Source organism: Tachyglossus aculeatus, chromosome 10 (genome assembly GCF_015852505.1).
Source record: "Tachyglossus aculeatus isolate mTacAcu1 chromosome 10, mTacAcu1.pri, whole genome shotgun sequence".
NCBI lineage: Eukaryota > Metazoa > Chordata > Mammalia > Monotremata > Tachyglossidae > Tachyglossus > Tachyglossus aculeatus.
In genome coordinates this window covers 55,021,519-55,243,429 of record NC_052075.1, presented here as the reverse complement: position 1 = coordinate 55,243,429, position 221,911 = coordinate 55,021,519, and the positions used below count along the sequence as shown (strand labels likewise).

General features: G+C 51.4%; 3 protein-coding genes across 7 annotated transcripts; all 3 read left to right on the top strand.

The window, feature by feature from the left end:
* Window positions 1–11,206: 11,206 nt before the first annotated feature.
* On the top strand, window positions 11,207–151,167 carry DIP2B (disco interacting protein 2 homolog B). Its single transcript, XM_038752224.1, has 38 exons — window positions 11,207–11,284; window positions 95,901–95,972; window positions 107,013–107,141; window positions 109,409–109,534; window positions 119,136–119,348; window positions 121,157–121,312; window positions 122,176–122,295; window positions 124,796–124,993; window positions 127,057–127,148; window positions 127,958–128,068; window positions 128,802–128,925; window positions 130,443–130,552; window positions 131,210–131,312; window positions 132,302–132,366; window positions 133,444–133,537; window positions 133,967–134,086; window positions 134,807–134,921; window positions 136,588–136,727; window positions 136,940–137,076; window positions 137,228–137,308; window positions 138,065–138,192; window positions 139,217–139,331; window positions 139,961–140,162; window positions 140,702–140,811; window positions 140,927–141,007; window positions 141,617–141,740; window positions 142,410–142,531; window positions 142,688–142,799; window positions 143,028–143,137; window positions 143,611–143,741; window positions 143,847–144,015; window positions 144,105–144,275; window positions 145,542–145,603; window positions 146,195–146,252; window positions 147,121–147,195; window positions 148,970–149,147; window positions 149,297–149,420; window positions 150,827–151,167. Exons 4-38 carry the CDS (start codon window positions 109,462–109,464, stop codon window positions 151,077–151,079), a joined length of 4,377 nt encoding a protein of 1,458 aa, XP_038608152.1. The 5' UTR covers window positions 11,207–11,284; window positions 95,901–95,972; window positions 107,013–107,141; window positions 109,409–109,461; the 3' UTR covers window positions 151,080–151,167.
* An 11,508-nt stretch (window positions 151,168–162,675) lies between these two features.
* Window positions 162,676–200,534, top strand: ATF1 (activating transcription factor 1). Of its 5 annotated transcripts, none has more exons than XM_038752673.1 (8): window positions 162,676–162,825; window positions 177,699–177,797; window positions 191,476–191,604; window positions 192,690–192,790; window positions 195,264–195,394; window positions 197,429–197,611; window positions 197,766–197,925; window positions 199,061–200,534. In XM_038752673.1, the coding sequence occupies exons 2-8, from the start codon at window positions 177,705–177,707 to the stop codon at window positions 199,203–199,205; spliced, it is 942 nt and encodes a 313-aa protein (XP_038608601.1). In that variant the 5' UTR covers window positions 162,676–162,825; window positions 177,699–177,704; the 3' UTR covers window positions 199,206–200,534. The 5 variants fall into 5 exon arrangements, with proteins under 5 accessions (XP_038608601.1, XP_038608604.1, XP_038608606.1 ...); XM_038752676.1 differs by lacking the exon at window positions 177,699–177,797 and adding an exon at window positions 174,509–174,596 and having other exon boundaries at window positions 162,677–162,825; XM_038752678.1 differs by lacking the exon at window positions 177,699–177,797 and having other exon boundaries at window positions 162,677–162,825.
* Window positions 200,535–203,185: 2,651 nt separating this feature from the next.
* TMPRSS12 (transmembrane serine protease 12) lies at window positions 203,186–217,342 on the top strand. The gene is made up of 5 exons (XM_038753180.1): window positions 203,186–203,291; window positions 207,144–207,339; window positions 208,520–208,791; window positions 213,507–213,646; window positions 216,420–217,342. Exons 1-5 carry the CDS (start codon window positions 203,204–203,206, stop codon window positions 216,678–216,680), a joined length of 957 nt encoding a protein of 318 aa, XP_038609108.1. The 5' UTR covers window positions 203,186–203,203; the 3' UTR covers window positions 216,681–217,342.
* The last annotated feature ends 4,569 nt before the right edge of the window (window positions 217,343–221,911 follow it).

Below are 221,911 nucleotides of genomic sequence, written 5' to 3'. Positions count from 1 at the left end.
CGATGGGGGCCGGGGGTGGGGTGGGGGGCGACCGGGGGAGTTATGCTGGAGGATTCCAATCAGTATAAATAGCTATAAATATTATAATTTTTGTATTTTTTTGTTTTTATTTTTAATTTTCCGAGGTCTCCTGCCTGGAATCAGTTTTCTTTTCGGGGGTCTGGGAGGGGCGGTTGGGGGGGGGGGGGGGGGGGGTTGTCGAGAAATAGCTGGAGAGGCACGGCCTATTCCGCGTCCCCCGGTCCCAGAGCCGAGGGAGCGAGAGAAATATTTTTTGAACGAGAAGCGTTTCTGTAAAATTTAGAAATTACTTTTTTTAAACCTATTTAAAGTCCGGCTCGTAGGCTGATCCGTCCGCCTGCTTGGCCTTGCGTTGGGAGCAGGTAATGGGCGAGGGGGCTGGGTCCGCCTGGGTGTGGGAGAGCGTGTTTTGTGTTTGTGTGTGGGTCTCTGTCTGTGCGTCCGTGTGTATGTGTGTGTGTGTGAGGCTTAGCTGCAGCCAACGCTGTTGTCATGAATTAGTCACTGATTTAAAAAAAAGAAAACTGAATGTACTACTGGAATAGAAATATTTTTTTTTTTCCAGCTTGAAATTTAGCCTGTCTTTTTGACCTTACTAATATCTCATTCAGCCAGCTTTTTAAATTCTTGGTTTTACGGGAGATCTGATGGTAGATCAGAAAAGTTGGGAGGCATAAGGATGGAGAGAGAGACAAAAAAAAAAAAGTAGGTGTATTTGACAGTTTTAACCTGTCCGCTTTTCTCTTCCCATACAGGGGAGCCTAACGCCAGAGTGAGTGTGTGTGTGTGGTTTTTTTTGAGGTTTTGGTATTGTCCCGTCCCCCCCAAAACTACCACAAATTCGATGATGGCTCTGCATTTATTTGCCTTAGCTCCAGGCCCACCGTAGGCATGATTCACAACTTGGCTTCTGAGATGGTGTCGAAGGTTTTTTTTTTCGTTATTGTCATTGTGGTTCATTTGGGGTTACTTTTGTTGTTGTTGTTTTCCTTTTTTTAAATTCTTGGCTTGTGTTCAGATATTCACATACCCTTAGGGCCCGGTGCAAAAGTCCCGCCGCCCCCTCCGGTAATTTATTTGTGTTAGCGCTAAAGACGAGACTCCGTAACCGACTCCTTAAAACGTTAAGTACTGTAGAAAGCCGATGTTTAGGGGGAGACTAGGGGGTTTCATCGTGCATTCGATGCCTACAGGGGGGCTTTTTGGGTGGGATTTTCTCTTTTCTTACTTTTTTCTTACTTTTATCCGGTTTGGGACTTCATTGCTTGGAGTGGAACCTCGAAGGTCACGCAACTTTAATTCCCGGAAGGAAGGTTGAGGATGCGGGAGGGGGGAGAAAAGCCTACTTCGGTCGTGGAAGCCCCCAGCTCCGTCGGGGAGACCCCCGACCAGTCGACGGACACGCCGTCGCGCACGTCACGGCCCGGAGCCCCGAGGCGAAGCCGTCGCCCGTGTCACGGCACGGATCCTGACACCGCAGACCGCGTCGCGTTCCGTCCGTCAGAAGTCGGAGACCAGGTTCAAAATCCTGTATAAAAGTTGGGGGGTTTTTATGTTATTTGTTTTTTTTTTTTTTCTCCTGTTCTTCGTCCCTCTTCTTTTAGAAATAGTTTGCCGAAGTAAGAATTGTACTTTTCCTATTTTTTTTTTTTTTCAGTGAATTGCAAGTGTACAAATTGAAGTTGTAAAATTGTGAACACTGGAAAGTACCATTGTGACATATATCCAGTAAACACCTTAGTAATATATGCTAGTGATATTAGAATGAATGTAAGTGGAGGTTAAAAATGACATTACTGTGAAACTTTCATCTTCCAACTTTATCCAGTTAACCTTTGGAAATCTTTAATTCAGGAGGTTTTACTGTTTAACGAGCGCTTGGAGAAACACCCTGCGTATCTATTTTTTTATCTAGAGAGCCGGAGTTGACATTTCTCTGCAACTTATTATCCCGCTTGGCAATTGCTTTTTGATTTCATGGATTGATAACACGGCGTACTATATTTATACAGTTTAAAACTGTTCATTTCTATCCATTATAAACAAAAAAAAATATTCACTAAAAATAAACATACCTGTACTGAGTCGGGAGGGGGTTAGGTTTGTGTGGTGTGTTTTTTGTTTTGGTTTTTTTTTTTTTTTGGTTCGTTTCGTTGGTTTGGTTAATAATCAGCGATCACACCGACGACAACGAAACCATAAAAAGAATGCGCACTTCACTTAGGGAAGGCCGCCCTCCAGGTGAACGGCACCCGGGTGGGTTTCGGAGAAGGAACCGATTCCCCTGGGAAAACGGTCCGCTCGAGACGGGAAACCGAGGCCCGCCCCACTGGGACCGTACGATCTCCTTTGCGGCGGCATCGGGAACAAAGCCGCCCGCCGGGACCCCCCCCAACCGCTCGGATCGGCGCCGTGACGGGCACCGGGAACGATCCCGGGTGCGCTTAGGCTGGCTTGAAAATCTCCAAACTTGGGAATCCCCGGATCAGCGGGTGCGTTTGGGTAGACTGAGGCTGCGATGCTTTCAAAATCCGTTCCCCGAACCGTGGCTCCCATCAGTTATCTTAACAGGGGGTGGGAACTCGGTGGGGAGGGAGGGGCGGAAACCTCCGGAGCCTTGAGGCGTCGCGGCGGCCAGTGGGGAGCATCCGGCAGGGACGGGTTCGGAAACTCACCGCCACCCCGGCATCTATCTGGTTTTTGAGCCTAAGAACCGAGATACGGAACCATTACCTTCCTCCGCGCGGCCACGCGTCTTTTTTTTTTTCCCCCTTCCCTGTCCTTTTGGGAACGGGAAAAGGCCAGTTCTGTGCGTGGAGAGAATTCCACCCAAATCCCAAAGCCCTCTCCGGGTACGTTCTCCCACCAACCGTGTTCCCCCTCTCTCCGGCTCACCCGCCACCGGTGTCCGCTTTCCCCCCGACCGGGCTCCTCCACGTTTCCCGGGAGATGCCGGGCTCGCCTCTCACGGGAACCAGCTCGTTCAGCAGGCGGCGGTCCGTGCCACCGCTCGCTAAGGATTTTCCACCTTGGTGGAAAAAGATGGATCTTTCCGGGAGGGTGCTTGGGGTTTCCGTTGGTTGGTTTGGTTTAATCTGGGCCAAGCCGCACGCCGGCCAGACCTTCGATATCCTAAACCAAGGCGGCGGGGGTGAGGTGCGTCGGTCGGAAAGTCGAACAAGAGGGGTCGGCGCGGTGGGCTGGGGCGGAGCAGTCTTCCCACCAGTTGACGCGGGAAGCGACTCATCAGAACTCCCGGAAAGGAGAAAGAAGTTGCTGGGGCGCAGTAGAAATCAAAAAGTGACTCGATGCTCCGCCTTTCCGCCAGATCCGTCCGCTTAAATGTCTGGAAAACCCATCCGCCGTGTCTTTTCACCGCCCGATCCGGAGCGTGCTAAAAATCACCACCGTATTTCCGACGAGATGTAACGTCCCCCTTTCTCGGGATGCCGTTGCTTGTGATGGGCTTTTGTAGAAATCCTGGAGTGCCGCAGATATGCAAATAGGTCTTCTGTTTCTAATTCTTTATATTTCCTTGTAACCTGATTGCCATTAATCTAAGCAACTTACGCTTTTTTTTCCCCGTGTGTGCGCGCGCATCCTATCTAGTCTGGGCTTTAAGAAGGCACACGGTCGTTTCCATTTTAAATTAGCTCGTTGTCTGGACGCTTGAGAGTTTGACGGAAGAGGGTGCGTTTTAATGTACAATCGAGAGGGATTCAGCTCGGAGAATCCACTCGCTGGTTATCCTGGAGTGATTGAGAATTTTATATATATATATATATGTGTGTGTATATATATATATATGTGTGTGTATATATGTGTGTGTGTATATATATATACACACATATTGCTACTGGGGTGTTGAGACGGTGCGTGTGAATCGATTTTTTAGAACTCGCACTCTGATTAAAATCTGCGTCGAGATGTCCAACTCTTTCCCCCTCTGCACCCGCCCCCCGTGCCCCCCCAAAAAGCTCCAAAGATGATTGTAGCTGATTGTAGCTTCCCTTGACCTCTCAGACCAGCTGGGGAAGGACCTGACTTTGCCTCTGTCCATCGCTCTGGTTTCTTCCTGTCGTCCAAACCATCCAGAAACAGTAAGGTGTGACGTAGATTCGTGCTCCGAGTGTCGAAATGATGACATCCATGTATTTGTATTTTGTTTTTGACATTGCCAAGGTGCTATGGAAAATGAAAATAACAAACTAGGGAAAAAAGAAAAAAAACCAAATAAAGGTGATGAAAAGATGAGACCATCTCCCTTTTGTCCGGGGAGTTGGGGGGCTGGGGGAGAGACGCCTTTCAGTTGGGGGTGGCGACACCCAGCCTTCCCCCCCCGGATCATCAGTGGTGTTAGAGCACTTACCGTGTGCGGAGCGCTGTACTAAGCGCTTGAGAGAAGGCAGTGCAGTGGAGTTGGCAGTCACATTCTCTGCCCACAGCGAGTTTACGGTACTTAAGCGCACACTATGCCAAGCCCTGGGGGTAGATACCTGTTAACCAGGTTGGACACAGTCATTCATTCGTTTAATTCATTCACCGTGTGCCGAGCACTGTACTAAGCACTTTGGAAAGTACAACTCGGCCACAAATGGAGACCATCCCCGCCCACAACGGATTCACAGTCTAGAAGGGGGAGACGGGCATCGAAACAAGCAAACAGGCATCAATAGCATCAGAATAAATAAATGATAATAACGATGGCATTTATTAAGCGCTTACTATGTGCAAAGCACTGTTCTAAGCGCTGGATTATAGGTATATACACACCATTAATAGAATTATAAATAATAATGATGATGGCATTTATTAAGCGCTTACTATGTGCAAAGCACTGTTCTAAGCGCTGGATTATAGGTATATATATACACCATTAATAGAATTATAAATAATAATAATGATGGCATTTATTAAGCGCTTACTACGTGCAAAGCACTGTTCTAAGCGCTGTATGTATGTATATGCACGAGTGCTGTGGAAGTGCAAAGAGCCCCTTCTAGATTGTGAGCCTGCTGTTGGGCAGGGACTGTATATGTCGCCAACTTGTACTTCCCAAGCGCTCAGTACAGTGCTCTGTACAGTAAGTGCTCAATAAATACGATTGAGTTGGGGTGATGGGGAGGGGGAGCAGAGAAAAAGGGGGGCTTAGTCTGGGAAGCCCTCCTGGAGGAGGTGAGTCTTCAGTAGGGTCCCTGTTGCACACGGGACTCTCACTCTTACCCCCATTTTCAGGCCCAGAGAAGGTACGTGATTTGCCCAAAGTCACACAGCAGACGCGGCAGAACCGGGATTAGAGCCCAGGTCCTTCTAACATCCAGGCTCGTGCTCTTATCCACCAAGCCACGCTGCTTCAGATCATCATCATCATCATCATCAATCGTATTTATTGAGCGCTTACTGTGTGCAGAGCACTGTACTAAGCGCTAATATCATCAATGATATTAACAGTAACTGTGGCATTTGTTAAGCGCCTATTGTGTGCCAGAACTGTACTAAGCGCTGGCAAATCGGGTTGGACGCAGTCCGTGTCCCACGTGGGGCTCACAGTCTCAACCCCCATTTCCCAGATGAGGGAACTGAGGCCCAGAGAAGTGAAGTGCCTTGCCCAAGGTCACCCAGCAGCCAAGTGGGAGAGCCGGGATTAGAACCCATGACCTTCTGGCTCTCAGGCCTGGGCTCTAACCACTAGGCCAGGTTGCTTCAGTGCTCACTGTGTGCAGAGCACTGTGGAAGCGCTTGCAGAGTTGCCAGACAGGTTCCCTGCCCACAGGGAGCTGACCGTCTAGAGATCGTCAGAGAAGCAGCGGGGCTCAGTGGAAAGAGCCCAGGCTTGGGAGTCAGAAGTCGTGGGTTCAAATGCCGGCTCCGTCACGTCAGCTGGGTGACTTTGGGCCAGTCACTTCATTTCTCTGGGCCTCAGTGACCTCATCTATAAAACGGGGATTAAGACGAATGGGGATTAAGGTTAATGGGGAAGCAGCGTGGTTTAGTGGAAGGAGCCCGGGCTTGGGAGTCAGAGGTCGTGGGTTCTAATCCCGGCTCTGCCAACTGTCAGCTGTGTGACTTTGGGCCAGTCACTTCATTCCTCTGGGCCTCAGTTCCCTCATCTATAAAATGGGGATTAAGACCAATGGGGATTAAGGTTAATGGGGAAGCAGCATGGCTCAGTGGAAAGAGCCCGGGCTTTGGAGTCACAGGTCAAGAGTTCAAATCCCGGGTCTGCCAATTGTCAGCTGAGTGACTTTGGGCAAGTCACTTCACTCCTCTGGGCCTCAGTGACCTTATCTGTAAAATGGGGATTAAGATTAAGACTGTGAGCCCCCTGTGGGACAACTTGATCACCTTGTAACCTCCCTAGCACTTAGAACAGTGCTTTGCACATAGTACTTAATAATAATAATAATAATAATAGTATTTAAGTGCTTACTATGTAACCTCCCCAGCACTTAGAACAATGCTTTGCACATAGTAAGTGCTTAATAATAATAATAATAATAATAATAATAATAATAATAATAATAATGGTATTTGTTAAGCACTTACTATGTAACCTCCCCATCACTTAGAACAGTGCCTTGCACATAGTAAGCGCTTAATAGCAATAATAATAATAATAATGTATTAAGCGCTTACTATGTGCAACGCACTGTTCTAAGCGCTGGGGAGGTTACAAGGTGATCAGGTTGTCCCACGGGGGGGGGCTCACAGTTTTAATTGCGGATGAGGGAACTAAGGCCCAGAGAAGTGAAGTGACTTACCCAAAGTCACACAGCTGACAGTTGGCGGAGCCGGGATTTGAACCCATGACCCAGATCCGGCTCCAAAGCCCGGGCTCTTTCCACTGAGCCACGCTGCTCCTCAAATAAATGTCATCATCATTATTATTGACTGTGAGCCCCACGTGGGGCCACCTGCCTCCCTTGTATCTACCCCAGCGCTTAGAACAGTGCTTGGCACATAGTAAGCGCTTAACAAATGCCGTCATTATTATACAGTAAGCGTTGAATAGGTACGACTGACTGACTGACTGAATGAATGACTGAATGAATGAATGAATGAATGAAGGGCGGGGCGGGGGCCTCTCCAGAAGCCTGCGCTCCCGCGGCCGCCGGCAGAGGGCGCTCCCCGCCGAGCCGAGGAAGGGACCGCCGGCGTCCGGCAGAGGGCGCTGCGACACCGCTCACCCTTCGGGCGGGGACCTCTCTAGAAGCCTGCTCTCCCGCGGCCGCCGACAGAGGGCGCCCCCCACCGGGCCGAGGAAGGGACCAACGGCGTCCGGAAGAGGGCGCTGCGCCACCGCGCACCCTTCGGGCGGGGCGGGGGCCGCTCCAGAAGCCTGCTCTCCCTCGGCCGCCGGCAGAGGGCGCGCCCCACACGGCCGAGGAAGGGACCACCGGCGTCCGGCAGAGGGCGCTGCGCCACCGCGTACCCTTCGGGCGGGGCGGGGGCCGCTCCAGAAGCCTGCGCTCCCGCGTCTGCCGGCAGAGGGCGCTCCCCACACGGCCGAGGAAGGGACCGCCGGCGTCCGGCAGAGGGCGCTGCGACACCATGCACCCTTCGGGCGGGGCGGGGGCCGCTCCAGAAGCCTGCTCTCCCGCGGCCGCCGGCAGAGGGCGCTCCCCGCCGGACGGAGGAAGGGACCGCCGGCGTCCGGCAGAGGGCGCTGCGCCACCTAGCACCCTTCGGGCGGGGGCCGCTCCAGAAGCCTGCTCTCTCGCGGTCGCCGGCAGAGGGCGCTCCCTACACGGCCGAGGAAGGGACCGCCGGCGTCCGGCAGAGGGCGCTGCGACACCGCGCACTCTTCGGGCGGGGGCCGCTCCAGAAGCCTGCGCTCCCGCGGCAGCCGGCAGAGGGCGCTTCCCACCCGGCCGAGGAAGGGACCAACGGCGTCCGGCAGAGGGCGGTGTCGCAGGCCGCTCCAGAAGCCTGCGCTCCCGCGGCCGCCGGCAGAGGGCGCCCCCCACCGGGCCGAGGAAGGGACCGCCGGCGTCCGGCAGAGGGCGCTGCGCCACCGCGTACCCTTCGGGCGGGGGCCGCTCCAGAAGCCTGCGCTCCCGAGGCCGCCGGCAGAGGGCGCTCCCCACCGGGCCGAGGAAGGGACCGCCGGCGTCCGGCAGAGGGCGCTGCGCCACCGCGCACCCTTCGGGCGGGGGCCGCTCTAAAAGCCTGCTCTCCCGCGGCCGCCGGCAGAGGGCGCTCCCCACACGGCCGAGGAAGGGACCGCCGACGTCCGGCAGAGGGCGCTGCGACACCGCGTACCCTTCGGGCGGGGCGGGGGCCGCTCCAGAAGCCTGCGGTCCCGCGGCCGCCGGCAGAGGGCGCTCCCGGCCGGGCCGAGGAAGGGACCGCCGGCGTCCGGCAGAGGGCGCTGCGACACCGCGCACCCTTCGGGCGGGGGCCGCTCTAGAAGCCTGCTCTCCCGCGGCCGCCGGCAGAGGGCGCCCCCCGCACGGCCGAGGAAGGAACCGCCAGCGTCCGGCAGAGGGCGCTGCGCCACCGCGTACCCTTCGGGCGGGGCGGGGGCCGCTCCAGAAGCCTGCGCTCCCGCTGCAGCCGGCAGAGGGCGCTCCCCACACGGCCGAGGAAGGAACCGCCGGCGTCCGGCAGAGGGCGCTGCGACCCCGCGGCGGGGCGGGGCCTGACGCGAGGGGCGGGGCTCATGTAATATAATAATATAATAATGATAGCATTTATTAAGCGCTTACTATGTGCAAAGCACCGTTCTAAGCGCTGGGGTGGTTACAAGGTGATCAGGTTGTGTCCCACAGGGGGCTCGCAGTCTTCATTCCCATTTGACAGATGAGGGTAGTGAGGCCCAGAGAAGTGAAGTGATTTGCCCAAAGTCACACAGGTGACAAGTGGCGGAGTCGGGATTCGAACCCACAACCTCTGACTCCCAAGCCCGGGCTCTTTCCCCTGAGCCCCGCCGCGGTGATGATGAAGCAGCGTGGCTCAGGGGAAAGAGCACGGGCTTGGGAGTCAGAGGTTGTGGGTTCGAATCCCGACTCCGCCGCTTGTCAGCTGTGTGACTTTGGGCAAGTCGCTTCATCATTATCATCAATCGTATTTATTGAAAGTTTACTGTATGCAGAGCACTGTACTAAGCGCTTGGGAAGTACAAGTTGGCTTCACTTCTCTGGGCCTCAGTTCCCTCCTCTGGAGAATGGGGATGAAGACTGTGAGCCCCCCGTGGGACAACCCGATCACCTCGTAATCTCCCCAGCGCTTAGAACAGTGCTTTGCACAGAGCAAGCGCTTAATAAATGCCATCGTTATTATGATCATATTATCATTATTATTAAATACGATTGAATGCGTGATGAGCCCACTGACTGTGTGACTGTGAGCCTGCTGTTGGCAACTTGGACTTCCCAAGTGCTTAGTCCAGCGGTCCAATCCATACGATGGAATGGTAGCCAGTGGCTACCAATCAATCTGCGCATCAGGCAGAAACTCGTCACCCTGGGCTTCCAGGCTGTCCATCCATCCCCTCGCCCCCTTCTACCTCACGAGCTCCCTTCTGTCCTTCTCCAGCCCAGCCCGCACCCTCCGCTCCTCTGCCACCGCTAATCTCCTCACTGTTAGGCCTTGTTCTCGCCTGTCCCGCCGTCGACCCCCGGCCCACGTCCTCCCCCGGGCCTGGAATGCCCCCAATCCCTCTGCCCATCCGCCAAGCTCGCTCTCTTCCTCCCTTCAAGGCCCTGCTGAGAGCTCACCTCCTCCAGGAGGCCTTCCCAGACTGAGCCCCTTCCTTCCTCTCCCCCTCGTCCCCCTCTCCCTTCCCCCCGCCTCACCTCCTTCCCTTCCCCACAGCACCTGTATAGATGTATATATGTTTGTACAGATTTATTACTCTATTTATTTATTTTACTTGTTCATATCTATTCCATTTATTTTATTTTGTTAGTATGTTTGGTTTTGTTCTCCGTCTCCCCCTTTTAGACCGTGAGCCCGCTGTTGGGTAGGGACCGTCTCTATTTGTTGCCAACTTGGACTTCCCAAGCGCTTAGTCCAGTGCTCCGCACACAGTAAGCGCTCAATAAATACGACTGAATGAATGAATCCTGTATATATGTATATATGTTTGTACATATTTATTACTCTATTTATTTATTTTACTTGTTCATATCTATTCTATTTATTTTATTTTGTCAGTATGCTTGGTTTTGTTCTCCGTCTCCCCCTTTTAGACCGTGAGCCCGCTGTTGGGTAGGGACCGTCTCTATTTGTTGCCAACTTGGACTTCCCAAGCGCTTAGTCCAGTGCTCCGCACACAGTAAGCGCTCACTAAATACGACTGAATGAATGAATCCTGTATATATGTATATGTGTTTGTACATATTTATCCATCCCCCCGTCTTACCTCCTTCCCTTCCCCACAGCACCTGTATATATGCATATACGGTTGTACATATTTATTACTCTATTTATTTATTTATTTATTTATTTTACTTGTACATTTCTCTCCTACTTATTTTATTTTGTTGGTACGTTTGGTTCTGTTCTCTGTCTCCCCCTTTTAGACTGTGAGCCCACTGTTGGGTAGGGACCGTCTCTATGTGATGCCAATTTGTACTGCCCAAGCGCTTAGTCCAGTGCTCTGCACATAGTAAGCGCTCAATAAATACGATTGATGATTGATTGATTGATTTTATTTGTTCATATCTATTCTATTTTATTTTGTTAGTATGTTTGGTTCTGTTCTCCGTCTCCCCCTTTTCGACCGTGAGCCCGCTGTTGGGTAGGGACCGTCCCTCTATGTTGCCCATTTGGACTTCCCAAGCGCTTAGTACAGTGCTGTGCACATAGTAAGCGCTCAGTAAATACGATTGAATGAGTGAATGAATGAATGAATCCATACGATGGAATGAATGAGTGACTGACTGACTGACTGACTGACTGGATGAAGGGGGAGGGGCGTGGCCGGGGCTGGGCGGTGGCGGCGGCGGCGGCCCGTCACGTGACCGGCGCCGATGGCGGCTGAGGCGAGGAGCGGGGGCCGGAGCCGGGCCCTGTGACCCTCCGCCGCGGGGGGGCGCCTTCCTCCTCCTCCCTCCTCCTCCGTCCTCCCTCCTCCTCCTCCTCCGTCCTCCCTCCCGGCGTTCGGCGATGGCGGAGCGGGGGCTGGAGCCTCCTCCGTCCTCCTCTTCCCCGTCCTCCTCCTCCCCGTCCTCCTCCTCCTCCGCGCCGCCCTCGGGCCCGGCGCTGCCCGCCGACGTGCGGGCGCAGCTGGCCGAGCTGGAGCTGGAGCTCTCCGAGGGTCAGTGAGCGGGGGCGCGCGTGCGCGCGGGGGGGCGCGTGGGGGGCGGCCGCGCGGGGGCGCGCGTGCGCGCGGGGGGGGGGGCGCGTGAGGGGCGGCCGCGCGGGGGCGCTCGCGGGTGGCGGGTGGGGGGGGCGCTCCCCGTATTGTCTCCTCACGGCGGAGGGATGGGGGGGGAGGGGGGAGGCAGAGCGCCAGTGCTCGGCCCCCACTAAGCGCTCGGGCGGGACGAGTCCGTGAGTGAATGAATGAATGACAAAGAATGAATGAATGACAAAGCGGCGCCCCCCCCATGTTGCCCCCCCCCCCCCCTTGGAGGGGGGAGACAGAGCGCTTAGCCCAGTGCTCGGCCCCCACTAAGCGCTCAGTCCGTACGAGTCCGTGAGTGACTGAATGAATGACAAAGAATGAATGAATGAATGGCAAAGCGGCGCCCCCCCCCCCCATGTTGCCCTCCCCCCCTTGGAGGGGGGGAGACAGAGCGCTTAGTCCAGTGCTCAGCACCCACTAAGCGCGCAGTCCGTACGAGTCAGTCAGTGAGTGAATGAATGACAGAGAATGAATGAATGAATGGCCAAGCGGCGCCCCCCCCCCATGTTGCCCTCCCCCCCCTTGGAGGGGGGGAGACAGAGCGCTTAGCCCAGTGCTCGGCACCCACTAAGCGCTCAGTCCGTACGAGTCCGTGAGTGAATGAATGAATGACAGAGGATGAATGAATGAATGAATGGCAAAGCGGCGCCCCCCCCCCCATGTTGCCCTCCCCCCCCCCTTGGAGGGGGGGAGACAGAGCGCTTAGTCCAGTGCTCGGCCCCCACTAAGCGCTCAGTCCGTACGAGTCCGTGAGTGACTGAATGAATGACAAAGAATGAATGAATGAATGGCAAAGCGGCGCCCCCCCCCCATGTTGCCCTCCCCCCCCCTTGGAGGGGGGGAGACAGAGCGCTTAGTCCAGTGCTCGGCCCCCACTAAGCGCTCGGGCGGTACGAGTCCGTGAGTGAATGAATGAATGACAAAGAATGAATGAATGACAAAGCGGTGCCCCCCCCCATGTTGCCCTCCCCCCCCTTGGAGGGGGGAGACAGAGCGCTTAGCCCAGTGCTCGGCCCCCACTAAGCGCTCAGTCCGTACGAGTCCGTGAGTGACTGAATGAATGACAAAGAATGAATGAATGAATGGCAAAGCGGCGCCCCCCCCCCCCATGTTGCCCTCCCCCCCCCTTGGAGGGGGGAGACAGAGCGCTTAGCCCACTGCTCGGCCCCCACTAAGCGCTCAGTCCGTACGAGTCAGTGACTGAATGAGTGAATGACAGAATGAATGAATGACAAAGCAGTGCCCCCCCCATGTTGCCCTCCCCCCCCCTTGGAGGGGGGGAGACAGAGCGCTTAGTCCACTGCTCGGCCCCCACTAAGCGCTCAGTCCGTACGAGTCCGTGAGTGACTGAATGAATGACAAAGAATGAATGAATGAATGGCAAAGCGGCGCCCCCCCCCATGTTGTCCTCCCCCCCCTTGGAGGGGGGGAGACAGAGCGCTTAGCCCAGTGCTCGGCACCCGCTAAGCGCTCAGTCCGTACGAGTCCGTGAGTGAATGAATGAATGACAGAGAATGAATGAATGACAAAGCGGCGCCCCCCATGTTGCCCTCCCCCCCTTGGAGGGGGGAGACAGAGCGCTTAGCCCAGTGCTCGGCCCCCACTAAGCGCTCAGTCCGTACGACTCCGTGAGTGAATGAATGAGTGGCAGAGAATGAATGAATGAATGGCCAAGCGGCGCCCCCCCCCCCATGTTGCCCTCCCCCCCTTGGAGGGGGGAGACAGAGCGCTTAGTCCAGTGCTCGGCACCCACTAAGCGCTCAGTCCGTACGAGTCAGTGACTGAATGAATGACAGAATGAATGAATGAATGGCAAAGCGCCCCCCCCATGTTGCCCTCCCCCCCCCCCCCTTGGAGGGGAGAGGCAGAGCGCTTAGTCCACTGCTTGGCACCCACTAAGCGCTCAGTCCGTACGAGTCCGTGAGTGAATGACAGAATGAATGAATGAATGAATGAATGGCAAAGCGGCGCCCCCCACGTTGCCCTCCCCCCCGGAGGCGAGAGAGGGGAGGGGAGAGGCAGAGCGCTTAGTTCAGTGCTCGGCCCCCGCTAAGCGCTCAGTCCGTACGAGTCCGTGAGTGAATGAATGAATGACAAAGAATGAATGAATGACAAAGCGGTGCCCCCCCCCATGTTGCCCTCCCCCCCCTTGGAGGGGAGAGGCAGAGCGCTTAGTCCAGTGCTCGGCCCCCACTAAGCGCTCGGTCCGTACGAGTCCGTGAGTGAATGAATGAATGACAAAGAATGAATGAATGAATGGCAAAGCGGCGCCCCCCCCCATGTTGTCCTCCCCCCCCTTGGAGGGGGGGAGACAGAGCGCTTAGTCCAGTGCTCGGCACCCGCTAAGCGCTCGGGCGGTACGAGTCAGTGACTGAATGAATGACAGAATGAATGAATGAATGACCAATCGGCGCCCCCCCATGTTGCCCTCCCCCCCCCCCCCTTGGAGGGGGGAGACAGAACGCTTAGTCCAGTGCTCGGCACCCACTGAGCGCTCAGTCCGTACGAGTCCGTGACTGAATGAGTGACAGAATGAATGAATGAATGAATGAAGGGCAAAGCGGCGCCCCCCACGTTGCCCTCCCCCCCCACCCCACCGGAGGGGAGGGGAGAGACAGAGCGCTTAGTTCAGTGCTCGGCCCCCACTAAGCGCTCAGTCGGTACGAGTCAGTGAGGAATGAATGAATGGCAAAGAATGAATGAATTGCCCTCCCCCTCCCCCCGAGAGGGGAGGGGAGAGACAGAGCGCTTAGTCCAGTGCTCGGCACCCACTAAGCGCTCAGTCGGTACGATTCAGTGAGTGAATGAATGAACGAATGAATGAGTGACTGACAATGAATGAATGAATGAATGACAATGAATGAATGAATGACAAAGCTGTGCCCCCCATGTTGCCCTCCCCCCCCCCGCCCCGAGAGGGGAGGGGAGAGACAGAGCGCTTCGTCCAGTGCTCCGCACCCACTAAGCGCTCAGTCGGTACGATTCAGTGAGTGAATGAATGAACGAATGACAAAGAATGAATGAATGAATGAATGGCAAAGCGGTGCCCCCCCCCCCCCATGTTGCCCTCCCCCCCTTGGAGGGGAGAGGCAAAGCGCTTAGTCCAGTGCTCAGCACCCACTAAACGCTCAGTCCGTACAAGTCAGTGAGTGAATGAATGACAAAGAATGAATGAATGAATGGCCAAGCGGCGCCCCCCATATTGCCCTCCCCACCTTGGAGGGGAGAGGCAAAGCGCTTAGTCCAGTGCTCGGCACCCACTAAGCGCTCGGTCGGTATAATTCAATAAATGAATGAATGAATAAGAATGAATGAATGACAAGGCGGTGCCCCCCCCATGTTGCCCTCCCCCCCCCCCCCCCACGGAGGGGAGAGAGGAGAGGGGAGGGGAGAGACAAAGCGCTTAGTCCAGTGCTCGGCACCCACTAAGCGCTCAGTCGGTACGATTCAAACCCTCCCTTCAAGGCCCTACTGCGAGCTCACCTCCTCCAGGAGGCCTTCCCGCACTCAGCCCCCTCTGGCCTTACCTCCTTCCCTTCCCCACAGCACCTGTATATATGTATATATGTTTGGACGGATTTATTACTCTATTTATTTTACTTGTACATATTTATTCTCCTTATTTTATTTTGTTAATATGTTTTGTTTCGTTGTCTGTCTCCCCCTTCTAGACTGTGAGCCCGTTGTTGGGTAGGGACCGTCGCTATGTGTTGCCAACTTGGACTTCCCAAGCGCTTAGTACAGTGCTCTGCACCCAGTAAGCGCTTAATAAATGCGATTGAATGAATGAATGAATAAACATTGAATAAATGAATAATGAATAAAAAATGAATGAAAAATGAATAAACAGCGGGCTCTGTACTAAGCGCCTGGGCGAGGACAAGTCGGCAACCTAGAGGGGCAACCTCTGCCCAGCAACGGGCTCACAGTTTAGAAGGGGTTGTATTTAATAATAATAATAATAATAATGATGAGGGTAGTTGTTAAGCACTTAACAGGTGCCAAGCACTGTCCTAAGCGCTGGGGGAGATACAGGGTATTTAGTGAGCCCTTATTGTGTGCAGAGCACTGAACTAAGCGCTCGGGAGAGGACGAATCAGCAACCTCGAGAGGCAACCCCTGCCCGGCAACGGGCTCACGGTCTAGAAGGGATCGTATTTAATAATTATAATAATAATGAGGGTATTTGTTAAGCACTTACTGGGTGCCAAGCACTGTTCTAAGCGCTGGGGGAGATGCAGGCTATTTAGTGAGCCCTTACTGTGTGCAGAGCACTGGACTAAGCGCCTGGGAGAGGACAAATCTCTCCATCCCCCCGTCTTACCTCCTTCCCTTCCCCACAGCACCTGTATATATGTATATATGGTTGTACATATTTATTACTCTATTTATTTATTTATTTATTTATTTATTTTACTTGTACATTTCTATCCTACTTATTTTATTTTGTTGGTATGTTTGGTTCTGTTCTCTGTCTCCCCCTTTTAGACTGTGAGCCCACTGTTGGGTAGGGACTGTCTCTATGTGATGCCAATTTGTACTTCCCAAGCGCTTAGTACAGTGCTCTGCACATAGTAAGCGCTCAATAAATACGATTGATTGATTGATTGATTGACAAATCAGCAGCAGAGACAACCCCTGACAACAGGCTCAAGAAGGGATCGTATTTAATAACCATAATGAGGCTATTTGCTAAGCGCTTACCAGATGCCAAGCGCTGTTCTAAGCGCTGGGGGAGATACAGGGTATTTAGTGAGCCCTTACTGTGCGCAGAGCACTGAACTAAGCGCTCGGGAGAGGACGACTGTGACTGTGAGCCCACTGTTGGGTAGGGACTCTCTCTATATGTTGCCAATTTGTACTTCCCAAGCGCTTAGTCCAGTGCTCTGCACACAGTAAGCACTCAATAAATACGATTGATGATGATGTTGGGTAGGGACTGTCTCTATATGTTGCCAACTTGTACTTCCCAGGCGCTTAGTCCAGTGCTCTGCACACAGTAAGCGCTCAGTAAATACGATCGATGATGATGATGACGAATCAGCAATCTCGAGAGGCAACCCCCGCCCAGCAACGGGCTCACGGTCTAGAAGGGAGTGTATTTAATAATTATAGTAATAATGAGGGTATTTGTTAAGCACTTATTGGGTGCCAAGCACTGTTCTAAGCGCTGGGGGAGATACAGGCTATTTAGTGAGCCCTTACTGTGTGCGGAGCACTGGACTAAGCGCTTGGAAATTCAGCGACGTTGTGAGCAGCCCGGCCCTGGTCGCTGACCCGCCTGTTTGTACAACGCTTACTAATCCACCCCGCGCAGGGCATCTCCCCAAAGCTCGCTCCCTGTCCTCGGGGCTCTGTACTGAACCCCCCCGCCCCACAGGGCGCCCGCACAGAGTCCTGAAGCGCCCGGCTCGGATGAGCCACGTCTCTATCTGTTGCCAAACTGTACTTTCCAAGCGCTTAGCTTGAGAGTAAGCTCTCAATAAATACGATTGGATGAATGAATTTAAGCGCTTATTACGCGTCAGGCACTGTACTAAACGCTGAAGGGGGAATACAGCCTGGGTGCAGGGGGTCTCTGGGGCGCCGAAAGACAGACGGGCACCCCAAGGAGGGGCCCCAGCCAGCCTGCTTTCACCTCTTCCTTTGTTTCTCTTTCTGTTTTTTTAAAGTAGAAAAAACAAATCGTTGGTCGTCATGGGTGTCCTTTACCTGTCCGGGCAGGCCGGGAGAAACTTCTAGTCTAAGGGCCAAGGTGGGTGGGGAGGAGCATCCCGCCCGCCGGAGAGGGAGGGCACCGGCCGCTGGCATCGTCCGGCCGGGGCCGGTGGCGTCACCCCTCGCCGGCCGGGCCAAGAGCGGCGGAGGGTGGCTCCGCCGTGCCCGCCGGGCATCCCGGGACCGTTCATTCCGCCCGCCCCCCGTGCCACGCGCGCGTCTCTCCTGCCCACAGAGCCCACTGGGGATTCCCGGGTCGAGCCGCGGCCTCCCGGGATGGGGGGCAACGGGAAGGTCCCGGGTCTCTTCCCCCTCCGCTCTCCTCGCGTCAGAGGGTGATGAGAACAGAAGCCGGCGTGGGGTGGTACAGTGCCAGGCGAAAGGTGGTACAGTGCCAGGGGAATCCGGGCCACCCGGCCGGCTCTGCCCTGCCAGCAGAAGGGTCCGGGGGAGGAGGCTGTGGGAGAAGCAGGAAGCCCCCCCCCCGACTAAGCGCTTAGTACAACGCTCTGCACATAGCAAGCGCTCAATAAATACGATTGATGATTCCCCGACCACGGGCCCCGTGGGGGTGAGAGCGAATCCTGCAGCAGGATTTTGCAAATGAGGTAACTGAGGCACAGAAAGGTTGTGACTTGCCCAATCAATCAATCAATCGTATTTATTAAGCACTTACTGTGTGCAGAGCACTGTACTTAGCGCTTGGGAAGTCCAAGTTGGCAACATATAGAGACAGTCCCTACCCAACAGCGGGCTCACGGTCTAAAAGGGGGAGACGGAGAACAAAACCAAACATGCTAACAAAATGAAATAAATAGAATAGACGTGTACAAGTAAAATAAATAAATCATCATCATCATCATCATCATCAATCGTATTTATTGAGCACTTACTATGTGCAGAGCACTGTACTAAGCGCTTGGGAAGTACAAATTGGCAACATATAGAGACAGTCCCTACCCACCAGTGGGCTCACAGTCTAAAAGGGGGAGACAGAGAACAAAACCAAACATACTAACAAAATAAAATAAATAGAATAGATATGTACAAATAAAACAAATAAATAGAGTAAAAAATATGTACAAACATATATACATATATACGGGTGCTGTGGGGAAGGGAAGGAGGTAAGATGGGGGGATGGAGAGGAGGGCGAGGGGGAGAGGAAGGAAGGGGCTCAGTCTGGGAAGGCCTCCTGGAGGAGGGGAGCTCTCAGTAGGGCCTTGAAGGGAGGCACACTGCCAGTTGACGGAGCTGGGATGTTTGTTTCGTTTTGTTAAGTTTTGTTTTGTTCTCCGTCTCCCCCTTCTAGACTGTGAGCCCGCTGTTGGGTAGGGATCATCTCTATAGGTTGCCAGCTTGGGCTTCCCAAGCGCTTAGTCCAGTGCTCTGCACACAGTAAGCGCTCAGTAAATACGATTGAATGAATGAATGAGCAGGAGCCAGGGTTCCTGCCGCCCTGCCCAAGGTAGCTGCGTAATTCATTCATTCATTCAATTCAATTGTATTTATTGAGCGCTTACTGGGTACAGAGCACTGGACTAAGCGCTTGGGAAGTTCAAGTTGGCAACCTATAGAGATGATCCCTACCCGACAGCGGGCTCACAGTCTAGAAGGGGGAGACGGACAACAAAACAAATTAACCAAATAAAATAAACAGACTATGTACAAGTGAAATAAAATTGGATGGCGAATGCAGCTCTGTCCCGAGCGCAGGGCGGTCATCCCCCGGCCCCCAGCCTCGCCCCATCTCTCGGGGTCCGGGGTCCTTCCCGCACGGGGACGCGGGCCCTGGATGTCCGAAGGCCGGAAACTCGGGCCCGGGGAGCGTGTCTGTTTTCGGTTGTGTCGTCCTCTCCCGAGCGCTTAGCTCAGTGATCCGCACCCGGTCAGCACGATTGAGTGAATTGGTGGATCGACCCCCCGGGAGAGGGGAGATTGTGGGCCGCCCCACGGCGGGGTCAGTCGGGGGGGACGGGGGTTCGGTGGGATCCTTAATCCGATGACACGGGGCTCAAATGGGCCCAAGTGTGGAAGCGTCGGGGTTGAGGTCAACTGGCCCGGGCGGAGACGTGGTGGGGGGCTCCGAACCCCACGGCCGCCCGTCCGGCCCACCGATGGCTGCGGACGGAGGAGGAGGATGGGCTGCGGGGTCCGGCGAGGACCGCGGGGTTGACATTGGGCTGGGAGAGCTGCCCTGAGACAAACGTCTGAAGGCCGTGGAGTGGCTAGAGCCCAGGCCTGGGAATCAGAAGGTCAACCGATCGATCGATCGATCAATCAATCGTATTTATTGAGCGCTCACTGTGTGCAGTAAGCGCTTGGGAAGTCCAAGTTGGCAACGTATAGAGATGGCCCCTACCCAACAGTGGGCTCGCAGTCTAGAAGGTCATGAGTTCTACTCCCGACTCTGCCTCTTGTCTGCTCTGTGACCCTGGGCAAGTCACTTCATCATCATCATCAATCGTATTTATTGAGCGCTTACTATGTGCGGAGCACTGTACTAAGCACTTGGGAAGTACAAATTGGCAACATATAGAGACAGTCCCTACCCAACAGTGGGCTCGCAGTCTAGAAGGTCGTGAGTTCTACTCCCGACTCTGCCTCTTGTCTGCTCTGTGACCCTGGGCAAGTCACTTCATCATCATCATCATCATCAATCGTATTTATTGAGCGCTTACTATGTGCAGAGCACTGTACTAAGCACTTGGGAAGTACAAATTGGCAACATATAGAGACAGTCCCTACCCAACAGTGGGCTCGCAGTCTAGAAGGTCATGAGTTCTACTCCCGACTCTGCCTCTTGACTGCTCTGTGACCCTGGGCAAGTCACTTCTCATCATCATCATCATCAGTCATATTTATTGAGCGCTTACTATGTGCAGAGCACTGTACTAAGCGCTTGGGAAGTACAAATTGGCAACATGTAGAGACAGTCCCTACCCAATAGTGGGCTCACAGTCTAAAAGGGGAAGACGGAGAACAAAACCAAACATACTAACAAAATAAAATAAATAGAATAGATATGTACAAGTAAAATAAATAAATACATAGAGTAATAAATATGTACAGACATATATACAGGTGCTGTGGGGAAGGGAAGGAGGTAAGAAGGGGGGGATGGAGAGGGGGACGAGGGGGAGAGGAAGGAAGGGGCTCAGTCTGGGAAGGCCTCCTTCACTTCACTTCTCTGGGCCTCAGTTCCCTCCTCTGTAAAATGGGGATTGACACTGTGAGCCCCACGTGGGACAGGAACTGTGGCTGACCTGATTTGCTTGTACCCACCCCTGTGATTAGTACAGTGCTTGACACATAATAAGTACTTAAGAAATGCTATTATGGTTATTATTATTGTTTATTATTATTATCATTACTGTCGTCCCGCCAGCTCCCGCAGAATGAGGAGGAGCGGGGTGGCAGCGGGAGTGCGTGCCGCTGAGTGGGCCACTCCCCCAGGGTGGGAATCCTGTCTGCTGAAAGAGCCCGGGCTTTGGAGTCCGAGGTCATGGGTTCGAATCCTGGCTCCGCCACATGTCTGCTGTGTGACCTTGGGCAAGTCACTTCATTCATTCATTCAATCGTATTTATTGAGCGCTTACTGTGTGCAGAGCACTATACTAAGCACTTGGGAAGTACAAGTTGGCAACATAAGTCACTTAACTTCTCTGAGCCTCAGTTCCCTCATCTGTAAAATGGGGATGAAGACTGTGAGCTCATGTGGGACAACCTGATCACTTTGTATCCCCCCCAGTGCTTAGAACAGTGCTTTGCACATAGTAAGCACTTAACAATGCCAACAATATTATTATGAGAAGCAGCGTGGCTCAGTGGAAAGAGCCCGGGCTTTGGAGTCAGAGGTCATGGGTTCGAATCCCGACTCCACATGTCTGCTGTGTGACCTTGGGCAAGTTACTTAACTTCTCTGCGCCTCAGTTACCTCATCTGTAAAAATGGGGATTAAGACTGTGAGCCCCACGTGGGACAACTTGATCACCTTGTATCCCCCCAGCACTTAGAGCAGTGCTCTGCACATAGTAAGCGCTTAATAAATGCCATCATTATTATTATTATTATTATTCTGCTCTCCAAAGCGCTTAGTTCAGTGCCTTCATACAGCAGATTCATTCATTCAGTCAGTCGTATTTATTGAGCGCTTACTGTGTGCAGAGCAGTGTAGTAAGCGCTTGGGAAGTCCAAGTTGGCAACCTATAGAGACGGTCCCTACCCAACAGTGGGCTCACAGTCTAGAAGGGGGAGCAGATGCTCACAGTGTGTCCCTGACGGATTAGGGGGTCATGGAGTGAGTTTCCAGCCTCGCAAGCGGGCTGGGGCAGGAAAAAGAATCCCATTCATTCATTCAGTCATTTATTGAGCACTTACTGTGTGCAGAGCACTGGACTAAGCGCTTGGGAAGTCCTAGTTGGCAACATCTAGAGACGGTCCCTACCCAACAGCGGGCTTACAGTCTAGAAGGGGGAGCAGATGGTCACGGTGTGTCCCTGATGGATTAGGGGGTCATGGAGTGAGTTTCTGGCCTCTCAAGGGGGCGGGGGCAGAAAAAAGAATCCCACTTATTCATTCATTCATTCGTATTTATTGAGCGCTTACTGTGTGCAGAGTACTGTACTAAGCGCTTGGGAAGTCCTAGTTGGCAACATCTAGAGACGGTCCCTACCCGACAGTGGGCTCACAGTCTAGAAGCGCTTAGTATGTGGCAGGCACTGTAGTGCCCACCCGATTGGAGGGCGCCAATTGGAGGTGCCGTCCCCCGGTGCCCGAATCCGAGCCCTCCCCCAGATTCGTCAGCGAGTCGTGTCGGAGCCGTGCCCGGGCAGGCCTCAGCCGCCCGCGTCCCCGACCCACCCAGCCCTGCCTGGCGCGGGCCGGACGGGCCGCTTTCCGGGAAGCCGGGAAGCCGGGGCCCGGGAAGGAGCGGCCGAGGGCGGGCACGGGGTGGCAGGAGCCGGGTGGCAGGAGCAGGCCGCCCGGCGCGCTTGGAGAGACGATTCCTGAAGCCCGGATCCCTCCTGACTTCCAGAAGGCTTGGCGGTCCTCCCTGCCCCACCCCAGACTGGGAGCTCATCGTGGCCAGGGAATATCACTGTTTCTTGTATTCATAATAATGATAATAATAATAATAATGGCATTAAGCGCCTACTACGTGCAAAGCACTGTTCTAAGCGCTGGGGAGGTTACAAAGAGATCAGGTTGTCCCACGAGGGGCCCACAGTCTCCATCCCCATTTTACAGATGGGGGAACTGAGGCCCAGAGAAGTGAAGTGACTTGCCCAGAGTCACCCAGCTGACAATTGGCAGAGGCGGAATTCGCACCCTTGACCCCCGACTCCAAAGCCCGGGCTCTTTCCACTGAGCCATGCTGCTTCTCTATTGCACTCTCCCAAATCAATCAATCGTATTTATTGAGCGCTTACTGTGTGCAGAGCACTGTACTAAGCGCTTGGGAAGTACAAGTTGGCAACATACAGAGACAGTCCCTACCCAACAGTGGGCTCACAGTCTAAAAGGGGGAGACAGAGAACAAAACCAAACATACTAACAAAATAAAATAAATAGAATAGATATGTACAAGTAAAATAAATAAATAGAGTAATAAATATGTACAAACATATATACATATATACGGCTGCTGTGGGGAAGGGAAGGAGGTAAGATGCTAAATGCTAAAAGCTAAATGCTTAGTACAGTGTTCTGCACACGGTAAGTGCTCAATTCATTCATTCATTCGTATTGATCGAGCGCTTACTGTGTGCCGAGCACTGTACTAAGCGCTTGGGAAGTCCAAGTTGGCAACATCTAGAGACGGTCCCTACCCGACAGCGGGTTCACAGTCTAGAAGGGGGAGACAGGCGACAAAACATGGAGACAGGTGGCAAAATCATCAGAACAAATAGAATTATAGCTATATGCACATCGTTAACAAAATAAATAGAATAGTAAATATGTGCAAGTAAAACGTGGCTCTGTGGAAAGAGCCTGGGCTTGGGAGTCAGAGGTCATGGGTTCAAATTCCGGCTCCGCCGCTTGTCAGCTGTGTGACTTTGGGCAAGTCACTTCACTTCTCTTTGCCTCCTCATCATCATCAATCGTATTTATTGAGCGCTTACTGTGTGCAGAGCACTGTACTAAGCGCTTGGGAAGTACAAGGCGGCAACATATAGAGACTGTCCCTACCCAACAGTGGGCTCACAGTCTCAGTGACCTCATCTGTAAAATGGGGATTAAGACTGTGAGCCCCCCGTGGGACAACCTGATCACCTTGTAACCTCCCCAGCGCTTAGAACAGTGCTTTGCACATAGTAAGCGCTTAACAAATACCAAAATTATTATTATTATTACAAATATATACAAGTTTCTGTGGGGAGGGGAGAAATATGATTGATTGAATGAATGAATGGATGAATGGTGGGAGATGCCGGAGTCTTGGTGTAGGCGACCTGTAGACAGTTGTAGGCAGGGAACGTGTCTTTTTATTGTTGTATTGTCCTCTCCCAAGTGCTTAGTACAGTGTTCTGCACGTAGTAAGCGCTCAATAAATGAGATTGAATGCATGAATGAATGACCCCTGGCTGAACGCTGGCTATGAGAAGCAGCGTGGCTCAGCGGACAGAGCCCGGGCTTTGGAGTCAGAGGTCATGGGTTCAAACCCCGGCTCCGCCACTCGTCAGCTGCGTGACTTTGGGCAAGTCACTTCACTTCTCTGGGCCTCAGTGACCTCATCTGTAAAATGGGGATTAAGATTGTGAGCCCCCCGTGGGACAACCTGATCACCTTGTAACCTCCCCAGTGCTTAGAACAGTGCTTTGCACACGGTAAGCGCTTAATAAATGCCATCATTATTATTATTATTAAACCTTGGCCGGGGCCCCCCTGCCCTAGACCAGATCCTTGCCCTCTCCCATCGCACCCCTCATACCCGAGAAGCAGCGTGGCTCACTGGAAAGAGCCCGGGCTTTGGAGTCAGACATCATGGGTTCGAATCCCGACTCCACCACCAGTCTGCTGTGTGACCTTGGGCAAGTCACTTCACTTCTCCGAGCCTCAGTTCCCTCATCTGTAAAAATGGGGATTAAGACTGTGAGCCCCACGTGGGACAACTTGATCACATTGTGTCCCCCCCAGCGCTTAGAACAGTGCTTTGCACATAGTAAGCGCTTAACAAACGCCATTATTATTATTATTATTATTATTATTATTATTATATGAAAATACCCTCATTCGCTTGAGGAGAGTTTCCTTGGCTGATTGTCCAGGGCAGGGATTGTCCAGCACCTCCTCCTCCACCTGAGGATGTGGCAAGGGAGGGGCAGGAGAAGAAGACGATGGCCCTGTCCGGCGGGAGCGCCTAATCGGAAAGGGAAAGGCCGCCAGGAGGTTATGGGATTCCCTGGGCATTCCGGTTTTCCACGTCTTCCCATCCCCTATCCCATGGGCCCGATCTGCGGGCGGGAGCCAAGACGGTCTCCCCCTGGGCGGGCCGAGAAACGTGTGAGCCCGCCGACCCTGAGGGTCACCATCTTAAATCGAATCGCCCCACCATGAGTCAACCCTCTAGACCGTAAGCTGGCCGTGGGCGGGGAATGTATCCGTTTCTTGTGATATTGTCCTCTCCCAAGCGCTCAGTACAGTGCTCTGCAGCCAGTGAGTGCTCAATAAAGACGATTGGGTGAATGAATGAAGCCGGGAGCACCGACACCCACCCTCTCCAACCAGGGCCTGGGGGCATCTTGCCAACTGGTACTTCCCAAGCTCTTAGTACAGTGCTCTGCACACAGTAAGCGCTCAATAAATACGATTGATTGATTGATTGAGATGAAAAAAATCAAGCAATAACCGTGCATTTTCTCTGGACACTGAGACCAGGCTGGTGGGAGTTCTTGGGAGCTTCAAGTGCTTATGACAGTGCTTTGCACACAGTAAGCGCTCAATAAATATGATTGAATGAATAAATGTGGACAGAGACACAGAGAGGCAGCCCCACACAGAAAGGCATTTTGCTGAATGTGGGCGTTGTTCTTGTGAGCTTCAAGTGCTTATGACAGTGCTTTGCACACAGTAAGCGCTCAATAAATATGATTGAGTGAATGAATGAATAAATGTGGACAGAGACACAGAGAGGCAGCCTCACACAAACAGGCATTTTGCTGAATGTGGGCGTTGTTCTTGTGAGCTTCAAGTGCTTATTACAGTGCTTTGCACACAGTAAGCGCTCAAAAAATATGATTGAATGAATGAATGTGGACAGAGACACAGAGAGGCAGCCTCACACAGAAAGGCATTTTGCTGAATGTGGGCGTTGTGCTTGTGAGCTTCAAGTGCTTATGACAGTGCTTTGCACACAGTAAGCGCTCAATAAATATGATTGAGTGAATGAATGAATAAATGTGGACAGAGACACAGAGAGGCAGCCCCACACAGAAAGGCATTTTGCTGAATGTGGACGTTGTTCTTGTGAGCTTCAAGTGCTTATGACAGTGCTTTGCACACAGTAAGCGCTCAATAAATATGATTGAATGAATGAATGAATAAATATGGACAGAGACACAGAGAGGCAGCCCCACACAGAAAGGCATTTTGCTGAATGTGGGCGTTGTTCTTGTGAGCTTCAAGTGCTTATGACAGTGCTTTGTACACAGTAAGCGCTCAATAAATATGATTGAATGAATGAATGTGGACAGAGACACAGAGAGGCAGCCCCACACAGAAAGGCATTTTGCTGAATGTGGGCGTTGTTCTTGTGAGCTTCAAGTGCTTATGACAGTGCTTTGCACACAGTAAGCGCTCAATAAATATGATTGAATGAATGAATAAATGTGGACAGAGACACAGAGAGGCAACCCCACACAGAAAGGCATTTTGCTGAATGTGGGCGTTGTTCTTGTGAGCTTCAAGTGCTTATGACAGTGCTTTGCACACAGTGAGCGCTCAATAAATATGAATGAATGAATAAATGTGGACAGAGACACAGAGAGGCAGCCCCACACAGAAAGGCATTTTGCTGAATGTGGGCGTTTTAGGGGTAGGTTAAAAATAACCCCCGCCGTCTCCCCCCACCCGCCTGGCTTTCTTGGCTATTTATTACTATTTCCTGTCTTAGATTCTGTAATTCTATGATGGGGTGAGGGGAGGGAGCGCCTGGGAGAGAGCTTTAACCAGGGGTAGGAAGGTTGGGGGGCGGGGGGGGGAATGATGAGGCCGTTGCCGGGGAATAGGGAGGGAGAGAGGATGGGAATGGGGAAGAGGGGCAGATGGGTCCCCCTCCCAACCCTGGCCTGGCCTCCGGCCCGCCGCGGCTCCGGCCTGGAGCGGCGGGTCCAGCAGCTGGGAGCAGCTTGCTTCCAGGCGGATGGGAAGGGGGGCTTGGGAGGGGGCCGGCCTGCTCCCGAGAACAGCTCCCGGCCTGGCCTGCGGATCCGGGGCCTTCCCAGGCGGGAAAGCGCAGCCCGGCGGCCTCGACCTGGTGGCTGGGGACTGGGCCACTGGGACCGGCCGGAGTGGCCTGGGTCGTTCAGAGAAGCCACCGACGTCCATCCATGGGCTGGAGCCAGGAGTCCTCATCCCCCTCCCCGCCCGCTCTGCTCTGGAGCTCCAGAAGAGGCTGGAGAAGGAAATCTTGGGGGATAGGGAAGGTCCCACGGGGCGGACACTCGTTGGCTGGACTTGATGCCTAGACTTGGGCACTCCCTGGGGGTATCGCCCCTTGGAGTGTTAAAGAGGCCCGGACCCTGTGTGGCGATGGCGGGGGACGGTCTCCATCCGTGTTGTCCTGCGGCATTCCCGGCCCCATCATCCCCTCCCCCTTCCCGGACGAGTCAGGACATTCGTTCCGCGCTCGCCGTACCAAGCAGCACGGCACAATCCGATCGGCCGCGGTCCCTGTCCTACCCGTGGAAGAGTGAGGGACAGCGAGCGGGATTTTATTCCCGCTTAACGGATGGGGAAATGGAGGGTGGGGGGGAGGGCGAGCGTGTGACTTTGTTCGTTGTTGTGTTTATTGAACGCTTGCTATGTGGAGAGCACTGTACTAAACACTTGGGAGAGTCCAACAGAACAATAAACAGACATTCCATGCTCACAACGCGCTCCCTGTCTAGAGGGCCGAGGTCAACCAGCAGGCCGGACGCAGCCGGGGGCTGGAACCGGGGAGGTCAATCAATCAATCAATCAATCAATCAATCGTATTTATTGAGCGCTTACTATGTGCAGAGCACTGTACTAAGCGCTTGGGAAGTACAAATTGGCAACACATAGAGACAGTCCCTACCCAACAGTGGGCTCAGAGTCTAAAAGGGGGAAGGTCATCCCTGGAGGCGACGTGGTGGCCAAGTGGCTAAGAAAACAGGCCTGGCGGCCAGAAGGACCCGGGTTCCAATCCCCGCTCCGCCACTTGACCGCTTGGTGACCTTGGGCAAGTCGCTTCACTTCTCCGGGCCTCAGTTCCCTCATCTGGAAAATGGAGATTAAGAGCGTGAGCCCCTTGCGGGACAAGGCTGTGTCCAATCTGATTAGCTTGTATCTAACCCAGCGTGGCTCAGTGGAAAGAGCCCGGGCTTTGGAGTCAGAGGTCATGGGTTCAAATCCCGGCTCTGGGTGACTTTGGGCAAGTCGCTTCACTTCTCTGGGCCTCAGTTACCTCATCTGGAAGATGGGGATGAAGACTGTGAGCCCCCCGTGGGACAACCTGATCACCTTGTAACCTCCCCAGCACTTCGAACGGCGCTTTGCACATAGTAAGTGCTTAATAAATGCTGTCATTATTATTACTATCGCAGTGCCTGGCACGCAGTAAGCGCGGAAGAAATACCACAAAAATTAAAAAATAAAAGAATACCGCACCCTGGCTTCAGGCCCGTTGATGACTGGCTCGGGGAGAGCCGGAGGGGTCTGCCCCCAAAGTCCCCCAGACCTCAAAAGCCGTCACTTGGCTCATCAGCCAAGGCCGCTGTACTTCCCCAGCGCTTAGTCCAGTGCTCTGCACACAGTAAGCACTCAATAAATACGGTTGATTGATTGATTGGTTGATTGGTAGCCCAAACCCCGGCCAACTCCCACCCGGGGTGGGGGGAAGGAAGGAGGTTCCGCTTTCTGAATGTCAGCGACTCTATTTTTGAAGCTCCTCCTGCGACGCATGGCGCTTCCCTTCCCCCTCCCGGACGCCCCCCCGTCTACTTGCCCCTTGCCCTGGTGCTACAGCCCTCCCGCCCTGCCGTCGCCCCTCTCCTCCCGGGGGGCAACGATCGGGCTACTGGTGGGCCACGGCCCAGAGACGGCGGCTAGGAGACTCCTTGCCGGGTTGACCGCAGCTCCGGGCCAGGCTTGGTATCCCCGTGGGGCCGCTGCTGGAGAAGCGGCTTGGCTCAGCGGAAAGAGCCCGGGCTTAGGAATCAGCGGTCGTGGGTTCAAATCCTCCACTTGTCAGCTGGGTGACTTCGGGCAAGTCACTTCACTTCTCTGGGCCTCCGTTCCCTCATCTGGAAAATGGGGCTGAAGACTGGTAGCCCCACATGGGGCAACCTGATAACGTTGTATCCTCCCCAGCGCTTCGAACGGTGCTTTGCACATAGTAAGCGCTTAACAAATGCCATTATTATTATTATTATTATTACGTTTCTCAGACTCTCCATCACGGCTCGTCTCCAGGGGATCATCACAGGGCACTAGGGCGGGCGTTAAGCCCTGTTTGGGTGCCAAGCGCTACGCAGAGCACTGGTATTAATGCAGAATAATCCGACAGCACCCGTCCCTGCCCCGCCCAAAGTAAGAGGAAGGGAAGAGCGGGCATCTTCTCCCCATTTTAGAGGTGAGGAGACTGAAGCCTAGAGCTATCCTATTTATTTTATTTTGTTGGTATGTTTGGTTTTGTTCTCTGTCTCCCCCTTTTAGACTGTGAGCCCACTGTTGAGCAGGGACTGTCTCTATGTGTTGCCAGTTTGTACTTCCCAAGCGCTTAGTACAGTGCTCTGCATATAGTAAGCACTCAATAAATACGATTGATTGATTGATTGATAGAGCGGGCACACGACTGGCCTAGGGTCCCCCCAGCAGGGCCGGGGCAGAGCCCAGCGCTGGCCCCTCGCTCTCTCAATCAATCAATCAATCGTATTTATTGAGCGCTTACTGTGTGCAGAGCACTGTACTAAGCGCTTGGGAAGTCCAAGTCGGCAACACAGAGAGACAGTCCCCACCCAACAGCGGGCTCACAGTCTGGAAGCCACAGTCTCTCAGGGAGACCGCGTGCCCCGTCGGGGGGGCCCGGCCGGCTCGCCGACGGGACGAGAAGAGATAATCCATTCGCCCGCCCGTCGGGAAAAAGGAGAACGGATGTGAGCGTGGTTTTTATTCATTGTCGCATTTATTGAGCGCTTACTGTGTGCAGAGCACTGGACTAAGCGCTTGGGAAGTACAAGTCGGCAACGTATAGAGACGGTCCCTACCCAGCAACGGGCTCAAAGTCTAGATTCCCGGTAATCCGCCGCTTCTTCGGCCCGTCCCGGGGCCGGCCGGGCTGGGGACCCTGGCCGAGGGGGCTCGGGCTCCCTGGCAGGCCGGCGGGGGGTCTCGACCAAGGCATCCCAATCCCCCCGGGGATCCGAGACCTGAGCCCTACAGTTGTCGTCTAAACTGTAAGCTAGTTACGGGCAGGGGACGTGTCTGCTGATTCTGTCGCACTTTCCTCTCCGGAGCGCTTAGTACGGTGTTCTTTTAGACTGTGAGCCCACTGTTGGGTAGGGACTGTCTCTATCTGTTGCCACCTTGTACTTCCCAAGCGCTTAGTACAGTGCTCTGCACACAGTAAGCACTCAATAAATACGATTGATTGCTTCTGAAAACAGTAAGCGCTCAATAAGCACCATCGATCGATCGACATTTCTATCCTATTTATTTTATTTTGTTGGTATGTTTGGTTCTGTTCTCTGTCTCCCCCTTTTAGACTGTGAGCCCACTGTTGGGTAGGGACTGTCTCTATGTGTTGCCAATTTGTACTTCCCAAGCGCTTAGTACAGTGCTCTGCACATAGTAAGTGCTCAATAAATACGATTGATTGATTGATTGATTGATTGATTGCAGGGTGATTGCCTTCCACCTCTCTCCCCCGGGAAGGGTGAACGGCAGCAGAGGGGAGGATGAGGGGAGCCTCCCCAGGTCCTTGGTCCCCGAGCGTCCGGCTTATCTGGGCTGCCGGATCCCACCAATCAATCAATCAATCGTATTTATTGAGCGCTTACTGTGTGCAGAGCACTGGACTAAGCGCTTGGGAAGTACAAGTTGGCAACATATAGAGACAGTCCCTACCCAACAGTGGGCTCACAGTCTAAAAGGGGGCCGGCTTCCTCGCCCCGCCGGCGGCGGCCCAGAGCTGGCAGAGCGACGCGGCGAGACAACGGGGTCTCGCCCACAGGGCTGCCATCATCATCATCATCAATCGTATTTATTGAGCGCTTACTATGTGCAGAGCACTGTACTAAGCGCTTGGGAAGTACAAATTGGCAACATATAGAGACAGTCCCTACCCAACAATGGGCTCACAGTCTAAAAGGGGGAGACAGAGAACAAAACCAAACATACTAACAAAATAAAATAAATAGAATAGATATGTACAAATAAAATAAATAAATAGAGTAAAAAATATGTACAAACATATATACATATATACAGGTGCTGTGGGGAAGGGAAGGAGGTAAGATGGGGGGGATGGAGAGGGGGACGAGGGGGAGAGGAAGGAAGGGGCTCAGTCTGGGAAGGCCTCCTGGAGGAGGTGAGCTCTCAGCAGGGCCTTGAAGGGAGGAAGAGAGCGTGCTTGGCAGATGGGCAGAGGGAGGGCATTCCAGGCCCGGGGGATGATGTGGGCCGGGGGTCGATGGCGGGACAGGCGAGAGCGAGGTACGGTGCGGAGATCAGTCAGGACACCCACGCTCTGGGCCCAGCCCCTCCTTAATAATGGCATTTGTTAAGCGCTTACTATGTGCAAAGCACTGTTGAGTCTGCATTGCGACCACGGGCAGATGCCAACCTTTCTGGGCCTCCGTTTCCCCCTCTCTAAAACGAGGAGGAGAGAGGCAGCACGGCCTAAAGGAAAGAGCCGGGACCCAGCGGTCAGAGGACCTCTTTTCTTTTCTTTTGTTCCTTCTTATTATTCTTGTTAAGCGCTTACTATGTCCCAAGCGCTGGGGTACATACAGGCTAATCAGATTGGACACAGTCCCTGGCCCGAATGGGGCTCAAAGTCTCAATCCCCATTTTCCGGATGAGAGAACGGAGGCACAGCGGAATGATGATGATGATGATGGCATTTGTTAAGCGCTTACTATGTGTGAAGCACTATTCTAAGCACTGGGGGGTTTAACAATAATAATAATGGCATTTATTAAGGGCTTACTTTGTGCAAAGCACTGTTCTAAGCGCTGGGGAGTTTACAAGGTGATCAGGTGGTCCCACAAGGGGCTCACAGTCTTTAATCCCCATTTTACAGATGAGGTAACTGAGGTCCAGAAAAGTGAAGTGCCTTGCCCAAAGCCACGCAGCTGACAGGTGGCGGAGCCGGGATTTGAACCCGTGACCTCTGACTCCAAAGCCCGGGCTCTTTCCACTGAGCCACGCTGCTTGAGAACGGAGGCACAGCGGAATGATGAAGATGGCATTTGTTAAGCGCTTACTATGTGTGAAGCACTATTCTAAGCACTGGGAGGGGGGGGGTTCATTCATTCATTCAGTCGTATTTATTGAGCGCTTACTGTGTGCACAGCACTGTACTAAGCGCTTGGGAAGTACAAGTCAGCAACATATAGAGACGGTCCCTACCCAGCAACGGGCTCACAGTCTAGAAGGGGGAGACAGACAAAAAAAAACATATAGAAAGGTGTCAGAATCATCAGAACAATTAGAATTAAATGATCTGTGTCCAACCTGATGAGCTTGTATCTATCCCAGTACTTAGTACAGTACCGGCACATAGTAAGTGCTTAACAAAAATCATTAAAAAAAAAAAGAAGGGTAGGGGTGGATGGGATTCAGAAAGGACACCCTGGGTGAAAGTAAATTTCCTTTACTTACAATAATAATGGCATTTATTTAGCGCTTACTGTGTGCAAAGCACTGTTCTAAGCGCTGGGGAGGTTACAAGGTGATCAGGTTGTCCCACGGGGGGCTCACAGTCTTCATCCCCATTTTACAGATGAGGTGACAGGCTCAGAGAAGTTAAGTGACTTGCCCGAGGTCACCCAGCAGGCAGGTGACAGAGCCAGGTTGTTCTTTATTTTACTTGTACATATCTATTCTATTTTATTTTGTAGTATGTTTGGTTTTGTCTCCCCCTTTTAGACTGTGAGCCCACTGTTGGGTAGGGACTGTCTCTAGATGTTGCCAATTTGTACTTCCCAAGCGCTTAGTACAGTGCTCTGCACACAGTAAGCGCTCAATAAATACGATTGATGATGACCCCTGGGCCCCCGCCTCTCTGCACTAGGCCTCGCTGCTGGGTTCCCATCCTGCCTCCGCCGCTTGCCTGCCGGGTGACCTCGGGCATGCCGCTCGACTTCTCTGAGCCTCGGTTTCCTCAGCTGTAAGGTGAGGGTTCAGTACCTTGAGAAGCAGCGTGGCTCAGTGGAAAAGAGCACGGGCTTTAGAGTCAGAGGTCATGGGTTCAAATCCCGGCTCTGCCAATTGCCAGCTGGGTGACTTTGGGCAAGTCATTTAACTTCTCTGTGCCTCAGTTATACCTCATCTGTAAAATGGGGATTAAAACCGTGAGCCCCCCGTGGGACAACCCGATCATCTTGTAACCTCCCCAGCGCTTAGAACAGTGCTTTGCACATAGTAAGCGCTTAATAAATGCCATTATTATTATTATTATTATTATTATTATTATTATTATTACCTGTTCTCCCTCCCCCTCAGACTGTGAGCCCCGACGTAGGACGGGCCCTGTGTCCATCATCATCATCATCAATCGTATTTATTGAGCGCTTACTGTGTGCAGAGCACCGTACTAAGCGCTTGGGAAGTACAAATTGGCAACATATAGAGACAGTCCCTGCCCAACAGTGGGCTCACAGTCTAAACCTGAGGGTCTGGCCTCCGCCCTGGCGCCGGGCACCGTGCTTGGCACGAAGTAAGCGTTAAATACGTACTTTGGTTCACCAGCTGTTGGGCAAGGGAGCGAAAGCCCACGTCCTCCCCCGGGCCTGGAATGGCCTCCCTCTGCCCATCCGCCAAGCTCGCTCTCTTCCTCCCTTCAAGGCCCTACTGAGAGCTCACCTCCTCCAGGAGGCCTTCCCACACTCAGCCCCTTCCTTCCTCTCCCCCTTGTCCCCCTCTCCATCCCCCTCATCTTACCTCCTTCCCTTCCCCCCAGCACATGTATATATGTTTGTACATATTTATTACTCTATTTATTTTACTTGTACATATCTATTCCATTTATTTTATTTTGTTAGTATATTTGGTTTTGTTCTCTGTCTCCCCCTTCTAGACTGTGAGCCCACTGTTGGGTAGGGACTGTCTCTGTATGTTGCCAACTTGTACTTCCCAAGCGCTTCTTTCCTCTCCCCCTCGTCCCCCTCTCCATCCCCCCGTCTTACCTCCTTCCCTTCCCCACAGCACCTGTATATATGTATATATGGTTGTACATATTTATTACTCTATTTATTTATTTATTTATTTTACTTGTACATTTCTATCCTACTTATTTTATTTTGTTGGTATGTTTGGTTCTGTTCTCTGTCTCCCCCTTTTAGACTGTGAGCCCACTGTTGGGTAGGGACTGTCTCTATGTGATGCCAATTTGTACTTCCCAAGCGCTTAGTACAGTGCTCTGCACAAGGGAGGGGTGCTCAATAAATACGATTGATTGATTGATTGATTAGTACGGTGCTGTGCACATCATCATCATCATCAATCGTAGTTATTGAGCGCTTACCGTGTGCAGAGCACTGTACTAAGCGCTTGGGAAGTACAAATTGGCAACATATAGAAACAGTCCCTACCCAACAGTGGGCTCACAGTAAGCGCTCAATAAATACAATTGATTGATTGATTGATTGAAAGGGCCTGACAGTGCCGGGCAAGGGACTCCCGTTCTGGACACGGCCAAGGTGGGGGCTTCCACGGGAGTGGGTGGGATCACCCCCCTCCACTCCTCCGGGGGTCAATCACCCCGGCCACCCCCGGAGAGCGGTTCCCCGTGTCGGACCCAGCCAGCCGGAACTGTTTTTCTGACTTTCGAACTTCCTGCGCCGGAAAAAAGCGAAAAACACAAAGCAGCAACCGTCCAAAAGCGGTGGAGGCGGAAGCCCAGGTGGCAGGGAGAGGATCCTGAGGTGGAGACTGTGAGCCCACTGTTGGGTAGGGACTGTCTCTATATGTTGCCAATTTGTACTTCCCAAGCGCTTAGTACAGTGCTCTGCACATAGTAAGCGCTCAATAAGTACGATTGATGATGATGATAATGATGGAGATTTGCGTAAAGAGGGGCAGGACCAATAATAATAATAATAATGATGGTATTTTGTTAAGCGCTTACCATGTGCAAAGCACTTTTCTAAGCGCTGGGGGGCATACAAGCAGCGGGGAAGCAGCGTCGCGCAGTGGAAAGAGCCCGGGCTTTGGAGTCAGAGGTCATGGGTTCAAATCCTGGCTCCACCAGTTGTTAGCTGGGTGACTTTGGGCAAGTTACTTCACTTCTCTGTGCCGCAGTTCCCTCATCTGTAAAATGGGGATTAAGACTGTGAGCCCCACGTGGGACAACCTCATCACCTTGTAACCTTCCCAGTGCTTAGAACGGTGCTTTGCACATAATAAGCGCTTAATAAATGCCATTATTATTATTATTATTATACAAGGTGATCAGGTTGTCCCACGGGGGGCTCACAGTCGTCATCCCCATTTTCCAGATGAGGTCACTGAGGCCCGGAGAAGTGAAGTGACTTGCCCAAGGTCACCCAGCCGAAAAGCGGCGGAGCCGGGATTTGAACCCATGACCTCCGTCTCCAAAGCCCGGGCTCTTTCCACTGAGCCGCGCTAGTCGGGCTTCTCCCCAAACCGCCTCTCTTAACCTCTCGAGGCCTTAATTAGGGACCACTTACCTTCCCACGCCAGAACGTTCAGAATCCACTTTGCCTTAATTGCAAATTAATGCTCCCGCATAAAAGGGATCTCATCAGAGCGCTCCTAAAAATCCCGCCTCCTCCGGGAAGCCCGCCCAGCCTGCGGTCCCTTGGGCTCTGTCCCCAGTTGCTGGGTCTTGGTGGGTTTTTTGTTTTTTAAATTTTTTTTATGGTGTCATTTAAGCGCTTACACTGTGCCAAACACTGTTCCAACCGCTGGGGTAGGTACAGATTAACTAGGGCGGACACAGTCCAAGAAGGAGGGGGAAACAGGTATTTAACCCCCATTTTACAGTTTGAGGATACTGAGGCCCAGTGAAATGATTTGCCCAAGGTCACACAGTAAGCAGTTGGTGGAGCCGGGATTCGAATCAATCAACTGTATTTATTGAGTGCTTACTATGTGCTGGGGACTGTACTGAGCGCTTGGAAAAGTACAATGCAACAGAATTAGCAGATACATTACTCTATTTTATTTGTACACATCTATTCTATTTATTTTATTTTGTTAGTATGTTTGGTTTTGTTCTCTGTCTCCCCCTTTTAGACTGTGAGCCCACTGTTGGGTAGGGACTGTCTCTATATGTTGCCAATTTGTACTTCCCAAGCGCTTAGTACAGTGCTCTGCACATAGTAAGCGCTCAATAAATACGATTGATGATGATGATGATGATGATGATACATTCCCTGCCCGTAACGACCCTCTGACTCTCGGCCCTGTGAATTTTCTGCTAGGCCTCGCTGCTGTTTCCTCATTGGACCCTAAGCTCTCTGAGGTTTTTTTTTAATTGATTTTTGCTGTCCCATGATGACCGATTTGGTGCTTTTTAAAAAATAATAATAATAATGATGGCGTTTATTAAGCGCTTACTATGTGTAAAGCACCGTTCTAAGCGCTGGGGAGGTTCCAAGGTGATCAGGTTGTCCCAAGGGGGGGCTCCCAGTCTTAGTCTCCATTTTCCAGATGAGGGAACTGAGGCCCAGAGAAGTGAAGTGACTTGCCCAAAGTCACACAGCAGACAAGTGGCGGAGCTGGGATTAGAACCCATGACCCCTGACTCCCAAGCCTGTGAGCCATGCTAAAAAAATAGTGTTTGCTAAGCCCTTACTATGGGCCCGTCACGGTACTAAACCCTTGCTAGATACCAGATTGGACACAGTCCCTGCCCCACATGAAGCTCATTCATTCATTCCATCGTATTTATTGAGTGCTTACTGTGTGCAGAGCACTGTACTGAGCGCTTGGGAAGTCCAAGTCGGCAACATCTAGAGACAGTCCCTACCCAACAGCGGACTCACAGTCTAGAAGGGGGAGACAGACAACAAAGCAAAACATATTAACAAAATAAAATAAATAGAATAGTAAATATGTACAAATAAAATAAATAGAGTGATTGATATGTACAAACATATATACAGGTGCTGTGGGGAGGGGAAGGAGGTGGTGGGGAGAGGAAGGAAGGGGCTCGGTCTGGGTTAAGCTCACAGTCTTAATCCCCATTTTACAGATCAATCAATCAATCGTATTTATTGAGCGCTTACTGTGTGCAGAGCACTGTACTAAGTGCTTGGGAAGTACAAGTTGGCAACATCTAGAGACGGTCCCTACCCAACAGTGGGCTCACAGTCTAGAAGGGGGAGACAGAGAACAAAACCAAACATATTAACAAAATAAAATAAATAGAATAGGTATGTACAAGTGAAGTAAATAAATAAATCGAGTAATAAATGTGTACAAACATATATACAGGTGCTGTGGGGAAGGGAAGGAGGTAAGACGGGGGGGATGAAAAGGGGGAGGAGGGGAAGAGGAAGGAAGGGGCTCAGTCTGGGAAGGCCTCCTGGAGGAGGTGAGCTCTCAGTAGGGCCTTGAAGAACCTGTACTTCCCAAGCGCTTAGTATAGTGCTCTGCACACAGTAAGCGCTCAATAAATACGATTGAATGAATGAATGAATGAATATGTATATATGTTTGTGCGTATTTATTACTCTATTTTACTTGTACATATTCTGTTTATTTTATTTGGTTAATATGTTTTGTTTTGTTCTCTGTCTCCCCCTTCTAGACTGTGAGCCCACTGTTGGGTAGGGACCGTCTCTATATGTTGCCAACCTGTACTTCCCAAGCGCTTAGTACAGTGCTCTGCACACAGTAAGCGCTCAATAAATACGATTGAATGAATGAATGAATATGTATATATGTTTGTACGTATTTATTACTCTATTTTACTTGTACATATTCTATTTATTTTATTTTGTTAATATGTTTTGTTTGGTTCTGTCTCCCCCTTCTAGACTGTGAGCCCCCTGTTGGGTAGGGACCGTCTCTATATGTTGCCAACCTGTACTTCCCAAGCGCTTAGTACAGTGCTCTGCACACCGTAAGCGCTCAATAAATACGATTGAATGAATGAATGAAAAGAAAAATATGGAACGCTTCACGAAGAGGCCCGGCCACTTAGTTGCCGGGTGACCTTGGGCAAGCGACGCAGAGAAAAAGCGTGGCTTAGGGGATAGAGCCCGGGCCTGGAGTCAGAAGGTCGTGGGTTCTAATCCCGGCTCTGCCACGTCTGCTGCGTGACCTTGGGCAAGTCACTTCATTTCTCTGGGCCTCAGTGACCTCATCCGTAAAATACGGGTTAAGAGTGTGAGTCCCATGTGGGACAGAGACTGTGTCCAACCCGACGATCTTGTATCTACCCCAGCGCTTAGAACAGTGCTTGGCACATAGTAAGCGCTTAATCCGATAATTACTATTATGTGGGACAGGGACTGTGTCCAACCTGACAATCTTGTATCTACCCCAGCGCTTAGTACAGTGCCCAGTACATAGTAAGCACTTCACAAATACCACACATTATTAGTATTATTACTAAGTGCTTGGGAGAGGACATTAAACAGCAGAAAAGACACCTCCATATGCACCCGTCAAACATATTATTATTATTATTAATTAAGTGCTGCTCAGAGAAGCAGCGTGGCTCAGTGGAAAGAGTCCGGGCTTTGGAGTCAGAGGTCACGGGTTCAAATCCCAGCTCCGCCAATTGTCAGCTGTGTGACTTTGGGCAAGTCTCTTCACTTCTCTGGGCCTCAGTTCCCTCACCTGTAAAAGGGGGATGAAGACTGTGAGCCCCCCGGGGGACAACCTGATCACCTTGTAACCTCCCCAGCGCTTAGAACAGTGCTTTGCACATAGTAAGCGCTTAATAAATGCCATCATCATCATCATCTCCGAGGAGCGGCTAGCCCTTGGGTCTTTGGAAAAGCAGCACCAGTTCTAAGCGGGTGGCAAGGCCTCTGCAGGTCTTGGGTGGTTTGGGGTTTTTTAAAATATATTTATTAAACACCTAATATGCGCCAGGCACTGTACTAATCAGTGGGGTCGATACAAGCTGATCAGTTTGGACACGGTCCCCGTCCCACACGGGGCTCACAGTCTTCATCCCGGCTTCAAGGTAGCCGAGGCCCAGAGGAGTGAAGCGACTCTCTCAAGGTCACCCAGCAGCCAAGTGGTGGAGCAGGGATGATGATGATGGTGTTTATTAAGCGCTTTCTACGTGCAAAGCGCTGTTCTAAGCGCTGGATGAGAACCCAGGCCCGGGCTGTGTCGGCTGGGCTGCGCTGCCTCTGTATGCCGGGCTCCCGGGAGTTTTGCTGCAGAAAACCGTGCCATGGTGGTGAGTGGGGGTTAACGCCCATTCCCGAGAAAGAGGAGGAAGTCTTTTGGCCCACGTCATCCCCCGGGCCTGGAATGCCCTCCCTCTGCCCATCCGCCAAGCTCACTCTCTTCCTACTTCAAGGCCCTACTGAGAGCTCACCTCCTCCGGGAGGCCTTCCCAGACTGAGCCCCTTCCTTCCTCTCCCCCTCGTCCCCCTTTCCACCCCCCCATCTTACCTCCTTCCCTTCCCCACAGCACCTGTATATCTGTATATATGTTTGTACATATTTATTACTCCATTCATTCATTCATTCATTCATTCATTCATTTATTCATTCATTCATTTATTTTACTTGTGAATGTGTTTGGTTTTGTTCCCTGTCTCCCCCTTCTAGCCTGTGAGCCCACTGTTGGGTAGGGCCCGTCTCTAGATGTTGCCAACTTGGACTTCCCAAGCGCTTAGTCCAGCGCTCTGCACGCAGTAAGCGCTCAATAAATACGATTGAATGAGTGAACCCGATCACCTTGTAACCTCCCCAGCGCTTAGAACAGTGCTTTGCACCTAGTAAGCGCTTAATAAATGCCATTATTATTATTATTATTACTTGTACATATCTATTCTATTTATTTTATTTTGTGAATGTGTTTGGTTTTGTTCTCTGTCTCCCCCTTCTAGACTGTGAGCCCACTGTTGGGTAGGGACCGTCTCTATGTGTTGCCAACTTGTACTTCCCAAGTGCTTAGTACAGTGCTCTGCACACAGTAAGCGCTCAATAAATACAATTGATTGATTGATTGATTGATTTCGGGCACCAGCATGGCAGTCCAACGCCACCGGGGCAGCCAAAAGCACTCGCTCTTGGCCCTGTCAGACTGAGAGACCCTAGGGTCTCTCTTCCTCCCTCTCTTCCTCCCTTCAAAACCCTACTGAGCGCCCACCTCCTCCCAGAGGCCTTCCCACACTGAGCCCCCTTTTTCCTCCCCTCCTCCCCATCTCCCCCCGCCCTACCTCCTTCCCCTCCCCACAGCACCTGTATAGATGTTTGGACAGATTTATCACTCTATTTATTTTACTTGTACGTATTTACTAGTGGAAAGAGCCCGGGCTTTGGAGTCAGAGGTCATGGGTTCGAATCCCAGCTCCGCCACATGTCTGCTGTGTGACCTTGGGCAAGTCACTTCACTTCTCTGTGAGCCCACTGTTGGGTAGGGACTGTCTCTATATGTTGCCAACTTGTAGTTCCCAAGCGCTTAGTACAGTGCTCTGCACACAGTAAGCGCTCAATAAATACTATTGATTGATCTATATGTTGCCAACTTGTACTTCCCAAGCGCTTAGTACAGTGATCTGCACACAGTAAGCGCTCAATAAATATGATTGATTGATTGATTCTCTGAGCCTCAGTTCCCTCATCTGGAAAATGGGGATTAAGACTGTGAGCCCCACGTGGGACAACTTGATCACCTTATATTCCCCTCCAGCGCTGAGAACAGTGCTCTGCACATAGTAAGCGCTTAACAAATGCCACCATTATTATTATTATTAATTTGTTAATGATGTGCATCTAGCTTTACTTCTGTTTATTCTGATGACCTGGCACCTGTCCACACGTTTTGCTTTGTCGTCCGTCTCCCCCTTCTAGACTGGGAGCCCGTTGTCGGGTAGGAACCGTCTCTACATGTTGCCACCTTGTACTTCCCAAGCGCTTAGTACAGTGCTCTGCACACAGTAAGCGCTCAATAAATACGATTGATTGATTGATTCTCTGAGCCTCATCTGAAAAATGGGGATTAAGACTGTGAGCCCCACGTGGGCCAACTTGATCACCTTATATTCCTCCCCGGCGCTTAGAACAGTGCTCTGCACATAGTAAGCGCTTAACAAATGCCACCATTATTATTATTATTAATATTATTAACTTAATTATTATTATATTATCAATTAATTATTAGTTATTACTTTGTTAATTATTAATTTGTTAATGATGTGCATCTAGCTTTACTTCTGTTTATTCTGATGACCTGGCACCTGTCCACACGTTTTGTTTAGTTGTCTGTCTCCCCCCTTCTATCAATCCATCGTATTTATTGAGCGCTTACCGTGTGCAGAGCACTGTACTAAGCGCTTGGACTGGGAGCCCGTTGTCGGGTAGGGACCGTCTCTAGATGTTGCCGACTTGGACTTCCCAAGGGCTTAGTCCGGTGCTCCGCACACAGTAAGCGCTCAATACATACGATTGATTGATTGATTGCTTCTCTGAGCCTCAGTTCCCTCATCCGGAAAATGGGGATTAAGACTGTGGGCCCCACGTGGGACAACTTGATCACCTTGTATTCCCCACCAGCGCTTAGAACAGTGCTCTGCACATAATAAGCGCTTAACAAATGCCACCATTATCATTATTAATATTATTAATTTGCTAATTATTATTATATTACTATCGATTAATTATTAATTATTAATTTGTTAATGATGTGCATCTAGCTTTACTTCTATTTATTCTGACGACCTGCCACCTGTCCACATGTTTTGTTTAGTTGTCTGTCTCCCCCCTTCTATCAATCCATCGTATTGATTGAGCGCTTACCGTGTGCAAAGTACTGTACTAAGCGCTTAGTACAGTGCTCCGCACACAGTAAGCGCTCAATAAATACGATTGAATGAATGAGCCCGTTGTCGGGTAGGGATCGTCTCTAGATGTTGCCAACTTGGACTTCCCAAGGGCTCGGTCCGGTGCTCCGCACACAGTAAGCGCTCAATAAATATGAATTAATGAATAGGGAATCCCCCCCTTTTTTTTTTTTTTTTTGCAGGGGGCCGTCTTTGGCAGTGCCCCTGGTATCTCCAGTTGAAAAGCTACAGCCCCTGGCGTGTGCCAACATGTACGCTTGCTTTCTCTCTCTGTCTCGCTCAGCTCAGCAGGGAGGGGACGGGAGATGAGTGTTTGTGTATTTTAGGGTCTGTACGTGCCACCCTCCCTCCCCCCCGCCACTGACTAAACCCTCCTTTTTCCTCTTTGCCCACTCCCTTCTGCGTCGCCCTGACTTGCTCCCCTTATTCATCCTCCCTCCCAGCCCCACAGCGCTCATGTCCGTCTCGTCATTTCTTTATTTCTCTTCATTCGTTCATTTAATCGTATTGATTGAGCGCTTCCTATGTGCGGAGCACTGGACTAAGCGCTTGGGAAGTCCAAGTTGGCAACATAGAGAGACCCAACAATGGGCTCAAAGTCTCGACGGGGGAGACAGACGACAGAACAAAACACGTGGACCGGTGTCGGGTCGTCAGAATATCGTCATCGTCAATCGTATTTATTGAGCGCTTACTGTGTGCAGAGCACTGGACTAAGCACTCGGGAAGTCCAAGTTGGCAACATATAGAGACAGTCCCTACCCAACAGTGGGCTCACAGTCTAAAAGGGGGAGACAGAGAACCAAACCAAACATACTAACAAAATAAAATAAATAGAAGAGATATGTACAAGATAGATAAATAAATTAATAGAGTAACAAATATGTACAAAGATATACACAGGTGCTGTGGGGAAGGGAAGGAGGTAAGATGGGGCGGATGGAGAGGGGGACGAAGGGGAGAGGAAGGAAGGGGCTCAGTCTGGGAAGGCCTCCTGGAGGAGGTGAGCTCTCAGTAGGGCCTTGAATAAATAATAAATAAAGCTAGATGCACATTATTAACACAATAAATAGAATTGTAACTATGTACAAGTAAAAGAAATACAGTACTAAATCTGTACAAACTTATGATGATGAGTAAGTGCTCAATAAATACGACTGAATGAATGAATAAAAGTGCTGCGGTAGATAGAAGTCTATCAGGTGGGAATATGTGTATGTATCTATAATTCTATTTTATTTATTTTGATGCTGTTGATGCCTGTCTACTTGTTTTGCTGTCCGTCACCCCCCTTCTAGACTGTGAACTCGTTGTCGGGTAGGGACCGTCTCTAGATGTGGCCAACTTGGACTTCCCAAGCGCTTAGTCCAGTGCTCTGCACACAGTAAGCGCTCAATAAATATGATTGATGATGAGTAAGCGCTCAATAAATCCGATTGAATGAATGAATGAAAGTGCTGGGGTAGATAGAAGTCTATCAGGTGGGAAGATGTGTGTGTATCTCTAATTCTATTTATTTATTTTGATGCTGTTGATGCCCGTCTACTTGTTTTGTTTTGCTGTCCGTCACCCCCCTTCTAGACTGTGAACTCGTTGTCGGGTAGGGACCGTCTCTAGATGTTGCCAACTTGGCCTTCCCAAGCGCTTAGTCCAGTGCTCCGCACACAGGAAGCGCTCAATAAATACGATTCAATGAGTGAATGAAATTGCTGGGGTAGATAGAAGTCTATCAGGTGGGAAGATGTGTATGTATCTCTAATTCTATTTATTTATTTTGCTGCTGTTGATGCCTGTCTACTTCTTTTGCTGTCCATCACCCCCCTTCTAGACTGTGAACTCGTTGTCGGGTAGGGACCGTCTCTAGATGTTGCCAACTTGTGCTTCCCAAGCGCTTAGTCCAGTGCTCGGCACACAGGAAGCGCTCAGTAAATACGATTCAATGAATGAATGAATGAATGATGGCCTTTATTAAGTGCTTACTATGTGCAAAGCACTGTTCTAGCGCTGGGGACGGGTGCTGTGGGGAGGGGAAGGAGGTAGGGTGATGGGGAGGCGGAGAGAAAAACAATAACCAGGCTGTTCTCTATCCACAAGGCCATGCCGCTGCTTCTGTCGGGCACTTATGATGGATAGCACGTTGTACTAAGTGTTTGGGAAAATACAAAATGATAAGAGTGGGTAGGAATGTTCCCTGCTAACCAGAGGTACTGACATGGACCATTCTGTGTCCAAAAATTGGCTACTATTTCTTACACGGGGGCCATTCTCTCTTGGGCCATATGTATATGTTTGTACATATTTATTATTCTATTTATTTATCTTACTTGTACATATCTATTTTATTTTGTTAGTATGTTTGGTTTTGTTCTCTGTCTCCCCCTTCTAGACTGTGAGCCCGCTGTTGGGTAGGGACTGTCTCTATGTGTTGCCGACTTGTGATAATAGTAATAATAATAATTGGCATTTGTTAAGCGCTTACTATGTGCAAAGCACTGTTCTAAGCGCTGGGGAGGATACAGGGTGATCAGGTTGTCCCATGTGGGGCTCACAGTCTTAATCCCCATTTTACAGATGAGGTAACTGAAGCCCAGTTACCTCACAGTCTAGAAAATCGATCGATTGGTATATTCATTGATTCATTCAGTCGTATTTATTGAGCGCTTACTGTGTGCGGAGCACTGGACTAAGTGCTTGGGAAGTCCAAGTTGGCAACATATAGAGACGGTCCCTACCCAACAGTGGGCTCACAGTCTAGAAAATCGATCGATTGATATATGCTCCTTCAGGGCAGGGATTGTGTCTACTAATTCCCTTATCCTCTCCCAAAGCGCTCAGTACAGCGCTCAGCACACACTACTGTCCTTGTCGGTAGTGGATAACACACGGGCCTGGGCATCAGAAGGTCTTGGGTTCGTTCATTCAATCGTATTAATTAATTAATTCATTCATTCATTCATTCAATCGTATATATGTTGCCAACTTGTACTTCCCAAGCGCTTAGTCCAGTGCTCTGCACACAGTAAGCGCTCAATAAATACGATTGAATGGATGAATGAATTTATTGAGCGCTTACTTTGTGCAGAGCACTGGACTAAGCACTTGGGAAGTCCAAGTTGGCAACATATAGAGATTATTCCTACCCAACAGTGGGCTCACAGTCTAGAAGGGGGAGACAGACAACAAAACAAAACATATTAACAAAATAAAATAAATAGAATAAATATGTACAAATAAAATAAATAGAGTAATCAATACGTACAAACATATATACATATATACAGGTGCTGTGGGGAGGGGAAGGAGGTTCTCATCCCGGCTCTGCCACCTGTCTGCTGTGTGACCTTGGGCAACTCACTTCACTTCTGTGCCTCAGTCACCTCATCTTTAAAATAGGGATGGGGACCCTGAGCCGCACATGGGACAAGGGACTGTGTCTGACCCAATTTGCTCGTGTCCACCCCAGCGTTCAGTACAGTGCCTGGCACATAGTAAGCGCTTAACAAATACCGTAATTATCGTTATTATTGATTGGGTGGTTAGCCAGTTGGCCCTGCTGGAGAACTCAACACTTATCAGTAGCGTGGTACTTACGAGAAGCAGCGTGGCTCAGTGGAAATCAATCAATCAATCAATTGTATTTATTGAGCGCTTACTGTGTGCAGAGCACTGGACTAAGTGCTTGGGAAGTACAAGTTGGCAACATTTAGAGACGCCCCTACCCAACAGTGGGCTCACAAGAGCACGGGCTTTGGAGTCGGGGGTCATGTGTTCGAATCCCAGCTCTGCCAGTTGCCAGCTGTGGGACTTTGGGCGAGTCACTTGACTTCTCTGTGCCTCAGTTCCCTCATCTGTAAAATGGGGACGAAGACTGTGAACCCCCTGTGGGACAACCTGATCGCCTTGTAACCTCCCTAGCTCTGAGAACAGTGCTTTGCACATAGTAAGCGCTTAATAAATGCCATCGTTATTATTACTACTTGTTAGGCACTCACTATGCAGCAGGCACTGTACTGAGCACTGGGGTGGAGACAAGCAGATCGGGTCTAGATGTTGCCAACTTGGACTTCCCAAGCGCTTAGTACAGTGCTCTGCACACAGTAAGCGCTCAATAAATACGATTGAAGGAATGTTAGTATTTATTTTACTTGTACATATTTATTCTATTTATTTTATTTTGTTAATATATTTTGTTCTCCGTCTCCCCCTTCTAGCCTGTGAGCCCGCTGTTGGGTAGGGACCGTCTCTAGATGTTGCCAACTTGGACTTCCCAAGCGCTTAGTCCAGTGCTCTGCACACAGGAAGCGCTCAATAAGTATGATTGAAGGAAGGAAGGAAGGGTTGGACGTGGGTTGGATGTGTGCAGAGCACTTTTCTAAGCGCTTGGGAGCGGGCAACAGAGTTAGCCCAATCCCTGCCTTCATCATCATCATCAATCATATTTATTGAGCGCTTACTATGTGCAGAGCACTGTACTAAGCGCTTGGGAAGTACAAATTGGCAACAAGCCTTCAAGAGGCTTACAGTTAAATGAAGGACACAGGCAGCAAAATACTTTAAAGATGCGAGGGAAAGGAAAAACGGATCTGCCGGTGAGAAAGTAACAATAATAATTACCGTGTTTGTTGAGTGATTACGCCATATCAAGCACTGTTGCGTGCTGGAGCGGAGACAAGTTAATCAGGTGAGACACAGTCTCTGTCCCACATGGGGCTCACAGTCTAAGTAGGAGGGAGAACAACTATTTGAGAAGCAATCAATCAATCAATCGTATTTATTGAGCGCTTACTGTGTGCAGAGCACTGTACTAAGCGCTTGGGAAGTCCAAGTTGGCAACATATAGAGACGGTCCCTGCCCAACAGTGGGCTCACAGTCTAAAAGGGGGAGACAGAGAACAAAACCAAACATACTAACAAAATAAAATAGAATAGATATGTGCAAGTAAAATAAATAAATAGAGTAATAAATCTGTACAAACATATATACATATATACAGGTGCTGTGGGGAAGGGAAGGAGGTAAGATGGGGGGGATGGAGAGGGGGAGGAGGGGGAGGGGGAACGTGTGGGCCATTGTTGGGTAGGGACCGTCTTAATATGTTGCCAACTTGTCCTTCCCAAGCCCTTAGTACAGTGCTCTGCACACAGTAAGTGCTCAATAAATACAATTGAATGAATGAATGAATGAAAGAGCGTGGGCCTTTCTATAATGGCATTTATTAAGCGCTTACTATGTGCAAAGCACTGTTCTAAGCACTGGGGAGGTTACAAGGTGATCAGGTTGTCCCACGTGGGGCTCACAGTCTTCATCCCCATTTTCCAGATGAGGTCACTGAGGCCCAGAGAAGTGAAGTGACTTGCCCAAAGTCACCCAGCTGACAAGTGGCGGAGCCGGGATTTGAACCCCTGACCTCTGACTCCAAAGCCCGGGCTCTTTCCACTGAGCCACGCTGCTTCTCATCTGGACCCTCTCGGTGCCACGGGCCCGGGATATGACGGAGAGTTAACAGGGGTGTGCCCGCCAAGGGCACCGGGGAGACTCGCGGGTCGGCCGGAAGGAGGAAAAGAGGCCCTGTCCATCCTCGGTATCCCGGCCTCCCCGAGGCGGGAGCTTCTTCGCCAGCTGCCCTGGCTCCCGATGGGCACCGGGATCGTGGCGCCCGGGGTGGCGGCCCTTGGCCTTCTCCTGCCACCTTAGCGGGAGCAACGCCCAGGAACGGCCCCAGCCACGCCAGGCCGGATGCCCCATGCCTTGTGGTCGGGCCCTGGCCCGTTGGCACTCTGCCGGCGGCCCTGTCCCGGAGCTCTCGCTGCCCAGCTCAGCTGCAAGGAGCCTCGGGATCACTTTTCCGAGGGACGTGAGCGAGAGCACGGGGTCCGAACTGCTCTGCGGCTGGTGGGCAGCAGCCCCTGGCAGGGCCGGCCCCATTCATTCATTCCTTCAGTGAATGAATGAATGAATGAAAATACCATAATTATTTAGTGGGTCATGGAGTGAGTTTCCAGCCACGCAAGGGGGCGGGGGCAGAAAAAAGAATCCCATTCATTCATTCAATGAATGAATGAATGAAAATACCATAATTATCTAGTGGGTCATGGAGTGAGTTTCCAGCCTCGCAAGGGGGCGGGGGCAGAAAAAAGAATCCCATTCATTCATTCAATGAATGAATGAATGAAAATACCATAATTATTTGGTGGGACATGGAGTGAGTTTCCAGCCTCGCAAGGGGGCGGGGGCAGAAAAAAGAATCCCATTCATTCATTCAACGAATGAATGAATGAAAATACCATAATTATCTAGTGGGTCGTGGAGTGAGTTTCCAGCCTCACAAGGGGGTGAGGGCAGAAAAAAGAATCCCATTCATTCCTTCAGTCATTTATTGAGCGCTTACTGTGTGCAGAGCACTGAACTAAGAGCTTGGGAAGTCCAAGTTGGCAACATCTAGAGACGGTCCCTACCCAACAGCGGGCTCACAGTCTAGAAGGGGGAGACAGAGAACAAAACCAAACATATTAACAAAATAAAATAAATAAAATAGATATGTACAAGTAAAATAAATAGAGTAATAAATCCATACAAACATATTTACATATATGCAGGTGCTGTGGGGAAGGGAAGGAGGTAAGGCGGAGGGGATGGGGAGGGGGCTCAGTGTGGGAAGGCCTCCTGGAGGAGGTGAGCTCTCAGTAGGGCCTTGAAGGGAGGAAGAGAGCCAGCTAGCTTGGCGGATGTGGCCCCAGGTGGGTGGCTCCACAGACATCGTCAAACTGCAGGCCCCAGGGTGGAGTAAAGTGAAAATAATAATTCTGGTACTCATTAAGCGCTTAGTATGTGCCAAGACTGGGAGCCCACTTTTGAGACTGTGAGCCCACTGTTGGGTAGGGACCATCTCTATGTGTTGCCAACTTGTACTTCCCAAGCGCTTAGTACAGTGCTCTGCACACAGTAAGCGCTCAATAAATACGATTGATGATGATGATGTGCCAAGCCCTTTTCTAAGCGCTGGGGTACTTCCGTGCTCGTCTGGTTGGACACGGTGCACATCCCACATGGGGCTGCCAGAATTAATCCCCATTTGACAGAGGAGGGAAGTGAGGCCCGGGGCCTCGCCCAAGGTCACACAGCAGACGAGCGGCAGAGCCGGGATTAGAACCCAGGTCCTTCCGATTCCCAGGCTGCCTCGCAAGCCGACGGGGGAGAAGGAAGTGGGCAGAAAAAGAAGGGAAGGCCGAGAGGGGGCTGGGTAGCCGTATGCCCACTGGGAGACCCGGGGATCGGGTTTGGGGGGGCTTTGGAAAATTATGGCATCCACCCGGCACCACGCCCGGATCCCCACCCTTCCAGGTGTCAGCCGGAGCCCGTGCCCAACTGGCGGCTCAGGCTTTGGCAGTGCCGCGGGTCGCCTTTTCCCGCCCGACCAGTCGCACGGGTTTTGTGGGTTTTTCCGGGCGAGGAGCGCACCCTTGTTCCTCGCGGGGCGGGGGCCGGCGCGGGCCTTGGCACGGAACCCGTCCCCGTGCCACCCCAAGGACTCTCCGGGGGGAAAGGATGGGGGGCGAGGGACTCCCTTGGCCATCTCCCCCTTTTAGACTGTGAGCCCACTGTTGGGCAGGGACCGTCTCTAGATGTTGCCAACTCCCTGCCCTCGCGGAGCGTACAGTCTGCGTTGCTAACACTGTATCTCCACAGCGCGTATGAACGTAACTTGAAATTGTATACGATAAATGACTTTTTTGTGAGTCTTAACAACTATCGTCGTCGTTGTTATTATTCTCTGGGCCTCAGTTCCCCCATCTGGAAAATGGGGGTGAAGATTGTGAGCACACGGGGGGACAACCTGATCACCTTGTAAAGACTGTGAGCCCCCCGTGGGACAACCTGATCACCTTGTATCCTCCCCAGCGCTTAGTACAGTGCTTGGCACATACTAAGCACTTAACAAATACCATCATCATTATTATTCACTGGGCCTCAGCCTGTAATATCATGGCATTTTTTAAGCGCTTACTATGTGCAAAGCCCTGTTCTAAGCACTGGGGGGGATACAAGGTGATCAGGTTGCCCCACGTGGGGCTCACAGTCTTAATCCCCATTTTACAGATGAGGTAACTGAGGCTCAGAGAAGTTAAGCGACTTGCCCAAGGTCACACAGCAGACGTGGTGGAGCCGGGATTCGAACCCATGACCTCTGACTCCAAAGCCTGGGCTCTTTCCACTGAGCCACGAACTGTAAGCTCGTTACGGGCAGGGAACGCGCCCGCCGAGTCCGTCGTATCGAACTCTCCCAGGCGCTGAGTGCGACGCTCTGCCCGTAGCAAGCACTCAATAAATATCATTGATTAATTGATAGCAGGGTGAGACGCGTAGACAGAAATAATGTCCGGAGTGGAAGCGGAAGGACGTTCCTTCCTCTCCCCCTCCTCCCCCTCTCCATCCCCCCCATCTTACCTCCTTCCCTTCCCCACAGCACCTGTATATATGGATATATGTTTGTACAGATTTATTACTCTATTTATTTTGCTAGTACATATCTATTCTATTTATTTTATTTTGTTAGTATGTTTGGTTTCGTTCTCCGTCTCCCCCTTTTAGACTGTGAGCCCACTGTTGGGTAGAGACCGTCTCTATATGTTGCTGACTTGGACTTCCCAAGCGCTTAGTACAGCGCTCTGCACACAGTAAGCGCTCAATAAATACGATTGATTGATGGATTGATTGACGTGCGTCTGTGTGTCCGAAGCAGGGAAAAGAGCAAACGCGTCAGGGCGAAATAGCTGAACAAGCCATCGAAAGTCCAGCCAAATGGGTAGTTAATATGTCCGGGGACGGAGAGGCTTTCGTTCCCTTCCGTCCACACACGGCCAGCAGAGTTGAAAGCCGTATTTGACGGCCAGCAGAGATCTCAGATGACGATGGTGGTATTTGTGAAGCGCTTACTATGTGCCAAGCACTGTTCTAAGCACCGGGGGAGATACAAGGTGTTAAGATGTTTTCTTTTGTTGCCTGTCTCCCCCTTCTAGCCTGTGAGCCCGCTGTTGGGTAGGGACCGTCTCTAGATGTTGCCAACTTGTGCCTCCCAAGCGCTTAGTCCAGTGCTCTGCACACAGTAAGCGCTCAATAAATACGATTGATTGAATGAATGAATTGGGTTGTCCCATGTGGGGCTCAGTCTTCAAACCCATTTTACAGATGAGGGAGCTGAGGCACAGAGAATAATAATGATGATGGTATTTATTAAGTGCTTACTATGTGCTAAGCGCTGGGGAGGATACAAGGTGATCAGGTTGTCCCCCGTGGGGCTCACGGTCTTCACCCCCATTTTCCGGATTAGGGAACCGAGGCCCAGAGAATAATAATAACGACGATGTTATTTGTTAAGCGCTTACTATGTGCTAAACACTGTTCTAAGCGCTAGGGAGGATTCACGGTGATTCAGTTGTCCCCGCTGTGGCTCATAGTCCTCATTCCCATTTTCCAGATGAGGGAACTGAGGCCGAGAGAATAATAATAATAATGACGATGGTATCTGTTCTAAGCGCTGTATACAAGGTGATCGGGCTGTCCCCCGTGGGGCTCAAGGTCTTTACCCCCATTTTCCGGATGAGGGAACTGTGGCCCAGAGGATAACGACGGGCGGCGGAGGCAGAATTAGCACCCACGTCCTCTGGCTGCCGGAGGGGTCGGGAGCGCCCAGCAGAGGCTCTCAGAGGTGGACTTGAAAGGCGGAATGGGCCAGGATTCGGAAAGAGCACGGGCTTTGGAGTCAGAGGTCATGGGTTCGAATGTCGACTCCGCCACGTCTGCTGTGTGACCTTGGGCAAGTCACTTAACTTCTCTGAGCCTCAGTTCCCTCATCTGTAAAATGGGGATTAAGACTGTGAGCCCCACGTGGGACAACTTGATCCCCTTGTGTCCCCCCCAGCGCTTAGAACAGTGCTCTGCACATAGTAAGCGCTTAATAAATGCCATCATTATTATTATAGGAGCGGCAGTTGTGAGGGTTTGGTGGCAGAGGCGAGGCAGGGGTGTAGAGCTGGGGATGTAGAGGGATTGGCACCTGAGCGTTCAGGCCCCGCCCCAAGCGCGATGGAGAGGGTTGCCGAATTGTACTTCCAAAGCGCTTAATACAGTGCTCTGCACACAGTAAGTGCTCAATAAATACGACTGAATGGATGAATGAAAGCAGCACAGCCTAGCCGGGAGAGCGCGGGCCGGGGACCACCGCCGTCCTAATCCCAGCTCTCCCCCTTGCCTGCTGAGAGACCCTGGGCAAGTCACTTCCCCGGACCTCAGTTCCCTCACTCGGAAAACCGCGGATGAAATAGCGGTAATAATGATAATTGATTATTATTATTACGATGGTATTTGTTAAGCGCCTGCTCTGTGCCAGGCACTGGGGTGGATACAAGCAAATCGGGTTGGCCGCGGGCCCTGTCTCACATGGGGCTCACAGTCTCAGTCCCCATTTTGTAGATGTGGTAACAGGCCCAGAGAAGTGAAGTGATTTGCCCAAGGGCACACAGCAGACACGCGGCAGTGCCGGGATTAGAACCCGTGACCGTCTCACTCGCAGGCCCGGGCTCTAGCCACTGCTGTTCTCCCTTTTATTCAGAACATCAGTTCCATGGGGGACAGGGCCTTGTGTCCGACCTGATTATATTGTCTCAACCACAGGGCTTAGCTCACAGTATGTGCCAAACGCCACTGCTTCTGGCACATTTATTATTATTATTATTATTATTATTATTATTATTATTATTATTAGCAGCGTGGCATAGTGGAAAGAGCACCGGTTGGGAGTTAGAGGTCGAGGGTTCTAATCCCAGCTCTGCCACTTGTCAGCTGTGTGACCTTGGGCAAGCCACTTAACTTCTCTGTGCCTCAGTTACCTCGTCTGTTAAATGAGGGTGAAGATTGTGAGCCTCATGTGGGACAACCTGATTAGAACAGCGCTGGCCACATAGTAAGCACTTATTCTATTTATTTTATTTTGTTAATATGTTTTCTTTTGTTCTCCGTCTCCCCCTTCTAGACTGTGAGCCCGCTGTTGGGTAGGGACTGTCTCTATGTGTTGCCGACTTGTACTTCCCAAGCGCTTAGTCCAGTGCTCTGCACACAAGTAAGCGCTCAATAAATACGATTGAATGAATGAATGAATGAATGGATTGATTTTATTGGTACATATTTATTCTATTTATTTTATTTTAGTAATATGTTTTGTTTTGTCGTCTGTCTCCCCCATCTAGACTGTGGGCCCGCTGTTGGGTAGAACAGAACATATTAATAAAATAAAATAAATAGAATAAATATGTACCAATAAAACCAATCCATTCATTCATTCATTCATTCAATTGTATTTATTGAGCGCTTACTGTGTGCAGAGCACTGTACTAAGCGCTTGGGAAGTCCAGGTCGGCAACACCCAGAGACGGTCCCTACCCAACAGCGGGCCCACGGTCTAAATGGGGGAGACAGACGACGAAACAAAACATATTAATAAAATAAAATAAATAGAATAAATATGTACCAATAAAATCAATCCATTCATTCATTCAGTCGGTATTTATTGAGCGCTTACTGTGTGCAGAGCACTGTACTAAGCGCTTGGGAAGTACAAGTCGACAACATATAGAGACGGTCCCTACCCAACAGCGGGCCCACAGTCTAGATCGGGGAGACAGACGACAAAACAAAACATATTAATAAAATAAAATAAATAGAATAAATATGTACCAATAAAATCAATCCATTCATTCATTCAATCAATCGGTATTTATTGAGTGCTTACTGTGTGCAGAGCACTGTACTAAGCGCTTGGGAAGTACAAGTCGGCAACATATAGAGACGGTCCCTACCCAACAGCGGGCCCACAGTCTAGATGGGGGAGACAGACGACAAAACAAAACATATTAATAAAATAAAATAAATAGAATAAATATGTACCAATAAAATCAGTCCATTCATTCATTCAGTCAGTCGGTATTTATTGAGCGCTTACTGTGTGCAGAGCACTGTACTAAGCGCTTGGGAAGTACAAGTCGGCAACATATAGAGACGGTCCCTACCCAACAGCGGGCCCACAGTCTAGATCGGGGAGACAGATGACAAAACAAAACATATTAATAAAATAAAATAAATAGAATAAATATGTACCAATAAAATCAATCCATTCATTCATTCAGTCAGTCGGTATTTATTGAGCGCTTACTGTGTGCAGAGCACTGTACTAAGCGCTTGGGAAGTACAAGTCGGCAATATATAAAGACGGTCCCTACCCAACAGCGGGCCCACAGTCTAGATCGGGGAGACAGATGGCAAAACAAAACATATTAATAAAATAAAATAAATAGAATAAATATGTACCAATAAAATCAATCCATTCATTCATTCAGTCAGTCGGTATTTATTGAGCGCTTACTGTGTGCAGAGCACTGTACTAAGCGCTTGGGAAGTACAAGTCGGCAATATATAAAGACGGTCCCTACCCAACAGCGGGCCCACAGTCTAGATCGGGGAGACAGATGGCAAAACAAAACATATTAATAAAATAAAATAAATAGAATAAATATGTACCAATAAAATCCATTCATTCATTCAATCGTATTTATTGAGCGTTTACTGTGTGCAGAGCACTGGACTAAGTGCTTGGGAAGTCCAGGTCGGCAACACCCAGAGACGGTCCCTACCCAACAGCGGGCTCGCAGTCTAGAAGGGGGAGACGTCTAGACTGTAAGTTACGTGTCCAAGGACACGCAGCGGACACGTGGTGGAGCCGGGATGAGAATCCCGGTCAGGCACGGCTTCTTTCCATGAGATCACGCTGCTTCTCCCCAAGGAATATGCGGTTTAATCCAGGCCGTACTTTCCACCCACCGGGCCGTTGGGGAGGACTGGGTGAGGGAATGCCGCTGGCTCGGTGCCAACCATCACCGCTCCCGGATCCCGTTGGCAGTTGGACACACCTCTTCCCCCTTGGCCATAGGTATCCCAGACGGGCTCTCCCGATACGCAGGGCCCCGGAGAAGGGGTGGGCGTTAAGGGGGACCGGATGCCAGAATTTTTTTTTTGACGTCATTATTATTATTTTTTTTTAATGGCATTTATTAAGCGCTTACTGTGTTCAAAAACTGTGAGACTTTTAGACTTTTAGACTGTGAGCCCACTGTTGGGTAGGGACTGTCTCTATATGTTGCCAATTTGTACTTCCCAAGCGCTTAGTCCAGTGCTCTGCACATAGTAAGCGCTCAATAAATACGATTGATGATGATGATGAAGATGCAAAGCACTGTTCTAAGCCCTGGGGAGGCTACAAAGAGATCAGGTTGTCCCAAGGGGCTCACAGTCTTCATCCCCATTTTCCAGATGAGGTAACTGAGGCCCAGAGAAGTGAAGTGACTTGCCCAAAGTCACCCAGCTGACAAGTGGCGGAGCCGGGATTTGAACCCCTGACCTCCGACTTCAAAGCCCGGGCGCTTTCCACTGAGCCACGTTGCTTCTCTTATTTGTTGAGTGCTTTCGCCGTGCCGGGCACCGGATGAAGCACTGGGGTGGCTACAGGCAAATCGGGGCGGATCCAGTCCCTGTCCTACACGGGGCTCACAGTCTTCATCATCATCATCATCATCAATCATATTTATTGAGCGCTTACTATGTGCAGAGCACTGTACTAAGCGCTTGGAAAGTACAAATTGGCAACATATAGAGACAGTCCCTACCCAACAGTGCGCTCACAGTCTAAAAGGGGGACAGTCTTTCCCCAGCGTGGCTCAGTGGAAAGAGCCCGGGCTTTGGAGTCGGAGGTCTTGGGTTCAAATCCCGGCTCTGCCAGTTGTCAGCTGGGTGACTTTGGGCAAGTCACTTCACTTCTCTGGGCCTCAGTTCCTTCATCTGGAAAATGGGGATTAAAGACTGTGAGCCCCCCGTGGGACAACCTGATCACTTTGTAACCTCCCCAGTGCTTAGAACAGTGCTTTGCACATAGTAAGCGCTGAATAAGTGCCATCATTATTATTATTATCCCCATTTTATAGATGAGGGAACTGAGGCTCAGAGAAGTAAAGTGGTTTGGCCAGGGCCACTAGTGGAGCCGGGATTAGAACCCATGACTTTCTGACTCCTGAGCCGGGATTCTATAATAATAATAATGATGGCATTTGTTAAGTGCTTACTATGTGCAAAGCACTGTTCTAAGCGCCAGGGAGAATACAGGGTGATCAGGTTGCCCCACCGGGGGCTCACAGCCTTAATCTGCATTTTACAGATGAGGTCACTGTGGCCCAGAGAAGTGAAGTGACCTGCCCAAAGTCACTCAGCTGACAATTGGCAGAGCCGGGATTTGAACCCATGACCTCTGACTCCAAAGCTCGGGCTCTTTCCACTGAGCCACGCTGCTTCTCTTTCTGTAAAATGGGAATTAAGATTAGGAGCCCCATGTAGGACAACCTTCTCCCCCTTCTAGACTGTGAGCCCGCTGTTGGGTAGGGACCGTCTCTAGATGTTGCCAACCTGTACTTCCCAAGTGCTTAGTACAGTGCTTTGCACACAGTAAGCGTTCAATAAATGCGATTGAATGAATGAACAACCTGATTGCCTTGTATCTGCCCCAGTGCTTAGCACATAGTAAGCGCTTAACAAATACCATCATTATTATTATCCACTGCAGCGCTTCATACAGGGCCAGGCACATGGTAATAGTAATAATAATTATTATTATTATAATGGCATTTATTAAGCGCTTACTCTGTGCAAAGCACTGTTCTAAGCGCTGAGGAGCTTACAAGGTGATCAGGTTGTCCCACAGGGGGCTCACAGTCTTCATCCCCATTTTCCGGATGAGGGAACTGAGGCTCAGAGAAGTGAAGTGACTTGCCCAAGGTCACACAGCAGACATAATAATAATAATAATAATAATAATAATAATAATGGCATTTGTTAAGCGCTTACTATGTGTGAAGCATGTTCTAAGCACTGGGGGGGATACAAGGTTATCAGGTTGTCCCCCATGGGGCTCACAGTCTTAATCCCCATTTTCCAGATGAGGTAACTGAGGCACAGGGAAGTGAAATAATAATAATAACAATAATAATGGCATGTATTAAGCGCTTACTATGTGCAAAGCACTGTTCTAAGCGCCGGGGAGGTTACAAGGTGATAAGGTTGTCCCACATGGGGCTCACAGTCTTCATCCCCATTTTCCAGATGAGGGAACTGAGGCACAGAGAAGTGAAGTGACTTGCCCAAAGTCACACAGCTAACAAGTGGCAGAGCCATGACCTCCGGCTCCCAAGCCCGGGCTCTTTCCACTGAGCCCCGCTGCATGTGGCGCAGCCGGGATTGGAACCCATGGCCTCGGACTCCAAAGCCCGGGCTCTTTCCACTGAGCCACGCCGCTTCACCGACGGCGCGCTTTTATTGTTAGCGTTATTCCTGCCCAGCGTGGCCCGAGGGCAAGAGGCTGGACCGCCCAGTGTCCCGGGGGACTCGAACCTGGGCCCGGCGGGAACCAGAGGCCCCGAGATTGTGAGCCCACTGTTGGGTAGGGACTGTCTCTATATGTTGCCAATTTGTACTTCCCAAGCGCTTAGTACAGTGCTCTGCACATAGTAAGCGCTCAATAAATACGATTGATGATGATGATGATGAGATGGGCAGCGCGGGGGACTGGCCGAGCCGCCCCACCGCCCTTTCAGGAAATCATTCCGCTCTTCCGCCGATTGTCCCTCCGGCTCTGGCGGGAGGAAGCGCGGCCTCCCGGCCCTCCGCCGCGGCCCAGAGGCGCCTCGGTGTTGAAACCGCCTCTCCTGTCGCTTTTATTCCTTCCTTTCTGTTTTTTATTGGCATTTCTGAAGAATAATAATAATAATAATGGCATTTGTTAAGCGCTTACTATGTGCCAAGCACTGTTCTAAGCGCTGGGGGGGGGGATACAAGGTGATCGGGTTGTCCCACGTGGGGCTCACAATCTTAATCCCCATTTTCCAGATGAGGGAACTGAGGCCCAGAGAAGTGAATCAATCAATCAATCAATCAATCAATCGTATTTATTGAGCTCTTACTATGTGCAGAGCACTGTACTAAGCGCTTGGGAAGTACAAATTGGCAACACATAGAGACAGTCCCTACCCAACAGTGGGCTCACAGTCTAAAAGGGGGAGACAAGTGAAGTGACTTGCCCAAAGTCCCACAGCCGACAGTTGGCGGAGCTGGGATGCGAGGCCCAGAGATGTGAAGCGACTCGCCCGAGGTCACTCAGCAGGCTGCTCGAAGGCGGGCAGCGGGCCTATGGGCAGTACAGCGCTCTGCCCGGGGAGGAGCTCAGGCAGTGTGGCGTAGTGGATAGAGCACAGGCCTAGGTCATGGGTTCTAATCCCGGCTGCACCACTTGAGCGCTTAATACCATTATTATTATTATTACCCATCAATTACCACCTTCAAAACCTTATTGAAGGCTCACCTCCTCCAAGAAGCGCGTACTACGGGCCAGGCACCGCGGGGGAAGCCGAAGCAGCAGGCTGTAGTGGCTAGAGCCCGGGCCTGGGACTTGGGAGGTCGTGGGTTCTAATCCCGGCCCTGCCACTTGGCTGCTGTGTGACCTTGGGCAAGGCGCTTCACTTCTCTGGGCCTCAGTTCCCTCGTCTGGAAAACGGGGATCGAGACTGTGAGCCCCGTGTGGGGCAGGGACTGTGTCCAACCCAATTTCCAGCGCGTAGTAAAGTGCCTGGCACATAATAAGTGCTTAAAGTCCCTTCTAGACTGTGAGCCCGCTGTTGGGTAGGGACCGTCTCTATGTGTTGCCAACTTGCACTTCCCAAGCGCTTAGTACAGTGCTCCGCACACAGTAAGCGCTCAATAAATACGATTGATTGACTGTGAGCCCCATGTGGGGCAGGGACTGTGTCCAACCCAATTTCCAGCGCGTAGTAAGGTGCCTGGCGCATAATAAGTGCTTAAAGTCCCTTCTAGACTGTGAGCCCGCTGTTGGGTAGGGACCGTCTCTATGTGTTGCCAACTTGGACTTCCCAAGCGCTTAGTACAGTTCTCTGCACACAGTAAGCGCTCAATAAATACGATTGATTGATTGATTGATTGATTAAATACCCTAATTATTATTCTTATTATTACCGAACGCTGGAGTATAGATACAAAGTAGTCGGGTTGGACACAGTCCCCATTAATAATAATAATGATAATAATGATGGCATTTATTAAGCGCTTACTATGTGTAAAGCACTGTTCTGAGCGCTGGGGAGGATACAGGGTGATCAGGTTGTCCCATGTGGGGCTCACAGTCTTCGTCCCCATTTTACAGATGAGGGAACTGAGGCCCAGAGAAGTGGAGTGACTTGCCCAAAGTCACCCAGCTGACAAGCGGCGGAGCCGGGATTTGAACCCATGACCTCTGGCTCCAGATCAATCAGTCGTATTTATTGAGCGCTTACTGTGTGCAGGGCACTGTACTAAGCGCTTGAAAGCCCATGCTCTTTCCACTGAGCCACACTGCTTCCCGCTGGGGCTCACCGTCCTAATCCCCGTTTTACAGATGAGGGAACTGAGGCCCAGAGAAGGGAAGGGATTAGCCCAAGGGCCCACAGCAGGCAAATAGAGGAGACGGGAAGAGAAACCATGTCCTTTGGACTCCCCCGGCCTGGGCTCTCTCCACTAGGCCACACCGCTTCAGGGAGGTAATTGCTCTCCCCCACTTTAAAACCTTATTGGAGGCCCATCTCCTCCAAGAAGCCTTCCTTGATTGAATCCTTCTCTCCTCTTCTCCCACTCCCTTCTGCGCAGCTCTCAGTTGCTCCTTCATTCATCCTCCCTCCCAGCCCCACAGCACGTATGTATCTGCCTGTAATTTATTTATTTTAATGTCTTCCTCCCCCTCTAGACTATGAGCTCGTTGTGGGCAGGGAATGTGTCTGTTTATTCTACTGTACTCAATCAATCAATCGTATTTATTGAGCACTTACTGTGTGCAGAGCACTGTACTAAGCGCTTGGGAAGTCCAAGTTGGCAACATATAGAGACAGTCCCTACCCAACGGTGGACTCACAGTCTAAAAGTGGCTAAGAGTGGGCTTCCAAGGGCTTAGTACAGTGCTTTGCACACAGGAAGTGCTCAATAAATACAAATGAATGAATAGTCATTATCATCATCATCAATTGTATTTATTGAGCGCTTACTGTGTGCAGAGCACTGGACTAAGCGCTTGGGAAGTCCAAGTTGGCAACATATAGAGACAGTCCCTACCCAACAGTGGGCTCACAGTCTAAAAGCGGCTAAGAGTGGGCTCCCAAGGGCTTAGTACAGTGCTTTGCACACAGTAAGCGCTCAATAAATACAAAAGAATGAATAGTCATCATCATCAATCGTATTTATTGAGCGCCTACTGTGTGCAGAGCACTGTACTAAGCGCTTGGGAAGTACAAGTTGGCAACATATAGAGACAGTCCCTACCCAACAGTGGGCTCACAGTCTAAAAGTGGCTAGGAGTGGGCTCCCAAGGGCTTAGTACAGCCTTTGCACACAGGAAGTGCTCAATAAATGCAAATGAATGAATAGTCATCATCATCAATCGTATTTATTGAGCGCTTACTGTGTGCAGAGCACTGTACTGAGCGCTTGGGAAGTACAAGTTGGCAACATATAGAGACAGTCCCTACCCAGCAGTGGGCTCACAGTCTAAAAGTGGCTAAGAGTGGGCTCCCAAGGGTTTAGTACAGCCTTTGCACACAGTAAGTGCTCAATAAATACAAAAATGAATGAATAGTCATCATCATCATCATCAGTCGTATTTATTGAGCGCTTACTGTGTGCAGAGCACTGTACTAAGCGCTTGGGAAGTACAAGTTGGCAACATATAAAGACAGTCCCTACCCAACAGTGGGCTCACAGTCTAAAAGGGGGAGACAGAGAACAAAACCGAACATACTAACAAAATAAAATAAATAGAATAGATATGTACAAAATAGAATAGATATCATCACCGTCATCAATCGTACTTGTTGAGCACTTACTGTGTGCAGAGCACTGGACTAAGCGCTTGGGAAGTACAAGTTGGCAACATCTAGAGACGGTCCCTACCCAACAGTGGGCTCACAGTCTAAAAGGGGGAGACGGAGAACAAAACCGAACATACTAACAAAATAAAATAAATAGAATAGATATGTACAGGTAAAATAAATAAATAAATAAATAAATAAATAGAGTAATAAATATGTACAAACATATATACAGGTGCTGTGGGGAAGGGAAGGAGGTAAGATGGGGGGATGGAGGGGGGACGAGGGGGAGAAGGGGACGAGGGGGAAAAGCCAAACGTGGCCTCCATTGCGTCTCCATTGCCAGGATCTGCCTTGCCGTCGTGGCTGGGTAGGGGGTCCATGGGATCTTTTCCGCCTTTTTCTCCCCCCTCCAAGGAATCAGCCTCTCTAAGCCCCCACAAGCCTCCCTTCTCAACCCTCCCCGTTTTAGACTGTGAGCCCACTGTTGGGTAGGGACTGTCTCTATATGTTGCCAATTTGTACTTCCCGAGCGCTTAGCACAGTGCTCTGCACACAGTAAGCGCTCAATAAATACGATTGATGATGAGGGCGCGTGCTCAAACTTGGAAAGCCTCGCCGCTCGGTAAAGAAGGGCGGCCGGCCGCAAGTCCCTCAGCCCTCCAACTCGGGCTCGCCCAGCCTCTTAGCAGAGTGGTGGTTTTCTTCTCCTTCGCGCCCTTTTCGTGTTCGGATCTGGAAAGGAAAGATCCGGGCCCGACTCTTGGATCCCGGCCGGTGGCTGCCTTCTGTCGCTTGAATCGGCCCCGGTTCCGTTTCGGCCTCTCCCGACGGCGGAGCTCCAACCGGTGGGGCCTCGAGCGGCGATTCGGGGGCCACGGGAAGAACCGGCCCCCACGGGCTCGATCTGTGGGCCAGAAGCCGTGGGGGTTCAGGGGGTGCCCCGCTGACCGGACACAGAACCGCCGGTGGCAGGGAATGTCTCACTTTTACCAATCAGTGGTATTTATTGAGCGCTTACGGTATGCAGAGCAGTATACTAAGCACCCGGGAGAATCCAATCCAACGGAATAAGCAGGCACGAGCTTTCAGTCTAGAGTGAGGAGAAAGGCCTTTTTTTGTGTGGTTTTCATTCACGGTTACCTGTGCTAAGTGCTGAACTGGGGTAGATAATAATAATAATAATGATGGCATTTATTAAGCGCTTACTGTGTGCAAAGCACCGTTCTAAGTGCTGGAGAGCTTACAAAGCGATCGGGTTGTCCCACGGGGGGCTCACAGTCTTAATCCCCATTTTCCAGATGAGGTAACTGAGGCCCAGAGAAGTGAAGTGACTTGCCCAAAGTCACACAGCTGACAATTGGCGGAGCTGGGATTTGAACGCATGACCTCTGACTCCAAAGCCCATGCTCTTCCTGCTGCTTCTCAACTAATAGATAGAAACTAATAGGTTGGACATGGTTCATGCCCTACGTTGGGCTTCCAGTCTTAATCCCCATTTCACAGTTGAAATAATTGGGGCCCAGAATGTGAAGGGACTTGCCCAGAGTTCCACGGCAGAACAGCGGCAGAGTCGGGATTAGAATTCGGGTCCTCCTGACTCCCAGCCCCTTGCTCTACTAAACCACTAAACCACACTGCTTCTCTTGGACTCTCCCAAGCATATAATTCAGTGCTCAGCACATGGTGGACCCTCAGGGAACACCAGGGATTGATCAGTGAGTGGCGGAAATAACGGCGTGGTGCGTGTTGATAAGCGTTTGGGACACTTCAAGCCCATGTGGGGCAGGGACCGTGTCCGATTGGATTATCTCGTCTCCGTCGCGGTGCTTACAACAGTGCTCGGCCCGAAGGGAGTGCATAACCTGTACCTCAAGTAGTATTGTTATCATTACCGGTGATCCCCCTCCTCATGGAGTTAACAATCTAGAGCAAAGATGGGAAGGGGGCAGGGAGGACAGACAGAGAAGTGTGTTTGGGAGAAGGGTGATGGAGTTTTGGCATCATCTTCGCGTCCGTGATGTCGCAACCGGCCACTCTGTCCTCTGCAGGTTTTTTCCCGCCGGGTTTTGCCGGCTTAGATTTCCATCCGAAGCCCCACGTCCCGATGAAACAGTCAATAGTGACCTCTTCCCCCAGAGCCCGCCGGGTGTTGAACTTTGTAAAACGGACCAGCGGTTACACAGTGCCTCACTCTTTGCCAGTCGGAATAAAGCAAGGAGAAAACAGCTTGTCCTGCTGAAGAGGAAAGCTGTGCGTTTGACTCTTCGTTCTCTTCCTTCACTTCCTCTGCCCCTTCCTTCTCCTCCTCCTCCTCTTCCATCTCTTCCTCCTTCTCTCCTACCTTTCCTCTTCCACCTCTCCCTCCTCCAACTCTTGCTCCTCCTCTTTTCCTTCCACCTTTCCTTCCTCCTCCTCCTCTTCATCTTCCACTTTAGGCTCTTCCTCCTCTTTCTGTTCCCCCTTTCCTCCTCCTCTACATCTTCCATCTACTTCTTCATGTACTGTCATTATTATTAGTGTTATCTTCCACTTCTGGCTCCTCCTCCTTTTTTCCTCCGCGTTTCCCTCCATCTGTTCTTCCACCTCTCACTCCTCCTCCTCCGCCATTTGCTTCTCTTCTTTTTCTTCCACTTTGCCCTCCTCCTCCTCTTACCCTTATTACTTCTTAATAATAATAATAATAATAATGGTATTTATTAAGCACTTACTATGTGCAAAGCACTGTTCTAAGCTCTGAGGAGGTGACAAGGTCATGGGTTCAAATCCCAGCTCTGCCAAATGTCAGCTGTGTGGCTTTGGGCGAGTCACTTCACTTCCCTGTGCCTCAGTTACCTCATCTGTCAAATGGGGATTAAGACTGTGAGTCCCCTGTGGGACAACTTGATCAGCTTGTATCCTCCCTCAGTGCTTAGAACAGTGCTTGGCACAGAGTAAGCGCTAAATGAATGCCATTAATATTATTATTATGGGGTCAATGAGGAGGCACACGTCCGGGGCTTGCATGTAGCGGGACATTTTCATTTTCATTCTGAGGGCGGCCCCTGCATAACAACGTCTCCGCAGCAGCTTGTTTGTCAAACCCGGTGGCCGACACCAAGTCATCATCATCAATCGTATTTATTGAGCGCTTACTATGTGCAGAGCACTGTACTAAGCGCGTCATGCGCAAGAGGCTGTATCGGTGGGCCGGAGTTGAGAGGTTATTTGGGCCAGTCCCCTGTGTCTGGCCCAACTCAATCAAGCGAAGTGGTCACCCTCTCCCCTGCCTTTTATTTTCTGGGTTTCTTTAAAGCCCATCCTCCTCCTCAGTGGGATCTATTGAGCACTTGCACGCGGAGCACTGTACTAAACGCTTGGGAGAATACACCATAACAGAGTTGGTAGACATGTTCCCTGCCCACAGTGAGCTGACAGTCTCGAGGGACAGTCCCAGGATAGCGGCCCTTCACTGACCAGGAAATCCACCCTTCCCAGTCACTTGACCCTCTCACCGCCATCCCCTTTCTCTGGGCCCGTCCCTTGTGAGTGTGGTAGATGTTTTTAGGGACCGGACCCCCCCATCCCACCCCCACCGAAATGCACTCACTATTATTATTCTATTTATTTTATTAATGATGTGTATTTATTATTCTATTTATTTTGATGCTGTTGATGCCTGCCTACTTGTTTTGTCATCTGTCTCCCCCTTTCTAGACTGTGAGCCCATTGTTGGGTAGGGATTGTCTCTATCTGTTGCCTAATTGTACTTTCCAAGGGCTTAGTACAGTGCACTGCACACAGTAAGCGCTAAATAAATGCGACTGAACGAACGAATGAACGAACGAACATGAATTTCTTTTGTGCAGCTTGGAAAGAAATTTCATTGTCATCTGCCTCCTTTGGCCCAGGCCTGGGATTCGGAGGACCTGGGTTCTCTTCGCGGCTCTGCCCCTTGCCTGCTGTGTGACATGGGGCAAGTCGCTTCACTCCTCTGGGGTTCAGTTACCTCATCCATCTTATGGGGAAATGGGGAATAAATCCTCCTCCTCCACTAAGATCACGAGCCCCACGTGGGACAGGGATCGGGTCCGACCCGATTAACTTGGATCTACTCTAGCGCTTAGTACAGCACTCGGCACTTTGCGGACATTGAACAAATACCAGAATTAAGCGACGAGTTCCTCTTGCAGTCCCCAGGAGGTGGATTTCTTCCTCGAGCCCTGTCCCGGCCCACCGAGATCCCGGCCCGGGGATCTTATTTTACTTGTACCTATCTATTCTATTTATTTTATTTTGTTAGTATGTTTGGTTTTGTTCTCTGTCTCCCCCTTCTAGACTGTGAGCCCACTGTTGGGTAGGGACTGTCTCTATATGTTGCCAACTTGTACATCCCAAGCGCTTAGTCCAGTGCTCTGCACACAGTAAGCGCTCAATAAATACGATTGATTGATTGATTGATCCAGAGGAAGGGAAGTCATCCCGAGGAGCGGATGGGAAGAGGGAAAGGGCCTTATCTCTCTCCAGTTCGGCTGACGGGCTCCTGGGACGGTTGAGCCCTGCGCCTCAGCACGCCGAGTCCCGGCTGACTTTTTTGTGCGTTGGCTTTTTCTGTATTTTTTTATGGCATTTTCAATCATATTTAATTGCATTTATTGAGCGCTTACTCCGTGCAGAGCACTGTACTAAGTGCTTGGGAAGTACAAGTTGGCAACATATAGAGACGGTCCCTACCCAACAGCGGGCTCACACTCTAGAAGCATATGTTAACCGCTTACTCTGTGTCAAACACTGTTCCAAGCACTGGGATAGATACCGGTTAATTAGATCGACACAGTCCCTGCCCCTCATGGGGCTCACAGTCTAATTAGGAGGGAGAACAGGTATCCCCATTTTACAGTTGAGGGAACTGAGGCCCAGAGGAGTGAAGCCACTTGCCCAAGCCATCATCATCATCAATCGTATTTATTGAGTGCTTACTGTGTGCAGAGCACTGTACTAAGCGCTTGGGAAGTACAAATTGGCAACATATAGAGACAGTCCCTATCCAACAGTGGGCTCACAGTCTAAAAGGGGGAGACAGAGAACAAAACCAAACATACAAAATAAAATAAACAGAATAGATATGTACAAGTAAGATAAATAAATAGAGTAATAAATATGTACAAACATATATACATATATACAGGTGCTGTGGGGAAGGGAAGGAGGTAAGATGGGGCGGATGGAGAGGGGGACGAGGGGGAGAGGAAGGAAGGGGCTCAGTCTGACAAGCGGCAGAGCCGGGAGGAGAACCCAGGTTCTTCTGATTCCCAGGCTTAGCAAATACCACAATTATTAATATCGTTATTATTATTATTATTATTATCATTAAATACCATAAAAGGGAGAGAGGGAGAGAGATGGCGGCCCGGCTGTCCGGCAGGCATCACTGTGTCCTTGCCGGAACCGGTCCGGGAAGCGGGTCAGCCCGCCGGAGCTCTTATGGTTTGCCCTCGGGCCGCTCCGGCCCGGACCCCTGGATGCAGGCCCCTGGAGAGCGGACCCCACGAGGTAAGCTTCCTGTGGGCCGGGAATGTGTCCATTTATTGTTCAGTTGTCCTCTCCCAAGCAGTTAGCACAGTGCTCTGAACATAGTAAGTGCTCAGTAAATACGATTGAACAAGTGAATAAACATAGAGTAACGGGCAGTCTGCAAAGAGAAGCAGCGTGGCTCAGTGGAAAGAGCCCGGGCTTTGGAGTCAGAGGTCATGGGTTCAAATCCCGGCTCCCCACTTGTCAGCTGTGTGACTTTGGGCAAGTCACTTCACTTCTCTGGGCCTCAGTGACCTCATCTGTCAAATGGGGGTTAAGACTGTGAGCCCCCCATGGGATGACCTGATCACTTTGTAACCTCCCCAGCGCTTAGAAGGCTCAGTGGAAAGAGCAGGGGCTTTGGAGTCAGAGGTCCAAATTCCGGCTCTGACAATTGCCAGCTCCGTGACTTTGAGCAAGTCACTTCACTTCTCTGGGCCTCAGTGACCTCATCTGTAAAATGGGGGTTGAGACTGTGAGCCCCCCGTGGGACGACCTGATCACCTTGTAACCTCCCCAGCACTTAGAACAGTACTTTGCACATAGTAAGTGCCTAATGAATGCCATTATTATATTATTATTATTAGAACAGTGCTTTGCACATAGTAAGCGCTCAATAAATGCCATTATTATTATTATAAAGCTTTACCATCTGCACAGACACACATATCAATCAATCAATGGTATTTATTGAGCGCTTACTGTGTGCAGAGCACTGTACAAAGCGCTTGGGAAGTACAAGTTGGCAGCATCTAGAGACGGTCCCTACCCAGCAGTGGGCTCACAGTCTAGAAGGGGGAGACAGAGAACAAAACCAAACATACTAACAAAATAAACTAAATATAATAGATAGGTACAAGTAAAATAAATAAATAGAGTAATAAATCTGTACAAACATATATGCATATATACAGGTGCTGCGGGGAAGGGAAGGAGGTAAAATGGGGGGATGGAGAGGGGGACGAGGGGGAGAGGAAGGAAGGGGCTCAGTCTGGGACCACCAAACATACTAACAAAATAAACTAAATAGAATAGATAGGTACAAGTAAAATAAACAAATAAATAGAGTAATAAATCTGTACAAACATATATGCATATATACAGGTGCTGCGGGGAAGGGAAGGAGGTAAGATGCGGGGGATGGAGAGAGGGAGAGGAAGGAAGGGGCTGAGTGTGGGAAGGCCTCCTGGAGGAGGTGAGCTCTCAGCAGGGCCTTGAAGGGAGGAAGGGAGCGAGCTTGGCGGATGGGCAGAGGGATTGGGGGCATTCCAGGCCCTGGGGAGGACGTGAGCCAGGGGGTCGATGGTGGGACAGGAGGGCTGAGTAGGTGTGAATGAGGTTGTCGTTAATGTAACTTGGTGCTAACAAGGGCCTTTTTCACGGGGTGTGTGGGGGTGGGGGGGAGAGTCAGTCAGGACTGGACCGGGAAGGGGGTTGGGGGGCACTAGAAGGAAAGTCGCTTAAATTGGGGGGGGTGGAAGCAGGGGGCGTCTACGGCGGCGCTCGGAGGAGAGGAGCCTTCTCACTCTTTCCATCATCAATCATCAATCGTATTTATTGAGCGCGTACTATGTGCAGAGCACTGTACTAAGCGCTTGGGAAGTCCAAATTGGCAACATATAGAGACAGTCCCTACCCAACAGTGGGCTCACAGTCTAAAAGGGGAAGACAGAGAACAGAACCAAACATACTAACAAAATAAAATAAATAGAATAGATATGTACAAGTAAGATAAATAAATAAATAAATAAATAGAGTAATAAATATGTACAAACATATATACATATATACAGGTGCTGTGGGGAAGGGAAGGGTCACACAGCAGACAAGTGGTGGAGCCAGGATGAAGCAGCATGGCTCAGTGGAAAGAGCCCGGGCTTTGAAGTCAGAGGTCATGAGTTCAAATCCCGACTCTGCCAATTGTCAGCCGTGTGACTTCGGGCAAGTGCTTCACTGCTCTGTGCCTCAGTTCCCTCATCTGTCAAATGGGGATGAAGACTGTGAGCCCCCCGTGGGACAGCCTGATGACCTTGTAACCTCCCCGGTGCTTAGAACAGTGCTTTGCACATAGTAAGCGCTTAGTAAGTAAGTGCCTTCGTTAAATTAACCCAGATCCTCCAACTCCCAGGCCCGGCCTCTTTCCACGGGAGCTTGTGTTTCCTCCCCGAGACGGGGTGGGGAGGGGAGGCAGTTTTGCTTAGCGCTTCGCCTGGTTCTGATTCCCTTTATCAGGGGGAAGCAGAAATAACTAATCTCTCCTGAAAAACAAGCCCCAGGAAAGAAGGGCCTTTGAGAGTTGATTAAAGTGCGGAAAGTCGGGCTTTTCCCGTCTCTGCTCCGTTAGCCCGGGTTCTGGGGGCCGGGGGAGCGGGAACCAAGCCTTTTCCCCACATTCCAGAGAAGATCAGGATATGGAAGCAGCGTGGCTCAGTGGAAAGAGCCCGGGCTTTGGAGTCAGAGGTCATGGGTTCAAATGCCGCCTCCACCACTTGTCAGCTGTGTGACTTTGGGCAAGTCACTTCACTTCTTTGGGCCTCAGTGACCTCCTCTGTAAAATGGGGATGAAGACTGTGAGCCCCCCCGTGGGACAACCTGTTCACCTTGTAACCTCCCCAGCGCTTAGAACAGTGCTTTGCACATAGCGCTTTATAAATGCCATCATTATTACCCCCTTTTGGACTGTAAGCCCACTGTTGGGTAGGGACTGTCTCTTTATGTTGCCAAATTGTACTTCCCAAGCGCTTAGTACAGTGCTCTGCACACAGTAAGCGCTCAATAAATACGATTGATGATGATGATGATGAGCCTCCTTCCTCTCCCCCTCCTCCCCCTCCCCATCAATCAGTCAATCGATCAGTCATATTTATTGAGCGCTTACTGTGTGCAGAGCACTGTACTAAGCGCTTGGGAAGTCCAAGTTGGCAACATATAGAGACGGTCCCTACCCAACAGTGGGCTCACCATCCCCTCCGCCTTACCTCCTTCCCCACCCCACAGCGCCTGTATATATGTATAGATGTTTGTACGCATTTATTACTCTATTTATTCATTTAAATGAATAAAGCAGCGGAGAAGCAGCGTAGCTCAGTGGAAAGAGCCTGGGCTTTGGAGTCAGAGGTCATGGGTTCAAATCCCGGCTCCGCCAGTTGTCAGCTGGGTGACTTTGGGCAAGTCACTTAACTTCTCTGGGCCTCAGTGACCTCATCTGTAAAATGGGGATTGACTGTGACCCCCTTGGGACAACCTGATCACCTTGTAACCTCCCCAGCGATTAGAACAGTGCTTTGCACATAGTAAGTGCTTAATAAATGCCATCATTATTATTTATTTTACTTGTACATATTTATTCTATTTTGTTAGTATGTTCTGTTTTGTTGTCTGTCTCCCCCTTCTAGACTGTGAGCCCGCTGTTGGGTAGGGACCGTCTCTATATGTTGCCAACTTGGACTTCCCAAGCGCTTAGTCCAGTGCTCTTCACACAGTAAGCGCTCAATAAATACGATTGAATGAATGAATGAATGAATGAATGAATGAATGATTGAGAACCGTGGGATTTGGGGGTCTGGCCCAGAACTAGCCCCTTCGCAGTGGGGAATCCGAAAGAACACGGGTAGGGACCGTCTCTATATGTTGCCAACTTGGACTTCCCAAGTGCTTAGTCCAGTGCTCTGCACACAGTAAGTGCTCAATAAATACGATTGAATGAATGAATGAATGAATGAATGAATGAATGATTGAGAACCGTGGGAGTTGGGGGGCTGGCCCAGAACTAGCCCCTTCGCAGCGGGGAATCCGAAAGAACACCGGTAGGGACCGTCTCTCTATGTTGCCAACTTGTACTTCCCAAGCGCTTAGTACAGTGCTCTGCACACAGTAAGCGCTCAATAAATACGATTGAATGAATGAATGAATGATTGAGAACCGCGGGAGTTGGGGGTCTGGCTCAGAGCTAGCCCCTTCGCAGCGGGGAACCCGAAAGAACACGGGTAGGGACCGTCTCTCTATGTTGCCAACTTGGACTTCCCAAGCGCTTAGTCCAGTGCTCTGCACACAGTAAGCGCTCAATAAATACGATTGAATGAATGAATGAACCCAGGCTTGGGCGTCAGAGGTCGTGGGTTCTAATCCCGGCTCCGCCACTTGTCAGCTGGGTGACTTTGGGGAAGTCACTTTTCTCCGCACCTCAGTTCCCTCATCTGGAAAATGAGGATGAAGACTGTGAGCCCCATGAGGGACAACCTGATTACCTGGTACCTACCCCAGTGCTTAGAACAGTGCTTGGCACATAGTAAGTGCTTCACAAATACTATCGTTGCTATTATTAGTAGTATTATTGTTAGAAATAAATTAATATAGGGTTATGGACAGAAGTGCTGTGGGGCTATGAGCCTGTTGTTGGGTAGGGACCGTCTCTATATGTTGCCAACTTGTACTTCCCATGCGCTTAGTACAGTGCTCTGAACCCAGTAAGCGCTCAATAAATACGATTGAATGAATGAATGAATGGGGCTAAGGGTAGGATGAATAAAGGGAGCAAATCGGGGCGACACAGAAGGGAAATGTGGGCCAGGGACTGATTATTTTGTATTTACCCTAGTGCTTAGTACAGTGCTTGGCACATAGTCAGCCCTTAACAAATACCTTTATTATTATTACCACCTCTATTGTTTTGTCCTCCCCCAAGTGCTTCGTTCCGTGCTCTGCCCACAGTAAGTGCTCAGTAAATACCATCAATTGGTATTTTTTGAGCTCTTACTGTGTGCAGAGCAAGCGCTTAGTACAGTGCTCTGCACATAGTAAGCGCTCAAAAAATACGATTGATTGATGATGAGAGTCCAATATAAACAGAGTTGACAGATAGGTTCCCTGTCCACAAGGAGCTTCCAGTCTAGAGGGGGCTTGATTGATTGACGGGCCAGGGCAGCAACTGGCATGGCATTCATCGAGAAGCAGCGTGGCTCAGAGGACAGAGCCCGGGCTTGGGAGGCAGAGGTCATGGGTTCTAATCCTGCTCTGCCAACTGTCAGCTGTGTGCTTTTGGGCCAGTCACTTAACTTCTCAATAAATAATACGATTTAATGAGTGAACCTGATCACCTTGTAATAATAATAATAATGGTAATGGTATTTGTTAAGCGCTTACTATGTGCAAAGCACTGTTCTAAGCGCTGGGGAGGTTACAAGGTGATCAGGTTGTCCCACGGGGGGCTCACAGTCTTCATCCCCATTTTACAGGTGAGGGAACTGAGGCACAGAGAAGTGAAGTGACTTGCCCAAAGTCACACAGCTGACAGTTGGCGGAGCCGGGATTTGAACCCCTGACCTCTGACTCCAAAGCCCGGGCTCTCTCCACTGAGCCATGCTGCAACCTCCCCAGCGCTTAGAACAGTGCTTTGCACATAGTAAGCGCTTAATAAATGCCGTCATTATTATTATTATATTATCATTATTATTAAATACGATTGAGTGATTGAATGAATGATGAGCCCACGGACTGTGTGACTGTGAGCCCGCTGTTGGCAACTTGGACTTCCCAAGCGCTTAGTCCAGTGTTCTGCACACAGTAAGCGCTCGATAAATACGATTGAATGAATGAACCTGATCACCTCGTAACCTCCCCAGTGCTTAGAACAGTGCTTTGCACATAGTAAGCGCTTAATAAATGCCGTCATTATCATTATATTATTATTATTATTCTCTGGGCCTCAGTTCCCTCATCCGGAAAATGGGGATGAAAACCGTGAGCCCCATGTGGGGCAACCTGATTACCTCGTATCCCCCCAGCGTTTAGAAAAGTGCTTGGCACATAGTAAGCGCTTAATAAATGCCATTATTATTATTATTATTATTATTATTATTAGTATTATTATTATTATCCACCCGTCACCCCCCGACAGTAACGAGGCCTCTCGTGCTCCGGATCTTCTTCAGGGCATTTAGGGAACGTAGGGAAGACCAGGCCAGAAGTTTGCCGTGGACAGGAAACACATCTATCAATTCCGTCGCCGGATTCATTCATTCAGTCGTATTTACTGAGCGCTTCCCACGTGCCGAGCACTGTAGTAAGCGCTCGGGCGAGGATAATACGGATCAGAGACATGTAAAACTCAGGCCCCATTCTCGAGGAACTTACGCTCTCCTGGTGGAGCGAAGCAGGTGATTGAGAGGCGGGAGACCCTGGGTTCCAATCCCACACCTCTCCCTTGCCTGCTGTGTGGCCTCAGGCGAGTCGCTTACCCTCTCTGGGCCTCGGTTTCCTCATCTGTTAAATGGGGATACGAGTCCTGCCTTTCCTCTCTCTCAGTGCGCGAATGCAATCTCGGGGTGGGGATCGCCCCTGGTCTGATGGTCTCGTATCCGTCCGCCACATAGCATAGCCACGTAATAAACCCTACCTTAATTGTCATTAGAGAAGCAGCGTAGCTCAGTGGAAAGAGCATGGGCTTTGGAGTCAGAGGTCATGGGTTCGAATCCCGGCTGTGCCACTTGTCAGCTGTGTGACTTTGGGCAAGTCACTTAACTTCTCTGGGCCTCAGTTCCCTCACCTGTAAAATGGGGATGAAGACTGTGAGCCCCACGTGGGACAACCTTGATTACCTTGTATCCTCCCCAGCGCTTAGAACAGTGCTTGGCACATAGTAAGCGCTTAACAAATACCAACATTATTATTATTATTATTATTATTATTATTATTATTATTGTAATTGTTCTCATTATTGTTGCAATTTCCAGTGAGGAAACCGAGCAGGTAGAAAGAGACGAGCGTGCGGTGGTTAAGGAGAGCGTGAGAAAAAGCAAAAATAACAGTTCCGCTAGAGGAAGTGTGACCTAGTGGATAGAGCATGGGCCTGGGTGTTAGAGGGACCTGGGTTCTAATTCCGGCTCCGCTACATATCTGCCGGGTGACCTTGGGTAAGTCACTTCACTTCTCTAGGCCTCAAGTTACCTCATAATTCCGGCTCCGCTACGTATCTGCTGTGTGACCTTGGGTAAGTCACTTCACTTCTCTAGGCCTCAGTTACCTCATAATTCCGGCTCCGCTACGTATTTGCTGTGTGACCTTGGGCAAGTCACTTCACTTCTCTAGGCCTCAGTTACCTCATCTGGAAAATGGGGATTAAGAACGTGAGCCCCATTTGTCCAATCTGATTAATTTGTATCTACCTCAGTAGTTTGAAGAGTGCTTGGCACATAGTAAGCGCTTAATAAGAACCATAATAATAATAGTTATTATTATTATTAGTAGTAGTAGTAGTATTATTATTATTATTATAAAGCCTGGGCCTGAGAGTCCGAAGGGTCTGGGTTCAGGTCCCAGCTCTGCCACTTGTCTGCTGTGTGACCATGGGCAAGTCACTTCACTTCTCTGTGCCTCAGTTCCCTCATCTGGAAAATGGGGGTTGAGGCTGTGAGCCCCACGTGGGACAGGGACTGTGTCCAACCCCATTTGCTTGGATTGATTCATTCATTCAATCATATTTATTGAGCGCTTACTGTGTGCAGAGCACTGTACTAAGCGCTTGGGAAGTACAAGTTTGCAACACATAGAGACAGTCCCTACCCAACAGCGGGCTCACAGTCTAGAAGGGAAATAATAATGTTGGTATTTGTTAAACACTTACTATGTGCCAAGCACTGTTCTAAGCGCTGGGGTCGATACCAGGTAATCAGGTTGTCCCACGTGGGGCTCACAGTCTTCATCCCCATTTTCCAGATGAGGGAACTGAGGCCCAGAGAAGTGAAGTGACTTGCCCAAGGTCACACAGCTGACAAGTGGCGGAGCCGGGATTTGAACCCTTGACCTCTGACTCCAAAGCCCGGGCTCTTTCCACTGAGCCACGCTGCTTCTCACGCTGCTTGGATCCACCCCAGTGCTTAGTACAGTGCCTGGCACATAGTATGCGCTTAGCAAATGCCATGACTATTATTGTTATTATTATTATTAGCTTGTCTTTACCCCAGTGCTTAGAGCAGTGCCTGGCACAGAGTAAGCATTTAACAAATATCATAAAAAAGGGGGCCGGCATTCATCATCATCATCATCAATCGTATTTATTGAGCGCTTACTATGTGCAGAGCACTGTACTAAGCGCTTGGGAAGTACAAATTGGCAACATATAGAGACAGACCCTACCCAACAGTGGGCTCACAGTCTAAAAGGGGGAGACAGAGAACCAAACCAAACATACTAACAAAATAAAATAAATAGAATAGATATGTACAAGTAAAATAAATAAATAGAGTAATAAATCTGTACAAACATATATACATCTATACAGGTGCTGTGGGGAAGGGAAGGAGGTAAGATGGGGGGGATGGAGAGGGGGATGAAGGGGAGAGGAAGGAAGGGGCTCAGTCTGGGAAGGCCTTCATTCGAAGAAGCGTGGCTTGAGCCCGGGCTTGGGAGTCAGAAGGACCTGGGTTCAAATCCCGGCTCTGCCACTTGTCTGCTGGGTGACCTTGGGCAAGCCACTTCACTTCTGGGCCTCAGTTCCCTCATCGGCAAAGTGAGGATCAATCAATCAATCAATTGTATTTATTGAGCGCTTACTGTGTGCAGAGCACTGTACTAAGCGCTTGGGAAGTCCAAGTTGGCAACATCTAGAGACGGTCCCTACCCAACAGCGGGCTCACAGTCTAGAAGGGGGAGACAGACGACAAAACCAAACATACTAACAAAATAGAATAAATAGAATAGATATGTACAAGTAAGATAAATAAATAGAGGATGAAGACTGGGAGCCCCAGGTGGGGCAGACTAAGCTCGTCGTGGACAGGGAATGTGTCTGCTTATTGTTGTAATGTCCTCCCTCGAGCGCTTATTACAGTGCCCTGTGCACAGTAAGCGCTCAATAAATACGGTCGGATGAATGAATGATTATCTTTAAGACTGTGAGCCCACTGTTGGGTAGGGACTGTCTCTATATGTTGCCAACTTGGACTTCCCAAGCGCTTAGTCCAGTGCTCTGCACACAGTAAGCGCTCAATAAATACGATTGATGATGATGATCTTGTATCTACCCAGGGTCTGACACAGAGCAAGCGCTTAGCACGGCGCTTAATAAATACGATCAAGTGAAAGTAATAATAATAACAATGGCATTTATTTTGTTAGTATGTTTGGTTTTGTCTCCCCCTTTTAGACTGTGAGCCCACTGTTGGGTAGGGACTGTCTCTATATGTTGCCAACTTGTACTTCCCAAGCGCTTAGTCCAGTGCTCTGCACACAGTAAGCGCTCAATAAATACGATTGATTGATTGATTGATTGATTGTTAAGCGCTTACTATGTGCAGAGCACTGTTCTAAGCGCTGGAAGTAGCACGTAAGACATATCTTGGAAACAGAAAATCAAGCATCGCCCGGGAGCCGGATGGGCCGGGGCCTCGTCGCCTTGTCCCGGTGCCCGGGCAGCCCTGGGAGACGGCCGGGACCCCGAGAGTATGTGCGGGGAGGGGGAGAGGAGGCCATGCCGACAAAGAGTAGCAGCGGGGGCTCGGGGGACGGCAGGAGGGGGGTCCCGGGGGTCCTCACCCCGGCACTCAGTTTCCCACGGGGACAGCCGGGGGGGTCCCTCTGTTCTGTGGGGTGTCTCTGTGTGTTGCCAACTTGTGCTTCCCAAGCGCTTGGTGCAGTGCTCTGCACGTGGTAATACTAATAATAATAATAATAATAATAATGATGGCATTTGTGAAGCGCTTACTATGTGCAAAGCGCTGTTCTAAGCGCTGGGGGGGAACACAGTGTGATCAAGTTGGCCCACGTGGGGCTCACAGTCTTAATCCCCATTTTTACAGATGAGGGAACTGAGGCTCAGAGAAGTGAAGTGACTTGCCCAAGGTCACACGGCAGACTGGTGGTGGAGCCGGGATAAGCGCTCAATAACTACGATTGAATGAATGAATGAATGAATGAATGAATGAATGAATCCCTACTGAGAGCTCACCTCCTCCCAGACTGAGCCCCCTCCTTCCTCTCCCCATCCCCCCCGCCTTACCTCCTTCCCTTCCCCACAGCACCTATATATAGATATATATATGTTTGTGCCGATTATTACTCTACCGTAATTATCAGCGTGGCTCAATGGAAAGAGCCCGGGCTTTGGAGTCAGGAGTCATGGGTTCAAATCCCGGCTCTGCCAATTGTCAGCTGGGTGACTTTGGGCAAGTCACTTCACTTCTCTGGGCCTCAGTTCCCTCATCTGTAAAATGGGGATTAAGACTGTGAGCCCCCCCATGGGACAACCTGATCACCTTGTAACCTCCCCAGCGCTTAGAACAGTGCTTTGCACATAGTAAGCGCTTAACAAATGCCCTCATTATGAGAAGCAGCGTGGCTCAGTGGAAAGAGCACGGGCTTTGGAGTCAGAGGTCATGGGTTTGAATCCCGACTCCGCCACATGCCTGCTGTGTGACCTTGGGCAAGTCACTTAACTTCTCTGAGCCTCAGTTCCCTCATCTGTAAAATGGGGATTAAGACTGTGAACCCCACATGGGACAACCTGATCACTTTGTATCCCCCCCAGCGCTTAGAACAGTGCTTTGCACATAGTAAGCGCTTAACAAATGCCAACATTATTATTATTATTATCATTTATTTTACTTGTACATATTTATTCTATTTATTTTATCTCATTAATATGTCTTGTTTTGTTGTCTGCCTCCCCCTTCTATACGGTGAACCCGCTGTTGGGTAGGGACCATCTCTATACGTTGCCAACTTGACTTCCCAAGCGCCTAGTACAGTGCTCTGCACACAGTAAGCGCTCAATAAATACGATTGAATGAATGAATGAATAGGGACCGTCTCTATACGTTGCCAATGTGGACTTCCCAAGCGCTTAGTACAGTGCTCTGCACACATTAAGCACCCAATAAATATGATTGAGTGAGTGACTATCGTACCTGAGTGCTCCACAGCCCTTTTTTATGGTTTTCGTTTTGGAGTTTTCACTGCCTCTGTTAGGCGCTTACTATGTGTCACGCACTGTTCTAAGCGCTGGGGAAGGTGCAAGTTCCCCAGGCCAGATACAGGCCCGTCCCATATGGGGCTTTTCATTCATTCATTCATTCAATCGTATTTATTATTTATTATTTTATTTTTGTATTTATTGAACGCCTACTGTGTGCAGAGCACTGTACTAAGCGCTTGGGAAGTACAAGTTGGCAGTCTAAGGAGAACGGAGAACGGGAATTGAAATGTGAGCCCGCTGTTGGGTAGGGACCGTCTCTATACGTTGCCAACTTGGACTTCCCAAGCGCTTAGTCCAGTGCTCTGCACACAGGAAGCGCTCAATAAATATGATTGAATGAATGAATGAAAGTGTAGCCGCTGGACCCCGGGCCTCAGAGTCAGAAGGTCATGGGTTCTAATCCTGGCTTTGCCACTTGGCTGCTGTGTGACCTTGGGCAAGTCACTTCACTTCTCTGGGCCTCAGTTACCTCATCTGGAAAGTGAGGATTGAGACTGGGAGCCCCACATGGGACGGGGGTGGTGTCCCATTTAATTTGCCTGTATCCACCCCATTCATTCCATTCATTCATTCATTCAATCGTATTTATTGAGCGCTTACTGTGTGCAGAGCACTGGACTAAGTGCTTGGGAAGTACAAGCTTGGGGAAGCAGCGTGGCTCAGTGGAAAGAGCCCGGGCTTTGGAGTCAGAGGTCATCGGTTCAAATCCTGGCTCCGCCACTTGTCAGCTGTGTGACTTTGGGCAAGTCACTTCACTTCTCTGGGCCTCAGTTCCCTCATCTGTAAAATGGGGATTAAGACTGTCAGCCCCACGTGGGACAACCCGATCACCTTATAAGCTCCCCAGTGCTTAGAACAGTGCTTTGCATATAGTAAGCGCTTAATAAATGCCATTATTATTATTATTATTATTACAAGTCCACACGGAGATTTCTCATCGCTGTCTGTTAATATGTTTGGTTTTGTTCTCTGTTTCCCCCTTTTGGACTGTGAGCCCACTGTTGGGGAGGGACCGTCTCTAGATGTTGCCAACTTGGACTTCCCAAGCGCTTAGTACAGTGCTCCGCACACAGTAAGCGCTCAATAAATACGATTGATTGATTGCTTTGGGCCCGCGGCCTGAGGAAACCCCCGGGCGCTGTAGCGAGAGTCGGGGTCGAGAGTCCAGTCCACCGTGTCATGTCCCCCGCCCCACTGAGGCACGATGAAACGGAAGGCCAGGCCGCATTCCCGGAGCTTCGGTCCCGCCGGCGGCCAGCACAGGGTTCGCCCTTCCTAAACGCTGTGCGTGCGGAGGGCGATGGTGGTGATGACTCCTTTTTCTTCTCCACGGGGTCACAGACAAAGGGGCAGCCCATTCCCAAGCGCTTAGTCCAGTGCTCTGCACACAGTAAGCGCTCAATAAATACGATTGATTGATTAGGGGCCTGATATCAAGCTCCTTTTGCACCGGGACAATGATAGAAATTTCCTCCGTGTCCAAGCCAGCCCTCAGTGTGCTTCACCTGTGTACGTATTTATTACTCTATTTATTTTACTTGTACATATCTATTCTATTTATTTTATTTTGTTAGTATGTTCTGTTTTGTTCTCTGTCTCCCCCTTCTAGACTGTGAGCCCGCTGTTGGGTAGGGACCGTCTCTATATGTTGCCAACTTGGACTTCCCAAGCGCTTAGTCCAGTGCTCTGCACACAGTAAGCGCTCAATAAATATGATTGATTGATTAGGGGCCTGATATCAAGCTCCTTTTGCACCGGGACAATGATAGAAATTTCCTCCGTGTCCAAGCCAGCCCTCAGTGCGCTTCACCTGTATATATGTATATACGTTTGTACGTATTTATTACTCTGTTTATTTTACTTGTACATATCTATTCTATTTATTTTATTTTGTTAGTATGTTTGGTTTTGTTCTCTGTCTCCCCCTTCTAGACTGTGAGCCCGCTGTTGGGCAGGGACCGTCTCTATATGTTGCCAACTTGTACTTCCCAAGCGCTTAGTACAGTGCTCTGCACACAGTAAGCGCTCAATAAATACGATTGATTGATTAGGGGCCTGATATCAAGCTCCTTTTGCACCGGGACAATGATAGAAATTTCCTCCGTGTCCAAGGCAGCCCTCAGTGCGCTTCACCTGTATATATGTATATATGTTTGTACATATTTATTACTCTATTTATTTTACTTGTGCATATTATTCTATTTATTTTATTTTGTTAGCATGTTTGGTTTTGTTCTCTGTCTTCCCCTTCTAGACTGTGAGCCCACCGCTGGGTAGGGACCGTCTCTATATGTTGCCAACTTGGACTTCCCAAGCGCTTAGTACAGTGCTCTGCACACAGTAAGCGCTCAATAAATACGATTGATTGATTGATTGATCCTTCTGCGGAAAGAAAGTCCCAAACGGTCGACGGGCAGTCACCGCCGCCGGGGAAGGGCAGGGGATGGGGAGGAGTTTGTCCACTAATAATGATGGCATCTATCAAGCGCTGACTATGTGCAAAGCACTGTTCTGAGCACTGGGGAGGTTACAAGGTGATCAGGTTGCCCCACGGGGGGCTCACAGTCTTCATCCCCATTTTCCAGATGAGGTAACTGAGGCCCAGAGAAGTGAAGTGACTTGCCCAAAGTCACACAGCTGACAGTTGGCGGAGCCGGGATTCGAACCCACGAACTCCGGCTCCAAAGCCCGGGCTCTTTCCACTGAGCCACGCTGCTTCCCAACAGTGAGCATCGTGGCCTCGTGAGAAGAGCCCAGGCCTGCGAGTCAGAGGACCTATTTATTAATCTGTTTCAGCGCTTAGAACAGTGCTCAACATATAGAGACGGTCCCTACCCAACAGCAGGCTCTCAGTCGACGTGGTGGTGGTGGTGGTGTTGTCTGGTGGGTGAGGACTTGCCCAAAGTCACACAGCCGACAATTTGCGGAGCCGGGATTTGAACCCTTGATCTCTGACTCCAAAGCCCGGGCTCTTTCCACTGAGCTACGCTGCTTCCCGATCCCAGCACTTGGTCCGGCCTCAAGTCGATTTTCCTTCCCTCCCTCTCCCGGCCCCACTCTGATCCCTTTCCTTTCCTGTCCTGTCTTTTCCTATCCCCCGCCCCAGTTTCAAGAAGCCGTCCCGTAAGGAAGGGCCGGAAATGAGTGGCACCTGATGGAAAAATTGACAGAGGTTTTCAGTCATTCTGTCGGCATTCAGGGAGAGAGCAGATCTGAGCTCGAAACAGAGCATTATTACCAGACCCCCACTGCCCCCCGCCCCGGCTCTGTTCGAGGTGTTTCTTAGTGATAGCATTTATTAAGCGCTTACTATGTGCAAAGCACTGTTCTAAGCGCTGGGGAGGTTACAAGGTGATCAGGTTGTCCTACGGGGGGCTCACAGTCAATCCCCGTTTTCCAGATGAGGTCACTGAGGCCCAGAGAAGTGAAGTGACTTGCCCAAAGTCACACAGCTGACAACCGGCGGAGCCGGGATTTGAACCCACGATCACAGACTCCAAAGCCCGGGCTCTTTCCACCGAGCCGCGCTGCTTCTCAGCCATTCCAGCAGTTAGTACAGTGCCAGGCACATAGTAAGCGCTTTCTTGGAGGGGATGAGGTTTCGGCTGCCAACGAGGAGCCCACCGGTGTGGGCGGAACTGTCCGAACAGCGGGACCCGCGATCGCGTTGCCGGCGGCGAAGCCAACGTCCCCGACTCGGGCCGGACGGCCCTCCCGTCTCAATCCCCATTTTCCAGATGAGAGAACTGAGGCCCAGGGAAGTGAAGCGATTAGCCCAAGGTCACCCAGCCGAGAAGTGGTGGAGGCGGGATTGGAACCCATGACCTTCTGACTCTACCACGCCGTGCCCCTCACGGCGGCGTTCACCCCCGGTCCCTTTCCGACATCTCAGCCCGACCCCCTCCCGTGGGCAGACTCAACTGGGACCCTTTAATCTTTCGAGAAACCCTTCAAAGTCAGTCCCACCCATCTAAGTGTAGAGCCCCCCGTGCCCCCATCCCTCCATCCCCAGGGGCTTTGAACTTCCCTTTACCGAACAATTATTCCTGGCCGGCCGCGGATTAGATTAGTAGTTTACTTCACCTTTTCGGGGGCCGGACACCCTTCGTAAAATCCCCCCGGGGCAAGTCGAGACCGAGACCCAGAAGCCGAAGGGGAGACTCTGACTGGAAACTGAAGTTGTGTTTGGAGAAGGGGAGGAGTGAAGGACTCTTGAGGATCACCGTCGGTAGGCCAGTGCAGCAAGTGTTGCCGACTTGTACTTCCCAGGCGCTTAGTACAGTGCTCTGCGCACAGGAAGCGCTCAATAAATACGATTGATGGATGGATCGATTGATTTTAGAAACAGAAAAGACGTCGGTCGAACGGGGTTCATTTTGGTCTCGGTGGGAATCCCCGGCTTGTTTCCTCTTCTGTAAAATTGAGATTCAATCCCTGTTCACCCTCCTCCGTGAGCTCCCTGACCGGTTAGCTCAACTCTACACCAGCGCTTAGGCCAGTGCTTGACATATTATTATTATTATTATTATAATTACCATTAGTGTGGTTATCATTCTTATCATAGCCCCCCTGAAATCCAAGCTACCAAGGCTCAGAAAGTTCAGCACACACGTTGAACGACTCAAGACTCGGTCTCGCGAATTCGGCCGAATGGCTTTTAGTTCTTTCCAGCCCCTCGTCCTTCCCAGGACGCCCGGCTCACCTAATGGGACCGTCCACCGGGAGCCGATTCCGTGGAAAGTCAGTCGATCCGTGATGCTTACTGAACGCTCACCGCGCGTGGAGTGCCGTACTAAGCGCTTGGGAATGGACGAGGAGCCAACGGAGTTGGCTAGACACGTTCTCTGCCCGCTAGGAGCTTGCGATCCGGAACGGGAAGGCTACCAGAACAGTGGTCAAGAGAAATAGTGTGGCCCAGTGGCTAGAGCCCGGGCTTGGGAGTCAGAAGGATGTGGGTTCTAATCCTGGCTCCGCCGCTTGTCTGCTGCGTGACTTTGGGCAAATCACTTTATTTCTCTGTGCCTCAGCGCCTTCGTTTGCAAAATGGGGATTCAGACTGTGGGACAAGGACTGCCTCCAGCCTGATTAGTGGGTATCTACCACAGTGCTTGGCACGTGATGGTGGTGGTATCTGTTAAGCGCTTACTACGTCCCAAGCACTGTTCTAAGCATAGTAAGCCCTTAAGTATGAAAAAACCAAAAAACCAAACTGGATTCCGTGTGCTCGTCTCCTGTTGGAACGGTAGCACTTCCCAGGAGTTGGAGGACCTTCAGTTAATACTAATAATAATAATAATAATAACAACATTTATTAAGCGCTTACTATGTGCAAAGCACTGTTCTAAGCGCTGGGGAGGTTACAAGGTGATGAGGTTGCCCCACGGGGGGGCTCACAGTCTTAATCCCCATTTTACAGGTGAGGTAACTGAGGCCCAGAGAAGTGAAGTGACTTGCCCAAAGTCACACTGACAATTGGCGGAGCCAGGATTTGAACCCCCGACCTCTGACTCCAAAGCCAGTGCTCTTTCCACTGATACAATTTATACAATTGATACAATTTTATAAAATTGTATCTACCCTGGTGCATATTACAGTGCCTGGTATATATTAAGTGCTTCACAAATACCATTAAAAAATGCACCGGGTTTTCAAATACATAGTACCTCATCTGTAAAATGGGGATTTAGACTGTGAGCCCCCTGTGGGACAACCTGATCACCTGGCAAGTCACATTGCCAAGATCCGCCCTTTCCTCTCCATCCAAACCGCTACCCTGCTAATTCAAGCTCTCATCCTATCCCGTCTGGACTACTGCACTAGCCTTCTCTCTGATCTCCCATCCTCGTGTCTCTCTCCACTTCAATCCATACTTCATGCTGCTGCCCGCATTATCTTTGTCCAGAAACGCTCTGGACATATCACTCCCCTCCTCAAAAACCTCCAATGGCTACCGATCAATCTGCGCATCAGGCAGAAACTCCTCACCCTGGGCTTCAAGGCTGTCCATCACCTCGCCCCCTCCTACCTCACCTCCCTTCTCTCCTTCTACTGCCCAGCCCGCACCCTCCGCTCCTCCACCACTAATCTCCTCACTGTACCTCGCTCTCGCCTGTCCCGCCATCGACCCCCGGCCCACGTCATCCCCCGGGCCTGGAATGCCCTCCCTCTGCCCATCCGCCAAGCTAGCTCTCTTCCTCCCTTCAAGGCCCTGCTGAGAGCTCACCTCCTCCAGGAGGCCTTCCCAGATTGAGCCCCTTCTTTCCTCTCCCCCTCGTCCCCCTCTCCATCCCCCCGCCTTACCGCCTTCCCCTCCCCACAGCACCTGTATATATGTATATATGGTTGTACATATTTATTACTCTGTTTATTTATTTATTTATTTATTTTACTTGTACATTTCTATCCTACTTATTTTATTTTGTTGGTATGTTTGGTTCTGTTCTCTGTCTCCCCCTTTTAGACTGTGAGCCCACTATCGGGTAGGGACTGTCTCTATGTGATGCCAATTTGTACTTCCCAAGCGCTTAGTACAGTGCTCTGCACATAGTAAGCGCTCAATAAATACGATTGATTGATTGATTGATTCTCTCTGCCTCGGTTACCTCCTCTGTAAAATGGGGATTAAGACTGTGAGCCCCACGTGGGGCAAACCGATTACCTTGTAGCTACCCTAGCGCTTGGAACGGTGCTTGGCACGTAGTAAGCGCTTAGCAAATACCATCGTCATTATTATTGTTATTATTATTAAGTGCTAAGGAGAAGACAGGAGATATTAGTAGATGTGATTCGCCCTCCCTCAAGTAGCCGACGGTCAAACAGCGGGCCGACTGTTCCCTGCCCTCAAAGAGCTTCCAGGCTAGCTCACCACTGATGAGCTAATTTCCCGGAGGCGGATAACTCGACCCGGCAGGTCCCGTTAAAGTGGATCCTTCTTTGAGGCAGGGGAATGAATGAATGAATAAAAATGAATGAATGGAAATGCCACGCCTCCCCACCTCCCGACTGCCACGAGGCCGCTCTGGGTTTTGGGGGTCTCGTTAAGGGGGTCCCGGGCCTTTGGAACCATCTATTCTATTTATTTTATTTTGTTAATATGTTTGGTTTTGTTCTCTGTCTCCCCCTTCTAGACTGTGAGCCCACTGTTGGGTAGGGACCGTCTCTATATGTTGCCAACTTGGACTTCCCAAGCGCTTAGTACAGTGCTCTGCACGCAGTAAGCGCTCAATAAATACGCTTGATTGATTGGTTGATTCCCCACAAAGCAAGTAGACGGGCCTCGATACCATCAGAATAAATAGAATTATAGCTGTAGACACAGTGAGCCCGCTGTTGGGTAGGGACCGTCTCTATATGTTGCCAACTTGGACTTCCCAAGTGCTTAGTCCAGTGCTCTGCACGCAGTAAGCGCTCAATAAATACGATTGATTGATTGATTGATTGATTGATTGATTGACGGCCACATGGAGGGTTCCATGGATTTGTTTTCCGAGTGGGAAGAGGCGGATTGGGGCCGGAAAGGATCCCTGGCTGTCGGAGAGCGGGCAAACAGTGAAACCCACAATAAAAGACTATAAAAAGAAGCCCGGGTGCTCCCCGCAAGGTTGGGCCTTGCTTTACCCACACCCGAGTTTGCCTGGGCTTTGGAAAAGATGCTCGGGAAAGAGCTTTTGAAAAAAAAAGAGAAGCAGCGTGGCTCAGCGGAAAGAGCCCGGGCTTTGGAGTCAGAGGTCATGGGTTCGAATCCCGACTCTGCCACATGTCTGCTGTGTGACCCTGGGCAAGTCACTTCCCTGAGCCTCAGTTACCTCATCTGTAAAATGGGGATTAAGACCGTGAGCCCCACGTGGGACAACTTGATCACCTTGTATCCCCCCCCAGCGCTTAGAACAGTGCTCTGCACATAGTAAGCGCTTAATAAATGTCATTATTATTATTATTATTAAAAATAAAGGAATCCAAAAAGCCAAAGCCACTCCCCAAAAACGCCTTTCCTTTTCGGCCCTCCCTACCCTTCCAGTTATACGGCCTTGACGTTCATTACACCCCGTCCAAACTGTGTCACCCGTGACTCAGCCCGGGGCTGGCAGGGGAGGAATGAACTCAACTTCCTGACTCACCCGGGCCGGGTTCGAGCGATACCTCCAAACGGTGAGAAAAGAAAATATTCCCAGGGAGCCCTTTGGCCCGCGTGCTCCCGGCCCCGATTCCCGGCTCCACCCCTTGCAGGCCGTGTGACCCTGGGCAAGTCACTTCTCTGGGCCTCAGTTCCCTCGTCTGTAAAATGGGGATTTAGAGTGTGAACAGGTAATGTGTCCAGCCTGCTGAGCTTGTATCTACCCCAGTGCTTAGAATGGTGCTTGGCATGTAGTAAGCACTTAACAAGGACCATTACTATTATTATTCAAATAATAGCATATATATTATATAATTATATATTATATATAGGAGAGAGAGAGAGAGAGAGAGAGAGAGAGGCAGAGGCAGCGTGGCTCAGTGGAAAGAGCCCGGGCTTTGGAGTCAGAGCTCAGGGGTTCGAATCCCGGCTCCGCCACATGTCTGCTGTGTGACCTTGGGCAAGTCACTTAACTTCTCTGGGCCTCAGTTACCTCATCTGTAAAATGGGGATTAAGACTGGGAGCCCCCCGTGGGACAACCTGATCCCCTTGTAACCTCCCCAGTGCTTAGAACAGTGCTTTGCACATAGTAAGCGCTTAATAAATGCCATCATTATTATTATTAGTAGTAGTAGTAGTAGTATATGTATAGTATAGTATATATTCAAATAATCATTCTGGGTGGGCCCCCTGAAGACCGGGAAGGGAGGGAATCGTGCCGTGGACCGTCCTGGCTATTCCCAGATGGGGTTCGCTCTCTGTCTCTCCCTCTGTCCTTCATCATTCGGCCTCCTCTGCGGCCTTGTCCCCCGGCTTGTCACCGTGGATTAGTGGTGGAGATTGTGGCCTCCTCTCCCACCGGGCTCTGCCGTCAGGGGGTTACTGAGCCCCTCCAGGGGCCAGGCCGTTCCTCGGCTACTCCACGGCATTCCAGGATTCCTTGTCCACGTTGGTTGGTGGGGGGGACACCTCCTTCCGATGCAACCAGCCTCCTCCTCCCGCTCTCCCTTCTTGGTCCTCGACTGTCGATCGGCCAACTAATGGTGTGCGACGCAGCCCGGCTCCCACGGGTAGCCTAGGCGACGTTGACCCTCCGTCCCCGGGGGAACTGACCAAGGCTGGCCCCGCTTGTCCCGCCTCTTGTCCTTTCCTTACTTTTCTGGTTTGCCCCCCCGGAGGATGGGGAGGGCCTCAGGGCCGTCTGCTTTTTATTTGTACATATTTATTCTATTGATTTTATTGTGTTAATATGTCTTGTCTTGTTGTCCGTCTCCCCCTTCTAGACTGTGAGCCTGCTGTTGGGTAGGGACCGTCTCTCTGTGTTGCCAACTTGGACTTCCCAAGCGCTTAGCACACTGCTCTGCACACAGTAAGCGCTCAATAAATGTGATTGAATGAATGAATGAATGAATGAATGGTGGAGTCTCGGCCCGGAGATCTGGGGAGCGATTCGTCGGACGTGGACTGAGGAGGCCGCTGGCCAGGTGTCTCCGGACAGGCTGCGTGGCCAGGTGGAAAGAGCCCGGGCCTGGGATCTCTTGCCGACTCCACCACCTGTCTACCGTGAGGCCTCAGGCCAAGCGCTTCGCTTCTCCGGGCCTCGGTTTCCTCGTCTGTACAATGGGGACTCAAAGCCCGTTCTCTCGCCCCCTTAGACTGTGAGTCGCAGGAGGGGCGGGGACTCCGCAGATGGTATTTCGCCGATGCCAGCGCTTAGGACGGCGCGCAGCACATAGCGTGTATCACGTGGCATGGTTAGGATGGTCATTAGGTCAAGAGAGTGTCAGGGCCCACGTGTTGGGGGGGACGTGGAAGCCGGTTTCCCCATGGGACGTTGTCCTTGGTGGGGCCTGGGTGGCGAAACGGGAGATCTCCGGCGGGCTCTAGAAAATTCCGCGTAACGCAAGTAACCTCAGCTCGGGCTGCCAAATGGATCGATCGGTCAATCAGTGGTATTTATTGAGCGCTTACTACGCGCGGAGCACTGTACTGAGCACTGGGGAGAGCACAGCCCAGCAGAATTAGCAGAGCCGTTCCCTGCCCGTACCAAACCGACCGTCCCAAGCGGGAGAGAGGGCCAAAGACGAAGAACTAAATTCCGGTGACGACGGGAACGCGGGCGCCGGCCCCGGGGGAGGCTTCTGTGGTGGTAGGTCCGCGGATCGTGGGTAATCGGAGAAGCGGGCGCTTGGCATCGCTTTCCCCTGCCGCGTCCAGCCCGGGTGAGAACATAGCGGGCATTGTGCCGGGGGAGCGATCGGGACCCGCTGAAAGGTCGCGTTCTTCGCCCTCGGACCCGGGTCCCGCCCGTTGGCAAGGCTCAGGGGCCGCACTCGGGGAGGGTGGGATGATGATGATGATGATGGCATTTGTTAAGCGCTTACTATGTGCAGAGCACTGTTCTAAGCGCTGGGAGGAGATACAAGGTGATCAAGTTGTCCCACGTGGGGCTCACAGTCGTAATCCCCATTTTACAGATGAGGGAACCGAGGCCCAGAGAAGCGAGGTGACTTGCCCAAGGTCACACAGCAGACGTGGCGGAGCTGGGATTCGAACCCATGACCTCTGGCTTCAAAGCCCGGGCTTTTTCCCACCGAGCCACGCTGGGATGGGACCGGTGTCCCCCCAAAAGGGGCGGCCGACGGGTTCTCCTCAGCGCCGGGGCCCCGGGACTCAGACACGGGCGCCCCCGGCTACGAAGCAGCGTGGCCTAGTGGCTAGAGCCCCGACCCGGGAGTCAGAAGGTCATGGGTTCTAATCCCGACTCCGCCACCCGTCTGCTGGGTGATGGTAGGCAGGTCACTTCACTTAGAGAAGCAGCATGGCTCAGTGGAAAGAGCCCGGCCCTGGGAGTCAGAGGTCGTGAGTTCAAATCCCAGCTCCGCCAATTGTCAGCTGTGTGACTTTGGGTAAGTCACTTAGTAATAATAATAATAATGGCATTTATTAAGTGCTTACTGTAATGATGCACTTACTATGCACAAAGCACTGTTTTAAGCGCTAGGGAGGTTACAGGGTGATCAGGTTGCCCCACAGGGGGCTCACAGTCTTAATCCCCATTTTACAGATGAGGGAACTGAGACACGGAGAAGTGAAGTCTTGCCCAAAGTCAAACAGCTGACAACTGGCGGAGCCGGGATAATAATAATAATGATGATGGCATTTATTAAGCGCTTACTATGTGCAAAGCACTGTTCTTAGCGCTGGGGAGGTTCCAAGATGATCACAGTCTTCATCCCCATTTTCCAGATGAGGGAACTGAGGCCCAGAGAAGGGAAGTGACTTGCCCAGAGTCACACAGCTGACAAGGGGCGGAGTCAGGATTTGAACCCATGACCTTGGACATGTGGTGGAGCCGGGATTTGAACCCATGACCTCTGACTCCAAAGCCCGGGCTCTTTCCACTGAGCCACGTAAGCGCTTAATAAATGTCATTATTATTATTATTAGAGCGTAAACTCCTCCAAGGCCTGAATCAAAATGGAACCCATTTGTAATTCCCCTAGCGCCTCATTAGTCCAGTGCTTTGCACACAGTAAGCGCTCAATAAATACGATTGAATGAATAAGTGAACAAATTCGGTCATTCAGTTGTATTTATGGAGCCCTTGCTATGTGCAAAGCACTGGACTAAGAGCTGGGGAGAGGACAACCCAACAATACAGCAGACACTGGTGATGGATGGTTGGATTTGTGGTGCTGGGTGGCTCCCCAGACCCCCCCAAGGAGGCGGCGTCGATGGGAAATGAATTCCGGAGATGGAGAACAGGAGAGAATAATAATAATAATAATAATAATAATAATAATAATAATAATGTTGGCATTTGTTAAGCACTTACTACATGCAAAGCACTGTTCTAAGCGCTGGGGAGGTTACAAGGTGATCAGGTTGTCCCACGGGGGGCTCACAGTCTCAATCCCCATTTTACCGATGAGGGAACTGAGGCCCAGAGAAGTGAAGTGACTTGCCCAAAGTCACACAGCTGACAATTGGCGGAGCCGGGGCTTGAACCCATGACCTCTGACTCCAAAGCCCGGGCTCTTCTCCGCTGAGCCACGCAGTAATGTGTCTGCTGTGTGACCTGGAGCAAGTCACTCCACTTCTCCGGGTCTCATTTTCCTCATCTGTAAAATGGGGATGAAGACCGTGAGCCCCAGATGGGACAGGGACAGTGGCCCAACCCGATTGCCTTGTATGACAATAATGGTGGCATTTATTAAGTGCTTACTGTGTGCAAAGCACTGTTCTAAGCACTGGCGAGGTTACAAGGTGCTCAGGTTGTCCCACAGGGGGCTCACAGTCTCAATCCCCATTTTACAGATGAAGTAACTGAGGCACAGAGAAGTGAAGTGACTTGCCCAAAGTCACACAGCTGACAGTTGGCGGAGCCGGGGCTTGAACCCATGACCTCTGACTCCAAAGCCTGGGCTCTTCGCCGCTGAGCCACACAGTCATGTGTCTGTTGTGTGACCTGGAGCAAGTCACTCTACTTCTCCGGGTCTCATTTTCCTCATCTGTAAAATGGGGATGAAGACCGTGAGCCCCAGATGGGACAGGGGCAGTGGCCCAACCCGATTGCCTTGTATGATAATAATGGTGGCATTTATTAAGCGCTTACTGTGTGCAAAGCACTGTTCTAAGCGCAGTGCTGAGTACCGTGTCTGGCACATAGTGAGGGCTTAACAGATACCACAATTATTATTATTATCATTATCATTATATCACCCTGTAACCTCCCCAGTGCTTAGAACAGTGCTTTGCACATAGTAAGCGCTTAATAAATGCCATCATCATCATTATTATTATTATCATTATAAGTATTATTACTTATTATTATTATTATTTTTTTTAGACTGTGAGCCCACTGTTTTGTAGGGACTGTCTCTATATGTTGCCAATTTGTACTTCCCAAGCGCTTAGTCCAGTGCTCTGCACATAGTAAGCGCTCAATAAATACGATTGATGATGATGATGATGATGATTACGAGGAGGGGCTCAGTGCCCTGCACGCAGTAAGAGTCGGCGCTTTCTAAAAATCCCGATTCTCCCCCGACCGGAAGCCCAGGCTCCGGGGAAGGCCATCAGTCAATCAATCAATCAATCAATCGTATTTATTGAGCGCTTACTGTGTGCAGAGCACTGTACAAAGCGCTTGGGAAGTACAAGCTGGCACCGTATAGAGACAGTCCCTACCCAACAGTGGGCTCCCAGTCTAGAAGGGGGAGACAGAGAACAAAACCAAACGTACTAACAAGATAAAATAAATAGAATAGATAGGTACAAGTAAAATAAACAAATAAATAGAGTAATAAATATGTACAAACATATATACATATATACAGGTGCTGTGGGGACCATTTAACCGATGTGCGGCCTTTTATGACGGCGCTCCCAAGCAACGTCAAGGCCTTTGCGGAGCGGGGAACGGCAGGCTTGGGGCGGAAGGCCTTCCCGGATTGTGGTCCTTTAGACTGTGAGCCCACTGTTGGGTAGGGACCGTCTCTATATGTTGCCAATTTGTACTTCCCAAGCGCTTAGTACAGTGCTCTGCACACAGTAAGCGCTCAATAAACACGATTGATGATGGTCCGGCCCCCGCCGCGGGGAAGGAGGTGGAGGGGATCCGTAGGATTAATTCGTGCCGCACTCATCCCCAACACCCTTTCAATCAGTCGTATTTATTGAGCGCTCACTGTGTGCAGAGCACTGTACTAAGCGCTTGACTTACTAACCCTTTCCCCACAAGCTACCTGCTCCCCACACAAGCTTGCAGCCCCTCTTATTGTCTTCTTCGCTTCCTGTTGATGTAATCCGTAGCAGCCATTCGGCGAGGAAATCCGTATTTACGTTCAGATTCAACTGTTTCCATTTCCTGCAGGGTAGCAGGACTGTACCCAGAAAAAAAAAAAATACCGGAGAGATTTGTTTCCTTTTCTCTCATCAAGCCACACCGAGAGACCTTGACAGAGCGGGAGGCTCGTCGGCAGTCAGTCGGTGGGGTTGAGTTGGGCGCCGAGCGGGTGCGGGGTGGCTGTACTGAGCGCCAGGGAGAGTGTGGCTCGGTGGAAAGCGCACGGGCTCGGTCGGCGGAGGACGTGGGTGCGCATCCCGGCTCCGTCGCTCGTCGGCTTTGTTCGTTCATTCGATCGTATTTATTGAGCTCCTACTGTGCGCAGAGCACTGGACTAAGCGCTTGGGAAGTCCAAGTTGGCAGCATATAGAGACGGTCCCGACCCACCAGTGGGCTCACAGTCTAGACCTCGGGCAAGCCGCCGAGCTTCTGTGCCTCAGTTACCTCATCTGTAAACCGGGGATTAAGACTGCGCATATATTCTCCATTCACAGTCTGCTTTGTGCGTTCATTCGATCGTATTTATTGAGTGCCTACTGTGCGCAGAGCACTGGACTAAGCGCTTGGGAAGTCCAAGTTGGCAGCATATAGAGACAGTCCCGACCCAACAGTGGGCTCACAGTCTAGACCTCGGGCAAGTCGCCGAGCTTCTGTGCCTCAGTTACCTCATCTGTAAATTGGGGATTAAGACTGAGCATATATTCTCCATTCACAGTCTGCTTTGTTCGTTCATTCGATCGTATTTATTGAGCGCTTACTGTGTGCAGAGCACTGGACTAAGCGCTTGGGAAGTCCAAGTTGGCAACATATAGAGACGGTCCCTACCCAACGGTGGGCTCACGGTCTAGACCTCGGGCAAGCCGCCGATCTTCTGTGCCTCAGTTACCTCATCCGTAAATTGGGGATTAAGACTGCGCATATATTCTCCATTCACAGTCTGCTTTGTTCGTTCATTCGATCGTATTTATTGAGCCCTTACCGTGTGCAGAGCACTGGACTAAGTGCTTGGGAAGTCCAAGTTGGCAACATATAGAGACGGTCCTGACCCAGCAGTGGGCTCACAGTCTAGACCTCGGGCAAGCCGCCGAGCTTCTGTGCCTCAGTTACCTCATCTGTAAATCAGGGATTAAGACAGCGCATATATTCTCCATTCATTGTGCTTTGTTCGTCCATTCAATCGTATTTATTGAGCGCCTACTGTGTGCAGAGCACTGGACTAAGCGCTTGGGAAGTCCAAGTTGGCAACATATAGAGACGGTCCCTACCCAACAGTGGGCTCACAGTCTAGACCTCGGGCAAGCCACTGAGCTTCTGTGCCTCAGTTACCTCATCCGTAAATTGGGGATTAAGACTGCGCATATATTCTCCATTCACAGTCTGCTTTGTTCGTCCATTCAATCGTATATATTGAGCGCTTACTGTGTGCAGAGCACTGGACTAAGTGCTTGGGAAGTCCAAGTTGGCAACATATAGAGACGGTCCCTACCCACCAGTGGGCTCACACCCTAGACCTTGGGCAAGCCGCCGAGCTTCTGTGCCTCAGTTACCTCATCCGTAAATTGGGGATTAAGACTGCGCATATATTCTCCATTCACAGTCTGCTTTGTTCGTTCATTCGATCGTATTTATTGAGTGCTTACCGTGTGCAGAGCACTGGACTAAGTGCTTGGGAAGTCCAAGTTGGCAACATATAGAGACAGTCCCGACCCATCAGTGGGCTCACAGTCTAGACCTCGGGCAAGCCGCTGAGCTTCTGTGCCTCAGTTACCTCATCTGTAAATCGGGGATTAAGACCGCCCATATATTCTCCATTCACATCTTACAGATGAAGGAACGGCGGCGCGGAGAAGTTAAGTGACTTGCTCAAGGTCCCGCGGCAGACAAGCGGTGGAGCGGGATTCGAACCCGGCTGTGGGCTGAGCCCTTGGGAGAGGAGAGTTGGGAGAGTCGATAGTCACGTTCCCTGCCCTCGAGGGGCTTCCAGTTTAGTTCCTTTCGAAGGGTGTCTCCCCCACTTCCCCGACATGGAGCGCAGGTACTTGTGACTCTACAAGAGAAGCAGCGTGGCTCAGTGGAAAGAGCCCGGGCTTGGGAGTCGGTGGTCATGGGTTCAAATCCCGGCTCCGCCACTTGTCAGCTGTGTGACTTTGGGCAAGTCACTTCTCTGGGCCTCAGTGACCTCATCTGCAAAATGGGGATGAAGACTTTGAGCCCCACGTGGGACAACCCGATCACCTTGTAACCTCCCCAGCGCTTAGAACAGTGCTTTGCACATAGTAAATGCTTAATAAATGCCATCATTATTATTATTATTATTATTATCTTGTATCCTCCCCGGCACTTAGAAACCGAGGCCCGGAGAAGCAAAGCGACTTGCCCTTGGTCACCCGGCGGGTGAGAGTGAGAACTTAATGGACGCTCCCAGGGCGTTTTCATTCTAGAATTGCCCCACCGGCGGAGGCCACGGGGAAGCCGGGCCAGGCGGAAGAGCCGTGAGCCCCCACAAAATACTTGGCGAACTTGAGTACAATTAGAGCGCTAATAAGTGGGAGCGCAGAGGGAGGGGAGGACATTTTCTGTGGAGATTTCAGACAAGAAGCCGAGACAACGGGCTCCCTCAGGCCGACAATGGCGGGATTGTGTGGCCAGGGTGGGGGATGGGGCCAGACCAAGGATGCCCCCCTTCCCCGGCGGCTCCCAGACCCCCGGGAGGCTCCCCGGAGGAACCTGGGGCAGGGGTCCGGCTGGGATTCGGGAAAGGAGCGAGTCCTGGGGTCCGCCGGGGCAGTCTCGACATGGCACCGGTCGAAAATCCGCCTGCCCGGGCACCGGGGGAGGAGAGGGAAGTCCCACCGGGACCCGGGGCCCGTCGAGTCGGGTGTAGGGCAGCTGAGCGGTCATGGGGAGAGGACACAGCTGGTGGGATGATGGGGAGAAAGCGTTCCGGACATCCCGTGTTCCTTGCGCCCGAAACAGCGGGGCCTAGCGGAAAGAGCCCGGGCCTGGGAATCGGAGGCCTTGGGTTCTCATCCCGGCTCTGCCGCTTTGTCCCCCGGGTGACCATGGGCCAGTCATTTCTCTCCTCTGGGCCTCGGTTCCCTCATCTGGAAAATGGGGATTAAAACTGTGAGCCCCCTGTGGGACAACCAGATCACCTTGTAACCTCCCCAGCGCTTAGAACAGTGCTTGGCACATAGTAAGCACTTAACAAACACCATTGTTATGATTATAATAGTTCTCCTCTTCTCCCTCCTACTTAGATTGTGAACCCAAAGCGTGACAGGGACTTTGTCCAACCTAATTCACTTGTACCCACCACAGCGCTTAGAACAGTGTTTGACATTATTATTATTATTATTAGTTTTCCTCTTCTCCCTCCTACTTACATTGTGAACCCAAAGCGTGACAGGGACTTTGTCCAACCTAATTCACTTGTACCCACCACAGCGCTTAGAACAGTGTTTGACATCATTATTATTATTATTATTATTAGTTTTCCTCTTCTCCCTCCTACTTAGATTGTGAACCCAAAGCGTGACGGGGACTTTGTCCAAACTAATTCACTTGTACCCACCGCAGTGCTTAGAACAGTGCTTGACATTATTATTATTATTATTATTAGTTCTCCTCTTCTCCCTCCTACTTACATTGTGAACCCGAAGCGTGACAGGGACTTTGTCCAACCTGAGTCACTTGTACCCACCGCAGTGCTTTCTTTTCGGCGACCATTCATTCATTCATTCATTCAATCGTATTTATTGAGCGCTTACAGTGTGCAGAGCACTGTACTAAGCGCTTGGGAAGTGCAAGTTGGCAACATCTAGAGACGGTCCCTACCCAACAGTGGGCTCACAGTCTAGAAGGGGGAGACAGACAACAAAACAAAACATATTAACAAAATAAAATAAATAGAATAAACTTGTACAAATAAAATAAATAAATAAATAAATAGAGTAATAAATCCGTCCAAACATATATACATATATGCAGGTGCGGTGGGGAGGGGAAGGAGGTAAGGCGGGGGGGATGAGGGGGAGAGGAAGGAGGGGGCTCAGTGTGGGAAGACCTCCTGGAGGAGGTGAGCTCTCAGTAGGGCCTTGAAGGGAGGAAGAGAGCAAGCTTGGCGGATGTTCTTTCCCTTCCCCACAGCACATGTATATATGTTTGTACATATTTATTAAGCACAGGCTTTGGAATCTCAGGTCATGGGTTCAAATCCCACCTCTGCCACTTGTTAGCTGTGTGACTTTGGGCAAGTCACTTAACTTCTCTGGGCCTCAGTTCCCTCATCTGTAAAATGGGGATGAAGACTGTGAGCCCCCCGTGGGACAACCTGATCACCTGGTATCCCCCAGCACTTAGAACAGTGCTTTGCACATAGTAAGCGCTTAACAAATACCATTATTATTATTCTCAATAAATACGATTGATTGATTGATGTGTGGAGGGAGGGCATTCCAGGCCAGGGGGCCCTCAGCTCCTCCAGAGCGGTGACTGGCTCAAACCATGCAAACCCCGGTCCCGGTTGTCCGGTCCGTTGGGACTGCCGCTCCCGCCCCCTGCCACCCTGCCAAGCGGGCACCACCACCCGTGGGGTGACTCCTCGGGGCAGACCCGCTCCGAAAAATGCCCCCCTGGAGCCCCTCCCCGTCTCCAGGGGAAACTGAGACCCGCCACCCGGAGCGGGCCGGGCCCGGTGGTCGTCGGTGAAAGCGAACCTCAGAGGGGGACCCTCCTCTGGGGGTCCGGGAACCGTGCCACTTTCGGGGCCCCCCCCCTCAGCTCCGCCACCGTGAACGCGGCCTGGTCGGGCCCCCACCCCGGCTGAGGGCGGCCAAACAGTTCAGACCCCTTAGCGGCGAAGATGGCGGGGGGCGAGTCTCTCATGACGCGGCTCTGTCTGTCTCCTTTTCAGGGGACATCACCCAGAAGGGATATGAGAAGAAAAGGTCGAAGCTCCTGGCTCCTTACGTCCCTCCGGTTCAAGGTAAGAGTTCATTCGTTCAGTCGTATTTATTGAGCGCTTACTGTGTGCAGAGCACTGGACTGAGCGCTTGGGAGTTGCCCCTCCTCCCCACATCCCCAGTCGGGGGTGGGGATGGGGGGTCAGGACGGGACCAGAACCACGGAAGGTCTGTGCGCTCATTGTGGGCTGGGGACGTGTCTGTTATATTGTCCTCTTCCAACCGATCGATGGGAGAAGCAGCGGAAAGAGCCCGGGCTTTGGAGTCAGAGGTCATGGGTTCAAATCCCGGCCCCTCCACTTATCAGCTGTGTGACCTTGGACAAGTCACTTAACTTCCCTGTGCCTCAGTTCCCTCATCTGGAAAATGGGGACTGTGAGCCCCATGTGGGCCATAATAATGATGGCATTTATTAAGCGCTTACTATGTGCAAAGCACCATTCTGAGCACAGGGGAGGTTACAAGGTGATCAGGTTGTCCCATGGGGGGCTCACAGTCTTAATCATTCATTCAATCAATCAATCAATCAATCGTATTTATTGAGCGCTTACTGTGTGCAGAGTACTGTACTAAGCGCTTGGGAAGTACAAGTTGGCAACATATAGAGACGGTCCCTACCCAACAGTGGGCTCACAGTCTAGAGAAGTGAAGTGACTTGCCCAAGGTCACACAGCAGACATGTGGCGGAGCCGAGATTCAAACCCATTACCTCTGACTCCAAAGCCTGGGCTCTTTCCACTAGTAAATATGCACAAGTAAAATAGAGTAATAAATCTGTCCAAACATATATAGAGGTGCTGTGGGGAGGGGAAGGAGGTAGGGCGGTAGTATTTATTGAGTGCTTCCTGTGTGCAGAGCACTGTACTAAGCGCTTGGGAAGTACAAATCGGCAACATCTAGAGACGGTCCCTACCCAACAGCGGGCTCACAGTCTAGAAGGGAGAGACAGACAACAAAACAAAACAAATAGGTGTCAATAATCCCCATTTTCCAGATGAGCCCCAGAGAAGTGAAGTGACTTGGCCAAAGTCACCCAGCTGACAATTGGCAGAGCTGGGATTCGAACCCATGGCCCATGACATGACCCATGACCCCTGTATATATGTATATATTTATTTATTTATTTTACCTGTACATATCCTATTTATTTTATTTTGTTAATATGTTTGGTTTTGTTCTCTGTCTTCCCCTTCTAGACTGTGAGCCCGCTGTTGGGTAGGGACTGTCTCTATATGTTGCCAACTTGTACTTCCCAAGCGCTTAGTACAGTGCTCTGCACACAGAAAGCGCTCAATTAATATGATTGATTGATTGATTGACTCCAAAACTCGGGCTCTGTCCTCTGAGCCACGCAGCCATTCCCACACACCCCCGCCCGCCGACAGTGTGGGTGCAGGCGCTCGGCCACGAAGGTCTGGCGTTCCGGGTCCTCTCCTTCCCTCCCCCATCTTTGATTGTCTTTGTCCAGAAACGCTCTGGGCATGTTACTCCCCTCCTCAAAAATCTCCAGTGGCTACCAATCAATCTGCGCATCAGGCAGAAACTCCTCACCCTGGGCTTCTAGGCTGTCCATCCCCTCACCCCCTCCTACCTCCCCTCCCTTCTCTCCTTCTCCAGCCCAGCCCGCACCCTCCGCTCCTCTGCCACTAATCTCCTCACCGTGCCTCGTTCTCGCCTGTCCCGCCATCGACCCCCGGCCCACGTCATCCCCCGGGCCTGGAATGCCCTCCCTCTGCCCATCCGCCAAGCTAGCTCTCTTCCTCCCTTCAAGGCCCTGCTGAGAGCTCACCTCCTCCAGGAGGCCTTCCCAGACTGAGCCCCTTCTTTCCTCTCCCCCTCGTCCCCCTCTCCATCCCCCCGTCTTACCTCCTTCCCTTCCCCACAGCACCTGTATATATGTATATGTGTTTGTACATATTTATTACTCTATTTATTTATTTTACTTGTACATATCTATTCTATTTATTTTATTTTGTTAGTGTGTTTGGTTTTGTTCTCTGTCTCCCCCTTTTCGACTGTGAGCCTACTGTTGGGTAGGGACTCTCTATATGTTGCCAACTTGTACTTCCCAAGTGCTTAGTACAGTGCTCTGCACACAGTAAGCGCTCAATAAATATGATTGATTGATTGATTGAGCCCCCGACAACCCTCACCTCAAGCCGGCTCTGCTCTGCACACAGTGCTCTGCACACAGTAAGCGCTCAATAAATACGATTGAATGAATGAATGAATGAATGAATGAATGGCTCCTTGGTCAGTTCACCCGACCGTCCCAGTGGGCAGGCTCCGCACCCTTCTCAGCCCTCCACCAGGATCCGAGGGGCCAGCGGGCGCCCAAGGGGCCGAGGTGAAACCTCCCGGCGCCTCTCGACCCATCGGAGCGCTCCCTTCTGCGGTCCCCGGGGAGCCCCTCACCCCCATCCCACCCCCGTGGCCCAGCTCAGAAATCAATCAATCAATCAATCGTATTTATTGAGCGCTTACTGTGTGCAGAGCACTGGACTAAGCGCTTGGGAAGTACAAGTTGGCAACATAGAGAGAAGGTCCCTACCCGACAACGGGTTCACAGTCTAGAAACAATAAACAGACACATTCTGTTGCCACCAAGAGCTTAGAGTGCCCAGCATATAGTAAATGCTTAACGACCACAATCAATCTGGCTCTGGCAAAGAGGTGCAACACTGACCTTATGTTAATAATAATTATAATAATAATAACAATAATGGTATTTGTTAAGCACTTACTATATACCAAGAGTCGTACTGAGCACTTGGGAAGTACAAGTTGGCAACATAGAGAGACGGTCCCTACCCGACAGCAAAGAGGTGCAGCACTGACCTTAAGTTAATAATAATAATAATAACAATAATGGTATTTGTTAAGCACTTACTATATACCAGGAGTCGCACTAAGCACTTGGGAAGTACAAGTTGGCAACATAGACGGTCCCTACCCGACAACGGGTTCACAGTCTAGAAACAAGAAACAGACACATTCTGTTGCCACAAAGAGCTTAGAGTGCCCAGCATACAGTAAATGCTTAATGACCACAATCAATCTGGCTCTGGCAAAGAGGTGCAACACTGACCTTATGTTAATAATAATAATAATAATAATAACAATAATGGTATTTGTTAAGCACTTACTATATACCAGGAGTCGTACTAAGCACTTGGGAAGTACAAGTTGGCAACATAGAGAGACGTTCCCTACCCGACAACGGGTTCACAGTCTAGAAACAATAGAAACAGACACATTCTGTTGCCACCAAGAGCTTAGAGTGCCCAGCATATAGTAAATGCTTAATGACCACAGTCAATCTGGCTCTGGCAAAGAGGTGCAACACTGACCTTATGTTAATAATAATTATAATAATAATAACAATAATGGTATTTGTTAAGCACTTACTATATACCAGGAGTCGTACTAAGCACTTGGGAAGTACAAGTTGGCAACATAGAGAGACGGTCCCTACCCGACAACGGGTTCACAGTCTAGAAACAATAAAAACAGACACATTCTGTTGCCACCAAGAGCTTAGAGTGCCCAGCATACAGTAAATGCTTAACGACCACAATCAATCTGGCTCTGGCAAAGAGGTGCAACACTGACCTTAAGTTAATAATAATAATAATAATAACAATAATGGTATTTGTTAAGCACTTACTATATACCAGGGGTCACACTAAGCACTTGGGAAGTACAAGTTGGCAACATATAGAGACGGTCCCTACCCGACAACGGGTTCACAGTCTAGAAACAAGAAACAGACACATTCTGTTGCCACCAAGAGCTTAGGGTGCCCAGCACGTAGTACATGCTTAATGACCACAATCAATCTGGCTCTGGCAAAGAGGTGCAACACTGACCTTAAGTTAATAATAATAATAATAACAATAATGGTATTTGTTAAGCACTTACTATATACCAGGAGTCGCACTAAGCACTTGGGAAGTACAAGTTGGCAACACAGAGAGACGGTCCCTACCCGACAACGGGTTCACAGTCTAGAAACAAGAAACAGACACATTCTGTTGCCACAAAGAGCTTAGAGTGCCCAGCATACAGTAAATGCTTAATGACCACAATCAATCTGGCTCTGGCAAAGAGGTGCAACACTGGCCTTATGTTAATAATAATAATAATAACAATAATGGTATTTGTTAAGCACTTACTATATACCAGGAGTCGCACTAAGCACTTGGGAAGTACAAGTTGGCAACATAGAGAGACGGTCCCTACCCGACAACGGGTTCACAGTCTAGAAACAAGAAACAGACACATTCTGTTGCCACCAAGAGCTTAGAGTGCCCAGCATATAGTAAATGCTTAATGACCACAATCAATCTGGCTCTGGCAAAGAGGTGCAACACTGACCTTATGTTAATAATAATAATAATAACAATAATGGTATTTGTTAAGCACTTACTATATACCAGGAGTCGTACTAAGCACTTGGGAAGTACAAGTTGGCAACATAGAGAGACGGTCCCTACCCGACAACGGGTTCACAGTCTAGAAACAATAAAAACAGACACATTCTGTTGCCACCAAGAGCTTAGAGTGCCCAGCACGTAGTACATGCTTAATGACCACAATCAATCTGGCTCTGGCAAAGAGGTGCAACACTGACCTTATGTTAATAAGAATAATAATAATAATAACAACAATAATGGTATTTGTTAAGCACTTACTATATACCAGGAGTCGCACTAAGCACTTGGGAATACAAGTTGGCAACATAGAGAGACGGTCCCTACCCGACAACGGGTTCACAGTCTAGAAGCAATAAACAGACACATTCTGTTGCCACCAAGAGCTTAGAGTGCCCAGCATATAGTAAATGCTTAATGACCACAATCAATCTGGCTCTGGCAAAGAGGTGCAACACTGACCTTATGTTAATAATAATAATAATAATAACAATAATGGTATTTGTTAAGCACTTACTATATGCTTCTAGACTATATTCTTCTAGACTGTGAGCCCACTGTTGGGTAGGGACCCTCTCTATGTGTTGCCAGCTTGCACTTCCCAAGCGCTTAGTCCAGTGCTCTGCATACAGTAAGCGCTCAATAAATACAATTGACTGATATATACCAGGAGTCGTACTAAGCACTGGGGTGGATTTAAGTAAATTGGGTTGGACACAGTCGCTGTCCCACCTGGGGCTCAAAAGTCTCAGTTACAGATGAGGTAACTGAGGCCCAGAGAAGCGAAGTGACCTGCCCAAGATCGCACAGCAGACAGACAGCGGAGCCGGGATTAGAACCCAAGACCTAAATCCCAAGCTTGTGGTCTATCCACTACACCGTGCAGTCAGGTGGGCCCACTCGCAGGCATTCATTCATTCCATCGTATTTATTGAGCGCTTACTGAGTGCAGAGCACTGAACTAAGCGCTTGGGAAGTCCAAGTTGGCAACATATAGACATGTCCCGGCCTCCGCCGTGAACCTGGGCACTGCCAGCCGCAGCTGGCGCAGCCACCCCCCACCCCACCCTCCAGAAGCCGCCTGCCGGGGCCGACGCCGCTTCCTTCCTGCAAGCGCCACGCGGCCCCGGGGAGCCAAAATAGCGGCTTCCTCGTTGGTCTCCCCGGACTATTTTTGGCGGCTCAGCTCTGTCCGGAGGTACGGGGGTTGCCGGCGCCACTTTCTCCGTCTCCGGGACCTTTTCGCGGGCTCTCTCGCGTCGGCGTAGAAAGTTTTCGGCCAGCTGGTCGTCGGCACGGCGCATCCGGAGCCCCTCCGACTTACAGTGGGACTCGTGACAGGCGAACCCAAAGGGGCCTCCGGAATATATATATGTTTGTACATATTTATTACTCTATTTTACTTGTACATATCTATTCTATTTATTTTATTTTGTTAATATGTTTGGTTTTGGTCTCTGTCTCCCCCTTCTAGACTGTGAACCCACTGTTGAGTAGGGACTGTCTCTAGATGTTGCCAACTTGGACTTCCCAAGCGCTTAGTACAGTGCTCTGCACACAGTAAGCGCTCAATCAATACGATTGATTGATTGATTGATTGACCTACTGCGGAACAGCGGGGCCTAGTGGAAAGAGCCCAGGCCTGGGAGACGGAAGGTCATGGGTTCAAATGCCGGCTGCACCACTTGATGATGATGATGGCATTTATTAAGCGCTTACTATGTGCAAAGCACTGTTCTAAGCGCTGGGGGTAGATACAAGGTAATCAAGTTGTCCCACGTAGGGCTCACAGACTTAATCCCCATTTTCCAGATGAGGGGACTGAGGCCCTGAGAAGTGAAGTGACTGGACCAAAGTCACGCAGCTGACAAGTGGCGGAGTCGGGATTCGAACCCGTGACCTCGGACTCCAAAGCCCGGGCTCTTGTAATGGACGATATATCCAATCAGTCTCACTTTTTTCTTTTTAAAACCATCAAATACTTTTAAAATGAATTGGTATTGAGCACTTACTGCGTACAAAGCACCTTAATAAGCAGTTGAGAGAGTACAATAGAGGGACCGTCTCTATATGTTGCCGACTTGCACTTCCCAAGTGCTTAGCACAGTGCTCTACACACAGTAAGCACTTGTCAGCTGTGTGACTTTGGGCAAGTCACTTCACTTCTCTGGGCCTCAGTGACCTCATCTGGAAAATGGGGATGAAGACTGTGAGCCCCCCCATGGGACAACCTGATCAGCTTGTAGCCTCCCTAGCGCTTAGAACAGTGCCTTGCACATAGTAAGCGCTTAATAAATGCCATTATTATTATTATTATTCTAATCCCAGCTCTGCCGCTTGTCTGCTGGGTGACCTCGGGCACGTCACGTCACTTCTCTGAGCCTCGGTTCCCTCATCTGGAAAATGGGGGTTAAGACTGGGCCCTGTGTCGGACAGGGACCTTGCCTGACCCGATGATCTTGTAACTACCCCAGCGCTTAGAACAGTGCCTGGCACATAGTAAGCCCTTAACAAATACCATAAGTATTAATACAATTTTTATAAATATTATTAACCTGTGCGGCTTTGAAAATTTTTTAGTGCTGGAGGGCTGGTTGCTTGGCCTAAGTGGAAAAAGCTTGGGCCTGAGGGGCAAGTAATAATAATTGTAGTATTTGTTTTGTTGTCTGTCCCCCTATTCTAGACTGTGAACCCGTTGTTGGGTAGGGACTGTCTCTATATGTCGCCAACTTGTACTTCCCAAGCGCTTAGTACAGTGCTCTGCACCCAGTAAGCACTCAATAAATGCGATTGAATGAATGAATTTAAACTCTTATTAGGCATCAGACACTGTACTAAACGCTGAAGGGGGAATACAAGCAGATTGGGTTGGGTACAGTCCCTGTCCCACATGGGGCTCCCAGTCTCAATCCCCGTTTTGCAGATGAGGGAACTGAGGCCCAGAGAAGTGAAGTGGCTCGCCCAAGGTCACACGGCAGACAAGTGGCGGAGCCGGGATTCGAATCCATGACCTCTGACTCCCAAGTCCCCCGGGTTCGAGCCCCAGCCCTGCTTCTGACCCTCCCCTGGGGATCCCCAACCTTTGGACAGTTGCTGCTCGCCCCAACCCCACGGCACTTTCGGACACCTTTTTAAATTCTAGGTTATAAATTACTTGTCGGGTCACATTAATGCCCGCCTCCCCCTCTAGACGGTCAGCTCGTTACGGGCAGGAACACGTCTGCTCATTCCGTTGGGTCGGACGCTCCCGAGCGCCAAGTACAGGGCTCTGCAGATACTAAGCGCTTAGTAAAGACCTTTGATTGATTGATCGATTGATCGATCGTGATCTCAGACAAGGCATTTGGCCTCTCCGGGCCTCCGTCTCCTCATCTGTACAGTGGGGATAAGATCCCCGCACCTCCTCCCTCTGAGACTTCCCAAGCACCTAGTACAGTGCTCTGCACACAGTAAGTACTCAATAAATACGATTGATTGAATGAATGAATCTTACCCCCATCTTACCTCCTTCCCTTCCCCACAGCACCTGTATATATGTATATATGTTTGTACATATTTTTTACTCTATTTTATTTGTACATATCTATTCTATTTATTTTATTTTGTTAGTATGTTTGGTTTTGTTCTCTGTCTCCCCCTTTTAGACTGTGAGCCCACTGTTGGGCAGGGACTGTCTCTATATGTTGCCAATTTGTACTTCCCAAGCGCTTAGTACAGTGCTCTGCACATAGTAAGCGCTCAATAAATATGATTGATGATGATGATGATGATGAATGAATGAGACCCGGTGTCCAGTGGGGGACAGGGACCGTGACCTCTCTGATTTTTTTTTTTAAATAGTATTTGTTAGGCGCTTACTGTGTGCCAGGCACCGTCCTAAACTCTGGGGTGGACACAAGGAACAGTCCATGTCCCACGTGGGGCACGCAGTCTCAGTCCCCATTTCACAGATGAGGTCACTGAGGCCCAGAGAGGTGACTTGCCCAGGGTCACGCAGCAGACAAGTGGTGGAGCCGGGATTGGAACCCGTGACCGTGAGACTCACAGTCCGTGCTCCGTCCACTAAGCCACGCGGCTCCGATACCTGTTCTCCCTCCTGTTTAGAGGGTGAGCCCTTAGAGAGGCAGGGACTGTGTCCAACCTGACCGTCCCTTAAGAATGGCGCTTAACTCATAGTAAGCGCCCAATAAGTACCGCAGTTAATGCTGTTATCGTTATTACGGCCCGCCCTCCAGGAGCCCGGCACTGTCCAGGCAGCAGCAGCGCAGGCCACTTTCCCTGCCCGGCAGGAGCTGGCACCGATCGATCACTCAGCCACCCACCCCGTGGCATTTATTGGGCGCGGAGAGGAGGGGAGCGGTGCCGGGTTCAAGGCCAGGAACTGAAACAGGGGAGACAGAGGGCAGTTGTTGAGGAGCCAAGGGGGAGAAGAACGTTTCCGCTCACAAGGCCGAAGTTGTGGAGGTTGAGGTGGTCTCTGGGCATAAAGGCCCACCCCCCAGGCTCGTCCCCCTCTCCATCCCCCCCATCTTACCTCCTTCCCTTCCCCACAGCACCTGTATATATATGTATATGTTTGTACATATTTATTACTCTATTTATTTATTTATTTATTTATTTTACTTGTACATATCTATTCTATTTATTTTATTTTGTTAGTATGTTTGGTTTTGTTCTCTGTCTCCCCCTTTTAGACTGTGAGCCCACTGTTGGGTAGGGACTGTCCATATATGTTGCCAATTTGTACTTCCCAAGCGCTTAGTACAGTGCTGTGCACATAGGAAGCGCTCAGTAAATACGATTGATGATGATGATAAATTTTCAGGGCCCCCAGCTCTGGGCGGGCTGGGGGTGGGCAGGGTGTGGGCATCTCGGTCCAGGAGGCCTTCCCAGACTGAGCCCCCTCCTTCCTCTCCCCATCCCCCCCGCCTTACCTCCTTCCCCTCCCCACAGCACCTGTATATATGTATATATTCATTCATTCATTCATTCAATCCTATTTATTGAGCGCTCACTGTGTGCAGAGCACTGTACTAAGCGCTTGGGAAGTCCAAGTTGGCAACATCTAGAGCCGGTCCCTACCCAACGGCGGGCTCACAGTCTAGAAGGGGGAGACAGGCAACAAAACAAAACTTATTAACAAAGTAAAATAAATAGAATAAGGATATACAAATAAAATAAATAAATAGAGTAATAAATACGTGCAAACATATATACAGGTGCTGTGGGGAGGGGAAGGAGGTAAGGCGGGGGGGTGGAGAGGGGGAGGAGGGGGAGAATCCCTCTAGGCTCTGTGTGGGCAGGAATTGTCTCTCTTTATTGCTGTAGGGTACTTTCCAGAGCGCTTAGTACAATCAATCGAGTAATAAATACGTGCAAACATATATACATATATACAGGTGCTGTGGGGAGGGGAAGGAGGTATGGCGGGGGGAGATAGGGAGAGGAAGGAGGGGGCTCAGTGTGGGAAGGCCTCCTGGAGGAGGTGAGCTCTCAGTAGGGCCTTGAAGGGAGGAAGAGAGCTAGCTTGGCGGATGGGCGGAGGGACAGCATTCCAGGCCAGGGGGATGATGTGGGCCGGGGGTCGACGGGGTGTTTGTACATATTTATTGCTCTATTTATTTTACCTGTATATATGTATATATGGTTGTACATATTTATTACTCTGTTTATTTATTTATTTATTTATTTTACTTGTACATTTCTATCCTACTTATTTTATTTTGTTGGTATGTTTCGTTCTGTTCTCTGTCTCCCCCTTTTAGACTGTGAGCCCACTGTTGGGTAGGGACTGTCTCTATGTGATGCCAATTTGTACTTCCCAAGCGCTTAGTACAGTGCTCTGCACATAGTAAGTGCTCAATAAATACGATTGATTGATTGATTGATTGATTACTTGTACCCATTTACTATTCTATTTATTTTATTTTGTTAATATGCTTTGTTTTGTCGTCTGTCTCCCCCTTCTAGACTGTGAGCCCGCTGTTGGGTAGGGACCGGCTCTATATGTTGCCGACTTGGACTTCCCAAGTGCCTAGTACAGTGCTCTGCACACAGTAAGCCCTCAGTAAATACGATTGATTGATTGATTGATTGACCAGCTCTATATGTTGCCGACTTGGACTTCCCAAGTGCCTAGTACAGTGCTCTGCACACAGTGAGCGCTCAATAAATACGACTGAATGAAGGAATGAATCTCGGTGAGCCGAACGGGGCCTGGAGCCTAGTCATCCCTGTGTCATGGAGCCGGGAGGTGTCTCCAAGGGCAGGGAGCGGTCAACTCGTCCAGCGGCCCCTGCGTGGTAACGGTCCCCGGTCCTGTCCCGCCGCCAAGGACGAGCGCGGTGGGGCTCCTCGACGTCCCCTCCACCGGCAGCGGGAGCCCCCTCCTGCCGCAGCATCCCGGTTTTATTCTCCGTCTCCCCCTTTTAGACTGTGAGCCCACTGTTGGGTAAGGACTGTCTCTATATGTTGCCAACTTGGACTTCTCAAGCGCTTAGTCCAGTGCTCTGCACACGGTAAGCGCTCAATAAATACGATTGATGATGATGATGATGATGATGATGATCCCGGCGCCGGGCTTCGGTCCCGCGACGATGAAAACCCACCTGTCCGGCCTTGCTTCCCCAGGAGCGGACCCCGCCTCGCAGAAGGAGCCTCGCAACCAGACAGCGGCTCCACCCGCGGCCCCGGCCTCGGCCCCCTCCAAGTACCACCGGGCCCGCTCCGGGGGTGCCCGCGACGAACGCTACCGGTCAGGTGAGGAACGGGTGGGTGGGCGGCTCCCCCAGCCCGGCCGGGCCCTGACCGGCCCCGGACCGGGCCCTTGGGACTCCCCAGGGGGACCCCGGGGGCTCAGCGGAGGGGCAGCGGGGTCCGGTGATGGGACTCGGAAGGAAAGCAGGATCCCCCGACCTGCGGCTTACTCAATTTATTTATTTTATTTGTACATATTTATTCTATTTATTTTATTTTGTTAATACCAATCAATCAATCGTATTTATTGAGCGCTTACTGTGTGCAGAGCAGTGCACTAAGCGCTTAATAATAATGGCATTTATTAAGCACTTCCTATGTGCAAAGCACTGTTCTAAGCGCCGGGGGGATACGAGGTGATCAGGTTGTCCCACGTGGGGCTCACAGTCTTAATCCCCGTTTTACAGATGAGGTCACTGGGGTCCAGAGAAGTGAAGTGACTTGGCCAAAGTCACCCAGCTAACAATTGGCAGAGCCGGGTTTTGAACCCATGACCTCTGACTCCAAAGCCCGGGCTCTTTCCACTGAGCCACGCTGCTTCTCTAATATAATAATAATAATAATAATAATGGCATTTATTAAACGCTTACTATGTGCAAAGCACTGTTCTAAGCACCGGGGAGGTTACAAGGTGATCAGGTTGTCCCACGGGGGGCTCACAGTCTTCATCCCCATTTTACAGATGAGGTAACTGAGGTCCAGAGAAGTGAAGTGACTTGCCCAAAGTCACCCAGCTAACTATTGGCAGAGCCGGGATTTGAACCCATGACCTCTGACTCCAAAGCCCAGGCTCTTTCCATTGAGCCATGCTGCTTCTCTCATTCAATCTCATTTATTGAGCCCTTACTGTGTGCAGAGCACTGTACTAAGCGCTTGGGAAGTCCAAGTTGGCAATATCTAGAGACGGTCCATCCCCAACAACGGGCTCACAGTCTAGAAGCGGGAGACTCAATAATTGCCATCGGTTGGCAGGAATTAATCAAGGATGGACAGAATCTGGGCCTGAGGATCAGGGAACCCAGCTTCTAACCCCGGCTCCTCCACTAGCCTGCCGGGTGACCTTGGATAAGTCACTTCACTTCTCCAGGCCTCGGTTCCCTCATCTGTAAAATGGGGGTTCAACAACCGCGTGAGCTTTCCCGTCTCCCAGCCCGATTCCGGTCACCGGAAGAGCCGTGGGATTTTTCAGAGCACCCGAGGTGACCCTCAGGCTTCCCGTCCCCACTTCCCGCCCTCCCGCCGAAAGACAAAGACTCTCATTGTTCCCGAAAGCGTGGCTTTGACTCCTGTTGGTGTCTGATTCGGTGCTAGGCCCTGGAGAGACGAAGAACAATACTAATAATACTAATTATTAGAGAAGCAGCGTGGCTCAGTGGAAAGAGCCCGGGCTTTGGAGTCAGAAGTCATGGGTTCAAACCCCGGCTCCGCCAGTTGTCAGCTGTGTGACTTTGCACAAGTCACTTCACTTCTCTGGGCCTCAGTTCCCTCATCTGTAAAATGGGATTTATGACTGTGAGCCCCACGTGGGACAAGCTGATCACCTTGTATCCCCCCCAGCGCTTAGAACAGTGCTTTGCACATTAGAGAAGCAGCGTGGCTCAGTGGAAAGAGCCCGGGCTTTGGAGTCCGAGGTCATGGGTTCGAATCCCGGCTCCGCCACATGTCTGCCGTGTGACCTTGGGCAAGTCACTTCACTTCTCTGAGCCTCAGTTCCCTCATCTGTCAAATGGGGATTAAGACTGTGAGCCCCACGTGGGACAACTTGATCACCTTGTATCCCCCCCAACGCTTAGAACAGTGCTCCGCACAGAGTAAGCGCTTAACAAATGCCATCATTATTATTATTATTATTATAGTAAGTGCTTAATAAATGCATTATTATTATTATTATTATTATTATTATTACCAGTAACAATCACGGCCTTATTTGTTAAGCGCTTGCTCTGCGCCCAGCACTGTGCTAAGCACTGGGATAGCGGCAAGATGATCCAGTCAGACACCAGCCTCCGGCCCTACTTGGGGGTCAGTGAAATACAGTCCGGTCGCCAGGCTGAATGGAAAGGGCCCGGGACCTGGAGGCCTGTGTTGGGAGCCCAGTCTCCCCTGGCCTAAGAAAAGTGCCAAGCTGGTCACGGTTGCCATTCTCGTCTCCGCCGGGCCAGGCCGGGGCAGGGACCGAGCGGCTGGGCGTTGTGGAGCAGCGGTCGAGCGGAAGATCTCTGGGTGTGCGCTCACCACCACCCCTTCCCGCCCCTTTGATTTTTTTTCAGACATCCACACGGAAGCGGTGCAGGCAGCACTGGCGAAGCACAAAGAGCAGAAGATGGCCCTGCCCATGCCCACCAAAAGGCGGTCTACGTTCGTCCAGTCGCCCGCCGACGCCTGCACGCCCCCAGGTGGGTCCGAGCGCGGCCCCTCCGGGCCCCCCGGATGGCCGAGCGGGCCCGCCAGCTGGCGACCGAGGCCGGGCCGATTCCCTAGCCGGGCGGGTGGTCCGCATCTGGGCCGCCACCACCGCCCGGAGCCCGGAGATCTCCCTTCCCAGATCCCGGTGCTGGAAGCAGTTCCAAGAGAGCCCGGCAGCACCACCCCACTCCCCTGCGTGGGAAGGGTCCCCGGGAGCCGGGCCACATGTTCCCCAGAGCAAACATTTGACTCTGACTTAAAGCAGAAGTGCTTTGGGTGTTTGTTCGGCGCTTACTATGGGCCCAAGCACTGTCCTGAGCGCCAGTAGCCCCCCCATCACTGGGGGCTCGCACTCCAAGATGGAGGGAGAGGAGCAGTGTGGCCTAAAGCACTTAGAACAGTGCTCCAGCGCTTAGAACAGTGCTTTGCACATAGTAAGCGCTTAATAAATGCCATCATTATTATTAAAGGAAAGATCCCAGTCTGACCAGTCAGAGGGCCTGGGCTCTCATCCCAGTTCCTCCCCTTTCCTTCTGAGGGACCCGGGACAAGTCACTTCACAGGATCTCAGTTCCCTCCTCGGTTAAACCGGATTCCATACTTAATCTCCCTCTCCTTTACCCTGCGAGCCCCGAGCCAGACCTGCCTGTCTCGATTCGGCCCCGGCGCTTGGTACATAGACGTGCTTGACGAACACCATTATCATTACTATTCTCTCATTATCAGAGAAGCAGCGTGGCTCAGTGGAAAGAGCCCGGGCTTTGGAGTCAGAGGTCATGGGTTCGAATCCCAGCTCCGCCACTTGTCTGCTGTGTAACCTTGGGCTAGTCACTTAACTTCTCTGAGCCTCAGTTCCCTCATCTGTAAAATGGGGATTAAGACTGGGAGCCCCACGTGGGACAACCTGATCACTTTGTATCCCCCAAGCGCTTAGAACAGTGCTTTGCACATAGTAAGTGCTTAACAAATGCCAACGTTATTATTATTATTATTACTATTATGATTATTTATCAGGAATTCCACGCTCCTCTTTTCCCCAGAGTGCCTCCTACATCAACAGCAACAATGCTGACTCTCCCTCCTCACTGCCGAGGGTGCTGGAGTCCCCGTCCCTCTGAGAGGAAGGGGGGAAGGGGTCTCGCTCGGCACCGGGGGAGGACCCCAAAAAGAGCAACCCCCTCTCCTTCCAAGGGCAAGATGGGTCAGGGGGCAGGGTGTCTCCTGGAGCTCCTCAGCCTCGGAGACGAGAGCAGCCGAGGCCTCCCGCTGAAGGGGCCTTTCGTGGGGCCGGGCTTCCTCTTCCTCACTGTGCCTCAGCGTGTCGGGGCGTGTGTGGCGGTCCCCTTCCCCTGCCTCTGCTCCCGCCTCTGCCCTTGCCTGTCTCTGCTTCCCTCCCCGTCCCCGATCTGCGGTGTCAGCGCGGCATGTGTCTGACGGCCAGAAAGCTCCGCGGCTTTGAGCGTTTCCCCCCACGGCTACCGTCATCGTGTGTCTGGAGGGACCGTGGGCTTGGCGGTTGACGGGGACTTGTTCCCAGCCCGCTCGGAGGCCGCAGCCGGGCGCCGGTCCGGCCGGGCGGGTTTCTCACGGGGGTCCCGGAGGCGGCAGCCCCTGTCCTGAATCGCCTTCCGCCCCAGTAGGCCGCCCCGAGCGCTCAGGGGGCCCCGGCCCTCGACAGAACCCGTTCCCATTCGACCCGAGCCGCCGGAGTGAAGCCCGGGTCTCCATCCGGGGGCCAGAAAGAGGTCAGGTCGGCGGGCGGCGGGCATCATCATCATCAGTCGTATTTATTGAGTGCTTACTGTGTGCAGAGCACTGTACTAAGCGCTTGGGAAGTACAAATTGGCAACATATAGAGACAGTCCCTACCCAACAGTGGGCTCACAGTCTAAAAGGGGGAGACAGAGAACAAAACCGAACATACTAACAAAATAGAATAGATATGTACAAGTAAAATAAATAGAGTAACAAATATGTACAAACATATATACAGGTGCTGTGGGGAAGGGAAGGAGGTAAGATGGGGGGGGATGGAGAGGGGGATGAGGGGGGAGAGGAAGGAAGGGGCTCAGTGTGGGAAGGCCTCCTGGAGGAGGTGAGCTCTCAGTAGGGCCTTGAAGGGAGGAAGAGAGCTAGCTTGGCGGATGGGCAGCGATCGGACCGCCTGAGCCACCTGCCCCTTCCCCTGCAGCAGGTAGCGGCGGTCGACCATCAGACCGTCCGCTTCCTGTTTCCTCCCAGGCACCGGGATCGAAGCGGGGTCAGGTCTTGCCCCTTCAATCCCACTCTCCGGCTCCCAGCCGTCTCCCCGGGACCCCGGCGCGTGCGGCTGGCAGCCTCGTGTTTCCTCCTGAGGATGTTCTCTGGGTCACCGAGGCCCGGCCGTCCCCGGAGCCATGGGTGGGTGGGTGGGGGCCGTAGTTCCCCCGGGGAGGCGCAGGCCCGTGGCATCCGCTCGCTCGCTCGTCGTTTTTCCCGCCGAAGTGTCCCATCGTCACCCCTGCGCCGATTGGAGAGCGCCAGCCGTCGGAGCTGCAGTTCTCCGGGGCCTGATTGGCATTCTTTCGGGTGGCTTGAATTCCTGCCATCCAGTTTCCCTTTATGTGCAGAAATCATTTACTCATGTCATGAGGCCATTACCTCAGCGCCCGCTCTGTAGGGGTTCTTTGTGTGCAGATATTACTCACGCTGACGGGCACCGCGCTCACAGAAACCCAGCCCGCTCTGGCGCGCCGGCCGACTGGAATCCCGACGGGAAGGGCGGGCAGGAAGGGACAGAGGGAGGGAGGATGGGGTTTCTGGAGGGGCGTCTGGGCCCCCTCGGCGTGCCCGGTGCCGGCCCAGACTCCGGGGCGCGGGCACCCCGAGGGAACCGCAGGACTCGGTGGGGTAAGGGGGGAATGCCAGGCCTCAGGCCCCGGGGCACGGTGCTCCCGGGGGCGAGGAAGCTGGCAGGCAGGGTTCGCCCAGCGGGCATCAGAACCCGTCCTCTGCCCGGCACGAAGGAGCAGTAGAGTAGTCAACCTTGGCTTTAGGTTGATGGGGGAAAGGCCAAGACGGGACGCAAGCGCTTACTACGTCCACACAAAGTGAGTGCTCAGTAAACATCGCGGATTGATTGCCCCTCCCGTCCAGCGCTTAGAACAGTGCTTTGCACATAGCTATAGTGCACATAGCACCTATGTGCTATATGTGCATATATGTGCTATAGCACATAGCACTTTGCACATGGTGCTTTGCACATAATAATATAATGGCATTTGTTAAGCGCTTACTATGTGCAAAGCACTGTTCTAAGCGCTGGGGGATACAAGGCGATCAGGTTGTCCCACGTGGGGCTCACAGTCAATCCCCATTTTACAGATGAGGGAACTGAGGCTCTGAGAAGTGAAGTGACTTGCCCAAGTTCACACAGCAGACGTGGCGGAGCCGGGATTCGAACCCATGACCTCTGGCCCCAAAGCCCGTGCTCTGACCCCTGGGCCACGCTGCTTCTCCATAAATAATAATAATAACAATGTTGGTATTTGTTAAGCACTTACTATGTGCAAAGCACTGTTCTAAGCGCTGGGGAAAATACAAGGTAATCAGGTTGTCCCACGTAAAATGCCATTATTATTATTATTATTATTATTATTATTATTATTATTATTATTTATCCACACGAACCGAGGAGGGGCGGGGGTGGGTAATGCAACCCCGCAGAGAATAAAAGAGAAGGGCGGTGCCCGGACCCCATAAAAATAGTAATAATGATAATAATTGTGGTGATTGTTAAGCACTTACTAGATGACAGGCACTGTACTAAGCACCCCAGTGGATGCAGTGGGAGTCTGGAGGAGTTCATTCATTCAGTCGTATTTATTGAGCACTTACTGTGTGCAGAGCACTGGACTAAGCGCTTGGGAAGTACAAGTTGGCAACATATAGAGACGGTCCCTACCTACCCAACGGCGGGCTGAGGAGTTGCTCTTGTGGTTCAGCGGGCCTCAGCTCGGGAGGACCTGGGTTCTAATCTCGGCTCCACCATTCATTCATTCATTCAGTCGTATTTATTAAGCGCTTACTGTGTGCAGTGCACTGTACTAGGCGCTTGGGAAGTCCAAGTTGGCAACATATAGAGACGGTCCCTACCCAACAGCGGGCTTACAGTCTAGAAGATGCCTGCTGTGTGACTGACCTAAGACAAGTCACTTCACTCTGCGTGGAAATCCGTTCCTGATATCTGACGAGTGCTTACTGTGCGCAGAACACTGTACTAAGCACTTGGGAGAGTCCAGGGCAACAGAGTCGGAAGACCCGTTCCCTGCCCACAAAATGCTTACAGTTTCCTTCTGTGTAATATGAGGAAGCAGTGTGGCCCGGTGGAAAGAGGGTGGACTTGGGAGTCAGAGGACTTGGGTTCTAATCCTGCCTCTCCCACATACCTGCTGTGTGACCTCGGGCAAGTCACTTCACTTCTCTCTGCCTCAGTGCCCCTCATCTGCAAACTGGGAAAATTCATTCATTCAGTCGTATTTATTGAGAAGCAGCGTGGCTCAGTGGAAAGAGCCCGGGCTTTGGAGTCAGAGGTCGTGGGTTCAAATCCCGGCTCCGCCACTTGTCAGCTGGGTGACTTTGGGCAAGTCCCTTCACTTCTCTGGGCCTAGTGACCTCATCTGTAAAATGGGGATGAAGACTGTGAGCCCCAAGTGGGACAACCTGATTACCTTGTATCTACCCCAGCTCTTAGAACAGTGCTTTGCACATAGTAAGCGCTTAACAAATACCAACATTATTATTATTATTATTATTATTGAGCGCTTACTGTGTGCAGAGCGCTTGGGAAGTACAGGTGGGCAACATATAGAGACGGTCCCTACCCAACGGTGGGCTCCCAGTCTAGAAGGGGGAGACAGACGACAAAACAAAACATATAAACCAAATAAAATAAAATGATACCTGTCTTCCCTTCTCCATAAACCGTGAGCACCATGTGGAACCTGATTATCTTATCTACGGCAGGGCCTAGCCTAGTGCTTGGCGCATAGTTAGTGCTTTTCTACATAAACTGTGAGCACCATGTGGGACCTGATTATCTTATCTACGGCAGGGCCTAGCCTAGTGCTTGGCGCATAGTGAGTGCTTAAAAAAAACTCAGTTATGAATACGGGAATGAAATTCCCATTCCCTTTCCCCCGGGGGCTCAGGAGGGAGAGCCTGGAAGGCAGGCGGACCCTCGGAGCCCCGATGATCCTCAATCCCCGATTGGCGCGCTCTGTTAATCCGAAATTCCCATTCCCTTTCCCCCGGGGGCTCAGGATGGGAGAGCCTGGAAGGCAGGCGGACCCTCGGAGCCCCTGACCTGAATCCTCAATCCCTGATTGGCGCTCTCTGTTAATCCGAAATTCCCATTCCCTTTCCCCCGGGGGCTCAGGATGGGAGAGCCTGGAAGGCAGGCGGACCCTCGGAGCCCCCGACCTGATCCTCAATCCCCGATTGGCGCTCTCTGTTAATCCGAAATTCCCATTCCCTTTCCCCCGGGGGCTCAGGATGGGAGAGCCTGGAAGGCAGGCGGACCCTCGGAGCCCCTGATGATCCTCAATCCCGGATTGGCGCTCTCTGTTAATCCCATCCGCCCGGGCCTAGCCGAAAGCCACCAAACTCAGCACCCTCCATCCCCTCCCCGCCCCCTCACCCCCCACCCATACCCATCCGGACGGCCCATCGCTCAGGCAGACTAGTGGGTTGCAGGCACCATCAATGAGTCGTGGTGTTCATTGAGCGCCTCCTGGGACCAGAGCGCTGGACTGAGCACTTGGGGCAGTTCTGTATAGTCGATGGACACCGCCCCTGCCCTCGAGGAGCTTCCAATCTAGGGTGGGAGTCGGGGACGGGGGCACGAGAGTGAGGTGTGAGGCCCGAGCCCCGACGCTGTCGATTAAGTAACTGATTGATGGACGATTGGGAATCGTGGGCGCTGCAGTTTTTGAAAAATCAGCCTCGTTAGCCAAACCTCCCAGTCGCCCGTGAAGTGGAGTCCGAGGCTCCTCTGTCTCCCCCCCCCCACCACCATTTTTAGACTCTGAGCCCAATGTTGGGTAGGGACCGTCTCTATATGTTGCCAATTTGTACTTCCCAAGCGCTTAGTACAGTGCTCTGCACATAGTAAGCGCTCAATAAATACGATTGATGATGATGATGATGTCTCGCTTCCCCTCCCCACCACCGACACGAAACTGAGGTGTCCCCTCTTGTTCCCCTTCAACCCTACTCAGCTCTTCTAACCCGCCACCCCCAGCGTCCGGCAGCCCCCTCTTCCCTCCCCCAAATCCAGGGAGAAGCCACCATCCCAGCCCTTCTTTGGACAACGAGAGCCAGCCCGGAGCCATTAGGTTACGGACAGGCAGACAAATTGGGTAATTGAATGCAAACAATCCACCTAATTATATAATTGATCCAATAAGGAGACCTCACCAAGCCAGTTGGCTATAAGATCCAGTCGGGAAAGCCCTCGTGTGGAAATCTCCGAGATGGAGAAGCGACGTGGCCCAGGGGAAAGAGCGGGACCCAAGGGACCTGGGATCTCATCCCGGTTCCGCCCCTTCATCATCATCAATCGCATTTATTGAGCGCTTACTGTGTGCAGAGCACTGTACTAAGCGCTTGGGACGTCCAAGTTGGCAACACCTAGAGACAGTCCCTACCCAACAGTGGGCTCACAGTCTAAAAGGGGGAGACAGAGAACAAAACCAAACATCATCATCAATCGTATTTATTGAGTGCTTACTATGTGCAGAGCACTGTACTAAGCGCTTGGGAAGTACAAATTGGCAACATATAAAGTCCCTACCCAACAGTGGGCTCACAGTCTAAAAGGTGGGCTCACAGTCTGAAACATACTAACAAAATAAAATAAATAGAATAGATATGTACAAGTAGTCTACCGGGTGGCCATGGGCAAGTCCCTCACCTTCTCTGGGCCTCGGTTTCCCCATCTTTAAAATGGAGAGTCAATGCTTGTTCTTCCCGAGCCCTCTTAGACTGGGAGCCCCTTGGGGGTGGGGACTGTGTCCCAGCTGATGGTCCTGTATTTACCCGAGCGCTCAGTGCAGTGCTTGGCGCAGAGTTAGCGCTTAACAAATGCCCTAATTATTATTAACGTTATTATTAGATGGGGTCATTCTGATTCGAAGTTGTTCCCAAATGAGGTTAGGGACTGTCGGCAGGGCAGACAGGGAGTGAGATGTCCCAGGGCCTGGGCGGGGAGGGAACGCCACACTTCCCGGAAGGAAGGCCGGGTGGGAACACGCCTGACCCCTCAGGCTCCCTATCAATCAATAATATGCATGTAGAGCACTGTAGTAAGCGCTTGGGCAAGGGCCGTACAACAGAAGCAGCGTGGCTCAGCGGAAAGAGCACGAGCTTTGGAGTCAGAGGTCACGGGTTCAAATCCCAGCTCCGCCAATTGTCAGCTGTGTGACTTTGGACAAGTCACTTCACTTCTCTGTGCCTCAGTTACCTCATCTGGAAAATGGGGATTAAGACTGTGAGCCCCCCATGGAACAACCTGATCACCTTGTAACCTCCCCAGCGCTTAGAACAGTGCTTTGCACATAGTAAGTGCTTAATAAATGCCGTTATTATTATTATTTATTATTCTCTGGGCCTCATTTACCTCATCTGTAAAATGGGAATTAAGACTGTGAGCCCCCCGTGGGACAACCTGATCACCTTGTAACCTCCCTGGCGCTTAGACCCTTCTAGACTGTGAACCCGCTGTTGGGTAGGGACCGTCTCTATATGTTGCCAACTTGTACTTCCCAAGCGCTTAGTACAGTGCTCTGCACACAGTAAGCACCTAATAAATATGATTGAATGAATGAATGTAAAATGGGAATTAAGACTGTAAGCCCCCCGTGGGACAACCACCTCCCCAGCGCTTAGAACAGTGCTTTGCACATAGTAAGCGCTTACTAAATGCTATTTAAAAAAAACAGTCGGTAAGTAGGTTCCCTGCCCACAGCAAGCTCACAGTCTAGAGAGGGAGACAGACATTGATAGAAATAAAGTCATTCATTCAGTCATATTTATTGAGCGCTTACTGTGTGCAGAGCACTGTACTAAGCACTTGGGAGAGGACAATACAGCAATAAACAGACACATTCCCTACCCACAACAGACTTACAGTCTTGAGAAGCAGCGTGGCTCATTGCAAAGAGCCCGGGCTTTGGAGTCAGAGGTCATGGGTTCAAATCCCGACTCCGCCACTTGTCAGCTGTGTGACTTTGGGCAAGTCACTTCACTTCTCTGGGCCTCAGTTCCCTCATCTGTAAAACGGGGGTGAAGACTGTAAGCCCCATGTGGGACAATTTGATTACCTTGTATCTACCCCAGCGCTTAGAACAGTGCTTGGCACATAGAGCTTAACAAATACCAACATTATTATTAGAGGGAGAGACAGACGTGAATAGAAAAAAGGAAATGACAGTTATGGACATAAGTGGTGTGGGGCTGGGAGGGGGGGATGAATAAAGGGAACAAGTCGAGGCAATGCAGAAGGGAGTGGGAAAAGAGGAGAGGGGGGTTTTGTCGGGGAAGGTTTCTTGGAGGACATGGGCCTTCGACAGGGCTTTGAAGTCAGGGATGCGGGTGAGGGGTCAGCAGTGAGATAGATAAAAAAATAAATTACAGCTATGGACCTAAGTGCTCCCTGGAGGTTCCCACCCCCGGGGTCCTGGCGGTGCCACCCCCGGGCACGGCCAGCGGGACGGAGCGGGAGAACGGCGCTCCCTTGATGGGCCATATCGTGTCGATTGAGCGCTTGCTTAGGGAAGTGTGCGCCGTACCGAGCGTTCTGGAGAGCACACGGTGGCTTTGGGAGGTACCAGCCCTGCCCCAAGGAGCTTACAGTCTAGAGGGGAGACGGACGGGACTTCTCGGGGCCGGTCCGCTCGACTGAGGGGAAGGGACTTTGCCTGAATCGGGACTGAGTCCTCGCCACCCTCCGGCTCCACTCTGGCTTCTTGTGTCGGGGGCAGCCCCGTCACGGGCCCTGAGCCGCTGGCCCCAGCCCAGGGGTCCCGGCCCAGTGCCACCAGGTGCCACCCGCCGGAGGCTGGGGCCCTTTCTCCCCGAGCCCCAGTGCCCTTCCTTACTCTCTCTGCGTCTGAACCGGGCGCCCGGCGGCCCCGGCTGGGCTCTGAGGGTGGAATCCACAGCCAGACATCTCCCCGCCACCCCGATTTGCTAGAAAATCCGGGAAATCTCCATCAAATGGGTTGCTGTCTTGGGGTAAGTGGCAGCACCACTCTCCCGGCTGATGGCAGCGGTCATCGTGTGGCCAAGGTTCCATCTCTGCCCGGCAACCCCCCGGGGGAGACCCCGTCCTCCCCGGATTTCGTTTGGAGAGAGGCGGACAGGGGCCTCCGGCCGGACGCAGGGAGCCGCCGGTTCCGAGGCCACAAGTCATCCCGGGGCCATCCGGAAGGGTCGTCCCCTCGTCGGGGGCTGAGAGGGGAGGCCGCCCGTCTCTGCCGGCCCGAGCCCCCCATCCGTCTAGAGGAGCTGTGGACCCCGGGCGCCAACATCTTGTTTTCTGCCCCCGCACAGACACGTCTTCGGCCTCGGAGGACGAGGGCTCTCTGAGGCGCCAGGCTGCCCTGTCCGCCGCCCTGCAGCAGAGCCTCCAGAACACCGAGTCCTGGATCAACCGCTCCGTCCAGGGATCGTCCACCTCCTCTTCCGCCTCCTCTACGCTGTCCCACGGCGAGGCCAAGGGGACCAGCGGGTCGCTGGCCGAGGTGTTTGCCGGCCCCAGGATAGGTAGGCGCCGGAGCCCATGGGGGAGACGCGCCGACGGAGCCGGCCGAGAGCAGGGCCGGGCGGCGGGGGGCCCTGAGCCCGGCCGCGCCATCCGGGCCGCGTGCCCGGGAAGGTTCTGAGTTCCGGAGCCGCCCTCCCGAAGCCAGGGCTGCTTCCGTGAGCCGCGAGCGACCACCCTCCTGCTGCCAGCCGAGGTGGATGGTGGCGGCCCGTGACGTCTGAGTGATGAGCTACTCAGGGCAGGGGGGGAGAAGCGATCGAGTGGACACATCGTCCACTAAAACAACCCGGACAGCCCCCTCTAGACTGTGAGCCCACTGTGGGCAGGGAACCTGAGTGTGTTTATTATTGTATTATATTCTCCCAAGTGCTTAGTACAGTGCTCTGCACTCAGTAAGCGCTCAATAAGTGCGATTGAGCGAATAAACAAATGAACCCCTCAGAGCCCAAAAAGATCACCTGAAGGAAGAGACTTTTCCCTCCAGACCCCCTGAAACGGCGGGCCCGGGAGCCCCCCGATCCATCCACAGAGAAACGGCGTGGCTTAACGGAAAAAGCCCGGGCTTGGGAGTCAGAGGCCATGGGTTCTCCACTTGTCTGCTGTGTGACCTTGGGCAAGTCACTTAACTTCTCTGGGCCTCGGGTCCCTCATCTATAAAATGGGGATTGAGACTGTGAGTCCCATGTGGGACAGGGACTGTGTCCAACGCTATTATCTTGTTTCTCCCCCAGCGCTTAGAACAGGGTCTGGCACGTAGTAAGTGCTTAACAAATTCCATCGTGATTATTATTATTGTTAAACTCTGCACCCCGTCCTCGATTCCGGCACCGTAGTCTCTGCGCCTGCGCCGTGGCTCACAGGGGCCCCGGGCCGGGCTGGGGGTCGGCTCCCTTGCCTGGTCCGCCCCCGCTCCGAGCTGGCAGCTTCCGCTTGGCTCTGCTGCTTGCCCCCCCGCATGCCACTCTGGCCCTCGCTGCCCGGGCCAGGTTGGGGGTGAGGGCCGCAGGCCGCTTTTGGACTTCTTACGCAGCCGCTCCCCCAGCCCTCTCCCCGCATTTCCCCCTGCCAGCTGGCTGCCCGTCGTTTTCCTGCTGTGGCACCATCTGCCTCGGTGTGCCGGTCTTTGGCCGAGCGGTAGCTTTCCCAGAAGAGAAGGGTGTCGAATGCCGTTTGCCATCGCCTACCACGGTTTTGGGGAAGGAGAGAAATCCCCCAGGGGTGGGCACCAGATGTACGGGGAAAGCACCCAGGGACGAGGGCACGTCCCTGACCCTGCCCGTGAGGGAGATATGGAAGCCTCAAGGGGAGGAGCTCCCATACTCCCCCTCACTCCCCCCCCCGGACCCCCGTGCGTCAGGGGTCAAGGGGCAGGGAGAAGCCAGTGGCCCCTCGGCCTAGTCGGGTTAGAAATCCCAATACTCCGATGCCGATCGCCGAAAATAGCTCCCTCTCCCCTCCCCACACCTGACTCTGTCGAGCCAATCTCCCCTGTCCCCTTTGCTTCTCATCCGGACGCCCTCCCCCTCGCCACATCAAGGGATGGCAGCTCTTGCCCTTGGATGCCCCTGCCAAGGACCAGGGGGCCCGGACCAGCGAACCCCCGGTTAGGCTGGCTCCCCCAAAGCGGGCGGCGGGTGGAACCGGTTCGGGATGCCGGGCGATCTCCGACGCCCGGCCTGCCCGTCGGGAGAGAGGGAGAAAGGTAGGGGGCAAGGCCCCTCGCCCCTGCTACGGTCAGGAGTCCAGGTGGGGTTCTGAATTTCACCCACGCCTGTGTGTGCGCGCGCTCTCTCTGTTTCCCCCGCAGAGAATTTCTCCACGCCCCCAGATGTCACCGCAACTACCTCCTCCTCCTCGTCTTCGTCCTCGGCGCGCCCGGCCAACATCGACCTGCCGCCGTCCGGGATCGTGAAAGGCTCGCACAAGGGCTCCAACCGCTCCAGCCTCATGGACACGGCCGACGGTAGGCACGCCTCCCCCGCAGGCCCCAGTCCGGCCCCCCGACCCACCGGGCCCGGCCCGCTGCCCTCTCTGGCCTTCTCGCCGTTCACCTCTCCCAAACCGTGTCGACCCACGGTATTTGTGGAGCGCCGCGTTGAGCGCTTGGGAGAGTTCAATACGACGCGTTCCCTGCCCACGGTATTAATTGAGCGCCCACTGTGCGCAGAGCACTGGACGAAGCACTTGGGAAAGGACAGTTACGGCATCATCATCATCAATCGTATTTATTGAGCGCTTACTATGTGCAGAGCACTGTACTAAGTGCTTGGGAAGTACAAGATGGCAACATATAGAGACGGTCCCTACCGACCATTGGGCTCACAGTCTAAAAGGGGGAGACAGAGAACAAGACCAAACATACTAACGAAATAAAATAAATAGAATAGATATGTACAAATAAAATAAATAAATAAATAGAGTAATAAATATGTACGAACATATATACATATATACAGGTGCTGTGGGGAAGGAGGATGAGGAGGAGGGGGAGAGGAAGAGTGGTAGCGAGGAGCTTACAGTCTAGGGGGGGTCTCGCTTCCCACATCCGCCAGGTATCGGAACCGGGATGGAGCTGCAGCCGGAGGTGACTGGAGGAGATGAGAGGGGGTGGGGAGGAATGGGAGAGGGAGACCGCCGGGCGGCTGAAGGAGGAGGCCACGGAAAGCCCGGAATACTTGACCCTTCCCCGAGTTCATTCTCAGTCCCCAGGTGGCCCCCCGCCCTGCCAAAGCCATCTGGGCGGGCGGGGAAAGCCAGCGAGAGGCGATGGACCGCTTGGAAGGAGGCGATTCCGGGACGGAGCCTAACCGCGGGCTTCCTCCGCAGGGGTCCCCATCAGCAGCCGGGTCTCCACGAAAATCCAGCAGCTTCTCAACACTCTGAAGCGGCCCAAGAGGCCCCCGCTGAAGGAGTTCTTCGTGGACGATTTTGAAGAAATCGTGGAAGGTACTACCGGCGCGCCCCGTCTGAGACGCCGTCACCTCCGGGTGGGAGCGTGCTCCAGCGGGCCAACCGAGCTCATGCATTCGCTCGTTCAGTCGTATTTGTTGAGCGCTTACCGTGTGCAGAGCACTGTAGTAAGCGCTGGGGAGAGTGCAATGCAACAATAAACAGACACGTTCCCTGCCCACGATGAGCTTGCGGTCTGGGGCGGGCGGAGACGGACCTGAATAGAAAGAAAGCAATGACGGACATGGACTTATTCATAATAATAATAATAATGGCATTTATTAAGTGCTTACTATGTGCCAAGCACTGTTCTAAGCACTGGGGAGGTTAACAAGGTGATCAGGTTGTCCCCCAGGGGGCTCACAGTCTTCATCCCCATTCTACAGATGAGGTCACTGAGGCCCAGAGAAGTTAAGCGGGGCTCAGTGGAAAGAGCCCGGGCTTGGGAGTCAGAGGTCATGGGTTCGAATCCCGGCTCTGCCACATGTCTGCTGTGTGACCTTGGGCAAGTCACTTAACTTCTCTGAGCCTCAGTTCCCTCGTCTGTAAAATGGGGATTAAGACTGTGAGCCCCACGTGGGACAATCTGATCACCTTGTATCCCCCCCCAGTGCTTAGAACAGTGCTTTGCACGTAGTAAGCGCTTAACAAATGCCATTATTACATTATTATTACATTAAGTGACTTAATTCCACTGAGCCACGCTGCTTCTCAATGCTGTGGGGCCCCGAGGGAGCGAGTCAAGGCGACACAGAAGGGAGTGGGAGATGAGGAAAGGAGGGCTCAGTCAGGGAGGGCCTCTTGGAGGAGGCGTGCCCTCAATAAGGCTTTGAAGCGGGGGAGAGTCATCGTCGGTTTTGAGGAGGGGAGGGCGTTCCAGGCCAGAGACAGGGTGTGGGCCAGGGGTCAGTGGCGAGATAGGTGAAACTGAGGCACGGTGAAAAGGTTAGCCAGAGGCCGAGATCGGTCCCAGGACTCCTACTCGTCGGGGCGCCGCGGCCGAGGGGAGGACCGGGAAAGCGTCACCCTCTCGGGATCCCATTGGGCCGCCATCCGGATCCGGGAATGGTGCAGCGGCGGGAGGCCCCGAAGGGTCGGGTCTCTGGGGTCTTTCCCGTGAGGTAAGTCGGCCGGCCCCAGCCTCACCCCCGTTCTGTCGGAGAAGAGCCCCAACCGACAGACACCAATAGTGGTTGTTCAGTTCATTCATTCAATTGTATTTATTGTATTCAGCGCTTAGAACAGTGCTTTGCACATAGTAAGCGCTTAATAAATGCCATTATTATTATTATTATTATTATTGAGCACTTGTTGTGTGCAGAGCAGTGTACTAAGTGCTTGAGAGAGAGCAACTTCTAGACTGCGAGCGCACTGTTGGGTAGGGACCGTCTCTATCTGTTGCCAACTTGTATTTCCCAAGCGCTTAGTATGGTGCTCTGCACACAGTAAGCGCTCAATAAATGCGATTGAATGAATGAGTGAACAACAGAACAATAAAGACACATTCCCTGCCCGCGGTGAGCTCCCACCATCCAGTTAGGCCCACATCCTCGCTTGAATCGCCGTGCCCCTCTCCAGTCAAGGCGCTTGGCCCCCGCAACAGCGTCAATCAATGCAAGTGTCTGGAATTTTCCATCTCCGAGGACCGTGAAACTCCGTCCCCCACCGTATTTATTGAACGCTACTGTGGGCCCAGCTCTTTAATAATAATAATGGCATTTATTAAGCGCTTACTATGTGCAAAGCACCGTTCTAAGCGCTGGGGAGGTTGAGAAGCAGCGTGGCTCAGTGGAAAGAGTCTGGCCTTTGGAGTCAGAGGTCACGGGTTCAAATCCCAGCTCCGCCCACTGTCAGCTGGGTGACTTCGGGCCAGTCCCTTCACTTCTCTGTGCCGCAGTTCCCTCATCTGTAAAATGGGGGTTAAAACCGTGAGCCCCCCGGGGGGACAACCTGATCACCTTGTCACCTCCCCAGCGCTTAGAACAGTGCTTTGCACATAGTAAGCGCTTAATAAATGCCATCATTATTACAAAGTGATCAGGTTGTCCCGCGTGGGGCTCACAGTCTCAATCCCCGTTTTCCAGGTGAGGGAACTGAGGCCCAGAGAAGGGAAGTGACTTGCCCAGAGTCACCCAGCTGACAATTGGATTTGAACCCCTAGCTTCTGACGCCAAAGCCCGGGCTCTCTCCACTGAGCCACGCTGCTCCTGTTTACTCAGCGCTTACAACAGTGCTTTGCACATAGTAAGCGCTTAGGGACTGTCTCTATGTGATGCCAATTTGTACTTCCCAAGCGCTTAGTACAGTGCTCTGCACATAGTAAGCGCTCAATAAATACGATTGATTGATTGATTGATTGATTACCAAATGCCATCATTATCATTATTATTATTACTGAGCGCCTACTGTGGGCAGAGACTGTCGCCGCGTGGCGACCACCGTGGGGGGGTCCGATGAGGCCGGGGTGCTCACTGACCGTCTCCTCTTCCTCCTCCAGTCCCCCAGCCGGACCCCAACCAGCCCAGGCCCGAGGGGCGACAGATGACGCCCGTGAAGGGCGAGCCGTTGGGAGTGGTCTGCAACTGGCCTCCTGCCTTAGAGGTGGCCCTTCAGCGCTGGGGCACCACGCAGGCCAAGTGTCCATGCCTGACCGCCCTGGACATGACGGGGAAGCCAGTGTACACCCTCACGTACGGTGAGCCACGCGTCCCCCAAGGGCTTGTGGGGGGACCCCCAGGAGAGAGGGAGCGGCCCGGGCACGAGGGGCGCCCGGGAAATAATAATCATAATAATGGCATTTATTAAGCCCTTACTATGTGCAAAGCACTGCTCTAAGCGCCGAAGAGGTTACAAGGTGATCCGGTTGTCCCACGGAGGGCTCGCGGTCTTCATCCCCATTTTCCAGATGAGGTAACTGAGGCCCGGAGAAGTGAAGTGACTTGCCCCAAAGTCACACAGCGGACTTTTAGACGGTGAGCCCGCTGTTGGGTAGGGACTGTCTCCGTATGTTGCCAACTTGGACTTCCCAAGCGCTCAGGACAGTGCTCTGCACACAGTAAGCGCTCAGTAAATACGATTGATGATGAAGAGGTTACAGGGTGATCCGGTTGGCCCACGGAGGGCTCGCGGTCTTCATCCCCTTTTTCCAGATCAGGTAACTGAGGCCCAGAAAAGTGAAGTGACTGGCCCAAAGTCACACAGCGGACTTTTAGACTGTGTCCACTGTTGGGTAGGGACTGTCTCTATATGTTGCCAACTTGGACTTCCCAAGCGCTCAGGACAGTGCTCTGCACACAGTAAGCGCTCAATAAATACGATTGATTGATTGAATTGGCGGAGCCGGGATTTGAACCCGTGACCTCTGACTCCCAAGCCCGGGCTCTTTCCACTGAGCCACGCTGCTTCTCTAAGCTGCACAGCCCAGCTTCCCTTTCTAATTAGATGGCCAGAGCCCTGGATCTGGGCTGGGTTCTTTCATCCGCTCATTTATCCAGTCGTATTTATTGAGTGTGTACTGTGTGCAGAGCACTGTACTAAGCGCTTGGGAGAGTACAACAATAAACAGACACGTTCCCTGCCCACAGCAAGCTTACAGTCTAGAGGGAATAATTGTGGTATTTGTCAAGTGCTCACTGTGAGCCAGGCACTGGATTAATTGTGCTTTTCCTTCGCTGCCAACTCCGCGGGCCGGGCAGGGAGAGGCCCCGGGGCCGCGGGGTGAGGGCTGGGTGGGCGTCTGCATCCCGCTGGACGTTTTCCAGCCTCGGCGAGAGGTTTGGGACACTGATCAGATAGGAGAGTCTCAACGGCCGGGTGGTGGGAAGGATTCGGCCGATGCCCCCGGGGGCTTCTCCGGAAGCCGTTCGGCCCCCCGGGTGGCACCTCTGCCGCAGTGACCAGATCCGGGAATTCCCGGCAGACCGCTGATGGGGCGGTGGGACGGTCCCTGTTCCAAGCTCCATCCCCTCGCCTCCCACGTCAGCCGCCTGGCGAGCCGGGTCGGGAGCTGTGGGACCGCTGCCGGGGGGGAAGGGCCGGGGCAGAGGTGGGACGCCCTACCTATTACCCTATTTATTTATTTATTTTACTTGTACACATCTATTCTATTTATTTTATCTTGTTAATATGTTTTGTTCTCTGTCTCCCCCTTCTAGACTGTGAGCCCGCTGTTGGGTAGGGACCGTCTCTACATGTTGCCAACTTGTGCTTCCCAAGCGCTTGGTACAGTGCTCTGCACACAGTAAGCGCTCAATAAATACGATTGATTGACTGTGAGCCCCATGTGGGGCAGGGACTGTGTCCAACCCAATTTCCAGCACGTAGTAAAGTGCCTGGCACATAATAAGCGCTTAAAGTCCCTTCTGGACTGTGAGCCCGCTGTTGGGTAGGGACTGCCTCTATGTGTTGCCAACTTGTACTTCCCAAGCGCTTAATAAATACGATTGATTGATTGATTGCCTCCAACCGCACAATTCCCCTCTCTGCCCCCCCTCAGCCGCTCCACCTGCGAGCTGCAGGCAGCGGGGCTTGGGCCACGGGAAAGGGGGTCGGGCCCTGCTTTCCGGCCCTGCTTTCACCCGGCCGCCCCCAAATAATAATAATAATAATGGCATTTATTAAGTGCTTACTATGTGCAGAGCACTGTTCTAAGCCCAAATCCGCTTTAATTTAGTTTCCGTCCCGGGTGGAGTTGGCAGAGTGGGCCCACACCCCCTCCCTCCCCGCTGACCCCGTCTTCCTCTTTCCTCGTACCGCCAGGCAAGCTGTGGAGTAGAAGCCTCAAGCTGGCCTACACCCTGCTCAATAAATTGGGCACCAAGAATGAACCCGTGCTCAAACCCGGAGACAGGGTAAGGCCCCTCGACCTCTCTGCTGGGACCCCCGGCCACCGGGGTTGTGCAGAGCACCGTGCTGAGCCTACGAGGGTGGGCAGTAGCGGGAGAAGACCCAGTCCCTGCCCTCAAGGAGCTGACAGTCTGTTGGTAGGCACAGTGATTGTGGCTTGGACCTGACTTCTGCCCGAGGGGATTGAGTCCGAAGAGCCGGCCCCGCCAGGAGTCCAGGGGCCGAGGCTCAACACCCGGAACGGCATCTGGAGTAGGGTTGGAAGCGGATTTCTCCTTCGACCCTCTAGCCCGCTCCTCTAGAGCGCCAAAGGGGCGGGAGGTCCCCTTCCCCTCTGGAAGCTGGAGCTCTGGGGTTTAGGACTAGGGGTTCCACCCCGTTTTGTAATAATAATAATAATGATGGCATTTGTTAAGCGCCTACTATGTGCCGAGCACTTTTCTAAGCGCTGTGGGGGGGGTACAAGGTGATCAGGTTGTCCCACGTGGGGCTCATAGTCTCAATCCCCATTTTCCAGTTGAGGAAACCGAGGCCCAGAGAAGTGAAGTGACTTGCCCAAAGTCACCCAGCCGACAAGTGGCGGAGCCGGGATTCGAACCCACGACCTCTGACTCCCAAGCCAGGGCTCTTTCCACTGAGCCACGCCGCTTCTCTTGTAGCCCAGGGCCCCTCTGACAAAGCACAGGTGTGGGTAGGACATATTTACCAACTCTGTTCGATGGCCGTCTCCCAAGGGCTTAGTCCAGTGCTCTGCACATGGTAAGTGTTCAGTAAATACGATTGATTGATGATTGATGGATTGATTGGTTTTTAGGTGGCCCTGGTCTACCCCAACAACGACCCGGTCATGTTCACCGTGGCTTTCTACGGCTGTCTCCTGGCAGAAGTGATCCCAGTGCCAATAGAAGTGCCTCTCACCCGCAAGGTACCGGCAGAGGGACCGAGCCGTCGGACTGGGGTGGAGTAGGGGCGGGGGGCTCCCCGGTGTCACCCGGGGGACGGGCGAGACCGCCGCAGACCAGGCTAAGAAGCCGGGCTGAGGTGGGATGGCGTTAGTAGCCGGGGAATCGATCGGGAACCCATCGGGCCCAGTGGACCACATTAAGCAGTGGAAAGAGCCCGGGCTTTGGAGTCAGAGATCATGGGTTCAAATCCCAGTTCTGACAAATGTCAGCTGTGTGACTTTGGGCAACTCACTTCACTTCTCTAGGCCTCAGGTCCCTCATCTGGAAAATGGGTGTGAAGACTGTGAGCCCCCCCGCGGGACAACTTGATCACCTTGTAACCTCCCCAGCGCTTAGAACAGTGCTTTGCACATAGTAAGCGCTTAATAAATGCCATTATTATTATTATTAAGCACTTGGGCGAACCCAACAGAGGCACAAGACCCGCCCCCAGCCCACGGAGCACTTCCTCTCTTGTTACCAGGAAAGCCAGAGCAGCCGCCACTGGGCTCTAAGGATGGGAACGTCTCCTGCGCTCCGGCCGGGGAGCCAGGGGGCCGATCCGCGATTCCCGACGACAGTTGCCGGGGAGGCTCCGTCCCGTTCTCTTGGAGGCCAGAGGCCTGCCAGCCGGCAGATTGAGGGGGGCATGGGAGGGGCCGACCTCCGCTCCCCCAGAGCTGAGTTTCTCCCTCCGTCTCTCCCCACTCGCAGGACGCCGGGGGCCAGCAGATTGGCTTCCTGCTGGGGAGCTGCGGCATCGCTCTGGCCCTCACCAGCGAGGTGTGCCTCAAGGGGTTGCCAAAGACTCAGAACGGAGAGATCGTGCAGTTTAAAGGTGGGTGACGGCCGCCCTCCAAATCACCCACCCCTGCCCGCCCCACTCTGCCCGCTGCCGAACCGGCCCTCGGCCATCCGATAGAGCTGGGACTTTCCCGGCCCGGGCTTTCGACCGACCGGCTGCCTCACCCCCGAAGGAGATGCTTGAACCCAACGAGGCTGGAGGAATCGGGAGTCGGGTTCTCGAAGAAGAGCGAGGCCGGGAAAGCCTCCGTGGGTGAGGTAGAAGGGGGCAGCAAAGAAAGGGGATGAGGAATCTGGCCATTTGCAAGCTCCCGTCGTGGTTAGTTGGTGGGACAACGCTCTCCCTGTCTGCTGACGGGCGGGGGTTCGGGCTCCCTGGCTGTCGACGGCGGGGTCGCTGATCTCCTTGGCTGACGACGGCGGGGGGCTCAGCTCTATCAGGCTGGTGATGGGGCGTCCCGGTCTCCCTGGGGGGTGCTGGTCACCCTGGCTCCCGACACGGGGCGGTCCGGCCACCGTGGATGTTCATTCATTCACTTAATCATATGAGCACTTACTGTGTGCAGAGCACCGTACTAAGCGCTTGGGAAGTACAAGTTGGTGACGTACAGAGACGGTCCCTACCCCACAACGGGCTCACCGTCTAGAAGGGGGAGACAGACGACAAAAACAGAACACGTGGACAGGTGTCAAGTTGTCAGAACAAACAGAAATAAAGCTCGATGCACATCATTAACAAAATAAATAGAAGAGTAAATATGTACTAGTAAAATAGAGTGATAAATCTGTACAAACATATATACAGGTGCTGTGGGGAGGGGAAGGAGGTAGGGCGGGGGGATGGGGAGGAGGAGAGGAAGGAGGGGGCTCAATTTTGGAAGGCCTCCTGGAGGAGGTGAGCTCTCAGTAGGGCTTTGAAGGGAGAAAGAGAGCTAGCTTGGCGGATGTGCGGTGGGAGGCCATTCCGGGCCAGGGGGAAGACGTGGGCTGGGGGTCGACGGTGGGACGGGCGAGAACGAAGTACAGTGAGGAGGTTAGCGCCAGAGGAGTGGAGGGTGTGGGCTGGGCCGGAGAAGGAGAGAAGGGAGGTGAGGTAGGAGGGGGCGAGGTGATGGACAGCCTTGAAGCCGAGAGTGAGGAGTTTTTGCCCGATGCGTGGGTTGACTGGCAGCCACTGGAGATTTTTGAGGAGGGGAGTAACACGCCCAGAGCGTTTCTGCACAAAGATGATCCGGGCAGCAGCGTGAAGTATAGACTGAAGTGGGGAGAGACAGGAGGATGGGAGATCAGAGAGGGGGCTGATGCAGTAATCCAGTCAGGATAGGATGAGACGTCGGGGGTTCCGGTCTCCCTTACTGCTGACGGAGGGATGGTCCAGGCTCCCTGGTTGTTGACGGCAGGGGTTCCTCGGTCTCCCTGACGGCTGAAGGGGGGTTGGTTGTTGGCAGTGGGCACACCGGTCTGGTCTCCGTGGCCTTCGTCGGGGGAATCGAGCCGCCCTCGCAGATGGCGGGGGCCGTGATTGGCACTCTCTCTCTGGCTCCGCTCTAGGTTGGCCCCGGTTGAAGTGGGTGGTCACAGACTCCAAATACCTTTCCAAGCCTCCCAAAGACTGGCAGCCACACATCTCCCCCGCGGGGACGGAGCCAGCTTATATCGAGGTAGGCCGCCAAGCTGCAGCTCCCGCGCCCTGCTTCTGGGTGCCAGCTTCCTCTGAGCCCCCGCCTTCCCTTGCGGCTCATCCCGAGCCCTGGCGTCGCACCAGGCGGAGGAAGCGGCTGGCACGGGGGACCTGCGATGATGGCAGGGGGGGAATGGCGAGAGTTCGTCAGAAGGGAAGAGCGGGAGCCCGGAGGACCGGGGCAGGGTGTGCGAGGTGGCCCCAGGTCGCGGGACAGGAAAGGATCGGTGCAGGGGAGCGGAAGGAGCCGGAGGACGTGGCCTGAATAAAATGAGGGTGGACAGAGAGGGGAAGGGGGAGGGGGGCGGCGGAGACCTATCTCGCAGCCTGCCCAGTGGTTCGAAGAGTAGTGTTTTCCAGGAAGGCACCTCAAACCAAGGGCTTTGACCTCCTTTCCCTGGGGAAGGGCAGGGCAGAGGCTACCAAGGCCCGTTTATTCTGGGGTTTCTATGGGCAAGGGCCTCCCAAGGCCCCGCCTCGGCTGCCAGCATCCGGTCACTGTCCTCGACCTCCCCGCCTCGGCTACCCTGGGACCACAGTGCTTTGGCACCAGAGGGTGGAGCGGGACAGAACAGGCCAGTACCGTCCGGGGCTGGCAGCCCGTGCCCACCGTGCCCACCGTGGATTTGTCTTCCAGTACAAGACCAGCAAGGAGGGGAGCGTCATGGGTGTGACCGTATCCCGGGTGGCCATGCTGGCCCACTGCCAAGCACTGTCGCAGGCTTGCAACTACTCCGAAGGTCAGATCCCAACCTCCGTCCCTCACCCCCCAGCCCTCCCGGGCCCCGGGCACCCCGACTGACAAACAAACGCTGTTCGCAGCTGAGCAGTCTCCTGGCCTTCGAGGGCCACTGGGGTCCGGGGCCGTGGTCCTCCCCACATTTTGGGTTTATGGGAATGGCGTCAGTGGTCAGGAAGGGGGTCCCGTGTCCCCTACGGGCCAAGTCGTGGCGGCTGCGGTCCTTGGTCCCTCGGGGGCCGGGGGCTTTCTGAGAGTCTGCCCGGCCGGCTTTGTGCCGACTGCTTCCCACCCCCACCGCGTCCACTGGCTTTCCAACCCCAGGACTTGAAGGGGGAGAGAGAAGCATAGCGGAAAGAGAACAGGCCGAGAAGTAAGAGGGCCTGAATTCTAATCCCGGCTCCACCGTGTACCTGCCGGGTGACCTTGGCGAGTCACTTCACTTCTCTGGGCCTTAGTTCCCTCATCTGCAAAAATGGGATTCACTCCCTGTTCTCCCTCCTACTCCGACTGTGACCCCCATATGGAACCTGATCAATCAATCATATTTATTGAGTGCTTACTATGTGCAGAGCACTGTACGAAGTGCTTGGGAAGTACAAATTGGCAACATATAGAGACAGTCCCTACCCAACATTGGGCTCACAGTCTAAAAGGGGGAGACAGAGAAAAAAAAACCAAAACCAAACATACTAACAAAATAAAATAAATAGAATAGATATGTACAAGTAAAATAAATAAATAAATAGAGTAATAAATATGTACAAACATATATACATATATACAGGCGCTGTGGGGAAGGGAAGGAGGTAAGATGGGGGGGATGATGAGCTTGTATCTGCCCCAGCACTTAGGACAGTGCTTGGCACAAAGTAAGCGCTTAACGAATTCCCTTGTCGTTACGATTATGGGGGCCCCAAGGCCACCCGTGCCACTCTGGGGACAGTGAAAGTCCCACTCTCCGGCCCGGACAAACTTCTCTTCCTGCAGGGGAGACTGTCGTCAACGTCCTGGACTTCAAGAAGGACGCCGGGCTGTGGCACGGCATGTTTGCGGTAGGTGGTGGGGATGGTGCTGTGCTCAGCGCTGCCCTACCCGCGGGGAACTCCTACTTTAATCCCGGAGCCCGGGACGGTGGGGAGATGGGTGCCCGGGAACTGTCTTCCCGGGGCATCGGGGACGGTCACCAGGCGTTCGGAGGGCACTTGGCCAAGCCGGAGTGGGGAGCCAGGGCCCATCCCGGGGCCGTCTACGCCGGTGGCTTCTGGCCCCTGGACCACCCACCCTCTCAGCCCCAGCTGCGGGGGAGGGAGAGTCCGGTCCCTGACCTTGGTTCGTCCGTCCGTCGGTCCCCGGCTGAGGAGCGATCGACCCTCCCCCTGGGGGAGCTGAGTGCCATTCATTCATTCATCCAGTGGTATTTATTGAGCGCTTACTGTGTGCAGAGCACTGTACTCAGCGCTTGGGAAGTACAGGTTGGCAGCATATAGAGACGGTCCCTACCCAACAGCAGGCTCACAGTCTAGAAGGGGGAGACAGATGACAAAATAAAGCATGTGGACAGGTGTCAAGTCGTCAGAACCAATAGCATTAAAGCTCGATGCACATCATTAACAAAATAAATAGAATAGTAAATATGTACAAGTAAAATAAGTCTGTACAAACATATATACAGGTGCTGTGGGGAGGGGAAGGAGGTAGGGCGGGGGGGATGGGGAGGAGGAGGAGAGGGAAAAGGGGGCTCGGTCTGGGAAGGCCTCTTGGAGGAGGTGAGCTCTCAGTAGGGCTTTGAAGGGAGGAAGAGAGCGAGGTTGGCGGATGGGCAGAGGGAGGGCGTTCCAGGCCAGAGGGAGGATGTGGACCGGGGGTCGACGGCGGGACAGGCGAGATCGAGGTACAGTGAGGAGGTTAGCGGCAGCAGAGGAGCGGAGGGTGCGGACTGGGCTGGAGAAGGAGAGGAGGGAGGTGAGGTAGGAGGGGGCGAGACTGGGCACCCTGGGCAGGGCGGCAGGGGCAGCTGGCCCGATCCCTGCCCTCGGGGAGCTGACCTTATGTGGGGAGGGCGACCTGTTGAGCATGCCGGGAGCCACAGGGAGGGGCCCCCATCTAAATGGTCTCTCTCGGCCTCCCAGAACGTCATGAACAAGATGCACACGATCAGCGTCCCCTACTCTGTGATGAAGACCTGCCCTCTGTCCTGGGTGCAGCGAGTTCACACCCACAAAGGTAGGCCCGGCCTCTCACGGAGGGCCGGACGGGCTGGCCCTCACCTGGTGGCCTGGGGGGTCGAGGCAGGGATATCCTCTGTCTGCTCAACCCATCCAGCAGCACAGACGTGGGGCCAGGGAAGGAGCTTCTGGTTCACCGGAAGGCCCCGAGCCCTGGCCCCGCAACTGTCAAGATTCGAACCATTCCCTTGTCGTCTCTTGCGGCGAGATGGAGACCCTCCTGCTCCCTCCGCCCGGTCCCCCCAAAAGGTGCAGAGCCTGCCCCAGGAGTAAGGGACCCGGGCCTTGCCCTCAAGGGCCTCAGAGGATGCCCTGAGACGCAGCAGGTTCTTTGACCTTGCTTTCCCACCTCCTTGGGGAGAGTCCCCCCGGGGCCCCCTTGCCCGCTACTCCATTTCTGACTTTCCTCCCCACCCTTTGCCCCCAGCCAAGGTGGCGTTGGTCAAGTGTCGAGACTTGCACTGGGCCATGATGGCCCACCGGGACCAGAGGGACGTGAGCCTGAGTTCCCTGCGCATGCTGATCGTGACCGACGGGGCCAACCCTTGTGAGTGCCCCCCGCCATGACGGGGAATCCCAGTCAGCCCACCATCCTGTTCTGCCCCCACCCACCCCCACTCCGCCCTGTCCGGTCACGAGAGAGTGCCCGGGCATGGGAAGGCCCAGCAAAGTTGCCGGTCACCGAGGGCAAAGCCCTGGCCCCCAGACACCAGGCCTGCTCCCACCTTCCTCCACCGGCCCGCGTGGGGCCTCCGAGAGGCCGACCCTGGGCAACCCACTTCCACTACTGGTCCCAACGTGCCAACAGCGAGGGAGGGGGTCCAGAGGTTCAACCAGGATTGAGGGCAGACGGAGCAGGCCAAGTGTAGACCGTGGCCGCTCGGCACGTCCTGCTGGGACCCCGTCCCACGCGGAACAGCGTGCTGCGTGTGGCCTCGGCCCCCTGTCCGCCCTGCCCCTTCCCACCCCACTCCGTTGGCTGGTCTCGGGCACAGAGTTGCTGCCAGTCTCCCTTCAGCCTCAGCCAGTGGCCACGATCCTCTAGCCCGGGAAAGGTTTTGCCCTTTCCAGGTCGAAGTGCGGTTAGAGCTTTGGTCGGTGTCCCCTGCGAGCAGGGATGAGCGGCAACTGGGGCGTCTTGCCCTCCCCCGCTGCGCTCTCCCCGCCTCCCACCCCTACTCGGGGCACCTCCTCCGGCGTGTCGGTGCCGTCGCGCCAAGGCAGCGAGCCACTCTGGGGTCCTGAGCGGCTGCCCGCCTCCCCACAGGGTCGGTGTCGTCCTGCGACGCGTTCCTCAGTCTCTTCCAGAGCCACGGGCTGAAACCCGAGGCCATCTGCCCGTGCGCCACGTCGGCCGAGGCGATGACCGTGGCCATCCGCAGGTGCGGGGCGGTGGGGGGCTCCGGGGTGGGAGTGCTGAGGGGCAGGGGCTGGGATGGAGCAGGATGGGGCGGCCAGCCTGGGCTGGTTGGCATCTATAACGCGGTGGAGTTAGCGGCCTCCCAGATGGAAGGGGTGGCCGTTCTGTCGAGCAGCGATGGGGCTTTGCCCGGGCATCCTGTGGGCATTACCTGGGAGAAAGGGGCATACTGATTTCCCCACAGGGGCCAGCCCATCAGCGGCGACTTTTCCTCCTCCTCCTCCCCTTTCTCACCCTCCATCCTGGAGTGTCTCTCGGACATCTCTCCTCCTCCTCATCATCATCAATCGTATTTATTGAGCGCTTACTATGTGCAGAGCACTGTACTAAGCACTTGGGAAGTACAAATTGGCAACATAGAGAGACAGTCCCTACCCAACAGTGGGCTCACAGTCTAAAAGGGGGAGACAGAGAACAAAACCAAACATACTAACAAAATAAAATAAATAGAATAGATATGTACAAATAAATTAAATAAATAAATAGAGTAAAAAAAATATGTACAAACATATATACGTATATACAGGTGCTGTGGGGAAGGGAAGGAGGTAAGATGGGGGGATGGAGAGGGGGGCGAGGGGGAGAGGAAGGAAGGGGCTCAGTCTGGGAAGGCCTCCTGGAGGAGGTGAGCTCTCAGCAGGGCCTTGAAGGGAGGAAGAGAGTGAGCTTGGCGGATGGGCAGAGGGAGGGCATTCCAGGCCCGGGGGAGGACGTGGGCCGGGGGTCGATGGCGGGACAGGCGAGAGCGAGGTACGGTGAGGAGATCAGCGGTGGAGGAGCGGAGGGTGCGGACTGGGCTGTAGAAGGTCGGGCCCCCTTTCTCCTCCACCGGCCCCGGAGGGGCTTGGGCTTGAAATGGACCACCCTGCATCGTCGGTGGGCGGGAGGGCGGTCTCGTCAGCGGTGGGTTTCCGAGCCCACCCTTGGCAGCCTCTCCCGGCGGCCCGGGCCTTGTCTTGGGCACCGAATGTCACCCACCTGACAGGCTTGCCTAGTGCCAGTAGAGAGACCCTTAAAGGAGTCCTTAAATAAAGAAATGATGTATCCGTAATTTATTTATTTCTATTCCTGAATATCTCCGCTGCTAGACTGTAAACTCGTGGTGGGCAGGGGATGTGTCTGTTGTATTTTTGTGTTGTGCTCTCCCAGCTTAATAACAGTGCTTTGCACATAGTAAGCGCTTAATAAATGCCATCATTATTGTTATTATTATTGTTATTATTAATACATATTTATTACTCTATTTATTTATTTATTTTGCTTGTACATTTCTATCCTATTTATTTTATTTTGTTGGTATGTTTGGTTTTCTTCTCTATCTCCCCCTTTTAGACTGTGAGCCCACTGTTGGGTAGGGACTGTCTCTATGTGTTGCCAATTTGTACTTCCCAAGCGCCTAGTACAGTGCTCTGCACATAGTAAGCGCTCAATAAATACGATTGATTGATTGATTGATTGATTACAGTGCCATGCGTGCAGTGAGCACTCAATAATACCATTGATCGGATGATTGATCGGCGGCCAACCGGGAGGACCTGGGGGCACTGGGCCCCACCCGGCCCACCCCGCCACTCCCCCAGGGCGGTCCGTGCCCTCTGACCCTGGGGCGGCCTCTCCTGTCTCCGCAGGTCGGGTGTCCCCGGGGCGCCGCTGCCGGGACGAGCCATCCTGTCGATGAACGGGCTGAGCTACGGGGTGATCCGGGTGAACACCGAGGACAAGAACTCGGCTCTCACGGTCCAGGACGTGGGGCACGCCATGCCCGGGGGTGAGAAGACCGCGCCGGGTGGCCGGTATTGGGGTTCTCCAAGACACGGGGCCTGGGCGGCTGGGGTCCCTCCCCTGGGCCCAACTCAGCCCCGTCCGCCCGGCGCCCCTCAGCAAGCCCGGCCTTGGCTCAGGGCTCCCCGCTTTGGCCTGGGCAGGGGACCGGGAGCGGTCCCGAGGGCGGGCGCCTGACCCCTGACCCTGGGTCCCCAGGGACCATGTGCGTCGTCAGGCCGGACGGGCCCCCACAGCTCTGCAAGACGGACGAGATCGGAGAGATCTGCGTCAGCTCCCGGACCGGGGGCATGTCCTACTTCGGCCTCGCTGGAGTGACCAAGAGCACGTTTGAGGTATTTGGCCCGTCCACCCTCCCTGTCCATCACCGTCCATCCTTGCTGGGCACGCTCCTTCCCTCCCTCCCTGGGGCGGGGTCTCGGACGGCCAACGGCCCCAGGCACCCCACCCTCCGTCGTCTGTTCAGTTTCTGCTTGGGGCTTTCAGGTGATCCCGGTGAACGCGGCCGGATCCGCCGTCGGCGACGTCCCCTTCGTCCGGTCGGGCCTGCTGGGATTCGTCGGACCGGTGAGCGGCGGGTGCCCTGCCCTCCCTCGGCGGGGAACACCACCGGCTCCCGGAGCCGGCCGACCACCACAGAGGGCACCGGCCCCAGGCCGGGGCACCGAGGGGAGGCCCAAGGGAAGGTCGTCACCGGGCTTGGCCCTCGGCCGGCCGGCGACCTCCGGGCAACCTGGGTCGGCGAGGGAGAACCCCCCTGGGGCCGGGAACTAAGCCGGTTGCTTCGGTGGATTGGGATAAGCTGAGGCGTACTTCCCTCCACCTCCCTTTCGATGGGGTCGGCCACCCCTTCCTCTCTCCCCCCGGACACCCCTCTGGGGTAATGCCTCCTCCCGACTCACACACACGCTTGGGGTAACGCCGCCACAGTGATCTCACCAGGCGGCCATCTCTCCGTGTAACTAGAGAGAAAGCATCCCGTTCCATAACCTCTAGATCATCAGCGCTTTACGGGCAGGGAAGGTGTCTGCTAATCGTGCAGTATGGTAGTCGCCCAAGCACTTAGTACAGTGCTCTGAACGTAGTAAGTGCTCGGTAACTACCGTTGATTGATGGATCAGGCCCGCACGGTGAGCAGGTTCTGCCCAGTGCCCGTGGGCCCGTCCACATCCAGCGGTCGGGGCCGGGGACGCCTTCCGCCGACTCGTCCCCCCCGGCGAGCGGCCCCAGCCACCCGGGCGGAGGGGACCGGCCGGCCGAGGGGGGCCGCAGGACCGTCTCCCCCACCAGCCCAATGCACTGAGCGGGTGGGTCTCCCTCCAGGGGAGCCTGGTGTTCGTGGTGGGGAAAATGGATGGGCTGCAGATGGTCAGCGGTCGCCGACACAACGCCGACGACATCGTCGCCACCGGCCTGGCCGTGGAGTCCATCAAGACGGTCTACCGAGGGAGGTGCGTGGCCCCGGACCCCGGCTCGCGGGAGGTTCACGCAACCCTGGCCGGGCGCGGGCGGAGCAGATGCCACCCGCCGGGCACAGGGGTCGGGTCTCGTTTGGACAGTGTCTCCAGGCCCTCGTGTGCCCTCACACAGTGGATATGGGGTTTTCATCCCAGGGTGGGCAGGAGAGCCTCCCCGACGTACCCTGCGGTCCCCGGTGAGGGGTCACGGGAAGGGATCGGCCGAGAGCCGGGAATTTTGGCTTCAATGCACTGGGGGGCCCAGGTGGGGCACCTGAGGCTGAGGGGGAGCCGGCCCCCGGCCCCCCGCCCCGAAGCAGCGTGGCTCAGTGGAAAGAGATGGGCTTTGGAGTCAGATGTCATGGGTTCAAATCCCAACTCCACCAACTTTCCCCCTCGTCCCCCTCTCCATCCCCCCATCTTACCTCCTTCCCTTCCCCACACCACCTGTATATATGTATATATGTTTGTACGTATTTATTACTCTATTTATTTTACTTGTACATATCTATTCTATTTATTTTATTTTGTTAGTACGTTTGGTTTTGTTCTCTGTCTCCCCCTTTTAGACTGCGAGCCCACTGTTGGGTAGGGACTGTCTCTATGTGTTGCCAACTTGGACTTCCCAAGCGCTTTGTACGGTGCTCTGCACACAGTAAGCGCTCAATAAATACGATTGATGACGATGATGATGATGAACTGTCAGCTGTGTGACTTTGGGCAAGGCACTTAACTTCTCTGGGCCTCAGTTCCCTCATCTGTAAAATGGGAATTAAAACTGTGAGCCCCCCATGAGACAACCTGATCTCCTTGTAACCTCCCCAGTGCTTAGAACGGTGCTTTGCATATAGTAAGCGCTTAACAAATGCCATCATTATTATTATTATTACTAAGAGAGGGGCGCCGGACCCTGGGGACCTCGCCCCTTGGGCTTCCAGCTGGCCCGGGACTTCCCTCCGGGGGTGTGATCTCGGGTCCCGGGCCAGGCTCTGATCCCCCGCCATCCTCCCCCCGCCAGGATCGCCGTGTTCTCCGTGTCCGTGTTCTACGACGAGCGCATCGTGGTGGTGGCCGAGCAGCGGCCCGACGCCTCCGAGGAGGACAGCTTCCAGTGGATGAGCCGCGTGCTCCAGGTAGGAGAGAAGCGGCGTGGCTCAGTGGAAAGAGCACGGACTTTAGAGTCACAGGTCATGGGTTCAAACCCCGGCTCCACCATTTACCAGCTGCGTGACTTTGAGCAAGTCACTTCTCTGGGCCTCAGTGACCTCATCTGTCAAATGGGGATTAAGACTGTGAGCCCCCCGTGGGACAACCTGATCACCTCCCCAGCGCTTAGAACAGTGCTTTGCACATGGTAAGCGCTTAATAAATGCCATTATTATTATTAGGAGCTTCCCACTTCCGCCCGCCGGCGCCCCGCCTCCTCTCGTGCCCCTAAAGGCCTCAACGGCCGGGCCGCCTCAGGTTTCCACCTCTGGAAAACGGGCATCTGTTCCACCCGTGCTCCCCATGGCTCCCCTGAGCGGCCGCCCCGAGGCCGAACGGGGCGGGATGGGGAGGTGGGAGGTCGGGAGCCACGGAGAGAGTTGTAGGGATCCGAGGGAAGACCACCGACGCGAGCACGGGGTTCTGGATTCCCGCGCTCGGCCCCCCGGCCCTGGGTGGATAAAACCGAGAGCGGGAGGTGGGGCCGGGGAAGGTGATGGGGTAGATCCCCCCTCGCCTCCCCACCGATGGGCCCGGCCCTCCTGCCGCCATCCAGGCCATCGACAGCATCCACCAAGTGGGCGTGTACTGCCTGGCCCTTGTCCCGGCCAACACGCTCCCCAAGACCCCCCTGGGAGGGATCCACATCTCGCAGACCAAGCAGCACTTCCTGGAGGGCTCCCTGCACCCCTGCAATATCCTCATGTGCCCGCACACCTGCGTCACCAACCTGCCCAAGCCCCGCCAGAAGCAGCCAGGTACCGGGCCCGGGGACCCCGGGGTGGGGGGCCGGGAGAAAATCCTGGGGGACAAGCCCTGGGGCAGGGGGACCAGCTGGGGGTCCCAGATCCCCGCGCGGGATTTCCTGGGCTTTCTCCAGCCGGGGGCCTCGGCTTGCAATCAATCAATCAATCAATCGTATTTATTGAGCGCTTACTATGTGCAGAGCACTGTACTAAGCGCTTGGGAAGTACAAATTGGCATCACATAGAGACAGTCCCTACCCAACAGTGGGCTCACAGTCTAAAAGGGGGAGACAGAGAACAGAACCAAACATACCAACAAAATAAGTAGGATAGAAATGTACAAGTAAAATAAATAAATAAATAAATGGAGTAATAAATATGTACAACCATATATACATATATACAGGGCCTGTGTGGGGTGGGTTCTGTTCGGAGACGCCCCCCGAGCCGTGTCCCCGGTCTCTGGTCCCTCCAAGGGGGTGTCCGCCCGGCCCCTGGGCTCGGGGGGCGGGGGCTCAGTCTGGCTCCCCTCGGCCCCCGTCTCTGTCCAGTGGTGGGTCCGGCCTCCGTGCTGGTGGGGAACTTGGTGGCCGGGAAGCGCATCGCCCAGGCGGCGGGCAGGGACCTCGGACAGATCGAAGAGAACGACTTGGTGCGGAAGGTGAGGGGGGTCCCGGGAGGGAGGCCCCGCGCAGCGGGGCGGGGGGCGCAGGGCTCGGGGGCGCGGACCCCCCACCCCGGCACTCACTCTGGCTTGCCTTGCTTGGCGGCGGCAGCACCAGTTCCTGGCGGAGGTGCTGCAGTGGAGAGCCCAGGCCACGCCCGACCACGTGCTCTTCCTCCTGCTCAACGCCAAGGTACCCGGGGCCCGGCCACACCTCCGCCCTGCCCGACGCCCAGCGCGCCCACCGTCCCCTCCGGACGGAGGGCTAGCATCCGGCCGGCCGCTTTTTCCCCAACCTCGGTGGGAGCCCCGGATCCCTTCCGGGGGCCAGTGGAAATGACGCCGCCACCAGTGGGTCTCAATCAGTTGGAGAGAGAGCGGGGTCGGGTGGACGGGCACCCAGCTGGATGTCGAGAGACCGGGGTTGAGTCCCAGCGCTGCCTCTCCGGCCTGCTGTGTGCCCTCGGAGAAGCCCCTTACCCTCTCTGGGTCTCACTCGTCCGGTGGGGAGAAAGGGCCAGGAGGCGGCGAAGATTCATTCCTTCATTCGGTCATAATTATTAAGCACTTACTGCGTGAGGAGCACTGTACTAAGCACCTGGGAGAGGACAGTGTAATAAGCTGGCACGTTCCCTGCCCACAGCGAGGCTATAGTCTAGAGGGTGAAATGAGGCAGCGGGAGTAAAAGGGCTCCGGGGGAACGGGGGACTCCCCGGGCTGGTCCGATCCCTGGGGCGCGGCCAAGGGGGCGGGTGACGGGTGACGCGTGGCGGGTGACCCGTGGGGCCTCTGCCGTGGGAAGGGAACGACGGTGTGCACGGCCAGCTGTCTGCAGCTACACAAGCGAGCGGAGCGGATCGCCGCCACCCTGGGCGACAAGGGTCATCTCAACGCCGGGGACAGCGTGGTGCTGCTCTACCCTCCCGGTACGGCTGACGCCTCCCCACGGCGGAGGGGGCGGGGCATCGAGGCCGGCCCGGGCCGTTCCCCCTTCAATTCCCCCCCCCCCCCGCCCCACCGGGATTTGAGAAGGGGCCGGCTTTCCAGCCTCGGCGAAGCCGTTTCCCGTCGGAGGTGGTTCGGCTCCGATTGGCCCTCCCCGGCCTCCGCCCTCGGTGTCCGGGATGGGTTGGCCTCTCCTCCTGGTGGTCCTCCCTGCGGCGGACCTGCTTGTTGTCCTCCTCCCGCTCTTGTGCCCTGTCAGTAAACCAGTCATATTTATTGAGTGTTTACCGTGTGCAGAGCACTGTACTGAGCAGTTGAGAGAGTGCGATATAACAATATGACAGACACACTCTCTGCCCACAATGAGCATTTTGCGGTGCCCCCTGCGGTCCTCCCCATAGGGGATAGATATTGAGCAGTGCCTCCTTCCCGTTGGGTCCCCTTTCCACAGCCGTGCCCCCCACCCCGGAACCCGCCCCCATCTCCTCCTGTCCCCCTGACCCCCTCCGGGCCGCCATCACCACTGCAAAGCCCTGCAGAGGGAATGAGTCCGAGGCCTTCGCCGAGAGCCCGGTGGGTGGGGTGGGGGCGGCCGGGCGGCCAGCCCCGAGTGACCGTCCCCCACCCCGGGGTCTCCGCGTCTTCCGCAGGCATCGATCTCATCGCCGCCTTCTACGGCTGCCTGTACGCCGGGTGCGTCCCCGTGACCGTCCGGCCGCCCCACCCCCAGAACCTCACCGCCACCCTACCCACCGTCCGCATGATCGTCGACGTGAGTATCACCCCCCAAACCTGGTCCGTCCCAACCCCAACATGAGCCTCTCTCCTTCGGGCCCTACGGGGGAGAGCGCAAGCCACAGTCGGGAGGAGGATGGGCCGGGGCGGGGGCCGCCGGCCCTTGGGTTCACCCGGCCCGTTCCGTTTCCAGGTCAGCAAGGCCGCCTGCATCCTCACAACTCAGCCCCTCCTCAGGCTGCTCAAGTCCCGGGAGGCGGCGGGGGCCGTGGACGTGAAGACCTGGCCCACCATCATTGACACAGGTGGGGCCCTCCTCGGGGTTAGGCAAGCGCGTACCTTCCAGAGCGCCTTGGGAGGGCAGGCCGGGGGCGGGAGGGTCACAGTCATGTCCTGCTCAGGATGCCCCCGGCGAGCCTGCGTCCCCTGGCGACTCGGTGGCCCGGATCCCTGCCGGGTGCTCGGCGGGCAGGTGCCGGGGGGCGTGGGGAGCGGGCCGGCCGTCTCCCCACACCAACCGTTCTTCTTTCCAGACGACTTGCCCAGGAAACGGCTACCTCAGCTGTACAAGCCCCCCACGGCCGAGATGCTGGCCTACCTCGACTTCAGCGTCTCCACCACGGGCATGCTCACCGGGGTCAAGGTACAGTGTGGGGGCCCCCGAGGGGGACCCGCAGACCCGCCCTGCCGGGTGGCCGGGGGGACCACGGGCCACACCGGCGTCACTCACTGGTTCTCCCGCCGGCCGGGCCTCGGGGGATTGGCCGCCTCGGCAGGGTGGGCACCTCAGGTGCGAGGCGGGGCCGGTCTTCGACCTAGGGGGTCCACGGGAAGGGGAGTACAGTGCTCTGCACATAGTAAGCGCTCAATAAATACGATTGATTGATTGATTGATTGGGAGGAGGGTGGGTGCCACGCTCCGGGGCGGACCGAGAGCGAGCCTGCCGTCTATTGTGGTGGGAGGCCGGGATTTGATCCCAGTGGAAAAAGACGAGTGGCACCCAGTCAGGCCCTAGGGGGTGGGGAATAAGGTCCCGGGCACCCCCCGCCCGCCACACGCCACCGTGATGGTGCCCGGGGGCTCAGCGGCTCACGCCACGCTCCGTCCCTCGCCAGATGTCCCACGCGGCAGTGAACGCCCTGTGCCGAGCCGTGAAGCTGCAGTGCGAGCTGTACTCCTCCCGGCAGATCGCCGTCTGCCTCGACCCCTACTGCGGCCTGGGCTTCGCCCTGTGGTGCCTCTGCAGGTGGGGCCGCCGGGGGACCTCCAAGGGGCAGGGGGAGCGCGGGGAGCGGGCCCCCTCTCTCTCTCTGACTCCCCGTGTCCCCGTCTGTCTGTTCGTCGGCGGCAGCGTGTACTCGGGCCACCAGTCCATCCTGATCCCCCCGGCGGAGCTGGAAAACAACCTGTTCCTCTGGCTGGCCACCGTCAGCCAGTACCGCGTCCGGGACACTTTCTGCTCCTACTCCGTCATGGAGCTGTGCACCAAGGGGCTGGGCAACCAGGTGGACGTGCTCAAGGTGGGACGGCGCCGGCGGGGGGCCGGGGAGGGGGAACCCGGCCGCCAACCCGCCGGGCGGTCGAGGTGACTCACGGCCGGGTCCCGCAGGCCCGGGGGATCCAGCTGTCGTGCGTGCGGACGTGCGTGGTGGTGGCGGAGGAGCGGCCGCGGACGGCCCTGCAGCATTCCTTCTCCAAGCTGTTCAAGGACATCGGGCTCTCCCCACGGGCCGTCAGCGCCACTTTCGGATCCAGGGTCAACGTGGCCATCTGTCTGCAGGTGAGCGCCCGCCCCGGCCCCTCCCGGTCCCCAGAAGGATGCCCATCTCCGAGCCTGAGCCGAGGGTCTCCCTCCCCAGGGGGTCCCGTGCCCTCTGCCTCCCCTCGATCCATCAATCAGTGGTGTTTACCGAGCGCTGTATCAGAGCGCTGAGCGCTCGGGAAGGGACAGTACAACAGAGGCAGCAGACATTCCCCACCCACAAGGAGCTCACAGTCTAGAGGGAGAGACGGCCATTAAGCCGAATTCTAGACGAGGAGACGGCCATTAAACCAAATTCCAGAATGGGGAAGTGGCAGGGGTAAGGATATGGACGCAATTGCTGCACGGCAGTGGGTGAGGAGACTATCAACTGTTCTGGGGGGACGGATCCAAGCGCATAGGCAACGCAGAAAGGAGGGCAAGAAAGGGAAATGAGGGCTTAGTCAGGGAAGGCCTCTTGGAGGAGATGGGATTTTAGTAGGGGAAGAGAGGTGAACCATCGGATGTGGAGGAGGAGGATGTGGGCAAGGGGTTGGCGGCGAGACAGGAGAGGTGGAGGTACAGCGAGCGGGATAGATGTCAGAGGAGCGGAGTGTGCGGGCTGAGCTGGGGTGGGAGAGCAGTGAGGTGACGTTGGAGGGGGCGAGCCGACTGAGTGCCTTAAAGCCGACGGCGACGAGTCTCCGTTCGATAGGGAGGTGGACGGGCAACCGCCGGAGGCTGTTGAGGAGTGGGAAGGCCTGAGGGAAGCGAGCTCGGGGCACGGCTGAAGGAGAGGGCAGACGCTTGGTCCCTGAATGTCTGGCTGAGAAGCAGGCTGAATTGATTTGTGGTCGCAGCCTTGGGCATCTGGTCTCCTCACGGACCAGCCTCGGGGACCGGCCTCGGGGACGTGGCCTCCTCGGGGACACGGCCTCCTCCGGGTCTCGGTCTCAGGGACCAGCCTCGGGGTCCCAGCCACCCGGGCTGTAAAGCACGGGCCGGGGACCCCGCCGCCCGCCGTCGAGGCTGTTGGGAGCTAGTCGCCTTTGGGAGCCCCGTGTCGGGGTGGCAGACCCACTGCCCGGGCCAGGCAACGATTGCGCCTCCCTCGGGGAGCGTTGGCCAGGGGCCCATGGCCCTGGGGGAGGGCATAGGGACCCCCGTCCCGACTGGGCTTCATCTCGCCGCTGGGGTCTCACCCTCCCGGCCCCGGTGGCCATTTCACGCCGTTTCCACCCCCATCCCCGGTCCCGGAGTTTAGGGCCCAGAGCGGCAAACCCTCTAACTTCCACCTGCCCCCAGGGCACCTCGGGACCCGATCCCACCACCGTCTACGTGGATCTGAAGTCGCTGAGACACGACAGGTACCGTCCATCCGTCCGGACTGCCCGCCCTCCGCCTCCCATCCCCTCTCCCGCAGTTTCCTCCTGACGAAACAAACTCGAGCACACCCATCCGCCTTCTCTCTGGATGGGTGGCCCTCCGGTGTCCCACCTCGCACCCAGGCCCAGCAGAAATAAGGCTGGCTGTCTTTAATAAGGACATTGGGGTTGGCCCAGGGTAAATCCATCAGCCCCGCTCCCTTGCTCCCCAACTTGGCTGGTCCCAATCAATCAATCAGTCAGTCGTATTTATTGAGCGCTTACTGTGTGCAGAGCACTGTACTAAGCGCTTGGGAAGTACAAGTTGGCAACATATAGAGACAGTCCCTATCCAACAGTGGGCTCACAGTCTAAAAGGGGGAGACAGAGAACAAAACCAAACATACCAGCTCAGTAGTGAACAGCAAAAGGAGACGTCCCCCACTACCAGTTGCTAGACCTAAGGCCTCCGTACTGCCCGGACTGGGACACTTTGGGTCCCTCCCTGTCCCCAAGTGCATCACCTCGGTGACACCGGGAAGGAGCGCTTAGTTTTCTGGCTTAATTTTGAGGTGACCCCCTTTTCTCCCACAGGGTACGCCTCGTGGAACGGGGAGCCCCCCAGAGCCTGCTGCTCTCAGAGTCTGGGAAGGTAAATTCACCCCCGTCTCCCCTGGGGCCTCGCCCCCGTGGCCCCTGGAGGGATGGGGTCCTCTCAGAGGACCCTCGTGACTGTCTGTCAATCCGGGCTATTATTGAGCACCCCTTGGCGAGAGTAGCAGTTTTACCGAGCATCCCCTGCCCACGACGGGCTGACCCTCTAATGTGGGAGACAGACACAAAAAAATCTTGACCAAGAGGGTCATCAGCATCATCCTGAGGGCAGATGAAGAAGATAGATCCAAAAGGGCTTGGCGAGGGAGAGGAGGAGAGAAGCAGCGTGGCTCAGTGGAAAGAGCCCGGGCTTTGGAGTCAGAGGTCAGGGGTTCGAATCCCGGCTCCGCCAATTGTCAGCTGGGTGACTTTGGGCAAGTCACTTCACTTCTCTGGGCCTCAGTTCCCTCATCTGTAAAATGGGGGTGAAGAACTGTGAGCCCCATGTGGGACAACCTGATCACCTTGTAACCCCCAGCGCTTAGAACAGTGCTTCGCACATAGTAAGCGCTTAATAAATGTCATTATTAATTAGGAGGGAGGGAGGTCTAAGTAATGGGGGGGTGGGAGAAGGGGGCTGGAAGCCCACCAGGGAAGACTCGTTGGGGGCGGCGGGATTGGCGGAGGGCCCGTGGGGTGGCAGGGAGCGCTGTGCTACGGTCCATTGGCTTGGCGGAGGGAGGGAGGGAGGGAAATCTGGGTTGGGGAACAGAGAGGGCAAGAGGAGAGCTGGAAGCACACAGCAGCGTACTGAGCACTCGGGAAGGTATGGGCCTAGCAAGACCCCCAACACCGTGTCCAGAGAGGCCCGGGTATTCCCCCCCGACCTGCCCTGACCCCACCTGCCGCCCCGCATTTCGCCATAGATCCTGCCCGGCGTCAAGGTGGTCATCGTGAACCCGGACACCAAGGGGCCCGTCGGGGACTCCCACCTCGGAGAGGTTGGTACCCTCAGTCTGTCCGTGGGATTTATTGAGCGCCTACGGTGTGAGAGCACCGGACTGAACGTTTGGGAGAGGACAGTACAGCGGAGTTGATAGACGTGATCCCTGCCCACGGGGAGCTTCCAGTCTCCAGGCACTCGGTGGTCTGTTCATGGCGGGGTGTCGAGGGGCGGCCCCAGAGTTGGCGCCGTGTCCTCCCCCCTGCATCCCCCTCCCAGAGGGGCATCTGCCCTGGTTTTAATGTTCTCCCGAGACTGGGATGCCCCAACTCTCGGCAAATTCTAGACTGTGAGCCCACTGTTGGGTAGGGACTGTCTCTATATGTTGCCAATTTGTACTTCCCAAGAGCTTAGTACAGTGCTCTGCACACAGTAAGCGCTCAATAAATACGATTGAGTGAATGAATGAATGAATGCTCCCTCGTCGACAGCCCCCTCCTTAATAGTACTACCCGTGGTATCTGTTAAGTGTTGACTGCGTGGTAAGCATTGTCCCGAGCGCTGGGGTAGATACCAGCTGCTCCAGTTGGACACAGTCCCTGTCCCGCTTGGGGCTCACAGTCTAAGAACAGGCATTAAAACCCCCATTTTACAGATGAGGAAAGTGAGGTCCAGAGAAGTGACGTGACTTGCCTAAAGTCACACGGCAAGGCAAGAAGCAGCGTGGCTCAGTGACAAGAGCCCGGGCTTTGGAGTCAGAGGTCACGGGTTCAAATCCCGGCTCCGCCAATTGTCAGCTGTGTGACTTTGGGCAAGTCACTTCATCATCATCAATCGTATTTATTGAGTGCTTACTGTGTGCAAAGCACTGTACTAAGCGCTTGATTTCTCTGGGCCTCAGTTACTTCATCTGTAAAATGGGGATAAAGACCGTGAGCCCCCTGCGGGACAACCTGATCACCTTGTAACCTCCTCGGTGCTTAGAACAGTGCTTTGCACATTCATTCATTCATCCAATCGTATTTATTGAGCGCTTACTGTGTGCAGAGCACTGTACTAAGTGCTTGGGAAGTACAAGTTGGCAACATATAGAGACGGCCCCTACCCAACAGCGGGCTCACAGTCCAGATGTCACAGTCTAATGGTGCTTAATAAATGCCATTGTCATTATTAAGTGGCAGAGCCGGGAGGAGAACTCGGGTCCTCTGGCTCCCAGGCACGGGCTGTGGTCATTAGGCCACACCGCTTCCCCTTCTGCCGCTTGGCCTGAACGGGACGGACTCTAAGGAGTCTTTGGGAGTCTAAGGAGTCCTCTCCCCCTCGTCCCCCTCTCCATCCCCCCATCTTACCTCCTTCCCTTCCCCACAGCACCTGTTTATATGTATCTATGTTTGTACATATTTATCACTCTATTTATTTTACCTGTACATATCTATTCTATTTATTTTATTTTGTTAGTATGTTTGGTTTTGTTCTCCGTCTCCCCGTTTTAGACTGTGAGCCCACTGCTGGGTAGGGACTGTCTCCATATGTTGCCAACTTGGACTTCCCAAGCGCTTAGTCCAGTGCTCTGCACACAGTAAGCGCTCAATAAATACGATTGATTGATTTGGGGGTGGGGCGGGAGCGGTGAGAGTTCCGCGGGAGGGACGGCGGGCCGGTCCCTGTCGGGGATGGACCGCCCCCCTCCCCAGCTCCCGTCCCGTCAGCCAGCATAAGCCCACGTGTCGGCCCGTCCGATCTGCTGGTGCTCCCAGCCGCGCTGCTTCCCGGTGTGGAGGGAGGCACCACCCGAGGGTCCCCGCCCGTCCATCCCGCCCCTCTCGCCGCAGGTGTGGGTGAACAGCCCGCACACGGCCAGCGGTTACTACACCATCTACGACAACGAGACGCTGCAGGCCGACCACTTCAACACGCGCCTCAGCTTTGGGGACGCCGCGCCGACGCTCTGGGCCCGCACCGGCTACCTGGGGTTCGTCCGCCGGACGGAGCTCACGGCCGCGTCCGGAGGTACGACGCGGCCCCACCCCGGGACCTCCGAGCCGCCACCGTGGGGGGCGGGAGCCGGGAGGGGCGGGCAGAGCGGGCGGGGAGCCCCTGGGCTCTCGACGGACTCCGCCGCGCGCCGCCCCCGCTAACGCGCCCCTCGGCCTCGCCAGAACGCCACGACGCCCTGTACGTGGTGGGAGCCCTGGACGAGACCCTGGAGCTGCGGGGGCTGCGCTATCACCCCACCGACATCGAGACCTCCGTGTCCCGCACCCACCGCAGCATCGCCGAATGGTAGGCCGCCCGCCCGCCCGCCGGGCACCCACTCCCTCGCCGGGCTCAGGGGACACCGAGGGCGAGGCGAGGTTTCGGCCCGGGGATTCGGCTGACCGAGAAGCACCAGCCATCCCCCTCACCCCCGCGGCCACTGACCTTTCTGCTCCCCCAGTCCATCAGTCAGCAGCATTGGCTGAGCGCCCACTGTGTTGAGCGCTTGGGAGAGCTCAGTAGAGCTAGTAGGCGCGATCCCGGCCCTCGAGGAGCTTCCAGTCGAATCCGGGGGTCAGACAGACCCTAAAATAAATTACAGGCCAAGAGGAGAGGGACTTGAGCTAGCGCTGATGACAAGGGGTAGGGAAGATCATCTTCATCATCGATCGTATTTATTGAGCGCTTACTATGTGCAGAGCACTGGACTAAGCGCTTGGGAAGTACAAATTGGCAACATCTAGAGACAGTCCCTACCCAACAGTGGGCTCACAGTCTAAAAGGGGGAGACAGAGAACAAAACCAAACATAGTAACAAAATAAAATAAATAGACTAGATATGTACAAGTAGAATAAATAAATAGAGTAATAAATATGTACCCTGGGGAGTGGTTATAAGCGCTTAGGAGGCCTAGTACACATGGCTACTCGGGCAGCCCAACCGAGTCTGTTCCATTTTCCAGAGTGATCTCGGTCGATTTTAAGGGAAATCAAAGTGCCTCTGGACAGCCAGAATATTGATAGCCTTTATCGTCCTGTCAAGAAAACCAAGTTAGCGGCCAAAAAACAATTTGGGCACCACTGGGGACCGAAGACCAGTTTAGTCAACCCCACGGTTATGTGAAGTTTACTTGTGACCCTGTGGCCACAAGATCTGAAGTCTCAGTCGGCAACAGAGAGAGACAGCCCCTACCCACCAGCGGGCTCCCAATTTCGAAGGGGGAGACAGAACCCGTGACCTCTGACCCCCAAGCTTGTGCTTCTCTATGTGCCAAGCACTGTTCTAAGCGCTTAGTTAGACATTCATTCATTCTATCGTATTGATTGAGCGCTTACTGTGTTCAGAGCACTGGACTAAGCGCTTGGGAAGTCTGAGTCGGCAACAGAGACAGTCCCTACCCACCAACAGGCTCCCAATCTAGAAGGGGGTGGCAGAATCCATGACCTCTGACTCCCAAGGGGTGTGGTTTCATTAGGCCTCCTCCTCCTTGCCCGGACTTGAAGCCGCAGTCTGGTAAAGGAGGCCGTCGGACGCTTCTCAGCCAGGACGGAGACAGCCGCGGGACCCCCCCCCCTCCCTCCTCCCTGGCGAGCCCAAGGGGCCGGACTCCCCCAAACCCACCAGGGCCCAGTGGGTGGGCGGGGGCGGGCGGGGAGGATGCCTGGGGAATGTGGCCCCCTGGGTTCGCTCATTCCCTGCCGCGCCCTGGCAGTGCCGTGTTTACGTGGACCAACCTGCTGGTGGTGGTGGTGGAGCTGTGCGGCTGCGAGCAGGAGGCCCTGGACCTGGTGCCCCTGGTGACCAACGTGGTCCTGGAGGAACACTACCTCATCGTCGGGGTCGTGGTGGTGGTGGACCCCGGGGTCATCCCCATCAACTCGCGGGGCGAGAAGCAGCGGATGCACCTGCGCGACAGCTTCCTGGCCGACCAGCTGGACCCCATCTACGTGGCCTACAACATGTGAGCCGCCGGACGGACCCGCCGGGGCGGGGAGGCTCGGCCCCCGCCCGCAGGTGGACGGACGGGCCCCGGCCTCGCCCCTCCGCGTGAACCAGGGGGCGGAAGGGCCACCGGCCTGCCCCGGAGGGGCGGGGAGGGGGCCTTCTCCGCCCGTCTCTCACCATCTTCGCAGCCGTGCTGTTGTGGTCGGGATCCGCCCGAACCAGAGAACCGTCCCGGACCTCGTGTCCGCCGCCGCCTGTGTCGTCAGCTCCGCTCGCACCCCCGCCCCGAGCCGGCACCTCCCCGAGCGCCCCGCAGCTTTGAGACTCGCTTCCCGTTCCCGCCAGCTGCACGTCATCGTCGCCTCCGCTCCCATCTCATCCCGGGGGCCCGCGCCACCTGGCCGGACTCGGGGCGGGGGGGTCCCGGGTCACTGAACCCGGGCCCGGCTCGGGAGCCCCAGGCGGAGGCCGGAAAGGGAGCCGAGAGATGGCGCCGGGGCCGGATCGGGAGAGCCCGGGAGAGGAGCGGGGGGCCGGCGGGCAGGCGGACGGCCTACCATCCGGCGGACCCTCCCGAATCCCACCCCTCGGACTGGGAAAGCCAAAGCAGCAGCGCTGACCCGGCCCGCCGCCCCACCCCCGGGGCCCCCCACCCCGACTCCCAGCCTGGAGTCCGGCGGGGGGGCCTGGGACCGGCCCATACGAATGGGAAACCACCCCTTCTCGCCCCAGATCAGAACCCAGTTGGATTTTCCTATTTTTTTCTTACAGAAATATTTTTTAAAACGAGAAAAAGTTAAGTGTGAGAGAGAGAGAGAGAGAGAGAACGTGTGACGTCAGGTGGTTCTCTCGGACCAGGCTGGCCTGTTGTGTAAATACGCACCTAGACTATTTTAATATGGACGCCGCCCGTCTCTGCCCCGTCCCGGCCCACCGTGTAAAGGAAGTGCGGCTCTAGACCGTTGGCCGCCCCGGGCTCGGAACGGGCAGCCGGCGTGGCCGGTTGGGAGTGGGACGTGGCCACCGGCTGGGCCCCCTCTGGGAGACGTCAGGATGGTCCGGGTGGGCTCTCCCACCCGCTGGCCTTGGGGCGGAGGGGGGCACGTCCATCCACCTTGACCGAAGCGGCCAGACGGCCGCTGACCGCGCCGCTGAAGTCTGCCCCTCGTGCCCCGCTCTCGGGTGGCACCCCCCAAAGGGGGAGATGGGGGAGGGAAGGCCGCCGGCCCAGAGGAAGGCAGTTGTGACATTTAGCTTCCCTTCCCGCTTCCCAGTTACCCAATGCGGGGCGGCCTGCGCTGTCCGGGCCTGGGCAGCCTGGCACCCTGCCACCTCTGCGCTCCCAGCTCAGCCAGGCCGGAGGGGAGAAGAGGGACCGGCTTCTCACCACGCTATTACGTACGAGACGTCCCCTTCCAGCCCCGGTCCGGCCCCTGCGACCTGGGCATTGTTGGGGGAGGGCTCCTTACGGGGCTGCTTGAGGCCGGAGAACGGACAAGATGACCTTATCCGGGGCCAGCCAACGTGGCCAGCCTCGGGCCCATTCGAGTCGAGGGCCCCCTTCCCCTGTTCTCCCCGAGGAGCTCGCCTAGGGCGGACAGGGTCCCCCCGCGGGCCTGGGCCTGGGCCACCCCCGGCTCGGCTCGCAAGGTGCTGACTTGGAGCCCCTCTCCCCTCCCCGGCTCCGTCCCGCTCCCCTAATCCCCCCGGCCCCGGACCTGGTGCTGTTTCCCATCCATCACACCCAGGAAATTTGAGCGCGTCCCGGCCTCGCTCATCCCCACCCTAAAACGAACGGCCTCCTGGTGGTCCCCCGGGCCCTCCCCGTCGGCCGGCCCTCACCCCCTCACCACTAAGGACCCCTCACCCTGTTGGGGCCGGGGTCGACGGGGTGGTCCCCGCGGAGCAGCAGGCCGGGAGGCAACGGGAGAAACCTCTCAGTCCTCGAGGCGGTTTTCCTCTACCTCCCGGCCCCCGCCAGACCGACCCGTGTAATTATGTACAAAGGTTTTTTATTTATTTGAAATTAGGCTAGAGATACATTTTTCCATTTAACATCCGGCCGGACGGTGTCCGATTAACCCATTGAATGTGTTTCCTCCGTCTCGTGTTAATAAATATTGATGCCCGTCGTCGCCCGGCTCCGTCCTTGCCCCGAGGGCGGCGGTTCGCTAAGCGCTGCGACGGACACGGATCAGCGAGACGGGAATCCCAGATCAGTCACTGGGGGGTGGGAGCTCCCTGACCCGAGAGAGAGAGAGAGCAGGCATCTTTACTGGGGCTTCGGGCCAACCTCCTCCCTCCGGCCAGGTATTATATATATATTGATGGTATTTATTAAGCGCTTACTATGTGCAAAGCACTGTTCTAAGCACTGGGGAGGTAACAAGGTGATCAGGTTGTCCCACGGGGGGCTCACAGTCTTAATCTCCATTTTACAGATGAGGTAACTGAGGCACAGAGAAGTTAAGTGACTTGTCCAAAGTCACACAGCAGACCACTGGGGGAGCCGGGATTTGAACCCATGATCTCTGACTCCAAAGCCCAGGCTCTTTCCACTGAGCCACGCTGCTTCCCATAATAATGATAGCATTTATTAAGCGCTTACTATGTGCAAAGCACTGTTCTAAGCGCTCGGGAGGTTACAAGGTGATCAGGTTGTCCCACGGGGGGCTCACAGTCTTAATCCCCCTTTTACAGATGAGGTAACTGAGGCACAGAGAAGTCAAGTGACTTGCCCAAAGTCACACAACTGGCAATTGACAGAGCTGGGATTTGAACCCGTGACCTCTGACTCCAAAGCCCGTGCTTTTTCCACTGAGCCACGCTGCGGGCTCACAACCCGCCAGGTGGCTAAAACAGTCCGGGCGGGCGGCTGCCAGTCCCCGGGCGAGGGTCTCCGCATCCCTCCCGCCGTTGCCTGCCCCCTTTTCCCCCGGAATTGACCATCCTCCCACGGGGCGTGCTCTATCTTGCTGGAATCCCAGCCTGGGGGTCCTCTGGGAGCCGGGAAACGGGGGAGCGGGGGGCGCAGCGTCCACGCTGAATCAATCAATCAATCAATCGTATTTATTGAGCGCTTACTATGTGCAGAGCACTGTACTAAGCGCTTGGGAAGTACAAATTGGCATCACATAGAGACAGTCCCTACCCAACAGTGGGCTCACAGTCTAAAAGGGGGAGACAGAGAACAGAACCAAACATACCAACAAAATAAAATAAGTAGGATAGAAATGTACAAGTAAAATAAATAAATAAATAAATAAATAGAGTAATAAATATGTACAACCATATATACATATATACAGGTGCTGTGGGGAAGGGAAGGAGGTAAGACGGGGGGATGGAGAGGGGGACGAGGGGAGAGGAAAGAAGGGGCTCAGTCTGGGAAGGCCTCCTGGAGGAGGTGAGCTCTCAGCAGGGCCTTGAAGGGAGGAAGAGAGCTAGCTTGGCGGATGGGCAGAGGGAGGGAAGAGCCCTGAAGAGCCCTGTCGTTCCTCCAGTAAACGCTTTGGGCCGTGGACTCTCCCGTCGCCCATTCCCGGGGTGGACGATTGGCTTCCCGGACCATCAGCCCCCTCAGAGGGATCGCCCCAGCATTGCTGGTGATTCCCGGGGCCCAACACCCTTCCCGAGGGGACCGACATCCCGGGAGGGGCCGTCCGGCCTCATCTCCATCCCCAGGGCCTGGAAAGGGCCCGGGGAGGGACCTCGGAGCGTCGTGGGCAGAAGGTGGAGACCCCGAAGGAGGGGGCATCTGGGAGGAGGAGCCACCGTCCCTGGGGGACCAAGGATTTGGGCCTGCTCTCATTCAGTCCCACGTGGAGCTCACAGTCTTAACCCCCATTTTCCAGACGAGGTAACTGAGGCCCAGAGATGTTTAGCGACTTGCCCCAAGTCACACAGCTGATAAGTGGCGGAGGCGGGACTAGAACCCACAACCTCTGACTCCCAAGCGTGGGCTCATTCCACTGAGCCACGCTACTTCTCTAACCTAGAGGGGGAGAAAAACATTAATACGAAGGAAATGAGCTCAGAATTAGTGGAAGGAGCACGGGGCTGGCAGTCAGGAAACCCCGGTAAGTAATCTTGCCTTTAGCACTTGCCTGCTGTGTGACCTTGGGGGAGTTGCTTAGCCGCTCTGGGACTCAGTTTCCTCATCTGCGAAATGGGGCTTAGGAGTCGGAGGTCATGGGTTCTGTCTCCCCCTTCTAGACCGTGAGCCCGTTGTTGGGTCGGGACCATCTCTATATGTTGCCGACTTGTACTTCCCAAGCGCTTGGTGCAGTGCTCTGCGCACAGTAAGCGCTCAATAAATACGATTAAATGAATGACACACACAAATCATAATAATAATGATGGCATCTGTTAAGCACTTACTGTGTGCCAGGCACAGAACTAAGGACTGGAATACAAGCAAATCAGATTGGACACAGTAGTACCTGTTTCACATAGAGCTCACAATCTGTCCCCATTTTACACACGAGGTAACTGAGGCCCAGAGAAGTGAAGTGACTTGCCCAAGGCCACACAGCACAGCTCACAGCAGCAAGTGTCGCAGCGGGGATTAGAACCCATGACCTTTCAACTCCCAGGCCTGTGCTCTCTCCACTATGCCCATGCTGCTTCCAACACAAACACAAGCAGGTGCTCTGTCCCACTCTTTCTCGCTTTCCGAGGGCTGCAAGGAGAAAATCCAGACTCTGTCCTCAACGGGTTGCCAGTCTAGCGGAGGAGAGGCACAACATATATTACGTAAGGGAAAATAATAATAATAATAATGATGGCATTTATTAAGCACTTACTATGTGCAAAGCACTGTTCTAAGTGCTGGGGTGGATACAAGGTGATCAGGTTGTCCCACGTGGGGCTCACAGTCTTAATCCCCGTTTTACAGATGAGGTAACTGAGGCTCAGAGAATTTAAGTGACTTGCCCAAGGTCACACAGCAGACGTGGCGGAGCCGGGATTTGAACCCATGACCTCTGACTCCAAAGCCCGTGCTCTTTCCACTGAGCCACACTCCTTCCCTAAAAAAGAGACAATAGTGTCCGTAAAAAATGAGGAAGTGACCGATTGCCCAAACCAAACCCAAGCAGCAGAGATGCGGGATGCTGGAACTGCTGGAGGTGACCGTTCGCTTAGTGTACACAGTAAGCCCTAGGGAAATAATAATAATAATGGCATTTATTAAGCGCTTACTAAGTGCATAGCACTGTTCTAAGCGCTGGGGCTACAAGGTGATCAGGTTGTCCCACGGGGGGCTCACAGCCTTCATCCCCATTTTACAGATGAGGGAACTGAAGCAGAGACTAATAATAATAATAATAATGTCATTTATAAAGCAGTTACTATGTGCCAAGCACTGTTCTAAGCACTGGGGAGGTTACAAGGTGATCAGGTTGTCCCACGGTGGGGCTCACAGGCTTCATCCCCATTTTACAGATGAGGGAACTGAAGCAGAGACTAATAATAATAATAATAATAATAATGTCATTTATAAAGCAGTTACTATGTGCCAAGCACTGTTCTAAGCACTGGGGAGGTTACAAGGTGATCAGGTTGTCCCACGGTGGGGCTCACAGGCTTCATCCCCATTTTACAGATGAGGGAACTGAAGCGGAGACTAATACTACTACTAATTATGGCATTTATGAAGCAGTTACTACGTGCCAAGCATTGTTCTAAGTGCTGGGGAGGTTACATGGTGACCAAGTTGTGCCACGGGGGGGGGGTTCACAGAGGTTATATCAGGAAATAGAGGTTGATCGATTCATCCCAAGTAATCTCCCGTTTTCCGGTGGTGCTTTCCCGATGGATTTTGTTTTGGATCAATCAGTCAACCAACCTCGGGTATTTCCCGAGTGCTTACTGTGTGCAGGGAACTGGACTAAGAGGTTGGAAGAGGACAACGGAGCTGGAGGTCGCTGAATCTGGGTATTGCCCCCAAGATGGCCAACAACTGTCCAGTCCAAGGGCCGGACGAGCCCAAAAATCTGGATTTGGGAGGCGGGAGGGGGTATCCTGAAGTTTGGCCAAAGGCTGCTGCCCGGCTCCGGGCTCCGACCCTGGTGGAGGCAGGCCCGACGATGAAGCCGTGGCTCGAGTCGCCTGGGGTTTCTGCCCACTTTACGATGCGCCGCTCGCCTGCTGTTCGATCTTGGGCAAGTTACTTACCTTCTCTGTGCCTCACTCGTCTATAAAAGTACAGTGCTCTGCACGCAGTAAGCGCTCAATAAATACGATTGATGAAAATGTACGTACCTTAATTCTATTTATTCATCATGGATCTGTGTCCCGGGAAGCAGAGGTCTAATTATGCTGTGACTGTGGGCTCACCTAAGGTGGTGCGGGGAAAGAACACTGCCCACGGGCCAGATTCAGCTACAGAGATCCCTTTTCAACCTTAATTATTAATAGTAATAATAATGGCATATGGTAATAATAATGATGGCATTTATTAAGCGCTTACTGTGTGCAAAGCACTGTTCTAAGCGCTGGGGAGGGTACAAGGTGATCAGGTTGTCTCCCTAGCTAGACTGTAAGCTCATTATGGACAGGGAAAGTGTCTGTTAATTCTCTTATACTCTCAAGCGCTCAGAACAGTGCTTTGCACATAGTAAGCACTCAATAAATAGGATTGATTGATTTTCAATACCTGTTCTTCTTCCTGCATAGACTGAGTCCTATGAGGGACAGGAATTGGGTCTGACCTGATAATCTTGTATTTACCCCAGGGCTTGGCACATAGTAAGTGCTTAACAAATACCCCATCTTAGTCAATCATCACTTATTATTATGTACAAAGCCTCCCCAAAGGGTGGTTTCACTAGGTCCAAGCTTACTACGGCAAAGATGCTGAGGGTTTGACCGGATTATTTTTTGTTTTATTCATTCATTCAGTGCTATTTATTGAGTGCTTACTGCGTGCCAAGCACTGTACTAAGCACTTGGGAAAGTACCATATGATAATAAACAGATGCATTCCCTGCCTACAATGTGCTTACATGGCATTTGTTAACCACTTACTATGAGCCAGGCACTGTGCTAAGCGTCGGGGAAGAGAAGCAGCATGGCTCAGTGGAAAGAGCCCGGGCTTCGGAGTCAGGGGTCATGGGTTCGAATCCCAGCTCTGCCACTTAATAATAATAATAATAATTGGCATTTGTTAAGCACTTACTATGTGCAAAGCACTGTTCTAAGCGCTGGGGAGGATACAGGGTGATCAGGTTGTCCCACGTGGGGCTCACAGTCTAAATCCCCATTTTACAGATGAGGGAACTGAGTCCCAGAGAAGTTAAGTGACTTGCCCAAGATCACACAGCAGACATGTGGCGGAGTTGGAATTCGAACCCATGACCTCTGACTCCAAAGCCCGGGCTCTTTCCACTGAGCCACGCTGCTTCTCTGTAAGCAGACTTGTCACCCATGACTTGTCACCCATGACTTGTCAGCTGTGTGACTGTGGGCAAGTCACCTAACTTCTCTGTGCCTCAGTTCCCTCATCTGTAAAATGGGGATGAAGACTGTGAGCCCCCGGTGGGACAACCTGATCTCCTTGTAGCCTCCCCAGTGCTAAGAACAGTGCTTTGCACATAGTAAGCGCTTAATAAATGTCATCATTATTATTATTATATACAAGGTACAGTCCATGTCCCATATGGGGTTCACAGGCTTCATGCCCGTTTTACCAAAGAGGGAACTGAGGCCCAGAGACGTGAAGTGACTTACCCAAGGTCACACAGCAAACAAGTGGAGGAATTGTAATTCCAGGTCTTCCTGGCTCCTGGGCGGAGCTCCTATCCACCAGCCAGGGATGTTCTGCTGAGTCCCCGGCCTCCCACCGGATCTGTGTCCCGGGAAGCAGAGGTCTAATTATCCTGTGACTATGGGATCACCTAAGGTGGTCCGGGGAAAGAACACTGCCCACAGGCCAGATTCAGCTACAGAGATCCCTTTTCAACCTTTATTATTAATAGTAATAATAATGGCATATGGTAATAATAATGATGGCATTTATTAAGCGCTTACTGTGTGCAAAGCACTGTTCTAAGCACTGGGGAGGTTACAAGGAGATCAGGTTGTCCCACGGGGGGCTCACAGTCTTAATCCCCATTTTACAGATGATGATGGCATTTACTAAGCGCTTACTATGTGCAAAGCACTGTTCTAAGCGCTGGGGAAGTTACAAGGTGATCAGGTTGTCCCATGTGGGGCTCACAGTCTTAATCCCCATTTTACGGATGAGGGAACTGAGACACAGAGAAGTTAAGTGACTTGCCCAGAGTCACACAGCTGACAATTGGCAGAGCTGGGATATGGTAAAGTGCTTACTGTAATAATAATAATAATAATGGCATTTATTAAGCACTTGCTATGTGCTGGGCACACGGGTAGATACAAGCAAATCGGGCTGGACACTGTCCCGTCCCATGTGGGGCTCACACTATCAATCCCCATTTTATAGATGAGGGTACTGAGGCCCAGAGAAGTAAAGTAATAATAATAATAATAATGGCATTTATTGAGTGCTTACTATGTGCAAAGCACTGTTCTAAGCGCTGGGGAGGGTACAAGGTGATCAGGTTGTCCCACGGGGGGCTCACAGTCTTAATCCCCATTTTACAGATGTGGTAACTGAGGCACAGAGAAGTGAAGTGACTTGCCCAAGGTCACATAGCAGGCATGTGGCGGAGCCGGGATTTGAACCCATGACCCCTGACTCCAAAGCCCGGGCTCTTTCCACTGAGCCATGCTGCCTCAGTGACCTCATCTGTAAAATGGGGATTAAAACTGTGAGCTCCCCCATATGGGATGACCTGATTCATTCATTCATTCATTGAGAAGTAACGTGGCTCAGTGGGAAAGAGCCTGGGCTTTGGAGTCAGAGGTCATGGGTTCAAATCCCAGCTCCGCCGATTCTCAGCTGTGTGACGTTGGGCAACTCACTTAACTTCTCTGTGCCTCAGCTCCCTCATCTGTAAAATGGGGATGAAGACTGTGAGACCCCCATGGGACAACCTGATCACTTTGTAACCTCCCCAGCGCTTAGAACAGTGCTTTGCACATAGTGCTTAATAAATGCCATCATCATTATTATTATTCATTCAATTGTATTTATTGAGCACTTACTGTGTGCAGAGCACTGTACTGAGCGCTTGGGAAGTCCAAGTTGGCAACATATAGAGACGGTCCCTACCCAGCAGTGGGCTCACAGTCTAGAAAGTCTGATCACCTTGTAACCTCCCCAGCGCTTAGAACAGTACTTTGCACATGGCAGGCGCTTAATAAATGCCATTTTTTTTTAAAAAAATGCCGTTCATTCATTCATTCATTCAATCGTATTTCTTGAGCGCTTACTGTGTGCGGAGCACTGTACTAAGCGCTTGGGAAGTCCAAGTTGGCAACATATAGAGGCGGTCCCTACCCAACAATTAATCAATCAATTGTATTTCTTGAGCGCTTACTGTGTGCGGAGCACTGGACTAAGCGCTTGGGAAGTCCAAGTTGGCAACATATAGAGATGGTCCCTACCCAATCAATCAATCAATCGTATTTATTGAGCGCTTACTGTGTGCAGAGCACTGTACTAAGCGCTTGGGAAGTCCAAGTTGGCAACATATAGAGACGGCCCCTACCCAACAATCAATCAATCAATCGTATTTACTGAGTGCTTACTGTGTGCGGAGCACTGTACTAAGCGCTTGGAAAGTCCAAGTCAGCAACATCTAGAGACGGCCCCTACCCCACAGCGGGCCCACAGTCTAGAAGGGGGAGACAGGCAACGAAACAAATCAACAAAGTAAAATAAATAGAATGAGCATGTACAAATAAAATAAATAAATTCTATTCATTTTATTCTGTTAATACGTTTTGCTTTGTTCTCCATCTCCCCCTTCTAGACTGTGAGCCCGCTGTTGGGTAAGGACCGTCTCTAGATGTTGCCAACTTGGACTTCCCAACGCCCTACTGAGAGCTCACCTCCTCCAGGAGGCCTTCCCAGCCTGAGCCCCTTCCTTCCTCTCCCCCACTCCATCCCCCCAAGGTCCCTCCTTCCCTTCCCCACAGCACCTGGATATATGGTTGTACATATTTATTACTCTATTTATTTATTTATTTTACTTGTACCTATCCTATTTATTTCATTTTGTTAGTCTGTTTGGTTTTGTTTTCTGTCTCCCGCTTCTAGACTGTGAGCCCGCCGTTGGGTCGGGACCGTCTCTAGATGTTGCCAGCTTGGACTTCCCAAGCGCTTAGTCCAGTGCTCTGCACACAGTAAGTGCTCAATAAATACGATTGATTGATTGATTAGTCCAGTGCTCTCCACACAGTAAGCGCTCAATAAATACGATGGAATTAATGAATAAATGCCATTATTATTATCATTCATTACTACCATTATTACCGTTATTATCATTATTCTCATTATTACCTCGTTCTCGCCTGTCCCGCCATCGACCCCCGGCCCACGTCCTCCCCCGGGCCTGGAATGCCCTCCCTCTGCCCATCCGCCAAGCTAGCTCTCTTCCTCCCTTCAAGGCCCTGCTGAGAGCTCACCTCCTCCAGGAGGCCTTCCCAGACTGAGCCCCTTCCTTCCTCTCCCCCTCGTCCCCCTCTCCATCCCCCCGTCTTACCTCCTTCCCTTCCCCACAGCACCTGTATATATGTATATATGTTTGTACATATTTATTACTCTATTTATTTTACTTGTACATGTCTATTCTATTTATTTTATTCTGTTAGTATGTTTGGTTTTGTTCTCCGTCTCCCCCTTTTAGACTGTGAGCCCACTGTTGGGTAGGGACTGTCTCTCTGTGTTGCCAATTTGTACTTCCCAAGCGCTTAGTCCAGCGCTCTGCACACAGTAAGCGCTCAATCAATACGATTGATGATGATGACGATGCTGTCTCCCCCTTTTAGACTGTGAGCCCACTGTTGGGTAGGGACTGTCTCTATGTGTTGCCAATTTGTACTTCCCAAGCGCTTAGTCCAGCGCTCTGCACACAGTAAGCGCTCAATCAATACGATTGATGATGACGATGACGATGATGTCTCCCCCTTTTAGACTGTGAGCCCACTGTTGGGTAGGGACTGTCTCTATGTGTTGCCAATTTGTACTTCCCAAGCGCTTAGTACAGCGCTCTGCACACAGTAAGCGCTCAATAAATACGATTGATGATGAGGACGATGATGTCTCCCCCTTTTAGACTGTGAGCCCTCTGTTGGGTAGGGACTGTCTCTATGTGTTGCCAATTTGTATTTCCCAAGCACTTAGTCCAGCGCTCTGCACACAGTAAGCGCTCAATCAATACGATTGATGATGACGACGATGATGTCTCCCCCTTTTAGACTGTGAGCCCACTGTTGGGTAGGGACTGTCTCTATAGGTTGCCAACTTGTCCTTCCCAAGCGCTTAGTCCAGTGCTCTGCACATAGTAAGCGCTCAATAAATGCGATTGATGATGATCAGTGGGAAGGGCAGGCCTGGCCGCCTGAGGGGAGGGCCGCCTCAGGCGACGCCTCAGGGGGCCGACAAGATGGCGTCGGGTCACGTGGTGCGCGCGGCGCGGTGACGCAGCGCGGCGGCCCTCACGGCCCTCGGCCTTCCTCCTCCTCCTCCTCCTCTCTGCCCCCATTCCCCTCCTTTTCCCCCTCCCCCGTCCCGGGGCCTGCTGTTGACGCCGCCGAGGCCAGGCGGGAGCGTTTGGGCCGCCATTTGCCGGTCCCCTGTCCCCGCCCCGGAAGGTCGGGAGGCCCGGGCCTCAGGTGAGGGGCCCCGGCGCGAGGGCGGGGGGGCGCGCGAGCGCGTGCGCGCGCAGCTGAGGGGGGGGGCGCGCGAGCGCGTGCGCGCGCAGCTGGGGGGGGGGCGCGCGCGCGCGAGGTTGGCGGGTGGGGGAGGGGAGAGGCCCGTCAGGCGGCCGGACGACTCCATTAGCGCGGGGGGGGGCGGGGGGGTCCATCCATTGGACGCCTCTCCAACCGGGCCCTGGGCCCGGCCTCAGTTTCCCCCAGGGCGACCCTTCCCTCAGAACAACGTTTAGCGCAGGGGAGCCCGGAATCGGGCCCCTCCCCGCCCCTGACTGACTGAATGAATCCCTCTCCCCCTCCTCATCCCCCCCCCCCGCCTTCCCTCCTTCCCTTCCCCACAGCACCTGTGTATATCATAATAAATCATAATGGCATTTGTTAAGGGCCTACTGTGTGCAGAGCACTGTGCTGAGCGATGGGGAGGTTTCAATCAATCAATCGTATTGAGCTCTTACTGTGTGTAGAGCACTGGACTAATCAATCGTATTTATTGAGCAATTACTGTGTGCAGAGCACTGGACTAAGCGTTTGGGAAGTGCAAGTTGGCAACATAATAATAATCAATCAATCGTATTATTGAGCGCTTACTGTGTGCAGAGCACTGGACTAAGCTCTTGGGAAGTACAAGTTGGCAACATAATAATCAATCGTATTTATTGAGCGCTTACTGTGTGCAGAGCACTGGACTAAGCGCTTGGGAAGTACAAGTTGGCAACAATAATAATCAATCAAATTTATTGAGCGCTTACTGTGTGTAGAGCACTGGACTAAGCGCTTGGGAAGTACAAGTTGGCAACATAATAATCGTATTTATTGAGCGCTTACTGTGTGCAGAGCATTGGACTAAGCGCTTGGGAAGTACAAGTTGGCAACAATAATCAATTGTATTTATTGAGCGCTTCCTGTGTGCAGAGCACTGGACTAAGCGCTTGGGAAGTACAAGTTGGCAACATAATAATCAGTCGTATTTATTGAGCGCTTACTGTGTGCAGAGCACTGGACTGAGCGCTTGGGAAGTACAAGTTGGCAACATAATAATAATCAATCAATCGTATTTATTGAGCGCTTACTGTGTGCAGAGCACTGGACTAAGCGCTTGGGAAGTACAAGTTGGCAACATAATAATAATCGTATTTATTGAGCGCTTACTGTGTGCAGAGCACTGTACTAAGCGGTTGGGAAGTACAAGTCGGCAACACATAGAGACAGTCCCTACCCAACAGCGGGCTCACAGTCTAGAAATATAATAATAATGGCATTTATTAAGCGCTTACTATGTGCAAAGCACTGTTCTAAGCGCTGGGGGGGATACAAGGTGATTAGATTGCCCCACGTGGGGCTCACAGTCTTCATCCCCATTTGACAGATGAGGGAACTGAAGCACAGAGAAGTGAAGCAACTTGCCCAAAGTCACACAGCTGACAATTGGTGGAGCTGGAATTTGAACCCATGACCTCTGACTCCAAAGCCCGTGCTCTTTTCCACTGAGCCACGCTATCTAGAGACGGTCCCTACCCAACAGTGGGCTCACAGTCTAGAAGGGGGAGACAGAGAACAAAACAAAACATATTAACAAAATAACATAAATAGAATAGTAAATATGTACAAGTAAAATAAATAAATAAATAGAGTAATAAATATGTACAAACGTATATACATATATACAGGTGCTGTGGGGAAGGGAAAGAGGTAAGACTGGGTGGGGGGGATGGAGAGGGGGAGTGGGATCAAGTTGTCCCACATGGGGCTCATAGTCTTTATCCCCATTTTACAGATGAGGTCACTGAGGCCCAGAGAATCAATCAATCAGTCGTATTTATTGAGCGCTTACTGTGTGCAGAGCACTGTACTAAGCGCTTGGGAAGTACAAGTTGGCAACATATAGTGACGGTCCCTACCCAACAGTGGGCTCACAGTCTAGAAGTGGGCTCACAGTGTAGTTACAGACGAGGTAACTGAGGCACAGAGAAGTTAAGTGACTTGCCCAAAGTCACACAGCTGACAAGTGGTGGAGCTGGGATTTGCCCACCGTTGGGTAGGGGCCGGCTCTATATGTTGCCAACCTGTGCTTCCCAAGCGCTTAGTACAGTGCTCTGCACACAGTAAGTGCTCAATAAATACGATTGAATGAATGAATGAATTTGAACCCATGACCTCTGACTCCCAAGCCCGTGCTCTTTCCACTGAGCCAAGATGCTTCTCTCTGTACCAAGCACTGTTCTAAGCGCCGAGGTAGACATTCATTCATTCCATCCTATTTATTGAGCGCTTACTGTGTGCAGGGCACTGTACTAAGCGCTTGGGAAGCCCAAGTCGGCAACATAGAGGGATGGTCCCTACCCACCAACAGGCTCCCAATCTAGAAGGGGAGGCAGAGAACAAAACAAAACATACGGACAGGTGAAACATGTATGTGAAACAAAACGTATCCACCCCCAGCCTCCTTGCCCGCTGCCCCCCTTTTGTGGTATTTGTTAAGCGCTTACTACGTGTTAGGCACGTACTAATCCCCGGGGTAGACAGTAAGCCCGTTGTGGGCAGGGATTGTTTCTATTTGTTGCCGACTTGTACTTCCCAGGCGCTTAGTACAGTGCTCTGCACTCAGTAAGCGCTCAAATATGGTCCAATGAATGATGATTATTATTATGACATTTGTTAAGTGCTTACTATGTGCTAAGCACTGTTCTAAGTGCTGGGGTAGATACAGCCTAGACCGTGAGCCCCTTGTGGGCAGGGATTGTCTCCATTTGTTGCCGAATTGTACTTCCCAAGCACTTGGTACGGTGCTCTGCACGCAGTAAGCGCTCAATAAATACGGTCCCATGAATGATGACTATTATTATAATATTTGTGAAGCGCTTACTACGTGCTAGGCACGTGCTAAGCCCTGGGGTAGACAGCGAGCCCGTTGTGGGCAGGGATTGTTTCTATTTGTTGCCTAGTTGTACTTCCCAGGCGCTTAGTACAGTGCTCTGCACTCAGTAAGCGCTCAAATACAGTCCAATGAATGATGATTATTATTATGACATTTGTTAAGTGCTTACTATGTGCTAAGCACTGTTCTAAGCGCTGGGGTAGATACAAGCTAGACCGTGAGCCCCTTGTGGGCAGGGTTTGTCTCCATTTGTTGCCGAATTGTACTTCCCAAGCACTTGGTACAGTGCTCTGCACGCAGTAAGCGCTCAATAAATACGGTCCCATGAATGATGACTATTATTATAATATTTGTGAAGCGCTTACTACGTGCTAGGCCCGTACTAAGCCCCGGGGTAGACAGTGAGCCCGTTGTGGGCAGGGATTGTTTCTACTTGTTGCCGAGTTGTACTTCGCAGGCGCTTAGTATAGTGCTCTGCACTCAGTAAGCGCTCAATAAATACGGTCCAATGAATGATGATTATTATTATGACATTTGTTAAGTGCTTACTATGTGCTAAGCACTGTACTGTATTTATTTTACTTGTACATTTCTATCCTATTTATTTTATTTTGTTGGTATGTTTGGTTCTGTTCTCTGTCTCCCCCTTTTAGACTGTGAGCCCACTGTTGGGTAGGGACTGTCTCTATGTGTTGCCAATTTGTACTTCCCAAGCGCTTAGTACAGTGCTCTGCACATAGTAAGCGCTCAATAAATACGATTGATTGATTGATTGATTCTAAGCGCTGGGGTAGATACAGGCTAGACCGTGAGCCCCTTGTGGGCAGGGATTGTCTCCATTTGTTGCCGAATTGTACTTCCCAAGCACTTGGTACGGTGCTCTGCACGCAGTAAGCGCTCAATAAATGCGGTCCCATGAATGATGACTATTATTATAATATTTGTGAAGCGCTTACTACGTGCTAGGCACATACTAAGCCCTGGGGTAGACAGTGAGCCTGTTGTGGGCAGGGATTGTTTCTATTTGTTGCCGAGTTGTACTTCCCAGGCGCTTAGTACAGTGCTCTGCACTCAGTAAGCGCTCAATAAATACGGTCCAATGAATGATGACTATTATTATAATATTTCTGAAGCGCTTACTATGTGCTAAGCACTGTTCTAAGCACTGGGGTAGGTATAATAATAATGATGGCATTTGTTAAGCGCTTACTGTACTCTAAGCACTGGAGGGATACAGGGTGATCAGATTGCCCCACGTGGGGCTCACAGTCTTCATCCCCATTTTACAGATGAGGGAACTGAGGCTCAGAGAAGTTAAGTGACTTGCCCAAGGTCACACAGCAGACATGTGGCAGAGCCGGGATTACAAGCTAGACCGTGAGCCTGTTGTGGGCAGGGATTGTCTCTATTTGTTGCCGAATTGTACTTCCCAAGCACTTAGTACAGTGCTCTGCATGCAGTAAGCGCTCAACTATAGTCCAATGAATGATTATTATTATGGTGTTAAGCGCTTACTATGTGCTAAGCACTGGGTTAGACACAGGGTCATCAGATTGCCCCACGTGGGGCTCACAGTCTTCATCCCCATTTTACAGATGAGGGAACTGAGGCTCAGAGAAGTTAAGTGACTTGCCCAAGGTCACACAGCAGACATGTGGCGGAGCCGGGATTACAAGCTAGACCGTGAGCCTGTTGTGGGCAGGGATTGTCTCTATTTGTTGCCGAATTGTACTTCCCAAGCACTTAGTACAGTGCTCTGCACGCAGTAAGCGCTCAACTATAGTCCAATGAATGATTATTATTATGGTGTTAAGCGCTTACTATGTGCTAAGCACTGGGTTAGACACAGGGCCATCAGATTGTCCCACGTGGGGCTCACCTTCGTAATCCATATTTGACAGATGAGGTAACTGAGGCACAGAGAAGCTAAGTGACTTGCCCAGGGTCACACAGCAGACAAGCGGCAGAGGCGGGATTAGAACCCACATCCTCCGACTCCCAACCCCGTGTCCTTTCCACGGGGCTGCACTGAATGAATGTCCCACTCCCAGTCTTAATTCCCAGTTCTCAGAGGAGGAAACTGAGGCCCAGTGACGTGAAGTAATTTTTTTATAATGGTATTTGCCGGGCTCTTACTGAGGGCCGGGCACTGTACTAAGTGCCCCGGAAAGGTACAAGTTCAGTCAAGTTGGACGCGGTCCATGTTCCACAAGGGGATCAGTTGTGCACTTCACTGTTGTGTTGTATTGTGTTCTCCCAAGCCCTTTGTACAGTGCTGTGCACATAGTAAGCACCTAGTAAATAAGGAGAAGCCGCGAGGCTCAGTGCAAAGAGCCCGGGCTTTGGAGTCAGAGGTCATGGGTTCAAATCCCAGCTCCGCCGATTGTCAGCTGGGTGACTTCGGGCAAGTCACTTCACTTCTCTGGGCCTCAGTTCCCTCATCTGTAAAATGGGGATTAAGACTGTGAGCCCCCCGTGGGACAACCTGATCGCCTTGTATCCTTCCCAGCGCTTAGAACAGTGCTTTTGTCTCCCCCTTTTAGACTGTGAGCCCACTGTTGGGTAGGGACTGTCTCTATACGTTGCCAATTTGTACTTCCCAAGTGCTTAGTACAGTGCTCTGCACATAGTAAGCGCTCAATAAATACGATTGATGATGATGATGATGATGCTTTGCGCATAGTAAGCGCTTAACAAATGCCATCATTATAATACCACTGAAGGATTGATTCTCTGCCCCCCTAATGTTCATTCATTCGTATTTATTGAGCGCTTACTGTGTGCAGAGCACAAGCTTTCAACGTGAGAAGCGATGCGGCCTCCTCCAAGAGGCCTTCCCAGACTACGCCCCACTTTTCCTCATCTCCCACCCCCATCTGCATCGCCCCGGCTTCCTTCCTTTGCTCTTCCCCCGTCCCATCATCATCAATCATACTTATTGAGCGCTTACCATGTGCAGAGCACTGTACTAAGCGCTTGGGAAGTACAAATTGGCAACATATAGAGACAGTCCCTACCCAACAGTGGGCTCACAGTCTAAAAGGGGAAGACAGAGAACAAAACCAAACATACTAACAAAATAAAATAAATAGAATAGATATGTACAAGTAAAATAAATAAATTTGACTTGTCCCAGCCCCACAGCATTTATGTAAATGTCTGTCATTTTATTTATTTGTATCAATGTCTGCCTCCCCCCACCCCCTAGGCTGTAAACCCGTTGTGGGCAGGGAATGTGACTGCTTATTCTTTTTTTTATTTAATGGCATTTATTAAGCGCTTACTATGTGCAAAGCACTGTTCTAAGCGCTGGTGAGGTTACAAGGTGATAAAGTTGTCCCACAGGGTGCTCACAGTCTTAATCCCCATTTTACAGATGAGGGAACTGAGGCGCAGAGAAGTGAAGTGACTTGCCCAAAGTCTTCCAGCTGACAATTGGTGGAGCCGGGATTCGAACCCATGACCTCTGACTCCAAAGCCCGGGCTCTTTCCGCTGAGCCACGCTGCTTCTCATACTCTTGTATTATTGTATTATTATTCTTGTATTATTCTTGAGAAGCAGCGTGGCTCAGTGGAAAGAGCCCGGGCTTTGGAGTCAGAGGTCGTGGCTTCGAATCCACACGCCTGCTGTGTGACCTTGGGCAAGTCACTTCACTTCTCTGAGCCTCAGTTACCTCATCTGTAAAATGGGGATTAAGACTGTGAGCCCCGCGTGGGACAACCTGATCACCTTGTATCCCCCCCCAGCGCTTAGAACAGTGCTTTGCACATAGTAAGCGCTTAACAAATGCCATCATTATTATTACTATTATCATAGTCTCTCAAGCGCTTAGTACAGTGCTCTGCACAAAGCGTTCAATAAATCCAGCTGAATGAATGAAGTCAGAGGACCTGGGTCCTAATCCCGGCTCTGCCACTTATCTGCTGTGTGATCTTGGGAAGCAGCGTGGCTCAGTGGAAAGAGCCCGGGCTTTGGAGTCAGAGGTCATGGGTTCAAATCCCGGCTCCGCCACTTGTCAGCTCTGTGACTTTGGGCAAGTCACTTCACTTCTCTGGGCCTCAGTTACCTCATCTGTAAAATGGGGATTAAGACTGTGAACCCCGCGTGGGACAACCTGATCACCTTGTAAACTCCCCGGTGCTTAGAACAGTGCTTTGCACATAATAAGCGCTTAATAAATGCCATCATCATTATCTTGGGCAAGTCACTTCACTTCTCTGTGCCTCAGTTCCCTCATCTGTAAAATGGGGATTAAGACTGTGAGCCCCACGTGGGACGTGGACCGTGTCCAACCTGATTAGCTTAGAAGTAGCGTGGCTCAGTGGAAAGAGCACGGGTTTTGGAGTCAGAGGTCATGGGTTCAAATCCCTCAATTCCCTCATCTGTAAAATGGGGATTAAGACTGTGAGCCCCCCTGTGGGACAACCTGATCACCTTGTAACCTCCCCAGCGCTTAGAACAGTGCTTAGCACATAGTAAGCGTTTAATAAATGCCATCAATATCATTATTATTGTATCTACCCCAGTGCTTAGGACAATGCTTGGCCCATAGTAAGTACTTGTAAGTACTTATAGTAACTACTCTCAGTGGAAAGAGCCCGGGCTTTGGAGCCAGAGGTCACGGGTTCAAATCCCGGCGCCGCCAATTGTCAGCTGTGTGACCTTGGTCAAGTCACTTCACTTCTCTGGGCCTCAGTTCCCTCATCTCTAAAATGGGGATGAAGACTGTGAGCCCCCCCGTGGGACAACCTGATCACCTTGTAACCTCCCCAGCGCTTAGAACAGTGCTTTGCACATAGTAAGCGCTTAATAAATGCCATCATCATTATTATTATTATCATTATTATTATTATTATTATTACTTAACAAATACTGTTTGTTTGTTTTTTTAAATGGTGTCATTTTCCAGCAGTCATTGTCAAGGCCCAGATCCCTAGGCCTAGAAATGACTTTGAGGGTTGATCTGTTCCAGCCCCCAGGTCCATCCCAGATAGACCAGGGGGTCTCACATGGAGATTCCCTATCTTTCTTGGGAATTAGCTTCCCTTTTTGAACATCCTCGTATTTTCCGAGCACCAACTGCAGGCAGAGCACTGGGCTCTGAGACCTACCACCCTGATGGTTAGGAAGTCCTTTCTTAAGACAGCAACCATCCCCCCCCCCCCCCCCCCCCCCCCCACTGCCTTACCTCCTTCCCCTCCCCACAGCACCTGTATATACGTATATATGTTTGTACGGATTTATTACTCTATTTTATTTGTACATATTTATTCTGTTTATTTTATTTTGTTAATATGTCTTGTTTTGTTGTCTGTCTCCCCCTTCTAGACTGTGAGCCTGCTCTTGGGTAGGGACTGTCTCTAGATGTTGCCAACTTGTACTTCCCAGGCGCTTAGTACAGTGCTCTGCACACAGTAAGCGCTCAATAAATACGATTGAATGAATGAATGAGTGAACCAAAATCCCTACCGCTCACCATGCCCCCTCCTACCTCGCTTCTCTCCATAACCCAGCACCTTCACTCTTTCAGCGCTAACCTTCTCGCTGAAGGTTAACCCCCTCGTCCCCCTCTCCATCCCCCCATCTTACCTCCTTCCCTTCCCCACAGCACCTGTATATATGTATATATGTTTGTACAGATTTATTACTCTATTTATTTATTTATTTATTTTACTTGTACATATCTATTCTATTTATTTTACTTTGTTAGTATGTTTGGTTTTGTTCTCTGTCTCCCCCTTTTAGAATGTGAGACCACTGTTGGGTAGGGACTGTATATGTTGCCAACTTGTACTTCCCAAGCACTTAGTACAGTGCTCTGCACACAGTAAGTGCTCAATAAATGCGATTGATTGATTATAATGGCATTTATTAAGCGCTTACTATGTGCAAAGCACTGTTCTAAGCGCTGGGGAGGTTACAAGGTGATCAGGTTGTCCCACGGGGGGCTCACGTCTTCATCCCCATTTTACAGATGAGGGAACTGAGGCCCGGAGAAGTGAAGTGACTTGCCCAAAGTCACACAGCTGACAAATGGCAGAGCCGGGATTTGAACCCATGACCTCTGACTCCAAAGCCCGGGCTCTTTCCACTGAGCCACGCTGCTTCTCTGATTGATTGATTGATTCTCGCTCTGCCTCCGTCTCGCCGCCGTCCCCTAGCCCGTGTCCTGCCTCTGGCCTGGAACGCCCTCCCTCCTCAAATTCATTCACTCGTATTTATTGAGCGCTTACTGTGTGCAGAGCACCGTACTAAGCGCTTGGGAAGTCCAAGTTGGCAACATAGAGAGACGGTCCCTACCCAACAGTGGGCTCACAGTCTAGAAGGGGGAGACAGAGAACAAAACAAAACATGTTAACAAAATAAAATAAATAGAATATGTACAGGTAAAATAAATAAAGTAATAAATACGTACAAACAAATATACATATATACAGGTGCTGTGGGGAAGGGGAGGAGGGGGAAGGGGAAGACAGAGAACAAAGCAAAACATATTAACAGAATAAAATAAATAGAATTTATTTATTTTATTTGTACATACTCATTCTGTTTATTTTACTTTGTTGATTTGTTTCGTTCCCTGTCTCCCCTTTCTGGACTGTGAGCCCACTGTTGGGTAGGGACCGTCTCTAGATGTTGCCAACCTGGACTTCCCAAGCGCTTAGTACAGTGCTGTGCACCCAATAAGCGCTCAATAAATACGATTGATTGATTGTTGGGTAGGGACCGTTTCTATACGTTGCCAACTTGGACTTCCCAAGCGCTTAGTACAGTGCTCCGCACACAGTAAGTGCTCAAGAAATACGATTGATTGATCGATTGATTGAGAGGAAGGAGGGGGCTCAGTCTGGGAAGGCCTCCTGGAGGAGGTGAGCTCTCAGTAGGGCTTCCTCAGATCTTACAGACAATGACTCTCCCTCCCTTCAAAGCCTTATTGAAGGCCCATCTCCTCCAAGAGGCCTTCCCAGACTAAACCCCGCTTTTCCTCATCTCCCACTCCCTTCTGCGTCGCCCTAACTTGCTCTTTTTTGCACTTCCCCTCCCTCCCACCCCCACAGCACTTAGGTATCTGTCGTCGTATTTATTTGTCTCGATGTCTGTCTCCCGTCTCTAGACTGTGAGCCCGTTGTGAGCAGTGATTGTCACTGTTTATTCATTCATTCAATCGTATTTATTGAGCGCTTACTGTGTGCAGAGCACTGTACTAAGCGCTTGGGAAGTCCAAGTTGGCAACATATAGAGACGGTCCCTACCCAACAGCGGGCTCACAGTTATTATTATTAACCAGCACTTGGCGCACTCTAGGTGCTCAGGAAATATGAATCAATCAATCAGTCAATCATCGATGTCTGTCTCCCGTCTGTAGATTGTGAGCCCGTTGTGAGCAGGGATTGTCACTGTTTATTCATTCATTCATTCAATCAATCGTATTTATTGAGCACTTACCGTGTGCAGAGCACTGTACTAAGCGCTTGGGAAGTCCAAGTTGGCAACATATAGAGACGGTCCCTACCCAACAGTGGGCTCACGGTTATTATTATTAACCAGCACTTGGCGCACTCTAGGTGCTCAGGAAATACGAATCAATCAATCAATCAGTCATCGATGTCTGTCTCCCGTCTGTAGATTGTGAGCCCGTTGTGAGCAGGGATTGTCACTGTTTATTCATTCATTCAGTCGTATTTATTGAGCGCTTACCGTGTGCAGAGCACTGTACTAAGCGCTTGGGAAGTCCAAGTTGGCAACATATAGAGACGGTCCCTACCCAACAGTGGGCTCACAGTTATTATTATTAATCAGCACTTGGCGCACTCTAGGTGCTCAGGAAATACGAATCAATCAATCAATCGTATTTATTGAGCACTTACAGTGTGCAGAGCACTGTACTAAGCGCTTGGGAAGTACAAGTTGGCAACATATAGAGACAGTCCCTACCCAACAGTGGGCTCACAGTCTAAAAGGGGGAGACAGAGAACAAAACCATACTAACAAAATAAAATGATTGATTAATCGACAGGGAAATAATAATAATAATGATGGCATTTATTAAGCGCTTACTATGTGCAAAGCACTGTTCTACTGTTCTTTCCAAGCGCTTAGGACAGTGCTCTGCACACGGTAGGCGCCCAATAAATACAACTGTTCCTGTTCCGCCATTCTGCTTCCCTGTGCCTCAGTTTCTCAACTGCAAAACGAGGATTCAGTACCCGTTCTCCCTCTTCCTTAGACCGCGAGCCCCATGTGGGACAGAGACTATATATGACCCGATTAACTTGATTATACCCCCATTGCGTAGAACGGTGCTTGAAAAAAGGAAGGGTTTAACAAAAAGCAGCAGCAGTGGCGTCTCAAACACACCCGCCTCGTGTTTGATGTTTGCCCGGAGATGGATGGACAATTTGCCCGTTTTGGGTAGAAATCCCACGTCACTGCTGGTGGCTCCGATGCCCGTTTCCTACCAATATCAGATCCAGGAGGTGGATGGGGCCCTCCCCAGGCTTTAGGGCCACTTTTGGGTATGATCTTACGGGAAGCATCAGCCAACTTGCGTAGCTAACACACCGCAGCGTCCCTACACAACTTTCCAACCCCAGCCAGAACAGTCCCCGCAAACCGACATCCTCAAGGTGCTGTTGACGCCCGTTTCACGTCCCCCTCTTAATGTTTCACAGGCGAAATCAGAAACGTCCCTTCTGGGAAGCTGCTGGAATTGTCGAATTGTATTTTTGCTTTTGTTTTTAAACAATACTTTCCACCCCCGCCAGTCCGGAGCAAGGAGCCGTGTGTTGCAGCACGAAGGCTGAGTTCTGCGGTCTTGGCGGACACCGCAGGGAGTCATTAAGAAGGGGAGAAGTGAGATATTTGTTTTTATCTCTGGGGAGGATGCAGACCAACTTGACGAATTTCTAGCAGTTTTGTCTTCTGGTGGCGAGAGACTGCAGTGTCTCACCCAAAGTACTACTGATCATCATTTTTAGACTGTGAGCCCACTGTTGGGTAGGGACTGTCTCTATGTGTTGCCAATTTGTACTTCCCAAGCGCTTAGTACAGTGCTCTGCACATAGTAAGCGCTCAATAAATACGATTGATTGATTGATTGATCATCATCATCATCAATCGTATTTATTGAGCGCTTACTATGTGCAGAGCACTGTAGAAATGTTTCTACAGTTTGACATTGCATTTTCTCCTTCCCTGCTGACGTTTTCCCCAGCTGCCGGAGGTTAATTTGATCTCGTTAGGGAAGTATCCGTGAGTCACTCGGCCTTTTGGTGGCGATTTCCAGTCAGTTGATGTTAAAACCACCTTCGGTGGTTCCGTTCGTCATCCGGAATACGGTCTGCCCTCCCTCTTGGTAGTGTGTTTTATTTTTTTCCTAGAGATTGACTCATCTTCGAAGTAGCTTTAAAAAACAAAAACCTGAGGCGAGTGGAAAGAGATTGCGAACTCGCCCTGGGTTCAGCCTTCCTCTCCTGAACTGGAATCAATCAATCGTATTTATCGAGCGCTTACTACGTGCAGAGCACTGGACTGAGCGCTTGGGAAGTACAAATTGGCAACATATAAAACTGGAAGCTACAGATCTGGATTTCCAGGGCCCTGCGTGGGTTAGGGAGGTCTGGGGAGCTGGTTACGGTGGACTGTCGGCAGGGGGGTTTCCCCTTAAAAAGATTTACAGTTGATCAATCAGTCGTATTTATGATGATGAACTCTGGGCTCTGGGGTTAGACGAACTCGCGGGAAGTTTTATTTTGGATTTGAAAAGTGACATTGTGGACTGTAAGTTCTTCGTGGGCAGGGAATGAATGTAGGAATGTAGAGAAGCAGCGTGGCTTAATGGAAAGAGCCCGGGCTTTGGAGTCAGAGTTCATGGGTTCAAATCCCGGCTCCGCCAATTGTCAGCTGGGTGACTTTGGGCAAGTCACTTCACTTCTCTGGGCCTCAGTTCCCTGATCTGTAAAATGGGGATGAAGACTGTGAGCCCCCGAGGGACAACCTGATCACCTTGTAACCTCCCCAGCGCTTAGAACAGTGCTTTCCACATAGTAAGTACTTAATAAATGCCATTATAAAATGTATCTACCAACTCTGTTATATTGCCATATTGTACTCTCCCAAGCGCTCAGTACGGGGCTCTGCCCACGATAGGCGTTTAATACCGTTGATCGGTTAATGCGGCCTTCAAAGAAGAGTGGCCGAATCATCATCAATCGTATTTATTGAGCGCTGTACTAAGGGCTTGGGAAGTACAAATTGGCAACATATAGAGACAGTCCCTACCCAACAGTGGGCTCACAGTCTAAAAGACAGTCTAAAAGAATCAGTGTGGCAGAGGTGGGCCCTTCTCCAAGTTCCTCCGCGGGACCCTCGCCACTCCCGTCGACCTCCCCAAAGCTCCTTCCTCACCCCCCAGCCTCCACCCAACCCCCTCATGGGCAGGGGTGATACCAACGATGGCTTCCAGCCCCAAACTCCGCAACTCCACCACTGCCCGGGCCACAAAGAAGAGGCCGGGGACGGGTTGGTGGGCTTAGTCGAGGTCTTCTGATTTTGAGGGGAACTCAAAAAAATAAAGGGGGAGGGAGTTTCAGGCCTGAGGAGGGTTGTGGGCATCGGAGAGCAGGTTGGCATTAGAGGAGCAGGGTTAAAGAGAAGCAGCGTGGCCTAATGGATACAGCACAAGCCTGAGAGTCAGAAGGATCTGGGTTCTAATCCTGCCTCCGCTCCTTGTCTGCTGTGTGACCGCAGGCCAGTCACTTCACTTCTCTGGGCCTCAGTTCCCTCATGGGGATTATGGTAATAGTAATGATGGCATTTGTTAAGCGCTGACTATGGACCTGGGTTCTAATCCTGCCTCCGCTCCTTGTCTGCTGTGTGACCTCAGGCCAGTCACTTCACTTCTCTGGGCCTCAGTTCCCTCATGGGGATTATAATAATAGTACCGGAGGGGATGGGTTCCGAATCCTCTCAGTTCCCTCTCTGGGTTCCGAATCCTGCCGTCTGCTTGGCACCATCGGGCCAGGTTTCGGGGATCAGAGAGGTCGAGACGAGGAGACGTTTGTGGCAGGGTGCCATGGGTGAGGGCGTGGAGAACAGAACCCCGGGCATCCAAGACTCGTGCCTGGTGAAAAGAGCCCAGACTTGGGAGTCAGAGGACCTGGGTTCCCATCCTGGCTCTGCCATTTACCTGCTGTGAGACCTTGGAAAAGTCTTTTTTTTTTGTAATGTTATCAGTTTAAACGCTTACTATATGCCGGACACTGAACTAAGCCCTGGGGTAGAAACATGCTAATCAGGACAGTCCCTGCCCCATGTGGGGCTCCCCCAATCCCCATTTTACAGGTGAGGGAACCGAGGCACAGAGAGGCTAAGTGACTTGCCCAGGGTCACACAGCCAAGTTGCAGAACCCAGGTCAGGACCAGTCTGACTCTTCTAGACTGTGAGCCCACTGTTGGGTAGGGACCGCCTCTATACGTTGCCAACCTGTACTTCCCAAGCGCTTAGTACAGTGCTCTGCACAGAGTAGGCGCTCAATAAATACGATTGAATGAATGAGGACCTGATCTATCCGCAAGGCCACGCTACTTTTCTAGCCCTCAGTTTCCTCATCTGTCAATTGGGGATTCAATACCTGTTCTCCCTCCTACTTAGTGGGACAGGGACCGTGTCCGACCCGATTAATTTATATCCACCCCGGCGATTAATACAGTTCCTGGCACGTAGTAAGCGCTTACTCTAGTAGCGGCTCCCCTATTTCTGGAACCCAACTGCCCAGAGAGTAAGGGGCTCCTTTGACAAGACCCTGAATTCAGAAGGCTAATGGTGAAGCTATGTGTTGCCAATTTGTACTTCCCAAGCGCTTAGTACAGTGCTCTGCACATAGTAAGCGCTCAATAAATACGATTGATTGATTGATTGATTGAAACCCCCCCACCTTTTTTTTTTCCTCATAGTTGATTATGGAAGAAGTACACAAGAGTAATAACTCCGAGACAGGGCCTCAGCCGGGCACCGTGGTTCAGGGTACTCACCTCTCTCACGTTGCCCAGCAGGTAAGTCTTCCCCTCAGCCGTACCGATCGAGCGCTTACTCTGTGCAGAGCACTGGACTAAGCGCTTGGAGGGCGTAAAGCGTGGCTTAGTGGAAGGAGCCTGGGCTTGGGAGTCGGAGGCCGCCGGTTCTAATCCCGGCTCCGCCGCTCAGCAGCTGTGTGACTTTGGGCAAGTCGCTTAACTTCTCGGTGCCTCGGTTCCCTCATCTGTAAAACGGGGACGAAGACCGTGAGCCCCAGGTGGGACAACCTGATGACCTTGTATCTATCTAGAGAAGCAGCGTGGCTCAGTGGAAAAGAGCTTTGGAGTCAGAGGTCGTGGGTTCAAATCCCGGCTCCGCCGCTTGTCAGCTGGGTGACTTTGGGCAAGCCACTTCACTTCTCTGGGCCTCAGTTCCCTCATCTGTAAAATGGGGATGAAGACTGTGAACTCCCCGTGGAATAACCTCATCACCTTGTATCCTATGTTTTCTAGACTGTGAGCCCACTGTTGGGTAGGGACTCTCTCTATATGTTGCCAACTTGTCCTTCCCAAGCGCTTAGTACAGTGCTCTGCACACAGTAAGCGCTCAATAAATACGATTGATTGATTGTATCCCCCCCCCCAGCGCTTAGAACAGTGCTTGGCACGTAGTAAGCGCTTAATAAATTGCCATCAGTATTATTATTATTATTACCCCAGTGCATGGAACAGTGCTTGGTACATAGTAAACCCTTAACCAACACCGTTATTACTATTATTGTTACAATCCAACAGAATTGGCAGATTCCGTTGTAGCCAGCTGGTTGAGGAATAAATTCATTTTCCGATGAGTGGGTCAGGGCCGTTTTGTTGTTTTTTTTCCACAGCCCAAGGTTAACAAAGAGTCTCCGGGAGGAATGTTTGCCTTTCCAACTCCCTGATCTCCTACTACAACACAGCCCAGACACTTCCCTCCTTTTTTTTTTTTTTAAATGGTACTTGCTAAGCACTTCCTCTGTGCCAGACACTGTTCTAAGCACTGAGGTGGAGGCCAGATTATCAGGTTGGACACAGGCTACATTCCACGTGGGGCTCAGCGCTTAGAACGGTGCTTGGCACGTAGTAAGCGCTTAACAAATACCATCAGTACCATTATTGTAATCCCCATGAGGGAACTGAGGCCCAGAGAAGTGAAGTGCCTGGCCTGAGGTCACACAGCAGACAAGGAGAAGCAGCGTGGCTCAGTGGAAAGAGCCTGGGCTTTGGAGTCAGAGGTCATGGGTTCAAATCCCGGCTCCACCAATTGTCAGCTGGGTGACTTTGGACAAGTCACTTCACTGCTCTGGGCCTCAGTTCCCTCATCTGTAAAATGGGGATGAAGACTGTGAGCCCCCCCATGGGACAACCTGATCACCTTGTAACCTCCCCAGCGCTTAGAACAGTGCTTTGCACATAGAAAGCGCTTAATAAATGCCATAAAAAAAAGGAGCGGAGGTAGGATTAGAGCCCAGGTCCGTAGTCAGCGCTTAACAAATGCCATCATTACTATTACTACAATCCCCATGAGGGAACTGAGGCCCAGAGAAGGGAAGTGACTGTCCTGCGGTCACACAGCAGACAAGGAGCGGAGGCAGGATTAGAACCCAGATCCTTCTGACTCTCAGGCTTGTGCTGTATCCATTAGGCCACGCTGCTTCTCTTTAACACTGCTCCTCTAATGCCAACCTGCTCTCCGATGCCCACAACCTCCCTCAGGCATGAAACTCCCTCCCCCTTTATAGGTGATGGACCACCATCCCCTCCGGTACTATTATTATAATCCCCATGAGGGAACTGAGTCCCAGAGAAGTGAAGTGACTGGCCTGAGGTCACACAGCAGACAAAGAGCGGGGGCAGGATTAGAACCCAGATCCGTAGTCAGCGCTTAACAAATGCCATCATTACTATTACTATAATCCCCATGAGGGAACTGAGGCCCAGAGAAGTGAAGTGACTGGCCTGCGGTCACACAGCAGACAAGGAGCGGAGGCAGGATTAGAACCCAGGTCCTTCTGACTCTCAGGCTTGTGCTGTATCCATTGGGCCACGCTGCTTCTCTTTAACACTGCTCCTCTAATGCCAACCTGCTCTCCGATGCCCACAACCTCCCTCAGGCCTGAAACTCCCTCCCCCTTTATAGGTGATGGACCACCATCCCCTCCGGTACTATTATTATAATCCCCAGAGGGAACTGAGGCCCAGAGAAGTGAAGTGACTGGCCTGAGGTCACACAGCAGACAAGGAGCGGGGGCAGGATTAGAACCCAGATCCGTAGTCAGCGCTTAACAAATGCCATCATTACTATTACTGTAATCTCCATGAGGGAACTGAGGCCCAGAGTAGTGAAGTGACTGTCCTGCGGTCACACAGCAGACAAGGAGCGGAGGCAGGATTAGAACCCAGATCCTTCTGACTCTCAGGCTTGTGCTCTATCCATTAGGCCATGCTGCTTCTCTTTAACCCTGCTCCTCTAATGCCAACCTGCTCTCCGATGCCCACAACCTCCCTCAGGCCTGAAACTCCCTCCCCCTTTATAGGTGATGGACCACCATCCCCTCCGGTACTAGTATTATAATCCCCATGAGGGAACTGAGGCCCAGAGAAGTGAAGTGACTGGCCTGCGGTCACACAGCAGACAAGGAGCTGAGGCAGGATTAGAACCCAGGTCCGTAGTCAGTGCTTAACAAATGCCATCATTACTATTACTGTAATCCCCATGAGGGAACTGAGGCCCAGAGAAGTGAAGTGACTGGCCTGCGGTCACACAGCAGACAAGGAGCGGAGGCAGGACTAGAACCCAGGTCCTTCTGACTCTCAGGCTTGTGCTGTATTCATTAGGCCACGCTGTTTCTCTTTAACACTGCTCCTCTAATGCCAACCTGCTCTCTGATGCCCACAACCTCCCTCAGGCCTGAAACTCCCTCCCCCTTTATAGGTGATGGACCACCGTCCCCTCCAGTACTATTATTATAATCCCCAGAGGGAACTGAGGCCCAGAGAAGTGAAGTGACTGGCCTGCGGTCACACAGCAGACAAGGAGCGGAGGCAGGATTAGAACCCAGGTCCGTAGTCAGCGCTTAACAAATGCCATCACTACTATTACTGTAATCCCCATGAGGGAACTGAGGCCCAGAGAAGTGAAGTGACTGGCCTGCGGTCACACAGCAGACAAGGAGCGGAGGCAGGATTAGAACCCAGGTCCTTCTGACTCTCAGGCTTGTGCTGTATCCATTAGGCCACGCTGCTTCTCTTTAACACTGCTCCTCTAATGCCAACCTGCTCTCCGATGCCCACAACCCTCCTCAGGCCTGAAACTCCCTCCCCCTTTATAGGTGATGGACCACCATCCCCTCCAGTACTATTATTATAATCCCCAGAGGGAACTGAGGCCCAGAGAAGTGAAGTGACTGGCCTGCGGTCACACAGCAGACAAGGAGCAGAGGCAGGATTAGAACCCAGGTCCATAGTCAGCGCTTAACAAATGCCATCATTACTATTACTATAATCCCCATGAGGGACCTGAGGCCCAGAGAAGTGAAGTGACTGGCCTGCGGTCACACAGCAGACAAGGAGCGGAGGCAGGATTAGAACCCAGATCCTTCTGACTCTCAGGCTTGTGCTGTATCCATTAGGCCACGCTGCTTCTCTTTAACACTGCTCCTCTAATGCCAACCTGCTCTCCGATGCCCACAACCTCCCTCAGGCCTGAAACTCCCCCTTTATAGTGAAAGACCACCGTCTCCTCCCCCTTTTGGTATATGACAGACCACTGCTCGCCCACCTTCAAAACCTTACAAAAGTCCCACCTCCTTCAAAAAAGCTCAGCCCCTCCCTTCTGCATCTCCCCTGCATTTGCATCTAGACCCTTTAATAATGATAATCAATCAATCAATCATATTTATTGAGCGCTTACTATGTGCAGAGCACTGTACTAAGCGCTTGGGAAGTACAAATTGGCAACATATAGAGACAGTCCCTACCCAACATTGTGCTCACAGTCTTAAAGGGGGAGACAGAGAAAAAAAAAACAAAACCAAACATACTAACAAAATAAAATAAATAGAATAGATATGTACAAGTAAAGTAAATAAATAGAGTAATAAATATGTACAAACATATATACATATATACAGGCGCTGTGGGGAAGGGAAGGAGGTAAGATGGGGGGATGGAGAGGGGGACGAGGCGGAGAGGAAGGAAGGGGCTCAGTCTGGGAAGGCCTCCTGGAGGAGGTGAGCTCTCAGCAGGGCCTTGAAGGGAGGAAGAGAGCTAGCTTGGCGGATGGGCAGAGGGAGGGCATTCCGGGCCCGGGGATATATTATTATTAATATATGGTATCCGGTAAGCACTTAGTATGTACCAGGCACCACTTTATTAAGCGCTGCCATAGATAACAGGCTGATCAGGTTGGACTCAGTCCCTGTCCCACATGGGGCTCACAGTCAATCAATCAATCAATCATATTTATTGAGTACTTACTGTGTGCAGAGCACTGTACTAAGCGCTTGGGAAGTACAAGTTGGCAACATCTAGAGACAGTCCCTACCCAACAGTGGGCTCACAGTCTGAAAGGGGGAGACAGAGAACAAAACCAAACATACTAACAAAATAAAATAAATAGAATAGATATGTACAAGTAAAATAGAGTAATAAATATGCACAAACATATATACATATATACAGGTGCTATGGGGAAGGGAAGGAGGTAAGACACAGTCTTCATCCCCGTTTTCCAGATGAGGGAACCGAGGCCCAGAGAAGTGAAGTGACTTGTCCAAGGTCGAATGGCGGAGCCAGAATTAGAATACAGGTCCTTCTGCCTCCCACGCCTGGGCTCTATCCACTAGGCCGTGCTGCTTTAAGCACTTAATATTTATTCTAGTGGACATCGCCACCATTTATTTAAATGTCTGTCCTTCTAGACCAGAAGCTCGCTGTGGGCAGGGCGAATGTGTCTGCCAACTCTGTTATATTGTGCTCTCCCAAGTGCTGAGTTCAGTTCTGCACAAAGTAAGAACTCAGTAGGTACCATTGTTTGAGCGGAGGGTGTCTGTTGGACATTCTAGGGGAGATGCCAAAAATCTGAGGCGGAAGGACATGCTGTGATGGGTTTTTTTTTCTCTCTCTCAATTTTTGAAGCCATTCACATTCCGCCAAGTGGACTTGGCTCCTCTGACCCTGACTGGGCTTTAAATCAGCAAGAAACATCAGCCCCAAGTGGCCCTGCAATATCCAATCAGTCAATCAATCAATCATATTTATTGAGCGCTTACTATGTGCAGAGCACTGTACTAAGGGCTTGGGAAGTCCAAATTGGCAACATGTAGAGACAGTCCCTACCCAACATTGGGCTCACAGTCTAAGAGGGGGAGACAGAGAACAAAACCAAACATACTAACAAAAGAAAATAAATAGAATAGATATGTACAAGTAAAATAAATAAATAAATAGAGTAATAAATATGTACACACATATATACAGGTGCTGTGGGGAAGGGAAGGAGGTAAGATGGGGGGGATGGAGAGGGGGACTACCCCCTCAAGCAGTCGTTCCCAGGGCCAGGAAAGTCCAAATGGCTCAGCCCATGGAGGCCTCCGAGGGGTCTCCTTCTCCCAAGCCCCTTGGGACAAGAGGAAGTTCTTTTTGTGTGTGTGTTGTGTTTGTGTGTGCGGGGCGTTTGTCTACTTTTTTTTAACCGGTATTTAAGTACTCAGCATGTGCCAGGAAATCAGTCATATTTATTGATTGTGTACTGTGTGCAGAGCACTGTACTAAGCACTTGGGAGAGGACAAAATAAACAATATAACAGTAGACGCACTGGGCTTGCAGGCTAGAGGGGTTGACAGACATTAATAAAAATAAATCATTGACGGATATGGACATAAGTGCTGTGGGGCTGAGGTGAATGAAGGGAGTTGGGAGAAGAGGAAATAAGGGCTTAGGGAAGGCCTCATGGAGATGTGCTTTCAATAAGGTTTTGAAGGGATAATAATAATGGCATTTATTAAGCGCTTACTATGTGCAGAGCACTGTTCTAAGCGCTGGGGGGATACAAGGTGATCAAGTTGTCCCGAGTGGGGCTCACAGTCTTCATCCCCATTTTACAGATGAGGTAACTGAGGCGCAGAGAAGTTAAGTGACTTGCCCAAGGTCACACAGCAGACATGTGGTGGAGTCGAGAGTAAATTGTCTATCGGGTGAGAAGAGGGAGGGCATGCCAAGCCAGAGGCGGGTTGTGGGTGAGAGATCGGCGGCGAGATAGATGAGATTGAGGTACAGTGAGTTGGTTGGCATTGGACGAGTGAAATGTGCAAGCTGGGATGTAATAATAATAATAATGATGGCATTTATTAAGCGCTTACTATGTGCAAAGCACTGTTCAGGTTGTCCCACGGGGGGCTCACAATCTTAATCCCCATTTTACAGATGAGGTCACTGAGGCCCAGAGAAGTGAAGTGACCTGCCCAAAGTCACCCAGCTGACAAGTGGCGGAGCCGGGATTCGAACCCATGACCTCTGACTCCAAAGCCCGGGCTCTTTCCACTGAGCCACGCCACTTCCCCCAGTAGTAGGAGAGTAGCAAGATGAGGTAGGAGGGGGCAAAGTGATTGAGTGCTTTAAAGCCGGTAGTAAGGAGTTTCTGTTTGATGCGGCGGGGAATGGGCGACCACTAAAGGTTCTTGAACGGGGAGACATGAACTGAACGTTTTTTGTCATTCATTCATTCATTCAATCGTATTTATTGAGCGCTTACTGTGTGCAGAGCACTGTACTAAGCGCTTGGGAAGTACAAGTTGGCAACATATCGAGACGGTCCCTACCCAACAGTGGGCTCACAGTCTAGAAGGGGGAGACAGAGAACAAAACAAAACATATTTACAAAATAAAATAAATAGAATAAATATGTACAAAGAAAATAGAGTAATAAACACGTACAAACATATATACGTATATACAGGTGCTGTGGGGATGGGAAGGAGGTAAGGCCGGGGGGATGGAGAGGAGGAGGAGGAGGGGGCCGAAAAATGATCTGAGCAGCAGAGTAAGTGCTGGAAATGGTGATGGATTTTTTGTTGTTGTTGTGGTTAGTTGTTTTTTTATGGTATTTGTTAAGTGCTTACTATGTCCCAGGTACTGTACTAACCACTGGGGTAGATACAAGCTAATCAGGTTGGACACAGTCCCTGTCCCACATGGGGCTCACAATTTTAATCCCCATTTTACAGATGAGGGAACTGAGGCCCAGAGAAGTGAAGTGACTTACCCAAGGTCATCCAGCAGACGAGTGGCAGAGCTGGGATTACAGCCTAGGTTCTTCTGACTCCCAAGACCGGAACCACCTGCTAGGCCACGCTGCTTCTCGGCTCAAATATTCCTCAAAGTTAAGCTTTTACTACTTCCAAGTTTTCAGCTCTTTAACCTGCTCTTTAAGAATAATAATAATAAATGGTATTTAAGCGCTTTTTATGTGCCAACACTGTTTTAAGCACTTGGGTAGATAATAATAATGATGATGATGGTATTTGTTAAGTGCTTACTATGTGCCAAGCACTGTTGTAAGCAGTGGGGTAGATACGAGGTATTCAGGTTGTCCCCCGTGGGGCTCACAGGCTTAGTCCCCATTTTACAGATGAGGGAACTGAGGTGCAGAGAAAAGTGACTTGCCCAAGGTCACACAGCAGACAAGTGGCAGAGCTGGGATTCGAACCAGGACCCTCTGACCACTAAGTTACAGTAATCACCTACAGGGAGGTGATTTTTCTTAAATAGGGTCAATTCTAGAGTCCAGGACTCTAACCGCAAATCATTAGAGAAGCAGCGTGGCTCAGGGGAAAGAGCCCGGGCTTTGGAGTCAGAGGTCATGGGTTCAAATCCCGGCTCCGCCGTTTGTCAGCTGTGTGACTTTAGGCAAGTCACTTCACTTCTCTGAGCCTCAGTTACTTCATCTGTAAAATGGGGATTAATCAGTCAGTCATATTTATTGAGCGCTTACTGTGTGCAGAGCACTGTACTAAGCGCTTGGGAAGTACAAATTGGCAACATATAGAGACAGTCCCTACCCACCAGTGGGCTCACAGTCTAGAAAAGTCTAGATAAGACTGTGAGGCCCCCACGGGACAACCTGATCACTTTGTAACCTCCCCAGTGCTTAGAACAGTGCTTTGCACATAGTAAGCGCTTAATAAATGCCATCATCATCATCATTTGGATCATCATCATCATCATCATCAATCGTATTTATTGAGCGCTTACTATGTGCAGAGCACTGGACTAAGCGCTTGGGAAGTACAAATTGGCAACATATAGAGACAGTCCCTACCCAACAGTGGGCTCACAGTCTAAAAGGGGGAGACAGAGAACAAAACCAAACATACTAACAAAATAAAATAAATAGAATAGATATGTACAAATAAAATAAATAAATAAATAGAGTAATAAATATGTACATACATATATACAGGTGCTGTGGGGAAGGGAAGGAGGTAAGATGGGGGGGATGGAGAAGGGGACGAGGGGGAGAGGAAGGAAGGGGCTCAGTCTGGGAAGGCCTCCTGGAGGAGGTGAGCTCTCAGCAGTGCAGATTTGGATGGGCTCTGTTGTCCTGGACTGACCAGGAGCAGAATTACCTGGGTTGAGGTTTACCTTCCTTCTCTTGTGCTGCTCATCCTTCGGTCCATGGGCTACTGAGAAGCTCGGTGGCTTTTGGGGAGAGGAGGAGGGAGTTGAAGAGAAGCAGCTGCCGTTGCAGAAGGTCTGGAGGATGTGTATCCCGCCTTGTCAGATCTGTTGGGTGATGGATTTTTGGTCAGCCAGTTGTGTTTGTTGAGTGCTTACTGTGTGCAGACCACTGTACTATGCGCTTGGTAGAGGACTGTGAGATTGTGAGCCCACTGTTGGGTAGGGACTGTCTCTATATGTTGCCAATTTGTACTTCCCAAGTGCTTAGTACAGTGCTCTGCACATAGTAAGCGCTCAATAAATACGATTGATGATGATGATGATGACAAGAGAACAATAAACAGACACATTCCTTGCCCACAACGAGTTTAGAGAGGACGGATTTCGAGGTTGGATTAATGGGGTCTGACTGGGAAGCTCTGCGGAAGCAGCGGGGGGATTGGAATTGAGGCGACGGGATTGGAATTGAGGCGACGGGATTGGATTGAGGCAATTCCAATTCCTCAATTGGAATTGAGGTCCCTGTCTTGACCTTTGACCCAGCACACATGCTGACATACCTCTGGTTCCGTTTGACAGCTGGATCAGAGCCCGAAAGGTTGTGTCCGAACACTGGGCTGATTCTTGACGGGTTCATGCCCCACAGGGGTGGAAGCCTGGTCCGATTTCTCCGAATTGCGGCAAATTCAGGATAAACGGAGACAGGAGGGGCAAATTCCAGACCATTATCTGCAACATAACATTTTAGTAAGTTGGCATTAATGAGGTCGTGAAACGACGCACCAGTTGTGGAAATTTTAGGAGACTCACGCTTTTAAAAAAAAAAATGGTGTCTGTTAAGCCCTTACTATGTGCCAAACACTGTTCTAAGCGCTGGGTAATTAATGAGGTTGGACACAGTCCCCGTCCCATATGGGGCTCACAGTCTAAGTGGGTGGGAGAGCAGGAGAACTGAGGCACGGGGAAATAAAAGTGACATGCCCAAGGTCACACAACAAGCATTTGGCCAAGCCGGAATTAGAACCCAGGCCCGCTGCCTTCGCACTGGCCCACGCTGCTTCTCTGGCCAAAAACAGCTACCAGGCAGGATTTAGGGGACAGGGAAGTAACCGACAGGACTTTGAGACGACAGATCATTCCGGCAACCAGAATTTCCTTCTAAGAGAAGGTGTCGGGTGACAGAGAGAAAGGCGGAATAATAATAGATGTAATAATCCAGCCCCCGTCTACCCACAGTTCCCTCACTGGCAAGCTAAAAAGGAAGATACTTGATCATGTGGCTCTTAGTCATAGTAATAGTAATAATAATACTATTATTATTATATTATATACTAATATATTATATATAGTATATATACGATATTATATACTAATAATACTATTATTATATTATAATAACTATTATTATAATGCTAATAATAAAATAATTAATGATAATAATAGTATTTATTAAGCACCTACCACATGCATTGTAGTAAGCGCTGGGAGAGAATAAAATAGAGGGCTTCATCCTAAAGGGCAGAGGAACTGGTGAGCAGGGAGAGTGTAGCCGGCTCTTTGCCAGAGGTGATCCAGTTGGAATCTCTACTGAGTGTTCAAATGATAATAATAATAATGATGGCATTTATTAAGCGCTTACTATGTGCAAAGCACTGTTCTAAGCGCTGGGGAGGTTACAAGGTGACCAGGTTGTCCCAAGGGGGGCTCACAGTCTTCATCCCCATTTTTACAGATGAGGTAACTGAGGCACAGAGAAGTTAAGGGACTTGCCCAAAGTCACACAGCTGACAAGTGGCGGAGACAAGTAGAAGAGCACTGTGGCCTAGTGGATAGAGCCTGGGCCTGGGAGACCGAAGGACCCGGGGTCTAATCCCACTTCCACCACCTGTCTGCTGCTGTGTGACCTCGGGCGAGTCACTTCACTTCTCTGGGCCTCAGTCACTTCACCTGTAAAATGTTTTTTTGTATTTGATTTTTACTGGGAGCCCTATGTGGAACAGGGACTGTGTCCAACCTGATTAGTACAGTGCCTGGCACATAGTGAGCACTTAACAAATACCTCTAAAAAAAAAAAAACCCTAGGGCTGAATTCAGGAGCAAAGCTGATCCCCAGGTGGTCCTTGGCTCTGGTTGAATTTCTCGGGCAATAAGCTCACATTCCCTGGTAAATGGGGGTATCCATTGCCCATCAGTCAGCAAGCGCTTAGTACAGTGCTCTGCACACAGTAAGCGCTCAATAAATACGATTGATCGGTCGGCTCTGGTGGCTGCCCTAAAATGGCCTGGAATTTGGCCGGGTAATCAAGGGCAGTTTTAATATTTCCAGGTTGTTCTAAGTACCCACTCTTGTAGCGAGGATTCGGGCTGCGTGAACTTAAAATGTTCCTTCTGGGATGGGAGGTCACACCCACCCGCATATTTTGATTTCTTCAGCTTGGAGGCCAGTTTTCTTTCCCAAGTTAGAAAACACGAACACACACAACTGGAGACCCCTTTTCTTTCCAGATTCGGGGACACACATACACACACATATACACGCTGCTTTTCTTTTCCAAATCAGCATACCCCCCCACACACACTCAGAGACCACTTTCCCACATTAATACACACACACATATATTCTCCCTCTCCCTCTCCCTCTCTTGGAGCCCCCTTCTCTTTTCCATCATCATCGTCAATCGTATTTATTGAGCGCTTACTATGTGCAGAGCACTGTACTAAGCGCTTGGGAAGTACAAATTGGCAACAAATTGGTAGAGACAGTCCCTACCCAACAGTGGGCTCACAGTCTAAAAGGGGGAGACAGAGAACAAAACCAAACAAGCTAACAAAATAAAATAAATAGAATAGATAGGTACAAATAAAATAAATAAATAGAGTAATAAATATGTACAGACATATATACAGGTGCTGTGGGGAAGGGAAGGAGGTAAGATGGGGGGGATGGAGAGGGGGACAAGGGGGAGAGGAAGGAAGGGGCTCAGTCTACATGCAAACACACCCGAAGGCCCATTTTCTTTCCCAAATTAGAATACCCCCTGTTTAGCTTGTATTTACAGTAGGCACTGGACATAGTGAGCACTTAACATACCATTTAAAAGAAAGAACACACACACAGAGTGCATGCTTCCCTCATTCCCAGAGGCACTCCGGTTGCCTCCCATTTGAGAAGGGTCCAGGCCTGTGCATTGTCTTCCTTCAGAGGGGAATTTGGGCCCTTAGAGAGGCACTAATCCCTTGGGGGATCCCTTGGGGAGGAAGTCATCCTCAACGAGCAGGCAAAAACAGGGATGATGATGATTGATCTCCTTGTTCTCACCTCCTTCAGGCTCCGAGCTTTGTCAGTTGATAATCTAGGGGAGGGTGAGGCCCCACATCTTGTGCTTTGCACATAGTAAGCGCTTAATAAATGCCATTCATCATCAATCGTATTTACTGAGCGCTTACTATGTGCAGAGCACTATACTAAGCTCTTGGGAAGTACAAATTGGCAACATATAGAGACAGTCCCTACCCAACAGTGGGCCATTATTATTATTATTATTTATTTGCCACCTCTTTGCCTCCCCCCGCCACCCAGCACCCCGTTTGCGGATGCCTTGGTGTGCGAAGCTGGTAGTCACTGCCCGCCCACCCTGGGAAAGAAAAGGAAAGGGGAAAACACAGCACTCTGTTAAGATGTCGCCAAAGCACCTGGGCGAAGTCAGCATTTATAACAAAGTTTAGCGCGTCAAGGCGTTCCCGGTATCCAGCGAGCATTTCACTCAGCACCGAGCAAAGCTAAGCTGAGCGTTTTGCAGTGTCCTTATTACCACTGCCACCCTCCAGAGGGGAAGGGCACTTTTCTGGTTGGGAAAAAAAAAAAAACCAAAAATACAGAAAGAGAGGCAGCAAGAGCTGTCTGCGGGTGAGTAGATGTGCTTAAATATCAGTCTTGGTGACAGATAAGTTGTTTTTTGTAGCCTGAAAACAAATCTCAACTGTGCTATACATTTGTGTCTCTGCACCGGAGGGGTGGTCTCTGACCAGTTGAGGGGGGTGCTCGGTCATTCCCTGCAGGTTTGCTTTTAGGGTTCAGGTGTCATCTGAAACAGCCCCCATGGATTTTTCCCCTGTGGGAAAGTTGCCATTCTTCCAGCCTCTATCTAGACTGCCTTGGCAGTATTGTTCTGACAAAAGAAGCATACCCGAAGCTCAGCTGCAAAAAAGGAGGCATTCGGCGCCGGTGGTCGATTCTTTGTGGCGGGGCGGGGGAGAGAGGGTGTCCCTCATGCCCTATTGCTTTCGGGCTCTTCCCAATCAATCAATCAATCAATCAATCAATCGTATTTATTGAGCACTTACTGTGTGCAGAGCACTGTACTAGGCACTTGGGAAGTACAAGTTGGCAACATATAGAGACAGTCCCTACCCAACAGTGGGCTCACAGTCTAAAAAGGGGGAGACGGAGAACGAAACCAAAACATACTAACAAAATAAAATAAATAGAACAGATATGTACAAGTAAAATAAATAAATAAATAAATAGAGTAATAAATATGTACATCATCAATCGTATTTATTGAGCGCTTACTATGTGCAGAGCACTGTACTAAGCACTTGGGAAGTACAAATTGGCAACATATAGAGACAGTCCCTACCCAACAGTGGGCTCACAGTCTAAAATGGGGAGACAGAGAACAAAACCAAACATACTAACAAAATAAAATAAATAGAATAGATATGTACAAGTAAAATAAATAAATAAATAAATAGAGTAATAAATCTGTACAAACATATATACATATATACAGGTGCTGTGGGGAAGGGAAGGAGGTAAGATGGGGGGATGGAAGGGGGACGAGGGGGAGAGGAAGGAGGGGGCTCAGTCTGGGAAGGCCTTCTGGAGGAGGTGAGCTCTCAGTAGCGCTTAGCATAGTGCCCTACTGACCGTAGAGACCCGGGGAGTACCACCGGTTGGTTGATTGATGGCCTAAGAGACTTTGGTTCGGTCCGTAGATGTCGCTCCGAGGAGCCGTGCCAATGACGGTCGTGCAGCTGCCTGGAGAGCAAGTTCACGTCCAGGGGGTCATCCAGACGGCTCTCTCCTCGTCCGTCATCCATTCTCCGCAGGCGCAGACCGTGCAGGTAACCGGGGGCCGGGTGAGGGATCCCACCCCTTCGCCTCCAGTGGGTTCCCGTACATTTGGTGTCGGCGGGGGAAGCAGCGTGGGCTAGCGGGTGAGTGGACTGAGGGAAGAACCGAGTCTGTCGGAAACTTTCCTCCAAAAGTCCCGGGTCCCAGCCGACTTCATTTATTTATTTTACTTGTACCTATCTATTCTATTTATTTTATTTTGTTAGTATGTTTGGTTTTGTTCTCTGTCTCCCCCTTCTAGACTGGGAGCCCACTGTTGGGTAGGGACTGTCTCTATATGTTGCCAGCTTGTACTTCCCAAGCACTTAGTACAGTGCTCCGCCCACAGTGAGCGCTCAATAAATACGATTGATTGATTGAAGGCCTAAGGCAGGGGAGGTGGGTGGGCAAGGAGCTGGCTTTAAGGGCCTCTGGGGGTTTGGGGCCAGGTAAGATGGAACTCCGGCCTTCAAGCGGGGAATGGAGACATTGAGTCATTATTTCCCTAGAGAAACTTCCAGACCGGAGCCGGAGCGGCTGGGGAAAAGCTCCCCAGCTCCCGGGCGGGCCTGCATCTTCCATGTTTTGACAATCGCTAAATGTGTTATTTCCCCATCCGTCGTTGTCGTCGTCCCAGCGCCTGGGCTCAAACACAGCCGGCTTCATTTCCGGCTCGGAGGCTCCTTCCCGGTTCTTGCTGAGGTCAGGGAATGCGTCGGTTGTTATATTGTATTCGCTGCCACGCGCTTAGTACAGTGCTCTGCACCCAGTAAGCGCTCAATAAATGGATTGATTTGGAGCTCCCGAGCCCCTTAACCCAATAAAGACGCAACGGTTGGCAAGCTGGGGTGATGAGGGAGTTGGAGTTGCAGTCCAGTGCTTAGAACAGTGCTTGGCACATGGTGTTTAACAAGTACCATGGTTAATGGGGTTAGCCGGGTCCGCTCTGGGGCATCCCGGCCGAAGGTGGTGTGGACGGAGGACCGGGCCCGGCTTTCCCCATGGACGTCGGGCCCGAGCCCGGTGGATTTGAGCCGCCGGAGATCCGAACCGTCCGGCCGGGTTCAGTGGTGTTGACCGGAGGTTCCCGTCCTAGGGGTCGTCCTTGTCGGAGAGTGAGGATTCTCAGGATTCGTCGGACAGCATAGGCTCTTCCCAGAAAGCACGAGGAATCCTAGCCCGGCGCCCTTCTTACAGGTGAGTGTGGTGCCCTGCTGTCACCGGCCGATAGCCAGTGTGGCAGGGGGGAGACCCCCCCAAGGGGGCCTGCTGCTGGGCCGAGGGGCCCGGGGGCCAGCCTGTGTTAACAGAGCCCACCAGGAGCATCGCCCTGGGCACGTCTTCGCATCACTGACCACTGAAGTGAAGTCAGTTCATTTCTCTGGGCCTCAGTTCCCTCATCTTTAAAATGGGGATCGAGACTGAGAGCCCCATGTGGGCCAGGGACTGTGCCCAAACCGATTTGCTCGTATCCACCCCAGCGCTTAGTACAGTGCCTGGCACATAGTAAGTGCTTAACAAATGCCCTAATGATTATCTTCTGCCAGTCAGGAAGGCTGGCAGGAAAAAATCCCACTGGAGGAATTTCACATGTTCAAGGAGGGTCCCTTTCCAGCATGCTACTATCTTATTTTAGAGGGAAACTTTCTGGTTTTCTAATTGAGCTTTTGCCGACTTCTGTGACTCACAATAATCGTGGTAAGTGCTAAGCGCTTATTTTGTGCCAGGCACTGTACTGAGCGCTGGGGTAGATGCAAGGTAATCGGGTTGGACACATTCCCTGTTCCACACGGGGCTCCCGGTCTTAATCCTCATTTCATAGATGAGGAAACCGAAGCCCAGAGAAACGAAGTGACTGGCCCAATCAATCAATCAATCAATCGTATTTATTGAGCGCTTACTATGTGCAGAGCACTGTACTAAGCGCTTGGGAAGTACAAATTGGCATCACATAGAGACAGTCCCTACCCAACAGTGGGCTCACAGTCTAAAAGGGGGAGACAGAGAACAGAACCAAACATACCAACAAAATAGAAATGTACAAGTAAAATAAATAAATAAATAAATAAATAAATAAATAAATAGAGTAATAAATATGTACAACCATATATACATATATACAGGTGCTGTGGGGAAGGGAAGGAGGTAAGACGGGGGGATGGAGAGGGGGACGAGGGGGAGAGGAAAGAAGGGGCTCAAGGGGCCGGATGGCCCAAGGTCATCCGGCGAGCGAGTGGCGGAGCTAGGATTAGAACCCAGGGCTTTTGGGTCCCAGGCTGCTCCCCACGTGTGAACGGTGAGACTTACTGACACACCCGGGCAGGAATTCCCAAGGCAGGTAGTCAGGTCAGAAGGATAATGAGTCCTGACACATTCCCGTTATTTTGCACCGAGCCAGTCGGGATGAGACTATGGGCGAAGGAGCGCCAATTGGCCGAAGGGCAGTCTCCTTCTTCAGCGGGATGAATACCCAGTGGAAACACGCTGACATTTCCCAGGACCCCACCCCCGCAAACGGTGGGGTTCGCCAAGATTTTGCTGGCTCGCCAGACAGTGGCCAAGTGCAGGTTGAAGGCCCCGCTGGTATTTTGGGAGCGATGTGGCTCCTTTATAGAGTTGGAGGACAGTCAGGTTTCAGACGGCCTACCGGCTAGAACCCAGGGCACGGGAGTCAGGAGGACCTGGGTTCTAATCCCGGCTCCGCCACTTGTCTGCTGGGAGAACTTGGGCCTGGCACTTTACTTGGGTTCATGGGTTCAAATTCCGGCTCCACCAATTGTCAGCTGTGTGACTTTGGGCAAATCACTTAACTTCTCTGGGCCTCAGTTCCCTCATCTGTACAATGGGGATTAAGACTGTGGGACAACCTGATCACCTTGTATCCCCCCAGCACTTAGAACGGTGCTTTGCACATAGTAAGCACTTAACAAATACCATCATTATTATTATTATTATTACTTCTCTAGGCCTCAATTACCTCATCTGGAAAATGGGGGGTAAGACCGCGAACCCCATGTGGGACAGGGACTGTGCCCAACCTTATTAGCTTGAATCTACCCCCGCCACCAGCATTTAGTGCAGTGCCTGGCACATAGTTAGTGCTTAACAAATACTGTTAAAAAAAAAAAAGTGATATGTGGGCGAGTTGAGGTCCAGAAAGCGGTTTTCTAAGTCCTCTGAACTGTCAGCTCGTCCCGGGTAGGGAGCGTATCCACTAATTCTGTTGTATTAATCAATCAATCAATCAATTGTATTTAATGAGCGCTTACTGTGTGCAGAGCACTGTACTAAGCGCTTGGGAAGTACAAGTTGGCAACATATAGAGACGGTCCCTACCCAAAGGTGGGCTCACAGTCTAGAATCGCCCTCTTCCAAGTACTTAGAACAGTGCTCTGCACACACTAAGCACTCATTAAATACGACTGATTGAGGGAGGAGCCCACCAGCCGCCTCACGCACTTTGCTCATTCGCTGTCGTATTTATTGAGCGCTCACTGTGTGCTGAGCACTGTACTAAGCGCTTGGGATGATAGAACACTAAACAGACGCATTCCCTGCCCACAAAGAGCTGACAGTCTATAGAGGGGGAGACAGGACATGAATAGAAATAAACGAACTACACGTACAGAAGTGTTCGTCCTCCAATTAACCTGGGCCCTGTTTCCCGCAGGAAAATTTTGAAAGATCTCTCTTCGGAAGACACGAGGGACAGGAAAGGAGACGGAGAGAACGCGGCCGTTTCCTCCGTGACGTCTATGTCTGTCTCAACTCCTATCTACCAGACGAGCACCGGACAGTACAGTACGTCCGTGGAGTGGGCCGGCCAGCTGCGCTTTTGTTCGGCTCCTGCCATCACCCACCCTTTGGTGGCAAGGAGCGCACCCATAGTAATAACAATGATGGTGGTATTTAAGCGCTTACTATGTGCCAGGCACCGTTCTAAGCGTTGGGGTGGATTCAAGCAAATCGAATTGAACATCGTCCCCGTCCTCTGTGGGGCTCACTGTTTCCGTCCCCATTTTCCAGATGAGGTAACTTAGGCCCAGTGTGAAGTGAAGTAACTTTTAGACTGTGAGCCCACTGTTGGGTTGGGACTGTCTCTATATGTTGCCAACTTGGACTTCCCAAGCGCTTAGTACAGTGCTCTGCACACAGTAAGCGCTCAGTAAATACGATTGATGATGATGAAGTAACTTGCCCAAGATCACACGACAGACAAGTGGCGGAGCCGGGATTAGAACCCGTGTCATCCCAGGCCCGGGCTCTATCCACCACGCCAGGCTGCTTCCCTTATGTCAGGGTGAGGTCTGGATGCCACAAACATCCCAAGCCGATGACGATATGCTTTTTCCTGGAGTTCACTTAGGGAGCATTCACTTATCGGCTGTGTGACTTTGGGCCAGTCACTTCATCATCATCATCATCAATCGTATTTATTGAGCGCTTACTATGTGCAGAGCACTGTACTAAGCGCTTGGGAAGTACAAATTGGCAACATATAGAGACAGTCCCTACGCAACAGTGGGCTCACAGTCTAAAAGGGGGAGACAGAGAACAAAACCAAACATACTAACAAAATAAAATAAATAGAATTATTTGTTCACTTCTCTGTGCCTCAGTGACCTCATCTGTAAAATGGGAATTAAGACTGTGAGCTCCCCATGGGACAACCTGATCACCTTGTAGTGCTTTGCACATAGTAAGCGCTTAACAAATACCATCATCATCATCATCATTTGCTCTTCTGTGTCTGGAGGGGGACGAGAAGGAGTTTGTTTTATTTTTTCCCTCCGTGTCCTTTTCCACATTTGTCCTCTGGGATAAAAGGCAACTAGGTCTTTCGGCATTTTCCAAGTTGAGAATGGGACTGAGCAACTGTCCCAGAGAAAGTGCGCCACAATTCACCCTCTGGAAAGGGTTTTCTTTTTGTTTTCTAACCCGGAGTTGGCCCCTGCAGATGGGCCAGGAGTCAGTCAGTCATTCCTATTTATTGAGGGCTTACTGTGTGCAGAGCTTGGGAGAGGACAATAGGACAGATACAGATAGAGAAGCAGCGTGGCTCAGTGGAAAGAGCACGGGCTTTGGAGTCACAGGTCATGGGTTCAAAGCCCGGCTCCGCCAGTTGTCAGCTGTGTGACTTTGGGCAAGTCACTTGACTTCTCTGTGCCTCAGTTATCTCATTTGTAAAATGGGGATGAAGACTGTAAGCCCCCTGTGGGACAAACTGATCCCCGTGTAACTGCCCCAGTGCTTTAGAACAATCAATCAATCAATCAGTCGTATTTATTGAGCGCTTACTATGTGCAGAGCACTGTACTAAGCACTTGGGAAGTACAAATTGGCAACACATAGAGACAGTCCCTACCCAACAGTGGGCTCACAGTCTAAAAGGGGGAGACAGAGAACAGAACCAAACATACCAACAAAATAAAATAGGATAGAACAGTGCTTTGCACATAGTAAGCGCTTAATAACTGCCATTATTATGATTATACATTCCCTGCCCAGAATGAGCTTACGATACAAAGGGCCGACGTTAATAGAAATAAATTAGAGGTATGGACATAAGTGCTGTGGGGCTGGATGGGGGGAAGAATTAAAGGGCGACTCAGAAGGGAGTGGGAGAAGAGGAAAGGAGGGATGAGTCCTCGTGGGAGGCTCAGGGTAGACCCGTGAGGAGCCGCAAAGCCATCATTCGAATTTATTGAGCGCTTACCGTATTAAGCACTTTGGAAAAGACAGTGTGGCAGTATAATAGACATGACGAGCTTTACGGTCTAGAGGGGGTGACAGACAGAGAAAAGTAAGCGACCTAACGCCCTGCTCTCCTCCAAGTTGCCATCGCCCCCAATGGGACTCTGCAGCTGGCCAGTCCGGGGGCCGACGGGGTGCAGGGCCTGCCCACCTTAACGATGGCTAACGCCGGCAGCGCTCAGCAAGGGACCACCATCCTCCAGTACGCCCAGACGTCCGACGGCCAGCAGATCCTCGTCCCCAGCAACCAGGTGGTCGTGCAGAGTGAGTATCTTCGCGCTCGACTACCCGCCTGAGGGCTTCCGATTTCGCGGACGTTCTCCAAATGGGCCCAGATGGGATCCCCCGACCTGATCCCCCAAATTTTGTTGTTTTTTTTGTCCCCCCATTCATACCTCTCCTCCCGCCGACGGACCAGCCGCCTCCGGGGACATGCAGACTTTCCAGATCCGCACTACCCCGACCACCACCTCCCTCCCTCAGACGGTGGTGATGACCTCGCCCGTCTCCCTGTCGTCTCAGACCACCAAGACGGACGACCCCCAGTTGAAGAGGGAAATAAGGCTGATGAAAAACAGGTATGTCTTTATCGGCGGGCTAATGAATAAATTGTGGGGTGGGGGGCATCTTCTGGGCACTTAGACCCAGTTTCTGTCCCCCATGGGGCTCACAGTCTTTAATAATAATGATATTTGCTAAGCGCTTACTTTGTGCCAGGCACTGTACTAAGCGCTGGGGTAGATACAAGCAAATCGAGTTGGACCCAGTCCCTGTCCCAGGTGGAGCTCCCAGTCTCAATCCCCATTTTCCAGATGAGGTAACTAAAGCCCAGTGAAGTGAAGTGACTTGCCCAAGGTCACGCAGCAGACAAGTGGTGGGGCCAGGATTGGAACCCATGACCTTCTGATTCCCGGGCCCGGGCTCTAGCCACTACACCGTGCTGCTGCTTCAAATAGGAGGGAGGAGATTTGAGTCTCCATTGTATAGATGAGGGAACTGAGGCCCAGAGAAGCGAAGTGACTCGTCCAGCAGGCGAGTGGCAGAGGCAGGATTAGAACCCAGGTCTTCCAACTCCCGAGCCACTGGGCCCCACTGCTTCCCAAGTTGCTAGTCCAAGTTTTGCCACTTCCTTTTTTTTTTTTTAAATGGTATTTGTAAAGCGCTTACTATGTGCCCGGCACTGTTCTAAGGCCTGGGGTAGATCCAAGCTAATCAGGTTGGACGCAGTCCGTGGCCCACATGGGGATTCACAGTCTTCATCCCCATTTTACAGATGACGTGAAGCGCCTCGCCCAAGGTCACACAGCAGACAAGTGGTGGAGCGTATCCACCCAAGCGTTAGAGAAGCAGCGTGGTTTAGCGGATAGAGCCGGGGCTTGGGAGTCTAATCCCAGCTCCACCACATGTCTGCTGTGTGACCTTAAGCAAGTCATTTCACTTCTGGGCCTCAGTTACCTCATCCAGAAAATGGAGAGTAAGGATGTGAGCCCCATCTGGGACAACCTGATTAACTTGTATCTGCCCCAGTGCTTAGAACAGTGCTTGGTACATAGCAAATGCTTAACAAGTTCTATTATTATTATTATTACTATTACTCTTACAACGTTCCACGCAGTAGGAGCTCGAAAGATGCTGTTGATGTTTCGAACAGTAACTTTGGTTGGACTTGAACCCAATTCCCAACTACTGACGGTCTTTTCTACTCACCCGCAGGGAGGCCGCACGAGAGTGCCGGAGAAAGAAGAAGGAGTACGTCAAGTGTCTGGAAAACCGAGTCGCGGTCCTGGAAAACCAAAACAAAACTTTAATAGAAGAGTTAAAAACTTTGAAAGATGCCTACTGCAATAAAAATGTGTAAAGCAGAGAATAAGATATTTTTGCGGACTTGCCTAAAGATCAGGTGGATTTTGTTTTTATATGGAGCTTTATAAATGAAAGGTCAAAAGTGAAATTTTTTTTTTACTAGATTTAAAGACTAAAAGATTTTATTTACAAGATGTTGGCCACACAGTACAAAAGGAAACAAGGAAACCTCAAGACAAACAGGACGTGACTATTTTCATACCGGAGTGAGATTTGCAGTTTGATTTTTTAAAAAAATAATAATCGCTGTCGGTTATTAAAGGGTGGCAGATGATATGGAACCCACTGATGCAAATTTATCATCATCCTACAGTATATACCAGTAAATATTTTCATTTCTGACTGTTTTCTTTGTTGGTTTATATTTGTAAATATATGGGTTTCTTTTTCTGCCAATAAACTTGAATGGTAAGTGTAGAAAAAAAAACAGAAAAAAGGATTCTTTGCTAAATGTATAAATTATGTATTCTTTGATCAACTGTCCTGTTTTTAAGACTGTGTTTTTTTGTCTAAAAAAAAAAAAACAAAAAAAGTTTGCCGTGTGGATCGAATTTAGGTGATATGAGCGGAAGGCACAAGAACTAAGTGTGAAAAGTTTCAAAAGGGAATTTCAGATAGTTAATAATCAAAATGAGAAGAGCTGTACAATAGGTTTTCAAACTTCTTATTTTAATCAGTTTTTTTGGGGGGGTTCCCTTGTGTGAGGATTTTCTGTAAATCCATAGTGACTTGCGTGCTGCTGTTTAAATGCGACTGAATCTGGATTCTTATTCTGTTTCGAACCTTGGGAAGGATAGAAAGTTTACAAGACTCTGAAAGACCTTGATGGAGAACTTTTTTTAAAAAAAAACTAGGCTCAAAATGCCTATTAGAGCATTTTTCCAGAAGGGTTTTCTAATCGGGATCTGATGTCATTTTTAAGAAGAGCAAGGTCATTCATTTTTTCAAGAGAGCAGATATTTTGTGTGCTATGAATGGTCCCTTTGTAGGAAGAGACTGTATTTTTATAGCTAATCCTTATACAATTTAAATGGCATTTTCAAGCGTATTTTATCCGTTTCCACGGTTCTTTTAGTAAACTATTTTGTGTCTCAGATGATCGATTTTATATTTTTACTGGGGAGTAAGGTTTTCTGAGTAGCAAATCTTTCTGAATCACGGGCGAATCTCTGAGCGCATTTGCAATCGACTTAAATTTCCAACCTCTACCTGTGTTTTCTGTACTCTAAGCCGTACGCACTTCTGAATTTACTGCAAAAATGCTGTTCCCACTCTGTACTATTTTGTGTTGCGCCTGCAAAATTAAAGGGCCTTTTTGACACGATCGAGGCTGCCGGGTGTGTAACACACGGGACGCGGGATCCGCAGACGGCTCCAGGCCGGGATGGACGCCGGGAAAGGACGACTACGTCGGAGGGAAGAGACAGTCGTCTTCGCGACGGTTGAAGTGTCGTTTTCGTCTTTTGGGAGACTTCGGCCTTGTTCAGGCCTTGCCCGGTTATGAGAAGGATAATAATACAACAGTTGGTAAATGGTTTTTTTTTTTCTAAATGGTATTAAGTGCCTAATATGTGCCAGGCACTGTACTAGAAGCAGCATGGCTTAATGGGTAGAGCCCAGGCCTGGCAGTCAGAGGGACCTGGATTCTAATCCTGCTCTGCCACTTGTCTGCTGTGTGACCGTGGGCAAGTCACTTCACTTCTCTGTGCCTCAGTTCCCTCATCTGTAAAATGGGGATGAAGACTGAGAGCCCCCCATGGGACAACATGATCACCTTGTAACCTCCCCAGCGCTTAGAACGGTGCTGTGAACATAGTAAGTGCTTAACAAATATCATTATAATACATTAATAATATATTATTAACATTATATTAATAATAGTATATTATTAACATAATAATAGTATATTAACGTATTAATAATAGTATGTTAACATTGTATTAATAATAGTATATCATTAACATTATATTAATAATAGCATATTAACATTGTATTAATAGTATATTATTAGCATTATATTAATAATAGCATATTAACATTGTATTAATAATAGTATATTAACATTGCATTAATAATAGTATATTAACATTGTATTACTAATAGTTTATTGTTAACATTATATTAATTATAGTATATTATTATTACCGTAATAATTAACAATGTTAATGATAACTATAATAATTATATTAGTAATGATTAACAATATTGTAATTATACTAAATTATAAATACCATTATAATAATAATGGTATTTAAGTACTATGTGCCAAGCACTGTTCTAAGCACTGGGGTAGATACAAGGTAATTAGCTTGTATCTACCCCAGTGCTTGGTGCAGTGCCTGGCACAGAGTAAGCGCTTAACAAATACCATTTCCCCAAAAAAAATTACCATCAAAAAAGCTTTTTAAAATAGCATTGATGATGTTGAGGCGTTTAAAGTCGAGGCGCTCTTTCCAAGTGTTCCACCAGGTGGCGCTCCCCTGTTAAAAGTGCACGGGAAAAAGTCCTAGTTTCCATTCTGAAAGTTTACCTCATTTAGCGGATGAGGTAACAGAATAATAATAATAATGGCATTTATTAAGCGCTTATTAAGCTTAATTAAGCCCAGAGAAGCGCTTACTATGTGCAAAGCACTGTTCTAAGCGCTGGGGAGGTTACAAGGTGATCAGGTTGTCCCTCGGGGGGCTCGCAGTCTTCATCCCCATTTTCCAGATGAGGTCACTGAGGCCCAGAGAAGCGCTTACTATGTGCAAAGCACTGTTCTAAGCGCTGGGGAGGTTACAAGGTGATCAGGTTGTCCCTCGGGGGGCTCACAGCCTTAATCCCCATTTTACAGATAAGGTAACTGGGGCCCAGAGAAGTGACTTGCCCAAAGTCGCACAGCTGACAATTGGCGGAGCTGGGATTTGAACCCATGACCTCTGACTCCAAAGCCCATGCTCTTTCCACTGAGCCAACTTGCAGTGACTTGCCCAAGGTCACACGGCACAACTTCTCTGTCTCAGTGCCCTGCACATAGTAATAATTAATAATAATAATGGTATTAAGCGCTTACTATGTGCCAAGCACTGTTCTAAGCACTGGGGGAGATACAGGGTAATCAGGTTGTCCCACGTGGGGCTCACGGTCTTAATCCCCATTTTACAGATCAGGTAACTGAGGCACAGAGAAGTGAAGTGGCTGGCCCAAAGTCACACAGCTGACAAGTGACTGAGAAGCAGCATGGCTCAGTGGAAAGAGCACAGGCTTTGGACTCAGAGGTCATGGGTTCTAATCCCGGCCCTGCCACTTGTCAGCTGCATGACTTTGGGCAACTCACTTAACTTCTCTGTGCCTCAGTTCCCTCATCTGTAAAATGGTGATTAAAACTGTGAGCCCCCCGTGGGACAACCTGATCACCTTGTAACCTCCCCAGCGCTTAGTACAGTGCTTTGCACATAGTAAGCGCTTGATAAATGCCATCCGTGGCTCAGTGGAAAGAGCACGGGCTTTGGAGTCGGAGCGCATGGGTTCGAGTCCCGGCTCTGCCATATGTCTGCTGTGTGACCTTGGGCAAGTCGGAGCCTCAGTTACCTCATCTGTAAAATGGGGATGATGACTGTAAGCCCCACGTGGGACAACCTGATGACCTTGTATCCCCACAGTGCTTAGAACAGTGCTTTGTGCATAGTAAGCGCTTAACAAATGCCATTATTATTATTATTATTATTATTATCATTATTATTACTGACAAGGGACGTCGTCTTCCCCGCCGCCACACACGGCTCTCCCCGCTAGGGGGAGCCGCGGAGGCCGCCGGAACGAGGCCGTTGGCGCTTTCCCGCGCTCCGGCCCCGGCCCCAACGCGCAGGCGCGCGCCCACGTGCCGCTCCCCACGAGCGAGTGCGCAGCCGCCAACCCTCCCGCGCGCCTCGCCCGAAGAGCCGAGGGGAAGGAGGGGGGGGGAAAAGGCGGGAAGGGGCCGCCGCCATCTTGTCCCTCGAGGCTGCCACCATGGGCCCCAAGCTCGCCCTCCTCAGCGCTGCCCTGTGTCTGGCCGGGGCTGCCGTGAACCCGGAGGAGTTGTGGAGCATGCAAGATGGTGAGGGCTCGTCTCCGCCTCTTGCCCCTGAGGAGGCAGGAGGCGTCGAGAAGGATGGCGGCAGGGCCCCACCTGAGAGAAGACACAAGAAACAGCCCTGGCTTTCTTCTTACCCTGTGGGCAACCTTTGCCCAAGGGAGGAAAAAATACTTTTCTTTCCATGACGCTTAGACTCAGCGATGGGCTGGGCCCCGTGCCTCCAAATAATAATAATAATAATGGTATTTGTTAAGCGCTTACTATGTGCAAAGCGCTGGGGAGGTGACGAGGGGATCAGGTTGTCCCACGGGGGGCTCCCAGTCTTTACCCCCATTTTACAGATGAGGGAACTGAGGCACAGAGAAGAAGAATAAATAATAATCTAAGCACTGGGGAGGTGACAAGGTGATCAGGTTGTCCCACAAGGGGCTCACAGTCTTCATCCCCATTTTACAGATGAGGTAACTGAGGCACAGAGAAGACGAAGAATAAAAATGGCATTTGTTAGCGCTTACTATGTGGCAAAGCACTGTTCTAAGCGCTGGGGAGGTGACAAGGTGATCAGGTTGTCCCACAGGGGGCTCCCAGTCTTCATCCCCATTTTACAGATGAGGTAACCGAGGCACAGAGAAGAAGAAGAAGAAATAATAATGGCATTTGTTAGCGCTTACTATGTGGTAAAGCACTGTTCTAAGCGCTGGGGAGGTTACAAGGTGATCAGGTTGTCCCACAGGGGGCTCACAGTCTTCATCCCCATTTTACAGATGAGGTAACTGAGGCACAGAGAAGAATAATAATAAATAATAATGGCATGTGTTAGCGCTTACTATGTGCAAAGCACTGTTCTAAGCGCTGAGGAGGTTACAAGGTGATCAGGTTGTCCCACAGGGGGCTCACAGTCTTCATCCCCATTTTACAGGTGAGGTAACTGAGGCACAGAGAAGAATAATAATAAATCATAATGACATTTGTTAGCGCTTACTATGTGCAAAGCACTGTTCTAAGCGCTGGGGAGGTTACAAGGTGATCAGGTTGTCCCACGGGAGGGCTCCCAGTCTTCATCCCCTTTTTACAGATGAGGTAACTGAGGCTCAGAGAAGTTAAGTGACTGGCCCAAGGTCACACAGCAGACATGCGGCGGAGCCGGGATCCGAACCCATGACCTCTGACTCCAAAGCCTGTGCTCTTTCCACTGAGCCACTGAAAGAAGTTAAGTGACTTGCCCAAAGTCACACAGCTGACAGTTGGCGGAGGCGGGATTTGAACCCATGACCTCTGACTACCTGTATATATGTATATACCTGTATATATGTATATATGTTTGTACATATTTATTACTCTTATTTATTTATTTATTTTACTGGTACATATCTGTTCTATTTATTTTACTTTGTTAATATGTTTGGTTTTGTTCTCTGTCTCCCCCTTCTAGACTGTGAGCCCACTGTTGGGTAGGGACTGTCTCTATATGTTGCCAACTTCTACTTCCCAAGCGCTTAGTACAGTGCTCTGCACACAGTAAGCGCTCAATACATGCGATTGATTGATTGATTGACTCCAAAGCCTGTGCACTGAGCCACGCTGCTTCAACTATCCCCAAATCTGAGGGGATAGTGAAGAACGAGGGCCCAGTTGGTCTCAGAGTTTTCCAAATGGCACCATGGCCCCAGGCTTTCCCAAGCCCCTTACTATCCTAGGCCTTGGCATCAGACTCTTCCCAAATGGCATCTTACTTTCCCGGAGTCCTCAGAGTCTCCCAGATGGCACCTTACTATTCCGGGCCTTGGCCTCTGACTCTCTCTGACCCCTTACTAACATGGGCAACATAAGCAGCGTGGCTCAGTGGAAAGAGCCCGGGCTTTGGAGTCAGAGGTCGGGGGTTCAAATCCCGGCTCCGCCAATTGTCAGCTGGGTGACTTGGGGCAAGTCACTTAACTTCTCTGGGCCTTAGTTCCCTCATCTGTAAAATGGGGATTAAGACGGTGACCCCCCCGTGGGACAACCTGATCACTTTATATCCCCCCAGCGCTTAGAACAGTGCTTTGCACATAATAAGCGCTTAACAAATACCATCATTATAGAGAAGCAGCGTGGCTCAGTGGAAAGAGCCCGGGCTTTGGAGTCAGAGGTCAGGGGTTCAAATCCCGGCTCCGCCAACTGTCAGCTGTGTGACTTTGGGCAAGTCACTTAACTTCTCGGTGCCTCAGTTACCTCATCTGTAAAATGGGGATTAAAACTGTGAGCCCCCGTGGGACAACTTGATCACCTTGTAACCTCCCCAGTGCTTAGAACAGTGATTTGCACATAGTAAGTGCTTAACAAATACCATCATTATTATGGGCCTCGGGCTCAGACTCTCCCAGGCCTCTTATTAACCTTAGAGTCTCCCAAATGGCACCTTATTATTCCAGGCTTTGGCCTCAGTTTCTCCCAGTCGCCATACTCTCCCAGGCCTTGGCCTCAGAGTGTCCCAAATCATCAATCGTATTTATTGAGCGCTTACTATGTGCAGAGCACTGTACTAAGCGCTTGCACTGGCACCTTTCTATTCCAGACCTTGGCCTCAGACTCTCCCAGACACCCTACTATGGCAGGCCTTGCGGTAGCCCTCTCTTTCTTGTCTTTAGGGGCCAACAGATGGGTTTTCCTTGGGGTACACTCGCTGATAGATTAAGGCCTGAAAACAGCGATGATTAAAGGGCCATTGACCAATTGTCCACTGTGGTTACAAAGAGGAAAAGTCTGAAAAAAAAAAGATTGTCAAATTAATTCCCATTCCCAAGGACTAGAGATACTGGTAGCTCCAGCTTACCCTGTATTGGGAAGCCAGCAAAATAGAGTCATTTTGACCTTTCTGAAGGCCCACCAGCGGGGGATGGATAGGAGGGTGGAATTTGAATCAGGGCTGTAAGCCCATTGTGGGCAGGGAATGTCTTATATTGTTGTGTTGTAATCTCCCAAGTGCTTAATACGGTGCTCTTCACAGAGTAAATGCTTAAAAAATTCAATTGATTGACAATTTTGGGATTGAGGATTTTTTGTATGGTATTTTTTAAGCGCTTACTACATACTAGTCGCTGGGGTAGATAAAAGATAATCAGGATGGACACAGTCCCTGTCATCATCAATCATCATCAATCGTATTTATTGAGCGCTTACTATGTGCAGAGCACTGTACTAAGCGCTTGGGAAGTACAAATTGGCAACATATAGAGACAGTCCCTACCCAACAGTGGGCTCACAGTCTAAAAGGGGGAGACAGAGAACAAAACCAAACATACTAACAAAATAAAATAGAATAGATAGGTACAAGTAAAATAAATAAATAGAGTAATAAATATGTACAAACATATATCCACACATACAGGTGCTGTGGGGAAGGGAAGGAGGTAAGATGGGGGAATGGAGAGGGGGACAAGGGGAGAGGAAGGAAGGGGCTCAGTCTGGGAAGGCCTCCTGGAGGAGGTGAGCTCTCAGTAGGGCCTTGAAGGGAGGAAGAGAGCTAGCTGTCCCACATAAGGCTCACAGTCTTAGTCCCCACTTTACAGATGAGGTAACTGAGGCTCAGAGAAATTAAATGACTTGCTCAAGGTCACACAGCAGAGCTGGGGTTAGAATCCAGGCCTGTGCTCTTTTCTCTAGGCCCCGTTTAGGGAAATCATAGCCAGTTCCTACGCCCATCCAGTTTAACAATGCATTAGTAATATTATTCCTATCATGATATTTGTTAAGCTCTTAAGATGTGTCAAACACTGTTCCAAGCATTGGGACAGATGCAAGTTAATCCAGTTGGTCACAGGCCCTATCCTTCATGGGGCTCTCAGCCTAAATCTGTGTGATTTCCATAATATAATATGTGGTTTCTGTTTCTAGATTGTGGAAAATCTCTGCTACAGGATGTCGTGTTAGGATCCCGAATTGTGGGTGGCCGTGAAGCTCAGACTGGAGCTTGGCCATGGATCGTTAGCCTGCAAATGATTTATTCTACAAGTCAATTGCATATATGTGGCGGAACCATAGTGAAGGAAAAATGGATCGTCACAGCTGCACACTGCCTGAAGAGCCTCAAGTATGCATTTTGCCCTTCATCTGATTTAAGTTGTGGCAATTAATAATGATTGCACATATCTGTAAATGATATATTATAAATTATTTATTTCTATTAATGTCTAGACTGTGAGCTTGTTGTGGACAGGGACTGTGTCTCCAAAGTGCTTAGTATAGCTCTCTGCACCCAGTAAGCGCTCAATAAATCCCATTGGCAATAATGCTTGTGGTATTTGTTAAGCGCCTACTATGCGCCAGACACTGTATTAAGCACTGGGGTGGATACACGGTAATCAGGTTGGACACAGTCCCTGACCCCCATAAGGCTCACAGTTTTAATCCCCATTTTACAGATGAGATAACTGAGGCACAGAGAAGCGAAGTGACTTGCCCAAAGACACACAACAGGCAAGTGGCAGAGCAGGGATTAGAACCCAGATCCTTCAGACTCCCAGGGCTGGGTTCTTTGTACCCAGCCACGCTGCTTCTCGAAATTGGGGTCCGTCACCCAACCACCAGGCCTGCGCTGTTAATCACTGTTAATCATTTGCTGTGGGACCTTGGGCAAGTCACTGTGCCTCAGTTACCTCATCTGTAAAATGGGGTTTAAGAGTGTGGCTGTAGTTAGTCAATCAAGTATATTGAGTGCTTACGGTGTGCAGAGCACTGTACTAAGTGTTTGGGAGAGCACAGTATTAAAGACACATTTCCTGCCCACAGTGAGCTTACAATCTAGAGGGACGGGCTCAGAGTCTAGACTGTAGAAAGTCTGAAGACTGCAAACTCATGCTATAGATTGTAAACTCCCTGTGGGCAAGGATCATGTCTACCAACTCTGCTACATCGTCATGTCTCAAGTGCCCAATACAGTGTTCTACATACAATACGACATGTTTAATAAATACCTTTGCAAGGGGAAGGGAAGTACTTGCTATAGTTGGAATTTCATCGCGGCATGGCCCAGATTCTGAATGGAAATATCTGACAAGTCACGTGTTCAGTCTACCCAGTGCTAAATTTCCATTGATTCACCAAGTCTTTAGACCCATCCTTGTTGACATATATTTCCCATAAATTATGATGGACCACACAGTAGAGAAATGCTAACGCTATTGAGCATTACAGGTCAATCGTCAGAAATTTTTTAAAAATGAACTCAGTTAAGAAGCCCGATTGTCAAGGATGTATTCATTTTCTTCCAGTAATCCAGCGTACTGGCAAGCTGTGGTTGGAATCCATAATCTGAGAAGGCCACACCGTTTCACACAGAAAATCAGGGTTAAAAAAATCATTATCCATCCCAATTTCAACATGGATTTGTTCATAAATGATATTGCGATATTTCAGTTAAAGAAAGCAATACGCTTTAACGCTTACGTTCGGCCTATTTGCTTACCGTTTCTGAACATTCTCATAAACTTGAATGAAAGCACAAGGTGCTTCATAGGTGGCTGGGGAGGAACAACCGAAAAAGGTAAATATTGGCTTTAACTTCAAATTATTGGATTTTTTTTTAAAATGCATATCCTGGAAGAATATAGCCCTCCTTGGTTTTGAACTTCAAAGTAGTTTAAAAACTTATTTTTGATCTTTTCTTTCTGGGAAAGGTGGTGCATACAGTTGTTTTTCTCCCATTTCCACTAAATGACCTTGTCTGCCAAGGGTAAACCTAATAGTGGATTTTTAAAAAATGATGAAAAAAAAGGTGGAATCCGGCTGCATCTCATCGGCCCTAAGGATATTTCTCCTGTTACCCAGCTACTGAGAGAGGATCTGGGTACCATACTTTCGATGCATTTTATCCTAGTAGGTTTCCAACGTGAAAGTCTTTGCCAGTGCAGACGAGAATAATAATAATGATGGCATTTGTTAAGCGCTTACTATGTGCAAAGCACTTTGTTCTTGAAATGACATACTCCCGTGGGCCTCCTAATTGGCCAGGGAGCCTCTCTGATTGACAGCTGCTTCCCAGAGGTGCTGGTTCCCCTCACCTCTTCCTGATTCTCTAGGCTTTGGGAGCTTCCCGGTGACCCTGAGATGGCGGGGGACCAACTTGGGGGTGGGTAATAGCCCAAATTCCATCTATCGATTGAGTGGAATTTCAGAGACCTCAGAGGCGGGACCGTTTACGGGCAAGGGAACGTATCTGCCAATCCTGTTGTATTGTTCTCTCCCAAGCATTTTGTACCGAGCTCTGCATATAATAAAACCTCAATAAATACGATTGATTGTCCCCTGGTTCCATTGTTGGTGTTGTTGGTCCCCTACACGTGTTGGGATGGCACCCAGATTTTATTTTCTGAGGACTCATTTTTTTAAACGGCAGTGTCCTGGGAAGCCGTAGCCGATAATGAATGCCGTTGGAAATGGCGAACTTTCTTAACTCCAAGTAACAAGATTTTTGTTTCACATTATTAATATTGTAGTGTATATGTTAGTATATAATTTATTGTTTATAATATATTGTTATATTATATTATGTTATAACATTATGTTATAACATTATATTATGTTATATTGTTATATTGGGGAAGCAGTGTGGCTCAGTGGAAAGAGCATGGGATTTGGAGTCAGAGGCCGTGGGTTCAAATCCCAGCTCTGCCAGTTGTCAGCTGTGTGACTTTGGGCAAGTCACTTCACTTCTCTGGGCCTCAGTTCCCTCATCTGTAAAATGGGGATGAAGACTGTGAGCCCCTCATGGGACAACCTGATTACCTTGTATCTACCCCAGTGCTTAGAACAGTGCTTTGCGCATAGTAAGCGCTTAACAAATACCAACATTATTATTATTATTATTATTGTTATATGTTAATATAATATTAGACTTAATTAAAATGAGCCCGAGGCCTCAGGTTTACCTTGAAAACTCTGTCCTCCATAAAGCCTTCCCTGCCGCATAAACCTGCAACTCCCACATCTTGGTTTTTTGCAGTTTGCATCATTCCTTGCACTCAGGTGATTTCATTTAATTTTGTTTTTGCACGGCATTTGTATTTTCTAAAGTCAGTCAGTTGGATTTATTGAGCACTTACTGTGTGCAGAGCACTACTAAATGCTTGGGAGAGTACAATAGAACAATATAACAGACACAATCCCTGCCCACGACAAGTCTAGAGGTCTAGAAGTCAAATAAATTGTTTGCTTTGGACCATCGCACTCTGGTCTTTCATAGATCATTAGCTCCTCAAGAGTCAAGAGCATGCCTTTGTATGGTGCCCAGCCCACCGTGATGAGAATATAATTCAACAATTTTTTATTGAATGATCAGGTCACTGATGGGCAGTTACAGTGGAGGAGACCAGCCAGGCCCCTGGTCTTCAAGAAGCTTACTGTCTAGTGGAGGGTGACCGGAAGCTTGCCGTTGAGTCCGGCAAGTTCTCCCGGCCATTGTTGCCCCCTCTAATAATAATAATAATAATGATGATGGCATTTATTAAGCGCTTACTATGTGCCAAGCACTGTTCTATGCACTGGGGAGGTTACAAGGTGATCAGGTTGTCCCAGGTGGGGCTCACAGTCTTCATCCCCATTCTACAGATGAGTGAGCTGAGGCACAGAGAATAATAATAATAGTGGCATTTATTAAGCACTTACTGTGTGCAAAGCGCTGTTCTAAGCACTGGGGAGGTTACAAGGTGATCAGATTGCCCCAGGAGGGGCTCACAGTCTTAATCCCCATTTTACAGATGAGGGAACTGAGGCCCAGAGAAGTTAAGTGACTTGCCCAAAGTCACACAGCTGACAATTGGCCGAGCCGGGATTTGAACCCATGATCTCTGACTCCAAAGCCCGTGCTCTTTCCACTGAGCCACGCTGCTTCAAGACTCTAGACTGCAAGCTCATTGTGGGCAGGGAATGTGTCTGTTTATTGTTCTCTGTCCTCTCCCAAGTCCCTAGTACAGTGCTCTGCACACAGTATGCGCTCAATAAATACCACTGACCAACTGACTGACTGGAAAACCACAGTCCAATCCAGTCATGGGTAACAGTGAAATCAGGTCCTTCCTCTCACTGAAACCCAGCTTCCCCGGGCAGGACTTGGGAGGGAAACGGAAACCAACGGGACACAGATGGAGTTGATATCATCAATCGTATTTATTGAGCACTTACTATGTGCAGAGCACTGTACTAAGCGCTTGGGAAGTACAAATTGGCAACATATAGAGACAGTCCCTACCCAACAGTGGGCTCACAGTCTAAAAGGGGGAGACGGAGAACAAAACCAAACGTACTAACAAAATAAAATAAATAGAATAGATATGTACAAATAAAATAAATAAATAGAGTAAAAAAATATGTACAAACATATATACATATATACAGGTGCTGTGGGGAAGGGAAGGAGGTAAGATGGGGGGGATGGAGAGGGGGACGACGGAATATCCATATCCCATATCCCATATCCATCTCTCCAACAATATGCCGTGTGAGGGTGGCATATTTCTGAGTTTCTTTCAGGACAGTGTCATCAAATCATCAATTAAGCTTCCACTCAACTATTTCCCCTCTCTGCAATTTATATTAATGTCTGCCTCCCCCTCTAGACGTGGTGGGCAGCTCGTGTCTTCCAACTTCGATGTACTGGGGCGAGCTGAGCCGGCAGAGCGGGGCTGTGAACAAGGAGGGAGGAAGAAAGTTTGAAAGGAAAGATGAAGCATATTGTAATTTTCAAAGCTTATGGAATTCGAGGTCCCTGTCGTTTATGCCCCGTGGGAGCCAGGGCTTGTTGGCTTCAGCACTCAATGATGGAAAAAATAGTCTCACTTTTACCTTTAGTCAACATCTCAGCTGCACTGGATATCGCCGCACATAATAATAATAGTAATAATAATAATGGCAATACTAATGGCATTTATTAAGCACTTACTATGTACAAAGTACTGTTCTAAGCACTGGGGAGGTTACAAGGTGATCAGGTTGTCCCACGGGGCGCTCCCAGTCTTTAATCCCCATTTTACAGATGAGGTAACTGAGGCCCAGAGAAGTTAAGTGACTTGCCCTAAGTCACACAGCTGACAATTGGCGGAGCTGGGATTTGAACCCATGACCTCATCATCATCATCATCAGTCGTATTTATTGAGCGCTTACTGTGTGCAGAGCACTGGACTAAGCGCTTGGGAAGTACAAGTTGGCAACATATAGAGACAGTCCCTACCCAACAGTGGGCTCACAGTCTAGAAGGGGGAGACAGAGAACGAAACCAAACATACTAACAAAATAAAATAAATAGAATAGATATGTACAAGTAAAATAAATAAATAAATAAGTAGAGTAATAGTAATAGTAATAATAGTAATAGTAAAGTAATAGTAAGAGTAATGACCTCTGACTCCAAAGCCCAAGCTCTTTCCACTGAGCCACGCTGCTTCTCCAACTCCATCCAGTGTCCTCTACGTGGACACCTGGTCTTTGAGAAGTTAGCCACCCCACCCGATTCGGTACTCTTGGGCCAGGGAGTAATAATAATAACAATAATAACAATGATAATGATGATAATAATAATAACAGTTCTGGTATTTGTTAAGCGCTTACTGTGTGCCAGGCACTTTACTGAGCGCTGGATACAAGCAAATCGGGTTGGACACAGTCCCCGTCCCACATGGGGCTCACAGTCTTAATCCCCATTTTACAGATGAGGAAACTGAGGCCTTGAGAAGTGAAGTGACTTGTCCAAGGTCACACAGCGGACAAGCGGCGGAGCGGACATTAGAACCCACGACCTTCTGGCTCTCAGGCCCGGGCTCTATCCACTAAGCCATGAGCCCTGAACTGTTCCCTGACACACCCCACCTTCAATCAATCAATCAATCAATCGTATTTATTGAGCGCTTACTGTATGCAGAGCACTGTACTAAGCGCTTGGGAAGTCCAAGTTGGCAACATATAGAGACAGTCCCTACCCAACAGTGGGCTCACAGTCTAAAAGGGGGAGACAGAGAACAAAACCAACCATACTAACAAAATAAAATAAATAGAATAGATATGTACAAGTAAAATAAATAGAGTAATAAATATGTACAAACATATATACATATATACAGGTGCTGTGGGGAAGGGAAGGAGGTAAGATGGGGGGATGGAGAGGGGGGCGAGGGGGAGAGGAAGGAAGGGGCTCAGTCTGGGAAGGCCTCCTTCCAAGGCGTGCTCAGTGAAATGCCTAAAAATATCTCACCGGTCTTCCATTTCAGGGAAACATTCAGTGTTCTTGCAGGAAGCCGAAGTAAAGTTGGTGTCACGTGACATTTGCAACAGTCACAAAGGGTACTCAGGCTTGGTCCCGAACTCTTCGTTTTGCGCCAGCGGAGACGGAGGCATCGACACCTGCAGGGTGAGGTGGAGCCATTCTTCTTAAAAGCAGGACCCTCACAAGAAGTCCAAAGATGCGTTTAAGTGGGCAGCGTGATTGGTCACCCCCGCCCCTTTAATAATAATAATTAAAGTAGTTGTTAAGCGCTCGCTACGTGCCAGGCACTGTACTAAGCGCTGGGGTAGGTATAAGCGAATCGGATTGGGCACGGTCCCTGTCCCACGTGGGTCTCACAGTTTCAATCCCCATTTTACAGATGAGATGACTGAGGCACGGAGAAGTGAAGTGACCTACCCAAGGTCACGCAGCAGGCAAGTGGTGGAGTCAGGATTAGAACTAATGACCTTCTGACTCTCAGGCCCTCGCTCTATGTACTATAGATAGATAGATATATACTTCACGCTGTGAAGCAGCGTGGCTCAGTGGAAAGAGCACGGGCTTTGGAGTCAGAGGTCACGGGTTTGAATCCCTGCTCCACCAAATGTCTGCTGTGTGACCTTGGGCAAGTCACTTAGCTTCTCTGAGCCTCAGTTACCTCATCTGTAAAATGGGGATTGACTGTGAGCCCCACGTGGGACAACTTAATCACCTTGTATCCTCCCCAGCGCTTAACAAATGCCATTATTATTATTATTATTATTATTACTATGCCATTTGAGCCCGCTGTTGGGTAGGGACTGTCTCTATATGTTGCCAACTTGTACTTCCCAAGCGCTTAGTACAGTGTTCTGCACACAGTAAGCACTCAATAAATACGATTGAATGAATGAATGAATGCAGTGGGCCTCCCTTCTTTCATTCATTTATGTAATCGAATTTACTGAGCACTTAATAAAACAGCATGGCTCAGTAGAAAGTGCACAAGCTTGGGAGTCAGAGGTCATGGGTTCTAATCCCAGCTCTGCCACATGTCCGCTGTGTGACCTTGGGCAAGTCACTTCACTTCTCAGAGCCTCAGTTCCCTCATCTGTAAAATGGGGATGAAGACTGTTAGCCCCACGTGGGACAACCTTTATTACCTTGTATCCCCCCAGTGCTTAGAATAGTGTTTGGCACATAGTAAGTGCTTAACAAATACTACCGTTATTATTGTTATTATTACTGTGTGCCGAGCACTGTACTAAGTGCTTGGGAGAGGACAATACAACAATAAACAGACTCATTCCCCATCCACAGCGAGTTTACAGCTTCTGGTCAGAGCTGTACTTTTGCGACTTAAACGCACGTATCTGCCGCTTCCGGGTCAGGAGGACTAAATTATTCTTACCCCAAAGGACCTGAGCCGGGGAAACGGCCGCATCTGGTGGTAGCCGAACTGGCCCAGATCTGAGGGTCACCCCTCCCTCCCAGCAGTAGCTGGACGTGGAAGCAGGACCTGGCCAGGAGAAGTAGTGTGGCCTAGTGGGTAGAGCTCAAATCTGTTGTTGCCAACTTGTACTTCCCAAGCGCTTGGTATAGTGCTCTGCACACAGTAAGCGCTCAATAAATACGATTGAATGAATGAATGAATGAATCTGGGAGTCAGAAGGACCTGGGTTCTAATCCCGGCTCCCCTTTCTTCTCAGTCATGGGAAGAGACCGTCACATCCCAACCCGTGTTTAACCGAACATCCTTCCAGGCCTCTCGAGCCAGTGTTCAGGGTGTGGGGGAGAACGGGGTGGGAGGTGAAAGAGGGGAGCACACTTTCTCCCCTTTTCCTTTGGAGAATTTCTTTGATATTTCCGCCAGCGTTCCCCTTGCTGGCTTCATCTCCAGGGCAGGGATGTGGCCCAGAGTCCGTGGAAGGGACCCTGCCTTCTTACAATTTCACGTCCCCCCCACCCACCCCAGGCATCCCACCAGCTCATAGTGAAAGCCAGGGGGGAAGACCAAACCCATATTATCAGCCATGTGCAATTAATTCAGAATCACAGAAATGAAAATGAGCCATCCAGATTTCCACCAACTCTGGTGGCAGTTTTCACGGCATTCTCCGAGCAGCCTGCCCGGGCCAGGCTCGGCATTCGCTCCTTATGGAGTAGAGGGAAGGCAGGAGGGAGCAAGGGGCTCTGGCCACAGGGCAATCAATCAATCAGTCAGTCATTCATTCAATCGCATTTATTGAGCGCTTACTGTGTGCAGAGCACTTACTAAGCAATCAATAAATGATATTTTTATTGAGCATTTACGACATTCAGAGCACTGCACGTTCCCTGCCCGTAACAAGCGGACAGTCTGGAGGGGAAGACAGACATTTATACGAATAAGTAACTTATACTCTATAATTTAACGATATGTATGTACACCAGAGCTGTGGGGTTTGGGGTGGGGCAAACATCAAAAGTCCAAAGGGCAAAGATCCAAGTGAACAGGCGCAGAAGGGAATGTGGGAAATGGGCTTAAATGGACTTCTGCCTGCGCCCATCATGGACTGTAAGTTTGTTGTGAGCAGGAAATGTGCCTGTGATATTGTCATATTGTCCTCTCCCAAGCGCTCAGTACAGTGCTCTGCACCCATTATAAGTGCTCAATAAATAAAATTGATTGATTGATTGGTGGTGCCTCAGGCCTTGTGCCTGAGATGGGATGGAGATTTTGTTTTCCGGGGACCACAGAAGTCGCCCAGGTGCAGAAAAAGAGCATCTGGCGTTGGAAACAGAAGGAAACGTTCCCCCCGATCGCCAACCCCAACCGGGCCTATCCCGACTCCAGCCAAAACCGACCTCGATTTTTCCCAGGCCAAGTGATTCTGACTTTACTCCACTGTCTCCGGAGCTGGAAGTGACTAACCCTCCTTTGGGACTTTTCTGCCAGGGTGACAGCGGAGGCCCTTTCATGTGTTATATTCCAGAGGCAGAAAAGTTCTTCCTGATGGGTATCACCAGTTTCGGGATAGGCTGCGGCCAGAAGAACTACCCTGGGGTGTACGTGAAGGTGGGTCTCTACAAAAACTGGGTGACCCAGGAGATCCTCAAGGCCATCAATTCCACCGGCAGCGGGAGCACCGGGCTCCTCCGGAACCTCCTCACTCTGGGCTGGGCCATCTCTCTAGTCCTTTCCGGAAGAGGCGCTTAGGCCCCGGAGAGAAGTGCCTCGCGTCCAAGGTTAGTTCCAAGAGCGGTCGGACAAACACATGGAACCAAGCCCGACTAGCTGCCTCATCTTTTTATTCATGTACTTATTTTTTTTTAATTCTCCGAACCAGCTACTCTAGGGATCGCTGGCATCCCCCTTGTAATATCCGGGGGACGCTTTGTCACGTCGTCGTTTGCATTTTGCCCAAGACAAAAATTACACCCCGTTGTCCCGAAATGCGGGGGACGGGCTCCTGACGAGACCCACGTGAAGGGAAATTCACACTTTAGCATTTGCGCCTTGCCTTGAGTGCCACGTGCTGACACTCCACTATCTCTTCCAACATCGCAATCACATTCTCCCTAGATGGACGCATTTTATTGGAAAAACAACCCCTGACCACGTTCTATCCAGAAGACATAGCAAAATCTCACATTTTGGGAGAACTGGGTGTATTCTTTGGATTTGCCTCCCTGATAGATAGTTGATGTTTTTTTCTATTTGACTCTGAATTGTGTGCCTTTTCCTCCCTCTCCCTTCTACTTTTGGTTACTTCGATATGTAAAACTAAAACTCTTCCGAGCAGTTGTGTTTCTAGGCTTGTTTCATTTATATATTTAGTGCATCCTTTGTCATTTGGGATTATCAAAAAATAAAGCATCTCCCAGAGTACGATGGCCACTCGTTTGTTAAATGCATCAAAGGTGTTTTCAAAAACAACAGATTTCATTTTACCCACCTAAGAAAAACTGTTCACCTAGGCACCTGTTTGTGAATTGTTGTGTTATGTTTTTGAGACGGTTGGGTCGACCCGGTAGATTAATGCCGAAGAAGACAAATGACTGAATCCTAGCTCTTGTCTGCCAAATCTTTTTTTAGGGTATTTGTTGAGCACTTCCTTTTTTTATGGCAGTTGTTAAGCTTTTGCTGTGTGTCGATCAGAATGGACAAGTCCCTTTCCCACATGGGGCTCAGTCTGATTAATAATAATAATAATGGTATTTGTTAAGCGCTTACTATGTGCAAAGCACTGTTCTAAGCACTGGGGGGGATACAAAAGTGATCAGGTTGTCCCACGTGGGGCTCACAGTCTTAAACCCCATTTTACAGATGAGGTCACTGAGACACATAGAAGTTAAGTGGCTTGCCCAAGGTCACATAGTGTTAGAACCACTCCAGGTCAGTCTAGGGGGGGCTAATTTTCTCCCACTTTTTTTTTGTAGTATTTGTTAAGCACTTACTATGTGCCAGAGTAGAAGGGAGAACGGGAAGTTAATTCCCATTTTACACTTGAGGAAACTGAGGCACTGAGAAGTGAAGTGACTTTCCCATGGTCACTCAGCAGGCAAGTGGCAGAGCTGGGATTAGAACCCAGGTCCTCTCATTTGAGGTGGAGGAGTTCCGTGCAGGGGGAAAGGTATGAGCTCTGAGTACACATGGCTCATAACAAGGACCATTTTTTCAAAAAAAAAACAAACAAAAAACAACTTTCCTAAGTGCTGAAGTCCATGCTCTGCATAGAGTAAGAGCTCAGTGAATATCATTGGCTGATCAACTGAGGTTAATCGATCTATGGTGTTTATTGAGCGCTTACTGTGTGCAGAGCACTGTACTAAGCACTTGGGAGAGTACAATTCGAGTTGATAGATACATTCCCTGCCATCGGGAGCTTACCGTTGTCTGTGGTGTGACCGTGGGCAAGTCACTTTACTTCTCTGGGCCTCAGCTACCTCACCTGTAAAATGGGGATGGAGACTGTGAGCCCCGTGGATCCCTGGGCTCCTCCGGTGACCATTTCCCCACCCAAGAGTCTCAGGAGGAAGGACCCACCCTCACCCGCTTCGCCCCTTCAAGGCCCTGGCATGGCAAGCGCTCACCCACTTTCCTCTGTGGATTCTTTGGGCGCAGGAACAACTTGGGAAGCCGCTGAAGCTGCTTGGTTCCTCGGCTTGGGAGTCTGTCTGGGAGCGTTAGACCCACTCTGGGTCCGTCTAGTGGGGCCTAATTTTCTCCCACTTTTTTTTTTGTGGTATTTGTTAAGCACTTACTCTGTGCCGAGCACTGTACTAAACCCTGATAATCGGGTTGGCCACAGTCCCTGTCCCACAGTCTGAACCCCCATTTTACGGGTGAGGTCGCTGAGGCGCAGAGAAGTGAAGGGACTCACCCAAGGTCACACAGAAGACAAGTGGCAGAGCCGGAATTAGAGCCAGGTCCTTCTGATTCTCAAACCCGGGCTCTCTCCATTAGGCCACACTGCCTCTCTACTTGACCTGAATCGACCCTCGCGGGGGAGAGCCACTACCCTGTCCCCCACGACCCTGTTGTAAGGCCCCCTGAACTGTCTGAGAAGCGACTTTCTCCTCAATCCCACCCCCACCACCCGCCCCAGATGCCAGGGCAAAATAAAAATCAACAAAAAATAAAAACCTAATCCCTGTTCAACTAGAACTCTCTTTTCCACCTTGTCTTGGCCTAGGTGCCTTTTTCATTGTGAAATTCATCACCTAGGGGGAACATGAGAGTTTGTGTTTTTATTTATCTGGTTAAAATGCCGAGGAAAAAGTGTAACTCGATCACTTCCCAGGGCATCCGTTAAAGGAAGCAGTTGAAAGGAAACTTCTGGCAACAGCCTCTGTGGTAGGGTTGGCAGGACATGCGGTTCTCCGAGGATTCTTTCTGGAACAATTTCCCCCAAGGAGATAAGGGTTTCCTGGGAAAAGTCCACAGGAATGGGATGAATTCTGGGTCAGTGAAAAGCCACCCCTTCAGTGCTGGGTGGGGAGTGGGGAGCAGTGAGGTGGGGTGGACCCCCTCACCCCATGTCTCCCTTGGGGGCTGGACTGAGCGTCAGTAGAGAGCGTCAGTGGATAAACAGTAGCAGCCAGTCCATCAATCCATCGTATTTATCGAGCGCTTACTGTGTGCGGAAAGCCGGGGGAGAGTTTTCTCCCCCTCTAGATTTTAGGCTCGTTCTGGGCAGGGAATGTGTCTGTTTATTGTTCTGTTGGACTCTCCCAAGCGCTCTGCAGTAAGCACTCAATAAATAAACACTCAGAGAAGCAGCGTGGCTCAGTGGAAAGAGCCCGGGCTTTGGAGTCAGAGGTCATGGGTTCAAATCCCGGCTCTGCCAATTGTCAGCTGTGTGACTTTGGGCAAGTCACTTCATTTCTCTGGGCCTCAGTTCCCTCATCTGTAAAGTGGGGATTGACTTTGAACCCCCTGTGGGGCAACCTGATCACCTTGTAACCTCCCCAGCGCTTAGAACAGTGCTCTGCATGTAGTAAGCGCATAATAAATGCCATCATTATTATTATTAAATACTACTGACTGAATGAATGACTGACTACGATACAACAGAGCTGGTAGGCGTGATCCCTGCCCACAGGAAACTTACGGTCTAGAGGGGGAGACCGACAGCAGCTTGACACTACTTCGTGGTCACCCTCTCCTCACCAAGGCTTCCCCTAAGCTGCCCCTAAAAGCCTCTTGAAAATCACAGCACAAGGCCCCTTCCTCTCTAATCTTTCCTCAGAGAAGCCACGTGGCTCAGTGGAAAGAGCACGGGCTTGGGAGTCAGAGGTCATGGGTTCTAATCCCAGCTCTGCCACTTGTCTGCTGTGTGACACTGGGCAAGTCACTTAACTTCTCCGAGCCTCAGTTACCTCATCTGTAAAATGGGGATTAAGACTGTGAGCCCCACGTAGGACAACTTGATCACCTTGTATCACCCCCAGCGCTTAGAACAATGCTTTGCACATAGTAAGTGCTTAATAAATGCCATTATTATATATTATTATTATATATGTTGCCAACTTGTACTTTCCAAGAGCTTAGTCCAGTGCTCTGCACACAGTAAGCGCTCAATAAATACGATTGAATGAATGAATGAATATTATTATTACTGTGAGCGCCCCGTGGGACAGTCTGATCACCTTGTAACCTCCCCAGCGCTTAGAACAGTGCTTTGCACATAGTAAGCGCTTAATAAATGCCATCATTATTATTATTATTATCTCGAGAGCGGTACTTGGCACAGAATAAGCGCTTCCCCAATACCATCTCGAGAGCGGTGCTTGATTGAGTGGGTTGCACATAGTTCTTTGTTTTGCAAAGTTTTGTTTTGCATAGTTTTGCACATAGTTCTTTGCACAAGCGCTTAATGCCATCATTATCTCGAGGGCGGTGCTTGGCACAGAATAAGCGCTTCCCCAAAACCATCTCGAGAGCGGTGCTTGGCACAGAATAAGCGCTTCACCAATCCCAACATGATGATGATGATGGTTGAGTGGGTTGCACATAGATCCTTGTTTTGCAAAGTTTTGTTTTGCCTAGTTTTGCACATAGTTCTTTGCACAAGCGCCCAATAAATGCCATCACTATTATTATTATCTCGAGAGCGGTGCTTGGCACAGAATAAGCGCTTCACAAGTACCAACATGATGATGACTGGCACGGAATAAGCGCTTCACAAGTATCAACATGATGATGATTGAGTGGGTCGCCCGGGTTGCCCCTCAGAGCAGTGCCCGGAGCCGGGGTCCAGAGGGGTGGGGAGAAGGAAGGGGGGGCAGGGGCGGGCAACCCACTCAATCATCCTTACCTCTTTCCCCTCCCCACAGCACCTGTATATATGTATATATGTTTGTACATATTTATTACTCTATTTATTTATTTTACTTGTACATATTTATTCTATTTATTTTATTTTGTTAATATGTTTTGTTTTGTCATCTGTCTCCCCCTTCTAGAATGTGAGCCCGCTGTTGGGTAGGGACCGTCTCTATATGTTGCCAACTTGTACTTCCCAAGTGCTTAGTACAGTGCTCTGCACACAGTAAGCGCTCAATAAATACGATTGAATGACTGTATGAATCATCCTTACCTCCTTCCCCTCCCCACAGCACCTGTATATATGTAAATATGTTTGTACATATTTATTACTCTATTTATTTGTTTATTTTACTTGTCCATATTTATTCTATTTATTTTATTTTGTTAATATGTTTTGTTTTGTTGTCTGTCTCCCCCTTCTAGACTGTGAGCCTGCTGTTGGGTAGGGACCATCTCTATATGTTGCCAACTTGTACTTCCCAAGCATTTAGTACAGTGCTCTGCACACAGTAAGCGCTCAATAAATACAATTGAATGAATGAATGGATCATCCTTACCTCCTTCCGCTCCCCACAGCACCTCTATATATGTATATATGTTTGTACATATTTATTACT

Bases quoted from the DNA above. Each gene is read 5' to 3' on its own strand.
- ATF1 (XM_038752673.1), top strand. From the start codon at position 177,705: ATGGAAGAAGTACACAAGAGTAATAACTCCGAGACAGGGCCTCAGCCG. The intron at 197,612-197,765 runs GTGAGTATCTTC...CCGACGGACCAG, and splicing joins CAACCAGGTGGTCGTGCAGA to CCGCCTCCGGGGACATGCAG. The intron at 197,926-199,060 runs GTATGTCTTTAT...ACTCACCCGCAG, and splicing joins ATAAGGCTGATGAAAAACAG to GGAGGCCGCACGAGAGTGCC.
- TMPRSS12 (XM_038753180.1), top strand. From the start codon at position 203,204: ATGGGCCCCAAGCTCGCCCTCCTCAGCGCTGCCCTGTGTCTGGCCGGG. The intron at 203,292-207,143 runs GTGAGGGCTCGT...TTCTGTTTCTAG, and splicing joins GTTGTGGAGCATGCAAGATG to ATTGTGGAAAATCTCTGCTA. The intron at 208,792-213,506 runs GTAAATATTGGC...CTTCCATTTCAG, and splicing joins GGGAGGAACAACCGAAAAAG to GGAAACATTCAGTGTTCTTG.
- DIP2B (XM_038752224.1), top strand. From the start codon at position 109,462: ATGGCCCTGCCCATGCCCACCAAAAGGCGGTCTACGTTCGTCCAGTCG. The intron at 134,087-134,806 runs GTGAGTGCCCCC...GCCTCCCCACAG, and splicing joins GACCGACGGGGCCAACCCTT to GGTCGGTGTCGTCCTGCGAC. The intron at 146,253-147,120 runs GTAAATTCACCC...ATTTCGCCATAG, and splicing joins TGCTCTCAGAGTCTGGGAAG to ATCCTGCCCGGCGTCAAGGT.